This window comes from Lingula anatina, chromosome 4 (genome assembly GCF_051362555.1).
Source record: "Lingula anatina isolate TDL-2025a chromosome 4, LinAna3.0, whole genome shotgun sequence".
Taxonomy (NCBI): domain Eukaryota; kingdom Metazoa; phylum Brachiopoda; class Lingulata; order Lingulida; family Lingulidae; genus Lingula; species Lingula anatina.
This window is the reverse complement of record NC_141770.1, coordinates 5,206,024-5,494,381: the sequence shown is the minus strand read 5'-3', so window position 1 is coordinate 5,494,381 and position 288,358 is coordinate 5,206,024. Positions and strand designations below refer to the sequence as shown.

The 288,358-nt window shown below is 36.4% G+C and overlaps 10 protein-coding genes and 2 long non-coding RNA genes across 29 annotated transcripts in view; 6 read left to right on the top strand and 6 right to left on the bottom strand.

Moving 5' to 3' along the window:
* Positions 1-48,999: 48,999 nt before the first annotated feature.
* On the bottom strand, positions 49,000-55,252 carry LOC106158277 (pleckstrin homology domain-containing family A member 8). 3 transcript variants are annotated; one of them, XM_013534196.2, is made up of 7 exons: positions 54,631-55,252; positions 53,026-53,229; positions 52,468-52,553; positions 52,090-52,148; positions 51,100-51,227; positions 50,688-50,829; positions 49,000-49,569 (listed from the first exon to the last, which is right to left on the bottom strand). In XM_013534196.2, the coding sequence occupies exons 1-7, from the start codon at positions 54,777-54,779 to the stop codon at positions 49,375-49,377; spliced, it is 963 nt and encodes a 320-aa protein (XP_013389650.2). In that variant the 5' UTR covers positions 54,780-55,252; the 3' UTR covers positions 49,000-49,374. The 3 variants fall into 3 exon arrangements, with proteins under 3 accessions (XP_013389650.2, XP_013389652.2, XP_013389651.2); XM_013534198.3 differs by lacking the exon at positions 54,631-55,252 and adding an exon at positions 53,534-53,722; XM_013534197.2 differs by lacking the exon at positions 54,631-55,252 and adding an exon at positions 53,406-53,648.
* A 2,991-nt stretch (positions 55,253-58,243) lies between these two features.
* LOC106158279 (uncharacterized) lies at positions 58,244-63,567 on the bottom strand. The gene is made up of 9 exons (XM_013534202.3): positions 63,407-63,567; positions 62,226-62,352; positions 61,815-61,903; positions 61,346-61,460; positions 60,655-60,809; positions 60,229-60,327; positions 59,207-59,362; positions 58,880-59,008; positions 58,244-58,719 (listed from the first exon to the last, which is right to left on the bottom strand). The coding sequence occupies exons 1-9, from the start codon at positions 63,453-63,455 to the stop codon at positions 58,412-58,414; spliced, it is 1,227 nt and encodes a 408-aa protein (XP_013389656.1). The 5' UTR covers positions 63,456-63,567; the 3' UTR covers positions 58,244-58,411.
* Positions 63,568-65,769: 2,202 nt separating this feature from the next.
* Positions 65,770-75,791, top strand: LOC106158278 (N-acetylglucosamine transporter UNC93A). Of its 3 annotated transcripts, none has more exons than XM_013534199.2 (8): positions 65,770-66,278; positions 68,303-68,994; positions 70,035-70,204; positions 71,386-71,625; positions 72,179-72,220; positions 72,944-73,079; positions 73,867-73,998; positions 74,480-75,791. In XM_013534199.2, exons 2-8 carry the CDS (start codon positions 68,439-68,441, stop codon positions 74,734-74,736), a joined length of 1,533 nt encoding a protein of 510 aa, XP_013389653.2. In that variant the 5' UTR covers positions 65,770-66,278; positions 68,303-68,438; the 3' UTR covers positions 74,737-75,791. The 3 variants fall into 3 exon arrangements, with proteins under 3 accessions (XP_013389653.2, XP_013389654.2, XP_086868074.1); XM_013534200.2 differs by lacking the exon at positions 65,770-66,278 and adding an exon at positions 66,445-66,596; XM_087011948.1 differs by lacking the exons at positions 65,770-66,278; positions 72,179-72,220 and adding an exon at positions 66,446-66,596.
* A 5,746-nt stretch (positions 75,792-81,537) lies between these two features.
* LOC106158288 (uncharacterized) lies at positions 81,538-138,338 on the top strand. Of its 5 annotated transcripts, none has more exons than XM_087012256.1 (8): positions 81,538-81,652; positions 82,085-82,186; positions 97,606-97,785; positions 109,462-109,745; positions 112,860-112,980; positions 132,241-132,522; positions 132,721-132,858; positions 133,523-138,338. In XM_087012256.1, exons 3-8 carry the CDS (start codon positions 97,665-97,667, stop codon positions 136,270-136,272), a joined length of 3,696 nt encoding a protein of 1,231 aa, XP_086868382.1. In that variant the 5' UTR covers positions 81,538-81,652; positions 82,085-82,186; positions 97,606-97,664; the 3' UTR covers positions 136,273-138,338. The 5 variants fall into 5 exon arrangements, with proteins under 5 accessions (XP_086868382.1, XP_013389666.2, XP_086868383.1 ...); XM_013534212.2 differs by having other exon boundaries at positions 81,560-81,652; positions 97,606-97,781; XM_087012257.1 differs by lacking the exons at positions 81,538-81,652; positions 82,085-82,186; positions 97,606-97,785 and adding an exon at positions 106,230-106,247.
* LOC106158287 (uncharacterized) lies at positions 85,731-97,671 on the bottom strand. The gene is made up of 4 exons (XM_013534211.2): positions 97,598-97,671; positions 95,089-95,159; positions 94,727-94,809; positions 85,731-93,736 (listed from the first exon to the last, which is right to left on the bottom strand). Exons 2-4 carry the CDS (start codon positions 95,099-95,101, stop codon positions 89,669-89,671), a joined length of 4,164 nt encoding a protein of 1,387 aa, XP_013389665.2. The 5' UTR covers positions 95,102-95,159; positions 97,598-97,671; the 3' UTR covers positions 85,731-89,668.
* LOC106163260 (uncharacterized) lies at positions 115,415-119,258 on the top strand. The gene is made up of 2 exons (XM_087010510.1): positions 115,415-116,117; positions 118,375-119,258. Exons 1-2 carry the CDS (start codon positions 115,643-115,645, stop codon positions 119,256-119,258), a joined length of 1,359 nt encoding a protein of 452 aa, XP_086866636.1. The 5' UTR covers positions 115,415-115,642.
* A 797-nt stretch (positions 138,339-139,135) lies between the features above and the next one.
* LOC106158292 (putative aminopeptidase NPEPL1) lies at positions 139,136-154,738 on the bottom strand. 3 transcript variants are annotated; one of them, XM_087012261.1, is made up of 13 exons: positions 154,570-154,738; positions 152,627-152,784; positions 151,274-151,456; positions 149,987-150,241; positions 147,477-147,558; positions 147,116-147,258; positions 145,193-145,270; positions 144,345-144,445; positions 143,699-143,753; positions 142,646-142,727; positions 142,181-142,344; positions 141,544-141,654; positions 139,136-141,236 (listed from the first exon to the last, which is right to left on the bottom strand). In XM_087012261.1, exons 2-13 carry the CDS (start codon positions 152,774-152,776, stop codon positions 141,069-141,071), a joined length of 1,572 nt encoding a protein of 523 aa, XP_086868387.1. In that variant the 5' UTR covers positions 152,777-152,784; positions 154,570-154,738; the 3' UTR covers positions 139,136-141,068. The 3 variants fall into 3 exon arrangements, with proteins under 3 accessions (XP_086868387.1, XP_086868386.1, XP_013389670.1); XM_087012260.1 differs by having other exon boundaries at positions 154,561-154,732; XM_013534216.3 differs by having other exon boundaries at positions 154,557-154,727.
* Positions 154,739-154,839: 101 nt separating this feature from the next.
* LOC112041249 (gigaxonin) lies at positions 154,840-167,283 on the top strand. Its single transcript, XM_087012259.1, has 5 exons — positions 154,840-155,030; positions 160,375-160,677; positions 162,939-163,292; positions 163,464-163,609; positions 163,824-167,283. The coding sequence occupies exons 1-5, from the start codon at positions 154,840-154,842 to the stop codon at positions 164,645-164,647; spliced, it is 1,818 nt and encodes a 605-aa protein (XP_086868385.1). The 3' UTR covers positions 164,648-167,283.
* On the bottom strand, positions 167,269-239,779 carry LOC106158286 (uncharacterized). Of its 6 annotated transcripts, XM_087012248.1 has the most exons (27): positions 239,586-239,755; positions 235,385-235,728; positions 234,958-235,140; positions 229,341-229,492; positions 225,917-226,128; positions 224,330-224,511; positions 222,965-223,294; positions 220,730-222,724; positions 219,297-219,470; positions 214,101-214,232; positions 212,177-213,050; positions 209,631-209,827; positions 207,851-207,921; positions 205,880-205,961; positions 204,214-204,339; positions 203,679-203,831; positions 200,369-200,464; positions 178,042-178,160; positions 176,588-176,658; positions 175,968-176,082; positions 175,467-175,575; positions 175,148-175,330; positions 174,127-174,251; positions 173,556-173,730; positions 170,360-170,467; positions 169,490-169,597; positions 167,269-169,357 (listed from the first exon to the last, which is right to left on the bottom strand). In XM_087012248.1, exons 1-26 carry the CDS (start codon positions 239,593-239,595, stop codon positions 169,493-169,495), a joined length of 6,423 nt encoding a protein of 2,140 aa, XP_086868374.1. In that variant the 5' UTR covers positions 239,596-239,755; the 3' UTR covers positions 167,269-169,357; positions 169,490-169,492. The 6 variants fall into 6 exon arrangements, with proteins under 6 accessions (XP_086868374.1, XP_086868375.1, XP_086868379.1 ...); XM_087012249.1 differs by lacking the exon at positions 175,148-175,330 and having other exon boundaries at positions 239,586-239,779; XM_087012253.1 differs by lacking the exon at positions 220,730-222,724.
* Positions 176,586-180,452, top strand: LOC106158296 (uncharacterized). The gene is made up of 3 exons (XR_015334201.1): positions 176,586-176,725; positions 178,898-179,536; positions 179,741-180,452. It is a non-coding gene; the product is annotated as an uncharacterized LOC106158296 (long non-coding RNA).
* An 84-nt stretch (positions 239,780-239,863) lies between the features above and the next one.
* LOC106158289 (GPI-anchor transamidase component PIGT) lies at positions 239,864-282,295 on the top strand. Its single transcript, XM_013534214.2, has 10 exons — positions 239,864-240,077; positions 248,430-248,607; positions 251,933-252,170; positions 259,909-259,995; positions 261,117-261,204; positions 262,163-262,257; positions 264,672-264,873; positions 265,945-266,100; positions 270,163-270,415; positions 278,391-282,295. Exons 1-10 carry the CDS (start codon positions 239,894-239,896, stop codon positions 278,692-278,694), a joined length of 1,785 nt encoding a protein of 594 aa, XP_013389668.1. The 5' UTR covers positions 239,864-239,893; the 3' UTR covers positions 278,695-282,295.
* Positions 282,296-283,713: 1,418 nt separating this feature from the next.
* The window catches only part of LOC106158293 (uncharacterized), a 25,132-nt gene continuing 20,487 nt past the window's right edge, over positions 283,714-288,358 (bottom strand). For all 3 annotated transcript variants that reach the window (XR_015334198.1, XR_015334199.1, XR_015334197.1), the window contains exons 7-9: positions 288,002-288,081; positions 285,827-285,932; positions 283,714-283,943 (exon numbers count right to left, since the gene is read on the bottom strand). This is a non-coding gene — a long non-coding RNA (uncharacterized LOC106158293). The remainder of the gene's footprint in view (positions 283,944-285,826; positions 285,933-288,001; positions 288,082-288,358) is intronic.

Below are 288,358 nucleotides of genomic sequence, written 5' to 3'. Positions count from 1 at the left end.
GTACTTTCACTGAGACGGCTCCAAAGACGTCCTGTCCAGGGCACCATGCACATTTTTTATACATAAATGACGGGAATGAGAGGGATTGGGTTGCTTTGTTCGGATTTAGTGGACAGAAGATGGGCAAATTCAGTTTGATACACTGAGGTAAAGCAGATGACTACTGACTCTTTAGTGTACTAAGCGCCAATTACGATATCTTGTTTGTTAAATACTGTGCGTTCTGTTACTTTATTTGCGTAATCTCCAGCAGCTTGTGCATTCTTTCACTTGAGCAACATTTTTTTGCCCACTGGTATTAGTTTTAGGGTCTCTAGATGATGTCATCCATGAATTTTAATCAGAGTGGCCTACTGGTAAAATACATATGATATTCCAATGGTTATAGAGAGTCATTCTTGAGCTGCTGGCTGCAGATGAACCATTCTGTCACGCACACGAATAAACCTTTGAGTGACTGGTAGCTGTGCGTTGCTACCAGCAATTGTGCTAGAAATGACACGATAACTTACCCCTGTGCCAACTGAACTCAAGGACGAGTTGCTAAGAATGTTTTAAATTATAAAAGTGAATGCAAAATAATTCACCCTTACATCAAAAACATTGTAAAACAAGAATTACTACTGGAAAATATTGTATTCTAAATTTGATATATATATCTTGAAGATTTTAAGTTACAAAAGTGGCAAGGGTGCAGAATTTGGTCTTAGAGTTTGTCTAGGCATGATTGCGACGTTGTCCTCGTATTTAGTTACACTGTAATTGCGGAGACAGCAATAAACTATATAGGAGATTGCTGGGAACAAAGGATACTCGTACAACTCCTTGAAAATGGATTGGAACATGCGTGTTCTTAATCTTTGATGTCTAAGTGTTTTATTTCTAGGGGTTCTCAGAACGGAAAACTGTGCCATTAAGGATTTAATTTAGTATCATGTAATGAACTGTGACTTGAATGGGCGCATTTAAAAACATGGGAGTAGGGGAAATACTGGTATATCATTTAAAATTTAGAATTTAAATAAAACCAAGCAATGATTTATAGAGAGTTGTGTTGCTGTAAGTAATGCATTTAACATATAAGCATTGGTAGACTGTGACATGGAATGTGTCTTTGTTCAGCTTTATATGTCCATTAATCATAAGTTTTAATGTTAAAAGGTAGATCATTATTGTAAGTAAAAACGTTTCATTGTGTATTTGTGGTCCCAATTGCTGTTGATGACATTGTGGGATTAATGTGCCTCTGCTTTTTGTAATTTAACACTGCGTGCACCCCATATCTATGGATGATTTTAGTGTCAATAAGTACTGATGGAAAATCCAACATATTTCAAGGCGTTCATACCCTTCCTGGGTAAGAACGGCATCATTCTCCCTGCGTCTTACTTGGCTCAGCTGACAAGTGGCAGGAGACGCCATGGGGGAGGCTTGGAATAGAGAGAATTAAACAATGTCGGAAGTATGACGAAGAGCAAAGAAGATTGGTTGGGCACATGGCAGTGAGCCAACCTTGGCTGTCACAATATTAGAAATTGAACATTGGCATGACGTTGGGCCAAAGGCTATGGTTGAGCAAATGCCATTTGGCCAATGTTGGCTAGCTGATGTTTGGCCAACGTCTGTATGCAACTTACTGCTGAAGAGCAACCATACGTTGTGTCAACCTTGGTGCCATGCTAATGGTTGGCTTTCCAGCATTGGGCAAGTACTGATTTTACAACCAACCATGTGCTTGGCCAAAGTTGGGCTAGAATATTTTGATGCATTACTAAAATTAACCTATAAAGTATATCCTTAACAGAGGACATGAGACTTAAATATGTTGTGAAGATGTATCACTGGTAAATTCCATATGCATAAACCAGGATTAAATTGGGCGTTGGGCGCGTTTTGTACAGACTTGACATTTAATATGGAATATTTCAGTTTCGAAGGTATGCCTAGGTGAAAATGCGTTCTTTTTTCACAAACTCCGATCTCATATAAGATATGTGAATGGAGAAGTGTGTAGTCAGGTGTGTCGCTACTAATTAACTGAACACCAGGTTTGTTGCGCTGCTGCATTATGTAATATGCAGTGATTTAATTTGGTAGTGCTCCTTTGGGCAGGTCAAGGCTTGGTTTTGGCAAAGCATGGTTCTGTCAAAAAACTCTCCATATGTCGGCAACTACTGCATAGAAGAATTATAAATTTTGCATGCAAGTGGTCGGGTTTGCAGTGTGTAAAATGAGCTATGCAGTGCTTTACAAATTTGTTAATCTGTGGCAGAATGGCACGAAAAAGACAGGCATTGCCAGACAGATAATTGTGCCAAACGAAACGGTCCGCACAGTTTTATAGAGTAATGCCCAGACTGATGTACCTACACAGAGGCCACACCCTATGTATTGAAATCTTACCACCAGGGTACAGGACCCATTGTCTTTCGGGATATGCTGTTGCAACTAAACAAAAGCCACCCAGTCTGTTCAGAATGAGGGGTAAATTGCCACCAAAACGCATTTTTCAATGCCCTTAGCGAACACCAAACTGGTTTTAGCAGGTTAGAATACCAGACGACCTCCGAGGAACCCACTATAAACAGCAAAACATCGTTGTATGTTTCTCTATTGAATTGGAGACCTTGACTGTTTCTAGGCTGAACACTGAAATCTCGTGGCTTTCTTTATTGAGGTCAGATTTCACCTGTACCACTCAACAGTCAAAACAGAGTGTACAGACATCCAGAAGAGGCCAACGACGAAGCGTGTGCCGCGTCTTAAGTGACTAAGGTCATTAACAGCATCAGTATATGGAGTGGATACCACATTGGTGCCAAAACACCAATGATAGTCATCGACAAAAACCTGAACCAGATCAAATAAAGAAATAATCTGGGAACCACTTGGCTATCATTTGATAGGGGACAACTTAAGAACAATTTTATGTTGCACGGTGAGATTGCCGGTTCACACAGAGCACTTTTAATAGCAGTTTACTTACAGAACCAAGGGAATGAGCAGCTACCTTGGTCATAGAAATCGCCATATTTGAACCACATAGACAATATGTGGGTAGGCCATTTCTCTCCGAATCAATGGCCTACATGTCCTACAACAAAACTGGACCAAATTGGGCAGATTTTGACCGATGCCTGGAAAGTTATTCCAGATTGAACTTGAAAAACCTATCCCAAGGAATGCCTTGCCACTTGACAGCGCTGGTAGCAGCCGGAAGAAGTCAGGCGTAACAGCGACCGTTACTGTGACTAGACACTGACATGAGGGTCTTTTGTGGAGCGTTTAACTCTTTTACAGACAATAATTTGGAAAATATGGAGGTCCAAAATATCCCTTTTAATGGTTGTCGTATGACATAGAATAGGCAATGTGTTTTTGTTTGCTCCTCTGGCGAATTCCATTAATGAAGGGATGCCACAATGACATCAAAGAGATAATTAAAAGTTATAAAAACACGATTTTAACCCTTATTTTCATATATCAGTCTGCAAAATAGGAAAAAAACTAATGAAAAATGATTTGGAAAAAAATATTCCATAATAAATGTCAAGTCTGTACTTTCACAAAGACGGCTCCAAAGACGTCCTGTCCAGGGCACCATGCACATTTTTTATACATAAATGAATGAGAGGGATTGGGTTGCTTTGTTCGGATTAAGTGGACAGAAGATGGGCAAATTCAGTTTGATACACTGAGGTAAAGCAGATGACTACTGACTCTTTAGTGTCCTAAGCGGCAATTAAGATATCTTGTTTGTTTAATACTGTGCGTTCTGTTACTTTATTTGCGTAATCTCCAGCAGCTTGTGCATTCTTTTACTTGAGCAACATTTTTTGCCCACTGGTATTAGTTTTAGGGTCTCTAGATGATGTCATCCATGAATTTTAATCAGAGTGGCCTACTGGTAAAATACATATGATATTCCAATGGTTATAGAGAGTCATTCTTGAGCTGCTGGCTGCAGACGAACCATTCTGTCACGCACACGAATAAACCTTTGAGTGACTGGTAGCTGTGCGTTGCTACCAGCAATTGTGCTAGAAATGATACGATAACTTACCCCTGTGCCAACTGAACTCAAGGACGAGTTGCTAAGAATATTTTAAATTATAAAAGTGAATGCAAAATAATTCACCCTTACATCAAAAACATTGTAAAACAAGAATTACTACTGGAAAATATTGTATTCTAAATTTGATATATATATCTTGAAGATTTTAAGTTACAAAAGTGGCAAGGGTGCAGAATTTGGTCTTAGAGTTTGTCTAGGCATGATTGCGACGTTGTCCTCGTATTTAGTTACACTGTAATTGCGGAGACAGCAATAAACTATATAGGAGATTGCTGGGAACAAAGGATACTCGTACAACTCCTTGAAAATGGATTGGAACATGCGTGTTCTTAATCTTTGATGTCTAAGTGTTTTATTTCTAGGGGTTCTCAGAACGGAAAACTGTGCCATTAAGGATTTAATTTAGTATCATGTAATGAACTGTGACTTGAATGGGCGCATTTTAAAACATGGGAGTAGGGGAAATACTGGTATATCATTTAAAATTTAGAATTTAAATAAAACCAAGCAATGATTTATAGAGAGTTGTGTTGCTGTAAGTAATGCATTTAACATATAAGCATTGGTAGACTGTGACATGGAATGTGTCTTTGTTCAGCTTTATATGTCCATTAATCATAAGTTTTAATGTTAAAAGGTAGATCATTATTGTTAGTAAAAACGTTTCATTGTGTATTTGTGGTCCCAATTGCTGTTGATGACATTGTGGGATTAATGTGCCTCTGCTTTTTGTAATTTAACACTGCGTGCACCCCATATCTATGGATGATTTTAGTGTCAATAAGTACTGATGGAAAATCCAACATATTTCAAGGCGTTCATATCCTTCCTGGGTAAGAACGGCATCATTCTCCCTGCGTCTTACATGGCTCAGCTGACAAGTGGCAGGAGACGCCATGGGGGAGGCTTGGAATAGAGAGAATTAAACAATGTCGGAAGTATGACGAAGAGCAAAGAAGATTGGTTGGGCACATGGCAGTGAGCCAACCTTGGCTGTCACAATATTAGAAATTGAACATTGGCATGACGTTGGGCCAAAGGCTATGGTTGAGCAAATGCCATTTGGCCAATGTTGGCTAGCTGATGTTTGGCCAACGTCTGTATGCAACTTACTGCTGAAGAGCAACCATACGTTGTGTCAACCTTGGTGCCATGCTAATGGTTGGCTTTCCAGCATTGGGCAAGTACTGATTTTACAACCAACCATGTGCTTGGCCAAAGTTGGGCTAGAAAATTTTGATGCATTACTAAAATTAACCTATAAAGTATATCCTTAACAGAGGACATGAGACTTAAATATGTTGTGAAGATGTATCACTGGTAAATTCCATATGCATAAACCAGGATTAAATTGGGCGTTGGGCGCGTTTTGTACAGACTTGACATTTAATATGGAATATTTCAGTTTCGAAGGTATGCCTAGGTGAAAATGCGTTCTTTTTTCACAAACTCCGATCTCATATAAGATATGTGAATGGAGAAGTGTGTAGTCAGGTGTGTCGCTACTAATTAACTGAACACCAGGTTTGTTGCGCTGCTGCATTATGTAATATGCAGTGATTTAATTTGGTAGTGCTCCTTTGGGCAGGTCAAGGCTTGGTTTTGGCAAAGCATGGTTCTGTCAAAAAACTCTCCATATGTCGGCAACTACTGCATAGAAGAATTATAAATTTTGCATGCAAGTGGTCGGGTTTGCAGTGTGTAAAATGAGCTATGCAGTGCTTTACAAATTTGTTAATCTGTGGCAGAATGGCACGAAAAAGACAGGCATTGCCAGACAGATAATTGTGCCAAACGAAACGGTCCGCACAGTTTTATAGAGTAATGCCCAGACTGATGTACCTACACAGAGGCCACACCCTATGTATTGAAATCTTACCACCAGGGTACAGGACCCATTGTCTTTCGGGATATGCTGTTGCAACTAAACAAAAGCCACCCAGTCTGTTCAGAATGAGGGGTAAATTGCCACCAAAACGCATTTTTCAATGCCCTTAGCGAACACCAAACTGGTTTTAGCAGGTTAGAATACCAGACGACCTCCGAGGAACCCACTATAAACAGCAAAACATCGTTGTATGTTTCTCTATTGAATTGGAGACCTTGACTGTTTCTAGGCTGAACACTGAAATCTCGTGGCTTTCTTTATTGAGGTCAGATTTCACCTGTACCACTCAACAGTCAAAACAGAGTGTACAGACATCCAGAAGAGGCCAACGACGAAGCGTGTGCCGCGTCTTAAGTGACTAAGGTCATTAACAGCATCAGTATATGGAGTGGATACCACATTGGTGCCAAAACACCAATGATAGTCATCGACAAAAACCTGAACCAGATCAAATAAAGAAATAATCTGGGAACCACTTGGCTATCATTTGATAGGGGACAACTTAAGAACAATTTTATGTTGCACGGTGAGATTGCCGGTTCACACAGAGCACTTTTAATAGCAGTTTACTTACAGAACCAAGGGAATGAGCAGCTACCTTGGTCATAGAAATCGCCATATTTGAACCACATAGACAATACGTGGGTAGGCCATTTCTCTCCGAATCAATGGCCTACATGTCCTACAACAAAACTGGACCAAATTGGGCAGATTTTGACCGATGCCTGGAAAGTTATTCCAGATTGAACTTGAAAAACCTATCCCAAGGAATGCCTTGCCACTTGACAGCGCTGGTAGCAGCCGGAAGAAGTCAGGCGTAACAGCGACCGTTACTGTGACTAGACACTGACATGAGGGTCTTTTGTGGAGCGTTTAACTCTTTTACAGACAATAATTTGGAAAATATGGAGGTCCAAAATATCCCTTTTAATGGTTGTCGTATGACATAGAATAGGCAATGTGTTTTTGTTTGCTCCTCTGGCGAATTCCATTAATGAAGGGATGCCACAATGACATCAAAGAGATAATTAAAAGTTATAAAAACACGATTTTAACCCTTATTTTCATATATCAGTCTGCAAAATAGGAAAAAAACTAATGAAAAATGATTTGGAAAAAAATATTCCATAATAAATGTCAAGTCTGTACTTTCACAAAGACGGCTCCAAAGACGTCCTGTCCAGGGCACCATGCACATTTTTTATACATAAATGAATGAGAGGGATTGGGTTGCTTTGTTCGGATTAAGTGGACAGAAGATGGGCAAATTCAGTTTGATACACTGAGGTAAAGCAGATGACTACTGACTCTTTAGTGTCCTAAGCGGCAATTAAGATATCTTGTTTGTTTAATACTGTGCGTTCTGTTACTTTATTTGCGTAATCTCCAGCAGTTTGTGCATTCTTTTACTTGAGCAACATTTTTTGCCCACTGGTATTAGTTTTAGGGTCTCTAGATGATGTCATCCATGAATTTTAATCAGAGTGGCCTACTGGTAAAATACATATGATATTCCAATGGTTATAGAGAGTCATTCTTGAGCTGCTGGCTGCAGACGAACCATTCTGTCACGCACACGAATAAACCTTTGAGTGACTGGTAGCTGTGCGTTGCTACCAGCAATTGTGCTAGAAATGATACGATAACTTACCCCTGTGCCAACTGAACTCAAGGACGAGTTGCTAAGAATGTTTTAAATTATAAAAGTGAATGCAAAATAATTCACCCTTACATCAAAAACATTGTAAAACAAGAATTACTACTGGAAAATATTGTATTCTAAATTTGATATATATATCTTGAAGATTTTAAGTTACAAAAGTGGCAAGGGTGCAGAATTTGGTCTTAGAGTTTGTCTAGGCATGATTGCGACGTTGTCCTCGTATTTAGTTACACTGTAATTGCGGAGACAGCAATAAACTATATAGGAGATTGCTGGGAACAAAGGATACTCGTACAACTCCTTGAAAATGGATTGGAACATGCGTGTTCTTAATCTTTGATGTCTAAGTGTTTTATTTCTAGGGGTTCTCAGAACGGAAAACTGTGCCATTAAGGATTTAATTTAGTATCATGTAATGAACTGTGACTTGAATGGGCGCATTTAAAAACATGGGAGTAGGGGAAATACTGGTATATCATTTAAAATTTAGAATTTAAATAAAACCAAGCAATGATTTATAGAGAGTTGTGTTGCTGTAAGTAATGCATTTAACATATAAGCATTGGTAGACTGTGACATGGAATGTGTCTTTGTTCAGCTTTATATGTCCATTAATCATAAGTTTTAATGTTAAAAGGTAGATCATTATTGTTAGTAAAAACGTTTCATTGTGTATTTGTGGTCCCAATTGCTGTTGATGACATTGTGGGATTAATGTGCCTCTGCTTTTTGTAATTTAACACTGCGTGCACCCCATATCTATGGATGATTTTAGTGTCAATAAGTACTGATGGAAAATCCAACATATTTCAAGGCGTTCATATCCTTCCTGGGTAAGAACGGCATCATTCTCCCTGCGTCTTACATGGCTCAGCTGACAAGTGGCAGGAGACGCCATGGGGGATGCTTGGAATAGAAAGAATTAAACAATGTCGGAAGTATGACGAAGAGCAATGAAGATTGGTTGGGCACATGGCAGTGAGCCAACCTTGGCTGTCAAAATATTAGAAATTGAACATTGGCATGACGTTGGGCCAAAGGCTATGGTTGAGCAAATGCCATTTGGCCAATGTTGGCTAGCTGATGTTTGGCCAACGTCTGTATGCAACTTACTGCTGAAGAGCAACCATACGTTGTGTCAACCTTGGTGCCATGCTAATGGTTGGCTTTCCAACATTGGGCAAGTACTGGTTTTACAACCAACCATGTGCTTGGCCAAAGTTGGGCCAGAAAATTTTGATGCATTACTAAAATTAACCTATAAAGTATATCCTTAACAGAGGACATGAGACTTTAATATGTTGTGAAGATGTATCACTGGTAAATTCCATATGCATATACCAGGATTAAATTGGGCGTTGGGCGCGTTTTGTACAGACTTGACATTTAATATGGAATATTTCAGTTTCGAAGGTATGCCTAGGTGAAAATGCATTCTTTTTTCACAAACTCCGATCTCATATAAGATATGTGAATGGAGAAGTGTGTAGTCAGGTGTGTCGCTACCAATAAACTGAACACCAGGTTTGTTGCGCTGCTGCATTATGTAATATGCAGTGATTTAATTTGGTAGTGCTCCTTTGGGCAGGTCAAGGCTTGGTTTTGGCAAAGCATGGTTCTGTCAAAAAACTCTCCATATGTCGGCAACTACTGCATAGAAGAATTTGAAATTTTGCATGCAAGTGGTCGGGTTTGCAGTGTGTAAAATGAGCTATGCAGTGCTTTACAAATTTGTTAATCTGTGGCAGAATGGCACGAAAAAGACAGGCATTGCCAGACAGATAATTGTGCCAAACGAAACGGTCCACACAGTTTTATAGAGTAATGCCCAGACTGATGTACCTTCACAGAGGCCACACCCTATGTATTGAAATCTTACCACCAGGGTACAGGACCCACTGTCTTTCGGGATATGCTTTTGCAACTAAACAAAAACCACCCAGTCTGTTCAGAATGAAGGGTAAATTGCCACCAAAACGCATTTTTCAAGGCCCTTAGCGAACACCACACTGGTTTTAGCAGGTTAGAATACCAGACGACCTCCGAGGAACCCACTATAAACAGCAAAACATCGTTGTATGTTTCTCTATTGAATTTGAGACCTTGACTGTTTCTGGGCTTAACACTGAAATCTCGTGGCTTTCTTTATTGAGGTCAGAGTTCACCTGTACCGCTCAACAGTTAGAACAGAGTTTACAGACATCCAGAAGAGGCCAACGACGAAGCGTGTGCCGTGTCTTAAGTGACTAAGGTCATTAACAGCGTCAGTATATGGAGTGGATACCACATTGGTGCCAAAAAACCAATGGTAGTCATCGACGAAAACCTGAACCAGATCAAATAAAGAAATAATCTGGGAACCACTTGGCTATCATTTGATAGGGGACAACTTAAGAACAATTGCACGGTGAGATTGCCGGTTCACACAGAGCACTTTTAATAGCAGTTTACTTACAGAACCAAGGGAATGAGCAGCTACCTTGGTAATAAAATTCGCCATATTTGAACCACATAGACAATATGTGGGTAGGCCATTTCTCTCCGAATCAATGGCCTACATGTCCTACAACAAAACTGGACCAAATTGGGCAGATTTTGACCGATGTCTGGAAAGTTATTCCAGATTGAACTTAAAAAACCTATCCCAAGGAAAGCCTTGCCACTTGACAGCGCTGGTAGCAGCCGGAAGAAGTCAGGCGTAACAGCGACCGTTACTGTGACTAGACACTGACATGAGGGTCCTTTGTGGAGCGTTTAACTCTTTTACAGACAATAATTTGGAAAATATGGAGGTCCAAAATATCCCTTTTAATGGTTGTTGTATGACATAGAATAGGCAATGTGTTTTTGTTTGCTCCTCTGGCGAATTCCATTAATGAACTGATGCCACAATGACATCAAGGAGATAATTAAAAGTTATTAAAACACGATTTTAATCCTTATTTTCATTTATCAGTCTGCAAAATAGGAAAAAAACTAATGAAAAATGATTTGGAAAAAAATATTCCATATTAAATGTCTGTACTTTCACTGAGACGGCTCCAAAGACGTCCTGTCCAGGGCACCATGCACATTTTTTATACATAAATGACGGGAATGAGAGGGATTGGGTTGCTTTGTTCGGATTAAGTGGACAGAAGATGGGCAAATTCAGTTTGATACACCGAGGTAAAGCAGATGACTACTGACTCTTTAGTGTCCTAAGCGCCAATTAAGATATCTTGTTTGTTTAATACTGTGCGTTCTGTTACTTTATTTGCGTAATCTCCAGCAGCTTGTGCATTCTTTTACTTGAGCAACATTTTTTTGCCCACTGGTATTAGTTTTAGGGTCTCTAGATGATGTCATCCATGAATCTTAATCAGAGTGGCCTACTGGTAGAATACATATGATATTCCAATGGTTATAGAGAGTCATTCTTGAGCTGCTGGCTGTAGACGAACCATTCTGTCACGCACACGAATAAACCTTTGAGTGACTGGTAGCTGTGCGTTGCTACCAGCAATTGTGCTAGAAATGACACGATAACTTACCCCTGTGCCAACTGAACTCAAGGACGAGTTGCTAAGAATGTTTTAAATTATAAAAGTGAATGCAAAATAATTCACCCTTACATCAAAAACATTGTAAAACAAGAATTACTACTGGAAAATATTGTATTCTAAATTTGATATATATATCTTGAAGATTTTAAGTTACAAAAGTGGCAAGGGTGCAGAATTTGGTCTTAGAGTTTGTCTAGGCATGATTGCGACGTTGTCCTCGTATTTAGTTACACTGTAATTGCGGAGACAGCAATAAACTATATAGGAGATTGCTGGGAACAAAGGATACTCGTACAACTCCTTGAAAATGGATTGGAACATGCGTGTTCTTAATCTTTGATGTCTAAGTGTTTTATTTCTAGGGGTTCTCAGAACGGAAAACTGTGCCATTAAGGATTTAATTTAGTATCATGTAATGAACTGTGACTTGAATGGGCGCATTTAAAAACATGGGAGTAGGGGAAATACTGGTATATCATTTAAAATTTAGAATTTAAATAAAACCAAGCAATGACTTATAGAGAGTTGTGTTGCTGTAAGTAATGCATTTAACATATAAGCATTGGTAGACTGTGACATGGAATGTGTCTTTGTTCAGCTTTATATGTCCATTAATCATAAGTTTTAATGTTAAAAGGTAGATCATAATTGTTAGTAAAAACGTTTCATTGTGTATTTGTGGTCCCAATTGCTGTTGATGACATTGTGGGATTAATGTGCCTCTGCTTTTTGTAATTTAACACTGCGTGCACCCCATATCTATGGATGATTTTAGTGTCAATAAGTACTGATGGAAAATCCAACATATTTCAAGGCGTTCATACCCTTCCTGGGTAAGAACGGGATCATTCTCCCTGCGTCTTACTTGGCTCAGCTGACAAGTGGCAGGAGACGCCATGGGGGATGCTTGGAATAGAAAGAATTAAACAATGTCGGAAGTATGACGAAGAGCAATGAAGATTGGTTGGGCACATGGCAGTGAGCCAACCTTGGCTGTCAAAATATTAGAAATTGAACAACATGACGTTGGGCCAAAGGCTATGGTTGAGCAAATGCCATTTGGCCAATGTTGGCTAGCTGATGTTTGGCCAACGTCTGTATGCAACTTACTGCTGAAGAGCAACCATACGTTGTGTCAACCTTGGTGCCATGCTAATGGTTGGCTTTCCAACATTGGGCAAGTACTGGTTTTACAACCAACCATGTGCTTGGCCAAAGTTGGGCCAGAAAATTTTGATGCATTACTAAAATTAACCTATAAAGTATATCCTTAACAGAGGACATGAGACTTTAATATGTTGTGAAGATGTATCACTGGTAAATTCCATATGCATATACCAGGATTAAATTGGGCGTTGGGCGCGTTTTGTACAGACTTGACATTTAATATGGAATATTTCAGTTTCGAAGGTATGCCTAGGTGAAAATGCATTCTTTTTTCACAAACTCCGATCTCATATAAGATATGTGAATGGAGAAGTGTGTAGTCAGGTGTGTCGCTACCAATAAACTGAACACCAGGTTTGTTGCGCTGCTGCATTATGTAATATGCAGTGATTTAATTTGGTAGTGCTCCTTTGGGCAGGTCAAGGCTTGGTTTTGGCAAAGCATGGTTCTGTCAAAAAACTCTCCATATGTGGGCAACTACTGCATAGAAGAATTTGAAATTTTGCATGCAAGTGGTCGGGTTTGCAGTGTGTAAAATGAGCTATGCAGTGCTTTACAAATTTGTTAATCTGTGGCAGAATGGCACGAAAAAGACAGGCATTGCCAGACAGATAATTGTGCCAAACGAAACGGTCCGCACAGTTTTATAGAGTAATGCCCAGACTGATGTACCTACACAGAGGCCACACCCTATGTATTGAAATCTTACCACCATGGTACAGGACCCACTGTCTTTCGGGATATGCTTTTGCAACTAAACAAAAACCAGCCAGTCTGTTCAGAATGAGGGGTAAATTGCCACCAAAACGCATTTTTCAAGGCCCTTAGCGAACACCAAACTGGTTTTAGCAGGTTAGAATACCAGACGACCTCCGAGGAACCCACTATAAACAGCAAAACATCGTTGTATGTTTCTCTATTGAATTGGAGACCTTGACTGTTTCTGGGCTGAACAATGAAATCTCGTGGCTTTCTTTATTGAGGTCAGATTTCACCTGTACCACTCAACAGTCAAAACAGAGTTTACAGACATCCAGAAGAGGCCAACGACGAAGCGTGTGCCGCGTCTTAAGTGACTAAGGTCATTAACAGCGTCAGTATATGGAGTGGATACCACATTGGTGCCAAAACACCAATGGTAGTCATCGACGAAAACCTGAACCAGATCAAATAAAGAAATAATCTGGGAACCACTTGGCTATCATTTGATAGGGGACAACTAAAGAACAATTTTATGTTGTACGGTAAGATTGCCGGTTCACACAGAGCACTTTTAATAGCAGTTTACTTACAGAACCAAGGGAATGAGCAGCTACCTTGGTCATAAAAATCGCCATATTTGAACCACATAGACAATATGTGGGTAGGCCATTTCTCTCTGAATCAATGGACTACACGTCCTACAACAAAACTGGACCAAATTGGACAGATTTTGACCGATGCCTGGAAAGTTATTCCAGATTGAACTTGAAAAACCTATCCCAAGGAATGCCTTGCCACTTGACAGCGCTGGTAGCAGCCGGAAGAAGTCAGGCGTAACAGCGACCGTTACTGTGACTAGACACTGACATGAGGGTCCTTTGTGGAGCGTTTAACTCTTTTACAGACAATAATTTGGAAAATCTGGAGGTCCAAAATATCCCTTTTAATGGTTGTCGTATGACATAGAATAAGCAATGTGTTTTTGTTTGCTCCTCTGGCGAATTCCATTAATGAAATGATGCCACAGTGACATCAAAGAGATAATTAAAAGTTATAAAAACACGAATTTAATCCTTATTTTAATTTATCAGTCAGCTAAACAGGAAAAAAATGATGAAAAATGATTTGGAAAAAAATATTCCATATTAAATGTCAAGTGTGTACTTTCACTGAGACGGCTCCAAAGACGTCCTGTCCAGGGCACCATGCACATTTTTTATACATAAATGACGGGAATGAGAGGGATTGGGTTGCTTTGTTCGGATTTAGTGGACAGAAGATGGGCAAATTCAGTTTGATACACTGAGGTAAAGCAGATGACTACTGACTCTTTAGTGTCCTAAGCGCCAATTACGATATCTTGTTTGTTAAATACTGTGCGTTCTGTTACTTTATTTGCGTAATCTCCAGCAGCTTGTGCATTCTTTCACTTGAGCAACATTTTTTTGCCCACTGGTATTAGTTTTAGGGTTTCTAGATGATGTCATCCATGAATTTTAATCAGAGTGGCCTACTGGTAAAATACATATGATATTCCAATGGTTATAGAGAGTCATTCTTGAGCTGCTGGCTGCAGACGAACCATTCTGTCACGCACACGAATAAACCTTTTAGTGACTGGTAGCTGTGCGTTGCTACCAGCAATTGTGCTAGAAATGACACGATAACTTACCCCTGTGCCAACTGAACTCAAGGACGAGTTGCTAAGAATGTTTTAAATTATAAAAGTGAATGCAAAATAATTCACCCTTACATCAAAAACATTGTAAAACAAGAATTACTACTGGAAAATATTGTATTCTAAATTTGATATATATATCTTGAAGATTTTAAGTTACAAAAGTGGCAAGGGTGCAGAATTTGGTCTTAGAGTTTGTCTAGGCATGATTGCGACGTTGTCCTCGTATTTAGTTACACTGTAATTGCGGAGACAGCAATAAACTATATAGGAGATTGCTGGGAACAAAGGATACTCGTACAACTCCTTGAAAATGGATTGGAACATGCGTGTTCTTAATCTTTGATGTCTAAGTGTTTTATTTCTAGGGGTTCTCAGAACGGAAAACTGTGCCATTAAGGATTTAATTTAGTATCATGTAATGAACTGTGACTTGAATGGGCGCATTTAAAAACATGGGAGTAGGGGAAATACTGGTATATCATTTAAAATTTAGAATTTAAATAAAACCAAGCAATGATTTATAGAGAGTTGTGTTGCTGTAAGTAATGCATTTAACATATAAGCATTGGTAGACTGTGACATGGAATGTGTCTTTGTTCAGCTTTATATGTCCATTAATCATAAGTTTTAATGTTAAAAGGTAGATCATTATTGTTAGTAAAAACGTTTCATTGTGTATTTGTGGTCCCAATTGCTGTTGATGACATTGTGGGATTAATGTGCCTCTGCTTTTTGTAATTTAACACTGCGTGCACCCCATATCTATGGATGATTTTAGTGTCAATAAGTACTGATGGAAAATCCAACATATTTCAAGGCGTTCATATCCTTCCTGGGTAAGAACGGCATCATTCTCCCTGCGTCTTACATGGCTCAGCTGACAAGTGGCAGGAGACGCCATGGGGGATGCTTGGAATAGAAAGAATTAAACAATGTCGGAAGTATGACGAAGAGCAATGAAGATTGGTTGGGCACATGGCAGTGAGCCAACCTTGGCTGTCAAAATATTAGAAATTGAACATTGGCATGACGTTGGGCCAAAGGCTATGGTTGAGCAAATGCCATTTGGCCAATGTTGGCTAGCTGATGTTTGGCCAACGTCTGTATGCAACTTACTGCTGAAGAGCAACCATACGTTGTGTCAACCTTGGTGCCATGCTAATGGTTGGCTTTCCAACATTGGGCAAGTACTGGTTTTACAACCAACCATGTGCTTGGCCAAAGTTGGGCCAGAAAATTTTGATGCATTACTAAAATTAACCTATAAAGTATATCCTTAACAGAGGACATGAGACTTTAATATGTTGTGAAGATGTATCACTGGTAAATTCCATATGCATATACCAGGATTAAATTGGGCGTTGGGCGCGTTTTGTACAGACTTGACATTTAATATGGAATATTTCAGTTTCGAAGGTATGCCTAGGTGAAAATGCATTCTTTTTTCACAAACTCCGATCTCATATAAGATATGTGAATGGAGAAGTGTGTAGTCAGGTGTGTCGCTACCAATAAACTGAACACCAGGTTTGTTGCGCTGCTGCATTATGTAATATGCAGTGATTTAATTTGGTAGTGCTCCTTTGGGCAGGTCAAGGCTTGGTTTTGGCAAAGCATGGTTCTGTCAAAAAACTCTCCATATGTCGGCAACTACTGCATAGAAGAATTTGAAATTTTGCATGCAAGTGGTCGGGTTTGCAGTGTGTAAAATGAGCTATGCAGTGCTTTACAAATTTGTTAATCTGTGGCAGAATGGCACGAAAAAGACAGGCATTGCCAGACAGATAATTGTGCCAAACGAAACGGTCCACACAGTTTTATAGAGTAATGCCCAGACTGATGTACCTTCACAGAGGCCACACCCTATGTATTGAAATCTTACCACCAGGGTACAGGACCCACTGTCTTTCGGGATATGCTTTTGCAACTAAACAAAAACCACCCAGTCTGTTCAGAATGAAGGGTAAATTGCCACCAAAACGCATTTTTCAAGGCCCTTAGCGAACACCACACTGGTTTTAGCAGGTTAGAATACCAGACGACCTCCGAGGAACCCACTATAAACAGCAAAACATCGTTGTATGTTTCTCTATTGAATTTGAGACCTTGACTGTTTCTGGGCTTAACACTGAAATCTCGTGGCTTTCTTTATTGAGGTCAGAGTTCACCTGTACCGCTCAACAGTTAGAACAGAGTTTACAGACATCCAGAAGAGGCCAACGACGAAGCGTGTGCCGTGTCTTAAGTGACTAAGGTCATTAACAGCGTCAGTATATGGAGTGGATACCACATTGGTGCCAAAAAACCAATGGTAGTCATCGACGAAAACCTGAACCAGATCAAATAAAGAAATAATCTGGGAACCACTTGGCTATCATTTGATAGGGGACAACTTAAGAACAATTGCACGGTGAGATTGCCGGTTCACACAGAGCACTTTTAATAGCAGTTTACTTACAGAACCAAGGGAATGAGCAGCTACCTTGGTAATAAAATTCGCCATATTTGAACCACATAGACAATATGTGGGTAGGCCATTTCTCTCCGAATCAATGGCCTACATGTCCTACAACAAAACTGGACCAAATTGGGCAGATTTTGACCGATGTCTGGAAAGTTATTCCAGATTGAACTTAAAAAACCTATCCCAAGGAAAGCCTTGCCACTTGACAGCGCTGGTAGCAGCCGGAAGAAGTCAGGCGTAACAGCGACCGTTACTGTGACTAGACACTGACATGAGGGTCCTTTGTGGAGCGTTTAACTCTTTTACAGACAATAATTTGGAAAATATGGAGGTCCAAAATATCCCTTTTAATGGTTGTTGTATGACATAGAATAGGCAATGTGTTTTTGTTTGCTCCTCTGGCGAATTCCATTAATGAACTGATGCCACAATGACATCAAGGAGATAATTAAAAGTTATTAAAACACGATTTTAATCCTTATTTTCATTTATCAGTCTGCAAAATAGGAAAAAAACTAATGAAAAATGATTTGGAAAAAAATATTCCATATTAAATGTCTGTACTTTCACTGAGACGGCTCCAAAGACGTCCTGTCCAGGGCACCATGCACATTTTTTATACATAAATGACGGGAATGAGAGGGATTGGGTTGCTTTGTTCGGATTAAGTGGACAGAAGATGGGCAAATTCAGTTTGATACACCGAGGTAAAGCAGATGACTACTGACTCTTTAGTGTCCTAAGCGCCAATTAAGATATCTTGTTTGTTTAATACTGTGCGTTCTGTTACTTTATTTGCGTAATCTCCAGCAGCTTGTGCATTCTTTTACTTGAGCAACATTTTTTTGCCCACTGGTATTAGTTTTAGGGTCTCTAGATGATGTCATCCATGAATCTTAATCAGAGTGGCCTACTGGTAGAATACATATGATATTCCAATGGTTATAGAGAGTCATTCTTGAGCTGCTGGCTGTAGACGAACCATTCTGTCACGCACACGAATAAACCTTTGAGTGACTGGTAGCTGTGCGTTGCTACCAGCAATTGTGCTAGAAATGACACGATAACTTACCCCTGTGCCAACTGAACTCAAGGACGAGTTGCTAAGAATGTTTTAAATTATAAAAGTGAATGCAAAATAATTCACCCTTACATCAAAAACATTGTAAAACAAGAATTACTACTGGAAAATATTGTATTCTAAATTTGATATATATATCTTGAAGATTTTAAGTTACAAAAGTGGCAAGGGTGCAGAATTTGGTCTTAGAGTTTGTCTAGGCATGATTGCGACGTTGTCCTCGTATTTAGTTACACTGTAATTGCGGAGACAGCAATAAACTATATAGGAGATTGCTGGGAACAAAGGATACTCGTACAACTCCTTGAAAATGGATTGGAACATGCGTGTTCTTAATCTTTGATGTCTAAGTGTTTTATTTCTAGGGGTTCTCAGAACGGAAAACTGTGCCATTAAGGATTTAATTTAGTATCATGTAATGAACTGTGACTTGAATGGGCGCATTTAAAAACATGGGAGTAGGGGAAATACTGGTATATCATTTAAAATTTAGAATTTAAATAAAACCAAGCAATGACTTATAGAGAGTTGTGTTGCTGTAAGTAATGCATTTAACATATAAGCATTGGTAGACTGTGACATGGAATGTGTCTTTGTTCAGCTTTATATGTCCATTAATCATAAGTTTTAATGTTAAAAGGTAGATCATAATTGTTAGTAAAAACGTTTCATTGTGTATTTGTGGTCCCAATTGCTGTTGATGACATTGTGGGATTAATGTGCCTCTGCTTTTTGTAATTTAACACTGCGTGCACCCCATATCTATGGATGATTTTAGTGTCAATAAGTACTGATGGAAAATCCAACATATTTCAAGGCGTTCATACCCTTCCTGGGTAAGAACGGGATCATTCTCCCTGCGTCTTACTTGGCTCAGCTGACAAGTGGCAGGAGACGCCATGGGGGATGCTTGGAATAGAAAGAATTAAACAATGTCGGAAGTATGACGAAGAGCAATGAAGATTGGTTGGGCACATGGCAGTGAGCCAACCTTGGCTGTCAAAATATTAGAAATTGAACAACATGACGTTGGGCCAAAGGCTATGGTTGAGCAAATGCCATTTGGCCAATGTTGGCTAGCTGATGTTTGGCCAACGTCTGTATGCAACTTACTGCTGAAGAGCAACCATACGTTGTGTCAACCTTGGTGCCATGCTAATGGTTGGCTTTCCAACATTGGGCAAGTACTGGTTTTACAACCAACCATGTGCTTGGCCAAAGTTGGGCCAGAAAATTTTGATGCATTACTAAAATTAACCTATAAAGTATATCCTTAACAGAGGACATGAGACTTTAATATGTTGTGAAGATGTATCACTGGTAAATTCCATATGCATATACCAGGATTAAATTGGGCGTTGGGCGCGTTTTGTACAGACTTGACATTTAATATGGAATATTTCAGTTTCGAAGGTATGCCTAGGTGAAAATGCATTCTTTTTTCACAAACTCCGATCTCATATAAGATATGTGAATGGAGAAGTGTGTAGTCAGGTGTGTCGCTACCAATAAACTGAACACCAGGTTTGTTGCGCTGCTGCATTATGTAATATGCAGTGATTTAATTTGGTAGTGCTCCTTTGGGCAGGTCAAGGCTTGGTTTTGGCAAAGCATGGTTCTGTCAAAAAACTCTCCATATGTGGGCAACTACTGCATAGAAGAATTTGAAATTTTGCATGCAAGTGGTCGGGTTTGCAGTGTGTAAAATGAGCTATGCAGTGCTTTACAAATTTGTTAATCTGTGGCAGAATGGCACGAAAAAGACAGGCATTGCCAGACAGATAATTGTGCCAAACGAAACGGTCCGCACAGTTTTATAGAGTAATGCCCAGACTGATGTACCTACACAGAGGCCACACCCTATGTATTGAAATCTTACCACCATGGTACAGGACCCACTGTCTTTCGGGATATGCTTTTGCAACTAAACAAAAACCAGCCAGTCTGTTCAGAATGAGGGGTAAATTGCCACCAAAACGCATTTTTCAAGGCCCTTAGCGAACACCAAACTGGTTTTAGCAGGTTAGAATACCAGACGACCTCCGAGGAACCCACTATAAACAGCAAAACATCGTTGTATGTTTCTCTATTGAATTGGAGACCTTGACTGTTTCTGGGCTGAACAATGAAATCTCGTGGCTTTCTTTATTGAGGTCAGATTTCACCTGTACCACTCAACAGTCAAAACAGAGTTTACAGACATCCAGAAGAGGCCAACGACGAAGCGTGTGCCGCGTCTTAAGTGACTAAGGTCATTAACAGCGTCAGTATATGGAGTGGATACCACATTGGTGCCAAAACACCAATGGTAGTCATCGACGAAAACCTGAACCAGATCAAATAAAGAAATAATCTGGGAACCACTTGGCTATCATTTGATAGGGGACAACTAAAGAACAATTTTATGTTGTACGGTAAGATTGCCGGTTCACACAGAGCACTTTTAATAGCAGTTTACTTACAGAACCAAGGGAATGAGCAGCTACCTTGGTCATAAAAATCGCCATATTTGAACCACATAGACAATATGTGGGTAGGCCATTTCTCTCTGAATCAATGGACTACACGTCCTACAACAAAACTGGACCAAATTGGACAGATTTTGACCGATGCCTGGAAAGTTATTCCAGATTGAACTTGAAAAACCTATCCCAAGGAATGCCTTGCCACTTGACAGCGCTGGTAGCAGCCGGAAGAAGTCAGGCGTAACAGCGACCGTTACTGTGACTAGACACTGACATGAGGGTCCTTTGTGGAGCGTTTAACTCTTTTACAGACAATAATTTGGAAAATCTGGAGGTCCAAAATATCCCTTTTAATGGTTGTCGTATGACATAGAATAAGCAATGTGTTTTTGTTTGCTCCTCTGGCGAATTCCATTAATGAAATGATGCCACAGTGACATCAAAGAGATAATTAAAAGTTATAAAAACACGAATTTAATCCTTATTTTAATTTATCAGTCAGCTAAACAGGAAAAAAATGATGAAAAATGATTTGGAAAAAAATATTCCATATTAAATGTCAAGTGTGTACTTTCACTGAGACGGCTCCAAAGACGTCCTGTCCAGGGCACCATGCACATTTTTTATACATAAATGACGGGAATGAGAGGGATTGGGTTGCTTTGTTCGGATTTAGTGGACAGAAGATGGGCAAATTCAGTTTGATACACTGAGGTAAAGCAGATGACTACTGACTCTTTAGTGTCCTAAGCGCCAATTACGATATCTTGTTTGTTAAATACTGTGCGTTCTGTTACTTTATTTGCGTAATCTCCAGCAGCTTGTGCATTCTTTCACTTGAGCAACATTTTTTTGCCCACTGGTATTAGTTTTAGGGTTTCTAGATGATGTCATCCATGAATTTTAATCAGAGTGGCCTACTGGTAAAATACATATGATATTCCAATGGTTATAGAGAGTCATTCTTGAGCTGCTGGCTGCAGACGAACCATTCTGTCACGCACACGAATAAACCTTTTAGTGACTGGTAGCTGTGCGTTGCTACCAGCAATTGTGCTAGAAATGACACGATAACTTACCCCTGTGCCAACTGAACTCAAGGACGAGTTGCTAAGAATGTTTTAAATTATAAAAGTGAATGCAAAATAATTCACCCTTACATCAAAAACATTGTAAAACAAGAATTACTACTGGAAAATATTGTATTCTAAATTTGATATATATATCTTGAAGATTTTAAGTTACAAAAGTGGCAAGGGTGCAGAATTTGGTCTTAGAGTTTGTCTAGGCATGATTGCGACGTTGTCCTCGTATTTAGTTACACTGTAATTGCGGAGACAGCAATAAACTATATAGGAGATTGCTGGGAACAAAGGATACTCGTACAACTCCTTGAAAATGGATTGGAACATGCGTGTTCTTAATCTTTGATGTCTAAGTGTTTTATTTCTAGGGGTTCTCAGAACGGAAAACTGTGCCATTAAGGATTTAATTTAGTATCATGTAATGAACTGTGACTTGAATGGGCGCATTTAAAAACATGGGAGTAGGGGAAATACTGGTATATCATTTAAAATTTAGAATTTAAATAAAACCAAGCAATGATTTATAGAAAGTTGTGTTGCTGTAAGTAATGCATTTAACATATAAGCATTGGTAGACTGTGACATGGAATGTGTCTTTGTTCAGCTTTATATGTCCATTAATCATAAGTTTTAATGTTAAAAGGTAGGTCATTATTGTTAGTAAAAACGTTTCATTGTGTATTTGTGGTCCCAATTGCTGTTGATGACATTGTGGGATTAATGTGCCTCTGCTTTTTGTAATTTAACACTGCGTGCACCCCATATCTATGGATGATTTTAGTGTCAATAAGTACTGATGGAAAATCCAACATATTTCAAGGCGTTCATACCCTTCCTGGGTAAGAACGGCATCATTCTCCCTGCGTCTTACTTGGCTCAGCTGACAAGTGGCAGGAGACGCCATGGGAGATGCTTGGAATAGAAAGAATTAAACAATGTCGGAAGTATGACGAAGAGCAATGAAGATTGGATAGGCACATGGCAGTGAGCCAACCTTGGCTGTCAAAATATTAGAAATTGAACATTGGCATGACGTTGGGCCAAAGGCTATGGTTGAGCAAATGCCATTTGGCCAATGTTGGCTAGCTGATGTTTGGCCAACGTCTGTATGCAACTTACTGCTGAAGAGCAACCATACGTTGTGTCAACCTTGGTGCCATGCTAATGGTTGGCTTTCCATCATTGGGCAAGTACTGGTTTTACAACCAACCATGTGCTTGGCCAAAGTTGGGCCAGAAAATTTTGATGCATTACTGAAATTAACCTATAAAGTATATCCTTAACAGAGGACATGAGACTTTAATATGTTGTGAAGATGTATCACTGGTAAATTCCATATGCATATACCAGGATTAAATTGGGTTTTGGGCGCGTTTTGTACAGACTTGACATTTAATATGGAATATTTCAGTTTCGAAGGTATGCCTAGGTGAAAATGCGTTCTTTTTTCACAAACTCCGATCTCATATAAGATATGTAAATGGAGAAGTGTGTAGTCAGGTGTGTCGCTACCAATTAACTGAACACCAGGTTTGTTGCGCTGCTGCATTATGTAATATGCAGTGATTTAATTTGGTAGTGCTCCTTTGGGCAGGTCAAGGCTTGGTTTTGGCAAAGCATGGTTCTGTCAAAAAACTCTCCATATGTGGGCAACTACTGCATAGAAGAATTTGAAATTTTGCATGCAAGTGGTCGGGTTTGCAGTGTGTAAAATGAGCTATGCAGTGCTTTACAAATTTGTTAATCTGTGGCAGAATGGCACGAAAAAGACAGGCATTGCCAGACAGATAATTGTGCCAAACGAAACGGTCCGCACAGTTTTATAGAGTAATGCCCAGACTGATGTACCTACACAGAGGCCACACCCTATGTATTGAAATCTTACCACCAGGGTACAGGACCCACTGCCTTTCGGGATATGCTGTTGCAACTAAACAAAAACCACCCAGTCTGTTCAGAATGAGGGGTAAATTGCCACCAAAACGCAATTTTCAAGGCCCTTAGCGAACACCAAACTGGTTTTAGCAGGTTAGCATGCCAGACGACCTCCGAGGAACCTACTATAAACAGCAAAACATCGTTGTATGTTTCTCTATTGAATTTGAGACCTTGACTGTTTCTGGGCTGAACACTGAAATCTCGTGGCTTTCTTTATTGAGGTCAGATTTCACCTGTACCGGTCAACAGTCAAAACAGTGTTTACAGACATCCAGAAGAGGCCAACGACGAAGCGTGTGCCGCGTCCTAAGTGACTAAGGTCATTAACAGCGTCAGTATATGGAGTGGATACCACATTGGTGCCAAAACACCAATGGTAGTCATCGACGAAAACCTGAACCAGAACAAATAAAGAAATAATCTGGGAACCACTTGGCTGTCATTTGATAGGGGACAACTTAAGAACAATTTTATGTTGCACGGTGAGATTGCCGGTTCACACAGAGCACTTTTAATAGCAGTTTACTTACAGAACCAAGAGAATGAGCAGCTACATTGGTCATAAAATTCGCCATATTTGAACCACATAGACAATATGTGGGTAGGCCATTTCTCTCCGAATCAATGGCCTACATGTCCTACAACAATACTGGACCAAATTGGGCAGATTTTGACCGATGTCTGGAAAGTTATTCCAGATTGAACTTAAAAAACCTATCCCAAGGAATGCCTTGCCACTTGACAGCGCTGGTAGCAGCCGGAAGAAGTCAGGCGTAACAGCGACCGGTACTGTGACTAGACACTGACATGAGGGTCCTTTGTGGAGTGTTTAACTCTTTTACAGACAATAATTTGGAAAATATGGAGGTCCAAAATATCCCTTTTAATGGTTGTCGTATGACATAGAATAGGCAATGTGTTTTTGTTTGCTCCTCTGGCGAATTCCATTAATGAAATGATGCCACAGTGACATCAAAGAGATAATTAAAAGTTATAAAAACACGAATTTAATCCTTATTTTAATTTATCAGTCAGCTAAACAGGAAAAAAATGATGAAAAATGATTTGGAAAAAAATATTCCATATTAAATGTCAAGTGTGTACTTTCACTGAGACGGCTCCAAAGACGTCCTGTCCAGGGCACCATGCACATTTTTTATACATAAATGACGGGAATGAGAGGGATTGGGTTGCTTTGTTCGGATTTAGTGGACAGAAGATGGGCAAATTCAGTTTGATACACTGAGGTAAAGCAGATGACTACTGACTCTTTAGTGTCCTAAGCGCCAATTACGATATCTTGTTTGTTAAATACTGTGCGTTCTGTTACTTTATTTGCGTAATCTCCAGCAGCTTGTGCATTCTTTCACTTGAGCAACATTTTTTTGCCCACTGGTATTAGTTTTAGGGTTTCTAGATGATGTCATCCATGAATTTTAATCAGAGTGGCCTACTGGTAAAATACATATGATATTCCAATGGTTATAGAGAGTCATTCTTGAGCTGCTGGCTGCAGACGAACCATTCTGTCACGCACACGAATAAACCTTTTAGTGACTGGTAGCTGTGCGTTGCTACCAGCAATTGTGCTAGAAATGACACGATAACTTACCCCTGTGCCAACTGAACTCAAGGACGAGTTGCTAAGAATGTTTTAAATTATAAAAGTGAATGCAAAATAATTCACCCTTACATCAAAAACATTGTAAAACAAGAATTACTACTGGAAAATATTGTATTCTAAATTTGATATATATATCTTGAAGATTTTAAGTTACAAAAGTGGCAAGGGTGCAGAATTTGGTCTTAGAGTTTGTCTAGGCATGATTGCGACGTTGTCCTCGTATTTAGTTACACTGTAATTGCGGAGACAGCAATAAACTATATAGGAGATTGCTGGGAACAAAGGATACTCGTACAACTCCTTGAAAATGGATTGGAACATGCGTGTTCTTAATCTTTGATGTCTAAGTGTTTTATTTCTAGGGGTTCTCAGAACGGAAAACTGTGCCATTAAGGATTTAATTTAGTATCATGTAATGAACTGTGACTTGAATGGGCGCATTTAAAAACATGGGAGTAGGGGAAATACTGGTATATCATTTAAAATTTAGAATTTAAATAAAACCAAGCAATGATTTATAGAAAGTTGTGTTGCTGTAAGTAATGCATTTAACATATAAGCATTGGTAGACTGTGACATGGAATGTGTCTTTGTTCAGCTTTATATGTCCATTAATCATAAGTTTTAATGTTAAAAGGTAGGTCATTATTGTTAGTAAAAACGTTTCATTGTGTATTTGTGGTCCCAATTGCTGTTGATGACATTGTGGGATTAATGTGCCTCTGCTTTTTGTAATTTAACACTGCGTGCACCCCATATCTATGGATGATTTTAGTGTCAATAAGTACTGATGGAAAATCCAACATATTTCAAGGCGTTCATACCCTTCCTGGGTAAGAACGGCATCATTCTCCCTGCGTCTTACTTGGCTCAGCTGACAAGTGGCAGGAGACGCCATGGGAGATGCTTGGAATAGAAAGAATTAAACAATGTCGGAAGTATGACGAAGAGCAATGAAGATTGGATAGGCACATGGCAGTGAGCCAACCTTGGCTGTCAAAATATTAGAAATTGAACATTGGCATGACGTTGGGCCAAAGGCTATGGTTGAGCAAATGCCATTTGGCCAATGTTGGCTAGCTGATGTTTGGCCAACGTCTGTATGCAACTTACTGCTGAAGAGCAACCATACGTTGTGTCAACCTTGGTGCCATGCTAATGGTTGGCTTTCCATCATTGGGCAAGTACTGGTTTTACAACCAACCATGTGCTTGGCCAAAGTTGGGCCAGAAAATTTTGATGCATTACTGAAATTAACCTATAAAGTATATCCTTAACAGAGGACATGAGACTTTAATATGTTGTGAAGATGTATCACTGGTAAATTCCATATGCATATACCAGGATTAAATTGGGTTTTGGGCGCGTTTTGTACAGACTTGACATTTAATATGGAATATTTCAGTTTCGAAGGTATGCCTAGGTGAAAATGCGTTCTTTTTTCACAAACTCCGATCTCATATAAGATATGTAAATGGAGAAGTGTGTAGTCAGGTGTGTCGCTACCAATTAACTGAACACCAGGTTTGTTGCGCTGCTGCATTATGTAATATGCAGTGATTTAATTTGGTAGTGCTCCTTTGGGCAGGTCAAGGCTTGGTTTTGGCAAAGCATGGTTCTGTCAAAAAACTCTCCATATGTGGGCAACTACTGCATAGAAGAATTTGAAATTTTGCATGCAAGTGGTCGGGTTTGCAGTGTGTAAAATGAGCTATGCAGTGCTTTACAAATTTGTTAATCTGTGGCAGAATGGCACGAAAAAGACAGGCATTGCCAGACAGATAATTGTGCCAAACGAAACGGTCCGCACAGTTTTATAGAGTAATGCCCAGACTGATGTACCTACACAGAGGCCACACCCTATGTATTGAAATCTTACCACCAGGGTACAGGACCCACTGCCTTTCGGGATATGCTGTTGCAACTAAACAAAAACCACCCAGTCTGTTCAGAATGAGGGGTAAATTGCCACCAAAACGCAATTTTCAAGGCCCTTAGCGAACACCAAACTGGTTTTAGCAGGTTAGCATGCCAGACGACCTCCGAGGAACCTACTATAAACAGCAAAACATCGTTGTATGTTTCTCTATTGAATTTGAGACCTTGACTGTTTCTGGGCTGAACACTGAAATCTCGTGGCTTTCTTTATTGAGGTCAGATTTCACCTGTACCGGTCAACAGTCAAAACAGTGTTTACAGACATCCAGAAGAGGCCAACGACGAAGCGTGTGCCGCGTCCTAAGTGACTAAGGTCATTAACAGCGTCAGTATATGGAGTGGATACCACATTGGTGCCAAAACACCAATGGTAGTCATCGACGAAAACCTGAACCAGAACAAATAAAGAAATAATCTGGGAACCACTTGGCTGTCATTTGATAGGGGACAACTTAAGAACAATTTTATGTTGCACGGTGAGATTGCCGGTTCACACAGAGCACTTTTAATAGCAGTTTACTTACAGAACCAAGAGAATGAGCAGCTACCTTGGTCATAAAATTCGCCATATTTGAACCACATAGACAATATGTGGGTAGGCCATTTCTCTCCGAATCAATGGCCTACATGTCCTACAACAATACTGGACCAAATTGGGCAGATTTTGACCGATGTCTGGAAAGTTATTCCAGATTGAACTTAAAAAACCTATCCCAAGGAATGCCTTGCCACTTGACAGCGCTGGTAGCAGCCGGAAGAAGTCAGGCGTAACAGCGACCGGTACTGTGACTAGACACTGACATGAGGGTCCTTTGTGGAGTGTTTAACTCTTTTACAGACAATAATTTGGAAAATATGGAGGTCCAAAATATCCCTTTTAATGGTTGTCGTATGACATAGAATAGGCAATGTGTTTTTGTTTGCTCCTCTGGCGAATTCCATTAATGAAATGATGCCACAGTGACATCAAAGAGATAATTAAAAGTTATAAAAACACGAATTTAATCCTTATTTTAATTTATCAGTCAGCTAAACAGGAAAAAAATGATGAAAAATGATTTGGAAAAAAATATTCCATATTAAATGTCAAGTGTGTACTTTCACTGAGACGGCTCCAAAGACGTCCTGTCCAGGGCACCATGCACATTTTTTATACATAAATGACGGGAATGAGAGGGATTGGGTTGCTTTGTTCGGATTTAGTGGACAGAAGATGGGCAAATTCAGTTTGATACACTGAGGTAAAGCAGATGACTACTGACTCTTTAGTGTCCTAAGCGCCAATTACGATATCTTGTTTGTTAAATACTGTGCGTTCTGTTACTTTATTTGCGTAATCTCCAGCAGCTTGTGCATTCTTTCACTTGAGCAACATTTTTTTGCCCACTGGTATTAGTTTTAGGGTTTCTAGATGATGTCATCCATGGATTTTAATCAGAGTGGCCTACTGGTAGAATACATATGATATTCCAATGGTTATAATGAGTCATTCTTGAGCTGCTGGCTGTAGACGAACCATTCTGTCACGCACACGAATAAACCTTTGAGTGACTGGTAGCTGTGCGTTGCTACCAGCAATTGTGCTAGAAATGATACGATAACTTACCCCTGTGCCAACTGAACTCAAGGACGAGTTGCTAAGAATGTTTTAAATTATAAAAGTGAATGCAAAATAATTCACCCTTACATCAAAAACATTGTAAAACAAGAATTACTACTGGAAAATATTGTATTCTAAATTTGATATATATATCTTGAAGATTTTAAGTTACAAAAGTGGCAAGGGTGCAGAATTTGGTCTTAGAGTTTGTCTAGGCATGATTGCGACGTTGTCCTCGTATTTAGTTACACTGTAATTGCGGAGACAGCAATAAACTATATAGGAGATTGCTGGGAACAAAGGATACTCGTACAACTCCTTGAAAATGGATTGGAACATGCGTGTTCTTAATCTTTGATGTCTAAGTGTTTTATTTCTAGGGGTTCTCAGAACGGAAAACTGTGCCATTAAGGATTTAATTTAGTATCATGTAATGAACTGTGACTTGAATGGGCGCATTTAAAAACATGGGAGTAGGGGAAATACTGGTATATCATTTAAAATTTAGAATTTAAATAAAACCAAGCAATGATTTATAGAGAGTTGTGTTGCTGTAAGTAATGCATTTAACATATAAGCATTGGTAGACTGTGACATGGAATGTGTCTTTGTTCAGCTTTATATGTCCATTAATCATAAGTTTTAATGTTAAAAGGTAGATCATTATTGTTAGTAAAAACGTTTCATTGTTTATTTGTGGTCCCAATTGCTGTTGATGACATTGTGGGATTAATGTGCCTCTGCTTTTTGTAATTTAACACTGCGTGCACCCCATATCTATGGATGATTTTAGTGTCAATAAGTACTGATGGAAAATCCAACATATTTCAAGGCGTTCATACCCTTCCTGGGTAAGAACGGCATCATTCTCCCTGCGTCTTACTTGGCTCAGCTGACAAGTGGCAGGAGACGCCATGGGAGATGCTTGGAATAGAAAGAATTAAACAATGTCGGAAGTATGACGAAGAGCAATGAAGATTGGATAGGCACATGGCAGTGAGCCAACCTTGGCTGTCAAAATATTAGAAATTGAACATTGGCATGACGTTGGGCCAAAGGCTATGGTTGAGCAAATGCCATTTGGCCAATGTTGGCTAGCTGATGTTTGGCCAACGTCTGTATGCAACTTACTGCTGAAGAGCAACCATACGTTGTGTCAACCTTGGTGCCATGCTAATGGTTGGCTTTCCATCATTGGGCAAGTACTGGTTTTACAACCAACCATGTGCTTGGCCAAAGTTGGGCCAGAAAATTTTGATGCATTACTGAAATTAACCTATAAAGTATATCCTTAACAGAGGACATGAGACTTTAATATGTTGTGAAGATGTATCACTGGTAAATTCCATATGCATATACCAGGATTAAATTGGGTTTTGGGCGCGTTTTGTACAGACTTGACATTTAATATGGAATATTTCAGTTTCGAAGGTATGCCTAGGTGAAAATGCGTTCTTTTTTCACAAACTCCGATCTCATATAAGATATGTAAATGGAGAAGTGTGTAGTCAGGTGTGTCGCTACCAATTAACTGAACACCAGGTTTGTTGCGCTGCTGCATTATGTAATATGCAGTGATTTAATTTGGTAGTGCTCCTTTGGGCAGGTCAAGGCTTGGTTTTGGCAAAGCATGGTTCTGTCAAAAAACTCTCCATATGTGGGCAACTACTGCATAGAAGAATTTGAAATTTTGCATGCAAGTGGTCGGGTTTGCAGTGTGTAAAATGAGCTATGCAGTGCTTTACAAATTTGTTAATCTGTGGCAGAATGGCACGAAAAAGACAGGCATTGCCAGACAGATAATTGTGCCAAACGAAACGGTCCGCACAGTTTTATAGAGTAATGCCCAGACTGATGTACCTACACAGAGGCCACACCCTATGTATTGAAATCTTACCACCAGGGTACAGGACCCACTGCCTTTCGGGATATGCTGTTGCAACTAAACAAAAACCACCCAGTCTGTTCAGAATGAGGGGTAAATTGCCACCAAAACGCAATTTTCAAGGCCCTTAGCGAACACCAAACTGGTTTTAGCAGGTTAGCATGCCAGACGACCTCCGAGGAACCTACTATAAACAGCAAAACATCGTTGTATGTTTCTCTATTGAATTTGAGACCTTGACTGTTTCTGGGCTGAACACTGAAATCTCGTGGCTTTCTTTATTGAGGTCAGATTTCACCTGTACCGGTCAACAGTCAAAACAGTGTTTACAGACATCCAGAAGAGGCCAACGACGAAGCGTGTGCCGCGTCCTAAGTGACTAAGGTCATTAACAGCGTCAGTATATGGAGTGGATACCACATTGGTGCCAAAACACCAATGGTAGTCATCGACGAAAACCTGAACCAGAACAAATAAAGAAATAATCTGGGAACCACTTGGCTGTCATTTGATAGGGGACAACTTAAGAACAATTTTATGTTGCACGGTGAGATTGCCGGTTCACACAGAGCACTTTTAATAGCAGTTTACTTACAGAACCAAGAGAATGAGCAGCTACCTTGGTCATAAAATTCGCCATATTTGAACCACATAGACAATATGTGGGTAGGCCATTTCTCTCCGAATCAATGGCCTACATGTCCTACAACAATACTGGACCAAATTGGGCAGATTTTGACCGATGTCTGGAAAGTTATTCCAGATTGAACTTAAAAAACCTATCCCAAGGAATGCCTTGCCACTTGACAGCGCTGGTAGCAGCCGGAAGAAGTCAGGCGTAACAGCGACCGGTACTGTGACTAGACACTGACATGAGGGTCCTTTGTGGAGTGTTTAACTCTTTTACAGACAATAATTTGGAAAATATGGAGGTCCAAAATATCCCTTTTAATGGTTGTCGTATGACATAGAATAGGCAATGTGTTTTTGTTTGCTCCTCTGGCGAATTCCATTAATGAAATGATGCCACAGTGACATCAAAGAGATAATTAAAAGTTATAAAAACACGAATTTAATCCTTATTTTAATTTATCAGTCAGCTAAACAGGAAAAAAATGATGAAAAATGATTTGGAAAAAAATATTCCATATTAAATGTCAAGTGTGTACTTTCACTGAGACGGCTCCAAAGACGTCCTGTCCAGGGCACCATGCACATTTTTTATACATAAATGACGGGAATGAGAGGGATTGGGTTGCTTTGTTCGGATTTAGTGGACAGAAGATGGGCAAATTCAGTTTGATACACTGAGGTAAAGCAGATGACTACTGACTCTTTAGTGTCCTAAGCGCCAATTACGATATCTTGTTTGTTAAATACTGTGCGTTCTGTTACTTTATTTGCGTAATCTCCAGCAGCTTGTGCATTCTTTCACTTGAGCAACATTTTTTTGCCCACTGGTATTAGTTTTAGGGTTTCTAGATGATGTCATCCATGGATTTTAATCAGAGTGGCCTACTGGTAGAATACATATGATATTCCAATGGTTATAATGAGTCATTCTTGAGCTGCTGGCTGTAGACGAACCATTCTGTCACGCACACGAATAAACCTTTGAGTGACTGGTAGCTGTGCGTTGCTACCAGCAATTGTGCTAGAAATGATACGATAACTTACCCCTGTGCCAACTGAACTCAAGGACGAGTTGCTAAGAATGTTTTAAATTATAAAAGTGAATCCAAAATAATTCACCCTTACATCAAAAACATTGTAAAACAAGAATTACTACTGGAAAATATTGTATTCTAAATTTGATATATATATCTTGAAGATTTTAAGTTACAAAAGTGGCAAGGGTGCAGAATTTGGTCTTAGAGTTTGTCTAGGCATGATTGCGACGTTGTCCTCGTATTTAGTTACACTGTAATTGCGGAGACAGCAATAAACTATATAGGAGATTGCTGGGAACAAAGGATACTCGTACAACTCCTTGAAAATGGATTGGAACATGCGTGTTCTTAATCTTTGATGTCTAAGTGTTTTATTTCTAGGGGTTCTCAGAACGGAAAACTGTGCCATTAAGGATTTAATTTAGTATCATGTAATGAACTGTGACTTGAATGGGCGCATTTAAAAACATGGGAGTAGGGGAAATACTGGTATATCATTTAAAATTTAGAATTTAAATAAAACCAAGCAATGATTTATAGAGAGTTGTGTTGCTGTAAGTAATGCATTTAACATATAAGCATTGGTAGACTGTGACATGGAATGTGTCTTTGTTCAGCTTTATATGTCCATTAATCATAAGTTTTAATGTTAAAAGGTAGATCATTATTGTTAGTAAAAACGTTTCATTGTTTATTTGTGGTCCCAATTGCTGTTGATGACATTGTGGGATTAATGTGCCTCTGCTTTTTGTAATTTAACACTGCGTGCACCCCATATCTATGGATGATTTTAGTGTCAATAAGTACTGATGGAAAATCCAACATATTTCAAGGCGTTCATACCCTTCCTGGGTAAGAACGGCATCATTCTCCCTGCGTCTTACTTGGCTCAGCTGACAAGTGGCAGGAGACGCCATGGGAGATGCTTGGAATAGAAAGAATTAAACAATGTCGGAAGTATGACGAAGAGCAATGAAGATTGGATAGGCACATGGCAGTGAGCCAACCTTGGCTGTCAAAATATTAGAAATTGAACATTGGCATGACGTTGGGCCAAAGGCTATGGTTGAGCAAATGCCATTTGGCCAATGTTGGCTAGCTGATGTTTGGCCAACGTCTGTATGCAACTTACTGCTGAAGAGCAACCATACGTTGTGTCAACCTTGGTGCCATGCTAATGGTTGGCTTTCCATCATTGGGCAAGTACTGGTTTTACAACCAACCATGTGCTTGGCCAAAGTTGGGCCAGAAAATTTTGATGCATTACTGAAATTAACCTATAAAGTATATCCTTAACAGAGGACATGAGACTTTAATATGTTGTGAAGATGTATCACTGGTAAATTCCATATGCATATACCAGGATTAAATTGGGTTTTGGGCGCGTTTTGTACAGACTTGACATTTAATATGGAATATTTCAGTTTCGAAGGTATGCCTAGGTGAAAATGCGTTCTTTTTTCACAAACTCCGATCTCATATAAGATATGTAAATGGAGAAGTGTGTAGTCAGGTGTGTCGCTACCAATTAACTGAACACCAGGTTTGTTGCGCTGCTGCATTATGTAATATGCAGTGATTTAATTTGGTAGTGCTCCTTTGGGCAGGTCAAGGCTTGGTTTTGGCAAAGCATGGTTCTGTCAAAAAACTCTCCATATGTGGGCAACTACTGCATAGAAGAATTTGAAATTTTGCATGCAAGTGGTCGGGTTTGCAGTGTGTAAAATGAGCTATGCAGTGCTTTACAAATTTGTTAATCTGTGGCAGAATGGCACGAAAAAGACAGGCATTGCCAGACAGATAATTGTGCCAAACGAAACGTTCCGCACAGTTTTATAGAGTAATGCCCAGACTGATGTACCTACACAGAGGCCACACCCTATGTATTGAAATCTTACCACCAGGGTACAGGACCCACTGCCTTTCGGGATATGCTGTTGCAACTAAACAAAAACCACCCAGTCTGTTCAGAATGAGGGGTAAATTGCCACCAAAACGCAATTTTCAAGGCCCTTAGCGAACACCAAACTGGTTTTAGCAGGTTAGCATGCCAGACGACCTCCGAGGAACCTACTATAAACAGCAAAACATCGTTGTATGTTTCTCTATTGAATTTGAGACCTTGACTGTTTCTGGGCTGAACACTGAAATCTCGTGGCTTTCTTTATTGAGGTCAGATTTCACCTGTACCGGTCAACAGTCAAAACAGTGTTTACAGACATCCAGAAGAGGCCAACGACGAAGCGTGTGCCGCGTCCTAAGTGACTAAGGTCATTAACAGCGTCAGTATATGGAGTGGATACCACATTGGTGCCAAAACACCAATGGTAGTCATCGACGAAAACCTGAACCAGAACAAATAAAGAAATAATCTGGGAACCACTTGGCTGTCATTTGATAGGGGACAACTTAAGAACAATTTTATGTTGCACGGTGAGATTGCCGGTTCACACAGAGCACTTTTAATAGCAGTTTACTTACAGAACCAAGAGAATGAGCAGCTACATTGGTCATAAAATTCGCCATATTTGAACCACATAGACAATATGTGGGTAGGCCATTTCTCTCCGAATCAATGGCCTACATGTCCTACAACAATACTGGACCAAATTGGGCAGATTTTGACCGATGTCTGGAAAGTTATTCCAGATTGAACTTAAAAAACCTATCCCAAGGAATGCCTTGCCACTTGACAGCGCTGGTAGCAGCCGGAAGAAGTCAGGCGTAACAGCGACCGGTACTGTGACTAGACACTGACATGAGGGTCCTTTGTGGAGTGTTTAACTCTTTTACAGACAATAATTTGGAAAATATGGAGGTCCAAAATATCCCTTTTAATGGTTGTCGTATGACATAGAATAGGCAATGTGTTTTTGTTTGCTCCTCTGGCGAATTCCATTAATGAAATGATGCCACAGTGACATCAAAGAGATAATTAAAAGTTATAAAAACACGAATTTAATCCTTATTTTAATTTATCAGTCAGCTAAACAGGAAAAAAATGATGAAAAATGATTTGGAAAAAAATATTCCATATTAAATGTCAAGTGTGTACTTTCACTGAGACGGCTCCAAAGACGTCCTGTCCAGGGCACCATGCACATTTTTTATACATAAATGACGGGAATGAGAGGGATTGGGTTGCTTTGTTCGGATTTAGTGGACAGAAGATGGGCAAATTCAGTTTGATACACTGAGGTAAAGCAGATGACTACTGACTCTTTAGTGTCCTAAGCGCCAATTACGATATCTTGTTTGTTAAATACTGTGCGTTCTGTTACTTTATTTGCGTAATCTCCAGCAGCTTGTGCATTCTTTCACTTGAGCAACATTTTTTTGCCCACTGGTATTAGTTTTAGGGTTTCTAGATGATGTCATCCATGGATTTTAATCAGAGTGGCCTACTGGTAGAATACATATGATATTCCAATGGTTATAATGAGTCATTCTTGAGCTGCTGGCTGTAGACGAACCATTCTGTCACGCACACGAATAAACCTTTGAGTGACTGGTAGCTGTGCGTTGCTACCAGCAATTGTGCTAGAAATGATACGATAACTTACCCCTGTGCCAACTGAACTCAAGGACGAGTTGCTAAGAATGTTTTAAATTATAAAAGTGAATCCAAAATAATTCACCCTTACATCAAAAACATTGTAAAACAAGAATTACTACTGGAAAATATTGTATTCTAAATTTGATATATATATCTTGAAGATTTTAAGTTACAAAAGTGGCAAGGGTGCAGAATTTGGTCTTAGAGTTTGTCTAGGCATGATTGCGACGTTGTCCTCGTATTTAGTTACACTGTAATTGCGGAGACAGCAATAAACTATATAGGAGATTGCTGGGAACAAAGGATACTCGTACAACTCCTTGAAAATGGATTGGAACATGCGTGTTCTTAATCTTTGATGTCTAAGTGTTTTATTTCTAGGGGTTCTCAGAACGGAAAACTGTGCCATTAAGGATTTAATTTAGTATCATGTAATGAACTGTGACTTGAATGGGCGCATTTAAAAACATGGGAGTAGGGGAAATACTGGTATATCATTTAAAATTTAGAATTTAAATAAAACCAAGCAATGATTTATAGAGAGTTGTGTTGCTGTAAGTAATGCATTTAACATATAAGCATTGGTAGACTGTGACATGGAATGTGTCTTTGTTCAGCTTTATATGTCCATTAATCATAAGTTTTAATGTTAAAAGGTAGATCATTATTGTTAGTAAAAACGTTTCATTGTTTATTTGTGGTCCCAATTGCTGTTGATGACATTGTGGGATTAATGTGCCTCTGCTTTTTGTAATTTAACACTGCGTGCACCCCATATCTATGGATGATTTTAGTGTCAATAAGTACTGATGGAAAATCCAACATATTTCAAGGCGTTCATACCCTTCCTGGGTAAGAACGGCATCATTCTCCCTGCGTCTTACTTGGCTCAGCTGACAAGTGGCAGGAGACGCCATGGGAGATGCTTGGAATAGAAAGAATTAAACAATGTCGGAAGTATGACGAAGAGCAATGAAGATTGGATAGGCACATGGCAGTGAGCCAACCTTGGCTGTCAAAATATTAGAAATTGAACATTGGCATGACGTTGGGCCAAAGGCTATGGTTGAGCAAATGCCATTTGGCCAATGTTGGCTAGCTGATGTTTGGCCAACGTCTGTATGCAACTTACTGCTGAAGAGCAACCATACGTTGTGTCAACCTTGGTGCCATGCTAATGGTTGGCTTTCCATCATTGGGCAAGTACTGGTTTTACAACCAACCATGTGCTTGGCCAAAGTTGGGCCAGAAAATTTTGATGCATTACTGAAATTAACCTATAAAGTATATCCTTAACAGAGGACATGAGACTTTAATATGTTGTGAAGATGTATCACTGGTAAATTCCATATGCATATACCAGGATTAAATTGGGTTTTGGGCGCGTTTTGTACAGACTTGACATTTAATATGGAATATTTCAGTTTCGAAGGTATGCCTAGGTGAAAATGCGTTCTTTTTTCACAAACTCCGATCTCATATAAGATATGTAAATGGAGAAGTGTGTAGTCAGGTGTGTCGCTACCAATTAACTGAACACCAGGTTTGTTGCGCTGCTGCATTATGTAATATGCAGTGATTTAATTTGGTAGTGCTCCTTTGGGCAGGTCAAGGCTTGGTTTTGGCAAAGCATGGTTCTGTCAAAAAACTCTCCATATGTGGGCAACTACTGCATAGAAGAATTTGAAATTTTGCATGCAAGTGGTCGGGTTTGCAGTGTGTAAAATGAGCTATGCAGTGCTTTACAAATTTGTTAATCTGTGGCAGAATGGCACGAAAAAGACAGGCATTGCCAGACAGATAATTGTGCCAAACGAAACGGTCCGCACAGTTTTATAGAGTAATGCCCAGACTGATGTACCTACACAGAGGCCACACCCTATGTATTGAAATCTTACCACCAGGGTACAGGACCCACTGCCTTTCGGGATATGCTGTTGCAACTAAACAAAAACCACCCAGTCTGTTCAGAATGAGGGGTAAATTGCCACCAAAACGCAATTTTCAAGGCCCTTAGCGAACACCAAACTGGTTTTAGCAGGTTAGCATGCCAGACGACCTCCGAGGAACCTACTATAAACAGCAAAACATCGTTGTATGTTTCTCTATTGAATTTGAGACCTTGACTGTTTCTGGGCTGAACACTGAAATCTCGTGGCTTTCTTTATTGAGGTCAGATTTCACCTGTACCGGTCAACAGTCAAAACAGTGTTTACAGACATCCAGAAGAGGCCAACGACGAAGCGTGTGCCGTGTCCTAAGTGACTAAGGTCATTAACAGCGTCAGTATATGGAGTGGATACCACATTGGTGCCAAAACACCAATGGTAGTCATCGACGAAAACCTGAACCAGATCAAATAAAGAAATAATCTGGGAACCACTTGGCTGTCATTTGATAGGGGACAACTTAAGAACAATTTTATGTTGCACGGTGAGATTGCCGGTTCACACAGAGCACTTTTAATAGCAGTTTACTTACAGAACCAAGAGAATGAGCAGCTACCTTGGTCATAAAATTCGCCATATTTGAACCACATAGACAATATGTGGGTAGGCCATTTCTCTCCGAATCAATGGCCTACATGTCCTACAACAATACTGGACCAAATTGGGCAGATTTTGACCGATGTCTGGAAAGTTATTCCAGATTGAACTTAAAAAACCTATCCCAAGGAATGCCTTGCCACTTGACAGCGCTGGTAGCAGCCGGAAGAAGTCAGGCGTAACAGCGACCGGTACTGTGACTAGACACTGACATGAGGGTCCTTTGTGGAGCATTTAACTCTTTTACAGACAATAATTTGGAAAATATGGAGGTCCAAAATATCCCTTTTAATGGTTGTCGTATGACATAGAATAGGCAATGTGTTTTTGTTTGCTCCTCTGGCGAATTCCATTAATGAACTGATGCCACAATGACATCAAAGAGATAATTAAAAGTTATTAAAACACGATTTTAATCCTTATTTTCATTTATCAGTCTGCAAAATAGGAAAAAACTAATGAAAAATGATTTGGAAAAAAATATTCCATATTAAATGTCAAGTCTGTACTTTCACTGAGACGGCTCCAAAGACGTCCTGTCCAGGGCACCATGCACATTTTTTATACATAAATGACGGGAATGAGAGGGATTGGGTTGCTTTGTTCGGATTAAGTGGACAGAAGATGGGCAAATTCAGTTTGATACACTGAGGTAAAGCAGATGACTACTGACTCTTTAGTGTCCTTAGCGCCAATTAAGATATCTTGTTTGTTTAATACTGTGCGTTCTGTTACTTTATTTGCATAATCTCCAGCAGCTTGTGCATTCTTTTACTTGAGCAACATTTTTTTGCCCACTGGTATTAGTTTTAGGGTCTCTAGATGATGTCATCCATGGATTTTAATCAGAGTGGCCTACTGGTAGAATACATATGATATTCCAATGGTTATAATGAGTCATTCTTGAGCTGCTGGCTGTAGACGAACCATTCTGTCACGCACACGAATAAACCTTCGAGTGACTGGTAGCTGTGCGTTGCTACCAGCAATTGTGCTAGAAATGATACGATAACTTACCCCTGTGCCAACTGAACTGAAGGACGAGTTGCTAAGAATGTTTTAAATTATAAAAGTGAATGCAAAATAATTCCCCCTTACATCAAAAACATTGTAAAACAAGAATTACTACTGGAAAATATTGTATTCTAAATTTGATATATATATATCTTGAAGATTTTAAGTTACAAAAGTGGCAAGGGTGCAGAATTTGGTCTTAGAGTTTGTCTAGGCATGATTGCGACGTTGTCCTCGTATTTAGTTACACTGTAATTGCGGAGACAGCAATAAACTATATAGGAGATTGCTGGGAACAAAGGATACTCGTACAACTCCTTGAAAATGGATTGGAACATGCGTGTTCTTAATCTTTGATGTCTAAGTGTTTTATTTCTAGGGGTTCTCAGAACGGAAAACTGTGCCATTAAGGATTTAATTTAGTATCATGTAATGAACTGTGACTTGAATGGGCGCATTTAAAAACATGGGAGTAGGGGAAATACTGGTATATCATTTAAAATTTAGAATTTAAATAAAACCAAGCAATGATTTATAGAGAGTTGTGTTGCTGTAAGTAATGCATTTAACATATAAGCATTGGTAGACTGTGACATGGAATGTGTCTTTGTTCAGCTTTATATGTCCATTAATCATAAGTTTTAATGTTAAAAGGTAGATCATTATTGTTAGTAAAAACGTTTCATTGTGTATTTGTGGTCCCAATTGCTGTTGATGACATTATGGGATTAATGTGCCTCTGCTTTTTGTAATTTAACACTGCGTGCACCCCATATCTATGGATGATTTTAGTGTCAATAAGTACTGATGGAAAATCCAACTTATTTCAAGGCGTTCATACCCTTCCTGGGTAAGAATGGCATCATTCTCCCTGCGTCTTACTTGGCTCAGCTGACAAGTGGCAGGAGACGCCATGGGAGATGCTTGGAATAGAAAGAATTAAACAATGTCAGAAGTATGACGAAGAGCAATGAAGATTAGATAGGCACATGGCAGTGAGCCAACCTTGGCTGTCAAAATATTAGAAATTGAACATTGGCATGACGATGGCCCAAAGGCTATGGTTGAGCAAATGCCATTTGGCCAATGTTGGCTGGTTGGCTAGCTGATGTTTGGCCAACGTCTGTATGCAACTTACTGCTGAAGTGCAACCATACATTGTGCCAACCTTGGTGCCATGCTAATGGTTGGCTTTCCAACATTGGGCAGGTGCTGGTTTTACAACCAACCATGTGCTTGGCCAAAGTTGGGCCAGAAAATTTTGATGCATTACTAAAATTAACCTATAAAGTATATCCTTAACAGAGGACATGAGACATTAATACACGGTATGTTGTGAAGATGTATCACTGGTAAATTCCATATGCATTACCAGGATTAAATTGGGTTTTGGGTGCGTTTTGTATATAAATGTAGTAGGTAGATTATATCCATTCCAAAAACTGCAAATGGGTAAAGTTCCATTGCTAAAAAATGGGTGTCGGGGAAAAATTCCATTCCATTTCATATTTATTCTAAAACACCACTATGAATTTGTATGGATAACTTCTGTGTGTGCATTTATTTTTGCCTGTACTCAATAAATAAATTAGTAAATGAACAAATAAATATAGTCAAAAACAGACTGGATGTGGCAAATTACTTTCACGGAGACGGCTCCAAAGACCTCCTGTCCAGGGCACCATGCACATTTTTTATACATAAATGACGGGAATGAGATGGATTGGGTTGCTTTGTTCCGATTAAGTGGACAGAAGATGGGCAAATTCAGTTTGATACACTGAGGTAAAGCAGATGACTACTGACTCTTTAGTGTCCTAAGCGCCAATTAGGATGTTTGTTTGATACTGTGCGTTCTGTTACTTTATTTGTGTAATCTCCAGCAGCTTGTGCATTCTTTTACTTGAGCAACATTTTTTTTTTGCCCACTGGTATTAGTTTTAGGGTCTCTGCATGATATTATCCATGAATTTAAATCAGAGTGGATTAAATATTATATTCCAATGGTTATAAAGAGTCATTCTGTGTCACTAAGGATTTAACTTAGTGTCATGTAATGAACTGTGACTTGAATGGGTGCATTAAAAAACATTGGAGTAGGGGAAGTACTGGTATATCATTTAACATTTAGAATTTAAATAAAACCAAGCAATGATTTATAGACAGTTGTGTTGCTGTCACGCACACGAATAAACCTTTGAATGACTGGTAGCTGTGCGTTGCTACCAGCAATTGTGCTAGAAATGATACGATAACTTATCCCTGTGCCAACTGAACTCAAGGACGAGTTGCTAAGAATGTTTTAAATTATAAAAGTGAATGCAAAATAATTCACCCTTATATCAAAAACATTGTAAAACAAGAATTACTACTGGAAAATATTGTATTCTAAATTTGATATATATATATCTTGAAGATTTTAAGTTACAAAAGTGGCAAGGGTGCAGAATTTGGTCTTAGAGTTTGTCTAGGCATGATTGCGACGTTGTCCTCGTATTTAGTTACACTGTAATTGCGGAGACAGCAATAAACTATATAGGAGATTGCTGGGAACAAGGGATACTCGTACAACTCCTTGAAAATGGATTGGAACATGCGTGTTCTTAATCTTTGATGTCTAAGTGTTTTATTTCTAGGGGTTCTCAGAACGGAAAACTGTGCCATTAAGGATTTAATTTAGTATCATGTAATGAACTGTGACTTGAATGGGCTCATTTAAAAACATGGGAGTAGGGGAAATACTGGTATATCATTTAAAATTTAGAATTTAAATAAAACCAAGCAATGATTTATAGAGAGTTGTGTTGCTGTAAGTAATGCATTTAACATATAAGCATTGGTAGACTGTGACATGGAATGTGTCTTTGTTCAGCTTTATATGTCCATTAATCATAAGTTTTAATGTTAAAAGGTAGATCATTATTGTAAGTAAAAACGTTTCATTGTGTATTTGTGGTCCCAATTGCTGTTGATGACATTATGGGATTAATGTGCCTCTGCTTTTTGTAATTTAACACTGTGTGCACCCCATATTTATGGATGATTTTAGTGTCAATAAGTACTGATGGAAAATCCAACATATTTCAAGGCGTTCATACCCTTCCTGGGTAAGAACGGCATCATTCTCCCTGCGTCTTACTTGGCTCAGCTGACAAGCGGCAGGAGACGCCATGGGAGATGCTTGGAATAGAAAGAATTAAACAATGTCGGAAGTATGACGAAGAGCAATGAAGATTGGATAGGCACATGGCAGTGAGCCAACCTTGGCTGTCAAAATAGTAGAAATTGAACATTGGCATGACGTTGGGCCAAAGGCTATGGTTGAGCAAATACCATTTGGCCAATGTTGGCTGGTTGGCTAGCTGATGTTTGGCCAACGTCTGTATGCAACTTACTGCTGAAGTGCAACCATACATTGTGCCAACCTTGGTGCCATGCTAATGGTTGGCTTTCCAACATTGGGCAAGTACTGGTTTTACAACCAACCATGTGCTTGGCCAAAGTTGGGCCAGAAAATTTTGATGCATTACTAAAATTAACCTATAAAGTATATCCTTAACAGAGGACATGAGACATTAATACACGGTATGTTGTGAAGATGTATCACTGGTAAATTCCATATGCATTACCAGGATTAAAATGGGTTTTGGGCGCGTTTTGTATATAAATGTAGTAGGTAGATTATATCCATTCCAAAAACTGCAAATGGGTAAAGTTCCATTGCTAAAAAATGGGTGTCGGGGAAAAATTCCATTCCATTTCATATTTATTCTAAAACACCACTATGAATTTGTATGGATAACCTCTGTGTGTGCATTTATTTTTGCCTGTACTCAATAAATAAATTAGTAAATGAACAAATAAATATAGTCAAAAACAGACTGGATGTGGCAAATTACTTTCACGGAGACGGCTCCAAAGACCTCCTGTCCAGGGCACCATGCACATTTTTTATACATAAATGACGGGAATGAGATGGATTGGGTTGCTTTGTTCCGATTAAGTGGACAGAAGATGGGCAAATTCAGTTTGATACACTGAGGTAAAGCAGATGACTACTGACTCTTTAGTGTCCTAAGCGCCAATTAAGATGTTTGTTTGATACTGTGCGTTTTGTTACTTTATTTGTGTAATCTTCAGCAGCTTGTGCATTCTTTTACTTGAGCAACATTTTTTTTGCCCACTGGTATTAGATTTAAGGTCTCTGCATGATATCATCCATGAATTTAAATCAGAGTGGATTAAATATTATATTCCAATAGTTATAGAGAGTCATTCTTGAGCTGCTGGCTGTAGACGAACCATTCTGTCACGCACACGAATAAACCTTTGAATGACTGGTAGCTGTGCGTTGCTACCAGCAATTGTGCTAGAAATGATACGATAACTTACCCCTGTGCCAACTGAACTCAAGGACGAGTTGCTAAGAATGTTTTAAATTATTAAAGTGAATGCAAAATAATTCACCCTTATATCAAAAACATTGTAAAACAAGAATTACTACTGGAAAATATTGTATTCTAAATTTGATATATATATCTTGAAGATTTTAAGTTACAAAAGTGGCAAGGGTGCAGAATTTGGTCTTAGAGTTTGTCTAGGCATGATTGCGACGTTGTCCTCGTATTTAGTTACACTGTAATTGCGGAGACAGCAATAAACTATATAGGAGATTGCTGGGAACAAAGGATACTCGTACAACTCCTTGAAAATGGATTGGAACATGCGTGTCCTTGATGTCTAAGTGTTTTATTTCTAGGGGTTCTCAGAACGAAAAACTGTGCCATTAGGATTTAATTTATTGTTATGTAGTGAACTGTTACTTGAATGGGCACATTTTAAAACATAGGCCCGTATTCCAAGATGTTCCTTAAAATAAGGTCAACTTTTATAAAGGCTTCCTTTGATGAGGTGTTCCTTGGTAAAGGAAGGCCTGACGAAATGGTATTCTAAGACCACACTTTAGCCTCTCCTTTGATAAGGAATTACTTTGACAAAAGTCAGCCTTTAGGTTAGGGACACTGACATAAAGGAGCTCCTCATTGGTTAGAGTAGGCCTTTGTGACACCCTCCTCGTTAAAAATGCCTTAGTAATGCTGGGTCAACTGATCAACTTCAGTCATGCAACCGCGCCTATGGACATTATCACTGCATGTGGATCTTTTGATCTAAGCCAAATTTAGTGAATAAAGCAAGTATGGCAAGAAGAGAAAAGAATGGTTTGGAGGATGAGTAAACCAAAGTCGTAGACCCTTTTCTGATATCGAAAAAGCAGCTACCGATGCAACTAGTCAACAGAGAAAAGCCTATCCTCGATCAAACCCCTGTTTGTTTGTCTGTCTTTTTGTTACCTCCACCAAGGAGGTTATGTTTTCATCCCTGTTTGTGTCTGTCTTACTGTCTGTCTGTCTGCCTGTCTGTCTGATTGTTTGTTTGTTTGTTTGTTTGTCATCAACATAACTCAAAAAGTTACGGGCCGATTTTGATGAAATTTTCAGGGTAGGTCAGAAATGGGTTATATTTGAAGTGATTAGTGTTTGGTGGTGATCAAGCTCAATAATCAATCAATTATCATTAATAAAAAAACTCAAAAAATTATGGACCAATTTTTATGAAATTTACAGGGTTGGTCAGAAATGGGTTAACTTAGAAGTGGTTAGTTTTTGGTGGTGATCAAGATCAATAATCAATCAATAATCAATAATCACAAATAACTCAAAAAGTTATGCGCCGATTGTGATGAAATTTTCGGAAACTGTCACAAGTGGGCCAAGGGACAGATTATTCGTTTTTGGTGGTGATCTGGATCAGTAATCAATCAATAATCAAAAATAAAAAACTAAATCATTATGGAATGAAAATTGGGTGGAGACTTCGCTCTCGGAGTGCTTTTCTAGTTGAATTTAATGATTTTGAATTTAGGTAGGCATGTTGGCTTATGTAGTCCTCCGTGGAGCTGATTTTCACAAGAGAAATGTACACGATGGCTGCTTAAGGAAGACTAAAAGTTACTCCAGACAAACCTTACATTTTAAGGAATACTCAACCGAAAATAAAGGAAATCTTTAAGCAAAGGCAGATTCTAGAAATGACCGATTCCTTTGCTAAGGATGATTGTTAAGTGATTCCTTTCAAGTGAGATAAAGAAAGGTCTTGGAATACAAATGTTGTATAAGGTCGACTTTAAGTCTCCCTTAACGCTAAAGGGAGATTCTGGAATACGGACCATGAGGGTAAGGGAAATACCGGTATATCATTCATAATTTAGAATTTATTTTAAATCCACCAATGACATATAGAGCGTTGTATTACTGAAGGAATGCTTTAAACATAAAAGTTTTCTAAGATGGTTACATGAAATATATCTTTTTTACGCTGAATCGGAGCTCTAAACATATAAGTTAAAGGTCGTAGCTATAAAGGGAGAGGAGTTGTTCATAATAGGGGATCTCAGTTAGAAATAAAGTGTCTTTGTGCAGCTGAATCGGTACTCTAATCATGTAAGTTAAACATGTTGTATAAGGTTTTATCGTGTTTAAGTAAATTGGAGACAAAAGCAACAACCCAGATTGCAGAAAATAACCCAATGTTGGCAGGGTTGGCAATGGATTTCCAACCTTCTGCCAACGTTAGGCCAATCTTGGTATGTTGTCCTTGGCTTTTCAACTTTGGACCAATGTTGGTAAGCCTCGGTCACAACTGGCCGTAGGGGCTCTTGCGGGCTGTTTGCATCCAAATTTTGCGCAGAATCTCACGTCCCACGCAAGTCCTTCTTACGCAATTTCGAGTTCGCAGACAGCCCGTAAGCACGTACTGAGGATGTTGGACATGTCAAAAAGATTCTACGAATAATCTGCGAACAGCGAGGCCGCAAGCGTAACTTGCTCCCCTCGCACGGAGTTAGCAAGAGAGACGTGCGTTGTGCAAAACGCACGTCGCAAGCTATGAAGGAGCAAGAGCCCTTTGCGTGTTGAGTAAGGCTCACGCCCTCACAACTAACGAACAAAGTAGAGAGCACACTGGGAATGCGTCGCACGTGCGTCACCCCCACGCCTGGTGTATAAAAGGCGTGCTCACGACGCACGCTCGTGTCTTTACAATGAACGTCGACAGTGTAACGTGTACAACAATTTTCAAAAATTTTAAATTTTTGCTCAATTTAGTTTCTAATATGCCTCCAAAAGGCAAGAGAAAGAAGCTTACATAGTAAAAAAAAAAAAAAAAAAAAAAAAAAAGGGAGGAGGGAGAAGAAAGAAGAGGGGAACAGGAAGCAAAACTGACGTACGCCGTCAGGACGTCACCACAATCGTGTGAGGCAAGTGTGAAGCAAAACTAACGCAAAAGGGCACTACTTTCGTCGTGCGTTGCATTCCCTTAGTAAGTGGTGAGTGTGTGCCACGTACACAGACAGCAAGACAAACTCAAGAAATGAGTACAATTTTTGCTCCTTGCAATTAGCGTCTCTGCTTGCAAGGACATCTCATGTGGCCCTTGCGACTCGCAAGGCAGACTTTCCTCTACTTCTACGACCTCCACGCAGGGGACGATCCTGAAATTCGTGCGTCCGGTTGTGACCGAGGCTTAATATTGGTCATACAACCAACTATGCGTTGGACCAGTGTTGGGCTAATGTGACGTTTGTCAATCTGGGTTGATTGCAATCAGAAAAAATTAAATGAAATGGTGATGAATATATTCTGAAAAGAAAAATTGCAAAATTTTGCAATGAAAAATATTCTTTGTGATTAATCAGCGGATGGCAATCTTATAACATTCTCATATTCATCGTCGAAAGTAACCCAAACAATAACATGAAAGTTACATGTAGTTATTTTTTAATGTTCGTCTCTAAATGATAATAACACATGTTTTATAAATATATCACAGTCCTTTTTTGCTAAAAAATTGTACCTTAATATTTTTTCTCTTTCTGGCTCCAATGGGATCTAGGCTTTTCGAGTGTAAAGCCAAAATATATTTCCGATTTCAAATTATGTTTACGGTGGTGGACAATTTATGGGGGACAAAGATCCCCAAAAGCATATAATATTCTACTCAATTGTTTAAAGGCATATATTGATTTCTTTTAAAATAGTAAATCAGAATCGGACCCCCCCCCCCCCACACACACAGACACGCACGCGCGAGGGCGCGCGCACACACACACACACACACACTCAGAGAGAGAGAGAGAGACAGAGAGAGAGAAGAGAGGAATACAGACACTGAAAGCTGATTTTTGTTGTATTGATGAAACCTTAATGGAAGAGATATAAGAGATTATGGAATAATAAGAGATTACGGAATCTATTTGCCTGAAAAGATGTTCCTGCTTTCGATTAAATTAACGTTTTTGATTAAATCAATGTCTTTTTTATTTCACTCTCATTATTGTGTGTGTGTGTGTGTGTGTGTGTGTGTGTGTGTAGGGGGGGGGGAGATACGTTGGGAGGTAATGGTCCAGGAGATTCGGGAAGTTGAATTTCGGATGCGCTCCATTGGGTACACTGATGCCCTTAAAGTACGGCTAATACTTGTAAATGATGCCCTAAAAGGCTAATAAATTTAGTTTTTATGTTTTGAGTTAGAGAATTTTAACAGCTATGCAGGTAGAAGATATAATTTTTGGGACATTCAAAGGCGGACAGTAACTGTATCACGTGGTGAAATAAACCGAAAAAGAAAACACTTGTGTTCCTAACAAACGTTGAAAGAGTGCATATACTGACACCCAAGCTTATATGAAAGTTTGTATATAGTGACACCTAAGCCAACTGATCTCTCGGGCGAGTAGCTTAGAATGTTAACATCAAAGAGAAGGGAAAACATAAATCAAACTTAAGTGTAACTATTATTTTACCTGGAAGTATTTATATTAGTAAATTGCCAAAGTTTGTAAGAATCCATTTAGACAAGAATTTCTGTTATAACAGTACCGAAGTCCACAGTGTTCGGCCTTAGATTCTGTCTCAACATGATTGTGACGGCGTCCGTAAATTTCATCACATTGTGCTTGCGAAGACCGCGATTAATGATAGAGGGCGCTTATTTGCTTATTTTCTTTTAGTTTCTTAAGGTAACATAACAAGCAATCTTAAAATCAGAACGAAACTTTTTTATTGAATGAACTTATTTCCAGCGAATTTTATATATTACGTTTTAAATATGTGCCTTTCCTTGATAAAAATTATTCACCGAGTTAAAATACATCTTTATAGATCAAATAAAACTATGTATAGAAACACCCAAGCTTTCGGTATATGCCCGGAAACTCTGCACCACGTGCTACGAGACATAAGGGTTTATTGACTATGAAGTGATTCGAAACATAAACGAAGATTGATTTCGAAATTAGTCCGACTTTGATACAATTCAATTCATTAAGCGATCGAAAAGAGTGAACACACGTAGCTACGTTGCATTATTTATTAATGAAATTTTCAACAATATCGGGAATTTGCAATGATGTGAATTTAATGAAATACAAAATCTCTGTGGAACATATGTGGAACAGTGCAGTTCAACTGGCGGTGTGTGCCACTGAGGCGAAAATATGGTTAGTCTTCACCAACTCACAGTACTTTCAACACTGCATCGCTTTTGTGGTTTACTGTACGAGTGTTCACGGTTATTTACGTTATGTTTATAAACGGTACTCAGAAAACTACCCAGTTTAATTATCAAATAGATTCTTTCTCTCTCAGTTATTTTTCATTATCATTAGCGTAGTTGTAGTAAGTCATACGGTGTAATGCACATTGAGTATTAACATGTTTTGTATCAATCGTTAAGAATCCAGGGGGATTCCTTCCCTTTCGTAGAACCTATCGACTTCCGTGATCATGTATTTCAAATCTTGAGACGTTTCTCGGAGGTCCTTTTTGAGTTGGTTAATGAACTTGGGGTTCTCGAAGTCTACCTCACTCTCAGCAAAGGCCTTGGCAAGGGTAGAGCCGTCTGATCCCACGGCGGACAAACCAACCTGGAAGCATATTAATTGATTAATTGTAAAATCTTTATCTATATCAAAATAATTAGAGGATGAAGGTAAGGATTGAGGTGCTGCTACACAAGAAACCTATGAGCTATTTTCACTACGTTTCTACTAGTTCTCTGTGCATGCACCGTGTTCTGTTGGTACCATGCACCGTGGTATGACCAGACGGCAATATGTGATAGTGACTTTTCTCTTTCACGTTAAGAATCTCTCTCTCTCAAACTCAAACTGAAACTCACGTCTCGGTCTATTTCCACCGCCAGGCTACGTGCATATATCCCGAAAAACTTTCTCATTGCTACTACTTTATAAGTTACTTCGAATATATAAACAGTTTGAAATAACATTTTATAAACATGTTTACTATTCTCATACGGGTAGTTGTAGTGATCAACGCCTATCAACAAGCTATATAGCCTACATTAATGCTACTCGTCTGAGCTTATCAAATCTTGAAGATACCGGTTACCACTGCCAGATTGAGGTGTCACCCGGTACATGTCACATAGGACAAGAGCAAAATAAGCAGGGTTAGTGAACTTTTGTACCCTTTGAAATAAAAATACTAAGATTAAGTCCACGCTTTATACGGATATGGGGGTGGGGGGATTATTTGTATTAAAATAAAGAGAATTTTGATATTGATACCCATTATATAACTTATATAAACCATATTCAAAAATTGAATTTCATTTACTGTAGTATTAAAAAAGTTCGAAATTCGAGATAATCATAGAGGGTTACGCTGGCGGTACGCGGTGATGGGGTACTGTTGGAGCCACAATAGTTAACACATTTTATGTCTGGTGTTTCGGCACAGACAAATAATCTGAAGCTAACAGAAGTAAAACTTTAAGTATTGAAAGTATGTGTTTAGTATTGAAATCAAAATTCATGGGATGGTAATTTCCACGTAAATATTTTGTTCTCTTTTTCAGTTATTTTCCACGCGTGTAAATCCCGCCTTTAGGGTAAAGTAAACCAAATTTTCAAATATAAGTCATTTGCAGGCCACAACTAACTGGCCTCTCCTCCAATACAGCTAGGCTACCTTTATCATACTGTCATATCTATTAAATCATGTCCAAATCCCCTACACTTACTGAAAACATTCCCCGTACAACCCAGCCGTGGTACGGCTTGAGGCTGAGTTCATAGGCTTTGGTGGCTGCCTCTGATACATCTGATAGCTCTGAACTTCCCGTGGACAGCCTGTATATGAACTCCTGGATGAAGTGAACTGACCTAGAAGAAGATGTGAGATAAACACTGGGTAATTTTTATGAAATAATATTTCTGCCATGGAATCCAGATGTTACGATTATTCATTCGTCTTTAACGAAAACGTAAGCACAACTGATACACATGTATAACTGTCGCTACGCCATTTTTAAAGATGTAATGAAAATCCTCTGCGATGTAGTTTGTTACTGAATCCAATATTTTGTGATTTCTTAGACAGTATTAAGTTAATATTCAGCGTATCTTTATTATGTGGAATGATAAAGCATATACCTTTTCATCCAAAGAAGAGCCTGGGTAACCGAGTCGGGAAGCTGAGTTTCGCCAGCATTTTTTTCTTTCAAAACTAACTCTTGAAGCGTTTTGGCGGACGGATTTAGGTCGTATTGAAGACTTATTTTCTGAAAAAAGTAAATGATTGATCAAAAAAGCAGTGACATTACTATGATGGGCGTAAAGGTCAGATAACTCAAGGGGTATAGTCAAATATTTATCTCCAGTCTCAAGATTGTGATAAGGAAGCACAAAACAATAGATTAAAAACAAGGCTTTTCATTTAATCAAATATGTGATATGAGATGATAAAATGAGTGAAAGATGCCTATTGTTGCTTACTTGGAAAAATAAATTCCCGTGACTCTTGTCAAATGGAATAAAGAAATGTGTCTCATTCTGTTTTTATAAATGATTGTGTTGTCTTGGGCTCATTATACCAGGTAGCCCACACACTTATCCCTCCAACGCCAACACACTACTCATATAATGGTGCGTGTATAGGACCTACATGTACTGATTATTAGAGCTTTGATAGAATTGCATAGGATTTTGACCCACTTTCAAATTGAACCAAATGTTAAGTCAAGATGAAATGCACCTATTTCAACCTTACTTTATCAGTAAAGTACGCAAGTGTTATCTGCTAACTGTAGCTGTGTGACACACACGAGGAACACTTTGCACCCAGTGAGTGTTGGGGACCGAGAACTGATAAGCTATCCTTACAAGACAGTACGAAGTAATTCAACACAGGGAAGAAATGGCGAATGGATACTTAGTTAAACAACCATTGGTGATCATAGTCACAGTTAACACTATGTTGCAGTATCAACTGAAAAATCAAATTTAAACACAGAAAATCTGGTGTAATTTCTACCAAGTTGTGAACTACCTGCACTGTTGTTCAAAATCAGCAGGTAAAGTACTTGTCACTTGGGCTTCATTTGAACTTTGTGTATATTTCTGACATACATTATGATGACTTACTCTTATGTTTCCGTTAAGATCCATCTTCACTGGTGAAAATGCAGCAGAATTAAGTTTATCTGAATAAAATTTAACGTCATTATCAGTTTACTCGGAAATTATAAAGGTATTAATAAATTGGAAATATTTGTATATAATTGACTTTAATCAAAATCATAATCTATGCTTTTCTAAGGTTACAAGCAATCATTTTTGTATAAAAGATTTACGCTATTTCATCTTTAAAAATCGGTGCTTACAGACATGAACTGCTAATATATCATTTACAAATATACGCAACTCTCTATATCTGTAGATAAACAATATTTGTTGATATTTGCTCAATGTTCTTCTTGAATAAACAAAGACTGCATAGACTTACACTTCGTGGACACCTACCAAATATCGATACAACTTGTTTACAGGCTTGTAAGAATGGATTGACCGGGATTCCGCCACCGCTCTCCAATTTGATGTCTTTGAACCTAATATGGTAAGATGCATCATTGTCGTTAAAGACATCGGTAGTAGTAACGGCGATCACAAAAAAATATAAATAAATAAATGAATAAATAAATAAATAAAAAATAGCATGAACAATATTCCTTCAAAACCTCAAGTCATGAAAAGCGTATGTGTGTGTGTGTGTGTGTGTGTGTGTGTGTGTAACATATATGTTTATCAAAAGCAAATATATTTATCACAAGTACGTAGTTATCTTAACGTTATTCTGGTGCACTCAGGCACTCCATGGTACTTCAAATTAAATTTTGCTGTTTTTTTTCTGGATTACTCTCCATTACTCAATTAAAAAGTTTATTTCAGTACTTACAATTCTATGATGAAACAGCATTGTGTATTCAAGAAGTAAAAATTAAATACTATTTCAATGTTCTCAAATATGATAAAAATTGACTGAAACATCTCGTTTCATCTTTAAACGTCCCTTTATCGAACCTTGGCTTCATTTTAGAAAAGAAAGTTGGTATTTCAATCGAATCGCCTGCTTTTTCGTCGATTGAAAGAGTATTTCTGGTGAGCGGCTTAATCTGCTCTTGTCCGAAGCGGAACGGGTTGTGGCTGCCAGCCGGCCCTGCCTTTCTCCGCGATTCGACATCATCAAAATGACCAGGACGTTGGCCTTGGTGCCCCGCGTTAAACCTAAAGTACAATAAACCATTTATTGCTTCACATCACTATAGGTTTGATCCATAAACAGAGGGAACATTTATCATGTTCCCTTTACTTGAGCGGGATCTCTTTCTTACTATAACCCCCACATTACATTAAATAACTCTTTATAATACAACCCCGGGAGTAGGGCACAATGGACTCACATCTTCGGATAACGCGGTCTGTTCAACTGCTACGGAGATTCACAAGTTCTATGTCTTAAAGTAAGCACACGAAAAAGAATGAAACGTTGTTACTTCAACAGAATATAGTTTGCTAAACTAAAAGTTACATGGTACAATAAAGACCCCTTCTCAGCCTGAACTCAATCTCCTCTCCCCTTCTAGTCTCTCTCTTCTCTTTCAAGTCTCCTAGTCACTCCAGTCTCCTTTAAGATTTTTTAAGTTCACAGATTTTTATGCTTAACTTTATCAGTTAAATTGTCAGTCAGATAATTCATTAACTGATTGGTTAATTCAAACACAAGTCTACCCTTTTATGGTGGGCACTTCCACTAATTCCATGTAATCAAGATCTAACGGATTATTTGCTTGAAACAAAGGACATTGAAATTTGAACTGCTGGGTATGAAATATTATCTAAAGCTACTTATACATCTTACTTCTCGTGTGTGAAGTTTATCAGTCAGATAAATACTTCCACTGATTGAATTAATACCACACCAAGTATGAAACATTCGAAATATCACAATTTTTTTCAATACTGTGGTCCCTGATAATGTGACAATTACCGGATTGCAATTAGTCACCCCGACATTATTTAATAATAATAATTTTTCAATTCAATTCAGTTCATCTCTGGTACTGGTACATAGATTATCTGACCATCTGATATATGTTCTTGTACAATATAATATACAAACAACAATGCAATAGGTGTATTAGCATTCTCTAATTGGTAATTGTGTTGCCAGTTTGTGAATGAACAAACATATATCTTTATATAATGAACAGATATACTAGTTAAATTCCTAATAAAATGTTCAAGCTAAGTGGTGAGATATAACTTCTTGGTGTGATTATAAATTTACCATAAACACATGTCTTGAAGCATACAGCTACATCATATGTTACACAATATGGAGTGGTTCAAATTTTAAAGAGAGGGAAGGAGAACTACAATTACATAAAGAAATAGAAAAATAAATAACACAGTTACACAGATATAAATAGTGATTAAGTTAATTTAGCCACTGTAGGCCTATTATATTTTTAAATACACCTAAAACGGAAGTTGCTTTGTTTGTTTACAAATTTATCATTATAAACACAAGATAGAAAATACATGTGTATATTACATATGATACAAATAACTCTAAATTACTAATTTGCCGAGATACTAACACTTAATGCAAACAACAATACTTACTTGTGAGACGGTGGTAAAATCGAACCCCTTCCCTTGAGCTTCAACGTATTTTCACTGTGCGGCAACAGGGCAATAAACACCAAACAGAAAAAAGCCGTCGTCATTATTGGCACTATAGCCAACTTGGTCTTTTGGCCTAACCCTACCATGTTTGCTCCAGCTCAGAACTTAAATGTATACTGAACAAATAACGTTAACTGGCCTAGCTAAACCCTTGCTCACTTAACGAAAGACAAGTGAGCAATGCGAATACGTCCTTGCACAGGTGGTTATTGTGACGGCAGCGTCAAAGTTCAACTTGCATAGTGCCGGCAAATCCACTCTCCCACCTGCCCCGTGGTAACTCATTAACGAAACTTAGTGATTATCAAACGCGCTGGCAATTTTCCTCCAAGATTTGGAGGTCATCTAATGCAATCCAATCTCTTTAATTGAGGTGCAGGAGCCACTTTATTGTTAACAATATCTTCGAATGCCTCATCAGTGTTGTTCTCGACCCGCCCGGGTTTCAGGGACACTGCTTGTCACTGAGGCATGGGAGAGGGAATAGAACGACAGGAGTCTGAAATTTTCTTAGCGCTCTCTCTCTCTCTCATCTACAGAGTTTTGTCTCCCCCTATAATTTCAACTCGATCTCTCTTAAATACCAATCCTGCACTAATGGACTTGATTCCTTTAATCTTAATTGAGGTTCAGAATTATCAGTTCTTATGATTGAACAGAGATTAAGGATATAACCTGGTATAAAACCATTAAAAGGTTTAAGAGCATAATCTGGGTGGAAAGTCAATATCACTCTAACAACATGCCATGGTTGCAAAGGTGCTAGTTTATTTTGTCACTTCACGAATTTGCCACGCATTATTTCGTGCACCAATTTCAAATATTCCTAATTTTTTTAGATATCAACTTGTACCAGTAACTATACCAGGTCGTTATCGTGTGGTTCAAGGTTATGGCTGCTATCAGTGCCACTCACGTGCACACAGGTATAGCCGGGGCCTAGCATACTCAGTGGCCTGGGTTATCTAAAGAAGGCTGGTGTCTCGTAATGGGGTTGATGCTATGTGCACCAACATGTGCGCAGTGCTCGGAGCCAATATTCAGTGTGTTACGATACCAAACCCAGGACTTGGTTACATTTTTAAAATTTAAAAAATAAGATATTTTTCTGAAAAGTGAAGGAAAATGAAACAAGTTAGCTGGGTTTCTTGCAATTGTTAATTGATACGCATCCTGGTGGCAGTCAATTCCGTTTACATATATTGTGTTTACTTGAAATGTTTTAAACCACGGAAAAGATTTAAGTTGGTTAATATGTAGAAAGTGATCTGGGAATTATTTCGTTTCAACAGTCCAAGAAAGTCCATGGTGAAACGATTTGCTTTTAATAATTTGCAGACACTCTGTAGATAAAATCTGATGAGGATAATGATTATACGAAAGAGAAGAAAGAAAGATTAAAGACAAACAAAGAAAGAACCGCCGACCCGACACGAAACAAAAAAATTAAAAAAAAAAAAAAAGAAAAAGAAAGAAAGAAACAGGTTCAGATGATTGGGTTTCCAGACAGACTTCTTACATCTTTTACCATATCATATTAAAGGGACGGATCTAGGATTATTTAAAGGGGGGTGTCCGTTTATTTAAGGCATGGCAGGCCTCGGATACAAAGCCGACCCTGGCCCCCATTGGCGTCGGGTTCGGGGCCCGCTGAATGACCCCGAAACTTTTTTGGTGTTTTGGAGGGCAAACGTTGCCATTTGATAGAGAGCTAGCCAAAATTCTAATTTCGATAGGGGAATATAAATGTGATTATTTTTTTCAGAAACCAAATCCCCCCCCCCTCCCGACCCCCATTCGGCACTGTATGGCGTGATGCTCTACCCGGAAAGCTACTGAATCAATCAAGTTTGGTCGCTTTAAGCCTGCCCGGAACGTTCCTAGTTAGATGCTTTTATTTTCATTTTGCTTTACACTGAGATTATACTAGACTCCACCTGTGACGGTAAAGAGCACGATGAGAGCCAGAGCGGTACACACCTTGGCGGTTGAAGTTTTGAGTTGGCTTTGCCTTTTCAAATGTCGACTGTGGAGTTGCCCCGGGTACTGCATGACCATATGATCAGTCTTGATAAGCAGGGGGGTAAGAATATGAGGGGGTTATAAAAAACAAAATGTATAATTGGGTAAAGCAATAGTGTCTTTGTGACTTTCGAAAAATAAAAAATAAAAACACATCTTGATGTTTTCCCGCCGAGAAGAAAGTACTTATTTTTGATGAAAGGGCAATACTTTGTTATGTCGTGCAGACTACCGACTGCGCCGTTAATGACCCGCCCACCATTCGTAGGTACATGCATGTGTTTCTTCTTATAGTAATCAAACGCAAATTTTAGAACTAATTCCTAGCAAAAATGTTAGATTGAACATTCTAGAATTCAAACCCACGTAGAAGTGTCTAGCTGTCTCCAAGTTTCCCTGGTAGGCGTCGAGTCAAATGTACACTTTCTACCATCTCACAGAGAGGGCCAGTTTGGATGTGCATTTCAAGAGGAGAATCTTTGTGTTTTTTTCTGAAACCGAAGGGGAGTCACGTGATCCCCCTGACCCCCCTGACCCCACTTTACTATGTGAGCAAAAGTGCGTAAAAAACGGTTATTTCAACCTATATTCCCAACAGACCAGCCGAGGGAGACGCAAAAAATTTTGTTAGCCCAGCTATAGATATATAGAATTTTTTTATCCTCTACAAGATGTTGAATGGGTATTTCTCTTTTTTGTACGAAATTCATGAAAATACAAATTTTATTCAATTAACTTTGGCTTTAATGTGAAAGCAAGCCACATTTCCCAGTGGTGAACAACCATAAAGGAATTTGAATATAATCCGCCCTGGTTCTGAATACCGCCAAATATCGATTTGAATAATTTGGTAGGCCCCTTGCCTGCCTTAAATTGATACTTTATACCATAATCTGCTATATCCATGTACAGTGGTTGTCACGCTACTAGGCAGGCAATCAAACAGATAAAGGTAGGATATCCCCATAATATGTGCCATGTGATTTTCTAATTGTGCACCCTGACTTCGCCAATGATGTCATACATACATTATAATAATAGACATACAGAAGTAAATATAAAAGCAAAAATTAAGTCTAGTTTTGAATATATTTGTTCTGAATATATTGGCATTAAGAAAAAGTTAACAACCTGAGTGTTCAATATCCGGTACAAGGATGCTTTAATTATTAACTGCTCTAAAATTTTATTTCAAAACTGGATTGGTGGTTGCGAAGATTCCGTATAGTGGAAACCAACCCTGGCAAAATATTCCTTATCAACACAAGACACTTTGATTGATTTTTGTTTAAAAAAAATTGTAAAATGCATGGATGGCATTATTAATAGCAATAAATGAATTAAAATAATTTTAAAATGCTTATTTTCAAGCCGACGCTATTTTTCGCAATTTACAGGCACCGTCTTTATATAAAGATGATAACGTGTCAGCGCGCGTTTCTGTTTAAAGCGAGCTTTACTTCTACTTGTTTTGATTTACAAAACCCAACAAAAATATATCCCTTTTTATTTTTACACCAAAAAAGTGTGCATTAATTGTGTGTTTTTATTGTAATTGGGACTCTCATAAATTGAAGACAATCTTTCACAGACCATTCATAAGTTATAAGGCAAACGCTGAAAGTCCTTTAGAAGTCATATTTGGGGGTTATTGACAATTTTGTGACCCATTGCAACTGATTAAATCAACATGGTCCTAAAGGAAAAGCAAAACATCTACACCGGATCCTTTGTCCCCGGATCCATCACCGGATCCCTCAATGGGTGTAACTTCTGGTTGGGTTACTGGAGGTAGGGTAGACTTGTCGCCCTTCAAGGGGTCAACCACTGGCTTAGTTGCGGCTGCAGGGGTGGGTGTCTCCTTCACAGGCACTCCAGGGGTCGGCGTGGGCTTGTTGGTGACCGGTTCCATAGAGACGGTGGGTGGTTCTACGGCGGTGGTGGCTGATGTGGTAACTGGTGTGGTGGTGGGGGCTGGGGTGGTCGAAGGGACGAAAGGATTTTCTGTAATAAATAAAGAGACGTACATCACAGCAGCAGGTAAAACAAAATACTAAATGCATCTACAATAGATGATACAATAGATGGGTAGCTCTCCAAACGTGAGGAGGTGATCCTAGACTATTATCACTGCTTTAATACCACACACTGCCTCCATACGTACCACACAATCCACAGTAACGTTCACAGTGGCCTTTAGCCCAGTCCTTGAACGCTCCACACGATTCCTTGGCATATTTATTACACTCGGTGGTCCCATCGGTATCTTTGCATCGGGTTTTCATTAGCTCGGCTACAATTAAATGATGAAGTTTACTACAACTTGTTCAAAAGATCAAGGAATCATACATGAGTTGGTAAATCAGGATGGACAGCGAATAAAAAATTGAAAAAGAAGATAGAAAAGAAGTAAGCCCGTTGGCAAACTTGCCCTTGGTAAACACAAAGTAAATAAACATTAAAAATGAAACATGAAGTCGAAGCTACCCACCATGGCAATAACCCCACTTCTTGTCCTGGTCATACTGACTGGTAGTTGAGCACCACGGGTAGTCAGCATTGCTCAGAATACAGCTGTCCACCTGCCTGCCTTTGTAGTTGAACGGGAACACGCAGGCGTTGCCATTGGAATTACCTTCGTTTGTGGCTGAAATAAAATGTGTGGAGTTTTAGGAATTGTCGGCACTTTTGATTACTGTTGTAGTAGAGCAGCAACACTGTGGTCGTTAACTTTCCTTCCTTTGTAACTGGATATGTTTTTGTCGAGCTTTTAAACTATTGCAATCACACGTCTATTTTATTGTTTCTTTTTAATAATCCATATTGTGGTAGAAAATTATTTTAAAGAGATTCAATTGACAAGTAGAAGTTAGTATGATTGGGTATGGGAATGGTCCCTTATTTATACTGTAGTCGTATTCACAGCAGATGATCCCCGGGCTTACTGATCCGCGGACCAAACATGTCTCACTCTATTAAAAAGCAATAACGAATAATCCCTGAATGGTCTCCCCGCCTCCACGCGCGCCTTCCCTGCAGGGGCCTAGCAATTAAAACTCAAAGCCGAAATTTAATCCGTGTGGAGGCGGGGAGACCATTAAAGGATTAGGCGGTGTTGCTTTCATGTAGAGTCCGCCATATTTGATCCGCAGATCAGTAGATCCGATGATCATCTGTTCTGAATGCGACCTATTGCCACTAAAACAAATCCTGTTGGACGGTGAATGGATTGTCGTATCGTTCAATGTGCTACCTGGCTGACTCCCATAATCACATGTACATCTCCAAGGATTGACAATTGATTAACAGTCAAGACAAATGCTATAAAAGATATTGTGTGTGGGTATACACAATAATTGTATATTTTGATTCACTTTTAAAGTTTAAATTTTTGTTTCTCTACCGCCGATTTTTTAAGGTAAAAGATAACTTTCTGAAATCCTGAACCTCAGTGTACATTAAATCATAAATGCCTTCGTCTAGCATGGTGAGTGCATGTAAAACGTAACTTACCACAGAATCCACAGCTTTTGGCACAGTTTTCCCTGGCCCAGGCGGACGTACAAATCCCTTGCCCGTAGTCAGCACAGTTAAATTGAATGTCGTAGCATCCTATATAAAATACAAATAATTAGCAAAACGAGGCATGATGTGCTTATCAATTAAATGTAGTAAATAAATAAGAAAATATCCCCAAACATCATAATTTCATATTGCTCAATCAATATACAGCAACAGAACTTATATTCATGTACTTTGCAGGCTGATTCAGAATATGTAGACCCCGTGGTCCACGCACATGGACCTTGCGTTGAGGAAACACAAAATAAATGACTTTGGTCCTAGTTTATCTTGCTGGACTGTTTGTATGTCGCTTTGGCTGTCGATCGTCTAATTCATGTTGCTATAATAATTTTGTTTTGGTGCTAATTCACCTACCCATACTAGCATCATTGTTGTTGTTGTCAGTGGTCTCTTTGATCTGGCTCGGTGGGATCTTCGACAACTCATCTCCACACACCAGCTTTCTACAGCACTCACCGTCAACCTGCAGTAACTTACAGTTTGGTGGGATCAGAGTGTACTCCGTGCAACTGAAAGGATACAATACATACAAAGAATTAATTGACACACAGATTACATGTAACAGGATGGATACAGCAGTCTTTGAATTAAATATTATTGACTTCATATTCCTAAAGTTCTACGAATAAAAAGGTTATATTTTTAGTCGCACATAAGAAAATTAGCTAATCATTAATTTAGAACCAAAGATTTAAGTAACATCATCAACTTGAAAACTACAAAATAATTACTACATTTATTTATTCTCATACAAAGAACATAAAGAGTGATATGAGTTTTCAGCGTTGAATTCTGACTTATGGTGACAATCACTTAGCATCCAACCTAACGCTATTTCTACTTGACACAGTTTTCAGTTGATGGATAAGTTCAAAATGCTGTGTCAACAAAGACCAAATTGGTGCTAATTTAGGAAGCATGTTACCCTTTTTTCATTTTCAAAATGTCTTTTAAGAAACATTTTATAACTCCCGAAAAAACCAAGAAGACCAATTAACCCCGCCTGTCTAGACCCATTTGACCCTGTCCAACCATTGATACGTACGCGCTCTGGCATGATATGAGGCCACGCTTGGCGTCCGTGCATTTACACTTGTAGTTACAACCTTCGTACCACTCCTCGTCTTGGTCGTGCCATGTGCCGTTAGAACGACATTTCGCTAAATAATAGGTGGTGATAAACACTCTAAAACAGGGCATGCCTACATATGAACATGCTGTCATATCGTCACATTACATCCACTGTTTACACTAGCAATAATAACCTTGCAAAAATGCCAATAGTCAGTTGCTTTAACCTCGATTAAGCATTTTGCAGTAATATCTACAAAACTATTTTGTTTTAATTTATTTTATACCGTTTATCTTTATTTGTACATAAAGTGTACATATTACCTGAGTTTCATACTTGGTTAAAATAAAGAGGATATCTCTGTATAATTAATGAACGGTTAGTAGCAATATAGAAATTTTTAGAATTTGGAGAAAAAAATAAGCAATCCATTTATCCTGACCTTCCCAGTCGCAGGACAGTTTGGGGCAGGCCTCCCCGGAGACGTCCACTAACGAGCAGTCCTTTGGAATGTGAGTGTACTGGGGACAGCTAAATGTGAACAAGCCGTATGGTGAGTTTGGTCCGCAGTTATCATAGATATTTTAAGACATGGAAAAGTGTGTGTGTGTGTGTGTGTGTGTGTGTGTGCTAAAGGGATGCCTACCTTTAATGAACTTTTAATAAAAATACCATCAGAAAAACGTGGGGTTAATTTACTGTTTCGACAAACTTTTAACTTTACAATACCGGTTAAACGCATTTATAATATAATTATACTTCAAATGCATATTAATTCAACATTCCTGATAGTACAAATATTTACGCTGTATCTTAATTGTTGTTGGTATTGTTTCAAACATGCAGTACGTACATGCTGGTGCAGGAAGTGGCGTTATTGACTGCAGAGATACATTGACAGACGATGTCATCCGAGGGGTGCCATTCCTCGCCCTGTTTGTACTCCTCTCCGTTATGTTTGCACACTGTGAAGTCGGGGGCTGTGAAATGAAATAAGACAACATGAAAATACAATATACATTAATATCAAGACAATCGGAAGACGACGTAACTCAAAATAACTATTAAGAAAGCATTTATAATAATACATGTTCCCCTAGACAGAGGCTGGTATTTGTTTCACATTTTTCTCGTCGTCTAATCAAGAGCAGGATGAAACTCTACATTTAATACTAATTGATAAATGAATTGTTTCATGTTCATCAGGGGAATTATCTGAAACTCAAATGGACGATGCACAATAAGACGATTACACGCTTTACACCAGGTGGTTGAACAGCAGTGAGATTTCACGCAGAGAGCAGATAACACGGCATCGGGACTGCTCAGATATCAAGAACACGACTTAACGTTAAATTTTCACAGCTCTAGTAGGCCTACTATCTTTAAAGAATTGTAATATTTTTCAAATTACTAATATATCGTAAAAAAGAAAGTGAGTGTCCCTGTGAATTTTGACACAGTTTCTGTTTAGTAAAACGTTTGTGATGGAGCACTTTGCATGGTGCTACACACTACGAGTTTGGTTATTTTATGTTATTGATTCTAGTCACGAATAATAATAATAATCATAATTATTTTGCCAATTTGTCATGAAAATTAAAAAAAAACACAATTAATCCAAGTGATTCCCATATCTAATGATAATTAATCACATGAAATCATATTGAAAAAAGTATCATCAAATTATTAAGCGTTGCGTTGTATCAGTCAAAATGTCGGTGCACTTTGGAAGAAGAAATATAACAAAGCCAACGTCCCTCTCCTCATTACTCCTATCTCACTTACTATAACATAGTTTAACTCGAAGGTGAACTGTATATTTCAAAACCGAAAAGCATTAGAAAACACTAAGTGTGTTACTGGAAGAAGACTGACAAAAATAACCTAACGCTTTTGTTCTGCGAATAACCCATCAAACCATTGTCGGCAAAATATGAAAATACTCTCGCTCATCAGGAGAAATTAATTAAGAAAGGTATCCACAAAAACTGGCTTAGAAAAATTAACCAACAAAACTGAAATACAACTAACCTGCAAAAGCAGCCGAAGCACAAAATACCACAGTTAAAGCGAACAACATATTCGTCCTTGTCTTTTGAAGAGTCTTCTTACAGTGTCAGCGCGTGGATTAATATTGTCGTAATAGTCTATTGGTTATATATGTAAAGGCACGACTTTCTTGACCTCTCGTGACATTTCACTCACGCTGCAAACAAGGCATGTGGTAGTATTCCCATGTCCCTTAAATGGAATCGTTACTTATTTAAGACTGGTTGGAATAAATGAAAACCGTTTAAGCCTGAGCTAGAAAGCAGACGCTTGATATCAGTACGACTCTAATTCCTTTTAAAGGCAAAAAAAGCCTAGGTATATTAGGCAAAATAGCTGTTACCCGTTTCTTTAAAAAAATTGAAAATATGCGAAATACTTTTCATAATATCATTGACAATTTGTAGTAAAAATAAGCACTTTAGGACCCTGAAACTCCAGGACCCTTAGGGTTGCAGTGTCTCTGCTAGGATAGAAGATATTTTGGGTCCTACAGTGGAGATAAGATCTCTGTTTCAAGTTTACATTGGCGGGCATCTAATTTTTTTCTGTCGGAACACGTTAAAATAAATTTTTATCTTATCTTTACTTTGGCTGTTACCGTCTTCCGTGACTGTCTTACAAACTTCGGAGACAAAAGATGCGATGAGACTATGGTTTAGATCATACGTGTGTGTGTGTGGGGGGGGGGGGGGGGGGGGGGGGCTGTGGGGGGGGTCGGGGGGGGGCGGTGGAGGATGGATAAAAATAAGGTAAATAGTAAATAGGAAGACTGTCAGAAAATATCTACGGATCTGCCCTGGATAGGGTCCCTGAGGGTGAGCTACTCTTTACAAGTATGATAGTTTCATTGGGAACGAGCTCTGTGACTGTTGCATAATGTTACCTTCGTTGTGTAATATCAGCACCCCCATTAAGAATTCCTTCAATGCACTGAAGTACACCCATTTCAAACATTTAAAAATGGGGTAGATTTAAACTGTGGTCATATCACTTATAAAATGGGTTAGCTGGGTTAGCTTTCAACTTTCCAATATGTCTGGCGAGGGAGGTTAGTACAGCGGCACTACTGTAGCATGGGACCCAGTTCCCCTGTCCCCAAAAGACTGAGCCAAGATCATACTTTACAGGTTATTTTTTATTGAAACATTCATTTCAGATGCAATATAAATGATGTTTTTATCTATTCCCATCTCTTGTCATTAGAAAAACAAATTGCTTTAAAAGAATTATATGTAGCGAAAATACATATACAGGGGCAGATTCTATACATCTTATATTTACATTATATACATCATTACAAGTTTCAAAAACCTGAATGAAAAATTGACTTATCTATAATCTGCATTTAGTTAAAGGATACTGTGCTGAATATGTACAATTTATATGGCTACAGATTAAAAAAAAAGGAAATGAAAAAGCCTTTTATCTATATTTGCCATTTCATTGATCTGTTGCTTTAATGTCTGCCTCTGAAAGGCTTTATCCGGTGCATCTTCATCACTACCATCACTGTGCACTACATCTAGCTTCCCACATGTTTAAAATATTTAAACGTGAAATATAACCAATGATTAGCTGAACACTCTGCCACTCATCTTTGCTGAACAGTTCCTTGTTTGTTTTTTATTCATCATACTCTTCATTTTTTTACAGAGATCAGTTGGATATTCCTTCTTTTCTGTTTCAATTATGTTTTTAAATCCACTGTGAAGAAATGACTTGACTGGAGAACCTTTTGACCCTCCAATATTAGCATCAGTCCCCAACCAGCTGGAGCACTATCGGGGCCTAAAGGCCTGGTAACACATCGTGAGGATGAATTGCGGATACAAATTTTCTTGGGATTCGGGCCTTCGTTGTCATTCGCAACAGAACTGATCAAAATGTCAAATTTTCCGCAATAGTATGCTATGCTGAGAAGAACAGTATGAATTACGAATATATGAATAATGTATTGTGTATGTATCACGAACAAAAGCGCAACAGAAACGCTTAGATCCGTAATATACGCAATATATTATTTACATTCGTGAAATGCACGTGATAGGGGTGCTCTACTTATGGTTGACATACTCCATACATGCTCTCCTAGTCTGCTAGGAAGCCACAATTTACCTGTGAGTTGCGGATAAGAGCAGAAAACAACGCATGTATTGCATATGTATTGCTTATGCATTGCGTATGTTTTGCGTATATCTTCCGCAACCAAATTTTTGAGCAGCTCATAAGTCTCGGGAACGGAAAAATGTGCCTCTTTCGGATTGACTGTACACCTTTCCTAATGTCCACAACAGCTGCATGGCAGTCTCTGATCCATCAAGGCGAAGACAAAGCTGTGTGCATGTCATTGGCTGAAATAACATCATGTTTTGCATTAACATATGAAATTTACCCGGATGAAAGGCTTTACCATAGTCCTATCTAACAATGATGAAATTCACAACAAATCACATCGACCAGTGGCTAACGTTGCAGACTGTTATCGTATTTATATTTCATTTTTACCGTCGCCAAAGAGGATATGTTTTTGCTTCTGTTTGTCTACATGCTTCGAATCTAAGTCTTTGAAAGACATATTTTTGCCGTTTTTCCACCCCTGTCGATAGTTATATTATTCCTGAATGGATGGCTCCCTATGAAAAGTTCGTTCCCTATGCCACGAACTACTTCTGTCCTATACGAAGATAACTGTCTCTTCCCAAGTGCAGCATACATGTACGGAATACGGCTTCAGTGTACGGTTCAGGCCGTTCATCAGAGTCATTGAGATGACATACTTTTAATTATAGGTACATTTACAATGGGAGCCATATGTTGTGTTGCTGGACATCCAAAGAAGTAAACAACACAGGTAAAACTGTACGCAACATACAGCGTGTCTTTGCTAATTTGTGACAACCAATTGTTCAGCATTTTACTTACCTTAGCCTGATAAAAATGAGCCATTGTGTATATGTATGATTTAAAGAAGCAGTCCAAAAGATCAGAGGTTTCAAAGATAAGGCATGGCTTAACCTGCACCAAGTACTGTTAACCGGTTAGTAAAATGATCAGGTCGCATGACATGACGCAAACACACACAGCAGTGCATGTGTATCATATAGCGTACGGTGCCTTGTACGAGAGAGTCCCCCGTGATACAGGGTCTGGTTTCCAGTGATTTGTACAGGTAAGTCACATCTTAGATTTTATCCACTTACGTCACACTAGCCTTAACCTCTATGAACCGAAAGAAAGACGGACTTCATTTACACAGACCATCAGTTTTTTAACGCCGGTAGTGTTGATGTGCAAATAAAAAGACGGTTCAGATGCTATCCTGATTGATATCCTCGGTTGGCTAACGTGACGAAAACCATGAAAAGGGGGGTCAAAGCTCAGCTGCTTATAAAGCATTTTATAAAACCTTTTGGGTTGAATTCTTCAGTAGGCTATGTAAGGTGACCAGGGTTATTTCAAATTATTTCAAAGGTACATGGTGATAGAAAAACAGACCAGTAAGAAGAAAATGCTGTGTGCCGGTCAATGAACAGTAGAATACAATATACTGCGGCACTTTAGATTAAGACTGAGTTCCCATACCTAGAACGATCTTACAGGATCGATCCATCTCCAAGGGGTTTCAGCTTAAGCGGCTTCGATGTCTGGCACGCCTACTGAAGCTGCTAAACGATAATTAATTACCTCGTAGCAGCCTCAGCAGGCGTGACAGACATCTAAGCAGCTTAAGGTGATTGCAATTTAGCGAGAATCCCCTTGGAGATAGATCGATTCACAGTTAGTACAATAGGGTGTGGGAATGGTCCCTAAAAGTCAAAGCTACATATATAGATATATAGATCACCCGGCCTCATGGGCCTACAAGTCACCGAACTTTGCACACATATCAGAAACAAAACAAAACAAAACAAAAAACTAAGATTAAGGTTGAAAGTTATAACTTAAGCAAATTTATAATTTATGCTACACTAAACTCTTGAGCCCTAAATAGCACTGACTGCCTTAAACTAAAACTGCTCTTAAAATAAATTGCCATGTCTTTAGGTATATTTTCAATTAAGTCAATCAGTATTTTGGATAAATCCTCCCTGTCAACATGATTACAGTCCAAGTCTCCCATAATCTTACAGCGTATGTCCTCGTATAGGGGACATACCAAAACAAAATGAAGCTCATCCTCAACCATGTTCTTATCACACAATTTGCAAAGGCGGGGCGAAGCCTCTTCCCCCACGTAGCGGCCAGCCTCTAGTCTCAGCGGCAGTATTCCGCATCTAAATTGGCGTAGTACTGATCTTAATGCCTTACCCATAGACAACCTAACATATGACTCACAAGTGAAGCACATATGTTCTTACCTTTGACTTTTTCAGAATATTGTTTTTCCATAACACCTTTTACAATTCGATAATTTTCCCTAATGACAGCTCGAAGTCTACTGCGGACCGCATATTGAACATATCTTCTAACTGTAGCTTTTGCATGATTATTCTGAGATCGCTACACCAATTGTTTTCATTTAACATTCATCTAGGTTAGTTGCATAGTACTTAGCTACAAAATTGCATAGTACTTAGCTACAAAATTGTTTAGTAAGATGCGAATCTGTCATAGACGGTATGTGTTCTTAAGATATTTCAGGGTTTTTCTGTCACTTTGGATGCCATTCAGTCCAACAATGACTTGTGATTTGAGAGGGCAAATATAGGCAGCCCCCTTCTTAATGCTGTGTCATCTGCTCTAAAGTGGCGCAATGGGGACTGACTTACACATGGAGCCCTACTAGCGCACGGTATTCTAGACGAATGTGAAATTCTGCTGTTTTTGCAATTGCTGTATGACACATTCGTACTATACAATTTTTGGTGATTTTAGGTGACGAAAAAAGAAAGGGATGCTGGAATGAAAAACATCAAAAACGAACGGAACAGACAGCTTTCGTTGTGAGAAAAAACTTCCAGGGGATCTAATTTCCACGGGTGTTAAACTTTCCAGCAAGGCACTGCGAAGGATGAACTCTCCAGAAGCTGCGTCATCCGGAGCTAGTGATGGGTGCGACTCGTCCAGAGAAATTCTTTCGAAGGAAATTTTTGAAAACGCTGATGTCCATTCTATCGTCTTCCCCAAGAAAAAAATCATAAAGAACTTAACACTCTTGTGTGTGGCTTTTGTTTTTATGTTTGCAGCAGTCCAATCCTTGTTTGCGCTGCAGAGTAGTTTAAACAAAGATGAAGGGCTGGGAGTGTATGGTCTTGCCATTGTCTCCATTGCGGTGATAGTGTCATGCCTATTTGTTCCATCTCCCATGATATCTCTTCTTGGATGCAAATGGACGATCGTCACGGCGATGTTCTGTTATGTACTCTACATTGCAGGAAATTTCTACGCCGTTTGGGGTACAATGGTGCCGGCCTCCTTAATCATGGGGCTGGGTGCTGCACCCCTGTGGGCTGCCAAGTGTACATATTTGACAGAGTTAGCGCTCCAATATGCAAAACTGACTGGAGAAACCGCCACTGCCGTAGTGAATAGATTTTTTGGCATTTTCTTCGGATGCTTTCAAACAAGTACGTATAAATCTTGTATTAGAAATGTATCCTACAATATTCCACACACCATTTTCATTTAAGTTGTTTCTGACTTTTTTAAAACTACCTCCTTACAGAAAATGTGCAGTGCACGCATTTTGGTCAAACAAAAACTGATCACCTGAACGTCTTTATTTCTGTGTAAATTTTCTCATCACATACGTCAACTGTCATTAATATTTCTGTCCAGTGATGTTCCTGGCCAGTGGACGGAGGAAAATATTTGGAGCAGCTAAGCAGGTTATTTGTATTTCAACTTTTTGTGCAAGTGGGTTGAACTCCAAAGCCGCAATTGCGTTGAGTAGAGATAAGATTGGTATTTTGTCTTTTAACACACAGTCCACTAAAATAATAATGCACAAAGTACATGTAATTACAGCTTTTGTGGAGCCCGGTGTTACAGGCATGGAAGTCCGGACTCCCATATGATTAGTACAGGCAACGGTAAGTTGGAATATTGGGACAATGTCACCCGTACAAAGTAATGGGAAGCGGACTACGGTTCCTAGCGGACTTCCATTCCTGTTACACCGGCAAAAGTGGTGTTCAGTTCGAAACCCTCGAACCCCCCCCCCCTCACACACACACACACACACACACACACACACACGCACACACGCGCACACTACAGCCCTGGGGCATAAGTAGGCTCAGCACCTGTGGTCTATTTAATAGGCACATTTGAGACGAGAAAAGTCAAGATAGTAACGTGGACATTATTTAAATTGCACTGTGTGTAAAAGAAGTAAAATGACGTAGTTCTCTCTGCTCAACGTACATGTACTTTCGGTTTGGAAGTTCAACCCTTAGTGTTTTTCATCGAGACACTGACCGAAGGAAAAGTAAGAGACTCCTGATAGGAAAAAGGGTAACATTTCACAAATCGACCCGCTACCCCTCCTCCCCCCCCTCCCCCGCACTTCAAGGCCCTGTGTTACCTAACTTGTTTCATTGCTAATAGAAATGATCCCTAAAAGTAAACAGTATATATTGGACAATTCTCTCTCTTTCTTTTCTAGGTGTCATGTTGGGTAATTTCGCATCTTCTCTGATTTTGAGTCAAAAACCGGAGAACGAAACAGAAATTTCCAAAGAACTTCTCGACAGATGTGGCGCCTCCTATTGCACGGGAGATGAGGATTTGGGAAATGTGACACACGCAGGTCTAAAAAGGCCACCGGCAGAGACAGTAAGTAGCTTTTTAAGAAAATCCCGTCCCCAGGTACAGCAAAACATTTTGACTCTCTTTTTTTAAACATTTCAAACAAATTGCATCAACAAATTGCTGAAATGTCATGAAAATATTTTCACATGCATGTTTGCAGGCAAATCAAATTCCTTAAATGAAATGAATTTTTCTGAAATATATAATGACGGTGCCTTTAAAAACATTACATAACAGTTATATGATGTTACACAATCGTTTTACCATGGGATTTTCATTTAAACTTAGAACTTTGTAATATCTAAAAGAGTGCATCAAGCGTTATATAACTGACTTCTCGGGGAATACATGGGCTAGGTCCCCATTCATAGAAACGCGTGTTCTGGAGTATGATGTAATGGAAATAAGAGAGCTTTGGACACCTTTCACTTAGAGTCCTTCATAAAAGATTCGATGTCCTTGTCGGACTCATTTCGAACTATAGGGATTTTAGTCCCTTGGCATTGTTTTTGCGCTGTATATTTAGAAGTTGTAGCTTTAGAAGAGTGTCATGAGATTAACCAATTCATAATTATTCTACATTTTAAATGAATTAAATAGACAACAACGTTACATTTTCAATTTATTTCACTAAATTAGATTACTCGTGAAAATTTTCAGGATTGCGCCTTTTACAAAGCTCTTCCGTTTGATACTTTCTTAAACCTCTCTATCAAAATGCTTTTAAGATATTTCTGAGGCCACGCAAGTTTGAGCCAAAAGATGCATTATGGTAATGTTTTCGATGTCTTTTATCAGCGATTTAATAATTAATTTTTTTTTCAAATATGTATTAAATTATTTCTGAGGCCTCACAAGTTAAAGCTAGAAAATGTTTTGATAAGATGCTTTCGGTGACTTTTGACCATATCAAGTCTGCACAACACACACTGGCCAAAATTCACATCAGGCTAATAGAGAGCTAATCAACATCTTTAATGTGTAATTGTTGGAGATAAACGCACCTAACTTCATATTATCGGTTGGTAAAATAATGTGTCATCTTTCATTGGAGTTGACTGCCACATGCTGTTGTAACTTGTATACATGAAAGTTTTAACTCTACTCGGTTATTCTCAATCATATTTTCATCGTCCAAAAATACAATGCAATAAAAATTAAACACATTTCTCTAGTATACACGTGTTATGCTTATTTTCCTCCAGATTTACACTCTGTGCGGAATGTACGTAGCAAGTGGGGTAGTGGCGATCTTAATACTTGTGACATTTCTTGACCGACTGGCCGCACACCCAGATACACCAGGCAAGAAACGGCCTCTGATTTCAGTGCAGCTTCTCACGGCCACGTTTCAACAAACGAGGAGACGTGAGCAGCTTCTGCTCATCCCTCTCACCCTGTATAGTGGGTTGGAACAAGGATTTATAGGTGGAGATTTCACAAAAGTAAGTTTTATAAATTCACTTAGACAAAGTCAGATGTACCACGATAGTGCTACAATGAAGTACATGTATATACATGACTTCCCTGGCTAGTTTGCACCTTGCAAGAGATGAAAAAGTAAAAAGTAACGGCTGGCTGCGGTTTAATTATTCATTACGAAATCCTAAATAAATATGGTTTAATAAAGATATAATTACAGGCTCTCTAATACTACTAAACCCAAAAACAAAACTGATCACCTGAACGTCTTTATTTCTGTGTAAATTTTCTCATCACATACTGCATGTCACTGTCTGTTAAAGACTTCATATTTACCTCAGGTACAGCAACAAACAACAGTTTTCTCTCGGCTAAATGCTCACATTCACTCAAAAAAGACATGTATCTCATGTTCGATCGCGTCTTAGTGCAGGCATTTTCTATTTGTCATTGGAGTTTGGGTTTTGATTATCACCCTCTTTCCGTCAGGATCGCTAAGCCTTAACTTATTTTGGGTTAAAGGGAATTTGTTCCTAAATATGGTTAAAAGTCCATACTTCTTTTTTTTTTTTTCAGATTTTACATCGTATCAAAGAGCTGTGCCGCGAGGAAATTACAGTTACGAAAACGAAGTTATTTTTTTATTCTTCTCTCATTGTCTATAAAATACAATCATCTACAATTAAAGTCATCTTACACATTACACTTATCTCTAAAACATAAAAACAGACATCTTAAAACTGAGTAATCTTTCTGATTAAATCAATTTTTAAAACATTGCAATGTTTCTACATATTTTTGAGAACAAAGCTTTGATCCAAATTTGACGTTTTAATGTCTCCGAAGGTTAGGACAAAATAGCTGACGGCTTTTTTTATTGAAGATCTATTCTTAATTATGGCACCTGGGTGAAACACAAGTTTGCGGCATGTTGTTTTAATGACACCTCGATATAAATAGTTTAGCAGAATTCCAGCTTATTTTGTGGTTTCTGCAGATTTATAATGAAAAACTTATTGACATGTCAATCTGTGAAAGACGGTAGAATTAATTCAAGCATATTCAGAATTAACATACTACATGCGCATTCATCTGCTGTTTTATTTATGAACAAAACTTCTGAATAATTTCAGGTTTAAACGTGGTTGAAAAAACTTTAAAACTGTTCTTGAAATTGGCCCATAGATATTCAAATGGGCTTAGTCAAATTAAGTAATCTGTGATTTTACTGAAACTGTTAGAAATGAATATGGGGCATATTCTGTATGAATGCGTGTGCATGGTGAATAAGCCATGGTTTTTATGAAGCATTTTCCTTTGTTTAATGATATATCATTTCAGTCGTATGTGAGTTGCAGTGAAGGTATTTGGAATGTGGGCTACGTGATGCTTTGCAATGCTGCCGTAGATGCCGTATGTTCCTTTGGTTTTGGGAAGTTGGTGAAAGACATTGGAAGAATTCCATTTTTCGTTTTTGGTAACTAATTCTTTCTCTTGGATTAGATAAAACACGAATCTAATATTGAGAAATATGTTTGCGAATCAACGTATAATTAATGTTGACACGTGTTACACAAGAAAAGTTCAGTGGTATTATATTTCATTGTTTGGTATTTCTTATCACGTGTTTTGATAAACATTTTGTTAAAAGAGTAGTCACAACCATTCAATGACATTTCACTCTGTACTGCTTCATGCACAAGAATGTTAAAAATAAAGCAGCCTTTGGCACAAAACTTGCTTGAAAATAAAACATAACACATTGGTGTTCATGTGGGAGCATACATATCTTAATGGACAGACACCAGGCCCGTAGCCAGGGGTGGGGGGGGGGGGGTCGGGGAGGGTTCGAAAGAACCCCCCTTTTTGCCGGGAAAAGGTCCCTTCTGGGTAAAATTTAGTCTAGTTAGACAAAGGTGACATGGTAAAAGACCCCCCTTTTTGAAATCGTTGGCTACGGGCCTGGACACCGTGTCTGGACATATAGCTATCACCTGCGTGTGTTGTCTGTCGTGCATACTATATTTTCCAAATATACAAAGTAGTACATTATAAAGAACTGGTGATCATGCCGATGTTTTTATCATAAACGTTGCATTTACATTGACACAAACGTCTTTGTACGCTTCCATTGTTAGGTTGCTTCTTTATCTTTATCTTCTGCCTGCCCATGAGACAGCTTTGCTGTCTTATGAAACCAAATGTATGTTAATAGGTGCATAGGCACAGTTGCTGCATAATTACCATTACTTATTTAACTTCAGGTTCTTTCCTACATCTGTCGCTGCAAGTGGTGTTTTTAACATGGCAGCCCACCTCAGACAGCCTAGCTTTGCTGTTTGTGTTTGCAGGACTTTGGGGGATGGGAGACGCTATATGGCAAACTCAAATTAATGGTACTGATCAATGTAGCCTAAGCCACAAGCATTGACGGATCAAGAAGTTATAACTTCTTGAGTAGAGACACTACCAAATGTCTGTTTGAAAGCCATTTTTTCACTGAGAAAGAGAGAGAGTGAGTGAGGGAGGGAGGGAGAGAGAGAGAGAGATTAGGAAAGGCAAGAAAACAAGACAAAACAAAACAAAAAAGCCAAAAAAGTAAAACCTAGTTTTTCAGTAATTTACTGTCGATTCTGATATATCTGTTTTATGCAATTTTAATCGCACATATAGAAAAGGAACATACCGTTATATTCTTTTATTTTCACAGTATTAGTGTAGTTAAATTTTATGGTTAAAGACATCAGCTATGACAGTGGCAATTTAAGGTGGAGAGGACAAAGCCCAGGTCATTTTCATTCTCTAACTTCATTAATGTAAGAGTTTCAGTTATGTGCTCCCAGAAGCTTTAAAAAATAATGAAAAATATTTTTTCAGCGTTATATGGAGTAGTGTTTCACAACAACCAGGCGGCAGCGTTCTCTAACTACCGCATGTGGGAGTCAGCTGGATTCATGTTGGCCTACGTCTTCAGTTTCCAGCTCTGTGTCTATGTAAAGGTGTACATCCTTATTGGCACTTTGGCCCTGGGCATGGGGGGCTACGTCACAGTGGAGGCCTTGCAGAAGAGGCAGACGCCTGGTCGAGAACTAAATACAGAGAAGACATCAGAACTGCCGACAGTGAAGGCATAAAGTTATAATGATTATCCCGTTGTGCTTTTATGTCTGTTTCCTTTTTTCTGTTAGAAGGTTGGATGAATGGTAAAATTCTTACGTGAAATTTAGCGTATCCTACAACCACTAAGACTCGAATTTACAATACAAAGTGTACGCAACTCATTGATAACATCCAGGGACCCTCTGACCATAACGTCAAATACTGCTACATTGCAAAACATCAAGGACTGTGTAACTCAATTCAATCAAATCATCAAGATAGGTGACTTACAGCTTTCGCTCATTCTTTCAAGTGCAAGTGAAGTGCTTCTTGAGAATGCTTCTTGAGCTTCCAACGGTTACAATTACTGGCCCAGGTTAAAATCTCCGCTATTGAATCCGTGCCACATATTGTAGTCCATAAGCTTTCACCCGCTTTCTTTATTTCCCCTTGCTCGCTTCCCCTCGTTTCTCCCTCGTAAAGCCACACTTTCTAAACTTCCTTTGCCAATTGCCTTGATAACCTGTCCAAGTCCACGGAATTGCCTCTGGATGATGGTTTGGAGTAACGCACGTTTACATAGTTATAATGGTTAGGGTTAGTTTGACTTAACTGGGTCAAAATCTAGAGCGAGGCTCACCTGCACAAATGAATGGGAAGCGGACTCTGTCACGTAACACCGACTCCCCTCTCCAACTCTCACTACCTAAACAGTTGGAGATTTAGGGGGATGTCAGAGGGGTCCTGACCCCCCTTCGATTTCTGAAAAAAAGATCACACCAATGGTCCCCTCTTGAAATTAGAATTTTGACTAACTGAATCATAGCATTAAACCATACTTAAGGGCACCCCTAAAATACCAAAAATTTCGGGGGCCTTCAGCGGCCCCCGAACCCCACGCCAAGGGGAGAGAGGTGGGGGCCGGCTTTGCATCTGCGAACCCCCCTTTAAAATAATTCTGGATCCGCCCCTGGGTGTGCAAATATATATTGATAGCTTGGCATATAAGGGGTGTTTTTGTCTTGAGATAAAATGGATTGTTGGGGTAAAAGAAGCACTTGAAAACAATAATAAAGGATACCAAAATTTCTGTCTATTGTTTCTTTTTCTTGTTATTCGTTTTTGACTTGATTATTCGTTTGTGCATTTTATTGAAATATTCATGAAGCCCAGATTTTGGAAGAAGGGCAGCTGCCGCAATGAAGCCCACATAATCTTCTAGCTCATTTCATTTACCTGCACATTTACCACATCGTCTCCATAATAACAATATAAGCTCTTTCTGTAAAATAGCAAAATTTCTGTCCACAATTAACTGATTTTGCAAGAATGAAATACTGCTTCATTTATAAATTACGACACTGACTATATTTCTAAGTTTAAAGTAAAACGAGAAAAGTTGAAAAAAAGAGAGTAAACGTTTGAATTTTTTCTATAAACATCGCAAAAAATACCCCAATACCCGTCAAAAGTCGGAACTGTATAAGATTTTCACTTTTAAGATAACGATTCCCTGTTTATATTTGAATATGCGTAGGCGCTGGCGGTACACATGGTTTTAGTCCCGACCCGCATGTTCCGCCGGCTTCGCCGCCATCTCACCGTTACCGCTTCTCCTCCTAGACTACAAGGGCCTGCGTACCCATCTCTTGGATTTAGGTCACCTATAATCTCAACTCGTTCCATGTAATTTTGGGGTCTGTCGGTGCCGGGGTCTAGGTGTGGCGCTCATTGCAACGCACCCTTGTCCAAAAATGGCAAAATTAAATGCTAATTATCTACCATACGGAAAGAATTATGGGAAAAATTTCTACAGACGGCTGACAGAAAGTCATATGTGGAGATTTCATATATGCCCTTGGATTTGACCTTTGACCTTTATTTCAGGGTCAAACGGGCCAAAATTTTCAGAAAAAGGAAGTTTTTTACGAAAGAAAAATTATTTGCGCTTATGTTCAGACAGATTTGGAATTATTTGCGCTTATGTACACAGACCTAACCTATAATATTATTGGCAGGTGTTACCCTTCAGGTCATCTTTCATCTCCGTGAGTTTGGGGTCAATCGGTGCATTTTCACGGGAGTAGCGACCAAAAGCAGGGGTGGATTTAGGCCGTCTTCTGGGTCTTCTAGAAGACGGTCAGATTTTCAAGTTTACATTGTCAGCCATCTAATGTTTTCTGTCGGAAGACGGTCAAAAATGGAAGATGGATCAACGAAGATAATTTGGAAGACTGTCAGAAAATATCTCTGGATCCGCCCCTGAAAAGATACCGAAACTGAAAACTGTCTCCAATTCGGGAACCGTTAATGCTAGAGACCTATTCTTTTTTGCATTTTGTAGAGCATGTCAAGCCTAACACTGAAGGTGGTCTCCGTTTTTTTTCCGAACGGTTTACGAGTTATGCTGTATCAAAAAGTACATTGTGGTGGTGAAAGCAAAATGTGCAATACGGTAATGTGTAATAAATTTTGAACCCCTGGAAAATAAAACAGAAGACCGAGGCAGACAACTTCTGGTCAAAAATGACATTATTTCATGAAATTTGAACATCTGGAACTTCTGAGCACCTCCCATTTCAAGAATTTCAACCAAAATGACATTTTCTTTATTTCAATTAATTTTTTTGTTGGAAATTTATGGCACATAATTTAACTCCAAAATTGTAACATTTAATCCCTTATATCTCCATAGTTACTATAGAAGTTGAATAGGAAGTCATATACTGGCAATCTAATTGTGACCTTAGAATTGACCTTTGACCTACTTTTCACCATGAACTGAACTTTGCAACATTTAAGTCCCTAATCTCTCCAAAACTGGCAAAGAAATGCCCATAGTTACTATTGAAGTTGAATAGGAAGTCATATACTGGCAATCTAATTGTGACCCTGAAATTGACCTTTGACCTTATTTTCACCATGAACTGCACTTTGTAAATTTTCTGATCTTTATATCTCCAAAACTGGCAAAGATATGCACATAGTTACTGTTGAACTTGAATAGGAAGTCATATACTGGCAATCTAACTGTGACCCTGAAATTGACCTTTGACCTTATTTTCACCATGAACTGAACTTTATATCCCAAAAACCGACAGAGATACACCCATAGTTACAATTAAAGTTAAATAGGAAATCATATACTGGCAACTAACTGTGACCTTAAAATTGACGTTTGACCTACTTTTTATGATGAACTGCTTTTTGCATGTTTTCTGGCCTTTACATCTCCAAAATTGCCAAAGAAATGCCCATGGTTACTATTGAACTTGAATAGGTAGTCATATACTGTGACATTGAAATTGACCTTTGACCTACTTTTTCACCATGAACTGAGCTTTACATATTTTCTTGTCCCTCATATCTTCAAAACTAACAGAGATATGCCTAGTGTTGCCTCATGGTTTTTTTCTTTTGTCAGCATATATGCAACACTGACAACACATTTCAAGGAAAAACAATAGGTCTATTGTCTAGAGAAACACAGGAGTGATCAATGTTAGGAAAATACAGGTCATTTCGAAAATCTGCTTGCTTGTACCATTTTTAGTTATATTTTTTGCATATTTTAAGAATTTTGTCAATTACATGATATAGAGCTTCTCAAGCACAAGACTGGTGGTGGTGGTGTCCCTTTTTTGGGGGGGTTTCCATTCGAATACGCTTACTCCAGCTGGTGGTACAACATCCGGAGGCGGTATCGCCTCTCTGATCCTCTAGTTATTTTTGTGTAAAGCTCTATTTTAAAAGAACGGAAAGAAAAGTCTTCAAACTATTTTATTTGATGTAAAAGTTTCATATCGATGGCTTTATTTAAATTAACGTTTTTTTTTTTTTGGTTTTAAGTCACCAGAATGCGAGTAAAAAATGATGAACATATTAAATCTCTCAAATATCTCAAAATACAGAGAAATTGGTAATCAAAACATGTGCTCATTTATGTACCTGTTTAATGATGTTGAAATTCGTGTCTTTGCAGTATTTAAGGCGATGGAATTACAGCCTGGACCGAAGCTATGATCCAAGATTGAAGTACATGTAGCTCTTAACCAAGAAGCGAACATCCTCATGCAGTAAATAGACAACAATCTCATATTATTTTTGTATTTTATATCGCCAGCCGGTCAGTTATTCAATCTGAAGTTGCCTTCTACAGTTGCAGGGGCCCGATTGGGGGGGGGGGGTCAAGGCGGCCATGACTCCCCCCCCCCCCCCCTTCGGTTTCTGAAAATATCACATTAATATCCCCCCTCTTAAAATAAGAGTTTGATTAGCTGGTTCATAGTTCTAAACAGTACCAAATGGCATTGTTTTTCCTCCAAAACACCAATTTTTTCGTGAAGGGGCCCCGGACCTCACCCCAAGGGTGACAGCGCAGTCGGTAGCGTGCACGGCTGCTAATTAAAATCCAAAGCTATCACCTACCATGATTTCTCTGTATAAGACCACGTCATACAGTGGCGGGTTTAGGGGGGTGTCAGGGAGTCAAATTCCTTGGTATTTCATGATTAGTTTCGGATAAACTCGCGGGTTGAACTTCCAAGCCGAGTAGGTAGGTTTGTCTTCATATTATATTTCTTTTCTTTTATAAAGACGAGATCCTATTCATGCCGGTGTGGCAGGTATGGAAGTCCGGACTCCCATATGATTAGTACAGGTTAGGGTTAGTTGGAGGTACCCCTTATTGGAGTCAGTATATAGGACGAATGTCACCCTTACAAATTAAAGGGATGCGGACTACGGTTTCTAGCGGACTTCCATTCCTGTTACACGGGCAGTAGACCTATAACGTGATTCGTCTAATGATATTTCTTTACATGTGTGTGTGTGTGTGTGTGTGTGTGTGTGTGCTCGTGCTTAACGAATTTCCCAGAGGGAAACTGTCTTTTTCCCTTGTACCAAAGCTTTCTTTCACTTTTCCCGACACTCTTCACAAATCTGAAACAGTCTGGAAATTTTTAAGAGTCCTTAGCTCACACCAACGATGGTTTTATGAATTCACCCATCCATTCAAGCTCAATGCTAGCGCTGACTTCTGGATTATGTGCTATCAAATTCTGGTAAAACTGATTGTTATTGCGACATTAATTTGTGTTATTTAATTGTGAAATTGAGATTTAAAAAATTTACTTGTCCTCAGATAAGTTAAACAAGAATTGGTTTAGGTACTTATTGTTTGTTTTGAATCCTACGTTTTATCTTTCTATTCTAAAAGGCGATGGCTATTTATATATAAAATTGCACAAAAATTAAGTAGAGAATATTGCTCTAACACTAACGAGGCGACATTTTAGAGTAAAAAACGGGATATTTGCTTGAACTAACCGTATCTCTTCATGTATTTTGTGTTAAATTGTGAAACAATGAGCAAAATAGTAAAACCTCAAGCAAAAATTGAAATGTCATTAATCTGGTAACGCTGTCAAATAACTTCCTGGCCACACCTGGCAAGAAGAACTTACGCCTTTTCTACCGGTGCACAGGGTGACCAGAGAAGGTTCACTGGCTTCACCACATCTACATGTATCATATTGCTGCAGATGAGATTGTCACAATCGACAACCAAGTGTTGAAATGAATATAGCAACTGGATATCATCATATGTTGGAAGGCAAACGCGTACTTACCGAATTTGAAATGTCCCAAAGTATTATTTTGTCCAAATATCTTGCAACGCTAATTATCTAATCCATTTCTGGCAAGACATTTAAAGCTAGATTTTTTTTTGTAGAAACGATAATATATTTCAATTTTAAATTTCAATTATAATGATTTTAATTATAATTTCAATAAATAATATATGTCTAATCAAAGTTCAGGGACGAATCCAACACTGTTTCTTGATTAAGAGAAAATGCTTTTTTCTCAAGGAAAATTGAATGTGGTACGAAAATCCTGGATATCGTATCTTTAAATTAACCTCTTAAGGAATATTACAAAAGCAATTTAAATTGATTTTGCTTGTTCTTTGTATGTCTCAAAGCAGACCATACCAAGGGCAGCTTTACTGGCCTCCGTGACATGCCACTATGGCATAGCAGTATTTGTCTTCTCGCACTTGTTTCCGCAGATATTTTTCGATGTTTTTCCAGGTGTAGTAGTGAATATCCTCATGTATCCTTACGGAGATTATTGGTGTCAGACAGAGTGTTTATAGTAGGCCTACTGATTTTGTCGTGGGCGTCTTGTAGGCCCCGTACTTTATAGTTTATATATAGTAAGCATAGATTTTACCTTGCTTAATAAGAACTGTGATGTTATAAGGTTTAGTATAGGGACGCACAACCTTTAGGTATATTTTGTTTGTTTATAATTGTTTGTTTATAGGAAGCGTAATAAGAGTACGACGACAATAAAAAGTTTTTGGGCTGGAAGGAATGACTCTTCTCTTACTTTCTGCTAAATCTGATAAATGTCTTAAACGTAGAAAATGGAGACTATCAAGACACCACCGTGTTTAAATCGTCTCGTCAAAATTATATAGCTATTAACGTCAATTTTTCGTACAATCAATATAATTTTATATTGGCCAATCATCACCAAAGTCTTGCATTTGATAAATGAATAAATAAATGAATAAATAAATTAATTAATAGATAAATAAATGTATGATTAAACCCCTTTGTATTTAAATAGGCTGTAAGAAGGGATCAGTGAATACATGATGCTGCTGGCTTTAAGTGTGTTATCAGTGGGTCATCTTATCTTGAAAGTCTATCTCCCAACCACTGGCTAGATCTTATCTGGACTTCATTTCCTTTTCCTTCATCTCGTTCATCTTGTAACCTTGACCACGAGACATTCGCCCTCAGCAGTCTTGAGGCCCTCTTGTATGGGGTATTTAGTTTGAATATTTGATCGCATATTTTTCTTATCGGCTTCTATTCCAAGAGAGGATCAGATTGTATTGCAATAATACAATGTGGAGCAGGTCTTAGTTTTGTGAAGGTAGACAAGAAAATGTGTCGGGGAGGGGGGGGGGGGAGAGAGAGAGAGAGAGAGAGAGAGAGATGGGTGGGAGGGGGGGGGGAGCAGAGGGGCGGTAGAAGGTGAGCAGTGGATGAGCCAGAAGTGATGCGTGCAATCCAAATACAAAAAGAAAAAAAAAGGTCAAAGGTTTTACAGCAATAGAACATCTGTTGGAGGGATTCCATTCACTATATGTTATCTTTCCTCGCTGTTATCTCGGAGAAATCTATTTATTCTTGTCACAAATAGATCTATGTGTGCACTATGGTACTGGTACACCCGGGATATTAAGCAAGGACTGTTTTATAACATGAGCCCAAACCCGTTATCGGCTCGGTTGAGTCAGTGAATTTTTATTTGAAAATGTCACTGGTTCACGAGATTTTCTTTTTTTTCATATTTTTATCGAAGTCTGCCTCGAGACCGAGATATCCTAGGTGACTGCCAGAGTCTCTCCCCTGATTCCGAGTCACCGGCTGCTGTTATTTCCTAGGATTACTGGAATTCATATTGGTGAGTGCAGACATGGGCGCTGTGTAGACATTTATAATAATAAAGATCGTTATATGTTGGGTTGACTTTTCAATACTGTGCAAATTTTGGTTTGATGTGGAAGAAGAAGAACATCTCGTCATTCTCATAGAAGTAAAAGCACATTTTTTCTGCGTGTATTTTTTTAGGGTGCGGGATTTTTAATGTGATATGCGCCCACTATCTCTGTTCTGCAGTAAAGTAACTGCCCTGTGGTCCACTGCTAGGAAATGTCCACACTCTCGATCATATTTTTGGCAATTTACCGAACAGGGAGAGCATATAATCTTTTGATATCCTGCTTCTGCCTGTATACTGACGTTCAATGTAGATTAGAATATACATGTATCATACCAAAATGGCCATTTAAATGGGATAAGTATTAAATACCAAAAATTAAAATAAATGAAATAAAACACTGGTAATAATAATAAGTGATTCTGGTTCCCGAGATAGGAATAAAGCATGGGATAAAATAGGACAGGATAAGAAAGGAATGACTGTATACCGTGGAATGAGGATAACTGATAAGAAGACAGCAAGCCAACCACGGGATATAGACAGAGATGGAGCAATATAAGCCACCAAAACAAATTTTGATCGGTTCTTTTCTCTCGCTATTGATCTCTACTCTTAGTATTTCAAAACAAAGTAACTCAGTGGGTTTTCCAGACTTATTTTGTCACAGATGGCCTGTACAAAAGCAAATGGCATCTCTCACCATTGCTCCAATCTGCTATATTGAACTTTGAGAAACCTTTTTTTGGTAGGGGGAGAAAGATTAAATATTAAAAGTGCTAATTTTAGTAAAATGATGATTATCCATTCCAAACTTTATTTTCTTAAAAATCAGCCATTGGGCCTTTGAAACAAAAACAACAAATATTTTATCGATTTGTCGCAGACATTCTTTATGAATAAATGTACTTTTTTAATATGTTGCATGCGAGAAAGTGCCCCATAGGCGCGTGCGGAGCCTACGAGCTTTCTGTTCTCATTAGAAACAAAAGCAATCACTTTGCCGTCACTAAACAAGACCTCTGAAAACTGTAGATAAATCAATTAGCAATTCACCTACATGTCATAGATAGCAGTCCGTGTACGAATAGCTATTAACACGCGAAAAACTATGTAAAGGGCATCAATTGCCGGCTTGATACCGCGAACCCCTGGAGGGGCAGAAGATCACCAGGCGCTCGGTTATCAGACTACAGGGACACAGGGTCAAGACCTAATATGTAACTGAACAATTTGTGAAATTCCTTTCATCTGAAAAAATATTCCACATGAAGTAGCAATCTTGTTTGACAGCTATCCGGTCATCCGTTTCTGTTCTTGCTTGGGCTGCAGTCCTGGCGAAAGACTATTGAGGCTAGGAGAAAAGGGAGGGGGTGGTGCGATCCCAAACCCTTGCTGCCTCCCCACAAAATAAGGAATGATTAAAGTAATTAAAATTAAAGTTTTGATTCAGTAGGTTTAATCTAAGATGATATGAAGATTTAAAGAACTTTCATTAAATTTCAAACTGGACCCAACGTTTAAAACGGAGGTCAAAACTTTTCAGCCGCATTACAAAGCCTTCTTCATGTGTACTGAAATTATGTCGTGACAACGCCGAAACTTAGTTACCTCAGTTACGTAACTCTAAGATTAAAAAAAAATTAGTTAAGGATTTAATTATAGTTCCATTTTTTCTAAGTGACAATTTTATGCTCGGATTCTATTGACCAGTTGAAAGTTCAATGTCTCTTTATTACAATAGAATGAGTTGTAAGAAAAAAAATAAAATCTTTTTATTTAAAGAATACTTTGTCTATGTCTCTTTTAGGTTTAATTACATTAGTTTTCATGATCTCTGTAGTGTAAGATTGTTCACATCGCCGAGACCTTTCCTACGTCAAGGTGGGAATGTTTTGCTTTTGTTGGTTTGACAGCTAGCGGCCTAACTATTTGATTTTTAGAAAAGGTCTTAGTTAGAATCGACTTGATTTCGGTGGTGATCTATTTATAATTGAAAACATCGAGAATTGTGCTGTCTTGGCGGTAGTTTGCTTTCTAGTTTCACAAAGTATAATTTCTACTACATGTATATTATAGTGAGGAACTTTTGGGACTGATAGACCTACGTGTATCACCAAAGGTGTGGGCGGGCCTTTGGGAATGTTAGTGTAACTGTGGACTATCCCAGGGGTGGATGATTCCATTTTTTTACTGGAATTTTCTTTTTAAAAGACATGCATGAAGGCATGTTTCTTATTTAGTTTTTATGAAGATTATAACCAGTAGTCAAGACCATGGCAGTTATGTTGGGTGGGGTCCCTTGGGTGATTTATTTTTTTTTACATGAATTTTAATTTCTTTTCATAATTTCATTATAAATGAATCCCGCATGCAACATTAACTACCATGTATGTTTTCTATTAAGGATCAACAGTAGCACAATGTTGCTAGGAACCCTGGGGGGTACTTATCTTTTTTTACATAAATAATTATTTCAATGCTACCTCTGACTAGCCATGAGATAGCATACATACCAATCTATGATTTAAAAGCAATTCTTATATTGGAATTACTGAAAAAGTATCTTTTTATAATAATTCATGTTCAGTTTCCAGGAGAATATCATGTTGCAGCAGCAATTTGACAGGCTTGATTAATGATAAGTGTTTTCTGTAACTTGGAGCTGTGAATTGCTGATTATGATAGCCAAATTAATGACTTAAACCATTTTTTCACGGACCACTAGTAAAAATACTGGCTGCGAACATCGCATTTCTCACTGTGAACAAGCTTTCATCTGGGTCTCTCGCTGTTTTCGTACTGGTTCCACTCATAGAAGTAGAGAGAGAGGTTCCTCTCTATTGCCATCACCCTTTGCAGTCCATGTCACTCGAATGAGATATGTAGTTGATGCAGGAAGCATTTCTTTTTACAGCAATAGTTGGAAATAAATGTTGCCATTTAGCTTCGAATTCGCAGATTACTTGATGCTGCTCAAATTCAAAACTAGGTTTGTTCCTATCATTTCTTGTATTTATCAATATTTTTCCCTTAATTTGAGTCTTTTGGGCATTGTGTTATCCTTATGGTAACTCTATTTAAGCTGAAACTAGGTGTTACTTGTGAGGCCTAAAATGCAGGTGAAGTTCAAAACCAGAAAAGAGCCATTTATTCCTCACATTTTTATTTGACAATTTCTTCTGATAATTATGGTCTTGTCTATATGTAGCTTGTGTATACTGGTTCTCTTCACCATATCGACATCAATTCTTCCCCTTTACAACTTTCTATTACTAGCCATGTGTATTGGACATCATATGAAACCTTGGTCTTTTAATTTTTTACAAATACAAATATGCACACGCAAAGGCAGATTTCTTAGGCTGTTATAAAGTTCATTATCAATAATTAAATAATCAATACTGGTACCTAGTCAGTAGCCTAGGTATCCATGGAGATGGGGTCCCTTGGGTGAACTTCTAGTTTATCTCTTATTTCACTTTTCAGAAATTAACATTAGCAAGGCTGCTTTTAAAAAAGTGTTTATGTTTATTTCTCAAAAATAAGTAAACTGAAAGAGCAAATAAGTGCCTGCAAACATCCACCAAGGATAATACAGTATTTTTTTTGTTTCAAATGTCTTAGTCTACAAAAGCTAAATAACTAATGCAAAATTGCTAAATAACTGATGGGAAATTACTATTCATAAAAAAAAAAAAAACTCTCTTGGATAGCTTAAATAAATTTCTGGAATACCCCTTACCCATGGCTGTTTAAAAAACTTCATTTCTATCATGCAATTAGGCATCTTTACATTAATTTAAAGCAACAGTCCACGCTGTTGTAACAAATGGGAGGTTTATCAGTAAGGCAATTAATTAATGACCTTTGCTGGCCTGGGGCTGCCTATTTTTGACTTTTGCTGATATAGAATTCTCAAAGGTCAAAGGCGTCTTATCGAAAATGGAAATTCAGCTCTCACTTCAACACATTTGCAATCAAATGTTCATTAAGTTGATGTTGTCGTAAGGAGATCAGGTCAGAAAACAACAGAGAATACAGATGTCAGGAAAAGGCAGAAACTAGTCTGAGCCAACAGGTACCAGCATACAACACTAGGGACTTCATAAACTTAATGTTAATGAAGTATTAACAATTTGCCACCCCAAAAAATATATTTGTAAGCTAAAAGCCATTCAGTGAAATAAAAATCCAATGTAATAAAGTACCCATATACATAGCAGGCTACTGGATGCTGGCCACAGCTGACTTTAGCTGTGGACTGAAACAAGTAGAAATGTGTGCATTATACAACCTGGCAATAATTAATTTGCATGCTTTTGAATCCACAAACTTGAATCTAAAATTTTAATTAAATGATTAAAAAATTAAAAAAGATAAAATACTATTCGAAAAAAATATAATATGTACATAGTATTAATTAATTAGAACAAATATAAATATATGTAGTAATTAATGTACAAATGATCGAGGCTCGCACATATTAACCTTGGTCACATCATGGGGTATAACTCAAGTTATACTTCCATGGTCACATGCAAAAGAATCTCCATACATAATTATATATAAGCCATTTACACATTCATACTGAATAACTAATCCAGACGGAGTTACTCTAGATTCACTCCTGCTCAGTCACATATACTACCTACTGTCATAGTTCCCCAATGCATGAACTCCTCCTTTCTTTACATAGTGCAAAATGTCTCTTTACAGTTATATACTGTATACTGTAAAAGTGACCCTTCTCAAACAGGTAATTTTTATGTATGTTTATTCTTATAAAACCATCTAATTCATTCTGAATTTAAATTCTGCTGTTAATAAGTATCTTACTGAGTACAAATTCTGGACACATCTTGCCCACAAAAGTTAGAGCCAAATGCTAGTAAAATATCAGAATGCCACGTGTTCCCCATACAGGCTCTCAGAATGTCTGAGTGCATGTTAACTTCTTTACTTCACCCATCTCCCTCTGACCACAATGTATTCTTACATGGTTTGAGACATTGCTTGAATTTAAACTTGGGGAACAGCACGAAAACTGACCACAACAGTGGCAACAGTTATCACACAACATAGAAGATTTCTCAATATTTTCATACAAAAGTCCTGCAAAGGTTATGCCCTGTAGATTTCTAAGGAGGAGATTCAATAGATAGCTCACATGACTTATCACTTCTTGGCAGCACAATGCTCATCTGAACAGTGAGGTTTTTATGTGTAATGATTGACTCTAGTGTATTTAAAGCTGTACTTAGACCAACATTGTACTAAACTTTGGCTTAAAGATTAAGCAAGCTAATGCAAGTCTTAACGATGTGACCTGGTCAAGCCCTTTGCTGTAACAAGTAGTAAGTGAGCCTTGGGAAATGGAACCTCTTTTAAACACCAGTCTGTGAGTCAGATGCATGTTTCTACAGCCATACAGCAGAGAGCAGAGGCTCTCTCTAAGATTGTTCTAAAACATATTTTTACTAATTCCTATTTCAAGCATCTCAGTAAAATGTTTAGAAATAATAGAATAAATGTCTACTCATATAAACGTGTGTAAACAACTTATAATATACCTGTTAGTGAACATGATAAGTTCAGCATGATATGTCCTATAATGCCGTTTTCTTTTTTCCTTATTTTGGGGAAAATACTGACATAACAAGTAAACCTAATGTTCATATAAATAGCCTTGAGATAATATTTCAGAGCATGCAATCCTGGCACTACCATTTGTAAACAAGACCGCACATGTACAGGTATAAAGCAGGAAAAATGGTGTGCAAAAATGTTACTTTGTCAATTTAAAAACAATATTATATAACATTTAACAGCATTATCACCACCACATTTTACCTAAGTTAAAAAGCACATCCAGAGTAAGTACCTAGCATAGGGCTTTAAATCCATGAAGTCATACATGCAATAAGTTATACGATCCTGAAAGTCAGACCTACGAGGCAAAAAAGTAAAAAAAAATTGATAACTTCAAAATAATGATAATAATCCAATCAGGCTATTTTTCTAAGTAGAAGCTTTAAGTTCTGGGAAGCACGTTTGCAATTTTGAGAATAATAAGTAAGACTGCTTTTTTTATTTTGCTTTTGTTATGCAATGCTACAATTAAGGATTTCTGAGAAAGTCTGTATAAAATTAAGCGCTATGGCTAAGTATTTTTTTTGGACGTGTTATAAAATTTCATGACTACTTGTTAGCAAATGAGCGAAGTGATTTTATAACAGCTAGTAATTATCCACAAGGGACAATTAAGACTGACCAGCAGCAATATATATATAACCTGACACAAAGTTGATTTTACAAAAAATAAAACAAAGATGTGCAAAATATGTCATTTTGTCAATTCTGAATAATGAATAAAGCTTAACAGCACAGTCAACGCTGAAAATCCCAATATGTGAATAATGATGACAGTGCACAAAATAATATCAGCATAAACACCATAACTATTGTTTGTGTTTGTACTATTGTTTGGAAATACTGAAAATGCTTCTGGTACAGGGCTCAAGGTGGATGGGAGTGAAAAGTAACATACTGAAAAAGTCAAGAAAAGAAAAAAAGAATACAGCATAGCTTTAAGAAAATGGTCTTATCAAGCCAATTTCTGAACTTGACCTGTATTTTATGAATATTTATCAGCACGAGAGAATAAGAAAGTGCACGGCGACAGCGATGGCAAACACAGGTGACAGCTATATGTACATCCAAATCTGTGTCTGTACATAAAAAAATGACACAAGCAAATTTGCGAAAATATAAAAATTAGCAAGCCAACAAGCAAAACCTTCAAAATCTACAGACCAGTGGCTGCACCAGGACTGAGTAGATGAGAACCTAAATCAGTTTATAAACGTATAGTGCTAGTAGGCAGGTAACACTTTGCTTAATTCATACCCCAAACATAACTATGTAAAATCAATGAATGAACCAAAAATGGTTGCCCATAAATTCCCAAACTGTTGCCAATTGAGTTATCTGTTGTTTCTTGCAAAATATTTGTGCTGTTAAGTCAGTATCACGAAGTTAAAAAAAAAGATGCTTTGGAAAAGTCGTCATAGTTGCAATCACATGCATGAGGAGTTGATAGGCATGATGTCAGTGGATGTCCATATAGTAGCTATGACAGCAGTTTTTTGATGTACATTCTCTCCTTCCTTCTCAATATACATAAATAAACAAACAACAGTGGCTCAGAAGCTACAGTTAATCAGTTCCTACACACAAAATGTGGTATGCATTTTCAGTTCATATAATGTTAATTTTGACCCTTCTGTAAATACTAACTTACTAAATAAATAAAAGAGGGTGGAGATCAATGGTGCACAGGGCTTGCACAGCACTGTTTCCAAACCAGGTGAGAATATTTGCAGGTCTCCCTACAACAATTCATTTGTATTTCCCTGTCACCTCATGATTCTGTTCCCACCTACATCAATTGTATGTGTGTGGCACAAACCCCTGCATGGGGTAGTACATGTACCCAGGAGGGGGTGGGGGAGGTGGGTGTGGGTTCATGACATGGGTCACCTCCTGGGGGGCCTCTGTGGGTTGGTCCTGAGGCTGTGAATGGGGGGTCCCCCTGTGGTGTGCCATCAACATCTGGGTGGCCACACCTGTGTGTGGTTCGTGAGGGGTCAAAACTCTCTCCTGGGGTGTCATGACCCTTTCATGGGGTGACATGACCCTGTCATGGTGTATATGTTGTTGTGGTGGTGGTTGTTGTAGCTGTTGCGGGTGTGGGGACATGACTGACTGCTGAGGTATATGTAAATGCATATGAGTCTGAGAGGTGGGAGGGGCCTGAGGTTCCACCCTATTCATATACTGCATAGCTGTGAGCAGGTGAGCCTCTACTGGGATCTGGGTATGGTCATATCTAGGGGCAGGGTGGACCATGGGGGTGGGGAGAACAGAGGCTGTGATCTGGAGGGACGGCTGCTGCTCCTGCTGTTGTGATTGAATTTGTTGCTGGTCCTCAGGAAGTTGATTTTTCTTCCTTCTTGTCTTAGTGAGCACTCCGGCTGAATGTCGCTTCTCAATATGGGTCTGAAGGCTCTTATCACCTGCAAATCCCTTTCCACATAAACGGCATGTAACCTTCCACATAACATCTGAGCGATGCTCCCTTTCCATATGTCTGTTCAATCTCTCCTGGCGGTGAAACTTGATCTTGCATGTTGGGCACTCATGTGACGCAATCCGCTTCTTAGCCATTTTATGATCCTGTTGCATGTGATTGGCCAAATGGGCTGCGCGAATGAAGCTAGCATTACACACCTCACAGTGATGTTTTAAAACGGGCACCGTCATGTGTGTCTTTTCGTGGTACTTGAGAGCCTCCTTATGTTTGTATGCTTTGGCACAATGCTGACACACATATGGGGTCTCATTGGAGTGGTTTCTTAAATGCTCTCGCAATTTATCTCCCCTTTTGAAAGCCTTTGGGCAGCCTGGTTCAGGACATTTGAATGGCCTCTCATCACTGTGCTTGGTCCTGTAGTGTCTGTTCAAGTGTTCTCTTTTATGAAACTTGTTCCCACATTCACTGCACACAAATGTACGAGACGGATTGTGGTTGCTCTTATGTTTCCTCAGAGCAGCATGGTTGACAAAGGACACTCCACATATGTCACACAGGAAGCTACGTATCCCAGCATGCTTTAGTTCATGGTCCTTTAGCTCTGACTGTGCCTTAAACACTTTCCCACACTGAGGGCATTGATGCTCATGTGATGCTGTTGCCATGTGGACATCCAGCTGATCTTGTGATTTGAAGGCCTTATGACACAGCTTGCAACGGAAACCGTATGAAGGGTAAATATCTTTGTGAGCCACCACCTTGTGCCCTATAAGGTTATTTAAGCTCTCCACATGTTCATTACAGATACGACATATGAAAGCTTGCTGTGGATGAACCTTATGGTGATCAATAAAGTCATCAGTTTCCAAAAAAATCTGACGACAGTTTTCTTTAGCACAGCGGAATACTGCAACAAGGCTATGTACATTCTTCTTGTGTGCATTGATGGTTTCCAACTTGTGAAATACCTTGAGACATGCTGGGCACATATAGTCATACCTGGTGTCTTCAATAATATCTTCTTTTCCTTCTTCTTCTTGTTCTTCATCTTCTTCTTCATCACCACTTTGCTTTACAAATTGATCTGATGTTTTCTCTAATCCAATTTCAGATAAAGTTCTTTCACATTTGATTCCTGTGTCTGAGGAAGGGCTAGCTGGAACTGGCTGCAGAGCCTGACCTGGGTTGCATGTTCCGTGGTTCATTTCATCATTACTTTTGGATGGACTCTCTGAGAGGACAGTGCTCTTAAAATCATTAGCTGCATTGACAATAGCCACTGGTTGTACTGTTACTTGTACAGCTTGGGAGGCGGAGTTAATATGTAGTGAGACAGCAGGGTTGCCCTGCACTGCTTGCAGTGTCTGCACCTGATCTCTCTGTTGTCCTTTAGAGTTTGAGTTTTGACCCATTTCCTGCAAGATGGTCAGGACAGCTTGCTCTTGTGCCCACTGGTGTATAGCCGAGGAATCTATGGTAGAATAGTTACCATGGCTATCAACCTGCTGGACAGACACCTGTTGTGCAGAACTGACCACTGGTGTATAGTCAGGTGCAGCCACATATCCCTGTGCTGAAGCCAAAGCTGTGGTGAATGCTGGAGCTAAAGTTGTGTTGGTAGTATAGTAGACCTGGCCTGCTGTATCTTCTCCAGAGGGGGTAAGAATCTGAAGAGCCACTGGAGCTGAAGGACCAAAATCCTGGTGGTGTCTAGTGTGTAGACTGGCAGCTTCAGAAACAGGTTCTTCTGGTTGATCCTCATTGCCCACTGGTGTAGCTATGTGCATGGCAGATTCCCCCTCTGCTAACACCATGAGACCTTGCTTAGCAAGCAGTTCATTAAGCTCATCCCTTGGAATCCAGATTCTATGGCACTCTAGATGATGACGGTATGAATTATTAGTGGTAAATAACTCATGACATACAAAACATCTAAAATTTGGAAAATCTCTGTTGGATTCTTCAACTGATTTACATTTTCCTTCCAAGTCTTCATCTTTTTTTGAAATATCACTATTGGCCATGTCTTCTGTGTCAACAGTTTCCACTGTTGGCATTGTCTTATCTTTTTCATCAGTTTTCTTCATTTCCTTTTTTTCTTCAACCTGCTTATTCTCAACTGTTTCATCCTTACTGGTCTCACTGTCAGCATTCTTGACTTCAAACATATTTCTCTCTCTGATTTCTGTTGCTCCTATTGGCGTATGCAGATTGTCACGGTGTCGTATCACATGATACTTTGACTTGAGACCCTTATTACACACAGGGCAAATATCAGTTAAGTCAGCTTCTATATCAATTTTATGAACCTTAATGCAGTGGTCTAATAGTATTGATCTTTTCCAGAAGTTGTGTCCACACCAAGTGCAGGTATGTGAAAAGCCTAGAAGAGCTGGCTTCTCAGTGTGTTCCAACTTTGAGTGGCGAATCAGAAGTACTTTTCTTGGGAATGATTCATTGCAAAAGCTGCACACATAGCTAGATCGTCGTTGTATTGTTGCTGACTGCTCATTCTGTTTTCTAAGGTTTTTCTTGTTAGGTCCTCTCACTCTAGTGCATTTTTCAAATTCTATTCTTGCAATTTCAATTTCCTTTGAACTTAGGTTGCTGTGGGCTTCAACTGTGATATGCCGCCATAGGTGTGACTTGAGGCGATACCACTTACCACAGAACATACACAGACAGGGGTTGACCTCTGGGTGCTTCTCCTTCAGGTGATCACGCAATAAACGGTATTCGTTGTATGATGACGAACACACAGTACACTGGAATTCTGGCACAGTCCCAGCCGGAGTATCTTGGAGACCAGTAGTTTTCTCTGCAGTGACAGTGGTACCAGCACCACTTGGGCTGTCCCTGTCAGTTTGGTTGTTAGCATCCTTACTGCCTGGACAGGAGTGGAGGTGCTCTGTGAGGTCAGCTACATTGGGGAATACTGCCTGGCACTGTGCACAGTTGGCTGTTCCTACTCCATGGGCCCTCGCCATATGATGATCATACTCCCACTGGTACATTGCTTTGTAACCACAGGTTTCACAGACGTTCTTTATATGTTGAGGCTGTTTGACTCTATTGTCATTATTTTTGCTGTGGGTTTTCCTGGGGCGTCCTCTTTTGCGCTTCTGAGCCTTTGGTGATTTGGGAGGAGGCTCAAGGTCACCATCTTCACTTAAGTCTGTGTACTTGACTTTTCTCTTCCGGCCTCGTCTCCCTAACACAACATTATTTTCTTCATCTTTGGGTGACTCTGGTGCTTTGTTTTGCCTAGTTTTTCTTCCTTGTGACTTCACAGCAGTTGCTACCTCTTTGTGGTTAGATTCTTCTGGGAGCTCATCTCTCTTGTCTACTGCATTTTGACAATCTGAATCTTTTTGTTCTGTTAACAAGGGTTGACTGGTGGATGATAATTTCTTGCATATCTGAAAATGGATTAATCATAAAATGATAATAAAATAATTAAAATGCAAGCTAACAAATTATTGACACATATGCCCAATTTCTGATTTTTCATTCTTATGTGAGGTCATTTGTAGTGCCAAAGCTATCTATGGTAAGACCTTAATTAGTGTTAAAATTTTGGCCTAAGAATCCCAATGACTTAATACTAGGATTGCTATAGCCTTGAGAGAAAGGAAATAGAATGCAAAACCAGTGTTTTATGTTTAATGTTTTTATATTGACTCCTGCAAGTACCTTTTAATGACAATACCTAATCTACTGGTGTAACACAGCCCTGAACTGTCATTGGCAATTTATATTCAATTACATGCAGTAACATGTTAATTGTAAATATAAATTTTGATCCAATGATTTGCAGGCAATAGCTTATCAATGGAAACCATCAGAAATAGTTGTTGGCATTGTGTGATGTCATACAAGACTTAAAATGGTGTGAAAATCCGCAAAAGGGGGGTTAATTTTTCAGAAATAAGGGTGAAATTCCATGCATGGGAAATGTTGTCTTAGAAACCAAGACAAAAGAGACGTGCAAAGCATGGTGTATTTATCCTGTTGTGCAACAGGCTGTAATTCAACAGAACTTTGGGAAAGCAACAAGAAAAATATTTGTGGAAAAATTTTATCAGCATTTATTAATTGCTGCGCATGCAGTCTGTCAATACTGATTATATACTAGTTGGTGAGACTGGACTATCTCTGATGATTTCCACTTCAATACTGCTATATCAAAAATAAAATTCTAAGTGCAACAGTGTCTTATCGTCTTGTATAAACTTTTAAGCGATAATATGTGTACAAGTTTATATTCATGTTTTAAATAATTCATTTGATAACTGCAACCATATTCTATTATCAATTGAAATTACTTTTGATAATTCCAGATGGTTAAAAACATAGAATAACCTTCGATATGGCATTCTGCTGTAGAATTGGCAAAAATTATATCAAACCTTTGATTTTTTATGTTGTAAGTAATCTTCCAATTTCATGAATAACTTCCTGCATCGCCCACATTGATGGATGTCATCTTCTTCTAGAAATACAATGATAAATAGAGACAGGATTAAGTACCAAATGAAGTAATTAGTCTATACTGAAAAAAAAGTAAAAGATTCTTATATATCAAAACTGTAATAGATTCAGACATAATCACTATATATGAAAATGTTCAAACATTAAGTTATATCCTTTTACAATATAAAAAGAGGAAATTATCCACAGTGAGTCCAACAATTTTGAAATGAAAGTTATAGTAATAACTTAACACTATCTAATCATACTTCAGTGACAATCTAACATTTCCACCGTTTACCTGAAGAAGACATGATGCCTTTTGAGTGTCAGCCAGCTCTCAGCTACAGGTGGCTGTATTGACGGCAGTCTCTGTAACAAACATCAGAGTTCAAAGTCATACACTGAAAATGCCAATATGTAAAATACTAAAACTTCACACACACACACAATGTACCACTTCAAGAAAAAGAATCCAATCTGTCTGGCTTCCCAACCCGACCAATTCTCTGTATTGCCCAATATTGAAAATGAAACTGCACAATTGCAAACATCACAAAATGTAGCATACTTTTTTATAAATATTATGATTATTAAATCACACTGACTTTAAAACAGAACCTGCCATTTTAAAAACCAAAGCTACTCAGCAACTATGACATGTATGTGCACAAAAAAATGCTTTGGCATTAACAGGCCGAGCATCACCAAGACCAAGCCTTATAAATGTACAGGGGAAAACAAAAAATATGGTTTATCAGTTATAGTGTGAACAACAAATGCATCGGACAGTGACATCTATGGCAACAGAAAACTTAAAAACAAAAATACTCCTAACCAGGATTTTTCACACTTAATATACTTTTCTGTGAAAAAGTACTTTTTAAGAATCACTGGTCAAACCATAACTGCATAGTCTATGGATTCAATAGTTTATGGATAAATTATTTATTATTGAAGGTTTCCAGGGTAAGATTCCCTTCGCAAAAAAAAAAAAAAAAAAAAAAAAAAAAAAAATGGATAAGTCCTTAATCCACACTAAAGTGTTGAATTTTCAAACTCTGCAATCAGTTCGAGCACTGACTTCTGTGTTGTACCTGCAATGTTTGTCAGGTGATAAATAAGATCAAAATTTGGCAACATAAATCCATCACATTATCTGTTAAAATGATAAAAAAGTATCACTTGTCCTTAAAAATGTTCAAGAATACCTTACAGTTTGTCCATTTAAACCATTAAGTTATAAATGACTGACCCGTCATCCAGACCACCCTGTCTTCCTGTACATTATAGAGGGAAATATGGAGTTCAGGGTCTTTTATAAGAGGGGTTTTATCATCTTTAAGGTCTGAATTCGGAAAGAGTAGTCGTTTTGCAAGATACTTAGACATAAAATTATGACATTGGGTCATTTCAAAATGCTGATATTATACCTTCAAAGAAAAAATCTAGTTAAGCTGTCCTGCAAGTTTGAAAATAATAAGACATTGCTATTTATAAACATTTATTCATAAATAACTTTGTAGTGTATTTACAAGTAAAAGTTCCTGGTTAGAGCATGATGATGCTAGTGTTGATGACAGAGCTAGGCAATTTAAGTGATATAAACACCTAGTTTAAATCACAAGTAAGTGCAGTATATTGTATTGAAATGTTTTGAAACCATCACTGACAAATATAGACGAGACTCACATACATATAAGTATTTAGTATTACTTACTGTGAGACTTGCTTTTAATGGTAATAAGAATTCACTACTTATTGTTGACAGGTAAAAACTCTCACCCACTATACTTATTACACATACATAATGTTGCCAGCATTTGGCAAATGAAATGCAGGACAAAACTGGAACACTTTATAATAAAGTGCAGGGCTTGGGTGTGTATGACATTGCCACATGTTAATTATTGCATTTCTTGAAAAGCTGACTTCTTTGGAAAATATTTGGCACTTGGATTAAAAATTTTAATGCAGGACTTATTTTCTGGCATTGCCAAATTTGTAACTGTTTAATTGCATTAAAAATCTACATAAGGAAGCATCGTGCACACTTCAATTACAGGTTACGTATTTATTTTCAAACCTTAATATTCCTTCCAATAATTATATAGTAATAACTTTAACCTTTTTGATGAAAAATGCTCCCCATACCTGCAAAATAATGTTTGGATACATGCATGATCTCGTTATACTAAACTCCATTAATCTCTTTGATTTTACATCAACTAGGAAAATAACCAATTTTAAATCATGCACAGGCGGTATTCCCATGATTTGAAGCTTCTGCTTGGCTTATGTCAGATATGTGACACATTAACTACGGCTTCGACACGACAATTGTCATTATTTTCCTTCCTAAAGCCCCCCAAGAAAGCGTGCATTTGTTCCGAACGTGCAGGGGGCGGCCATGGGAATTTGATGGAGGGGCCTAACGTCAGATATAGCCGGTAAATATACAATTACTGAAGGTAACAGCAAAAATAACACACTTAAGACAATGATGTCCATGAAGAACACGCTAAACACACCACTGGACGTGGTATGATGGGTCTATTGTGGTTCATATGGTCACCCCTAAGCTGTGGCCAGGGCATCAGTTTTTCGTTTGGTCCACTGAGTTATGGGAGCGGCTGAGGGGATACGCGATCGCGTGCTAATGCTATCAAGTGGATGCATAAGGACTGCAACCAATAACTGATTTTTAGCTACAACATGTAGTCGTCGTAAATATCGTAAATACTTCATTGGAAGGGCTATGGGAGTTCTAAACTTTTGTTTAATTATCCTTGACTTTTATATTCCCTTACCTCACCAGGGCGGCCACCATATTGTGTACAGCTATTTAAAACGAGGCCAGGGTCATGGCGCAGGCATATGCGAGGTCACTGCGCAGTTTGTGTAGGTGATCGACAAGAACCGCACAGTTCAACACATGAGGGCACACGCACAGAATGTCCAGGCGGAAACAGTCAAATCCAAAGCCTTTCAAACGTGAGTATGTGCAGTACTCATTAGTGCTATTTGAATTACATGAAGAAAAGAAAAAATTAAAAAATTGTCTTTAAAGATCAATGAATGCCTTTATGCTGCTGACATTCAATTATCAGTCCAACTGATACCGTCGTCTTGTTATCTCCCCTGTCAGGGAAGATACCACGGGAAAGATCTTTGTTGGGCACCCTTTCCTGCTCACTGTGCTTGTGCCAAGGCAGTCAGTGCTCGTTGCACATTGTCAACCGCCACATTATACCCCCCCCATCCCTTTTGAAATATTAAATCACGCTCGTGTTAAGTTGTTACTGTCACTGTATGCGGAATTAATTTTAAATTAAATCGATTAGATATTCAGAGATGAAATTGCAGATTGGCATTTGATTTCATTTGATCTCACTCATATAATGATTGATTTTTTTTATCATATTGTGATTTCTATTTAAAACAAGGTCCTTGTTCCATGTAGTTTTGAACCAATGGCAATATTTTACCAAACTGGCAAAGTTTTAAGCACTCGCATGCCAGAACTGTGTATCAATTAAAGTTCATATTCTCATAGACAACATAAATTTTAGATTAAGGATAAAAATCAGTGAAGACAAGTATGAGGAAAGTATTTTCAACATTGGTTTTTCTCTCCCCTTTTTAAAAATAAAAACATTATTATAAAGAATTTTCAATGAGGGCATCTCAGCTGAAATTCCATTGACTGATAAATGATCTCCAGTCTTCATCATCAGGTTACATTCTTCTGCTTAGATTTATAAAGAAGGGATTGTATGCGGTCCAACAATCTTCTTTTGGATTCTTCCTGTTAAGAAGCGTCGTAACTCTAATCTATTGTGTGGGCCAGCTCTGAGATAAAGATCAGAGACTTGGCTGCATTGCAAGTTCTAATGAAAGGCTGACAGAAACGAAAAGATAAAATCTAAAGTATCATATGTACTTCTTATCACCTTTCCCCATCAGCACATATGGTAAAGAATAGCAGCATGGTCCAAATGAATCTACAAGCTGAAACTTTATTATTCTGGATCATTTCACAAGCTGTATCAGCAAAAAGGCTTTGGCATTTGACAGAGCTATGTGATCTGTAATTGCTTTTTTGGGCGTGTGGGTATACAAGTCTTATCTCTCAGCACCAGAAGGGCCACGTCCAAAGCCTAATGTGTGATAAAATCAGTCATACACTGCCTTCTTTATACATTTACCGATGGGAAGATTAATACCTCTCTGAAATGATAGATTATGGTTGTATTAATCCATTAGAAGGGAGATGGGTGCCTATGATATAACTGATGCTAGTTGGAGATAAGGCCTACTCCTTATCAACAGTTGCTGCCAAGAGTAATTATACCAGGCTGAACTGCAAGCTGGAGTAAAGGAGATAAGGCTTTTTGATCACAACTTCTATAAGATCAATACTTCAACATCAACTGGAAGACCCAGTGGCTGTGCCAGATACTGACAGATAGATGGGCATTTCAACCTTTTTAACTTAGACAACATTCTGTGGAGGTTCTGATAAACTATTCTGTCTGACAAACAAATGGCTTTATTATATTTTGTGAGCTATCATGCCATCACAAAGACTGTGATGAACTTTTTCAGTCACTCGCTATCTTTTCCTATAGAATGTTGCTATTGAGTAGATTGTGGAAATCTGAAAGCCACTAATGGATTTCTTTACATTCATTTTTTTCATGTCCTTTTTTGCCATGAACCTATAGGAAATGTGTTCTAAATGGATCTGGTTAATTAATGGCAATAGGAGGTATGATACCTTGACCAGCAGTCAATAACAATGAATTTTGTTGGGAAAGGTAAAATATCATAAGTCAACTAGGGTAGAAATGATAACTGATATGGTATTGCATCCAGAGGCACTCTTTTTGCTGACAGTTTATATCTCTGCATTTAATTAGTAGATTCTTTTTGTGATATTGATTTAGGTAATGTCCTTACGATATTTCTTTCTGACAGGTTTTTCTTAAATCTTTACATGCATAGTTGACACTATTGCATCCATATTAAGATTGAAAAAATGAAAAGCACCCATGTTAGTTTTGATGTATAGTGGTTTTGAATTTTGGATTCAATTACTATAGAACCCAAGGGGAAATTCAAATATCTTTTTATATTGTTTTGAATTTTCTTCACAGATGGAGTGCTTTCAAAGTGTAAGGTACTCATGCATAGTTTGTTGCTATGGTGATTAGTTTTAGCATGAAACTGATTTTTTTAATTTTGTTTTTACATTTTTGAAGTTATCACTCAAAAAGTGATGGAAACCCAAGTAATTATTGATGCTATGGCAACTTATTCTAGGATAAAACTGTTTTTTTGTTACTTATTATTTTGTAACTTTCAAGAATGATTCTTAAGATTGACATTCAGTTATAATTGGAAAACCAGGTTGATTGGATTAATTATTTTTGTTATGCAATGTTTTTTGTAAAATTGTAATTTTTATCATTCTGGCATTTTCAAAGTATGAACTTGAACTCTCATAGGACTTAAACCTTAGTTACATATTCTTAATTTCTTTGTTACCTGTTGTGCATAATTAAAAATTGGTGTTGATTTTGTTTTTACAAATTATGTACTGCATTGCATCAAAATTTACAAAATAACCTATTTCGTGCATCATTATTTTCTGCTTTTTGTCTTTACATTTGACAGCTTCACTGTCTTGTTAGATGTCCTGTTTATTTTAATAAAACAAATGTAGTGTGCACTATTATTACATACAACATGGACTTGTGTTTAAGACTGGGACAAACATTGACAAGCTTGTGTTGATGCCACCCACAACATGCTATTCTGCTGTTATCTATTGACAGCAAAAACACATTCAATTGTTGTTGGCAGAAATGTGAGAGATTTTATTTGATGGTGACTACTGCTACAAGTAGTGCAAGGCAACTCCTCTAAACTTTATTCAAATCCCCTCATAATCTCTTTTGAATCAGAATTTATTAATTTCAGTATTCTAATCATACTTGTTGATAAGTAGCAAAAAATCCACATGCTTTCTTTTAAATTAGAACTTAAAGGTTGCGATAACATTATATTTCATTTTATCGCCTTAGAATTTATGAAAAAGGCGCCAGTGAGTTTTGATAAGATGTGATAAGATCCTGCTCCTGCCAAGATGTTATTTTTTCCATGCAAGGAACATAGGTCCAGATTAAACAGATTAACTGGAGACGGAATTGGCAAGGAAATGGCAGGTCTTTACTAGCACCAAAGATGACAAGACGAGATAAATCAATGATACAATCAAGAGGAACAAGATGGAAGTTTGTCTTGTAGTGATTTTGAATTTAACTGTGATCTCTCATCAAAATTATAAGAAAACTTGCTGTACCTCTCATTATATTACATTTGCCCTGTAAAGTGTATAAATGTTATGTATGCAAGTTCCTGGTCCTGAAGTGTAAGTAGTAGAAGGCCTTGAAGGTGTATAATATATGATAGTTAGTGGTTGATCTATCCATTATCATTTGAACTCCATTATCCTGCCCCCATGTTCTCCTATGAATTCCTAATGACCCAAATAGTCAAATTAAGCAATAGAACACACAAAAAAATAAAATAAAACACTTCTTTGTTATAATTATCTTAAAAAAGAACAAAAGTAAAAAAATGTATCACTTGATTGTTGTATGACAAGTGAATTTGCACCTTTTTGACGTTTGTTGAGATTATTTGTAAAATTCAATTACAGGGGTGATGAAACAAGTGTTATCAAACTGCTGATCACCTCAAGGGAAGGAGACGGCAGATATTCAGAATTTAATTAGAGAGAAAAGACACCCTACACCCCTCTCGCAGGGGTTTTAGATGATAACCCCATGATAGCCATCAGGGTGTCTGCATTGCTTATCTGTTTCCTTGGCTTATATTTGAAGTTTTTTTCCATTAATACCTATGATAGTGGTGAAACTTAGAATACTTGTTTATATTAATAAATGTAATGATGTGCATAAATGCACTTGACTGTGTTTTGTGAAGCAAAACCATGAAAATATAGCCTGTTTTAGGGAGACATAAATGTTTTTATATATCCTCGTGTCTTTTGTAAATAGCTTTTATGAATTGTTTTGATAATTAAAATTGCAAAGTGAAATAATATTAAGGGTGTAATTAAGCAGTGTTGTTTTAACTGGAGTGTGCTATGATTTTGTTTAGTAAGTTAAAAAAAATTAGCCAGATGAGAATATTCCTAGCCAAGTGACCAGTATAACATCAGACAAATAACCCAGAATTACCTTCATGTAAAATCCACTTTCATCACAACTAAGAAAAAAGTTTTTTTTGCTCTTTTGTCATTAAAATAGTTGTTCTTCCTTTTAGTTATACTGCTTTTATCCATATATGACATATGTCTGCCTATCTGACAGCTTGACTGCCTTGTTTAATTCATCTCTGGTTTTGTAAAAAATGGAAAATACCAAAAATGCAATTTACCACTTAACCCTACACAAACAAAGAGGTGATATTAAATTCAGATTAGCTAGACTGCTAAACAAAAGATAGAATTGACAGTCTTATCTGCTGTCAATGATGGTTTGTGTGAGCTTACCATGTGTTGCCAGGGGATACATGGGAAGAATGTGGTAGAATTGAGACTAATTTTGTTCATTATTTGTCTACATAATTTGTCTACACTAGTAAATGTGGTGGGTGAAAAAACTTAATTGAATTTAAGTTTTTAAACTTGAAAATGGTTAGGTTGAAATAAGTTTTAAATTTGGAAAATGAACTATTTAATTTTTTTCTTTCTTTTGGAATTGAGGATTGAGCTGAATGTATGGACAAAATTGTGCTACTTGCTATCTTTTTGTTTTGCAGGCAGGGATAAAGCTATCATAACAAAAGAAGAAATTGTCCCAAAACACTCCTTAGAGTGACATTCTCCTTTGACATTTACTGTTGAAGTGTTCAGTTCTCATTGCCCTTAACTTGGATGACACTAAAGCCTCATCTCCCTAGACCTGAATAATAAAGACTTAAAATAATGCTTGTTTTTATTGTATGCACTTGTTGATTATTGTTATACTCTTATAAATGGAAATTTTGTAGTTGGTAATAATGGTTATGCACCATAGGTCAGGTGAAGTAACTTTTGCTTATTTATGATAAGAAATACGTAAAATGAACTTTGATAAGACACTTTAATTTGAAATTATTTTACTACTCGTGAATACACTTACTAGTACGTTTTGTAAATTTAAGTTCAGGAATGAAACGAAGCGTGTATTTAGTAAACCTGATACATCATCATGATGCTAAATTGACAGAAAACAATAACTAATTTTGCTCTTCAATTCCTACTTGACATTTTTCAAGCCAAAATTCATCCTTATCTCTCCAGACATAACTTGAGGGCCATGTGAGAGAAAGGCATTTTCTTATCGTAAATGATTTTCCAGAAAACATTTTAGCCAATTTCACCCATAGGGTTTTGGTAACCTTTTTCCATTTGAAATTTAACATGTGCTGCAAAGAAGAGATAAGGAAACCTTCTCAAGAGTCGGCAGTACAATCTTATCTGAAGTTTTCAACCTGCCCCCATCTTTGACAAGAATTGTCCAAGGGACCAACAGATGTGCTCAAACAGTTTTAGGCTTCATTTATCTTGAGTGTTTCATTTATCACAAAAGTTGTTTTCAGTGGTTTTCTCTTGATGCTTTTAAGTTCAGATTTTAATGGCTGATGGAGCAGTGGTGTATTGTTTCAGAAATCTTTTAGCTGGATACTCCCCTGTAAATGTGAGTTAGTTGAGAACTAATTGATAAATCTGGCATTTGGCAAATTTTTTTCCCAAAAGATATTGTTGCACAGAATTTAGAGTACTTAATAAAACAAGTTTGGTAGTTTTTCTAAAAATTATACTATCTCACACAAGTTTGAAGATTAAGTGACTAGAAAATTTCCATCTATAACTGTCATCAGTGTCATTGTCGCCTATGCTTCACACTTTTGATGACAACACAATATATGGAAAGCCATTTTACCTTAAGTCTTCAAACTAACAGTTGAAAATCATGATCAGGACATTATTGCAAAAGTAATGATGTTTTTGGCCTTTGTTCAGCATATATGCAATACTGATAACGCATTTCAAGGAAAACTGATGGGCCTATTGTCTTGAAATTCATAGGAGTGATCAATCTTACTGAAATACAGGTAGAGTTTGAAAATTTTTTATTTTTCTAAATTTTCAGCAAAGAAACATAGGATTAAAATACAACTTGAGTTTGAAAACCAGCCAGCAGAAACACATTTAAATTAAACAATGTTAATTATCCTCAAATTCACAGGAATAATTTATAGTGCTTTATTCCAAAAGCCAGCCTGATTGGATTGATTTTCTTAAAATTTAAGAAATCTTATGTGTACATTTCTTTCTTAACAAATTGTCATTTTCCAAGTGTGAAGCCCTTTGCCAGTTACATTCTTCTTATGTTCACAGTAACAGCATTACATATTTATAACTGGTAGTGATTATACTCTTTAAGGTATATACTGTACTGTACTGTACCGTACTATACTGTACTGTTCCTTGACGTATTAAATTGCTGGCTCATTTTAAGATGATTTAAATTGTCACTTTTGCCATTTGTATATCTGTCCGTATTACAGCTTTCCTGCATCGTGTCTCTTTCCACCTGCTTATCTTTCCTGTTTTCTTACATATCTTGCAGTCATAAACAAGTAAACTGTTGCCAGAATGATTGTATGCTGCTGACCAGGTGCCCAAATGAAGATAGTCTGCCTTCTGCATAGCCCTCTTTATTATTTTTTATTTTTATTAATTAATTTATTTATTTTGCAAGAGGTCTTTAAAAGGTGTTTGCAGGCAGTTAAAAAACAACCCAACTTACTTGATCAGTCACACACAGAAACACACACACACACACACACACACATAAAGATGGATGGGAGCGGTAGATTTATCAGTTGGTAGCATCCATGCATCTGTCTATGTGATAGCATACAATATGGTTGTGAGCTGATAAAAACGCTGATAACGTGGGCTATTGATTCCTTACTGCTATCTACCAAGGCCTGAGCACAACTAGGAGTGGAATTTTCTACACTCTGTTTGGGTGCAAAGATGGAGTAGCAGGGTGGTGGAGGTGTGTGTGTGTGTGGGGGGGGGGGGGGGGGGGGGGGGAATAGCATATTTGGATATAAGAATAAGAAACATAGGAAAAATCTTAATATCTTGTTTGGATTATAGGACATTGTACAAGCAAGCAGATTTGAAAGTCATTGTTTTATAGAGGGGTTCTCTTTAGTTCTCATTTGGCAAATTAGATGCAGCAAACTAGTAGTTATAATTTTAAACACTTTTTATGTACAGACACAGATGTGTTTGTACATATAGCCGTCACCTGTGTCTTTTGTCACTGTCGCTGTTGCTGTGCACTTTCAGTAATAATACAATAATTGGAAAACTGTTTTACCTCTCACCTTCAAACTTATGGAACTGATAAATACTCATAACTTAGAGGTTGAGTTAGAAAATCAGCATGATCTGCCATCAAAAGTTATGCTTTTTTATGCTTTTTTCAGCATATATGCAATACTGGTAATACATTTCATGGAACACTGATAGGCCTATTGTCTTGAAACTCACAGGAGTGATCACTCTTACTAAAATACTGGTCAAATTTAAAAATCAGCTTTATTAGACCATTTTTACAAAAGTTATGCTGTTGTTTCCTTTTTTTCATCACATATATATATGCAATACAGATAACACATATAAGTGGAAATCTTGTTGACCTATTGTCTTTAAACTTAAAGGAGTGATCAGTATTACTAAAATACAGGTCAAGTTGAGTTTGAAAACCAGCCTGATTGGTTTGTTTTTTTTTTGAAGTTATACAGTATTATATGAAATGTTAATTTTTCACATTTTGCCATTCTCAGAATGTGACTTTGAACTTTCATGGGCTTGAAGACCTTTGTAAGTCACATTTTCTAAATATCCATGAGAATTTTATTATATTATTTAAAATTGGTGGTGATTATGCTTTTAAGTATAATGCAATATTGTTTCAAATTTGATGAAAACTATTTGGGCATTGTCACCATATTGACCATTTAAGGAAAAACATGTCAATAATAAGTTTCAAACTTACAGAAAAGAAGCATAGGACTAAAATACAGGTTTAGTTAGAAAACCAACTAGTTTGGTTTCTTTTTCTGGAAGATTGAAAAAGTTTAAATTTGTAATGGTGCTTTTTAACATCAAAATGAGGATGCTCATTAAGGGGATATGAAGTTGATGAGGTAAGTACAACTGCCTTTTGATATTTACCGTTTTTCATTGCATGTAATTGTTATGAGCTCCGCACTGTATTCAGAAAGGTTGAGTACAGTTTATGAATACCCTTTAGTACTTCAGTCTGCTTTATTTTAGATTAATCCAGCCAGTACCATAGGGTAAGGAGAAAGCAGTGCAATAAGGCTACAGTTATATGTTACTATAGAAGAAAATTAGATAGGTTGACTACTCTTAAAATTAATTAAGTTGGCTCAGTATGAACTTAAATGTCCTCCTGGCTTTGGCATAAGTGCAGTGATTCAAATTGTACTTCTTCTTCAAGTTTACTCATCACTGGTGCTGTGGAAAATGGTGTAATTTTCAACAGTCCAACAAAGCATAATGAAATCAATTACATTATAGGTAACACCTACAGTAATTTTGCTCTTTCTTCAGCACACTCCATCCACCATTATACAAATATATTGTAAATTGTCATATTTTGCTTTGAAACTTAAAAGACTGATTGATAGGCATAATATACAGATCAGTTTCAAAAATCACCTTCATCAGTTCATTTCTGTTGAAGGTATGCTGTTTTTTTTTTTTTTTTTTTTGTATATAACCACCTTTCCTCATATTCTTAGGCATGTTAACAGTCTCATTATTGAACTAATGACATATTTAAAAGACTTCACTGCATCTTAACAATTATGTTACTTGTTTATATAAATATGACAATTCATCTGTTATTATGTATTGTGTAATAAAAATTGTCAGAAATGGAAACAAGTGCATATATCTGTACAGTTTGTCAGATTCAGTCCCCCTTATTGCAAAAAATCTATTTTGTACATCATTATTTTTTGCTTTTAGTCTGTACATCTGACAGCTTGGCTGTCTTTTTTATTACTTTACATATGCATTTAAACTCTTTATGTAGCAATTTGTTGGCTGTATACCATATGTGTTGTGCACAATGAAAAGATGGTTTGTGCTTTATTTCGAGTTGAAATGGTAATCTTGGAGATTTAAGCCATATATTGTTTTGTCAGAATATCTGTTTAGTTTTGACTTGATACTTAGGGTTTTGACATTCTGAAGTTTAAGTACAAAGGAACAATAAGTTGAAATCTAGCAAGGGTGCATCTTCCCCAGTCATATGAAATCACATGTTTCTTTTTGGCCAAGGGCCATGTAATTTAATATCATTTCATGTAGCTTAAATTTCTGAATTTCTCAGATGACTAAATTCTTTCGTCTGATACAATCAATTGACAAGTCAAGAAAGAAAATGTCTGGTGCATCTTTCTGCATCAAATTACAAATTTGTGCTTATCAGGACCGAGTCAGTAAGTCAGAATTAACCTTTTCTGTGTTGATACATTCGCTTTGCCATTCCAGTGTGGGTATGGATCAAATAAATTTGCTTTTGATGTCTGGGGCTTATGTATCTTCATTTTTCCCAACCCCTTTGTGGCTCAATAGATCTTGCATTTTTGCATGAAGAATTGAAGACTGATACTCTTGTGATCATCAGGCAGAAGTTGGCTGATAAAGCTGACAGATGTTGATGTGAGGCCTGATGGACAGGTCATAATTTACATGTTATAAGTCCAGGCAGAAGTCAATTGTAGTTGAAGTAGCTCCCCCATTCATCAAGCAGTGGAAAATTGTTTTTGTCTAAATGAGTATTTGGCTCCATAGATGACCTTCAGCGATATGTCATGAAAAATGGCAGATTTTTTTCTGAGGAGCCTTGTGGATATCTGAATTGTCTCAGTTGCATTGTTGCTGCTGTTGGCAGATTAGTTGGGAATGAAATAACTTTTGGTTGTTACACTAGCCTGCGGCGTTAAGCACTAGGCTGAGGCAATTGCTCTGGGCCCTAAAGTGACATCAGGCTAGTAAAATAGTTTAATTTTATATCATGAGAAATGGCAGATTTTTTTTCTGAGAAGCCTTGTGGATATCTGAATTGTCTCAGTTGCGTTGGTGCTGCTGTTGGCAAATAACTTGGGAATGAGATAACTTATGGTTGTTATACAGCAGCCTGCAACATTAAACACTAGGCCAAGGCAATTGCCCAGTGGGCCTTGAAATGACACCAGGCTAGTAAAAAAATTAAATTTTTATAAAGCAACAGCCTATTTAAACAATCAGCAAAATGTCAAAAATATCAGTCACCAGTCTTTTTGTCCCCCTCTTTAATTTGACTACCCAGGTTGTAGGTGTGTCTCAGCTGAAAAAAAACCCACACTGTAGCTTATACAGTCTCACTAACTAATGAATATTGATTAGGTACTATAAATAACTACCACTAAGGCTAAGATTCTCCAATCCCTTTTTTCTGATGGAATGGTCCAAGAACTTGAGTTGCCTATCTCTAACAATATTGAGGAGATATTTTTTTGAACAATGTGGCAGATTTGGAGCATTTGCTGGTAGATCCACATTTCAACTGATTCAGTGTTGTGTTGAGTTTTGGCTGTCAAAGTCCAAGACTTGCAGCCATACTAAAGAGTTGACTAGACATAAGTTTTGAAAAGGCGGATGTCTGAATTGTCTACAATCACAGATATAAGAATATTTTTTAAAAAGCTACAATGTTTGTTGTCTCTGAAGCCAGTGTAATTTATTTGTTATCTCTTCATATAGTCCAGTTAACCAATGTCTTAGGTTGGAAAAAATGTGAACAAAAGTTTCTCAAGTGAATCCATGCACTTTCAGTGTTATACAAAAGTGCTGAATATTTATAAAATACAGGTCAAGTTTGAAAGTCAGATTGGACCATTTTTCTGAAAGTTATGCTGTTTTTTTTTTCAGCATATTTTATCTGCTGTTATAAAAATAAAACCCTACATGTTGTTTTCAAACTTACAGAACTGATGAATATTCATAAATTACGAAAATTCATAAAAGTTTAAAAATCAGCTTGATGGACCATTTTTCTGAAAGTTATGCGTTTTTTTTTTTTTTGGGGGGGGGGTAAGCATATCTGATCCACAGTTTTATAAATAAAATAAAAACCATGTCATATTTTGCTTTGAAAATTACAGGACTGATACAAAGGTCTGATATATAGATCAAGTTTAAAAAATTAGCTTGATTAGTTTATTTTTGTTGAAGTTATGCTGTTTTTTGTATATAAATGGGTTTTCCTCAGATTCAATTCTTAGACATGTTAACAGTATCAGTAATTAACTTTTTATATTTGTAAAATTGTTCTTGTAATTTTAATCAATATGCCAATAAAAAATTAAATATAGTTTTTAATTACTAGTATTTTAATATAATTATATTGGGCTAGTGCTTTTTGGTTTGGGCTAGTAAATTTTTAGACCCTGCTTGCCTGACGGCATTTTTCATGTTGAATCATTATATTTAATATAGGAGAGGAAGATGAAGAAGAGGATGGAGAAAAATCATTCCCACTACAGTCAGCAGAAGCTGTAGAACCCCAAGATGAGATGCCAGAAAAAACTTTAGAAAGTATGTCAGAGAATCTGTGCATTCCTACAGACATCCTTCGCCTTGATGACTCTGCTGACAATGGAGGATCAAGGAGCATTCTTACAGCGATGGCTCTTCCAGAGGGTAGCAGTTTTGGACCTTATGAAGGCCGAGTGGTGGCAGAGGGAGAAGATATGCAAGGAGAACCTCAGAGCAAAGTACAGGTACCAACAGTAATGATTGCTTCAGAATTTTTACCTGCTTATTCCTACCTTTTCATTTAAACTGATTCATATTTGATATTCAGAGAGGACATTTCATTACTGTCTCTTATGAACCATATTTCCTTATTAGGTGCACTTTTGGAATAAAAATTTGGATATTAAAGAATTATGATAATCTTCTAGCAGTGAGGTAAGCTCATAGCATGCAAACCACCCTATAATGATTGAGCAGCAATGCTTATAATATCTAGCGGGGAAATGTCTTTTAAAACAACACATGTTCAGTTTTCCAGGAGAGAATCATCATGTAAGAGCAGCAAAACAGGCTTCATAAATGATAACTGTCATTTGTGACTTGGAGGTTGGAATTAGTGATTGTGATTGCCCAACTGTGACAGTTATCTTGGTTTTCATATGAGTTCTTTTCCTAATTCTATCACCTTTTTCTGACCACATCACCAGGGCAAGATCCTTAGTTGATGCAGGAAGCATTTATTTTTACAGCAATAGCTGGAAATGAATCTTGCCATTTTGTTTTCAAACTCATAGGTTGGTCATTGTTCTAAAATAATGCTCAAGTTCAAACTGGGTTTGTTCCCATTATTCAATTTTTCAATATTTTCCCCATAATTTGGGTCTTGTGGGCCCTGTATTAGGTAACTCTGTACTGAAATCTGATTTTCGAAGTTTGACTCTGAACTCTATGGGCTAGTCGCATTTTTTGAAAATCCATGATACTTTTTTATTATTAAAAAATTGATGGTTATTATGCTGTTAAGCATTGTGTAATATGGCATCAAAATTGAACAAAACCCTATTTTGGGCACTGCCTCCATAGTAACCTTGAAAGGAAAACCATGTCACTTACTCTTCTCACACTTACAGAAAAGAAACATAGGACTGAAATACAGCTTCAGTTGGAAAATATGTCTCATTAGTTAATTTTCTGGAAGTTATACAGTTTTTTTATGAAAAATTTTATCTTTCACATATTGGAATTTTCAATGTGGGATTTAGAGCTCCCTTGGGCATGAAGCCCAGTGGCAATCAAATTTTCTTGATGTTTTTAATAGTAGATATTTAAAAATTGGTGGTATTTATACAGTTAATCATTATGTAATGTTGCTTCAAAATTGACAAAAAACCTACTTTGTGCACTGCCACCATTAACGTTATGGAAAGAAAACTTACAATAATGTTTCTTAGGATTGACATACAGCTCATATTAGAAAACCAGCTCTGTTGGATTTTCGTTTTTATTAAATTTATGCATTTTTTTGTGAAATTTTCATTTTTCTCATTCTGGCACTTTCTAAGTGTAATCTTGAACTCTGATGGGCCTGAAGCCTTATGCTTTTACTTTCATCGGTGTTACCTGTTGTGCATAATTAAAATTTAATGTTGACTGTGCAGTTAAACATAATGTATTATTTCATCAGATGGGTAGTCTCTGATTTTGTGCATTATTGTTTTGTGCTTTTCTTAAGGTGTGACTTATGGGCCTGAAGACCTTTGAGAGTGTCAGTCTGTAAATTTCCCTTGGGTATCACTAGGCTAAGTACAGAGTTATAAAGTCATTTGCCTAATTAATCGGCCATTAAATGAGATTACATAAAGCACACTTGTTGATATTTCCCTGTAACCTCCCAAAGGTTAAGCTCTCTGCTAGATTACAGTGTCCATAATATGGAAGCAGTGATAATTATGCAGGTAAATTTCGTTTAATATTGCAAATAAGTTTTTAATATATATACATATATGAAACTCAAAGATTAAAAGTTTGAATAGCAGCTTCATTGGAATTATATTTACCTCCGCCAAGGAGGTTATGTTTTTACCCCTGTTTGTCTGTTTGTCTGTTATCAACATAACTCAAAAAGTTATGGACCGATTTCGGTGAAATTTTCAGGAACTGTCAGAAGTGGGTCAAAGGGGAGATGATTAGTTTTTGGGGGTGGTCCAGATCAGTAATCAATCAATAATAAATTATAATCAAAAATTGCTGCCGTGGCAGAGGTCTGCACTCTTGGAGTGCTTTTCTAGTTTTGTTATGTTTTCCTTTTTAATTTTTTCTCAAACACTGGCATTTGTGACTTTTCACTCCCATTCGCCTGAGGCTCTGCACATTTTCTGTATTTCCACATAAGCAGTTGTATTGGTTTTTATGTCTTTAAACATTACGTAATATTATTTTATGCATTGTCATCATTTTTCAAATTTTGGGACTTTCATCATGTGAATTTGAACACTCATGGTCCTGAAACTGTAATCTTATTGAAGGGGTGGATTGAGACCATCCTCTGGGTCTTCCGGAAGACAGTCAGGTTTTTAAGTTAATATTGACCGGTATCTATTTTTTTTCTGTTGGAAGACCATCAAAATGGAGGATGGATCGACATAGATACTTAAGAATACTGTCAGAAAATATCTCTGGATCTGCTCCTGTTATTGACCATGTTACCTGTTGTGCATGATTAAAATTCAGTGTTGACTGACAGTGCTATTATAAGCATTATTTATTATTGCATCAAAATTGACAAAATGACACTAGTGGGCTTGATTTGGTCTTAAAGTGCAATATAAGATCACAAATAGTCTTATGTGATCTTAAACCATGAATAAAACCATTTCTGCACTGATAGCAAATTAAGTTGTCTCCCCTTACACATTCTCCTATTGTGAGCAGGGATGCCCTCTTTTGTGTGGAGAGGTATCTCCCACTGTGAGGGGAGGAAACTACTTGACCACTTAAGTAGATGTTAGATCATTTGTGATCTTAAAAGCAGATTCAGTCCATTTTAAGACTACTGCTGTAATGATTAAGACCGTGTTAGATTATTTGTGATCTTAAATTGCACTTTAAGACCAAATCTAGCCCACTAGTGTGACCTATTTTGCATCTTTATTTTCTGTTTTTGTATGTACATTTGACAGCTTTGCTGCCTTGTTTACTCTTTGCAAGGAGAAATTGACTAGCTTTGATGTTTACCTTTTGGGCTTTATAATGATATTCAAACATCTGGTTTTAATGGACTTTTATAACTTTCATTATTTGTTTTCTGATTTCTTTTTAAATTCAGGAACGATATATTGATTAATATTTTTATTTTTTAGTTTTTGTCAGCGCTGGGAACTGTTGTCAAGGTGGAGTTGTTTGGAAGTGAAGGGGGCTGGTTACAGCATGTACGGTCTCCTGACACCACCGACACAGAAAACTTGGCAATAACTTACAAAGGTGAGAATTCAGTCATAATATTGAGTAACAAGTTTGACAACTTCCAATCCAAAGTTACATTACTATATTTTTGTTTTTTACTGCAAACTTGCTAAGTGACTTTGTTTGGTAGAGATCCTTTTGAAAATCAGCATGATATTGCCATGTTTTTACAAAAATTACTGTTTGCTGTTATATGCCTGTTAACATTAGCAGTGCTAAGTAGTGCATGGTAACGATATTATTCTCTGTATTAGTGTCTGTATATTTGCCAGCTTTTTTTATATCCATACAGATTGTGTCTGTACATTTAGCCAACACCTGCATCTGTCCTAGGCTACATATAGTCACTTTATCCAATACAGAATCAAAATTTTTTAACGTTGTGTTTGGGGAAGGGTGCAATATTGCATTCAGCATATATCACACATATATTCACACATATTATATCACACTTTCATTCAAATTTAACATATTTTTGTTGTCTTCATGCCTTTTCTCAAGTAAAAAAAGCAATGAATTACAGCTTTTTACACAAAACACTGTACTAAGAGTGGAAGGCCACCGTGTATGTTAAGGTTTTCTACTACTCTCCCTACCACATGTTCATTCCTGATTGACAGAGAAAATAGAACCACTGATTTCAACCAAGTTTAAAAAGACAAAAGTTTTATTAGTTACTAAAAATGTCTTCATGCATTTTGCCCTTATATATCTTGCAGTGCTGTGACTTATTAATTTTATCAAAAGATAAACTTATTTTGCTTCAGGGTACTGGGAGTAACCATTTCTAGTTACCTGACTTCTTGAAAAATTTGTTTCTGATGAACAATGTGTATTCTTCCTGAACAAGGCCATTTTAGCTTTATAATTTAGTTGTTATATTTGTTGTCTAGAAGTTAGTGTTGGTTTGGTGTATGTCTCACTCTCTTGTGAAATTTTTGTTGTAAGCTTGCTCATGGCTTAATCATTAAATATTGCATTTTATTAGAACTTAATGCTTTCTTTTCTCTCACTTTGGCCTTTATTCTTTGTTATAGACTGTAGACTGAGCTACATTTGTTTGGTACTAGTGTTCATTTATTGATGTGATATCTTGGATGTCTAGTTATCTACAGATGTTCGATGTGTCTGTACATGACCTAGTGCGTCTGTATATGTCTACATCAAGTGTGTCCTTATATGTCCACAGACCTAGTGTGTCTGTATATGTCCACAATACCTAGTGTGTCTGTATATGTCCACATTACCTACTGTGTCTGTATATGTCCACATTACCTACTGTGTCTGTATATGTCCACATTACCTAGTGTGTCTGTACATGTCCACATCGCCTAGTGTGTCTGTATATGTCCACATTACCTAGTGTGTCTGTACATGTCCACATTACCTAGTGTGTCTGTATATGTCCACATTACCTAGTGTGTCTGTATATGTGCACATAACCTACTGTGTCTGTATATGTCCACATTACCTAGTGTGTCTGTATATGACCACATAACCTAGTGTGTCTGTATATGTCCACATCGCCTAGTGTGTCTGTATATGTCCACATTACCTAGTGTGTCTGTATATGTCCACAATACCTAGACTCCATTCACATGAAAAATCTATTTTCTAAAAATCTATTTTCTATTCGTGGTATCTTGTGATCACTCCGAGCGCAGCTGAGAATTAATTACAGCTTTGGAAGTAACCGGCTCATGCTGCCAGTAATTACGCCACGGGGTATTCAGTGCACAGAACGTGATCACAAGATACCGCGAATAGAAAATAGATTTTTAGAAAATAGACTTGTCATGTGAACGGAGCTCTAGTGTGTCTGTATATGTTCACATTACCTATTGTGTTTGTTGCTGCTGCCATAGTCATCTGACACAATTCTTAACTCCACTGCCAAATTTTATATTTTACTTTTAATTCACTGGTATGTGAAGTTTCATTTGGTAAAATCGCAGACTTAGTTTGAAAACCATTTTTATGGAAGTTACTTTTGCCCTGTAAGTACCAAAACATTTTATTTACTTAAAGTTATTAGGAAGCTACATTGATAAAAAGATGGGTTGAGTGCAAATAAAGGCATGGTGAACATTTTACGGCTATTTGTAATCTTATCCATCTAATCCAAAATGTTTTTTTCATAATGTTAAATTTGTACCAGGATGATGTTTGATTTTATTAAGGGTTACTTGAACTTTCTTTTTCCAATTTGGTGACTGACTTGAATATTTGTGTCACTTACAAGCAATATGCATTCCTTCTCACCAGGCCAGTTTTCGATGATTAATTTAGTTAGTAATAAGTGTTATGTCATAAAATGAAGGACGATGTTTTTTTCACATTCAATTTCTGTTGTTAGTTTGCACAAAGTTTACTTATGTAGGATAATACCAGTGTTATATAAACTGTGAGCTAGCACATAGTTTACTTATGTAGGATAATGGCAGTGTTATGTACCCTTTCCCTTTGGGAATGGTATTTAAAACCACCACTAGAGGGACGCCTAGGCTGCGGGCTCGGGATTGGTCAGCCAGCTCACGTGGCGCATTCAAAATAATTGGCAGTTAGAGCCTGGCAGCCGTTAAAGCTGGACAGCGTGTAAGGGCGCTCGAGCCCATTTTGCTTCAATTAAAAGCGGCTTAAGCATAAGCGTAGAAGATTTTTTGTTCTTTTCTCCCTGACAATGGCTGAAGAATTCCAGTCTTGGGTGGAGGCTAACGAGCTCTCGGAAGACACGGTAGAAATCTTAAAGGATGCAGGATTCTTCTCACTCAGGAGTTGCAAGAAACTCACAGAGCCACTCATTCAAAGACATTTCAGTAAATCTCTACCGCTGGCTCAGATCCTCCTTCTCCAAGATGCGGTGCTTACCCTACAACAAAAACATAGTGCTCAGCCACAGAACAACCAGAGTCCAGCTACGTCTAACAGTGTGTCTGCTGCAACCTCTACTCCCGAAACTGGAGACAAGAAAACCCAAGACGAGGCCCCAGCCATCTTGCCAGGGACATCCGGGACCCCTAATATGGCGGCCCCCAGCGCGCAAACTGAAACAGGAAACACCGGGGACCTCGATTACACCAGGTTATGCCAACTACTAGACATTGGGAACGGGAATGGGAATCAACCAAACAGAGTTCATCAGAGAGAGCACGACGGTAAGGGGATTTTTGATCCTTTTTCAACTCCTGATAGACAAAGAAAACTTAACAAGCATCGCGACATACGTAGCTATGTAATGTTTGCAGACAAATTTGAAGCGAAAAGTGACACACCAGTCCGTATTGGCGATTTACAACTTTCCCTCTCCGACAGAAAACTTCCCCTGGAGCGCATTTCCCCACTGCAATACACAGAAGCGTCGATGAAAATATTAAGGGAAATGGTGGCCGACGACGGCGCGGACATTCAAACAGTCATGGACTACACCAGCTACGTGACAAAGGTGGCATGCATGGGTCAATCTTTTAATTGGCAATCAGTCTTACGCTTCGACGCAGAGTATAGGAAATCTCAGAGCGAGATGGGATTTCCATGGGGAACCGACAGCCCCTTTCTCATGCAGGTGTTGTTAAAACCGAATTCAACCCAACCAACAACCAGAGGGAAACAAACAAAATTGGACACAGCGACGGGTCGACCCATTTGTATGAAATTTAACGGTCGCCAGGGCTGCTCTTTCCCGAACTGCCGTTATGCTCACGCGTGTGTAGCCTGTTCCAGTACTACTCATGGGGAATACACGCACAAGCAGCAAGGGACCAGTCCCACAGCAAGAAATCCTTCGCATTGACAAACGCACGCCGCAAAAGAATCTCCGCTGCACAAAAACATTGAAAAATGGGAAAAGGAACTACAAGGAGATACAGACTATGATTTTATAATTAATGGTATTCGGGAGGGCTTCCGAATAGTCGACGATTTAGATCTGGATCGCATCACGAGAACTGAAGTAGAAAACAGTAGATCCGCCACTTGCGAAGCTTTCAAGCATAAAGTTGAGACTCAAATAAAAACAGAAATAGAGGAGGGTCACTATATTGAACCAGAACTCCAGCCTACGATAATTAGTGCAATTTCCGCAGTGCCAAAACCTGACGGCGGCATCCGTCTTATTCATGATTACAGCAGACCTGAAGGGGCAGCAGTAAACGATTACGCAACAAAACAAACATTTCGATACGAGACTATACGGTCGGCACTGGATAAGATTAAACCAGGATATTTTCTCAGCAAAGTTGACCTCCACTCAGCATATAGAACTGTCGCGTTACACCCTTCCCAGTTAACCCTTACTGGGCTTAAATGGAACTTTGCTGGTTCAACTGAGCCAAGGACTTTAGTGGACACGAGACTCCCATTCGGGGCCCGCAAAAGCCCCGAAATTTTTCACCGGTTAACACAAGCGGTAAAGCGGATGATGGAGAAACGAGGCTTCCACGTCGTAGTTTATTTAGATGACTTTTTGGTTATAGGAGAGACATTTGAACGATGCAAGCAGGCTTATAGCACATTAATCAATCTTTTAAGACTCCTGGGTTTTGGCATCAACTGGAAAAAAGTCTGTGACCCAACGACTCGCCTAACGTTTCTAGGCATCGTCATAGATACTGTTGAAGGCGTACTCTCTTTAGAGGAACAAAAAGTTCGCGACTTACTCCGCTTGATCCAAACATTTCAAAGCCGCGTGCGCGCCAGCAGACGTCAGCTTGAATCCCTGGCCGGGAAGTTAGTCTGGGCATCGAACGTCATCCCATGGGGTAGAACACACGTGCGAAATATATTTAACTCCATAGCTTCACTGAAAAGAGCCAGTCATAAGTGCAAGCTAAACCCATTACGTAAAGACCTCCTTTGGTGGAGCAAGTGGCTCATCACGGGAAACAATACAAAACTCATATGGGACGCGCGACCGATTCAACAGGTGTATACCGACTCCAGCATCACAGCAGGTGGAGCGTTCTACTGCGGAGATTGGTTTTACACTAACTGGATACAGGACGCTCCTCACCAGTTAGGGGGTGAACACATTAATGTCAAGGAATTAGCATCCATCGTCCTGGCTGCGTACAGGTGGTCCCCGCTGTGGAAGGCACAACGCGTCATTGTTTACACTGATAGTGAAGTGGCAATGAACATTTTAAACAAAGGGGCTTCGCCAAACACCGCCTGCAACAACCTTCTTAAGGAATTATCTCTCCTAGCGCTGAAATATGACTTTTCAATTTATGCGATCCATATCGCCGGGGAAGAAAATAAAATGGCCGATTCCGTGTCACGAATGCATGAGCCAGAACATTGCTCTCTTTTCCTCGAATTAGTCCATCACTGGTATTTAAGCTTACACAGACAGCCGCCAGTGTATTTTCTGCAAGACCATATGACTAATTCCTCTTTTTCTTTTCTTTATCCCAGGCTCCGATAGACTGAGACAACAACTAGATAATGAAGTGAACTTCTGGAGAGCTCAACTTTTCTCGCCCTCTACTAAATCAACTTATAGATCACATCTAAGAGCTTATATCAAGTTCTGTGAGGAAATTAACTGTAAACCGATTCCTATATCCCCCACCAACATCTGCAGATACGCCGCTTACCGGGCACGATCGTGCGCTTTCTCATCTCTTCGGCAGTACCTAAATATCGTCCGGATCATCCACACGGATTTCGGACTTCCTAACCCTCTGTGTTCGTGGGAGCTGAAGACGACTCTAGGTGGTATAAAGAGACACAAAGGAGATCCGGGCTCTCAGAAAGCACCCATCCTACCACCACAGCTTTTAAACCTACGATCATTCCTCAACCTGAACGATTTAGAACAAGCACAGACGTGGGCAGCTTGTCTGATCGCTTTCTTTGGAATGCTCAGAGTTAGCAATATTACGGCCCGGTCTCAGACAGATAGCGGCCTATCTATATGTCGCCGCGACTTGACATTTACAATTTTGCACCCTAAGAGTAACCAAATCGAAAAACAATCAGTACGGCCAGAGAACCCATATCGTTACACTCCCCTTTCGTCACGGCAGCCCTTTATGCCCCACAACAGCGCTGACAAATTTTCTGAAGATGTCCATGGACGTCCCGGAATCTGCGCCGCTCCTTGCCACTTCTTACAACGGAGAGACCACTCTCCTCACATCGGCAGGCTTTCGTCAAAAACTTGCACGGTCACTTCGAGGGATCGGACTTTCCACCGCGACGTACAATACTCACAGTCTCCGCAGGGGAGGAGCTACGTGGCTTCTTTCTATCGGTACTCCTTTAGCGATGGTGAAGGCCATGGGAGACTGGTCTAGTGACGCGGTATTCCAATACATCAAACCCTCGGCGGATATGAAATACGATGTAATGGTGGGAGCGCTGAAGAAAGTTTGAACTTATAGTTAAATTATGAAAAACTTAAAGTAGTGGACTGGAAATTAACAACTTGTGACTGCCCCCAAAGACGAGGTCCACTGTTATATGTCTAGATGGCAGTTTTTAAGTGCAATTACGTCTATTTTCATTTTCACTCACCTACTCATACTCTGGGTTGGGAATTTTGAACAGCTGCAATTAGTAATATTGCTACCTGTATCTAAGGGTTGCAACTCATTAACATACGGGTTGATGTACTGTGTTGAAGTAGTTAACGTTTACTGTAGTTATGTAATTTTATGTAAACTTTTATGTAGTTTAATAAACTTTTAAGCCCGATAGTGGTTCTGGTTTTAAGTACCCTTTCCCTTTGGGAATGGTATTTAAAACCACCACTAGAGGGACGCCTAGGCTGCGGGCTCGGGATTGGTCAGCCAGCTCACGTGGCGCATTCAAAATAATTGGCAGTTAGAGCCTGGCAGCCGTTAAAGCTGGACAGCGTGTAAGGGCGCTCGAGCCCATTTTGCTTCAATTAAAAGCGGCTTAAGCATAAGCGTAGAAGATTTTCCCACCCTCCCGTCCCTCATATGGGCGGAAGGCGCATCTTACATTTGCATTGTACACATTTTGCGTACATGATCTTCATTTAATTTTTAAACATTTGCGCTTAGTAAATGGGAATTTTGAACAGCTGCAATTAGTAATATTGCTACCTGTATCTAAGGGTTGCAACTCATTAACATACGGGTTGATGTACTGTGTTGAAGTAGTTAACGTTTACTGTAGTTATGTAATTTTATGTAAACTTTTATGTAGTTTAATAAACTTTTAAGCCCGATAGTGGTTCTGGTTTTAAATGAACTGTTAAGGTCAGTGGATAAGGTTAACTTAAAGATGCATTTGAAGTCAACCTCTACAGCCTATCTTGCACTGTGCCACCATGCAGGCATATCTTAAACTAGTTTCACACTTGTATAAAATCTGTGTAAAAAAATTAACAAAATATAATCATTTTTTTATCTGTAATTGATCAGTAATTCCTTTTGGGGGCATTAATGATAGCTTTAACCTGTTTTTTCATGATGAATTCCTTTAAGTCAAATTTATGAATACCACTAATGTGAATGCTTCTTTAGAGAGGGATAAGCTGGGACTACATAACTTGGAACACAAATATTTCATAAAAAATGTTTTGGTTTTACTCAACTGGAGATAGGGTTGACCCAGAAACTGAACTGAACAACTTTGGAGGACAGGGAGTAGAGAAATGTATAATAAATGCACATAGAATAGTTTTGTTGCCCATCACGGTTTTGCCATAAGCTTTATTTTACCTCTATTTTACATTTGTTTTATTACAGAAAAGTACCAGAAGAATATAATTCACATTCATCAGTAGTTCTAGTTTGTCCATGTCCTGGTCTCATCTGATACAATCCAGGCTGAACTGATGCCAGCAGCCTGAAGATTGATAAAGCTTCTATTGAATTCCACATGTATGAATTGTTCATAATTCACATTTTGGGCCTCATGTCTTGTTATTTTCTATTGATATATTTATATACAGATTATGAAGATGAAGGACATTTGGTTGATAAGTGTGTTGAGAACAGGATGCTAACATGAGAGAGATTTGGTCAATTAGTTGAATGTGAAAAAACAAGAGCAGTTTCTGATTTCAACTGCTACAATGCTTTTTTGCTTATGTGTATGTATAATAGTGTTTAGTTTTTTCTTCGTTTTATTTAGTAATTAGAATTGCAACTAATAATGAAATAATTAAGAACAAAAAAAAAAAAAAAAAAAAAAAAAAAACCCAAGAATAACAATCTTTTATTAGTAATAGTCATAGATGGCCTGCTAGAATTATCAGAGAAATAAAGTTTTGAGGCAAATGTTTAATTTGAAAGTATATCATAATTGATGTAATTATGGTTGTTATCTTCTCATATGATAGGTAGGGTTTGATGGGGGAATTTCCTTAATATAGGAAAAATTGTTGATAACTTTTTTTAGGTCAAATGTACTCAGAATATTGATATTGTGTTTAAAGAAATCTTACATATTATCTCATACTTTTCAAGCTTATGTGGAAAAAAAGCTCCATTCTAGCATATATTTTATATCTAAAAAGGTCATCATGAAAGAATGACTAGGGATATATATATATATAAAGTTGCTCCTGATCTATTTGTTGTGATATGCAATTAAATTTAAGTTGACATTTTCCCAGGTAGTGGTAAGGAATTGAGTAGGGAGTAGACTCAAACCATAGAGATTATACTACTGCAAAATATGTTATATGTGAGGGTGCATTTTATAATTTACTGCATAGGGTTATATCAATAGCGTCAACAGGATTTCCTTAGTCTTCAACTTTTATTGCCAGGATTACAGTTTGGCTTTGCCTGTTCATAGATAACAGTGTTATACTGGTTAATGCTAAAACAACAGATAATACCGTTCCTTATCAGCAAAAGCCAGGCAAAAAAAAGTGGAAATGCTTTGTCTGACTAATTAAAGTATGGGTGACATTAAGATCAGTGACATTTCCTGAACTTTTGTCAGGGTTTTATTTCCTGGGCGGCATTTGCCAAAACATAAGATAATCTTTGAGATATCTTATCGGCAGCAAGGCTTTATTGCAGGGACAGTCACTTTGAGGGCAGTTGAGTGGGTTTGATGGTGGGGCAGGGAACTGGGATGGCCTTGGATAAAAGTTTATATATGCTTTGTATACGCTATTTAATCCTTTTTTTTCCATAAAGACATCATTGTCTCATTTTTGCTGCAGATTATACCAGTCAGGCAAAAGAAAAAATAACAACAATTGATTTTAGTGCAAGAGATTTTCTTTGTACTAATGAAGGCATAAGGATTAAAATATAGACATGGAATCCTCAATCCTCCTTTCATATTTTGGTTACTATATTAAATTCATTTAGATTTTTTTCTCTAATTAAGATATACTGTTAGTCTCCAACTTGTATTTAACCATTTGTTGTCAGTGTGAGCTACTTCTGACATGACTTCATTTGTAATGTAACATTGTACTTGTTATGTACAGACACAGCATGTCTGTACATATAGCCATCATCTGCGTCATTGCTGTCATCTTCGCCCTGCACTTTCACTGATAACACAATGAGTGGAAAACCATTTTACCTCTTTTCTTTAAACTTGCAGAACTGATAAATATTCAGAAAATGTGGGTTGAGTTCGAAACTCGGCTTGATCAAACCATTTATCTGAAAGCTATGCTCCTTTATTGTTCTTTTCACATTTCTGACAAAACTGACAGCCATGTTGTCTTGATCCTTTTCAGTGTTACAGGAGTGATCAATATCACTAGAATACTGGTCAAATTTGAAAATTCAGCTTAATTGAACCGCTGTTTTATAATTTTTGTCAGCAATGTTTTGAAAATGCTAAATATCTCCCAAACCAAGGGAATTATGGGAAAAGCTAGTATAAAGTTTGACTCTAAAGCCATATGTGAAGGTTTTAATTGACCTTAGACCTATATTTCAAGGTCAAATGGGCCAAAATATTGTCAAAATTTTAATTTTCTTTGGAAATTAGTTGTTTGTGCCAATTTGCTTTGATATTATAGTGAGAAGTTACTCTTGGGGTCTTCCAGCAGAGATATGCCCATAGTTACAATTGAACTTGGATAGGAAGTCTAATATTGACAATCTTAATGTGAATTGCATTTGACCTTTGACCTATTTTCCAACATGAAATGCACTTTGCAAATTTCCGGCCCATATATCTCCCAAAATGGCAGAGATACACCCATATTTACTATTGTACTTGGATAGCAATTCATGCATTGACAATCTTAATATGATTTAATTTGAATTTGAACTTTGACCTACTTTTCACCATGAACTGAACTTGGCAAATTTTCTGACCCTTTAATCGCCAAAACTACCTACATTTAGCATTGAACTTGAGTATTAAATAATAAATTGGGCATCTTAATATGACCTCGCATTTGGCATTTGACTTACACCCCATTCTCATAGATTAGATCGACCTACATTGGATCGACCTAACTCCCTGGGGGTTCACGCTAAATAGCTGTCAGCCGGGCGGACACGAAAGTTAATTACCCCTTATAGCTTGTAGTAGGCGGGGACGGACACTTAAGGCGGATTATCTGACAGTAATCTAGTGAGACTCCCCGCGGTGATAGATCGATCTAAAAGTTGTGAGAACAGAACCTTAAAGGTACATACGAACCGAGTATTGGTGGAGTGTGGATTCCGAGTAACACATGTAAACCACTTCTACTAGATTCTTATATGACTCAAATAAATTCGACATGCCAAGGGATAAACTGAATAGATCACTCGATCAGCCATAAAAGACCTTTAGACTGCTCCTTTCTTTAAATTTATGGTTGTAAATTTAACCTACTTCCGTGACCTACTTTCCTGCCCCATTGACATACAGCTTAGAATGCCAGCAGAAAAATCTGTTCAAACATCATTTTCGGGTAAAATTAAACAATGCCTTTTGGTAATTCTCTTAGTTATACTATTTGAAACTATATGCTGGCATTTGGTTGGTTTTTGTGACAAAAAATTGACTTTGTATGCATCTTTAATTTTCAACATTAATTGCCCTTTGCATATTTACTGGCCCATATTTCTCTACAACTAAAGAAGATACTTCCATAGCTCCCATTTAATCTTGTTAAAATTTGGTGTTGATTTCTGTGTTAAGCATCATATGAAATTACATCAAATTGACAAAATAACCTATTCAGTGTATCATTATTTGCTTTTTGGTCCTTACATTTTACAACTTTGCTGTTTGTTTTATTTTGTATAGAAACGTTACCCTTTTGTCTCAATGCAATTAAATTATATTATGGGGAAAGAGCATATAGGCAATTTCATGTTTTGTCAGGCTGCTATGATACACTCAACCAAATGAATGACAGATTGGTGAAAGATGATATGAATTTTAATTTTCAGGCTATCATAATTAACTCAGTTGTATGAATGCTATGTTGATGAAAGGTGATGTCTTATTATTGTTTTAAAATGGGATGATGAAGAAGTCAGGAGATGTGTTTATTCTGATTTGATTAGAAGTGGAACTACTTTAGAGACAGCTTGTACACTCATAATTAGGGAGCAACAGACTTCACTTTATTTGATAAAGTCTGCATAGATATTGTACCTTATGATATAAATCTTCCAATTTTTGATGAACCCAAAAGCAATCAGTTGTAGGTAAAAATGCTGCAACTCTAATAGTAATTTGATCACACTGCATATTACACCCTTCCTTATGCCAGCATCAAACGTGTCAAGTAAAGTCTTAAAAACAGCTCATTTTGAACATGATACTGAAAGAAGACAAGTCTTAGAAGAAATCCTTAAATACTTAGTAACTTGCCAAAAAAATTCTTATAGATAGATAATAGATGCAGAATGAACTGATTTGATTTTTTAGTCCAACAACGGGTTGTGCTGTCCCTGAGAGGGGGGGGGGAACTGATTCTTAATTCTTACACCCCATTCTCATAGATTAGATCGACCTACATTGGATCGACCTAACTCCCTGGGAGTTCACGCTAAATAGCTGTCAGCCGGGCGGACACGAAAGTTAATTACCCCTTAAAGCTTGTAGTAGGCGGGGACGGACACTTAAGGGGGATTATCTGACAGTAATCTAGTGAGACTCCCCGCGGTGATAGATCGATCTAAAAGTTGTGAGAACAGAGCCTTAAAAAATTAAATGGTAATTTCTGCTATCTTTTATACCATTAGGGTGAAGGATTTTTGGTACTGATAGAATTATAATCAGACTAGTGCATGGGCACCTTGGGGGCTGTCCCTTAGGGAGGCAGTGGGAGTTGATTTTTCTAGATTTTTTTCATAATGCTAACTGCTAAATTCTAGATTAGAGAGTGAATGAAGTTGAAACTTTGGATATTTCCAGACCTACTATAAAGGGTGTGCATGGGCAGAGTGGGATTTAGTTTGCCAAGGGGTTGTGCTGTCCCTGGGGGTGGATGATTCTGAATACTTTATTATTTCATTATTTGGTTTTCATTTAATTTCTATGGTTATTGTGGAATAAAAAAATGAGAAGCACAAAACTTGCTGCTAAATTTAAATCCAAGTTGTCACATATTCCTGAAAAAACAGAGTGCATTGCAGCAGTGTGTGTTAAACATCAGTTATGTGAGGCAACTAAGATGTTGAATTAAGTGTGCTATAATTTGCAAGTCCTTGCCCTGTGAGCAATTACTTTTTGCTGTTTATTATTTGTGTGCATAACTGAGGTGTTATGTGTAATTTGTCTAAGATAGCTTCTTCCTCTTTGTTAAATTTGAGTAGTAATTTTATGAAGGGTACTGGATTTTTCACATGTAACATTTCAAATTAGAATCGTGGATGAAATAAACTTTTAATCTAATCTTTATCTTGAATATATCAAGTATACATATCTGATTCTAATCGATGTCTGATGCTGAAAATTGCTTTTGAATTAAAGTTACAGATGTATAGTTTTGTGTGTGCAACATATAGAAGATGAGAAAGATAGCTGTGGACCATTGAATGCATTTATACTTTATTCTTGCATGCAGTGTATGAAAATGAAATTGAACTTTCCTTGTGATGGAGAAACTTTTCATTTATTAGTAGATAGCTAATTGACATGACTTATCACCCTGATCCCTATCTCTGCAAAGCCAGACATAATTAGTCTGATACTGTGGAGGGAGCAATAATTCTGATGCAATATTTTGATGTCATTCCATTTAAGTAGTAAATTTTCAACTTTTTATATTGTGTCCCAGTGCTAATCCATAAAATGCAATAAATAAAATTGTACTTAGATTGAGAAAAGGCCAGAGGGTGACAGTGTTAGGCTACTTCTCATAGTGGCCAGGCAGAAGGAATGAAATGTGGCATCATGATTACTGTAAGAAGCCTGCAGTGCCTCAATGTACATATAATATTATGTCAGTGGTAAAAATGATGTCAGTCCAGATAGGTGAAAATTTACTTATTTGAAATTGACATTGAAATTTTGGAATCATGGTGATTATTTGGACTTGAACTATAAAAGCTTTTAATCTTTTTGTTCTGTTGGAATGTAGAGGAATAAAGATTTAAAGAGATATTGCAGGTGAGAGTCCCTTGTAGGATTTATATAGGATTAAGATATCCAGCCAAAGGTAAGGTCTACAGCAGAAGTGCTTAATGCATGTGTTGATGGTCCACAACTGTTATAGGTGTGTATACATAGTAGAGGAGAAGATCAGTGCCTCACTGCACCCCAGTGTGTGTGTGTGTGTGTGTGTGTGTGTGTACATATGTATGTGTGTGCATGCGTGTGTGCACATATGTGTGCTAAGAACATTTCATTTTGTCCAGATTATTATGGAGTCGGAGTGAATGTCAGAAAATAAGGATCATAAATTGGTTAGATGTAGCAAAATATCATTTACCCCAGAAAATTAGTTAAGTGTGAGGTTTTTGCAGAGATTCCTTCACAGCCTGTATGTCTATAAGCTAGAAAATGGATGATCCATAGGAATATCCTTGAGAGTACAAATTGACTGTCATTTTATTCCAAGATAATGATGAAATTTAGATACATTTTTTTTAATGCACAGCACATCTGTTGTCAACAAAGAAAATTGATAATACAAACAAATTAAAACATGAAATAGATAACACAAGATAATTGAGATTATTGCTATCTTTATGACTTATTAACAAATCTCCATATCTCAAACTATTATCAGATTCTGATCATGGTATATTAATGTATCTAAAGTTTGCCTGTTTGAGTATAAAGGAATAAGCATCATGCATTTATTTGGTCCTTATTTCCAAGATTTCCTAATAGATACTCCAGTGATACAGATGAGAAGAAAGATGTCTCCCTTCTGATGATGACAGAGCTGAAGCCCTGGTGTTGTTGATAACACTTGGCTTGGTGAACTTCACAATACCACTGTCATGATATCCAACAGAGTTTAAAGAAGATACACCTAATAACAGTAATGCATCACAAATGAATGTTGAATGATCTTTATATATATATATATATATATATATATATATATATATATATATATATATATATATATATATATATATATATATATATATATTTTGTTGTTGCAATGTTTGCTTTTTGATAAAGTTGATTTTGATAATACTAAATTATGGGAAAGGTACATGTATCTGCAATTGATTATGTAGAGAGCTAGAAGGATACTTGTGAGGAAATTTATTGAAATGGAAAGAAGAAGATATATGATGTATAGCATGCATATAGTTGGAATTTATGTTAGTCTCTTTTAGGAGTATTTCCACTCATTATCTTAAGACTTGCCAAACTAAGATACGGACTCTCTGTGGCATTTATGTGGGACAAGATTAGAGTGAGTTTATTGCTGTGTATTCATCAAGACTTGAAGTAGCTCCACTGATAAAGCAGCCTTATCGTAGAAGCGCTGTCAGGTTACTAAGTTTCTGACGTTGAGAAGTTGCGATAGGAGTAGTGTTATCTTGATGGATGCGTGCATGCCTGCACCAGTATTCTTAAGATAGAAATCCACTTCAACTTTTATCTTATCTCAGAGTCCAACTACAGCTATTTATCTTCAATCTTCATAACAGCTTATCGTGGATGATTATGCAAATGTACGTCTTATGGAACAGGCGTTCCCTATGATCTTTCCAGATATGGCTTCTTGTTATCTGTGTTAATACTTCATTTGCTGCCTGGAAGATAGCTAAGCCAGCAGTGACTCACAAAAGTTGCAGTGTGTTGCTTGTTTATTAGACAACCAGATTTTTGACGTTTCTCTGATACTCAACAAACTGAGGGAGATATCCCCCCTCTGTTGCTTGCGTGCCTTCCTGCTGATTGCCAATAGGAGCCAACTTCAAGTCATTTCTCCCATTGGAATCTTTCAACTTCGTACATGCTGCCTTATCTCTGGGCAACAGATGTGGCGGTAATAATTGAAAAAGTTCTACATGGCTGATTAACCACTGAGTGATAAGCTCAAACATGAGAAGTAACTAGGATATCAAGAAATTTGGGACCAATGATCATGTGTTGTAGAACTGGAGGGTGGTGATAGATAACAGATTCAGAGAGCAGATGTGAATCAGTGATTCTGTGGTATACTTGTAAACTGACAAAGCCTTATGTGCATGTATATGTACTCAGAGGCTGAAGGAGTGCCAATGACAGTTCCTGTTTCCTTTTTGGTGAAGAAACATTCTAGTGCATGAATGAACTGATGCTTTTTTTCTGTCAGTGTTAAAAGATCTTAGTCCACTGAAGAAGAGGAACAAGGGAGACATTACAATAGCCAGAAATTTACCAGGTGGGAAAAATATGGTGTGAATGTTTGTAATCGTTTAAGATTGTTAGGGTCATTAGAAGGGTTTCACAACAAAAGGTGAGGCAAACATAAAATTTAAAAAAAAGGTAAGGTTCATCAGTGACATTTGTTTTTCATGATCACAGTGAGGTGTAATCCAAGACTGAATGAAACACGGTGTCACATCCATCAGTGTTAGGTAATGTTGCCAACGGGTCAGAACAAAGTAACATGTCTTATCAACTGGAACAGGTCTGACATGTATGTTTTATATTGCCATTTGCCTCAAACATTTTAAGTTTTGAGGAACTAAACCAGTTATTGAATTCTGAAGAAAGAGCATTATAATTATGCTGCCATATGTCTGTGTAGGTCTCTGTCTGAGGGGAGAGAGGGGGGGGGGGAGAGTCTGAGGGGAGAGGGGGAGGGAGAGTCTGAGGGGAGAGAGGGGGGGAGAGTCTGAGGGGAGAGGGGGGAGAGTCTGAGGGGAGAGAGGGGGGGAGAGTCTGGGGGGAGAGTCTGAGGGGAGAGAGGGGGGAGAGTCTGAGGGGAGAGTGGGAGGGAGAGTCTGAGGGGAGAGGGGGGGAGAGTCTGAGGGGAGAGAGGGGGGGGGAGAGTCTGAGGGGGGGAGAGTCTGAGGGGAGAGAGGGGGGGGAGAGTCTGAGGGGAGAGGGGGAGGGAGAGTCTGAGGGGAGAGGGGGGAGAGTCTGAGGGGAGAGGGGGGGGAGAGTCTGAGGGGAGAGGGGGGAGAGTCTGAGGAGAGAGAGAGAGAGGGAGGGAGGGAGTCTAAGGAGAGAGAAAGAGAGAGAGAAGGTCTTGGGGGAGAGAGAGAGAGAGAGAGAGAGAGAGAGATCTGAAAGAGAGAGAGAGAGGGAGTTGCTTTGTAAAAGTCTAGGACAGCACACATAAGATGATATTAGTATTCCTAGGTAGATTTTAATTTTTATATTAGTACAACATGTCAGAAACTGCTCATGATTTTGTAATCACAAAACATGACAATAGACCCTGGGCTTTAGGTGAAATAAGTGCCTTGTTAAGAAATCCACTTAACATAGTTCAGCAATACTGGTATGTTTATATATATGTGAGAATGTAAAGGGGTATAGTAAGAACTATGTAAATTTTAAGCATGAAAGATTACTAGTATGAAAAACTTTTAATCTAAGTTCAGGATAGGGCATTTGTCATCAGTGACATATGTCAATATGCCCCAAAGGTTAGGCTTTAGACATAATCAATTTCTTTCATTCCTGGAAATTCTGCTAGAGAGAGAAAAGATAATTTGTCTTAGTTGCACAAATATTGACAGGCTGATATCAGATAGAATAGGATGGCCATTTTTGATCAGCACCTAATTACCGGACCACTCCATTTTTTATGGCTGTCTTGCTAGAAATTGTGTACTTTATAATTGGGGAGAGGCTAGATTTCAATTTTTTGCTAAAACAATCTTGCTGCAAAGTTTATTGATTCTTTCAGTTGCTGAAGTAATGGTATCATATGTGTTGCTTTTGTGGAAAGCATACTAGTAGGAATGTGTTAGATGAGACAGACTGAAAAGTGAATTATTATTATTTTTCATTTGAGTTCTGTGTTGAGTTATTCTTCTGTTTTGATACAGATACCTTCTGTTAATGAGATTTATCTTCAGTACAAGAATTTATGTATATGGCATTTGGCGCTATTATGGCTTAATTTCAAGTATTCTGATTAGGAGAAAAACTATTCTACTCATTTGCTGGTTGAAAATCCTTCAGCAGAAGTCTGTGAATTTTGATACGCAAAATTGTAATCACATTGAGAGATAATTGAACTAAAAACAAATTATTCAGGATTTGAAATAAACCACCTGATGCTATAATAAGTATTAGAGACGGAGATCAATAGGGCTGGGAGGCCAGCACTGCACTCCTTTGATAAAAATATTGGATAATGACATATTCGCCTGGTGCTATCTGTTGCACGTCAGAGATGCATGAAACTTAATTCTGTCTTGATTGTGTTAGAAGCTGTGGCAGACAGCCGCCTATACAGATAACTTTCAATCTATCACCCTTTCCAATACACATTAATATTATTGCTGTGATAGGCCCTTGTGTGGCAGCCCAGGGTACACAATTTACAGAGAACTGGAAAATATGATAAATCCAAGCAGGAAATAGATAGATGCTGTAATTAGAGACATGGTTGAAATAAAGATAGGGATGCAGACATCCAGTTATATGCATGTTTTATGTAGTAAATATCATCCTGCAGCCTGTCACTGAAGTGGGAAGATGACATATATCAGGCCTTGGATAAAAAGGTAACTGGAATTAATAAGAAATTGAAAAGAAAAAAAATTTTAATGAAAATTCATCTGACAGTGTGTAGTCGTCTTTGCTTATGTGCTCAGTTTCAGAGTGACATCCAGTTGTGATCAAAAACTTTGTTAGGTACAGCTCAATGAACTGTAGAAATTGAACACTTAAAGTGTATAACAAGGAAAAAAATGTTTTATGCTAGATTTGTATATAATATTTACTAAATAGTAGAGAAATAGGTTCTTTTATGTGTTTAGAGATAAATGTGTTTGTCTATCTAGATACAGTGTATCTATATATCTATAATATATTTTTGCACTCAGAAAATTGTTGCCATATATTATGAGTTAAATCTAGACCAAAATGATGCAGGTCAAGTAAATTGGTCTTTAAGGGTGATTTTTTCCGGATTTGTTCTCTATTCTTTAAATTAAGTGTTTGTTTGTTTGTGATTTTGCTGTAACTGATCATTAATGCTTCACATATTTTTACCGCATTTAAATATAAGTTTTAAAAAATGCCTGAATTTCAATACTAACTTCCTGTGACACATTACTAGTATGTTGAACCTAGGCACATTGCACGGTTACATGCCTATACGTCCCCGCACTGATACTCCCCCGCACCGGTACATCCCCACACCAATACTTCCCCGCACCGATACTCCCCCACATCATTGCTTCCCTTCATCGCTACTGAGGGGGAGTATCGGTGTGGGAAGTATCGGAGCGGGGATCTATCGGTGTGGGGTCGTATCGATGCGCATAATACAAAAATTTACTAAGGGGGATTATTGGTGCAGGGACGTATGGATGCAGGGGAGTATCAGTGCGGGGGAGTATCAACATGACCCCCATTGCACATGAACACAGCAAAATAAAGTGCACAACCTACAAAGCAGAAATACAGTGTCATGCAATACATTACTACATGTGTAACATTGATTTTTCAAATGTTATGTAACACAATACCATACAACATTATTAACCACAACAAATCTACAAACTGATATAAATACAAATACATAGCCTTCACCCTTGGTATTTTGACATAAGACAAAACTTTTTGAACTGATTTTTAAGCAGTTAAAGCAGATGTCCGTGACACATCCTTTTTGTATTATGTATTGTTTTGCCTGGAGGTACTGGTCTGTACATTTGACAAGTTTAGCTCAATAGATTAACAGATTTATTTCAGTTCTAAATTAACTAGTAATTGTTACATAACTTTAATTTTCAGGTGGCCAGATATGGTGTGAACTTACCAAACCAGTTGAAGAGAATGAAACATTGATTGGAATATTTCAACCATCTTCTCCATTGTCAGAAGCAGGGGAAGAAGAAGAAGAAGAAGAACTTAGTTCTTTGCAAAAAAATAAAACACTGACGCCTGGTGGAATGTCAGAGGTTGATGAAAGTTCAAATATGTCTACCATAACAGTAAATAGGGAGCTGTCTAGTCCAGACAAAGTGATAAAAGTAAAAATGTCTCCAAAAGCAGCTGCAGGAAAAAATGCTCATCGTAAGTTCTTTCTACTGTGTGTAACAATAGTAAACAAAATAATAAGACATTGATCAGAATATAAACAGGCATAAAATAGTTGCTCTGTAAGTACTTAATTTGCAGCTAAATATTATTTTATGCAAGTATTTTCTTTTCAAAGCACCTATTTCACCCACTTTTTGTACCCTGAGTTACAATGAATGTTGTTTATTTCAGCCTTGATATACGGGTGTGCATTTTGTGGTGTGAGGTTTAGCAGTCCTAGTACACTGGAGGCCCACCAAACCTTCTACTGTACCAAAGTAGCCAGAATACCACTAGCACCTGCTAGGTCACCACAGCAACACACAGAAGGTAGGGAGGAGTTGAATGTAGACTACCTTTGCCCCATAGTAAAGCACAGGAATCAAATGTTTGTCACGATGTGTGGAATGAGCACTTTAGAAAATAAACAAAGAGGTGAAAAGGACAAGGCCTGTTGGTGTTTGCCATCTAGTTTTTTTGATTTAATTTGCTCCCTGGTGTCTGTAAAAAAGTATATTGGAAATGTTTTGCTAAATGTTGTATTAAAAGTATAAATCCGTTGGACATTGTAAAAATGACATTTATATTAACTATATTGTAAGGGGATTCTCTTTGAACAACTCAATTGCTGTAAACAAATTAACTTTCATTTTTCTTTGGCTATATTTTTGTGCACTTAACACAGTGTCAAATGCACCATGGTTTTTAAGACTGGAATTGCAGAGCTTAATTCAGATAGTTTTTAGTAATAGTTGGAATTGGTATAAAAATCATGCTTTGCTGGATATAAACAACAGCTAGCTAAAACCCTGTAGATAGAATATTTAAAAAAGGCTGATTTTATTCTTATTTCAGGTCTGTCAAGTTTATTGGTGGTAAATTATTTGAGAAAAATAAATCAGAACAATTCACTAAAGGGCATGTTTTACTGTTGGCAGGTTTTTAAAGTGTATTTTTCTAACTTACTCTAAGTGTTAATTATTTATTCTTCCAGATGTGTCAACACTGCCAAATAATCCAAACAAGAGAATGGCAACCTCTCAAGATCTCCTTGAACCCAGTACAAAAATTATCAAGAGAGAAGTTTCATCACCTCTTATGTCAGCACCAACAACACCCACACCCCCTATGATTATTATACCCAGCCAGCCACCCATCAGCAATTTATCACCAAGGTTGTCCAGTCGTGGCAGTTCAGGGTCAAGGTCACCAGCATCAAGGTCGCCCAGTGCAAAGATGTATGAGTGTGGGAAATGCACCTTTAAGGCAGACACTGAGAGTGCAATACAACGCCATATGGTGTTACACGGGTCGCCAGCGCAAGATGGCAGCACCAGTGGTAGCAGTGACAGTGATGGTAAAGCATCCCCAAAAGATAACAGTTTTTGCAAAGAGTGCAATATCCAGTTCACATCGTATGATACATTCCAAGCACACAAGATGTATTACTGTGGTTTAAGACGCATGAAACAAGGAAGTCAGCCATCTCCCACTGGTGCTTCACCTGCACCCCCGACATTAGATATATCCAATCTAATACCAGGTCACCCTCTTCTGTCACCTGGGACAACCATCACCATAGCAACACCCACATCAACTGGAATGTCTCCTCACACAGTGGTGCTTACAGCACCATTGGTGCCTGGGTCTGGTGCTACAGTCATTATGCAGCCTGTGTTTGTACCCAGCTTGCCTGCCATGCAGAACACTGTCCAAGCTCACCAGAATCAGGTGGCTCTCAAGAAAGCTGAAGATGGGTCGGGGGATGAACAGCCATTAGATTTGAGCATAAAAAAAGCAGGTGAAAGCCCTGGTGCTGTGGAAAATGTTGATGTCCTCAATTTGAGCAGGCAATCTAGCAGCAGAAATTTATCAGGTTTATCTACAGCTGATGACCAGCCACAAGATTTGAGCCTTAAAAAATCTTCAGAGTCTTTAAGTGAGGGAAACAAACAGCATACTTCACTGGCAACAACAAGTGGGCATCCTGGATCACCCACAGGAATCCCCTCACCCATACAGCTTAAGGCAGGCATGTGCAAATGTGTGGACTGTAACATCGTTTTTTATAAATTTGAGAATTATGTTGCCCATAAGCAATTTTATTGTTCAGAACGCCATGCCAGAGTGCCCATAGGCCAAATCGTAATGCCAGCTATCCCTGCAAAATCACCAAATAAAAAAAGGATCATCCAGCCAAGTTCAGCATCTAAATCTGAAGACCAGGAAGGTGGCAAAAGTGTTCAGTCAGTTCAGTCCATCAGAAATCACACTTCACCCAGAACCTCAGCAAGACTGTTACAATATCTGTGTGAGCCCTGCAAGATCAGGTTCAGCAGCATGGATACGCTGGATGCACATAAGCAGTTCTACTGCCCATACCGTGAGACTCAGGTCAACCAGGAAGCAACCACCCCAGACCCAGAAGAGCAAACCAGTCCAAAGAGTGCACAAAGTGAGACCAATGATAACCCAGTATTCTGTCGAATCTGTGGCAAGGTTTTTGCTTCAAAGCGTCAGCTTACTGTGCATGCCTGTTTATCTGATCCCTCAACACTTGTAATCCTTCAGTGTCCGTATTGTGATTACATTGGACCTTCTGACAATCGTTTGATTGAACACATGAAAGCACATGAACCGTCAAAAGTATTTAAGTGCACACTGTGTGGTTATCGTGGCAATACTGTGCGAGGCATGCGTATGCATGGGAGAATGCATATTGAAAATGGTGAAGAGTTTACAGATGAAAATATGGCTGAATTTGAAGAACCACCCCAAATTCCAAAGCAACTCCATCATGCCGCACAGGGTCCAATTCATAGAGCTGATATTTCAGAAGAAGAACTCTTACGATTGAAAAATGAGCCATATAAAAGGAGAAAGTCCAGGAAGGCCTATGAGAAGGTTGATGACATTGTTGCACAGCAGAATGTTTTCCCACAGCCAATGAGGAAGCAACCTCCACATGAGTGTGGAATATGTGGGGAAGTTTTTCCTGATACCAGCAAACTTCGCCAACACGTTAGGAGTCATGAAGTTTCAACATACACTTGCAAATCATGTGATTTCAAGACTAATGCCAAGTGTGACCTTGTGCACCATGTCAAAATCACACATGAAGGTCAAAAAGATGAGAATTCTTTTGAAAATGGCCAATTGAATGACAAAGGTAATCATGATGCTGAGCAGTTAGTTATAAAGATAGAACCAGAATTGAGTGGCTGTCTGACTGACTCTCAAGATGGTAGTAGTCTACACAATGGCATGAACATGGGTGAAGATTTACAAAGTCAGGAGAGAGCGCCAACCATGGAAGAAGATGAAGTAGCAGAATCTTCAGGTTCTCCAACTGAAAATAACCATGATTCACTCAGTATTGCCAAAGATTCAGCTGAAAATATAAAAATGGAGACATTAGATGAGGAAGGAGACAATGCTGAAACGTTTGAAAGTAAAAATGTTTCAAACAGTTCTTCCATTTTTAAAGGTAATAATACTGAGATTTTGGAGAAGGAGAAAGGAAAAAAGGATTCTCTACTTTGTCAACTAAATGATACAAATCAAAACCACAAATCCACAGAGGCTTTGATGGACTTGGTAGCATTGAAGAATGATAAAAATAGTCCAAAGTATTGCAAGCAGTGTGACATTACCTTTTTGTATTTAGCCACATTTATTGCTCACAAGAAGTATTACTGTAAGGCCTTGCAGCAGCAACAGAATGGAGAAATTACAAGAGTCTGAAAGCTACTGAACCTGAACATGTCTCAGGCCATGTATTCACATATTTTTGTTTGTATTAATGTTTAAACAGATATTTGTTATGTTGCTTTTAATGTTGAAAACTGGGTACCAAATCTTATTTTTTAACTTTTGCTTAATCATGCATAAGAGCCATAACATCAAAATGTTAATGTCGATGATGTCTGGACACAGACAGTTTAAGTTAATAATGACCTGAAGGTAACAGCTTGGTATAAGACCTTTCTAGTTTTTTATATACAGACACTACTGTATGTGTCTGTTTATATGCTTATCAATGTCTGTCCAAGTCATTTTTGTTGCTATCGCCATCCAACTGCTGAATCATATTTTTGTTTCAAATGACACACTGACTGCCTTTGTTTGTTGAAAAGACTGGACTCTTTTGAATATCAGCAATTTTTTTTTGGCATGTGTTATAGTGACATTTGCCCCTTAAGTGCCATATTTTTGTTTTACTTCAAATGAGCTTTTGTGGAAAGGCAGGTTCCTTCGAAAATCAGCATGGCCAGGTTATTTTTACATGTATTATTAATAACATTACAGTTGTAATGAAATTTTATCTCCCAATTTTTGTAAACTGGTGATGTTTCATACAGCTGCCCATTGCTCTTTTAACCCAATATACTGGGCTAGGTGAGGGGTTGTGATGTGTTAAAAGCTGTATTTTGTTTAGGTAAAAGGAAGCATTATGTGGTTTCTTTGAGTATTTGTCTCTCTAAACAGCAATGTGCATTCCTTCTTTAAAGGCACTTTAGCTGAATATTTGTCTGAAAGTTGGGGTTGGTTCTCTCTTATATATACTGTGAAATTTCTGTTATTAGTTAACTCATGGCTTACTTATATATGGTATTGCAAGTGTTCTATGAACTGAAGTGTCCAGGTGAAGATATGCGGACCATGTGTTCCATACAGCTGTGTGTATTATTGTGTACTGATGGTTGGTCAGCAAACCCGTAGAGATTGCAGATAGTGAATTGCATTGCCTTTACCTTTATTAGGACAGACCATCCCTGTTGTTACATTTAAAATATGTTAAAATATTTGAGAATTTAATTGAACTCTTTCACCATTCATCTTATCAGGACATAGCCAATTATTTGAATTTCTTTCTTTTATGTCTGTATATATGCCATCTTCGATGTCTAATTTCTTCACATGACATGTAAATAATTAATTGTAAGTTTTACCTCTTTAAATAAATTCTAGCTTCTCAAGTATTTTTAAAAATAAGGTGTGAACTCATGATTAACCAAATTATTTTTCAATAACTGACAAAGAATTGTCTGTTCAATAGCTGGATGTTTAAGGTACTGATAATGTTTTTTTATGAAAAACAATTCTTAATATTTGCCGGCATGCATTTATTTTGTCTGTGCCAAATTACTGCTCTGTTTATACCAATATGTTAAAGTCAAAGATGAAGTTTTTTTTTTTACAATTTTGTTGCAGTAACAAGTATTCTTGTTGGACTTGTGTAAGTATTTTCATCTTACTGAAAATGGATCACTCTTTAATTTTCTTCATTAGGTCTTTTGTATTGTTTGTAAAACTTGAACGTCCATTCTCAAAGAAAAGAAAAACAGTTATAGAGAGTGAACTGTGCTGTTCGTAACTAAAAGATTAATGACTTGAATTGCATCAAAACAAGTGATTGACTGGAAGTTCACATTTTAACCACTTCAGCCAGACAGTTACAAACTAGATTTGTAAAACCACTGCCTATTTTAATGTGAGTGAATTATATATCAGTGTTTTTGCCACTCTTTTTGCCAATAAGTCCATTTACATTTGTTAGAAAGATGTTTTTATTCTGGGGTACTGAAGATAATTTATGGTTGTTTTTCATAAAACTTTCAGACAAGAGGAATGTATCTGTACTTCACATAATTTGATGATGTGTGTTTGCTGGGCTTGTACAGTTTTTCCATTGACTATCAAGTTTTACTAGATTCTTCTCCTATGTGAAGAAAATATGCAGATACTAAACTCGATGTGCCATTTAAATGTATGATTGGATTGATGTTTATTAAAATTTTATCTATTGACTTTTTTAAGTCGTTTGTCGTATAAAGATGTATAGATAACCTGCTGCAGAGGATCACTGTTGTCATTTTCAAGCTAGCCAATTGTAGAACTTCTCACCAACAGACACTGTGTGGACATTTAAGACATCTCCTGCATAGCCTATTGCTGTGGCAGGTACGCATGGAGGACGAACACTTTCCCCCCCGAGTTCAGCTGCTATCTGATTGTTTTCTACATTTATTTCTCTGGCTGAGAAACCCAGAGCACTTATTCAAAGAACACTGCCGAGGGGTATATATTTATAGCACAGAAAGTTGGCAGAAAATATCTGTTTAAATATCATTTTTGGGAAATATGAATTGATACCCTTTATTATTTCTCTAAATTATACTCTTTTTAAATTATATGATGGCATTTGGTGGAGTTTTGAAGCAAAAAAACTAATTTCAAATGCATCTTTAAATCGGCCTTGGCAACAGTGAAATGTAATCTGACCTAGATGGATTTAAAATCTCCCTGGACTTCAATCTTACCTTGGACATCTATTTGCCAGCTTTATTGTTTAGTTCTGTAAACTGTCTGTACATACATATGTCATCTTCGCTGTCCGATTTAAAATATGAATTATAGTAGACGGTTTGGCAGAGACGTAATGCAGGTCAACATCTGCCTTAGCTGGTATCACACTTTGCGGCATTTTGCATGAAAAAGGATATTGTTGTCCCTGCAATCGCCAGATTCTGTCAAAAACTTCTTGGTGCAGTTGACCTATTAAAAGAATTTTTTTTTGCAAAAGATTCAATTCAATGGTCATAAATAGTTAAAATTCTCTTTTATTGTAATTTTATTATAATTGGTCAAAGAAAGAAGTAATAAATAAAATGATTAAAATAACTGTTAACTAATAATACAACTATCTGGTCCTGATTCTACTAGTAGCTCTCCACAGGATATTGTAGTGTGAATATTTCTAGAGACCAACAAGTTCATGTACTTGTTACATATGCTCTTCTTAAAACATGACAAAATAAGTATTTGAAATTACAGAAACATTTTGAACTAGAGGATCTCAGGGACGAAACTACCACCAGGGAGACGAACCTTAGGCAAGTTAAATGGTAGTTATGGGTGTATCTGTTTTAGTTGTGGAGATGTAAAGTCTGGTAAATATTCGATGTGCACTTCATGTTGAAAAGTAGTAAATAACATTGCCTTAAATAGCGTACAAATCTTAAATCACATTGAATACATGTACCAAGGTCAATATGACCAAATGCACTGTTCAATAAGTATAGATCTATTTCCTTATATAATGCAGAAAAATCATTGTCATGCTTTTAAATAATGCTGTCAGATTAAAAATATACTGGGGTGAATTTGGTAATTTGAACTTCTTGACACTCGTGGTGAATTTTGTTTTCCATTTCAAACAGATCTCTCTCACCTGAACTGCTATCAACAACTACAATATTCATGTGTCTATATGACAGTCTTGGTGAAGGCATCAATGCAGTAAAAGTTAACAGTTAAGTCATTTTCTTAACCCTCTGTGTTTTGCATATATACTCTTCAATTGTGGTATATGCAATAACTTCCACACCAAGGCCCTGAAAAACCAGGATGAACTAACATTGGTCAATTTTAACCTGAGAAGACTGTTGTCCAACTGCAGCCTGCTTACAACATGGTCTCTGCAACAACAAAAGTGTTTTCTGGCTTGCCTCCTAAATGCCAGCCATTCAGACCATCATCAGGGAGCAGACTACTTCAGTTGTTTGTGTACTTATACCGAGATCAGCAGAAATCTTCAGCTCAAGTTTTAAAAAGAAACATTAACAGGGCTAACTCAGTTTGATTTACTGTAACAGCTGAGAACCAGCCAAAGCTATGATGAATCTGCAAATATTGTTCACAATTTCAAAATTCATTCACTGCAAGCACATCTAGACAAAATGTAACAATGCAGTAACCATTTCACCATAAAATCATTATAGCTGCAGTTCTGTTGAAAACACTATCAGTTGTTAGGTACAGAAGAGCTGGTATTACAGTCCCTTCTAACCATCCTATGGTCTGTAAAATTTTCAAGTAATACAAAAAGCAAATTCAATAAGTAAATTGCTTGAAAACATTTGGAGAATGAATATGGCAGTAAAGTTGTAACCTATATACCAGAGCTTGTTTTAAAGATAAGAAAAGAGTACACATCAAATATCTTTTTTATTTTATAGATTGATAGCACAGTTAATGTGCCCATCTTTTCAATGGGGGAAATTGTGAACTTTACAGATACTGTATTTTTTTTAGACATAAATTCTTAAAATAAGAATATTCCTACCAAGTGGTAGCAACCAAACTGAAAAGCAGTTCCATTTTCTACAGTAACTGCACCACAATTATTTATCTGAAAGATCAAAAAAATTTTCCCAATGAAAAGATCTGGGTCATTACTGTTGAACCAAATCACTCCTGAAATGCTATTAATCTGGTTTAGATAAGTTTCTGTTTATAACATCACCTATCTATTAATCTAATGAATGACTATTTACTTTTGTTTGTCATTCCACTACTTTTAACCTATATATACAAATACATTCAATCTCAACTAGTTATAATAGACACACTGGCATTTTGGAAAGTTAGAGATGGAGGATGACATAACATGCTGTGACCAGGAAAACCTGATAATAATCATGTCAAGTAGGACAGTAATATAAAATTTCCTATAAACGTGTTCTGTTGCTCTTGTATCAAATGTCAGCATTGAGTTTAATCCTTTTACTAGCACTCTCATTCTGCTGGTGGTTGACATCACACATTCCTATAGATGGTGACAGTACCTGTAACATGGGGGTGCTGGACATCTGACCAAACAGCACCAGTAACAGCGCCACTCCGTACCCTGTGGCACGCTCACCCTGGAATGTCACATAGACAACAACACTTGCAACTTTGTCCAACTTCAAACATTCTAATTTTTTTCATTATAAATGTTATTTATTAAGATAAATTTCTTTTTACATTCTATGTCTATATTTTTGAATGACTGGAGCATTAAATTTATAAAAAGCATGAAGCGTCTGACCTGGATCAACACAGGTCTTTGCTTTCTTCTTTGAGAGAATAAACAACAGATCTGAATTTGAGGTCACATGAAATACAACATTATTTAAGGGATTGCTGTAAAGTGTTCAGTTAAGTTCAAATGCACAACCTGATACTTACCACATGCACAGGGAAGGCCATATCAACATGCACCCACACACCCGGGTAGTCAAACCCAATGTGAGAGCCAATAAAGAGACCAGCACAAGACACCTGCGCATTACTGCGGTCCTGCAGGAGAACAAAATGATTTATGCAGAGTTACAAAGGATGTTACATGTAAAATAAATGTGCTCAACAATGTCTGCCAGAGTCTAATATGGTAAAGTCAACCTTTGTGTGCATTCCCAAACTTGAGCATCATGCACCAGATTTGTGATGACCAGACACATAGTCTCTCTTCATTAAAATGCATTCAAAATACACAAGTTGATTTCCTGGCTTTATATGGGTATTATACTAATCAAGAGCACAACTTTAGACCAAACAACCAAATAAAGCTGCCAAATACACTTCTAACAAGAGGTGTTAAAAGTGTAACAGGGCATGTAGAATCTATTCACTGGCTTTGAAATGCACAGAATCTTGCTAGATGATACAGTAAAAACAACAAAAAATTACAGTGGCATGATATCAACATTTGTTGTAAATGTATGGGCATAGAAAAAATCATTTTAGTAAATTGTTCAGTTTGATGGCATCATTTGTATTGTTTGACTCAGTGCCATACTGAAGTAAACTGCCATAGAGAACTTACAGCCACTGAATTCTTCATGTCAGCCAGAGCACTGGCAAACTCACTGAAGTGCAGCTCAGGGCAGTAAGGCATTGGGTGGAGCAGGTCCCCTGAGCTCTGGCCAGCCTGCACACACATCACCTCCCAGTCTGCACGGTTTGTTATAAATGCTCCATGATACCGACCTAAACAGCAAAATGCAAAGACATCAACATCAATGAAATTGCCATAAGTATTCAACAGCAGCAACCAAAAGGAGAGATTTCAACAGTTTATATAGGCTTTAGTGTGGTCCAAGGAAGCACAAGTCAACAGATGGATGATAAAGCAATTTTCAACCTAACAATTAATGTTCTAGTTTTCATTTTTGTTTGCATTTTTATGTGCCATGTTGTAGTGAATACTTTTATTTCTTCGATGACATTCAAAAAGTGACCTTTTCTTCTTTATGCAATATGATGTATTTTGCACAGACTGCTCTCTTACCTGTTGCTATGCCTTGTGCACCAGTAAGTGTGGCCATGTCCAGAATGATATCAGCTTTTAGATCTTTCTTGGCATACATCACCTATAATAGAAATACACAAGAACAGACCTTAAAGACTGGGCCATTAAAAGGGGATTTTGTTTTTGTATTTTTGCTGTTCCTACTGGAAACCATTATTTCAACTATAAACATTTCCAATTATAAATCATGAATACCTGATGTTTCCATTTCAGAAACACATGAAACCCTATGTTTATCATCTTATGATCACATGACATTCTTAGTTTTAAATTTCAGGTATGCCTTTCTGCAGCTTGGAGAGTTGTATTGTAAAGCACCCTTGGAAGACTTTTCTTATACTCAACTATAACAAGGCCATAAAAATCAAGTGGGCTTCCTTCCAGCTCAACTATGAACATTCTCCATTTGGAATTATGAAATACATTCAAGGCAGCTGTGCATTCATGCAAGAACCGAGAACTAAGGCGTCAGAATCTCCTCTGAGCGCAGCCAAGAATTGATTACAGCTTTGGAAACGACTCCCTCGCGCTGATAGTCAATTACGTCGCAGGGTATTCAGGGCACAGACTGACATCACTAGATACCACCAATGGATATTTAGATTTTTCGAATTTAGGTTTTTCATGTGAACGGAGCCTAAAGGGATCAATTAGAGATAAAGCAGAGGCCAGCCAATGGACCTGGAGATGCCATTGTGGGAATTGTACTATTGAATGGTTGCAAAATGACACCACCAGAAAAGAGCATTTTTAAATTTCTTAAAAGTTGCAACTTACGCCATAGTAAAAAGATTTTATCTGTTAATAAAATTATAATAAACATGAGACCCTTAAAATTAAGAATGACAAATAAAATGAATATGCGTTGAATAACTCCTGTCCACTAGTTCATAACTGGTTAAATAATAATAATAATAATAATAATAGGATCAGAGTTGCACTCACCACCATAATGAAGTGTGGAGTTGAACTCTGTGAGTGTAAGTTACAGGGGTTTTAGATTACAGGTCTTTGCGTTTTTTTCCAACTTACCCCATCCCCCAATACCAGCCTCCCCTCAGCATCTGTGTTGTTGATTTCTACTGTTCTGAAAATATGGTATTAAACACATAAGCTCGACTAATGAGGTAGCAAAATATCAAGTTAAAGTAACTGATGAATATGAAAGAAATAAATGCCCATAATGACAGTCAACAATGCTGTTTAAATGGAAAATGTATTTCTAAACAGTGGATACATTAAAACCAAAGTGATTTGGATAAGAGGCACTTCTGTAAAATTTAACCAATACCTTCCTGGATACTTACCTATAATATGAAATAGCAGTTTACATTATCAGTAAATATACTAGAAGGTAATGATTACGCCCTATGTTTACATTGTTATAACTTTTAAAAGAATTAGTTCTTTAACCTGTTTTAATTTATATAGTGGAAACTTGTCTTCGTTTTAGTATTTAGCAATGTTCTTTGCTCTTATCTTTATCATTTAGTAATTCACTTAGTAATTTTATCTGAATGTCCCTTATGTCTATGTATCCATCCAACATCTTTTTGAATTGGCAGATTTATTATCATCATCATCATCATTAATAATAATAATAATAATAATAATAATAATAATAATAATAATAATAATAATAATAATAATAATACTAACATCAGGCTGAAGTCCTTACCTTCCTGAGTACATGGTTATAATATCATCTGGCCTGAGAGCGTCTGGTCCTACAGCATTCTCTGCCAGACAGAACACAGCATGCAGATTGTCAGTAAACCCCTGGAACAAACAACATTGTCAGTAAACCCCTGGAACAGATAACACTATTGCAACCTCCATGATGTTTGCAACACTCTGTTCACAATTATCAAATAATTTTACTGATGTAACAAGTGCATGTACAATAGCAGCTGTAGAGGAGTCACGTTATAGATGGTTTTTCAATGAAGCTGTTCCTGATATGAAACATGCATGACTAAGAAGCTTGCGATATTTGTTTGTCCATAGACAGAGAGGTGTCCAGGTATACACCAAGATTTTTTGCATGAGAAGTATTGACCACACTTTTGCCAATCTTGATACTGAGGGTTTCTGCAATGGATTTGTTATGACGCTGTTTGATGACCAAGAATTTTGTCTTGCTGTCATTTATCATAAGTTTGTTCTTTGCCATCCAAGCCCTGAGATCGGAAATACAGCTTTTCATTTACATTAAAGAAATTTCAGCATTCTTGATGTAACTGGGAGTATACAGCTGAGTATCGTCAGCATAAGAGTGAAAGTCAATTCAGTGGAAGTGTGTGGTTTTACAAGGGGTAATGTGTAGATACAAAACTAGAAAGAACCCAGTACACTTCCCTGGGGGACACCATGGACTAACTCCGACAGACTAGATGAGCTTTCCTCAAATGACATCAACTGTGTTCTGCCATTGAGACAGGAGAGAAGAAGTTCAAGGGCTTCACCTTTGATCCCATTGATTAATAGAATCAAGCAAATATACTGATTGTAATTCCACTTCTTTACCTGTTTTACAGCAGCATAAAAAGCCCCAAGTATTGCAGCAGCACCACCGCAGTCTCTCTTCATACCACACATGTTCACCTAAGAACAACACATTTTTACATGAGACATACCTATTTTACAAAATTGAAAAATGCATGTGGTGAAAGACTGACCAGAAAAAAAAATCAATTTCAGAGAGTTATACATTTGAAAAAGTTTTATTTTTTCTTTGCAGATATGTTGCATGGATTACAAAATGAATAACAAGAGTCTGAATATCCTGTAAATACTCAATCTGTGCACCTGCAATCAGTCACCCACAGATAAAGTGTCATGATCCACAATTTACAAACGCTATTGATAGAGCATGTAGTCTAAAATTTACATTTATAAAAAGCCACACATACACAAATGACACATGAACCTTGTACAGAGTGCAGACTTTACGAAAGGCGTCGGACTGTCGGACATGCCTGGCAAATTTCGTCTCGGTCCGATAAAAAATCCTGTATCGTCGGACCGTATGTTCGGCGAGTTTTCAAACCGACTGGGAATGTGTAAATATAAGGAATACGTTGTTGTTTCTTTTCTGGACAATATATTTTACTACATTCGAAAAGAGAGACGGAGTGAAATCTCGGGGAGTTCCCAGCTAATTATACATAATTTATTAACCTCAGTTTCACTCACAAATACTATTTTGTGACTGGCTGAAGTTGGGGGATTCCTGGATGATGTAATGTACAGTCTCGTTTTCGCTTCGTAATACCCCTACACGACAAAATGGCCGCAACACATGTGCTCGTGCTATTTGCGTTTTTACAGACTTGATCCTCTGTTTCTTCATTATCAGTCGTACACAGTACTCATGGATTAGCCTTTTGTTTAGAAAATGATGTTGTTGAACTTTAAACACTTCGTTGCTGCAAAGCGTGGCAAAAATGAAAACGAAGTGAGGAAGAGAAACGGAACTTCGGAAGTTTACTAAAATTGGAAAGAAGGTAGGCCCTGGCGGACTTGTGATCTGTAGGTGAGGAAAATAGTGTGTGCCGAGTGTCAGGAGTACTAAAGTTATCATTTTGATCAATAGCAACATAAATGTCACAGATTTATTACGGGTTCTTAAATTATGGAACATATGTTCGTATTTGCATGTACCGTTCACCACGAGTTGGAGAAAGTGCACATGAACTTGATGAAAGCTCACAGTTTGAGTTTCTTTTTATAAAAAAGAAATAAAATGAAGAAGGAACTTAGACTCGGGCTGGACAGTCCCTGTCAAAGCTTCAATTGGATGAAAGAGACTGCCTTATTGTGCTGTTTCAATATGCATATGTTATTGCCAAAAACAAGGTGTGAAATTAACAATAACAGACGTTTTTATGGACATACATTTGATATTACTAGCTACACATTTTTCATACTTGTGTTGTTTTTAGTCCTTGTGTCATTCCACAGCGTCTTTTTCATTAAATAAAAAACAACTTGTTATGCAAGTAATTTTTTGTCTATTTTTTTTTTTTGTTTTTCTTTCTTATTTTACAAATAAATATATATCAAAAAATTAATATTTGAATTAATGTCAGTGATTTAAAACGTTAGAAAATACACATGAAAACATCAATAATGGTTCATATTTCTATTATTTTACTTCCGTCTGACAGATTTTGTTTCGGTCTGACAGAATTTTCAAGCTTGTCAGACCGAATGTCTGACAGGTTTTTTGGCCTTTCGTAAAGTCTGAGAGTGACACTTAAGGATGTAGCACCTTGTTAGTTTAGTGAGAAGAAATGTAGAAACATTGGCCAAGTACAATTTTTGAGTGTGTGCATGGCTAGTGCTTAACACAGACATCTTGTGAGAAGAGGTAATGATTGAAAATTAATCTTAGACTACTTATCTATGTTGGCAGAGAAGAAACAGGAAGGGGGAATTAGTACTTACCTTTCCTTTAATACAGAGTCCTCCAGTATCATAGACTATCCCCTTACCAACCCAGGCTATAGACTTGGTGGCCCCAGGGGGTGTGTGGCTAAGAACAGCCAGAACAGGGGGATGACTAGCTGCTTTTCCTACATTATAAATACCTGGAAAAGAATAGAAAAATGAAATTATACTGTACAGACAGGTATGTCCACGAAGTTTGGTACAGAACTTTGGGCATCTGTATTTACAGAACGATGGCATGTATTTGCAGATGCAGTATCATACAGCCTTTTTACTATGTATATGTGTGTATATATTTGATCTGTATATTTGGTTACTGAATACTCAAAAGGATATGCCAGGCAGTTCCCAACAGTACCTCCAAATCCTTGGGTCTGCAAGTCCTCACCCTCTATTACAGTGGGGATAATCTTAAGCTTGGAACCAACTCTGTTGATTTCCTGTAAAACAACATAGCAATCCTAATTATCAAGATGGATGAAAGCTATAAAAACCTATAATCCAGAAAATGTAGCTGGGGGCCAGGGGTCAACCCAAATTAAAATGAACAAGGCAGCAAACTGTCAAATGTACAGAAAAAAACAGAAAATAAGAACACAGAAAATGGGTCATTTGGTCAATTTTGATGCAATAATAAATAATGCTTATAATAGCACTGTCAATCAACACTGAATTTTAATCATGCACAACAGGTAACATGGTCAATAACAGGAGCAGATCCAGAGATATTTTCTGACAGTATTGCAAATTATCTTTGTTGATCCATCCTCCATTTTTGATGGTCTTCCAAAAGAAAAGAATAGATACCTGTCAATATAAACTTTAAAATCTGACAGTCATCTGGAAGACCCAGAAGACGACCTCAATCTGCCCCTGCAATAAAATTACAGTTTCAGGACCATGAGAGTTCAAATTCATATAATGCAAATCCCAATATTTGAATAAAGATGACAGTGCATAAAATAATATTACATTATATAACATAATGCTTAACAGCATAATGACCATCAATTTTTAATAATAAAATAAATGTATCATGGATATTCAGAAAATGTGACTAGCAACGGTATTCAAGCCAATGGAAGTTCAAAGACTAAGTCACACCTTAAAAATGTCCATATGTGAAAATTTTAATTCTAACAAAAAACTGTATAATTTCCAAGGAAGTTAACTGATGTAACAGGTTTTCCAACTGAAGATATGTTTTAGTCCTATGTAAGTTTGATAAGAGTAAGTGACTTGGTTTTCCTTTAATGGTCACTATGGAGGCATTGTCTAAAATGGGGTTGCCTTCAATTTTGATGCAATATTACATAATGCTCAACAGCATAATGACCATCAATTTTTAATAATAAAATAAAAGTATCATGGATATTCAGAAAATGTGACATGGAAAGGTATTCAAGGCCATGGAAATTCAGAGTCACCTTCAAAATGCCAAAATGTAAACAAGAGATAACTGTACTGAAATGATTTTCTTTCCACTTTCAACACTTTTTTTTCATATAACAAAAAGATCAATTTACTGTCATTTTTAAATAATGATCAACTAAGAAAATTGTTGACATAGGAAAAAAAAATCAATAGAACAATTTTAAATGTCCAATTTGCTCCATTCTGAGATTCTGAACATGGTGAATGATTGTATCTGACAAACTGTAAAGATACGAGTTTATTTCCAATTTTGACACTTTATTACACAATACACAATAACAGGTTTACCATCATTTTTATATAATCAACTAACAATATTGTTAAGATGCAGAAAATGTCAAAAGAACACCATATTTAATTATTTCACAAATGAGATTGTTGACATGCCTAAGAATTAAATCTGAGGAAAAAAACACTTATATACAAAAAAAAAAGGCATAACTTCACCAAAACTGAACTGATCGAACTTATTTTCGAACTTAATCTGTATTTCAGTAAGACAGATCACCCCAGTGAATTTCAAGACAACTGGCCAATTGATTTTCCTTTAAATGTGTTATCGGTATTGCATATATGCTGAAAAAAATGAAAAAACAGCATAACTTCCATAAAATTGATCCGATCACACTGATTTTCGAACTTCCCTGCATATTATAAATATTCATCAGTTCTGTAAGTTTCAAGCCAAAAGGTAAAACAGTTTTTCACTTATCGTGTTATTGGTGTTGCACATATGCTGAAAAAAGTGAAAAAACATCATAACTTTCATAAAAATGGCCGATCATGCTGATTTTTGAGCTTGACCTGCATATTATGAATATTCATCAGTTCTGTAAGTTTCAAGCCAAAAGGTAAAAAGGATTTTCACTTATTGTGTTATCGGTGAAAGTGCACGACGACGGCGACGACAAACGCAGGTGACGGCTATATGTACAGACACAGATGTGTCTGTAAATCTGGAAGTATGGCATAAACCGGAATGCTTTCGCCCATGTATCAATAGGGTATGCCATCTATCTAATAAGATTTTCTAAGAATAAATTAGAGTCTTCACAGTCAATAAGATTTTCTAAGAATAAATTAGAGTCTTCATAGTCAATAAGATTTTCTAAGAATAGATTAGAGTCTTCACAGTCAATCACATCATTTAAAACTATGTCTACAAATGTTAACAACTGTCCCCTACAATTCACTCCAAAGTTTTTAACAGTTCTGAAAAATGAGTATGTACAAGTATCTGAGAGTGAGATAATGCTTCTGAATCAGTGAGTCACTAAATTTAATGAAATTTGTTGAAATGAAATATTGGCAAAAAAGTGTTAGTAAGTGTTTGAAATACGTAAAAAATTAACTGAGTAGATCTACACACACTAGCAAAAAGTCTACAAGGTGCAACTTAAAACAAAACATCAGATAAAACATTTCCCAACTTACTGTTAAGAAAGCCGTTGTGTTCATTTCAGCACAGGGCATATCCACTACTTTGGCAGCAAGCCTCACCCCATAGGCTGCATTGGTCAAACATTCCAGTTCACTGTCACAAAGGGGCTGGTCACTCCCTTGACCAACCAGGATAAATTCCACAGTGACCACACGTTTGGTGCCTGTTCCAGATTTTTGAAGGTAGAGGGGGAATGCACGGGCAATGGCACAGCCGGATGCAAAAACATCGCTGTGTTCACAAACAATCTGTAAAGATCAGATGTGGTCTTATTTTTTTTACTCACCTAGTACAACACAGGGTACAGATACACCACTCCAAGTAGCCAATTTTGATTTGACAAGTTCTTTGACAAAAGTACTTTCTCTTACCATTTATTAAGGCCTACTTCTCTATTCTTAAAGAACCTTGGCACATTAAAAAATTTCCCACAAGCAGTTTTTTTTTATTCTGTAAATCTTATCTTGTCTAAAACCTTAAAAATGATAAAATCCCCTATCTAAAAGGTTATGTGAACTGTACCCAATGTCATTACTTCCTTTTTAGCCTGTTAAAAGGTCCAAGCCCTGACATCTTGCAACTTTATGCAAAAATTAAAATTGTCTATCCTTCCATGGCACAGAAATACCAACAGTATAATGGTTGATAAAAAACACTTATATACAAACACAACATAACTTCAACAAAAATAAATCGGTCAAGCTAATTTTTAAATTCAGTATGTATATAAGGCTTACGAATTGGACCTGCAAGTTTCAAAGCAAAATATGCATCTTATTTGTATAATGGTGGATAAAGTGCATGACAAGGCTGGGGTAGCGCTAGCAATTTTTTTCCCTTAGCCAAATCACCACTTTTTTTGTCAATTTGTTATCCAAATGGTTATAATTTGACTAAAACAAGCCAAATCAAGCCATTTTTCTTTAGCCAATTTAAGTCAGTTTTAGCATTTGGCTAAATTGGCGAGTGTTAGCGCTACCCCAGCAAGGGCAACAACAACAGACACAGGTACTGGCTCATGTTCAGACACATCTATCTGTACATAAAAATTACTTCTGCAATGTCTTCAAAGGCAATCAATAGGAAAACTCAAAAAAATAATTGAATATTTATAAATATAAGTAAAAGATATACTGAGAAAGATAGGACATCAGAAACAACATTAGAAAACAAATTGGTTAAGTGGAATTGGTAAAATTTTGCCATTGGCACAACATAGAAAGAGGATAAAGAAAGTCTGAGATGAGGGATGTCTGCATGAAAACAGAAAAGAATCTAACCACAAAGTACTCATCCCCTCCACTGGTACATCCTTTGACAATCTTGGTCAGTGAGTGTGCCCGTGATGGGCTGTTGTGGCGGCTGCAGTTGGTGGGTAGTGCTGCCAGTGTGGCACTGGATAGCCACAGGGCGCAGGAGTCGGTGGGGGAGGGGTGCAGGCTGTTCAGAGCTGCATTGTAGGTCTGAAAGATAAAAAGATCAGTTATTATCACTTGACTTATTGTACTACTATAAGACCAAGGAAACTTTACAAGTATTTACCTATTTTTGTTATGACTTACGTACAAGATTCGATGCAGAGCATGTTTCCGTGTGACTTGTGGTTCATGAAGTTAGGTCACAGTATATAATGTATGTGACTTTTACCATTAAAACAGGTCCAGATGTACATTTACATGTACGTTTAGTGTTACTTAGATGGAAAGCTCATTTCAGTGTTAATCCCTTTAACCCCCAAAGTCAAATCATTTGTCCCTTGGCCCATTTGTGACCTTTCCTGAAAATTTCATCAAATCTGTCCATAATTTTTTTGCAAAATGTTGCAAACAGACAAACAAACAAAGTAACAGGACTGTAAACATAACCCCATTGACAGAGGTAATAATACAATGAAGCTTCTATTCAAACCTGACCTGTATTTTAGTGCCATAAATCACTCTTGTAAGTCTGAAGATAAAAAGTCTTATGTCCATTGAAGCTATTCTTTTAAAGATGCATACAAAGTCGATTTTTTGCCACAGAAACCAACCAAATGTCAGCATATAGTTTCAAGTAGTATAACTAAGAGAATTACCAAAAGGCATTGTTTAATTTGACCCCAAAATGATGTTTGAACAGATTTTTCTGCTAGCATTCTATGCTGTATGTCAATGGGGCAGAAAAGTAGGTCACGAAAGTAGGTTAAATTTCCGACCAAAAATTTAAAGAAAGGAGCAGCCTAAAGCACTTTTATGGCTGATAGAGTGATCTATTCAGTTTATCCCTAGGCATGTCAAATTTATTTGAGTCGTATAAGAAACTAGTAGAAGTGGTTAACATGTGTTATTGGGAATCCACGCTCCACCGATGCTCGGTTAGTATGTACCTTTAACAATGCAATTTGTTTTTATGTAATTTTCACATGCAGTGATGCTCAGAGTAAATGAAATGGATGACTCCATCTGTGCAACTGATGATGCACGTCTGTTGTAAACATTAATTTCATCCTATTCCCTACCACTTCTTTTAACAGAAGAAAGTGCAATATCTTAGTTATAGTTTACTACTTGGTTGAGACAATCACCATATTGTCACAATACATAGTCACAGAGTAAAAGTTTTGTTCTATGTAATAACAGGTTCTTACAGCTTACCTCTCTATCGACTCTCGGCTCCAATTTGCATTTGATAGTGTCATACTTGACCTGTACCAGGTTGGTCAGCTGACCAATGATGACCACTGGATAATGCTGGGGGTCAGACGGGGTCAGATCAGCAGAGAACTTCACAGTCGCCATGGCCATCAAAGAAACTAAAATTAGAATGGAAATATAGAAGTGTTATTAAACATCTTGAATAATTTGTCATTCATGACTTAATTGTCATCTGGGAAAGCCAATGATGTAGGTCTAAACAATGATTAGTGAGTTTTTGGGACAATATTTTATTTGGCAGGGACAATAACACATAGGAGAGCTTAAATGAACACTGCAAAGCATCAGTTTGAGTTTTATTGAGCTAAAAACATCTAGAGCATAATCTGTACATTGTTTCATGTAACAATTCTCCCAATATATGATTCTACGACCCAAAAGTTTTTTTCTGTAAAATTCTAGAGCAAATCAGTTAGACTGAGGGATTTTCATTGCACTTCATTATAATGAGAGAAGAAAGGCCAATCTTTGGTTCTGCTCATCTAGGTTGCAGTGAATACCTGTGCTATATGACACTGTGCTATGCTATGCTGTGCTATGCTGTGCTATGCTGTGCTATGCTATGCTATGCTAGGTTTTTAGTACTGAAGTTTAGGGGGTATGATATGCTATGCTATGCTATGCTGTGCTATGATATGTGACAGTGTCGAGGAAGTGTCAAATTCGAGCAACTGTCACCATTTTACAGCTTTTGACAACAATTTCTGACTCTCGATTTGAAAGTGGATACCATTTGGTGGGAGACATTTGTTGATAACAACAGTGTGGCTAAGTGAATGCATGTACTGGCGGTAAGACTAAACTGACACGTTGTTGTTTGACTCTCTGACAAACTACTTAAGACTTCGAAACAGTGTTCAATAGAAATATCCAATATGGCAGCATCCTAAAGAGCTGAAATGAAACATGGTGGCTGTACTTACACAAATGCACATATTTTTATCACTAAATCTGAAATTTGATATGTTATTCATATGGCAAATCTATATTTTCCATCAAATTAAATAAGATGCCCTGTTTTTCAAAAAAAAAAAAAAAAAAAGAAAAAAAATTATTCATTCAATTTCATCTGGTGAAAGTATATTTTTCAATAAAGGACTGATCTTTCTTTTAGGGGCTGGGATGCCTTGATGACTTGAAGCATTAATAATTCAGATGTTTTTCTGTAAAAGTTTGACATCTTGTGCATAAATCTAACTTTATATACACTTACAGAAAACATGTGTTTTGTATATCAATAAATGTGGAAAAGAGAATTTATGACAGCATTCAAATTACTTTATGTAATTTGCACTAGCTGTTGTCTGTTGGTGCTATATATAGATAGATTGAAAATCTTCTCTCCCACTTCTGCCACCTACTTCACATGATCATTAATTTACTTGGAAAAATCCTAGAATCAAAATTTGAAATTGTGTACTTATGGCTAGCTCCATTACTTATTGTGTGACAAATTTTAAGTTCCTATATGGCATTATTTAGGAGGTGAAAATCAAGTGGGATTAAACTTTTGACTAATTTTTATAAATTAAGTTGCGTTAAAAAAAATTAGACTTGTTGTAAACAAGGTAGATAAAAAATAACTGTTTATTCACACTTAAATATGAAGCTATCTGTGTGTAAAATTTCCAGTCTCTAGTTAATTTAGAAAAAATCATGTGTGGACCCTACTGGGTAGCTACTATTTAATTATGTTGTTTGGTGGGCCCTAGATTTTAGCGCATGCAAGTGGAGCATTGGATACAAGCTGACTCCCAACAGAATCTTAATAACACAAATTGTGGCTGGAAAGACATCATGTTGGGTCATATGATAATCGGTTTTAGTAGTCTGTCCACCAACTACCACATTCACCAACAGAGTGACTCACTTACGACACCAACTTTCTGTTCTTCTGCTCTTCTCGTTCGACGTCTCGTTCTTTCTCGTTTATCACCTTATTTCATGAGCACAATTCCATACATTTGTCATTTTCTGTATTTCTTAAGTAGCTTCTGTTTCTTGAAAAGGCTAGTTGAGCACTGGTCATTTAAGTTTACAACAGAAAACTCCTTTTTGCAACACAATGCATTATGTAATTTGTTCCAGGTGAAGTCGTACAACACGCATGCTCAGTTGAGGCTGTTGTGAAGCGGGTGCCCGGTCAGATAATCATGGCTCGAAGAGAAGGAGGCGTGGATGAAAAAAGCCTTAAAAATTCTCATCCTCTCCACGCTTCGAATTTGTTGAAAGCGCTCAATGATGGCCGATGGAATCCACATCTGTGCGATGGGACAGTTGTCATAAAAGGCAGGAAAATAGCAGTGCAGAAAAACGTTTTGGCTGCAGCCAGTCCGTACTTCAGGTGAGCTGAGGTCACCATGACCAGATGAAAATTTCATTTAATCAGCTGATGTCACTCTTAGGGAGCGACACGTATCTTATCTGCTTATAATAAGTCTTGGCTAAGAAAATACTGATTCATACTGCAACTGATCGTGATCATTGTTTGGACGGCTGTCTTGGACACCAGTGTCCCGAAGTAAAGTTCATGACGGAGCATTTACATCTCATTTAAATATATATAGATTTAGAGTACAGGGGCCTTTAATAACCCGTGTATGAATAGTACCATGTAAAAATGTTTGAGTTTCTTACTTACATGTAGCATAGATTATCATCGTGTTTTAAGAGTTCATTTAAGGGATATTGGGCATATAATTTATGCAGAGAAGTATAATTTTGTTGTTTTGTTATTGTGGAACACGATAAAAGGCAAACTGCTGAGGGTTAGATTTTTATCACACACCTGATAACCTCACACACACACACACACACACACACACACACACACACACGTGTGTGTGTGTGTTTGTGTGTGTGTGCGTGTGTGTGTGTGTGTGTGAGGATATCAGGTTTTCATACAAATGGAGGAACAATTTGGCCTTATGGCCAAGAAATATTCCTAAAGGGACTGGAGGTGGTAGAAAATATTTTCAGTTTTATGGTACTCTTAGCACTGGCCAATAGATGTGTCTCAATGCTCATTTGGCATTATCAGAGTTGTGAAATGTTTGAAGTCATCTTTAACATATCACTTCTAAAGGCAGCTTTTATAGGCATCTTTTCTCATCATCTCGTCATTTCCATCACACACTCTTTCAATATTACCCAAAATGTTTGTGGAGATAGGGATGAACGTATAGACAAATTATCGAATACAGTGCTGCACACAACTTTGGGGGTTAAAAACTTTTCCATTTTGGCAGGAAAAGTGCCAGAAAACAGATTTTTCTAGGGTAAACAACAGATTTCCCATATTTACCAAAGTTACTCATTCAAAGTTAGTCATTGTAGTTTTTTAAAGTATGTTCTCTAAAGAGATTTGGTGATAAAGATGGAATTTATTTTATTTTTATGTGTTGTTTACAATGCTTTTTTTTATTGTGGAAACTTGAACCTCATATGAAGTTTTCTCATCCCTTTAATGACATTAGTTTTGACCAACAGACTATCAAAAATCATAATGATAAATATTAAATGTGGACTAGTAACCATTGCAGCAATCTCTGTTCTTTTTTGTATCTAATACTATAAAAGCATAGACAAAGTGATAAATTTTATTTTATTTCTGCATGATCAGTGAAGCTTGTAAACTAATAATTCAGGTCAGTCTTAAAGGGATGACAACCTTTCGTATGAAGTCCATATTTCACAATAAAACAATGTAAACAACTCATAGAAATATTATAAACTCCACTTTACCAACAAAACAGGGGTTTTTGCAATTGTTCTGGAATCTGTGCTTGCCATATCAGACCACATGGACCTTCATAGCTGGCTATACCTCCTCTTAAGAGATTACAAAACAGCCAAACCTTTTAGGGAAAAAAACAGGGACTATTTTTGAATGTTGGAACAGGTTCATTAACCATTGGTTAATATTGAAAAATTGTCATAGAAATGTAATAAACTCCATTTTACCACCACAGTCTGTGCTTGCCATCAAACCACATGGAACTTCATAGATGACTATACCTTTGTTATAAAATAAGAGATTTTTACAAAGAAAAAAAAGTTTTAGAAAAATACCAATGGACAAACTCTGAATATAGGAAAAATGGAATGGATTCATTAACCATAGGTAATTAGAAGTATGGGAAAATCAGTCTGCCCCAGGATTTTTTTTTTTTTTTGTTAACAAACAGTCGTTACATGTTTATCTTTTAGAAAAATAAGATTTGGCATTAAAGTCCAGTTCAGAACACCTGTAAAAGAAGCTGTAGTAGACAATATATGCAACTGATTTTCTGAAGCAGAAGCAATACCTTGATGTAGTATAATTATAAATTGTTTGTCCTGGCACTCTATCATGCAAACAATGCAGATACATCGATGAAGCAGTTTGAAAAGCAAAATCATTAAAGCACATCAAGAAGAACTGGCATTACTCTATTTTATCAAATTACTCAGTCGATCAGAGGCAGGGACTTGTATAATTTAATGTCATAAGGTTTTTATCTTCAGATAATTTCCTGTGACCTGGAATCACTTTTGCTGTGGAAGTCATCCCAGGCCATGGTTCTAGACCAGCTTCTGTAAAACACAGAATATTGGCACTGTCAGTATCTTTAGATCTTAATAAAGGGAACCGGAGAAGATCAGCATTGGTCAGAATTGTGCCAGAAGTGACGTGCAGTGGTGTTAGAAACGAAGCTGAGTGGTCATTTTAACATAGAGGTGAACGGCAGTGAAGACGGGTTGTCGGAGGAAAAAGAAGTTTTCTAAACAACATGGTAAGATAACTCTCTTTTTTTTCGCATTTTGGGCAGAGAAATCTTGTAGAAATAATAAATGCATGATATGAAAACGTGACACGGAACTTGAAGGTGCAAAATCGTGCTTAATTTGCGGTCAACTTGTTTAGAAATAAATGCTGCGTCGACCGCCAGCGCGACAAAAAGCGTAAAGGGGAAATAATTCCCGGGAGGTTATAAATCGTTGTCATGTGGAAATTTGACATTAATATAATCCGATATGTCCATATCTAAGTATTTTTGGGTGTTTTATGGTATGGGCTGCAATTACAACGATGTTTTAGAGGTCTTGAAGGACCTTGTGAAAACCAGGAAGTAGTTCGTAACTAACAAGTGGAATGTACCGGTCTCCGACTGCTGTGCACAGCTGTATCTTTTTTTCAATATATTGACGAATTTTTAGATCTTTATATGTCCATCTGGCATGAAATTCCACACACATGACCACACTGATATACCTTTTACACTGGTATATCAGTGACAAGGCGCTAATCAGTGACAAATGCCAAGACAAAGGTGACATTCTGACAGCCTCTTATCTGAGTTAAAAATCACAGACAAAAGAGACTGGCAATCAATTTCCTCAGGCTGGCAATCATTAGCCTATAGAAATTGGTCATGTTACATGTTATCTACCTGTGAGAATCGTTTTACCAACTGAGTATTGCATAATTATGTCAATTATTAGTACTTTGAGCTAGTCTTAATTACCTGTCAGCTCACCTGAATTCTCTTTTTGTCTTTTTGGGAAGATCTTGTCAGTGAAATGTTTTATTTGTCCTGTGACAAAAATTCGTCAATATATTAAAAAAAAGATACAGCTGTACACAGCAGTCGGAGATCGGTACATTTCACTTGTTAGTTACGAACTACTTCCTTGTTTTCACAAGGTCCTTCAAGACCTCTAAAACTTCGTTCTAATTGCAGCTCATACACCCCAAAAATACTTAGATATGGACATATCGGATTATATTAATGCCAAATTTCCACATGGCAACGACTTACAGCCTCCCGGGAATTATTTTCCATTTACACTCTTTGTCGCAATGGCGGTCGATGCAGCATTCATTTTAAAACAAGTTGACCGCCAATTAAGCACGATTTTGCACCTTCAGGTTCCGTGTCACGTTTTCATATCATGCATTTATTATTTCTACAAGTTTTCTCTGCCCAAAATGCGTAAAGAAAAAGTGTTATCTTACCATGTTGTTTAGAAAACTTCTTTTTCCTCCGGCAACCCGTCTTCACTGCCGTTCACCTCTATGTTAAAATGACCACTCAGCTTCGTTTCTAACACCACTGCACGTCACTTCCGGCACAATTGTGACCAATGCTGATCTTCTCCGGTTCCCTTTATTGACTTCTTATTCACAACATTCCCTCCTGGGATATGTCTACTGCTGAAAAGTGTTACATAATCACGTAGACATCAGAGTTCAGTTTCCTTGTTTGGCAAGCACAGATCTTGTAGAACCAGGCTTCACTGAGGTCAGCCTCAGTCAGTCAGTCCCCAGGTTGAAGGGGAAGACAATTTCTTTCCGTGAGCTCAGTTGAACTGTGTCATTGCATCTTTAATAAATTACCCTGAAATAACATTGAGGGAGGTGGAAAGGTATTTGTTTTTGATCAGTAGGGGGAATTAAAAGTGATAAAAAAGACAAGCACAGTCTCGATCAAAGTGAATAGTTTACAGTAGTTAAACAAGGGCAGCTGAATTCTCAGAGTGCTTCATTATCTTATTTCATTCTCAGGGGGAGGCTGAAATGATGCCACTATCTCATCCTCAGGGCACCTGATCTCTATCGAACCTTTTGACATAAAACATAGATTGATTGGACATATGGAAAGAGTTTGATGATGAAATCCTAGATTGACAAATGGAAGATTTATGGATTTTCCCCAGTACTATTTCTGTGATAAATGAAGGTAGTGATGTCCCATGATGTCCATATGGACATAGCACTACAAATAATCTAGGCTTAACGTGTATTTTTTTATGTATTAGGCAATTAACTGATAGATGATTTTATGAAAATTTTAATTTTACATTTAATAAAGTGCAGGGGTGCACACAAATTTTATGTGTATGTTAAACATATTACGCAATTTATCAATACATTATTATAATTTTACATTAAAAATAAAGCGTATTTTTCCTCAAAGTCTTTGCGCTCTTTGTATGTGTGATTTGAAATACAGGCCTACCCAACTACCAGATCGCATTACACAGTATCATACCCTGAACAAATTTTGAGTGGTGATACAATGCTTTTCAACCCCGCTGAGAATCGTCACTATCATATCACGTACTAGGCAAGAGTGGTGTCGCGTCTGATACTGTGTAATACGATCTGACACACACCTTGAAAACGGGTAGTGTGGTCTCATCTACCGGTGAATTCAGGATCATTCGGTGCCGAGTCTGGTAGTTGGGTAGGCCTGAAATAGCAAACCTTCATCATAGGGAACCTTCAGCATAGTGAACCCTTGGCATACATATATAGCAGACTTCGTCATAGTCTTGCTTGTCTGTATGTGTAGTAAACTCAAGTTGTAAAGGAAAGAGAAGAAATCTCCATTACTGAGAAATAGTGATTAGGAATCTTGTAAAAGATCCCAATTTGTATCATATTTCCTAAGAAATTGCACTCCCACTTTCTCTTGATATCCTGGGTCTGCCATTGCAGGGTTTAGTGGATAATAAATGTGTTTTTTTATGATATTGCAAACTACCTGGCAATCTGAAAATATTTATCTTTCAATCATTTCATTGAGGACAGTTTTCCTGTTATGAAATTAAATACTTAATACATTATTAGCCAGTTTTAATAAATACAAGTTGAGCTCAGATCCTACTGCTAACCCAGAATACTTGTGTGTGTTCTCTCCTAGGGCTGTCTACAGCTACCAGCAGTTGGGGACAGCAGTGGACATCAATGAAATGGATCCAGAAATATTTGAACAGATACTGGACTACATCTACACCTCTGTCATCATGATGGATGAAGAGAACATCCAGGATATCTTACAGGCAGCAGATATTTTGCTGATGGCTGACCTGAAGGATTTGTGCTGTGACTACTTGGAACAGTGTATCTCTGTCCAGAATGTTCTGGGGGTTCAGGAGTTTGCAGAGAGGTTCTCCTGTCCCAGGGTTTACCATGCAGCCACTTTGTTCCTGGATGAACATTTCAGGTAAGGTATGGTGACATTGTCAACCAATTGATTTAATTCCCTCAAGCTCATCATCAGCATCTTATTGTATCTTATCACCACCAGTTTTTAATTTACTCCAAGAAAGGTTTAGTCCTTGTAACCATTTGTATGTTTGTTATTGCAAAATCCCTTGGGGGGATATAAAAGTGTGTTGGTTGGTTGGTTTGTTTGCTTGTTTTGTATGTTTATGTACTCTTTCTGGCGCAGAACACAGAAATCATAGTTCCAATTTTTTGTGAATCATTGTACGGGGTGCCTGCACCTGACGAACAAATTTTGGTGATATTGATTAATTAATTTTAAATTAGTTAATTGAATAATCAATTATGTATAGATTTTGATGAAATTCACTGGATAGGTCACAAATGAGCTAAGAAAGAAGTGATTAGGTTTTGGCGATATTCCATTAATTTATAGTTAAATGTTTAGGATATCTCAGTCCTCACAAATGGCCAATTTCATGCAATTTTCAGGATAGGTCAGAAATGAACAAAGGAAGAAATTGTTTGATTTTTTTTTTTTTTTTTTTTGGTGATGATTTTTTCCTTTTTTAAAATTTTTTTATTGTTGTACTGATACCCCGATACGACCACCAATTCCGTTCATGATCCATTAATTAATTGATGAATAATTAATTTTGCAGAATGGCAATATAATGGTAATATCTATATTACCATTATATTGCCAATCTGCAAAATTGCCATTCTGCAATAGAATGGTAATATCTATATTTTTCATTGATATGGCTTGAAATTTTCACTGTTACAATTAGTTGTAATACCACTACTGTATTTCTCAATTTTGCCTAATTTTTCTTTTTCTAAATTATTACCTTTGACGTAAATTTTCATGGAGTCCCATTGGTATTCACTGAAGACATAATGCAAAAAAATTTAGAAGGAATAATGGTTTTTCAATTAAAAAATCAATCTAACAAAAAAAAAAAAAAAAAAAAAATAATAATAATAATACAAATATCATTTTTGGTGCAAAGTTTCATCCAAATTTCTGTCATGAAAGTCATCTTCACTTTTTAAAAACAGTTACCGGTAGCATTGAATGAAGAGTATTGAATTTCAGGCTGTCTGCTATGACTGCCCTGCATTAAATTGTCAAATTTTGAGATGATTGGTTAAAAATAATTGAAAATAGAACTATTTAAAATTTACTCAGTTTACAGGGAGGCCTTTTGGGTATTCTGACCAGGAAAGGGCAAAGGAAAAAATTAAATAAAGTACAAATACTTTATGTAATGGTACTCAGATGTTGCTGTAATTATATCATTATTATTATTTATGCTAACCTTAAAATCTTTATCACAAAAGTTGCCGAATGCAAAATCAAAAGGTTATAAATAAACAAGAACACAACATACATGTTGGATCTGATTTATAATGTTGTACAGCATTGGTTATACACTACAATATACAAAACATGACAAACTATTTCACAGCATTAAATTAAGCATATCATTTAATAAGTTTTGCTATAGATTATTGATAGGAAGAACTAACAAAATATTTATTGGCTATCACTCAGTGAGTTAATTTATATGAGGAACTGTAACAGTTGCTTGGGCTAGATACTATGAAAGCGAAGAAGATAACACATAAATGATAGGATGACCAAGTTTGCAAATGGTAAATGTTTTTTTTATTGACATATTGTTCTTAGAATAAGCAAAAGCAACACAAAACATCCACAGTTGTTTTTTTTTTTTAAATCAATTTCATACAATTTATGTTATGTTTCCACCACTCCATGGAATACCATAATCACGTCAAAAAGTTTCCTTCCACTCCTTCGACTTTACCTTGATTGGGGAAACAGGCTGCCCCAAATTATCACCTGTAATTTCCTACAAAATTTCATGGAGTCCAAGCTATAATTTTACAAAGAAATTCATAAGCCCTTCAGCCATCTTAATCAACTCACAGTTCATTATATTTAGTCCAAAGGACTGGTGTACTAACAACCACTAACTTGCAGATTACGGCTATTATTCATTCTTGCAAAGGGCAAAAATTATCAATATCATTTTATAATCACAAAAACAATATATCTGTATAGTATTTGTGGTGCTTTTACTGTTCTAATTATAAGAAATTATGATTTAAAAAGTATATTATTTATAAAAAACATTTTCCATCATTGAAAAGATCAATTAGCTACTGACAGTCCCACAAAGGAGTTGCTCATAAAGTAATTAATTGAACTTCAAAATTTTATCCTTATTTTAGTCAAATAATCGATGGTGAAGAGTTTCTCCAACTGTCTGCAGAGAAAACTATGAAATTGCTGCAACGAGATTCCATCAATTCAGTCAATGAAGAGACCATATTTGACTGCATCATTAGATGGTGTGGCCAAGAAAGTGAACGTCTGTCAAACTTGAAAATCCTCCTGTCATCTTGTTTGAGGATAGGGGCCCTGCCTGATGCCTATTTCCAGGACCATGTGCTGGGGAACAGGCTGGTGAAGGAGGCCCAGCTGGAGATGTTCCTACAGAGAAGCAGGGAGGAGCGACCAGAGTGGATGAGGAGAGGATACTCTGAGGTCTTAGTTGCTGTTGGTGGGGAGGGGCCTGTTGAAGGGTATGTAACATGGAGCTCAGGAAAATAAACATTTGGATCAGTAAATTGTATTTTTAAGGGGCATGTTTAGGAGGTTATTTTTAGTTTGTACAGACACATAATACAGGACAGAGATAGAAAAATAGGAAATTATTTCAAAATTTCTAAAGTTTCATGTGACTTAAATTGTAGGAATGATCCCGTGGTGGAAGTGAAGGCTACAGTGACTTGTGTAGTACCACCAAACAGCTCTCAGACCCAGACAGGACACAGGGTCAGTTGGATACCTCTGAAGCCACTCCTGGCACCCAGGGCTGGCCATAGTGTGGTCAGCGCAGGTAAGGATGGGCCAGATAATTATTTTCTGCACTTTTTATTGTTCCCTTTATTTCACTCATAACATATATCTGTTTGCCTTTCTGGTGATAAGTAGTTGTTTATTATAAGTTCTAAGCAAGTTATCTGGGGTTAAGCAAACAGGTGTTAATTAAAGTAAATACTTACTGTTGCAAACACAAAGTCTGACTGTTGATCAACAAGTTCGTTTTCCAGGTGGCTACATTTATGCCATAGGGGGGCGAGATGCCAGTGGCCATATTGTAAACACCGGTGAACGTTATTGTCCACACAACAACCAGTGGACAAGTATAGCCCCCATGTCTCATGCCAGAGTGGGCTTTGGCCTGACTGCCATTGATGATCATATTTATGCTTTAGGAGGCAGCAATGATATGTCAGATCCACTGACCAGTGTGGAAGAGTATAACATATACACAAATAAATGGAGAACAGTGTCTGGTATGAACCTTAAACGAGCATGGTCAGCTTTTGCTGTGCTAGATAAAAAAATTTACGTCCTAGGAGGGGGGATTATGGGTAAACTTTACGAAGCTGTAGAATGTTATGATCCCAAATGTGAAACTTGGTACTCAGTACCTCCCATGAAAGAGCGACGTTTTGATGCTCGAGCTGTAGGACACAAGGGCAGTGTATATGTATTTGGAGGCTTACGTCGACTTGCATGCCCAGGTGCATCACACAATGGAGCAGCCATGAGATTTTGTGACACAGAAGTATTTCCCAGGGAACTGCAGAACTGGACCGTGATGCCCTCTGCCAGATCAGGAATGTGCACCATGTCTGAGGTTTCACATGTAGATGGTGCTGTTTCTTTTCAAGATGAGATCTTGGTGTGTGGTGAATTGGATGTTGGTGGGGTTTATCACTTTGCTCGAGCTTATGACCATAGGACAGATAGCTGGAGAGGTGTGATTCTGAATCATCCACCCGGTCAAAGAGGAATGCAACTAACTAGTGTCAAAATTCCCAATGCTTTTTTACACAATTTAATGTGGAGCCAAGAAACTGCAAACTGAGTAGGAAATGTAATTGCTTCTTTACGCTGAAAATGATATTTTAAATGTTTATTAGCAATTTTTCAAAAATATATACTAGTGTATAAAGGAAGAACTCCTTCCATTGGTCATTAGAGATTAAGAATCTTTGAGCCATTTGCCAGCAAGGAATATACATTAATGCAGGTAATTAGTGAATATGAAATTGGGCGGGTTGCCAGACTGCATTGACATGCTTCAGCAAGCAGTTAGTGAAGAAGAAATTATTTGGTTTGTTACAAGGGAAAATCACTTAGCTTGTACAAGGATAAATTTTGAATTGAAGTCCATAAGGTAATTTGAAAGATTATTTATGTTAGTTACCAGCAACAAAGTTGGCTTGTCAAACAAGAAATATTTAACAGTGCCCAATGCCATGAATTTCAATTTAGATATTTAATGGTTTTCTATCTGTGTTTGATATTGCCCCAAAGTCATATTTTTTTGATGTCTACATATCCTGCATATCTGTCTTTCTCAGTTCTGACCCTAAAAAAATTAAAACCCCTAAAATAAAAGTACCTGATATCAGTATTTTTCTTTTGAAGCTTGTAGCAATTTGTTGAGCAATGTTTTGCAATATGGAGAATTTTTTAAAGAAAAATTCTATTTATCAGTAATCTCAGCTAGGATACCTTAAAATTATTTATATCAAAATGAAAATAGCTTTACTAGGATAATCTCAAAATGTTTTTCATTAATATTTTAATCTGTTACTGATAGTTAAAGATAAAGTAAGAGAAAGAGCAAATGCCCTGTAACATATTATCAGTACCATTTTCTTACATAACAAATAAAGTCAACATGCCAAAAAACCAAAAGTTATCACTCAGGCAGCTAAAAAGCTTTAAAATGGCACCTTCTAATATGATCTATCAGCTGCTTTTTTCTTTCAGTCTGTAATACACAGAAACCAGAAAAAATTGTTCGGTTGTCATTTTAAAGATAGGTAATGAAACTTTCATTTTTCAGCTCTACTATTTGAAAATCTATGGTGCTATTGTTCAGGGTTATCAGCAATAACTTGACATATGTACTTGGTTAATATGCAGCTTTAATCTTGACTCCTAAAGATTGGAATATGTTTTAGAGAACATTCACAACCAGTTGATCTACAGACTAAACAGCCTGTGGAACAAATAGGGCGCACACTAGAAAGCAAGCTGCGTAATCTCACAACAAGTATGTAATGGCTTCTCAGCCCCCCACGGGCACCATTTCAGCGGGGGCAGAGCAATTAAATCTTGACACATGCTTTCAAGTGGGTCGAGCTAGGGGCATTCAATAGCTTTTATGCAGTAGTAAATATTCTCATTCTAACATTTAAACCATATTTTTAAAAAGTAAAAAAAGCTGTACACTGCACCGTTTTATCCATTTCAATTACATGATAACTTGCAATGATTTCATCATGTAAACATTTATTTTTCTCCCTTAAACTCTCAATGTGCAGTGTTGTGTCTCTTATTTATTTATTTATTTTTTAAATTGGCTATAGCCATTTTAAGGTCAGGGTAGTTTGAGAAACAATCTCCTGAAAACAACCTTACCTGACATAATTACAAATTGCCAAGCTTGTTTTATTATTGGTGCATTAACAATTTTTAATGCTGATAGTACATAGTTTGCTCATAAAAAAATGAGGATTTGCTCTTTTAAGTTCCTCCGAGCATTTATTGTAGTATTTACCCAATTCTACTTTGTCTTATTTACAACAGATAACTTCTGAGGAGAATGTCCCGTTTGTTTATGACGTAGAATAGTATGTATACTGCAATGTGCTGAACTGAAACATAGACCTGTTAAATATCAGGAATTCCATCTTTACCATATATTGGTGTCTCAGCAAAATAATATTAGCAGTACAGATAAATAAATGTTTCTATCTGTTGTTCAAAAAAAGAGATGTGATAAAGCAGTGAAGTGGATAGCAATCACTCAGCACAGAGCAGAGATGCAGTATCCAGTCACGTTGAACATATGACACTATGGTATTGTTTATACATGCAAATGTGTATACTGGTAATATATAGAAAACTTTATCATAATTTGTATGTATTTGAATTTCACCATTCAAGTTGCAATACCGTAGTTTTTTCTACTACATGGTCTGTGTCCCAAGGTTCTCTGAGTTTTACAATTTAAAAAAAAATCCTAAGACTCTTGTGACTTAAGTTGAGCTTAAGTTATATTTTAACAAAAGGTTACTATAGATTTAAGGAAAGTAATAAGACCATTTTCACTTATTGAAGGGCATGTATCTAGCTCTTGCCAAAGACGGCCCCAGTGGCTGGGTTGCACTTAGTTGAATAAAATGTAACGGTAGCAAGTGGCTGGGGGGGGGAGGTTGACATAGTAACGAAAAATGCTGACATAACACAAAGGAAACTTGAAAGATAATATTTTTGGTTGCAGAAGGGCATCTAGCTAGTTCTTGCCAAGGCTGGGCCACATTGGTTGGAATACAGTGTAACAGTTGAGGATTTTTGACGTTTAGTGAAAATAGTTCAACAGTGTGAGTTGCTTTACATTTTTGTAGTTTTATTTCATGTTAAAAATACGTGTCTGTTGTGACTGTATTGTGAAAGAAAATATACTGTATAAACAACTTAACTGCACATTTTATTCAGCTATGTCACTACATTTTATCCACACAACTAATTTGACAGTGCTGCAGTAAGATATATTCTGCATCTAAAAGATTTCAATCAACATAAGTAAACATAAAGTTGTCCTGTAGTTGATTTAAGTAGAATGTTGAACATATTCTATAAACTGAATACAATTGCTGCAAACTGTTGGGTGTTAATGATACACTGCAAAAAAGGAACTGAAAAGAATGACAATATTACAACAATGAAGTCTAAAGAAAAAATAATACAGATAAATGTCTTTATTGACAACCTGCTGCAACCTCAAAACAGATGAAAATAGCCATTGATTTCACTGTATTAAAGTTTTCTGGCTGGCAATTGCGAAATTTTCTCACTTGCCAAACTTATTTTCTCCGCAACAAATTTAATAGACTGATGTTGTATTTTCTCCACAATAAATTTAATAGACTGAAGCTGTAGCAAGTCCTGTGAATCATTCCTGTAATTCTGGAACACTTTTTTTCCTTTTTTATAGTGTACATGAATAAAAATTCCAGGAAAGTGCTGACAGATGCAGTGATAGTTGTATTTCCAGACACACTGTGCCTGTCCAAAAAGAACTTAAAAACAAATGGGACTCAGAGAAATTTTACCAAAACAATTGAACTATGGTATTTTTTAAAATGAAATCAAAACCTAAAAAAACATGGAAAAGGAAATACCACCTAAACTAATTTTCTTTCAGTTTTAAAGTCTGTTAAAACAAAAATTTATTTAACATGGTGCTTCAGTGTAAAAATGGCACAGAAAACAAAACTATTGATATACGTATGTATTATAGCAAGTCCTTCGCTATAACATTTCAAAAATATTTTTCAAACTGAAATTTAACAAATCCTGCTCATGAAAACCTACAATTTCCTATCAATTAACTTTACTGCAGCTGACCTCATGTTAATTATTATCAAAGCAAGGTATACCCAATGAAACAATTACCTAAACATAAAACAGCATAGTTCATAGGAAAAGACGATTTAATATAAGTCTTTTACACTTCTCTTTAGAAAATATAAGTTTAGTTATTTTAATAAAAGAAAAGAAAACTGATTCCACAAAAAATTATCTTGTCAAACTCCAAAGTACCTGAATATCTTGGGCATTTTCGTTTTGGTTTCCATTATTTCAAACATCCAGTTTGACTACATCCCCGTCATTCCATGTCTATGCTTACTACAGGGGTAGCTGGTAATGTACTGTATTCTTCAAAGGCAAATACCTTGATGTTCAAGAGTATCATTCTGCTGTTTTATGGATCCCAACTGAAGATGCATGTAACAATTCAGTTCTTGAAATGAACAGCCAACTAGCTAAGTACTAAACTAAACAGTGGGCAGGAACTCGCTGGGCATGCACATTAGATAATAAAAATATTTAACCTAAAACTTCAAAATTGAGCAGAACAAGAGCAGGGTTCTATTTGCTTGACAAAACATGTTTCACATAAATAACCATCAGAGTTAATTTAAAAAAAAAAAACAAACAAACTGACAAAATTATCAGAAAATGCATGCAACAACTAACCCACCAAATTATGTTTTCAGGTATTCATATTAACTATGGCAATATAAACTAATCTACTTATAGGGAAATTGTGGCAGTTTGGTACAGTGGTTAGGCTTCAATCTTGCATAGGACATAAGCCTGGTGGAAGGGATGCCATTCTGAACCCAGCATCCTCCACTCACACCAGTTCTCAAACATGACACAGGTTGATGACACATGAAAAATTCCTGTTCAGTCTCGTCATCCATACTCCACAATTGGCACTTCCATGACCAAGACCTCCACAATGGTGATATACAATGCACCAGTATTACATCTTATTTGCAGAGCTGTACTTGTGTAGAAGATGCCTTGTTGAAAACAAAATCAAGAGACTATTTCCATAAACTACTAAGAATATATGTATGTCTGAAAGCTTATTAACTGTTCCTGTTATGTTTCTTATATTTTTTTAAAGTTCTTGTCCATCATTGTTCCAAAATTACATATGGTGTGTTCACTGTATGTTGTAAGAATCTTTCACTATATGCATAACCTATCAGCAAAATTACATATGGTGTGTTCACTGTATGTTGTAAGAATCTTTCACTATATGCATAACCTATCAGCAAAATTACATATGGTGTGTTCACTGTATGTTGTAAGAATCTTTCACTATATGCATAACCTATCAGCAAACTTTAACTTTTGCTTGGCGTTTCCTGGATGATGTCGAGGTATTACTGAGTGCTTCTATGCGATCCCTGGTGTTGTCTATTACACTTTGGAGTTCCTTCTGAAAAACAAAATATTTCTTTGCTACAAAAAGGAATAACAATCATATAACTAAAATCTACTTGTTCTCCAAGAGTCACATTGAAAAAAGCCTAACAAACTGTGGAGCTGTATAAGGAATTATACTTCAAAACAGCCAGTTGTAGATCAGACTTTCATGCATGGAACTGGCCTTCCAACTCTGATGAATTTAACCTAGATTCCACAGATTGTTCAGTTTTTCTCAAGAAAACATTGAAAGTGAATGTCTGAGTAAATAACTGTATTGCCAATGTGAGAAACAACAGCAGGCTCTAACAAGGGGTTTGAGCACCTTCCATGAAGACTTTGGAAGCCTTCATCTTCAAAATTTTCAATGAGGAAGTATGACTTAAGCTTATTTCATTGTCTTGCATTATGCCAACCTGTCTTAATATTTTGCCTTTTTTATAACCAGGGAAGGTAAACTATGTCTCCTTGGTTTTTGACCAAATCTCAAGGTTTTCTTTTTAATCTGAAGATTTCTCAACCTGTTGAAAGGCCTGGTGTAAACATGATTTATTCCAATGCATGATATAAATAATGTTGGGCTTATGTACTGTACCATTTATTATAAAACTGTTCTAACATTTACATTTCAATGCTTTAAATAATTTACAAGTAATTCCCTTTCATACTGTCTTGATAGCATGTAAAACTAAGCCTGTTAAATAACCATGAGCCCAACCAATTTTAAACATATACGATTCAAAACATTTTGAACAATTAAGGCATGCATACTCACTTCTGTGCATCTGAACATGACTTTACATGCCTTGAGATTCTTTTTCTTCTGTACATGTGGTAATGCATGCTTCAAACAGTACACAGCATCCTCGCTCTCATTCACCACCTGAGGAAGAAGGCAAACAGGTGGAAATAGTACATGAATGAGCAGCACAAACAAATGGCAACAAAGATATTAAAGATTCACATTCTGCCCTGTCTGATATGATAATCTTTGTAGCTTAATGGAACTACATTATTTTTTTAAAGTTTACTGAAGTAAATCATATTTAAAATTTGTATATTCTGCCTGCATACAGTACATGCAACTTGGGTACATTTACTGAAAACCATGGAAAACACTGTTCATTACACTTACTGGGATTTAATTTTTGGAACTAGACATTAAAGATGGCACATATACAGTCATTAAACAAAGAAATTCCAAGAAACAGTCTATGGATTCATTGACATCTATAAACAATGTACCTATGGTGATAAAGTTTAAAATTTTTCTGTCAACTACAAGTGTCTGTTTATATTCTGGTTACCAGTGCATATACACATTATTTTCATCTAACACATTTGTTAACACCACACCTACTGGGTAGTAAAGCTAAAACTGTATTTCACATGGTTAAAGTTAAAATTATATCTTTTTTTTGTTTGTTTTGGGTATCCTTTTTCCAATTTTGAAACTTTTATGAATATTTATATTTCTAATTAGTAAAGGGCATCCCTATGTCTTACCACTATGTTTTCAGCTTTAGTCATTTGATTTGTTATATCTAAAAGGAGAGAAAATCGCCATTTTGACTTCATACAATTCCTGGATGCACTGCTGTGTGACGTAGACTAGTTGCAATACGGGCCAACAATTATGCCATCCTGTCAAGCCCACCATTCAATATTCATAGCAGGCACACTTTGTTAGTTACCCTTTAAGTATTTTATTTATGTGTGTTATTTATCATCTTATTGGCCTATCCCACCTCAAAAAATTGTCAATTTACATTTTTGTAAGCTTTGACATTGATGAATAGTAGTAGCTTGCTTGACTAAGATTAGACCTAAAAAGTACCATGACAGAGGAAAAATTGTGGAAAGGGAAGTTCAGCTTGTATGTTATTAGTTTGCATTTCACTAATGATATTAAGTGATTCCTTTATGTTCTGAAGCATTTGGAAAGTAAGAGATACTACAGATACTGATAGTTATAGGCAGAGCAATATATATATAATATTATATACACTGTAAACCACAATTTGTTTGAATTGTTGTTGTGTCCAAAACTGACACCTAAACCCAAGCCCATCCACAATGTCTAATCAAAAGCAATCGCTGAGGAACAGCAGAGATTGTCCTGGTAGATAAAATGGTTCTAGAAAGTGTCATAAACAACACAGTTTTCACACCTGAATGATGACTGAAGCAGACCTCATTATAAATTGTTTTCTGTTGGTAAGCTACGTAGTTCTTCAATTTTCTTTTCCTTTTCTCTTATTGTCATTTTGTCCCATTCCTTTATTTATCAGGCACATGATATTTCATTCTACACTGCCTTATACCCAAGTTGACACCCAAGTCCAAGCACATCTACTAATTCTAATTACAAACAATTATAAATTATTATTCATTGTGAAGGCATAGTTTGCACACCTGAAGAAGCACCCCATTTAATGACTGCAAATTGTTCTCTTGTTAGGGATTGTACAGGTAGGTAGATAAAACTGTATTCACCTGCACCCTGCTCTTTATATGTGGTATTGACTTTTAACTTTCAAAAGAAATAAGATATTTTTAAAAAGTTTTTACCATGTGTCAGTTTTAATTCTAGTTTTTAATTTTATCTTTTATTTTAATACATTATCTTATTAATCATTTTATTTTTAGATCTTAAACTTCAGGATTTTATTGTTATTATTATTTCTTTTTCACTTTTAAGAGCTCTGTCGGTATTCAAATTTCTGATATATATATATAGTGTGTGTGTGTGTGTGTGTGTAAGTCGATTAAATATTATTATTATACTATTATCATTATTATTCAATTATTATTATTAATATTATTAAATGTGTTGCTGGAAAAAGTGCCAGAAATGATGTTGCTTTCACACCTGAAAGAGGATTCACCTTGACTTCTGATTAATTTAGTTAAAACTTTTAATTGTTTTTCTTTTAGACGTGTACAGAGATACCAAACACACAATATTAAACACTCTTATCTTGATGCAGATTTCCATTATGAAGTATTATTGACAATTCTGCTTATCACAAAACATGCTGTTCTTTGGACTTTTTCTTCTGACTTTCAATTTGAGAGACGTTGACTAGCTGCTTTATTTCCCTACCTTCAGTACAAGAGACTTCACAGCAGAGTCGAGTACTGCTAGTGATGAGATTTCGTCACAGAGAACTGTATTGTGAAATATTTCAATCCACCAAGGGCCAGTCTCCATGGGTCACTCATGACCTTCTTTAAAATGCATTTATCTTGTTGTTGAAACTTTAAGAGTTTTTATAACAAAGGATTGACTTAATTTAAGTATAAACTATGTATTATATGGGCATAAGTCTGTTTGAAAAATTTTTGCTCTTTAGCATACATGTATACATGTTCAATTTCTCTTGTAAGCTTGCTCTTGGCTTACTCATATAGCATATCTAATGCCAGTGCTATATGCGTATTGATGGTTGGTTAAAAACAAAGGCAAAAAATTGTGAGTTTCAAAAACATTTACTTCTTTAAGACGGGCCATACCTGAGGTTGATGTGAAAATCACAGACTTTTTAAAGAATTCTGAAGAAAAACTTTTGCCACCTGTTATGTTTAGTTGTCAATGAAAAAAAAATTCCTTCATCTTTCCTGTAAATGTGCCATTTTTGGTGTCTTGTATATTATTAATATTAATATTTTTTTGGCGTTTTGCTTTTGTCACAGAATGCCCAACCTTCAGTCTTTACTATACTCCAAGGTCTAATTATCAACACTGGGCAAGAACCTCATTGCTATAAACTACACATTTCTCATCTATTTACTCTCCAATTAGACATCTAGTTTGTATTTTGCTGCTAAATTTTGTCATCAAATAAAATGCTTCAATCAGCTTGAGGGGTTGGGAAAGTAAGATAATTTCAATAAAATGTTATTGGAAATTTATTTCTATGTGTGAAACAAGACTGATCCACATGGGTGGGCTTGTAATATTTACTTACCATAGAAAAATAGCAAATTTTCTTGCATATTTCACATACATTGTCCTCTTCCTCCAAGGTCTCAAAGGACTTCTTCCTCTTACCCCCAGGGAATGGGTCATCAGGAAGCTCCATTTTCTCCCAGCTGTGGAGACCAGCCTCCAGTAGCTGCTGGCGCGCAGAATTTTCCTCCTCTCTAAACAGACAACATGTTTAGACATGATACAAACACACAACAAAGTCTTTCATGCTGATCATTTGATAGTAGTGTATAAAAGGCTATGTACAAGATTCCTTCAAATGTTCCAATTTTACATGTACTTCTTCAAATAAACAACTTGTTTCATGCTGATTATATGATACGAAATATTGTTAATTAGAAGCTGTGTAACCTAATTTCTTTTCAAAAATAATCCTAAAAATCCTCAATGTTTCTTCTTCAGTACACAACTTAGAAATCATGTACAGTATGTATCTTGTTTAATACAGGAAAAAATCACAGCAATATTGAAGTTCAGCCAGCATGTACATGATGATATGATTGTTATTAATTTTTTTGTAAACCTTGTTTCTATCCTAGCAGTGCACTTACATCACAGCGGTCAGTTCTGGCAGTACCAGTTTCAAGGTGTCCACAGGTGTCCTGTCATCTCTAACAAGACTGCAGAACAACTGCTCCACAGGGAATAACTGAGACTCACTGCTCTCTGACAGCAACTGTAACATCACATCAAAACAACCTTGATTATTACAGTGACACTCAGTTTATTGATAAACATTCTTATTATCTGTGAAACTCCTGTTGTCACAAAGTACTAACAGTGCATTTAACTTGATGAAAACATTTAAAATGACGACTCATCAAACAAAGACCCTAGTTTGATATGTGAAACACTAACATGCCAATCCCCTTGTTAAGATACAATTTCACCATATAAAATTTTACATGTAATTAGGGCCAGGAGTAACCTAACGGGTTGACCCTTAGAAAATTGAAACATCCCACTGATTCCCACTAAGTAAAATTTGACACTGCTGTCAATCTCTCTTGAAGTGCAGATCTGAGACATTACGTTATGACAGTGAAAGCCAGTGCAAATATCAGAAACTTGGTAAACATTGTAAAATCAAAATCAATATCTGTCATACTGTAAGGAAGTCTTTAACAAATTTCAAAATACTGTTGTCTAAGTATTAGACTTTTCAACAGTTGAGCTGACTATTAGTTAAAGTCAGTATAATCTTAGGAATTGGCTGTTCTTTATTAAAAAAAAATTGTTCAACTATATTCAGCCACGGGAAACTGCACTACGACATTCTCCAATCATCGTTCAGGCTTGAAAGCCACTTTGTTAACAGCACACGTATCAATGCATCAGAAAAAATGCTTTATTCTAAACCTGGACACCCTCTAACCAGAGAGTAATTAGCAATTGCAAAATGTGTAGATTTTGTATGTGTGTAAACAACAACTTGGGGAAAATGGTTAGTGATTAGCTGGACATAGGTCATGCACTTCAGAAAGGGTCTCATGACAACAACAATTTAGGTAACAACAGCTATATATGTATTTTTTTATTTATTATATATTTGCTGGTGAGCCACATACTTACACCATCAGCTTTTCTCCCCAGTGGAATCCAGCTAGATGGAGCAAAGTGGACAGACTCTAAGACATTGTACCCACAGCTCAAGGTGGCAGTAAATGATTCTGGGAAGACTGCTATAAATTGCCCTGCACTCTGCACAGTCCTGTTCACAGAAACACCTTCCATAAGCAGTAATCTTGGAGAAATCTGGAAAACCACAATGATGATGGTAAGCTGAAGGTCAAACCAGATGGTTTCAGGGTGTGCTAGGTAAGACTTGGAGGCACAACCATTGTGGATCTTGTGTACATGATATTGCTATCAGAACAGCAGACACACTCACCATTACTGTATCTTCAGGTAACCAGACAGGCTGATCAGTCACAAGACTGGGGACTAGTTTCTTCATTGCAGTTTGAAACTTCTGTGTTTCACTTCCAGGAATACAATACCTAAATTTAAAATTTAGTTATACTTAAATCAGGACCTATATTAGTTGATTGATCTTATAACCAGTGCATCAATATCAATAAATCTGCTTTATTATATTATTATTATTATTATTATATGCTTTAATTATTACATTATAATATATTATTCTGCTTGATATGAGCACTATATGGTTGTTGCACAGTTTGTCATATGATGTAAATACTGATCTTATGAAATCATCCCCTTCTGTATGATATACTGGTACTAGTTACATCATAATACACGTCAAACCAATGTATAGATGCTGGGTTGGAAAGCAACATTCTGAGGATTCCCTGTATTTTCATAGCTTAAACACACCATTGGCTTAATTGATAGTGTCCTGCTAACTGGTACATGACCTCATACCTACCAAATGACATCAGCACCTGTGTGATTGTACACAATATATGGCAGCAAGTGGGGGTCCCGGGACCAGCAGGAGGTAGAGAACAGCATGCCTATGTGGAGAGTAGGGGTGGTGACACCTACAAGACCAAATGTTTTACATATTCCCTTTATATCAGTTCTACAGGAACTGCTTCACATAAACTGAGAGGAATCTAGCATAAAGAGAACAAGACATGTCCCCATATAAACTAGAGTGCCACAATGGAAATAAGCGGACCACAATGGAAATACTAGTATTTATCATGCTTTATATACATATTTTATGTTATTTAAATTTTAATATTGAATAAATCACATCATATCATACTCCAACACCCCCCACCCCCACCCCCCAACAAACACAGAATCCTTCTAAAATTGCACTACTTTCAGGGATAAGAAAAAGAGGTGACTTCTTTTAGGAGAAAATAATGGACTAAGTTCAATTTTCAAAAAACCAAACAAGACTGCCATACAATAAACAGCTGACACAGATTATACCAAAGTTAATGATTGCATTCTCAAGTATTTTACTAGCTTAATGCAGTCAATACTCATGTAGTAGTATTTTGAATCATCATCAATAATATCATGAATACTCACTTTCTATAGTCCCCAAGACTTTCAGCAAATTATTCGCATTTTCAGGTACATTATTGAAGTTCCAACCATGTCTGCAAATACACAGGAAAAAAAATGATGCAATGACCTGTAAAATATTGGCAGTGTATGGTGAAAAAGGTGAATGTAACACCCTCTTTAGCAAATCTTTAGCTGCATACAGGTGTAACAAGTCATGTAATCTTAATAACTATAACTAAGTATACTATTTATTTAAAGGGATAACAACTGTTCGTAATATATCCATATTTCACTATAAATACATTGCAAACAACTCACCAAAAAGGCAGTTAACGCATGTATTCTAGAGTTTGTGCTTGCCATCACATCATGTGACCTCCATAGATGACTACACTTTGTAATAATCTCTTAAGAGAATATTACAAAAAAAACAAACTTTTTAGAAAAAAAAAAAACAAAAAAACAAACAAACAAAAAAAAAAAAATGGGGACTAACTTTGAATGTGGGAATGGATTCGTTAATCATTGGGAAGTATGGAAAATTGTCTTTTGCCCCAGGAAAATTCATTTTTTGGCCAAAATGAACAGTTGTTATCCCTATAAGGTAATGAAACCAAGCATTTGAAAATCCCCCACAGTTGTATTTATATCTTGCAAAGATTCTTATATTTCCCAATTAAGACCTTAAGATGATAAATCAATTAAATAAAAGCTGGGTACCTAGTGTCATTATCCTCTTTTCAGCCATCTTGGCAGCTTGCAATGTATGTATTATACATGGTGCAGGGCCACAGTACATTTCACTGTGCCATTCACTTGTGAGGCCATGAAAGAATGCTTTGTCATTCTAAATAACTTGCCAATTATTAAATTAAAAATGGAATAAAGCATCCAAGTCCAAATTCAGGGAATGGTCAAGCAATGATTTTTGTGTACGAAAAAATTTTCTTTTACCCCACAAAAATTCATGTTGGTTGGTGAATAATATGAAGAGCACCTTAAGCGCAGTCATAACCTCAGAGAAATGATCTAAACATATGAGAATATCAGTGTTATTGTGCACCATGAGAAAACATAAGAAAAAAGATATGATTCCTTTTGGAGAAAATAAAAACAATCTGTTCTGATCATGTCACACAATCTTGTTTTACCTCCACAGATGACTCAAACTGCACACAAAGGAATTTGTGTTGTTATTTTTTGTACCTGCAAGACATCAGATCATCTTTCCCTATTTTAAATAGGTGTTTACCACCAGTTTTGACTAACTGCATTTATATTGTTACAAGCACATTGTAACATATCAATTAAATCCCCATATTCTGGCAAATTCCACACTGAAATATAAACAGACCATTCTACAGTTTCTGGTAATACTCATGTTGTCATATACTAAAACAGTTTCTTAGAGAGAACTTCTGATTTCAATTTCCCATTTTATAAGGAAAAGTAATGTCAAAAATAGAGTAAATTACCTATAATATTGATTTTCCCTTTTGTTTGGGAATCCACTGCCCCAGTGCTGTGTCCCTACATGACCAGCGTGGACAGCAACATGAACTTGGCGCTCGGTCACTATCTTCCAGTATTCGTGCTAAAAAGACATTTAAAAAGTCCTGAATGCACGTCAATTCTAAATGAAAGAAAAGTACCTGAAATTAACTCAAACTGAACACTACACAGAGGAGATTGGCACAGGGGTAATGGCAGAACTGGTTTGGTTCTAAACAATTGACTCAAAAGCTGGCAAATATAGGGAGAAACTTAAACAGAGAAAGATCATTCTCACTGCTAAATTTTAACAAAATTTCCCAGTAACCTACAGCAAAAGATTGTGATACAATTTCAACATGTCCACATAACAACCCTTTACCCAGTTCTTCTTGTGATGCCATTTGTGGCATTTTCATAATAACTGTCAATATCATTCACAGTGTAAACTACTATAGAAATGTAAGCATGATTATCCTGTGTATCTCTTCAGTAATTGTACCTTAAGTATTTAGGTGAATTTTTTCATTAAACTATTTACATAGTACATTTTCATAAAAAGTGATTTTAGTGTGATGTATGAATAACCATGAGGGGCATAGGCCGGAGATTTTGAAGGCCAGGTCAAGAAGACATTGATAAAGTGCCAAAGGATTTGGGTACTTATAGATTGGCTTGAAGGTATGGAAAAAATCAAGGCATAGATATACATTTGAAGAAGGCAAGAGAGGCTTCCTTGCAGTACCCATGTTATGATACTATAGAAAAATCATTCAGCTTATGCCATTTTCACTTGTGATGACTTTCGCTTTTTATAAGAATTATCCATTTTCATTTCAGTATCAGCCGACGTGTCAATCCCCAGAAATCCAACATTTGGTCCCTGACACCATCAACCCGGAGCCTAGCTGGTCCCTGACACCATCAACCCAGAGCCTAGCTGGTCCTTGACACTGACAGACTTGATGACTTGAAGTGTGGAATAGTATATGAAATCGGGTGTGTGAGCTGTAACAGAGTCTATGTTGGAGAGACAAGAAGAAAACTAGAAACAAGGCTAGAGGAACACAAGAAAGATGTAAAGGAAAATGTAAGTGAGGGAGTCAACACCAGATCCAATCGCTCTATGTCGACAGGAGTGTTACACAAATCCACCATCACAGATCATATGTCAGATAACAACCATGTGCCAAAATGGGACAATGTAAAAGTGCTAACCAGTGAAAATTATTACAGTTAACGCAAAGTTTTAGAATCCATCTGGATAAGAAGAAAGAAACACACCATGAACAGAGATGAAGGAGCACACAAGCTGTCCCATGTATGATGACATTCTCAAACCCACCCTGGGGGGACGGGGGACGAGAGGGACTAACAAGTCATTATCAAGACTGAGATAATTACCTGTCCACCTTCACCTGAACAGGTAATTCAATTGTGACCAAGTCTGTCAGAGAGAACAGACGAAACAGTCAACAGGTAAATCAAAATTTCTGGATCTATCATAAATGAAAACTTTCTGACTTCATATTGTACTCAATAATTTTAGAAATAGTACAAGGGAAAATCTACACACAAAAATAACAGTACTTTGCATTGTATTATCACCAACGAGGGGACTTGCCCTCAAAAAAGGTTACAAATGAAAAAAAAAGGGAATGTCATGGTTAATTTTTTCTTCAGAGCATTCATCAAGATCAGCGGAATCAGCCAAAATAAGTCCTAATCAGTACATGCAAAGCAGCTGCGAAGTGGTTCTACAGCGTCTACACGCTATTGATGAATTACTCAGCTCTTCATGCTACAACTGCTGTTTATAAGCTGGGATGAGATGGATGTGTTGTGGTCTGACTTATCAAGATACAACTGGGCGTTTCAGTGATTTATAAGTGTCTTTGATTGTTGTATAACAATGGTCTTATATGGCATCTTTCCTGGCATGATCTATGTGAGTGTCCAGTATTAGAGTTAATATTTTTGTCTTTGAATAACACAACTGGATGAATCATGATTTAAATTCTGACATGCAGAGTTTTCAGTTTTGGCTAATGGCTGTATCTCCTGTACCTTGACCCTTAACTCTCGAAGATGAAAGGAGAACCCAAATGCAGCTCCTCACTATAATATGAAAGCATTGTAGGTCTGTGTAGTTTCTGAAAAATGACACAAATAAATATTTTCTCACAGAAAATGTTTTTTTTTTTACAAAATATTGGCCCATTTGGCCTTGAAATAAAGGTCAAATCCAGGGTCATATTTGAAATTTGACTTCTATAGTAACTTTTCATAAGTAACATAATCCGTTTGGTCTGAGAGATATTTAGCATTAAAATTTCACAAATTTTGACAAGGGTGCATTGTGCATTGATGAAATAAATGACATCTTTTGAGATAATGAGGAATCTGTTCTGAACCATACTTCAGAGAGAGAGAGAGAGAGAGATGGGGGAATGGTCATAATAAAATTGCCACCCTTTTATACAAAGATGTTTTTACCTAAAAGTACACAAACCACAGAGGCTTTTGATCTAACTCACCTAAAGATTAGAAATACTTCTTGATTATTTTATAACAGATTAGTGTCATGAATTAATGTCAGCAAATGTAATAGTAATTTATCAGCTCCTGATGAACCTCACTGTCTGTCAACCATCTTGACATAATTTTGAAATGCTTACAACCTGGAAGCTGGTTCTAGAAAGTACATCAGAATTTGAAAAAGGTTATTTTATGTCTCCAAATTGTTCCAGAGTTATGGATAGTGTGAAGAGAGGAGGACCACAGAAGGCCTGTAACCAGGAATTTTTCTTTCACCACGAAACTTTTGTGTACAGAGATCAAATTTTTTACCCAGATTGATGCTTTTCCTAGCAAAAAAGCAGTTTGTTCGAACCCTGGCCTGCACAGCTTAGGTAGTAAGAAAAATACTGTTAGCCCCAACAAAATTTTCATGGGAAAATGTTATGCTGGGCACCTAAAATGCAAATCAATGAACATGTTGTGAAGAATTCTTTGCTTCCCTGCATGTGAATTGCCAGTTAAAACGTTTTCCAAGAAATAAATTACTTTTCAGTTGTATCTTGTTGTATTTGGTCAAATTGCATATACTTCAAGCGTAATTTTTTCAGTCTTGTTATATCTTCTCCAATCTCCTTTTGTGAGTATGTAGGAGAATAGCATAGCAACAATATAAATGCTCAAGATTAGGAAATTAACTATTACCACCATTCTTAGAACATTCATGTGTTTCATAGCCAAGTACAGCTCATCAGAAATATTCATTTTTCATGCACTAGCTCTGTTCTGACCAACTGCAACTAGAACATCCTATAGTGGCTTTTGTTGACTGGGCATAAATAAAACAAAATTATACTGAAGGAGTAAAATGCAAGTTGAGATCAGTGTTAATATATATGAATGCACTTGTCAAATGACAAAATAATTAGATAAATAAGTTTATTGCGTCCCTCCTTCTATGTACAGTTACTACAGGTAGTTCTTCAGCTGTTTTGGATCGGATGCTTATAAAGACAAGTAAAAAACCTAAAATTCTGACACAATGACATAATTAACAATTAAAAAATTCTTTTTCTTCCCCTTTTTTTTCTTACATTCTCAATAAAGAGTGTTTAAAATTCCCTACATTTTCTGCTTCTCTAGCTGTTTTGGATTGGACACTTATTGAATCATGAATTGAATCATTTTAGTGAATGTCTATATTACATGATGCATACTTTAATTATACATTTTCTTTCTACTCTTTTACTTCTATGGAATGGACACTCTTTTTTGGGTTTTATGTACGCCTTTACAACAATTTTTGTTTGTTCAGGTTCTATACAAAGGGTATCCAAATTTGTGCATTTTTAATAGACAACTGTTATATTTTTTGTAATGAAATTTGCCCGTGACATGTTAACCTTTACACATGAGACTACTTTTTCATTTGCTTAGAATTCCATTCTTTAATCTATCAAATGACACCAAAGAGTCAAAATACATCATTTTATCATTATTTCTTATCAATTCCTGAGTGTTTAGTTATCTACCGGCAATATCAATCACTGCACCAGACATTCTGATTCTATTTTAAAACTCAAGAAAAAAATTCTGCCAACAATTTCTTAGAAATACGCATCCATCAATCATAAAATCATTACAATAGCCAGAGATACATTTATATATTTAAAAATCAGAGACATAAAAAAGCTTCCAAGTCAATGATTTAAATATTAAGACAAATTGCCATTTCTGACATGACTTGTACTTCCCGTCCCTGACATGATCAAATACAAAGCATGGGTTCTCGACCAGTACTAAAATAAGCTGTGAACATGTGTCAGTGTTTTTTTGCAAGTCCAGTTACATTTACATTTTTAGGCCAAAGGAACAGCACTCAATCTGATAATATTGTGCCTTACATTCTCTTTGTTTGTCAACAAGAAAAAGACTCCCACCAAATGCTGCAATGAAATCATTTTTTTCAGAATGAAGGATGGTGTTCTTTTCTGTACAAAATGAAAAGTATTACATATATTAGGAATAAAAAAAAGTAGATCAAGGGTTATTAAAATTTAAAGCTTGAAATGTCCATGCAATCAGTTTTTAGCAGGATAACATCAGCAGAGATCCAATAGCTGAAATGGCCTTGCTTAGAGAAAATTATCTTGAACTCTACAAATGCATCATGCTTTTTTCTTCAAATAAAGTCTGTCCATTATCTGATATAACTGTCAGATAACATTCCTTTACAGAAACAGAAAAAATGAACTAAATTGATTAAGGCAAGTATCAGATATCAAATACAATGCATTCAGACAATAAAGAGAAGAAAATGTGCCTTTTTTCTAATCAAAACCTAATAAATTAAAAAAAAAACATAACACTAAGTACAGTTTGGTAGTTATGGTGGTAACAAATATGTTTAATGGCAAAGCAATGTTTATGACATGGACCGACAGGTTTTCAGAATGTGTGTGTGTGTGTGTGTGTGTGTGAGAGAGAGAGAGAGAGAGAGAGAGACAGAGAGACAGAGAGTGCATGTACGTAGTTAACAAGCAGTAGTATCTGGTTTTACTTGGTGAAAGTTGAATTTTACTAGCTAGTATGCAAAACCTGCATTGATCTTCCTGCACGTCAATATTGGTCAGCAAAATTGAAAATTGAAGGAGCACAAAGAAATCAATACACAAAATATGGGATAAATGCAGCTTTTTATGGTAAATAAAAAGTGCCTTCACTTTTTTCTCACATTACATGTTTGGCAGCATAAAAGGGAACCTAAAGGATAAGGCTAAGAATATAACAGGTGGTACTAATTATATAAAAAAAGGCAGCATAGCTGTATAAAGCTGTTATAGACCACTAAAGAGCAGTAAAGTATATATACCTTGAAATATAGCTTGAGGTGCAGAATAATACACAAAATCCAAGGTTTCTGTTTATTTAGGCAATTTATTATTTAGTTTCTTATTATTGGCATATACAATGCTAATCAAAATACATGACATTGTACAGCTGGCAATGTGTCCATTTTACCTGTGAAGTGCCTGGAAGCATATAATTACAAATTGGGTGTGGAAGCAATCTGTTTGGGGGATAACTCTGTAACTGCTAGAGACAAAATTATCAAAATTGGTGTAGTTATTGACAAAAGTAAGGAGAACAATTAAGTGCAACAGATTCTTGATAAGTTCTTTTTAACCTGTGTCAGGCAGTCTTGTTTAAAATGGTCCATTGAAAATTGGTGTAATTTAATTTTATTTGTAATAAAATCTATGGTATCGGATCTTTTCAATGGGCAAAATGATTCATAATTTTGGAATCATGAAGATTATATTGCTATATAATATTTGAACTGCTTTTACTGTGTAGAATAGAACTATACAATGTCCTGCTTTAAAATATTGTTGCTACCACTACTGGACCATAAAAATGTTCTAATTTTGCACAAAAAAATATGCACAAACAACATGACCACTTCAGATGTGTTTAAAAGCTGCATGATATGTGAGGCACTTTTTCCGCCCATTTCACAGTTGTATGTGTATGATATGAATTTTTGAATACAATTGCAACTGTGAACGTCTAAATTGGTGCTATCATACATATATATTATAATCTTGATTTTTGTGTCACATTGCATAACTCTACTAATATGACACATTTTACTGTTTACCAATTCCTTGTCATGCAGACTTGAAACAAGACCAATTGCTGACTCAAAACTCTAGTGAGATTTATTGAGGCAGTTTTCATGCTTCTGTCTTTCTGTTCTTCACTAAATCTGCTCTCAACTAATACAAGTTATCAGTTAAAAGTTCTTGGCAGAGGTCAAAAAATCAACTTGGGCAGAATCTATTTATATGTGTTATGTGATCTGTTGCAGTGTGGTTGACTGAGGAGAGATCTGATTTGCCCTTGTATTGCTTTGCATTGTCATTCTCTTCATTTCATTTTATTTGTCCAAGCAACAATATAACAATTAAAGAAAATCCAGGGAATATGTAATGAATTCTAACAATGCTTAAAAAGATTAACATAATTAGCAATTTCAAATAATCTTCAAAATTTCCACAACCATTAAAAAACCTCTACTTGGTGACAATAATTATAGTTATTCAGTATCCCGATAAAATAGATATTTCATCTATTGTGTCAAAAAGAGGTTTAATGTTCTAAGAAACCTGCACTCATGTGTTTGTACAATGCTAGCATTCATCAAATCACAATGAAGCAGAGGCGTGTGCAGTATATAAAGGCAGTTGGAGAGGCAGTAGGAGTAGCACAAGCATCAAGTAAATTGCATGCATGCCCAGCAGCTGATGCTGACTGCATAAAAACCACAGACTGCATTGGATCAAGTACGTAGTTCTCCTCATTCATTCACAAGATGAAACTCTCTTGGATTACAGACAGCTACAGATAATTGATTCTTTTGATGGCTCGTAGAAAAATTTCCATCAAACTAAGTATTAGGAATCAAAAAAAGGAAGCTGCAGTAAATGGAGCAATCTAAAAAGATGATCTGTTCCTTGATATTAAAAACCTCGCAACTTACTATGCCTTAAATGGAATATAAAATCAAAGGAAACAGGATCGCTCATAATACTTCAGAGGGATTAATTACTGAATTATCTCCATTATCAGACCAGCTTGCCAATCGACAGAAAAAGTAAAAAAAAAAGTTATCATACATGAAGCACTTTATCAGTTAACTACAGAGACAATTGTGTATTAAGTGGTCCTCTGCTGGGCCAGCTAAGACTGCCCGGAAACCACAGGTAAGTTGTCCATATGTAACAGCTACAGACTCTGTGTAATTTTTGAGCATATAAAATTCAGAAAAGCCACAATTAAAATGGGTGGAAAGTCATATGCTGTGAAGCAATTTTATGTTTCAAAATATTATTTGAATTACATTATAAAAAAATGGGAACTACTACTGCACATGGGGTTATGAATATACAGTTTGGTAAAAAAAAAGTTCTGTAACTGCATTAAATCCAAAGAAACAAGATATTTAATGACTAGCATTTATAATCCACTGGTTACTTATATTAATTCACTGGCTACATATAATGGTTACCTGGAGGTGTGTGATTGTGTGGGTGTGGCAATGGGTAAACTTGTGTACACATAATGCCCACGGATATTGGAAACATATGCAATCTAAATTTTTTAACCAAGAAATTGTGGCACTGTACAGAAGCAGGTGGCACACATATAGAGGGCACATAAGATTACTTTAAAGGCATTAAAATTAGGGGAACAGTTCAAAAAGAGGCCCAAAAATAGGAAATTAGAAACTGGAGCAATCTTACAACAAAATCACTCTGGATTTGGTTACTTTAAAACTAAGGTTTGTCTCATATTGTATGTAATGTTACATGACAATCTAGAGATACTGTATGATCACTGTTGGAGTGTAAAAAAACTGATATTCAGATTCAAATGAAATACTTTTAAAGCTGTTGCATATTTAAAAAATATTATAGGGCCAACATTTTGATATTTAGTTCAGATAATGCTGTTAATAGCTACAGAGACAACTATTTGTGCACATTTGGACTTAAAATAAAACATTATAAGTTAATGTCATGTGTTACATCTCTTTTAAAAATGAAAAAAATACTCTGGAATTCCAATCAGTGTAATTAGAACTGAGGCTGTATAATCAACAATCTTTGCATTTTAGAATCTGTGTCTTAAGATATGCTTTTAAGAAGAACTTTTGCTTTGATTCTTTTTTTTTTTTCAGCCAGATTACAGCATATGCATATACATTCAAATACTGGGGAGACTCATTGGTTCTTGAAGGAAGTGATAAAACAGCCTTGAAAGGTGATGTATTGTATATTCTAGTAACCCATGCTATTGCTGGAACTGTGTTGACGATCCTGTGGGAAAACTAGCAGTGTTTACTGTAAACAAGGGGAACAAAATGTTCAAAATCAAGGACAACTCTCAATATTCACTGTAAACAGATAACATTTTGGAAAGTGCAACAATCTTGAAATCAGGGAAAAAAGTCTCCAAATTAGCATATCATAAAATTAAGACGGCAGCCATCACCCTAAAAGTGAAAAAAAAAAAAAAGCAAAGTTGGGGACACAATGGTGGATAAGACATCTCCCTTCCAAGTTGCCATGACTGAACATCACCATGGTAATGTCACAACTAGAGTTACAGATGACTTGTATACAGTGGGTGGTCAAATTTTGAGCAACACAACTGAGCTCCCCACTGAGGGCTGGTTTACACAGTGCTGGCTCTCACTGGGCGACTGCTGGTGTAATCTCATGTATGGACTGACAGTATTTGGCGGGATAGGAAACGTGTTCACTGTTGTCGTCATCTTATGGAACAAAGTTTTGAGGAGAAAATCAACATTTATTTTTCTTATGTTCATGGCATTTGCTGATCAGGGAATTTTGATCAACCAATCGCTGGCATGTGTGGCAAACAAACATGGTTTCTTTCTTAATTGCAGTTTTGAAATCTTCTTGTTATGGTTTAATGACCTACTCTCCTACCTGTGCATTATATTTGTGGTGGCTATTGCAGTGGAACGTTTCATTTTGATCTTTTACCCACTGAAAGGGATGATTTTCTGTAAACGAAAAATGGCATACAGGGCAAGTTTCATATGCGTTTTGCTTCTAGCTGGCTGGACAAGCATTCGTATCCCACAAATAGAAGAATGCAAGCTGCTGTCCCCAGAAGAGATGAAAGTAATAAGTGGTATAATTTTCTATGTTTTTGCAATCACCAGCAACTTAATGTCTCTGGGTGTCTTAATCATCAGTGCATTGATAGTACACAAACTAAGAAACCAGCGCAATATTCAAGAAAACCTGGGAGCCTCATCAACAATGGACACAGCCAGAACAAATGGATTGTTCATAGCAACATCTTTAGCCTTTGTCTTCTTGGCATGGCCGCTGTACTTTTGTGACATGATTCTGGCATATTACTTCATAAAGAAACAAGATGCCCCCCATCTTTGGCCAATAAGAGAGATATTTTATTGCATAAGCAAATTAAACAACTGTATTAACTTTTACTTATATGCTATATCTGGAAAAATCTTCAGATCTGCACTACGGAAACTTTTTAATTGTTTCTTCAAACAAAATCATAATAATTCAAAGTCTGTTGTTTCATACCATCACCATCCTCCTCTAATATTTGCCAGAAGTTCATATTCAAAAACAATGTGCTCAGGAGACAATGGATGTGAGGATTAACCAGGCTACACATAATAAACGAATATGAAATACCTACTGAACCTGGCAGCATGCTATCTTAAATAAACTTACTGATATTATCTTGGATGTCTTGTTTTTGGCAAAACATCATAAGTTTCAATTTGTTGTTTTGAGAACAAAAGTCTGTAGATAATTCAAAGCAGATGTATATGATATATGGATATCAATACATGGGCACTATGAGTTATGTTGATGATACTTATATAAGTGATTTTATCATTGATAAGGATTTTGAATCCATATCATATTCTAATAAAGCATAGTTTGGACTGAGAATAAAACCGCATTAGTAATTCCATCAACATTGTCAGTAGAAAATTGACATGGCAGTAAGTGTTTACGTCAATAGTTTTAATATGGTCTCTTTAAAGGCAGTAGATAATAAGGTACTGTCGGTTAGCCAGACATGATGTTCACTGAAATAGCATCTTTACTTCCTGAGCACTTCATTAATGTTATTTAACACATTGGGGTTGGAACTGAATTGGTAATTTGAACCATGTAATTATCTTATAAATACTGTAACAAGTCTGTAACTGTTTAAAATAATTGTAGAATATTTCTTAAATAATTAAGCTAAAACTAATGAGTTATGTAACAAAAATGTATGTTACAATAAAAAATACTTCACTGTAAAGTCATTGTTTAGATCTACATCACCAACTTGCCTCCTGACATGGAGATCTGAATAACAAAGTAATAGCAGGGGCAAAGTAGTCTCTTACAAAATTATTGTATCAGCCTCTATCGGATTTGAGATAATCAGGTGGAACATGTTCCTCACCAACTCCCTTCATATTTGTCAGTGAGGACAATTTCCTACTAAGTGCTGAGTATGGTGTATCCCTGTCCATATAATGCAATGTATTTATAATTGGAAAGATTTGGTCTAGCATGGACTTAGACTTATTCCAGATGTCCAGGTATGTGATTACAACCAAATTTAGAATTATCCTCCTTTGCTGTTAAGCCACCCTTGAAGGGGTTGGTTGGGGCAGGATAGTTACATAAGTGTAGACAGCTTGATCCTGCCAGATCCTAGAGGGTCCTCTTCTTCAATTTTCTATACTTAATATCAGAGAGAATAGCCAAAACCCTTTTTTGCTGGATCAGTTTTCTTTTTTGCAAGGTCAATAAAGTCCTATATAAAATAACATTTCTATTTAAGCTGGAAGATAAGTATCCATGGTTTAAAGTGTTTGTATTTAAAGGTACCTAGTGCAAAATTTTTCAGTGAAAAACTTAAATTTAAGAATTTTACCTAGAATAACAGATTAACCAACATTTGATCCTCTAGTCCTGAAACTCATCATAAAAATCTGAGAAAATTAAAATGTCCCTCAAACACACGTTTTTTTTCACTATGACTTACTAAATGTGTGTAATTTAAAGCTGAGTCAAGATTTGACAGATGTTGGTTAGGATGTGATAAATAACTTACTGACATTCATCAGCTTAAAAATTATCCTAAAGAACTGATAAAGGTTTTCTCTTCAGACAATCAACAAGAGATGATTCATGCACTTTTAAGTTAAAAACATAGGTTGAAAGTCTTTATCTCTTTGAATGAAAAGTTAAACTGTGATTTCATGGGAAACTTTACTGCACAGTACCATGCATAGAATGCAGTGAGCCAGGCTAGGTCTGTGTTGATACATAGCCAGACTAGTGCTGTCTTCACACTGGGATGTTTCGCCAGACAAGGGTTATATTCACACTGGGAAATTTATCCAGACTTGTGCTGAGTTCACATTGGGATATTTGAACTGAGTTACTTACACAGTCAAATAATGATATAAATCCTAGTGGAATCTTATTGGAAGCTAGGCAGAAGCACAAACAACAGAACTAGAGGAAGAATATGAATATTTAATGAAGACATCATGAACTGATGATTGCAATTAGTCTGTCACTGTCCACATTAACTGAGTTGAAACTGAGATCTAAAAAAAAAAAAGAATTCCAGTTTGAGGCTAAATGGTCTCTCCCACCACCCCACCCCCAGGGCTACTGATATATATTAATATGACGCAGATCCACACCGCCAAAGCCTATATATAACTAGAGTGGAAGTAACCCATAATATCACTTAGGTTCCAGGACAAAAAGATGGATTACTTGAAGTTCGGAATGATCAGAATGATGAAAACAGACCTCCAGTAAAAGAAACATTAGCTGCAACATTAAAGTCCCATTATACACTGATATGACTTCAGTACTGCATGCATCCAGTTTAATTACCAGGCTAAAACACTGACAAATGCATATAGCTGCTTAAGGCCTCTTTACACTGGACGGTGTCTTTTCTGCATCCCTTCTTAAATAAAAAAATGCAGTCAGGATGCTCATTGGTCACCAAAGCAATTAAATTGTGTCTCAGTGTAAATGCTTCTGTGTCTCTTATGCTTCTTTTGAACAACCAAATCTAGATTTTACTTCTAAAACCTCGGGTGTCCTGTGTGTCCACTGAGGATCCTCCCTGCTTTCCCTGTGCAACCGATGGTGTCCACTGCGATGTTTGAGTGACCACTGATCCTCCTCTTGCATTCTCTGTACCTTCATCAGTGATCAGTGACGACCACTCCATGGTCTTTCTGCCTTCTGCAAGATCAGTGCTGTTTGGGCTTCCTTTGATATATTCTGACTCTTTTATATTTTATATCAGTTCTAACTCTGTTACGTACCCAATTAAGAACAACGCCAGGAAAGAAAACAAATAATAAGGAATAAACTTCTTTTTCAAACTACAGTGATGCATGGTCTGCATGGACTGATAATAACCCTGATGAACATTGTTGTCCTTATAAGAAGGATGGTCAGGCACTGAAGATGAAAAGGCTGACTGGCACAACAAGGAATGTTTGAATCCATTTTCAAAAGAGAAATTCTACAAAAACTGTGACAAGAACTGCATCTTGAAAAAAAAAAAAGCAAAATATTTGTTCTACAATTACCTCCAAAAATTGATCGATTCAAGAATTTTAGAAAAACTACCAATCGGAGGCTGGCATGAGACTACTAGTAGCTATATTAAAACTTTGCAGCGACCATGTTGTCCTTGGCGATGCTTGGACATTCTGTGTGCGATCTTAGCGGTTATTGTGCATTCTTTGAGCATCCAACTGCAACCTTGTCAGTTTCATGGTTGCACAAAGGATGCAGAAATGACCAGCTTAAAGGGGGTTTTACACTAGTTATCAGCCATCTAGTTGAAGGCAATGTATTGTGCTTTATTCCACCTGGAACAAGCATTGACACTGTGGTACAAAGATCATCACAATATTGAACTCTCACATGGTATTCTCATGGTCATTGGTGTCTCTCCTTTACTTTATTGCATGGTTATGTGAATCAGTTGTGCCCAACAGAAGTACAGTAAATTAAGTATTTAATGGGTTCATGGATACACTTTAAAAAAACCAACATTATGTAGTCTAATTATTAATTAAAGTGAATGTGAAGTGCAGAGTAGTATGATCTTAATCTATAAAAAGTTTGACCACCATCATGTCTTGTTTATCTTGCTGTATATAAAAAAAGGATAACTCTCTAACATATGCTTGTAAAGAAAGGCAACACTCCAGCATATAGCCATAAAGAAAGGTAACAATCAGAACAAATAGTATGCATCTGGAGTAGGCTTCCCAACTTATGTTCTTCTGTCTGTTGTGACTCCAGGAAGCTGTTATTCACCCCACCTTATAAGTTTTATGATACTGCAAATATGATTTATGCTTGATGCAATGGTGCAACTATATCTGCCCCTGCTTCAGCACAGACAAGCTGAATTATTTCTCTGGTTAACAACAATTAGCATTCTTACTCCCAAGGGTATGATTCATCACTGGCTCATAACTAAAATTTCATTAAGAAACAAAACATTTCCAGCCCAGTTTAAGAAAGATAGTGTTTAACAATTATAGAGAACGTAAAACTTATCAAAAAGGATATTAAGATTTGTAAGATAAATTGAACCTTTAATGAGGCAAATAAACAGCAGAAGAATGACAGATTGTTGTTTACTATAGATATTTCTGGTGTCTGAAATAGTTTATTCAAAGCATTTATCATCATAAAATATGCAATTTATTTACCAAAAAAATTTAATATCCATTTTGTCCATTTGTCCCTTTGAAAAACATCAAGTCATTTCAGTACTTTCGCAGAATACTGATGTAATTTGTCCCAGAGGAAATGCATATATCTTTTTAAAGTGATTATTAAAATACTAGTATAACACGGGAATTGCTACTATACACATAAGGCCTCTCATAATCCTTCCGTCTTAGTTTGAATTAAATCAGATTGTGACAGTGATCTTCACAAAAATATGACCAATTACAAGGCCATGAGTAAAGCAGATTAGAAAGTATCCAGGGATTAGGTAAGGCTGCATGTTTGTGTGAACAGCAAATAAAATTATCAAAAAGAACAACAGGTTCATGTCCTAAAAAAGTCTTACTCCACAGTGTCAATCTTCTCATAAAAAATGCAATAAATTTAAATGATTACCTATAATTAACACTACACACATAAATGAATCACCGAAAGTAATATAAAAGCATAACTTGACTGGTCAATTTAATAAAACATAAAAAATATGTCTGCTAAACATGATGTATCTCTTCTAGTTTAAGAGATACAAGGGATAAAAATTTGCAATGTGCATTCTATTGTGAAAAATAAGTCAAAGGCCAACTAAAAGGTCTGCTGTGTCTCCAAGAAGCACCTATTGTATTTTCAAAATGGTTTTAATTTTCTCACTGCAATGTTTTTCATTAAAATTTCTGTCAGTCTGTTGTCCATATATTGTTTAGAGAGGCTATGAAGTAATGTCTCAAGCTTTTGTAATTTCTGTAACAATGATTTTAAATTAGTAGGCCCACCAAAACCAATTTTCACAGACAAATTGATTCATCCACAATTATCTAATGAAACAAAATTCTCAAAGAAATTCAATTAATTGGCTTTAATGCTGGTGGAGGAATAACATCAAAATCTTGTATCCTTAAAGTTCATAATTGAAACTTTTAAAAACAACTGCTAATATGCCCTTTAAAAATGCAGTTATCATTTTTTCTGAAAGAAAGTATCAGTAAAATCTTCATTAATAATCAAAACCTAAAAATACTCGTCTTTTTTAAAAGTTTATTTAAGTAATATTTTCTTTTCAATTTTAAGGTCATCAGACCAAAAAACACAAAATGTCCAATTACAATAAATGTTTATTTTTCTACAATAAATCATTTTTTATACAAAATGAAAATGGACGTAAAGATATAATAAAACTCAACTATAAACCCGCATTTTTTATTTCTATCTATAAGGCAAGCTGTCAAGTTTTACGAAACACTTGTATGGACCAGAGTCAGAGTGATTGCAAATTTTTCTCAAATGAAGCTTGTAACCAACAATAACAGTCATATGCACATAATAACAAGGCAGCAAAGCTGTCAAATTTACAGACAAAAAGCAGAAAATAACAATGCACAAAATAGGCTACTGTCAATTCTGATGCAAAAGTACATTATGCTTAACTGCAAATTCAACATCAAATTTTAATTATGCTCAACAGGTAACACAGATATAAGTAAAATGTGTAACAAGCATAAGGCTTCAGGCCCATGGGAGTTCAAGTTCACTCTTTGAAAATGCCAGAATGAGAAAAATGAAAATTTCACACAAAATTGCATAAATTCAATAATAAATGATAACCCAATTGAGCTGGCTTTCTAATTTGAACTGCATGCCAATCCTAAAAATCATACTTGTAAGTTAAAAATAATAATAAGTAACACAGTTTTCTTTTCATAATGTTTGTAGTTGCAGCGCAAAAAGATTTTTGTCAATTTTGATGTAACATTACATAATAAATTACAGAATAATTATCACCAATTTTTGATAATTGACTATAAATAGCATGGACATGTAGAAAATTTGATTACCATTCGGCTTCATGTCCATGGGAGCTCCGAGTCCCACAATGAACATGCCAATACGATAATAATGAATATTTCACTAAAATGTATAACTTCCAGAAAAAGAAGCCAATTATACTGCTTTTCCAACTCAGGCTGCATTTTAGTCCTGTGTTTCTTTTTTGAAAGTTTGACAATCATAAGTAACACTGTTTTCCCATAATGGTCATCATGGCAGCAACACCCAAAATTGTGTTTTCTTCTATTTTGATGCAACATTACAAAATATTTAACAGCATAATGACCATCAATTTTTAACAATAAAATATTAGTATCATGGACATTCAGAAAATGTGACTAGCAAAGGTCTTCAGGCCCATGGAACTTCGAAGTCACACCTTGAAAATGCCAATACGTGAAAAATTAAATTTTCACAAAAAAACTGTTTAACTGCCAGAAAAAATTATCAAACAGACTGCATTGCCTACTGAAGCTGTATTTTAGTCCCATGTTTCTTTCCTGTAAGTTTGAGAACAGTAAGTGACATGATTTTCCTTAAATGGTCATCATGGGAGTAGTGCCCAAAATAGGGGTTTCTTCAAATTTTAATGCAATATTACATAATGTTTAATGTAATGTTATGCTGATGTTCGAACTCAACCTGCGTTTTAGTAAGATTGACCACTCCTGTGAGTTTAATGACAATTGGCCAATCTGTTTTTCTTATATTGTGTTTACAGTGTTGCATATATGCTGAAAAGTGAAAAAACAGCATAACTACTAAAATAATGGCCGATCATGCTGATTTTCGAATTTGACCTGCGTTTTAGTAAGATTGATTACTCCTGTGAGTTTCATGACAACAGGCCTATCGGTTTTCCTTGAAATGTGTTAACAGTGTTGCATAAATGCTGAAAAGAGAAAAACAGCATAACTTCTAAAATAATGGCCCGATCATGCTGATTTTCGACCTTCACCTGCGTTTTAGTAAGATTGATTACTCCTGTGAGGTTCATGACAACAGGCCTATCAGTTTTCCTTGAAATGTGTTTACAGTGTTGCATATATGGTGAAAAGTGAAAAAAACAGCATAACTTCTTAAATAATGGCCTGATAATGCTGATTTTCGAACTTGACCTGTGTTTTATGAATATTCATCAGCTCTGTTAATATAAAGCCAAAAAGTAAAACTGTCTTCTACTTATCGTGTTTACGCTGAAAGTGCACGGCGCCGGCAACGACACTGGTGACGATGGCTACAACGGCGATGACAGACGTAGGTGATGGCAATATGTACAGACACATCTGTGTCTGTACATAAAAACATTGACTCTAAAACAAAGTTTTGGCTGTCAAGGCACACTGAGATTTTTATGGAATACACCATAAAAGAATTAGTAATTTTTTTTAACACTAGCTAAGACAAGCATCTTAACCTTGATATATCAAGTTTATACAAAAAGGCACACCATTTTTTTGAAAATGCATATTTCAATCTTTAGAATATAAAAGTTTTTGTTTGACTTCATAAACAGCATTGGCAAGTAAACTAGATAGAGGCTGCAGTCATGATCATTATTATAATAATTATTTCTTTTGTTGGGTAGACAAGATTGTGAAGCAAATTTCCTTGCATGGCAATTTTTGATGCATTTGTCTCCCATTTCCTGTCTGACTACAATATAGAGGGTAATCAAATTTCCACACAAAGTAATATAAATATTACCCAGTTTCAATTTACATACTATGTCCTAGGAAAATTATGAATGTAGAGTTGTCTGAACAAAGGAGACAGCAGCAATACCATTTATAAAGAACTGGTATGACCCCAGAGAAGGCCAAACCTATGTCCTCCAACTCTAACCATAAAGCCATCTGGTCACCTCTGCACACAAGGTGCCAAAGCATTTCTCATCAATTCAGCTACTCTGTAGAATGGTGTGAGATATAGTGATTGTTTTCTGACATAATTAAGTAAGACATTATCATGAAAATTTGCATGGTAGACAACTAGGGTGTGAGCTACAATCCAGTGCCACTGATTTCTTTTACATTGTTTTTTAATTATTATTATTATTATTACATAGGAATGTGCCCCTAATCATGATGTCCCATTAAATGAATGCACTACATTGCTGCAGTTGATATTAGAAGGAAGTCTCTAAAGAAAATTTCCTGGCACTGACTTGTAAGTGGTATTTATTGTTGTGATTAAATAGCCTTTCAAATAGTTTTGATTGCTGTTCAGGTGACAGCAACATCTCATAACATGACAATCTTTATTTCTGCATTACCTAAATGGATGAGGGAGAAATTCTAAAATACCCAACAGACTTTTACTTTCCTTGATGTGGACATATAGATCCAAAATCGTCTTCCTTTTTGACTCATTCAATCTTAAGCAAATCTGTCTTAAATTTTTCTTCATATAATGACCAATTTTCATTAATATTTCTAAATGTTCATATGTAGAGAGTGTAAATACCATGTAATGTATATAAATTAATAGTACCAGTATCTTACACAACACAAATAAAATCTAACTGAAATAAATCTCTCCAGCATCAGAAAAAAAGCTTTAAAACTGCACCTCCTTCAAATTTCTGGTCATAAATTTGACCTATTTTCCTTCCTGTCCATAATAAAGCACAGAAAGTAAGAAATGTGCAAATATCACTTTTCCATGAATTTATGTAATTATAAGGGACCATTGTGGTAGGTCTTTATATTAAGTTATACTATTTGAAACACAAGAGTGGCATTTGTTAGGGTTTAGTGGCAATAGTTGTATGTAACTACTTGCCATATGCATCTTTAAAAAAATTTGCTTCCTTCGAATACTACATACACAGAGACAAATGCAGTGTATAAATCAACCTAAATAGCAATAAATAGGCTTAGCACAATTCAACAATTCATACATATTTACATATCTACATAACATAGCCTTAACTGTTTTTATTTTCATTATCAAAGCAAAATAAAAATAATAAACATGTACCTATGTCAAATATTTTGCAGCTTTTTAAAGAAATCACTGCTAGATTCATAAAATCAATGTGCATTTTTTCTTGCTCTGCTGTGAGAAGAGTGTACAATTTGTCCTGCCCAGATTACATGCAGGCAATTTCCTATAAAATAAAAATAAGCCACAGAATCTCATTTATCATGAAGCAAACATCCCTTGGTGACATTAACAACATTCTAACTGGTCTAACAGCATCCCATGCTTCCTTGGCAATTATTTCCTGACAGAATTATTGCTTTTTTACTCTTGAGATTCAATTTTTCTACATAATTATTCTATGCACTTTAGAAGATAGTTACAATATGGGGTTCTAGAGTAATTACTTGAATACTAACCAATTCATATCCTTCAACCACTTGAAATTACCCATTTGCAGAAAAAGCCTCTAACCATAAAACATTAAGGGACAAACTGGTGCAAATTGATTGGACCTACATGATTTTACAACAAAATTACAATATCCAAATGCAACACCAAAACAGGAAATATCTGTCGTTTTACTTGTAACTAAATAAGAATAATCAAGCAAACATTACATGAAGTATTTGCTAATTTCCAACAACCCACTCACTTCAATATGTCATATATTCCAGATTTAATTTAGTAGAGCTCCTTTGCTGCACAAATTATCAAACCATCTTACATGGCAGACAGAGGTACAAAATTTGGTGCAAGGCTGCCATGGGGCATAAAAATTCATTATAGTACAAGAGCCCTTTGTAAAAACTTTGCAAAAACTTAAATTTGCTATCTATCAAAAGTATAACCCCACAAAATGCAAAAAAGCTGTCAAATGGACAAATCTATTTGCACATCCACAGTATCCCAACAATGAGTTATCATCTCTGAAAGTCTGTCAAAATATTCCTATGTGGTGGATTACAGTGGGGGTGCTTTCATGTGGGCTGGGCTTGTCTTATTATAATAAACAATTTTGTTTCCAAGCACTGCTGTGTATTTTAAACTTTTTAATTCTTAGCTGAAAATGACACTCAAATGGCACCATGTTGATATTTTGATGCCCATGTCCCAAAGTTGTTACCCAGTATCATGGATGTGCAGATATAAATGGCATATGACAAAACTTATAGATATAATAACATAATAGATAAGTAATATTTTTTTACTCAGCTTTTTTTGTAAATTTGTAGTAATACTTTTAGCATGACATTGTTAAATATAAGTGTGTGTGTGTGTGTGTGTGTGTGTGTGTGTGTGTGTGTGTGTGTGAGAGAGAGAGAGAGAGGGAGAGAGTGTCAGTATAAACTGTTTTTGGATAAATGTATTCTTGTCTTCTCTTATGATAGCCATGCAACAATGTATTATCTGTAAGCTTCTGTAGTATTGTATTTTGTATGCTGCATAACAAATAAATAAAAACAATAAACATCCCAGTGGTTCTATCTGCATATGGATGACCACTTTAACATGCTTCAAATCCATTCTGGGCACCAGAATTATGTGAGAAAAGAAGTCACCACACCAGTCTGCAGATCTGCCATGGTCAGAGTAAGGTCCATTACCAAGGAATTTCATTATCATTTTTAGTATGAAATGGAAGACAATTACAATATTTCCATCATTAAGAAGGAAACATAAGAAGCAAGTCATGGCTACCTGTCTATGCAGATGAATTACACAAAAGGAATAGATGAATAGTGTCAACTTTTACAGCTTCACAATAAAGGCTCAACAAATCAAATTGGGATCATGTTTAGGATTGGATTTATTAGGAACTGTGTTTCATAATATCAGAGTATGAGAACAAGCTCATTAAATGAGTCTGCTCCCTGTTTGTCTAATCATTTCACAGGATTAAGGGTTTTTTCTTGTGGACCTGCCAGCTTACTATTCTGAAGTTCCACTAATTTACTTTGTTGACACAGGCTTATGCACAAGTGTGGACATGTTCATATACATGCAGTGTGTGTCAACAAAGAGCAGGAAGAAACTGTTTTAAGACCATAACCTCAGATTCAGAGGCAATGAGGACTCTATATTTTCAGATTGCACACAAGCCCCTTGTCATATCTGCCTTTCAGGAAAATTTCAGAAAATAAAAATCCAATCAAGCTCTATGTCAATCCTAAGAATTATTCTTGTAACTTACAAAATACTAGATAACAGTTTTTTTTCATAGCGTTTGTGGTGGCAGTGCTGAAAATAGTGCTTTTTGTGAATTTTAATGCAATATTACATAATGATTTAAAGCATGGCTTACACCAATTTTATGTAACTACTATATGTAACAAGGGCAATCAGAAAATGTAAGTACTATATGGCTTCATGCCCATGGGAGTTCAAAGTCCCTATGCTTAAAATCACAAAATGTCAAAAATGAAAATTTCGCAAATAACTGCATAACTTCCCGAAAAAGATTGGAATCTGGCTGGTTTTCCAACTTAATCTGTGTTTTAGTCCTATAAATCTTTTCCGATTTATAAATATTCATCAGTTCTGTAAGTTCTGCAAGAAAACAGGTCAAATGGTTTATTGTTTCATCACTGGAAATGCACAACAATGACAGCGACGACAGCAAGTGCAGGTGATGGCTATTTGTGTAGTCATGATGTGTCTGTACACAAAAACTGAGATCAAGAACATAATAAAGGAACCAACGCAAATGTATAGCTTTGCAATTAAGAATGGATTAATGACAGGATGTTAAATAGAATGTAAAGAGAGACAGAGAGAGACAGAGAGAGAGAGAGAGAGAGGGTGGGGTGCTAATCACAGGGGTGACTTATATTATTAGGATGGACTGATGACAAAATTACAAAACACTTGAACCAATGAAATGAAAAATGTGGCAAAACAATATCTGAAGAATTATTCTGCTTTATAACATATCTCCTAAAATATGTGTAATTTTCTTGACAACTATGTCAATTTCTCAAATGTGCAATACACATGCATGTTGTTCATTTTGACCATAAAATAAAATTTACAAGTTGTCTAACAGATATCCACATTTTCTCACAATTACTGCACATCCCTCAATACTAAGTCTGAGCTGTTTTTAATTCTAAATTTGTCTTCAGTGCCAATATAATCTGCTAAAAGTCACACAGTTTACCCCTTATCTGATTTTGTTTTTGCTCCATCAAGTTGAATGTTTTGGTTTATTTCAATGACATCTATTTCTAGATAAAACAATAAAATGAAACTATAAGTAAGAATATACTTTACGTCAGTTTTCATATACAATGAGGAAACTGAGCAGACCACAGACAAAATTTTCACTTAAGTAAAAAGATTTAAATGGCATCTATAGAGGAAATTTTATCAATCAAAAGTAATTGACCAATAACTTTTCAGTGAAAAATGAATAGCTGTTCCAAACTAGTTTGTAACAATTCACAAACAGATGGAGATTTTGTGTAAGCTCTTTTTAAATCATTGTATCAGTTGAACTAAGACACAAACACTCTGATTTGACAGCAAAGAATATCAATGTATTTTGCAGGGCACTGATTTCTCTGAAGTTAAAGCCTATTTTGCATTGAAAGGATTAATTTAGATGATATTTTCTGGGTTTTGCAGAGTTTCTGAGAAAAGATATATTTCATCCAGGTTTAGTAAAAACAGCCCCTACCTCTACTTGCTCTGGGGATGGCTCTTCCTTAGTAAACCACATCAGCTTAGTATTTCTTGCAACTCGATAAAAGTTCCCAAGGGAGGTGGACTTTCCCTGAAAGAAAATCATACTCAGTATTATAAAAGTAAACTTTTTCATCAGAATCCAGAAATAAACAATCATACAAAATAAAACAAAAACAAGATCCTTACACTCACATTCATTAATGAAACTCTTACTTAATAAATTCAATGATAAATTTCCATCAATTATTTATTTTAAAATATTTTTACTTTCTTCTCTAAGTTCCAGGATACTTTTAAACATTTTCTTAAATAAACAAATAATTAAATGCAAAGATAACTGGAAAATATACTGCCTCTAAATTAAGAACTATTATTCTTTAAACACAGTCATACCTTGGATACTGACTACTCTTCAAAAATTAATGGTCAAGATTTTCAAGTATGGTTATTAAACCTTTAATGCATCTTATCTATTCTCAATGCACCAAATGTCATTCAAATTCATTCACTTTTATTAATTGTCTTTTAAGATAATTTTTATTTAATATTTTATTGGATAATAACTGGCATCATTACAAAAGGCTACAGATCCATTCTCAAATAATAGTTGTTTGTGCATTTGAAGTCTATTGCACTCTAATTCTATCACTGCAGTGTTTGGAACATTTGATTCTTGTAACAGTGGATTAATCTACCAAGAGACAGGTAGGCAACAAGGAAATAAGCATCAACTCTCTCCTGATATTATGTGTCTGTATAATTGATAGTCTCCCTATCAACTGTTAAGCATTTTGCTGCTTATCTTAAAACAAATTACTTTAAACATGCTCTAAATAACACGTCTAAAACAGGTTACTTGCCTTATACATGGTTTCTTTATCATGATTTCTGTCTATTAATAGCACACACTAGCTTATCAGCTTCATAAAATAACATTAATTGTTAATAGGTCACAGTATCTTGTTTTTTGTGCATAATTTGTATCATTAGTTTTATTACACCTTAGTTGCTGCTCTTCATGACTGCCCTTCAAAGTGCCTCCAGACAGTAATCAGCAGCCCAGCAAGGCATTAGTTACTGATGTGACAGGTCCACTGTGCTCTTCTCTTGGGTGCCAGTAGATTATGCCATTAGACCATACCATGATTGGTGGGCCTCCTGTCTTCACTATTAAGTGACAACACAGGCTAAATAAGATGAACTAGGAACTAAAATATTAGCCACTACTGACTTTATTACATCCTACAAAGATCAGTGCAATGCTACAACCTATGAAATCAATCAAAAGAAAAAGCCACACATCCAAAGTGTTGCACTTTTTCATTTAGAAATTAAATTATACCTTGACCTTCAGGATTCTCAGTGATCTTCTGTTTACAGTAAGTCTTTTTGCTGTAGTCTCTCGTGTTATGGATCATATCCTTTGGGAACTATCTTATACTTAATTCAAAGCTTGGGGAATAAAGTCACAGCTCATATTCACCTTTAGTACCATTGGTAATAAGAGCAGCATGACTGAGAAATTAGCTCAAACTAATTAAATCTATTTTGCTTTCATTTTCTCTCTCAGGCTCTTTTCAGGTCCAGCTTTTCTTCAAAATAAAAGTCCCTGATGGATAATAATATTCATTCTTGTAACCATAAGTTGAATTGTACATACACTTTGAGAAGGTGATAAAAGCATCTACAATACATTATGACACTGACCACTAACAGGCCTCATAAACGGATTTGGCATTTCCTCGCACGAGCCTCAGATTTCCAAGCGTAAATGCCAATATTAACTAGCCCCACCTCAGATTAACAAGCATAACATTAAGTTAACGAGCACTAACTTAGCATTTCCAAGCACTAGCCATTGATCCGCTTATCTACCCATTTGTTATGTTCTGTATGAGCCGAAGGTTGTCAAGAACGCATCGCTGCTGTATTAATATGCGGTATGGATAGTGGAATATACTAATGCAGTAGTTTTGTTTGTTTTGAGAATTTTCATATGCTGTGCTCGTCACAAAAACACTCTGCTTCTATGATCTTACCACACTGCTCACACAGTCCATGCTTAGAATGATCACGACAATTCTCTTCAAAATTTGTTAGTAATGATCTAGCCACTTTATTTGGTTGTGGCGTGAACGTTAAAAATGCTTTCTCTTTCATTATTACTCGTTTGTGACCAGAAATCTCTGAAAGTTCCACCGTTATGTCTCTTGTATCTTCCGCCATCTTGAAAATAGTCCTGAGTTGATAAAAATAACCCGTATGTAAGCAGCCGGGGGCCCCGATGGAAGCTGGACATATTGATAGTGCTTGGAAATGCTAAGTTTGTGCTTGGTAACTTTACGTTGTGCTTGTTAATCTGAGGTGGGGCTCGTTAATATTGGCATTTGCACTAGGGAATCTGAGGCTCGTGCTCGGAAACGGCAATTATCATTTATGAGACCTGACTAAAAATGAAATAAGAATTCAATGATTAAAATGTACAATCAATCAATTTCCTTAACCAATGCAAGTAAATTTATACATTTAAATATTTATGGGTCCATGGGACAAAAGTCTTTGCCCACAGCAGTTCCAAGTTATGGAGTATGAAAATTTTGAGTGTCTTAGGGTGTGTGAATGCTCTTTCACTTTTGACAATAACTGGTTCAGTTTATGTCGTTCCATACATATACTTTCAAATATTTCATGACATCTAAAATTGACATCAGTGATAATGCCTGCGTTGTCATTTTTAAGGCATCAAGAGATTTCTGGATATAGTATCTTGATATAGTATCTTGGAAAACCTTTTCTGAACGGCTTCAATTTTAGATTTTTGGTTTGGAACTTGGTCAGTCCAGGATGCCCCACTTGCATAGCATATTATAAGGTAGGTCTTAATAAAGACATATATTTTCAGTTACTCATGAGTCGAGGAATGCATTCTCTTTTTAAATTCTGAAAAAATATAGTCTCTGGCTAGTTTTTGTGTAAATGATTTACATGGGTTTCCTAAATCTAATCCTGGCTTAAATTAAGGCCCAGGATTATAGCAGAATTCACTTTGTCTTTGTTTTTTTTTCCATCAATCGTTATTAGTTGGGAGTTTATGACTAGGTTTTGAGAAATCAAACCTAATTGACTTTGTTTTTTTGGAATACATGGACTGTTGTGTTCTTGTGACCATAGGAAGATTTCTGTTACTGCAGTTTGTAATTGGTCTGGAGAGCAATTACTGTAAAAAATATGATAAGAGCAATGCCATCAACATATTTAGAGGTATCAGAGTCACCAGTAAAATATTTCAATTAACAATTCACCTTTAAAACACAGTCATCTTCTACTCTTTTCTTTTTCTGTCTCATCATGGACACTTGTTGGTCAAGCTTCTCTTTTTCCTCAGTAGTCAAAGTGTCATAAGGTACGAGGTACTTACAATAAGCATCATATAGTCTTGACATACGGTCCAAGGCCTAGAACAAACAAAACGTCAGTAAGACAAGACCTGATCGTATCATGATAACAGAAATAATTATAAAGTATTACAGTTCAAAGTTTATTTTGTCTAAGGTATATTATCCTGCAAAGTTTATTAATAATTTAAAATTTAATTCAATAATTTTTTAACATAGATATCAAAAATAACTTGATGAATATTTAAGTAGATTGACGCAAAATTTGTCAGATTTTTTTGTCATCACACTTATATTTCTGCAATAGGTAATTGATGTTAGTTATTCAATCTTCTATCTACATAAGGATGATACTAAAAGAATGAACATAAAAAAAGCTTAAAAAACATACTAGTCACCACACAAATATTTCAGTGTTCAAAATATTGATGCAGGTTCATACCATACGTGGAATGTTGAGAGCATCACAGACTTTGGGCAGTATATTCTTGGCCAGGACTGTCTGCATGCCTCCAAAGCTCTGTATGGCCTGTTGCAGGCGGGACAAGTCCAGCTCTATTCCACCAACCTGTTAAGCAGAATAGTCATTATCAATTTATGAAAAGATAAGTCACAGATTCGTGGCAGCTGCTTGTCAAAATTCCTCTACCAGAAAGTGTTTGTGAATCATTCTAGAGTATGTACAAATTTTTCAGTATAAAATCCAAAGATGACATTATGCACAGCCCAAGATTAGTCTAACAAAAGCTTTACATTGTGAATATACCATGACATTACTGTTATTTGAAATTATTAATAACTAATAATAATTAATCTTGTGCAGTTGTGTGACTCATTAAACATTTTTTGAACAAGTAAGTACACCGAGATTTCATTATAGAAAATTTACTGATGAAAGTTCAGACTACATAATGCGAAGAGCTCTTTTTTGGATGTTAGGGGAGCATATAATACACTGATTGCAACTGGCAAATATAATTGTTGTGAGGTATTTTTCACACTAAACAAATCTACATTGCTTTATGTGACTAGGAAAAGAACATTTGGGATGGTAAATCAGCAAAAATTTAAGTCATGTGTACGTTATCCCTTGTTTAACTTTACGACGGAGGTGTTCATTGCCACTGTTTTGGAATTTTATGCCATGCATGTTGCATTTTGAATGATAAGAATATTACGTGAAGAGTAAAAATGTGAATTTTCTGAAGTCTTTTAGCTAGAAATGTATGTCAGAGGAATTTTTTGTTGGTTTTGAGGATTATTATCAGTTCTTATAATAGGCCAAGGGTGACTGACTTGAAAACTATGCTTAAAGTCATAATAACTCTTCGTTTTGGCCAAAAATTGGATTTTCCTGGAGTAAACGGCAATTTTCCCATACTCACCAATGGTCAGCGACCCCATTCCTGCATTCAAAGTTAATCCAGGGTTTTTTTCCCAAAAGTACGGTTTTTTGTTAAAATCTCTTAAGTGATTTTAACTGACGGAGCCCTATCTAAACATAGCATATCGAGCGGGGTTTTCTGATGACCTACTTAAAACCGCGGGAAAAGCAGACAATAACAACACTTTATTGCAATAAAATAAGATTCATACGATATAATCGTCTTAATTGCTCATATTCACAACGTGTGCAGTTCTGGGCTTTTCGTTATCCGACACACTGTACAAAAACTCGCAACTTACGTCTGAGGATTGTGTCATGCGCCTGTGTTATTTTGGTCTCGACTGCACGCGAGAATCCGCGTGATGTGCCAAAATCCTTGGCAACGAATGCCTTGATGACCGGGAAAAAAGGCACCGAAAGCCCTATTGACAAGCACAGTTTTTAGTTTTACTAAAATAACAGCCGTTTTAGTGGTGAAATGCAATATAATATATTTCCATGTGTTGTTTAGAATGTATTTCTTGCGGAATTTTGAATCTCAAAGGAAGAGTTATTATTGCTTTAATCATTGATAGCAATCTGCAATGTCATACCTGCCCATTGGTTTCATAATATTATATATAAAATTTAATTATACACACTTTTCTATTTTTCACTCATTCATTTATTTATTGTGGGCAGGAGAGGGAGCAGAAAAAGAAAGATAAGGATCATTACATACGTTTGGTGGATGCTCCATCCCTCCACCCTGAGCCTCTAGCTGTCTTTTTATACACTCCACATGCTGGACATTAGGACCCCACCTGTAATAGAAAAGTAGAATTACAACATATGACTGGACTATAAGACAGGCTATTTTTGTTTACCATCTTCATCATATCTTCTAAAGCACTCTTTTATATTTTCAATTGATTATTTATCTTGCTAGGATTAATGGCCGATTTATCATTTTTTGGGGGTAAAAATTTCATTTTCTACTCCCACAGGTCTAGTGCCCTGTGCAAGATACAGTTTCTAAAAGTTCACATTAGCAATGTCACATAATTATGAGATGGCAACATGCAGGTAACAGTTGTGTAATATTGCATCATAATTGACAAAAACCCTACAATGTGCACTGTCAATGTTAATGCAATATATTGTATTAGTTTGTCACTCTGGTCAGATTGGATCTTAGCTACCAGTCTGAAGTGTTTTCCCCCAACATCAAATTGATAACATTGTCAATAGTCCCGAAATAAATTTTAGCTCGAGTCTTATCTTCCTATCATATTTGTGTTTTTTTTACCTTAAATTCTCTTCCTACAGTGACTTAATATTATTAAAGCAAGAGGTTCTCAGAACATTGTCTTTGTCATGATATTAATTAGTTTGTACCCTGATGTCATAGGTAGGCCTACTAGTTTGATGCTATGAAAAATTTATGTCAACTTGGTGTTAAATCAACTAAAAACTGTTCAAATTAGGGAAATAAAAAGCATGAAACATTGCACATTGTTACAACTTCAGTATTAAGATAAGAACATATCAGGTTGTTTACATTCATTAAATGCAAATGACAACTATTCACAAAAACACAAAGAACCTTTTTGTGAATTTCTTTCACACTGTTGATTGATGAACCAACTTTGTTTGAAAATTATGTCTGAAATATTTCCACCTTCAAGCATGTTACATGCTTCCATATAATGTACCCTGTATTTCTACTAGTATTCCTTACTACTGTATTTCTACTAGTATTCCCTACTACTGTATTTCTACTAGTATTCTCTATTACTGTATTTCTACTAGTATTCTCTACTACTGTATTTCTACTAGTATTCTCTAATTAAAATACCAAAAGAGGCCTATCCTTATTTAACCATGCAGTTGGAAAATCCACTTCTAGCTTGCTCACAACTCGAGTCCCAATTACTTCAAGCTATCCCACCATTCCTAGCACAAACTGCTCATTAATGAACAACTTCGGTAATTGAAATAGGGCACAATACAAGTGTCAGGTATGTTTCAATTCCACAGATATTGGTTTAATTGTTATTCACATTAACAAAAGCCATTAGTGTCAATATAAGTTTTTTTATCAGTTTATTTTTCATTTGTTTTTCTACTAGTTGTAGTGAACCCATAATACATGTACTCAACTTATTCACTCAATTTAGGAAAGCTTAAATAATTAAGCTAGGGTTTGAATTAGGACATAACATTTTAAACATATATATTACCTAAACAAATGGATCAAGCCCCCAGACATAGAATGACCAGTCAGTTTTATTCATGATCCACTAATTTTTCCACAATCTGTGAAGTATTTGCATATGTAAATGTTGTGAAGTCTCCGCAATTTTGTAACTCTTTCCCTGACTGTCGCCTGTCAGCCCCTTTTGTTTACTCAATAATTAACCTTTGTCATATGATATAATATTTGACAATGCATATAAAATATACAGGTTAATTAATTTAAGTAAGATTGCAACTTACCTTTACTAAGAGATACAACGCCTTGTGTTCTACATTAAGTCTGTGTTATAAAATATTGAAATGGTATGATCTTTAAGTTGGACCCAAGCAGTACACACAACTCCAGTAATAGCTTGTGATAGCTACAGACAGCGTCGTGAATTAAGGGAAAATGCATGCCCAGTCAAATGTTATGAACAACTGGAGTATTTCACATACATAGTTAATAACTTACCGCTTATACATTTTGTGCACATGTTGGATTTGGTACACAAATCTCATATCATCCCGTACTTTACACTCAGGCTGAAATAAAATGGAAAACAATTTTTTGGTACGTACTTCCATATGTACATTTTTGTTATTACGCTGTTACTGTAAAACCTTGCAGTCTTAAAAGGAACAGAGAATCAGACTTTTCAAGAAGTTATTATGTGTAAAGCACTTTCCTTGGGCAAAAATTGTGTTCAGCCTGTTGAAATGTAGCGTAGAAGACCATTCCCACAGATATTTAGATCGATCTATCCTCCTGGGGAGTCTCACCAGATTGCTGTCAGCCTGACCGGCTTTAATGTCTGTCTCGCCTACTAAAAGCTGTAAGGGTGTAATTAACTTTTGTGCGTGCTCGGCTCTCGGAAGGTGACAGCAATTTAACGTGAACCCCCAGGGAGTTAGGTCGATCCAGAATTTCTAGAACAACATCACTGCCTGATGTCAAAACTCCTACAAGCTGTACATACAGCTTTCTATGTCACGTTTGGCAGTAATCAAGAGGTCATTTTTAACATCCGTTAAAAAATATAAAAAGTTTGTGGCATATATTTTGTTGATGATGATATGAGATGATATGTAAAGCCAAAAGTCACTCAATTTTTTTATAAAGCCTTGGTCACAACCGGCCATGCGGGCTTTTATGGCCTGTTTGCGTCCAAATTTTGCACAAAATCTCACGTGCAACGCAAGTCTCTCTTGCGAAATTTGGAGTTCGCAGACAGCCCGTATACATGTACGGAGGATGTTGGACATGTCCAAAAGATTCTACGAATAATCTGCAAACAGCGAGGCCACAAGAGAACCTTGCTTCACTCACAAGGAGTTCGCAAGTGAGACATGCATGGTCCAAGACGCAAGTCTCAAGCAATGAAGGAGCAAGTGCCTTTTGCATGTTGAGTACGGCGCACGCCCTCACAATTAACGATCAAAGTCGAAAGCACCGCGGAAGTGCGCCGCAGGTGCATCACCCCTATGCCAGGAGAATATATACTCACGATGCACGGTCGTGTCTCGAAAATTAACGAAGATCATGCAACCTGTCCAACAATTTTCAAAAATTTCGAATTTTGCTTAATTCAGCTTCTAATATGCCTCCAAAAGACAAGAAAAAAAAAACTCAGAGAGCAGGAAAGAAGGGAGAAAGAAGAAGAAAGAAGGGGAGAACAGTAGGCAAAACTGACGTGCACAGTTAGTACTTCATCACAAGTGTGTGAGGCAAGTGTGAAGCAAAATGGAACTACTTTGGCCGTGCGTTGCTTTCTCTTCAATAGTGGTGCATGCGTGCCACGTATGCAGGTAGCAAGACAAATTCAAGAAATGAGTACAATTTCCACGGCCCCTGCACCTTGCAGTTAGCGTTCCTGCTTAAAAGGATATCTCATTTGGCCCTTGCAACTTGCAAGGCAGACTTTCATCTACCTCTACGACCTCCACGGCTTCTACTGCACGCAAAATTCGCAGGGGACGTATGATCCAAAAATCCGTGCGTCCGGTTGTAACCGTGGCTTAACTTAAACTTTTAGTTGTAGTCTTTGTAATATATTCTTCCTTCTAGTACCTGTGCAATGCCAATGCCCACTAGAGTCAAATAAGCACTGAATAAGCTACGATACAAGGAAATTATCCTTTTTTCAGAATTCTTTGCATTAGGTGTTTTTTGCAAAGTGACACTCACTTTTTTAAGAAAATGCATTCATATACAATTACATCAGTGGAAAAAGAAAATGATTTGGTTATATTACCTTCCAGACCTCTTGAGGTGGTATTATTTTGCACATCCCCTGTTGTTCAGCATTTGGCTTGATGGCTTCAATGAAATCTATGGGGTCTACAAATTCATTCGCAGCAGGGCTGTACATGGGAGCTTCAGATAACTGTACTGCCTCTTCATTTCCTTTGACAGTTTCTTTCATCCTTTCCGATGTTGGGGAACTTTTAGCTACAAAAACAACATTACACTTCTTAATGTGGATCAAGGAGAAAAAAGTTAAATCTATCCATGAAATAAATATGCATGGGTGCACAAACACAGTCACCTACTGTGCAAGACATAAAATCTTTACATAATTAAGTAACAATCAGTTCCTTATTATAAAATATGGTCAAGGTTCCTGTAAGGTAAGAGACAAATATAAATTTTTCTCAGAACCCAAAATTTCATCCGATTTTTGAAAGCAACCTACTTCTTTGCCAAACAAAGCCACTCAGTAAATTTAAAGTAAAACAAAAATATGATTTGGAAGTTATGGGGCGAACGTCACCAAAATTATGCAAAAAAAAAAAAAAAATAAAATAAATAAAATAAAATAAAAATAAATTAATAAATAAATAAATAATAATAATAATAATAATAATAATAATAATAATAATAATAATAATAAAGAATGTAAATCTAAATGTATCATGCTGGTTTTCAAAAGCAACCTGCTTTTTTACCATACAAAGCAACTCAGTAAATTTAAAGTAAAACAAAAATACAATTTGGCTTCTTTGGGGCAAACGTCATGTGTTGGACAGCAACAGCAATGACACGGCCAGACAGATCAATCAGAATATATACTGAAACGAGTTTAATATTTATGTAAAAAAAAACTTCAATATGCAAAAATAAAGTGGCTAGTATTTATGTTTAAAAATAAACCCACTTCAATTTCAAAAATAAAGCAACAGATCTAGGTCACATGACATGGTACTGTGATGCAATATGTGATGACCGATATAGAGCATCAGCTGAATGTGATACTGAATTTTAGGACAGGTGTGCTAAACAAAGTAGGGACATTTAAGACACTGCCATAGTAATGCCTCAGTGTGTTGCCACTGGGTGCATAAACTTAGCAGCCAACGAACTGGTAATCCATCGACATATAAATTACTTATCCAGTGGACCAAGGCTCAAGAAAAAAATTGACAGTAAAAAATAAACTAATCAAGCTTATTTTTGATATTGATCTATATATTAGACCTTTGACTTAGTCCTGCAAGTTTCAAAGCAAAATATGACATGGCTTTCATTAAAATTTGTAAAACAGTGGACAAAATATGCTAAAAAAAACAAAAACTTGTAATTTTTGGAAATCAGGTTGATTTTCAAACTTGACCAGTATTTTATGAATATTCATCAGTTCTGTTAGCCTGATTACAAAAGGTAAAATTGTATTCATTTAATTTGTATAATAATGAATGTGCATGGCGAGGGTGATGACAACAATGACTGACACAGACGACAGCTATATGTACTGACACATCTGTGTTTGTACACGAAAATAAACAGGAATGGTCATATAAAGCCCAAAATGCAAAAGAATCAATTATGAAGCTGTAATGAACAATAAGAAAAATTGTATAATAAAATACATTTACAAATTTGAAATTTGTAAACCCACCCACAAATGTTTTTGACCAATGAAGTTTTATGGCAGATCAACAATTTCCCATAAAGTGAATGATAAGGAAACAACAAAGAATCATTTAAGAACTGCAAGAAAGGAATGAGAATTACCTACATACTGAACAAATTTCTGATTGGGATTTCAAAGTGTCAGTGAAAGTGGGACATTTAGATAATATACCACAAATTATCTCACTATATCATCTATTTTGAGTTATTTCTTTCCTTTTCTTACTCATGTATTAAAATAGCATACACTAAAGGACTTTGCCATCAACATATCATTTTTTATGATGCCACTTTATCAGTAGGAGTGCCTGGAAAACTTTTCTGGTTTAACTCAATACTCCTAATTTGGTTTAGATAGCAATCAGTAGAAAGGATAACTCCGTAACCATAGACAAAATAGCCAAAATAGGTGTAGTTTTTGGCAATAAAATATAAATACAGTACCAAAGATAATTGATAACATTTTTAAACCCCATGTCAGGCTGTCTTGGTAACAAAGGTCCATTGAAAATTGGTGTTACACTACTTAAAATTAAAAGTGATAAAATCTGTAAATAATTATTAAAAAAAAAATTAGTTGCACTGTCCTTTACTGCTCATGCACAGCCCCTATTTGTAGTTAGAATTTTTCTGATATAAGACCATGTATTAGAGAACACCAGAAAACTAAAAATAGCACTTTCGACCCAAATATAATGATATGACAATCAGCTCAATGCCTATACTTTTTTTGGTGACAGATGGAGTCCATAAGGATTATATGATATTAGGGCCAGTTTTAAGTAAAGTTTTTCAGGCTGATTTTTGCCAACAGTATGCGTAAACTTAAAGACTACTTGTTTTTCAGATTCTAGTACATTTCCCTAGTCTCTTGACTGCCTTTCTTACCAGTGGGTCGACCCCTTTTATTTGAGACTGGCATCTTAATAAGATTGTTCTTAGCTCTTGATGACATGGTGCTGGTCACTCTCCTCGCTCTCTCTCCTGGATGGCACCTTTTCTTTTCACAAGATTCCTCAGTCACAGCTCCAGATGACTGTGACCTCAACTTGCTTCCCTGCAGTATATCAGTGTTCTTTTTACTCAGTTTTGCTGGTAGAGTGCCAGAGATGTGCTGTTCAACACCAATGCTATCCTTATGCTCAGAGCCTTCAAATTTTCTTTTTCCTAAACTGACTTTAGAAGATCTGGAACTGTTTGAGCAATGACTACTGAGACACTGCTTGGAAGGAATTTTTGGCATTATTGTCTTAAATGTTATTTCTATTTCATCTGAGTGGGGCACAGAAGAGGCCCTCCCTCGCCTGGTAAGCATGCCCTTATCAGTTGTGGAATGCATTTCATCATCTGTTTCTTTCTTCAATTTTTCTTGTTTAATAGGCATGTTTGTTGTAACCTCAGTTTTAATCTTTCTTTTTGGGTGGTCTTTTGTGGTTCCTTTGGATTTTGCCCCATCTTTTATGGGTTTAGCTCTACTCTTGCCTTGTGTGAGTGGTTTTTCATGGCTAACAAGAGTTTTGGTTTTCTTTCGAGATGGTTCCTCCAATGGAAGCATTTTCATGGGCTTTGAATCATCAGTGTTTAGTTTCTTTTTTACTACTTTTTGCTTTGCAGACTTCTTTTTCTCATTTGTGTCTACACTGTCCTTATTTTTCTTCATTTTCTGAGACTCTCCCCTTTCCTCTCCTTCATCTGTTTTCTTACTTTTCTTAGCTTTGATTTTTTCTGAAATAGCCTCCTTGGTTTTCTTTAGTTTTTGTACCTAGAGAAAAATATATAGTCCATTATAAAATATGAAGTATCAAGTGGGCAGAGCCAAGGCCATGGTTTATGACAGTATGCATGCCTGGGCCTATACACTCTGTTGGCAGTTTAACCCAATATTTTTGAACTTATTCACAAAAATGTTAGTGATTAAAGTTGCAACCGCAACTGCAGTCTGGTGGACTACCATAAATCTAGTTACCATGTTTCAGGTGATTACCTAATAAATCTGTTTTCTTAGTTATTTCAGATTATAAGTTTGATTCATTATAAATGTAATTTGGGTTTGTAATAAATCAAAGCAGCCTTAACTGGTCAAATATCAATCAACTTGTATATTGCATTTGTCATTTTTATACTCAAGTTGTTAATTGATTCTGATACTACACTAGATGGAATGGATATAATTACAGTTTGACACTGTAATTGGGGCAAGCGCCACTAAGTACATGCAAAAAATCCCATAACTTCTGCATATTAACATCGAAATGCCAATATTTGTGTGGATCCTGCTTTTTTACCAAAGCCAATCAGTAATTTTTTAAAAACTTTGCTTAAGAGTAAGATTGGGTTCCCTTACCTAGATCCATCTAACAGTATCAATGTATCTCCGATGGGTTTCTCGTTTAATTGCTTTCAGCTTAAGTGGCCAAGATGTCTGGCACGCCTACTTAAGTTGCTTAACAATGATTAATTACCCCTTAGCAGCTTCAGTAGGCGTGACAGCCATCTAAGCCGCTTAAGTTGATTGCAATTCAGCAAAAATCGGCCGGAGATAGATTGATCCACAGTTAGCACGAAAGGGTATGGAAATGGTCCCTAAAATATGTGTAGAACATCTACCACAATAATAAGGATAGACACAGTGATCTGAATGTATATATACACAAGAAGTGTCTGCATATAATTAAACTTTATCTCTATCTGACTTCCCAACCTTGCAGCACATCACAAACCAAGTTAACAAGACCATCTGTAGGACCATCATATTTTCCAAAATATTCACTGTTACTTTCATCCCTCTCTCTATCTGTAATACACCCCTCACCTTATGGTAAGTTTTAAATGGAGACTTGTGGTGATGTGAATAGGCCACCTTGCCTGACCTCAGTCTGGTCACAGTCACCTGCAGTTTCTTCAGCTTTACAGCAGATTCACTCCTTGTCATCACCTTCTTGGACTGAAAGGATACAGAAAAAGGACTTTAAAACAATGGGGCATATAGAACATTTTACCATGCCAATTCAATGCAACACAGTTAATGGTTCTATGCAGATGAAAAAAGTTTGAAACAATGTTCATGATTTGTGAAAATGGTTGTTACTGTACCAAGGCATGGTACTGGCTCTACTGTGCAGTCACCGTTACCACTTTTCCTCCTAGACTTCAAAGACCTGTGTTCCCATCTCTTGGAATGAGGTCACATATAATCTCAACTTCAACTCCTTATAATTTTTTCTACGTTGTTGCATTGGCCTAGGTGTGATGTTTGTCACAATGCAACCTTGTCAAAATTTTTTAAAATCTACATACTATGAATTAGTTCTGCAAATTTTAAAGCAAAATATGGGACAGTGGATAAAATGTTGAAAAAAAAAAAAAAAAACAGCATAACTTTTGGACAAATGATCAGATCACGCTGATTTTCGAACAAGACCTGTATTTCTGTAAGATTGATCACACCTGTGAGTTTGAAGACAATAGGCCTGTAGGTTTTCTTTGATATGTGTTATCAGTATATCATATGTGCTGTCAATAGTGAAACAAGGCAGCAAAGCTGTCAAATGTACAGACAAAAAGCAGGAAATAACAAAATAGGCTACTGTCAATTCTGATGCAAAAGTACATTATGTTAAACTGCAAATTCAACATCAAATTTTAATTATGCTCAACAGGTAATACCAATGTAAGTAAAATGTGAAACAAGCATAAAGCTTCAGGCCCATGGGAGTTCAAGTTCACACTTTGAAAATGTAAAACTTCCAGAAAAAGAAGTCAATTAGACTGCTTTTCCAACTCAGGCTGCATTTCAGTCCTGTATTTCTTTTTTGAAAGTTCGGCAATCATAAGTAACATGGTTTTCCCATAATGGTCATCATGGCAGCAGCACCCAAAATTGTGTTTTCTTCTATTCTGATGCAATATTACATAATGGTTAACAGCATAATGACAATCAATTTTTAATAACAAAATATATGTATCATGGATTTTCAGAAAATGTGACTAGCCTGGGTCTTCAAGCCTGTGGAACTTCAAAGTCACACCTTGAAAATGCCAATATGTGAAAAATTAAATTTTCACAAAAAAAAACTGTTTATCTGGCAGATTGCATTGCCTACTGAAGCTGTATTTTAGTCCCATGTTTCTTTCCTGTAAGTTTGAAAACAGTAAGTGACATGGTTTTTCTTAAAAGGTAATCATGGGAGCAGTGCCCAAAATAGTTTTTTTTCAAATTTTGATGCAATGTTACATAATGTTTAACAGCATAATGACCATCAATTTTTAATAATAAAATATTAGTATCATGGATATTCAGAAAATGTGACTAGCAAAGGTCTTCAGGCCCATGGAACTTCAAAGTCACAACTTGAAAATGCCAAAATGTAAACAAGACAGCACTGTTCTGAAATGTTTTTTCCCCATTTTTAACAATTTTTAACATAAAACAAAATTATCAGTTTACTGCCATTTTTACATGATCAACTAAGAAAATTGATGAGATGAGAAAAGTATCAACAGAGCAGTGTTAAATGTCCAATTTCTTCCATTCTGAGATTCTGAACATAGTGAATGATTGAATCTGACAAATTGCAATGATATGAGTTTATTTCCATTTTTGAAACTTTATTACACAATACACGATAACATGTTTACCATCATTTTTACAAAATCAACTAACAATGTTGTAAAGATGCAGGAAATGTCAAACAAACACTTTCACGTATCTTATTAGTTTAATAATGAGACTGTTAACATGCCTAAAAATTGAATCTGAGGAAATGTGAAAAAACAGCATACCTTCTAAAATAATGGCCCAATTATGCTGATTTTTGAACTCCACCTGCGTTTTAGCAAGATTGACCACTCCTGTGAGTTTAATGACAATTGGCCAATCTGTTTTTCTTATATTGTGTTTACAGTGTTGCATATATGCTGAAAAGTGAAAAAAAAGCATAACTACTAAAATAGTGGCCCAATCATGCCCATTTTCGAACTTGATCTGTGTTTTAGTAAGATCGATTACTCCTGTGAGTTTCATGACAACAGGCCTATCGGTTTTCCTTGAAATGTGTTTACAGTGTTGCATATATGCTGAAAAGTGAAAAAACAGCATAAATTCTACAATAATGGCCCGTTCATACTGATTTTCGAACTTGACCTGCGTTTTATGAATATTCGTCAGCTCTGTAAATATAAAGCCAAAAAGTAAAACTGTCTTCCACTTATGGTGTTAACGCTGAAAGTGCACGGCGACGGCGACATGATTTACGAACTCAACCTGCATTTTAGTAAAATTGACCACTCCTGTGACTTTCATGACAATTGGCCCATCTGTTTTTCTTATATTGTGTTTACAGTGTTGCATATATGCTGAAAAGTGTAAAAAACAGCATAACTAGTAAAATGGTGACCCGATCATGCCGATTTTCGAACTTGACCTGCGTTTTAGTAAGATTGATAACTCCTGTGAGTTTCATGAAAACAGGTCTATCGGTTTTCCTTGAAATGTGTTAACAGTGTTGCATATATGCTGAAAAGTGAAAAAACAGCATAACTACTAAAATAGTGGCCCGATCATGCCGATTTTCGAACTTGATCTGCGTTTTAGTAAGACTGATTACTCCTGTGAGTTTCATGACAACAGGCCTATCGGTTTTCCTTGAAATGTGTTAACGTGTTGCATATATGCTAAAAAGTGAAAAAACAGCATAAATTCTACAATAATGGCCCGATCATGCTGATTTTCAAACTTGACCTGCGTTTTATGAATATTAGTCAGCTCTGTAAATATAAAGCCAAAAAGTAAAACTGTCTTCCACTTATGGTGTTAACGCTGAAAGTGCACGGCGACGGCGACATGATCGGCGACGGCGACGGCGACGACAGACGCAGGTGATGGCAATATGTACAGACACATCTGTGTCTGTACATAAAAACAGCATAAATTCCCTAAAAGTGACCCGATCATGCTGATTTTCGAACTTGACCTGCGTATTATGAATATTCATCAGTTCTGCAAGTTTCAAGTCAAAAGGTAAAATGGTTTTCCACTTATCGTGTTATCGGTAAAAGTGCACGGCAACGGCGACGACGGCGACGACAGACGCAGATGATGGCTATATGTACAGACACATCTGTGTCTGTACATAAAAAGCAGGAAATAACTATGCACAAAATAGGCTAATGTCAATTCTGATGCAAAAGTACATTATGTTAAACTGCAAATTTAACATCAAATTTTAATTATGCTCAACAGGTAATACCAATGTAAGTAAAATGTGTAACAAGCATAAGGCTTCAGGCCCATGGGAGTTCAAGTTCACACTTTGAACATGTATAACTTCCAGAAAAAGAAGCCAATTAGACTGCTTTTCCAACTCAGGCTGCATGCCGGTTTCGAACTTGACTTGCGTTTTAGTAAGATCAATTACTCCTGTGAGTTTCATGACAACAAGCCTATCGGTTTTTCTTGAAATGTGTTTACAGTGTTGCATATATGCTGAAAAGTGAAAAAAAAAGCATAACTTCTACAATAAAGGCCCGATCATGCTGATTTTTGAACTTGACCTGTGTTTTATGAATATTCATCAGCTCTGTAAATATAAAGCCCAAAAGTAAAACTGCCTTCCACTTATCGTGCTTACAATGAAAGTGCACGGCGACGGCGATGACGGCGACGACAGACACAGGTGATGTCAATATGTACAGACACATCTATATATATTTACTGTACTGTTTAAGAACAGTAATTGACATGGTTTTTCTTAAATGGTCATCATGGGAACAGTGCCCAAAATAGGTTTTTTTCAAATTTTGATGCAATATTACATAATGTTTAACAGCATAATGACCATCAATTTTTAATAATAAAATATTAGTATCATGGATGTTCAGAAAATGTGACTAGCAAAGGTCTTCAGGCCCATGGAACTTCAAAGTCACAACTTGAAAATGCCAAAATGTAAACAAGACAGCACTGTTCTGAAATGTTTTTTTTTCCATTTTTAACAATTTTTAACATAAAACAAAATTAACAGTTTACTGCCATTTTTATATGATCAACTAAGAAAATTGATGAGATGGGAAAATTATCAACAGAGCAGTGTTAAATGTCCAATTTCTTCCATTCTGAGATTCTGAACATAGTGAATGATTGAATCTGACAAACTGCAATGATATGAGTTTTTTTTTATTTTTGAAACTTTATTACACAATACATGATAACAAGTTTACCATCTTTTTTACAAAATCAACTTACAATGTTGTAAAGATGCAGGAAATGTCAAACAAACACTTTTATGTATCTTATTAGTTTAATAATGAGACTGTTAACATGCCTAAGAATTGAATCTGAGGAAATGTGAAAAATATGCTGAAAAGTGAAAAAACAGCATAACTTCTACAATAATGGCCCGATCATACTGATTTTCGAACTTGACCTGCGTTTTATGAATATTCATCAGCTCTGTAAATATAAAGCCAAAAAGTAAAACTGCCCTCCACTTATCGTGTTTACAAGGAAAGTGCACGGCGCCGGCATCGGCATCGGCATCGGCATTGGCATCGCCATCGCCATCGCCATCGGCGACGACAGACGCAGGTGATGGCAATATGTACAGACACATCTGTGTCTGTACATAAAAACAGCAAAACTTTTGAAAAAGTGGCCGGATCATGCAGATTTTTAAACTTGACCTGTACTCAGTATTTTAAAGATATTCATCAATGCCTTAAGTTTAAAGACAAAAGGTAAAATGATTTTCTGCTTAACACTGAAAATGCACAGCAACAGCAGTGGCGATGGCGACGACAGATGCATGTGACTGTAATATGTACAGACACATCTGTATCTGTACATAAAAAAAAATGTTTTCAAAGATTTCAATATAACATGATTTAAAAAAATTCATCTTGATTTTGCAAGGTTTCCATTCCTTGAAAAGACCCCATAAAACATAAAATAAGTAAAAATATCATTGATCAGAAGAACATCCTTTATATTATAGGAGGCATGCAGCAGTACCTCGTATTTCTTTAGTGGTTCAATAGGCAACAGTGGAGGAGGCACCCTGGACTTGGTCGGGGTTGGTCTCATGGCAATGGGTTTCACTGGAGAAAGATTGGGAGGGGGTGAAGAGGCCCTTGGGAATCTGTCACTGTGCTTGGAAAATGGTCTTCTTGGTGGAGTGTCACGAGGCTGATAATGTAAAAATAATACAGATTGAAACAACTGTTACAGTAGACTGATATCAGATATGTAATAACTTGGAAGTTGCTGAATTTATTTTAATAATATTAAAACAAAAAAAAATATCTGCAACAAGATGATATAATAGAAAGGATTTTCAAGAAAAGTAGCTTCCTTTCACAAGTCTAAATAAATCAAAGCACATTTATTACAGAAAAAATGTAGATTCATGGATTATTGATGATAGTGGTGTTAAAATGAAACATGAAGTTCATTTGATTAAAAAATTTGAAACATAACAAACAATAATATATGACTTATTCCACATCAGACTTAACAACAGTATCACTTAAATGCATAGTATGTTTCAAATTATTAATTCTTGTTAATTTTTGCCTTTTAATTATAAAATGGAAATAAAAGCAAATGTGAATCTGTTGAAATAGCAATAAAAAGTAAAAACAGAAATACCAGAAGCATGCAAGGGAAATTACAGAGGATTAGCATGCTATTAATCATGTAAAATATGTTAATTGGCATGCTATTAATATTTATCTATGGATCATAAATTATTAGACCTGCTATCAGAATCCAACAAGCTCTCAATAATAATGAACTACTGAAACAATATTTTGGACTGTAAATCATAACAGCACCTCTGCTTGCTGTTATAATACATTACCCATAGTTTATACCCAATTAAATTATCAAGTCTTTACTTCAACTGGAGCTACAGCCTCATTCTCCCTGAACTGGAGCTATAGTCTCACTTTTCTGTTAAAGAGGCATTTTGCCCAAGAACAGTGAAGTGTTTAAAGAACAATCAATTCTGAACCTTGTATAACAATAACAATAATTATCAAGCAAATAATTGTAAGCAGGCACATTATATCCAATGGTTTTGTTTGAATTTTAGTCTGGTTCTAAAAGTCTCCTTCCTTATTAAAGACACATGTTCCTGCAGCTTTTTCAGCAACCACCTCAAACTAAAAAACAGTAATATTGAACAGTATATCTTACACTGTATTCATTATTTGAGGGAACCAAAAGTAAACCTAAACATGGTATTGCACAAATGCAGGGATACGATTAAGGTCTTAGAATGGATTCTAGATATAAGTCAGTTTTAAAAAAGATTTAACTTGATTTTAGTGAAAACCAGACTAAAACCCATATGAAACTGAATGAGGTAATTAACATTATATAAAAATATAACTCAAGTCAAATAACAAACAAGGCAATGGTCTTATGGAAAACTACATAACTACCTTCACATTGTTTACTGCACAGTGCCTAAAGAAACCTGGTGAACAAAGCACAGGGGGTTGTGGGTACAAGTTTGCGGTGGGGCCATAGCAAGCTGACATGGTTTCATTTATCTGGTCCTTTACACTTGGGCGTTCAGCAGAAGAGCAAGCCAAAGGTACACTTGTAGGCAAATGGAATCTGTGTAGGTTGGCAGGGAGGGGACCACCTCTTTGTTCCTTTTCACTATCCATGGTATCTGTGGTATGGACACTATGTTCTTGGTATTCCCTAAGATCTTTAGAAGGTGAGCAGCTTCCCACTAAGCTAGAACAGTCTGTGCAGTTACAAACTCCATTCTTCTCACCATGTGCATGCATACCCACCGCTGCAAGATCTTTCACGCCAGGTACTTTCTCTAGATGTGAGCTTAAACCATCCTCCAGGGTCAAATCAGACATCAACTCTAACAAACTACTTAATGTATGAATATCAAGGGAGAATGGGTCTTCTAAAACAGATATGTTTGGGAAATTACCATCTGCTGAGTTTTCTTCTCCATTCTGTTTTTCTACTGTGGACAATAAACATAATTCGGGGCATTTTTCAAACACAGGAAAAGGTATGCCATCATCACCAGCAGTATCATTTCTAATTTGGTTGTCTTCATCAAACTGGTTAGATATGGAATATGACACTTTGGTATCAGAAGCTATTAACTGAGGGGATGGCAACAGAGTAGCGTTAAGCTGATCATTTGAATTTGACTGACCACATGATGACAAACAAACACAATCATCACTATTAACATAATCAGGTTCTCTTCCCTCTACAGTGCCAATGGTCTCCAGACAGTTATCTAAATTTTCACAGCTATCCTTTTCAGGATAAACAGTAACAATACTTGGCCTAAAAGCAACATGTGCAGCCACAGGGGTGGAATCAGCAATGATAAGTGGATTGCAAGCTAGTGGAGTCTCTCTGTGACAGGCTGCATGGATGCCAGTGCATACCTGGATACAGCAGCTTTCACTCAACTGTGGTGACCCTTGTCCTATGATCTGGAACTCCCCATCACATTCTCTAGCAGACAACAAAGGACTCCTGTCCCTTTCATTGTTGTCATCCACAAGGCTTGTAGTTGGTACAAAATTTATTCTGACATTTTTGATAAAATCTGTTTTCTGAGACCCTGGTATCACATTCATCCCCAACTTGTCTTGGGCAGAAGATGACAAAGATTGACAGTATCTTGAAAGATCTGTGTTGCCTGAACTTTTTATCATAACAGTTTCAGCTATAGCATATCCTTCACAACATGTTGCAATACTGTTTGTGGGTATAAGATCTTGCGCATTTTGTATGTCCTTCCTTTTCACAATATTCCAAGCACAGGGCACTTTGTTATCTTCCAAAGCTTCCTCAACACAAGAGGAGAGATTGTGCTGGGAATGTGAGGTTTCCACCTGTGTGCAAGGAACATTGATGTTCTGACCAATTACAGATGGGCTGACAAGCTCTTTTGTTGCAGAAGATTCTGGATTGAAAAATTTAGAAACTGACTTTGCATTGAACAGAAGTTCTCCATTTGTGTCACAAACAGCAAGATCTGTGCCAGTCTGACCCTTGGCAATGGCTGTTATCCCAGGTAGTCCAGACATTTCTGCAATGGAGATGGGTACCCCACCATCTACATGACACCTACTATCCAGATCACTGGGTAGAACACTTTCACTGTCACCTGCATTCTCCTCTGGGGTTTTTTCTTGCACATCATTCATTCCTTGGATAACTGGCTGTTCATCACATAAAGTAGAGTAACCCATGTGCCTACTCGGTGCTAAAGAGGCATTAGTGTCTATGCCACATGAAACAGGTGGTTTCCTCTGCAAATCTGTTAGCACAGAGACATTTTCTTTTACACTGTCTGATCTACAACTACTCTCTTGCATGTCCTGAAAATCCTCTCTTCTACTAGTAAGTCTTTTTCTTCCCTTGGTAAATTTTAAACATGGTTCCTGAAAAAATATGCAGCATTAACGCTTGCATTCCCAAATACCTATAAAACTGAACAGTTTAGACTGTAGGTCAAGATTAGGGTCAAGGTCACAGAGGGATCAAGGCTCCTGTCAAAGGCTAGCATTCCGAGGCAAACAACTACATGCAAAATGAAAGATAATATATCAACCAAGCTTTTGCAGGTGGTAACAGAATAGGTGTACAGAGTAAGGAAAGAAAGAACAAAGTTACTTGCTCACACTGTCAAGCATGCCAGATGATGACACTTGCAGTGTAGGACATATACATTCAACCAGTGTCTCTGCCATAGTAATTGGCACAAAGTGATCGCCCTTGAGTTGATCACATAATGCAGCAGAAGAAATGGCTGTGGAAACTGATGTCACAGAAGGTACAGTGTCTGAGAGGGAAGTTACTGTGGGTGGCTGACAGGTATCAGACCTGCTGCTGGCTATAGTTTCTATAGTAGAGCTTGGTTTAGTTTTACTTTGGGAAGCAGTTTTACTTTCAGTACCAGTGGCAACACAACTATTAATACTACTAGCTGCAGTGGCTGTAGTGTTAGTACCCTGTAAAGAGGAACATATCAAGATTATATTACAAAGACTACAGAAGAAGTAATTTCTCATAAAATTCAAACATAACTGATTACATGCAGTTCAATAGATAATGTAAGAAAAGAATAAGTGATGTATCAAAAATCTATGAGCTATTACCAATAAGAAGCACTACAGCAATTGTTCTCCACAGAAAAATACCATTGGTACATGATCAAAGACTGGTATTTGGCAAGATAACTTCTTGTTGCTTTTTCTCAACACAATTACCATACAGCCCTAGTCAACATTGTCCTTGGTAAATGCTCAGACACCAGTCACCATTTTCACCAGCCAATGCTTAGACTACAGTCAACATTCTCCCTAGTCACTGCTCAGACACCAGTCAACATTCTCCCTAGTCACTGCTCAGACACCAGTCAACATTCTCCCTAGTCACTGCTCAGACACCAGTCAACATTCTCCCTAGTCACTGCTCAGACACCAGTCAACATTCTGCCTAGTCACTGCTCAGACACCAGTCAACATTCTCCCTAGTCACTGCTCAAACACCAGTCAACATTCTCCCTATAGTCACTGCGCATGCTCAGACACGACTCAACATTCTCACTAGTCAGTGCTCAGACTCGGGAGGGTTTCCTTTTTTTAATTTCCCATCTCAGCTTTAAGCAGAAGCACAAAGCAGAGCCTGTTATTCCATCACTTGAGTCTAATTCAAATAAATTGCAACATAGGGTATTTGAAGTCTCCAAGGGTGTAGCCCTAATTGGCAACTCCTGCCTCTCCATAAAATGTAAATTTTTAGTTGGTGGTTTTTATTGTGCATCTTTGTTGCAGGGGCATAATTTTATAGGTCAAACATTTCAAACATTTTATTTAATGCATGACTGCAAGTACAAACTGCCATCCATTTATATATATATATATATATATATATATATATATATATATATATATATATATATATAAAGCATAGTTCTTGCACCCTGGCAAGTCAAACATCTATGCAATCAGCAGTCTGACAGTGAAGACCACTGCTGGACTCACCAGTGGAGATACATCCAGGTCAAAACTATCTCTACTGTTGCCATCCTCATACTTCACAGGGGTGGTGTTCCCTCTGCCACCATTACGGGAGAGCTTCACCATGTTTGCTGGGCGAGTAACCTTTTCAGTCATGACAGGTGGGTAGTTAAAGAAGTTGAGTTTCTTTGGAAGAGCTGGGGTACCTGAAAGTAGTGGTGCTCATTGAAAGTACATGTCTCTGAAGAAGATTTGAGGTACTTAGGAACACTTGCATCATTTCTATAAGCATCCAGTTTTTTGCAAATAAATTAATAAAATGATAAATAATAACATTATTTTGATTATAGCTGAACTACACGGGTTTCAGTCGAAAGTCAGTCAGTTCAGTTGAAAATAATAAATCCAAATCACGCTGCTTTCCCAACTACAGTTGTATTTTATTCCTCCAGTAAAATAAAATTGGCATTTATGGATGATAAAAGACTGTCGGAGAGTAACACAAGCATAACAGTAACAGAATTGTCATCAGAATATATATACATACAGTACCTGTATATAGAAAGATGAAACTAAATAAAAAATTGCTCCAATAAGTCACCAGCAAATTAAATGTGAATCTTGATGCAACTGTCTCAAATAATGACCTGATGAAAGATGCATGTGTACATGAAAACAATATTTAAAAAAAAAAAACATTTTTTTTCACTTCTCAGGTTACAGAATGTGTAAAGCCTATAAATAAATGGTTGACAAAGATAAAATGTAAAGGGTATCAGGACAATTTCCCCCCCAAACAATCCTCTCCAAGGAATATACATTTCTATACAAATCTAAGTAAAGAATATAAAGTTGAAATCTTTTCATCCATTTTATGAATATTTTTTAATGTGATGATGCAACTCAGGGATAGAGAATATTAACGTTATTAAACAAATTATTTTATCCCAGTTCCATTTTCACGGAGTAAAGGTACAGAAAATTTTAGAAATAGATGTACAGAAATTTTTAATTAAAATCTGGTCAAAGTATATCTCCAGGTAAAGGTGGGGTAATCAGATGATCTCACTCATCCATGTAACCCTTTGATGTATAAACTGATACTTTTAATTACTTCATCACTCCCTCCTGATCAAGTTGCCGGTCTTGAATCAAGGTGCATCTCTAGCGAGAGGTGGGGTAAACAGACTTCCTCACTTACCCAGGAATCCCTTTGATTATTTTTTAATTGCTCAACCACTTCCCACCCACCCACCACACTACAAATCATCATAAAATATCTTAACCTGTTCATCTGTTTACCCTTCCTTCACCTGCAGGATAGATGGTTTTACTTTCGTTCTACATATTTAATAAAACTTTCTGTACCTGTACTCAATGAAAAGGGAATTTGTTATACAGTAATTTGTTTAATGATGGAGTTGCATTGTCACATTAAAAATATTAATAAAATGGATGAAAAGTTTTGAACTTTACACTCTTTACTTTATATTTGTATATAAATATATATATATATATATATATCTTCTTTGGGTGGGGGGGGATTGCCCGGGGAGGGGGGGATTGCCCTAGAATTCAGGTGAAGAAATTGGTTTATTTGGAATAACCCACCTCGTAAACATAAAAATGTGAGAAAATCTTCTGTTTTAGCTCTCTTGGTTGCTACTAAGTGTCTCTTCTTGCCTGAGCTTGCTGGTGATGCAGAAGCCTGTATCTTTACTGGGGTCATGTTCACACTGGGAGATGGACTGCTGGGAGCAGAGCAGACACCCTGGCCCTGGGCAAACTTTCTCTGAGCACGAACTTTGACTGATGGACTATCACTAAAAATGACAAAAAAATGTACCATATATCAAATTTAATCAAATGGGAATATATTTCATCTTATACTTTCAAACAAGAGTAAAAAACAAGTCCTTAAAATCTTTGTTATCAAAATAATTAATCTTCCTACATTTTATACCTTTTACCAAATGTTTTCTCATGTTTTTACTGAATTATTCAATTTGACAATAATACTGACATGGGAATAAATAGCAATAAACCGATAATAGTCAGCTCAGCTATAAACCCAATATTTCACAATGAAATAAAAAAAAAGCAAGGCAGCAAAGCTGTCAAATGTACAGACAAAAAGGAAAAAAAAACGAGGCAGCAAAGCTGTCAAATGTACAGACAAAAAACAGGAAATAACTATGCACAAAATAGGCTACTGTCAATTCTGATGCAAAATTACATTATGTTAAACTGCAAATTCAACATCAAATTTTAATTATGCTAAACAGGTAATACCAATGTAAGTAAAATGTGTAACAAGCATAAGGCTTCAGGCCCATGGGAATTCAAGTTCAAACTTTGAAAATGTATTCCTTCTAGAAAAAGAAGCCAATTAGACTGCTTTTCCACTGCTGCTGGACTGCTGTATTTAAGTCCTGTATTTCTTTTTTGAAAGTTTGGCAATCATAAGTATAATGGTTTTCCCATAATGGTCATCATGGCAGCAGCACCCAAAATTGTGTTTTCTCCAATTCTGATGCAATATAACATAATTGTAAACAGCATAATGACTGTCAATTTTTAATAATAAAATATACGTATCATGGATTTTCAGAAAATATGACTACCATGGGTCTTCAGGCCCATGGAACTTCAAAGTCACAACTTGAAAATGCCAAAATATAAACAAGACAGCACTGTTCTGAAATTTTTTTTTTCCATTTTTAACAAATTTTAACATAAAACAAAATTAACAGTTTACTGACATTTTTATATGATCAACTAATAAAAATGATGAGATGGGAAAAATATCAAAAGAGCAGTGTTAATTGTCCAATTTCTTCCATTCTGAGATTCTGAACATAGTGAATGATTGAATCTGACAAACTGCAATGATATGAGTTTATTTCCATTTTTGAAACTTAATTACACAATACACGATAACAAGTTTACCACCATTTTTACAAAATCAACTAACAATGTTGTAAATGTGCAGGAAATGCCAAACAAACACTTTTACGTATCTTATTAATTAAATAATGAAACTGTTAACATGCCTAAGAATTGAATCTGAGGAAATGTGAAAAAACAGCATAACTTCTAAAATAATGGCCCAATTATGCTGATTTTTGAACTCCACCTGCGTTTTAGCAAGATTGACCACTCCTGTGAGTTTAATGACAATTGGCCAATCTGTTTTTCTTATATTGTGTTTACAGTGTTGCATATATGCTGAAAAGTGAAAAAAAAGCATAACTACTAAAATAGTGGCCCAATCATGCCCATTTTCGAACTTGATCTGTGTTTTAGTAAGATCGATTACTCCTGTGAGTTTCATGACAACAGGCCTATCGGTTTTCCTTGAAATGTGTTTACAGTGTTGCATATATGCTGAAAAGTGAAAAAACAGCATAAATTCTACAATAATGGCCCGTTCATACTGATTTTCGAACTTGACCTGCGTTTTATGAATATTCGTCAGCTCTGTAAATATAAAGCCAAAAAGTAAAACTGCCTTGCACTTATCGTGTTTACAAGGAAAGTGCACGGCGCGGGCGACGACGGCGACGACAGACGCAGGTGATGGCAATATGTACAGACACATCTGTGTCTGTACATAAAAAGGGAGCCACAAAATAGGTTATACTGTCAACTCTAAAGCAATATTAAGGTTTTTTTTTTAAACAACATTTTCTCCACCAAATTTTATCTATGCACCAAACATGGAAATCGTAAAAATGTATAAAATATTGGGCTTCAGGGCCACAGAAGTTCACAGCCACACCTCTTAAATGCAAATATGTGACAAATGAGCATTTCACAAAAAAACTACATAACTTCAAGAAAAGGGATTGAAGCAGTTTGGAAGGTCTTGTGGCAATGTTCGCAATTAAAGCAGGCTACTTTCCTAAATGAAGCTATATTTTAATCCAAATAATTATTCTTGAAAGCTTGAGGATAGTCAGTGACACCTTTCAAAGATCAGATACAATATTATGTAATGCTAAACAGCATAATGACTACCAATTTTTAATGATAAAATATTAGTATCATGAATATTAAGAAAATGTGACTAGCAAAGGTCTTCAGGCCCATGGAACTTCAAAGTCACACCTTGAAAATGCCAAAATGTAAACAAGACAGCACTGTTCTGAAATGTTTTTTTTTCCATTTTTAACAAATTTTAACATAAAACAAAATTAACAGTTAACTGACATTTTTATATGATCAACTAATAAAATTGATGAGATGGGAAAAATATCAATACAACAGTGTTAAATTCCAATTTTCTCCATTCTGAGATTCTGAACATAGTGAATGATTGAATTTGACAAACTGCAATGATATGAGTTTATTTCCTTTTTTGAAACTTTATTACACAATACACGATAACAAGTTAACCATCATTTTTACATAATCAACTAAAAATGTTGTAAAGATACAGGAAATGTCAAACAAACACTTTTACGTATCTTATTAGTTCAATAATGAGACTGTTAACATGCCTAAGAATTGAATCTGAGGACATGAGAAAAAACAGCATGACTTCTAAAATAATGGCCCGATTATGCTGATGTATGAACTCAACCTGCGTTTTAGTAAAATTAACCACTCCTGTGAGTTTAATGACAATTGGCGTATCTGTTTTTCTTATATTGTGTTTACAGTGTTGCATATATGCTGAAAAGTGAAAAAACAGCATAACTACTAAAATAATGGCCCGATCATGCTGATTTTCGAATTTGACCTGCGTTTTAGTAAGATTGATTACTCCTGGCTTATCGGTTTTCCTTGAAATGTGTTAACAGTGTTGCATATATGCTGAAAAGTGAAAAAACAGCAGACGCAGGTGATGGCAATATGTACAGACACATCTGTGTCTGTACATCAAAAAAATGCTAGATTCATTTAATACTTTGTCTGTCCTCTCTACCAATATTATTTCAAACAATTTGTAACCACTGATTTAATATGCCATATCACACAGTATGTCACAATTTTTTGCCACACCAAACACACTTTGCACCCCATGTTTCACCTAACATAATCTGTAGTCATGGCTGCCTTAGATATGCCTTTGCTTCCTTTGTTATGTGAGAGTGTCTTGTGCTGGGGCGTCTTCATTCCCCAGGAAACAGGACTGTCAACCTTCTGGGTAAGCGATTCAACCTCTTTGGACTCTTTGGATACCTAAATTATAGCAAGTTGTTTATTTTTTACTTTATATATATGGCAAATTAAACAACGCCCATATTAAAGAGATTGTCTATGACAATTTGACGATAAAGAGATTATGCAAAATACAGTAAGATTTTTCAAGTGCCACAGCCTATGTGAAATCAATACCTCTACATTATTACATGCTGACTAGGCTCACAGCAAGTCGTCCATTAATATATCAATTACAATAAACTATTCGCTTCAAAAAAAGCCTACTGAAGATGTTTGGGGGTGATTAACTATCACTGACCAGCTTCAGTTGGTATGCCATATATCTAAGCTGCTTAAGCTGAAAGCAATTTAGCGAGGAACCCCATGGAGATGGGTCGATCCTGCTAGATCGATCTCGGTACGGGAATGGGGTCTTAAGTATATAAGTAATTACCAGTATTAATAAAATGACAATTTGGTTCCACCAACTTCACTTTGATGCTGTTGATGTTTCATATGTAGTACATGAGTTTTTTTTTTCTGGTAACTAAGTACAATATTAAAATGATTTAAGATCTTTAATGAGCAACACTTTTATTAGCTATAGGCTTATAAAAGTCATTACAAGGAGTTGGAACTTGCAATGGAAGTGAGAGGCCTGACTGAAGAATTTATGAAGCATATGTCATGTATTATTAGATTATTAGTATTTGCTGAGTATCGAGTATAAATTATTGTGTTCCACTTGCTAAACACATGATAGTTCATTGCCTTTATTGCTGTGGACTGCTGGAAAAAATGACAAGAATATACAATATCAGTTGCTAAGCAGCAAAAAGTTAAAGAGGAAGAGAATGAGGAAATGGTACCTTAGGTTTTGACACTAAATGAAGAAAGCCAAGCAGTGGCTCATGATTAAAGAATAGCGAGTTCTTAGACAAAGATTTTGATTCCAGTCTGCAACTTCAGCCACTGGTTTGTATCAGCAGATTTGAGGAAAGTGGTGGTCTTTATATATGGTCAGTAAGCTGTAAAGATTATGGCAAAGACTGTGATTCAGAGATCAACATGTGTAAAATTAGCCATGCAAGCATTGCTCTTGGAGACTTCATCTGTGCATGTTGAGTGTTCTGAACTGCATTAATCTAAAGTGCCAAAAACTTAAAGCAATAATAACTCTTCCTTTGAGATTCAAAATTCCGCATGAAATACATTGTAAACAACGCATGGAAATATATTCTATTGTATTTTACCACTAAAACGGCCGTTATTGTAGTAAAACTAAAATCTGTGCTTGTCAATGGGGCTTTCGGTGCCTTTCTTCCCAGTCATCAAAGCATTCGTTGCTAATGACGTAATGGTGTCACGCGGATTCTCGCGTTCATTCGAGACCAATATAACATGGTGCCAAACCCATTAATGCGGACGCAGACGTAAGTTGCGAGTTTTTGTACAGTGCGTCGGATAACGAAAAAGCCCAGAATGGCACACATTGTGGATATAAATGCATTTTTAACAAAAAGACGAATATATCTCATGAATCTTATATAGTGTTGTTGTTGTCTGCTTTTCCCGCGGTTTTAAGTAGGTCACCAGTGACTTTGCAATGTCAGAGAGAGCTCTGTCAGTTAAAATCTCTTAAGAGATTTTAACAAAAAACCGTACGTTTAGGAAAAAAACCCTGGATTAACTTTGAATGCAGGAATGGGGTCGTTGACCATTGGTAAGTACGGGAAAATTGCCGTTTTTTCCAGGAAAATTCAATTTTTGGCCAAAACGAAGAGTTATTATGACTTTAAGTTCCATTAATTATTAAAAAAGAGGATCAGAGAGGTGATATTCCCTCCTGGTATTGTACCACCAGCAAGAGTAAGTGCATTCAAGTTGAGGTAAGGCATGGAAGTATGTGTGTTACTTGTGGAGAAGTAGGGTTGGGTATATGTGGCAAGAGTATTTTATGGGGAGAAGTAGGATAAAAGTCTAAATGAAGTGCAGATGAAGATGTTCAACATATGATTGTTCAATATATGACTGTTTACAGTGGACCTTTTTTTGATTCAAGAGTTTTCAAGTTTCAGCATCTAATGGCTGCTTCTAATGCACAAATTGACCCAAACTCACAAAAGTAACAGGAGACCCTTAGTGTAACACCTCACACTTATATGAAAGCTTTGGTCTGTGTAGTTTCTGAAAATTGGCACAAACAAATTTTTTTTGCTGCAAATTATTATTTTTTTCACAAAATTTTGGCCCATTTGACCTTGAAATAAAGGTCAAAGTTCAAATCCAAGGGCATATTGGAAATCTGCATGTATGACTTTCTGGAATACTTCTATAGTAGTACTTCAATAATTCCTTCAGTTTGAGAGGTTTAGCATTTAACAATTTTGACAAGGATACATTGCAACAAGTGTCACGCCTAAGGAAATGCACTGACAGAGACCAAAATCTAGGGGGATCAACTTGAATTTATATGTGACCTTATTCCAAGAGACAGAAACAGGTCCTTCTGGTCTAGGAGGAGAAGCAGTAAGGGTGAATTGTATGCACTCACACCCTGCAGAGCTGTTCCAGATGGGGCAGGGGTAGAACCATGAGTATACCATCAGTGCTCGCTTCCAGAAGGGAAAGCAATCAGACTGATTTTCCAACTCAAGCCCATTTCAGTCCTATGAATCTTTTCAGTAAGTTTGAGAATTATAAGTAACATGGTTTTCCTTTAATGGTCACTATGGCGGCAGAGTCCAAAATAGAGTTTTCTTCAATTCTGATGCATTATTACATACTGATTAACAGTAAATACGACTAGCAAAGGTCTTCCAAGCCCATGGAGGTTCAAAGTCACAACTTGAAAATGCCAACATGTGAAAAATTACATTAAAAAAAAAATGTATAATGAAAAAAAAAATTTTATAAAAAATTATATTGCTTTCAGAAAAATTAACTAATCAGACCATTTTTCCAAATAAAGCTGTATTTTAGTCCTTTGTTTCTTTCCTATAAATTTGAGAAGAGTAAGTGACATGCGTTTCCTTTAATGGTCACTATGGCGGCAGTGCCCAAAATAGGGTTTTCTTCAATTTTCTTTTAAATTTTTGATGCAATTTTACATAATGCTAATCAGCATAGTCACCACCAATCTTTAATGATGCACTGCAGGTAACATGGATTTATAGTAATGTAACTAGCAGAGGTCTTCAGGCCCATGGAACTTCAAACTCACATCTTGAAAATGCCAATGTTATCAAGAGATTACTGAAATGAATTCATTTCCAATTTCAACACTTTTTTTTACATAAAACAAAATAATCAGTTTACTATCATTCATGTATAATCAACAAAAAAAAAAAAAAATGTTTAGATGGGAAAAATATCAATATCAATTTTAAATGTCCAATTTGCTCCATTCTGAGACCCTGAACACAGTCAATGATTGAAGATGACAAACTGCAATGATATGAGTTAATTTCCTTTTTGACACATACATAGGTTTACAATACACGATAACAGGTTTACTATCATTTTTATATAATCAACTAACAATAATGTTAAAAAGAACACTTTTACAGATCTAATTAGTTCAATAATGAAACTGTTAACATGGCTAACAACTGAAAGTGGGGAAAACCACTTAACTTCATCAAAACTGAACCCATCAAGCTTATTTTCAAACTAGATCTGTACATTAGGTCTATAAATCAGTTGTTCAAGTACTGAAGCAAAATTCAACATGGTTTTTATGTTACCTTTATATTGGTAGATAAAATATGCTGAAAAAAGAGGAAAAACTTTTGTAAAAATGGTCTGATCAAGCTGATTTTTGGACTCTGCTTGTATTTTAGTAAGACTGATCACTCCTGTGAGTTTCAAGACAATAGGCCTATTGGTTTTCCTCGAATGTATTATAAGAATTGCATACATGCTGAAAAAATAGCATAACTTTTGAAAAAATTGGCCAGATCATGCCGATTTTCAAACTTGACCTGTATTACATGAATATTCACGCATCTGTGTCTGTACATGAAAAGTGCTATGAGGAGCTCACCTTAAGAGCTCTTGTGAAAAAAGAGGGTACAAAAGCTGGAGTGAAACAGCATGGCCTGGCATAACATCAACCCTTGCTAGTTATCATAGAAGCACTTTGAATGCGTACCATTCTTTCAAATAAGTTTGACTTAGGGCCATTCCCAGACTCTATTATATAAACTATGGATCAATCTATCTCAGTGGGTATTCTCACTAAATTGCAATCAACCTAAGTGGCTTAGATGTCTGTCCTCCTACTGAAGCTGCTAGGAGGTAATTAATTATCATTTAGCAACTTCAGTAGGTGTGCCAGACATCTAAGATGCTTAAGCTGAAAGCAATTTAGCGAGAAACCCCTCTGAGATGGATTGATCCTGTTAGATCGATGTAAGTATGGGAAGTCAGTCTTACAGAATGTGGGGGATACTTGATATCAGTCCACAGAAAGAAACTTGTCATAACAGTCATACTGTGAGTAAAATTGTATTGACTTACAGCAGTGTATGTCAGCATGTGCAAGACACACAGATAAATGAAATTGGCTATTTTATGTTGTATTCAGTTCTGGTTAAAAGTAGGATGATGCTAATTTGGGAGCAAAGAGCAGCTGATGAACCAAACATTGCAGCAGCTTCAGATTCCCGCAAGAAAACGCTGTAGATACTCCAGCGCAGTAGACAACTGCAATCATACTGTAAACTGCAGTAGACTACTGCAATCATACTGCAAACATGCTTCAAATCTGCTTCGATTTGGGAGCTAATTAGCATATTTGAAACATGCTTCTATTATGCTGCTAATCTACTCATTAATGCTCCTCTCTGTGCAAACACTAGTGGGCTGGATTTGGTCTTAAAGTGCAATTTAAGATCACAAATGATCTAACACGGTCTTAATTATTAAAGCAGTAGTCTTAAAATGGACCGCATCTGCTTTTAAGATCAAAAATGATCTAGCATCTACTTAGGAGGTCAACCAGTTTCCTCCCCTCACAATGTGGGATGCCTCTTCTCACAATAGAGGACACCTCTGCTCACAATAGGAGAACGTGTAAGGGGAGACAACTTAATTGGCTGTCAGTGCAGAAATGGTCTTACTCATGGTTTAAGATCAGATAAGACTACTTGTGATCTTAAATTGCACTTTAAGATCAAATCAAGCCCAATAGTGAAACCTATGTACTTTTTGGAGTAGAATTGCAGTAGGCTATGCTGCATTTCTACTGCAAATATGCTCCACACCACTACTGCGTTAATGCTTTTTTGCTACTTCGATACTACTGCATTTTCGTGCGGGTTGCCATGTGACATTAGTAAAGATATCCAGTTTTACTTATAACCTTGAGACACTTTTGTTGTTTCCTTGTCCATTTGATAAATAAACATTTGTGTTGGAAAATGTTCAATAAAGCCGTTGCTCTGACAAATGGTTACTTTTATTAATCACAAAATTTGGAACATTAAACATTGCTTGCATACCTGTCTAGAGGGCTTGCTTTTGTGGATGCTACTACTTCCACTGCTTGAAGGTTTAATCAAGGATTGCTTTAGCTCCAATTCCACCTGTTCTTCTAACTCTTGCCTTTTGCTCTCACGTAATGATGCTAACAAAGCTTTCTTCAGATCTGTTTCTTCCCTCCATGAAAGCCCTGCACTCTCATCCTGTAGAGAAAAGAATCAAATAAAATTGTACCATGCTGCATTATTGTTCAATTTTCATTTTTTCAGGCAAACAACAGACTAAATATTAATCAAAACTACAGATCATATTTATTCATTTTCATGCCAAAGACCTTTAGTCTGAGTACTCACAATTAGCCTCTGCAAATGTCAAACTGGTTAAATCCCTCACTAATTTTCAGAAATCTGAGAAAATTTATGAATATCACATTGAAAAAAAGCCTACCAAATTTTTGGGTATTATTGTTCTTTTTGGCCTTTCTGCCAACAGAGGGACAGCAGGGATGCATGGGTCTCTCTTGACATTCTTCTTAACTGGAGGCATGCTTTCACCGGAATCGGACTTTGATGATAACTGCAAAGAAGCACCTCCTGTGAAAGAGGGTTGTTTCCGTCTTAATTTTGTATCAGTTCTGACAGGACTTGAACAGCTGGGTTTGGTTTTCAAAGGTCTTATTGGCGATGACTTCCTGACAGCATAGGTCATGCCATGACTACTGTGTCTACGCCCCTTTACTTCAGTTTCCACTACTTTCTGTTTAACATAGGATAGGAATTCTACCTGGAAATCTGAGTGGAAAAATAAGAATGAAATATTTATCTATATTTGGGCATCGATTATTTATATATGAATTAGACACCCCTGTCAGATCTTACATTACTTCACCAACACCTATTTTTTTCGAATTTTTCACCCACCCCTTCTAATCAATCAAAAAATACATAAATGAACCAGATAATCAATACTGCCTCCTGGGATGTAGCACCAGCTAAGAAAAGTGACAACAACACAAGTAAAATAACTAACAAGGAAGCAAAGCTGTCAAATGTACAGACAAAAAGAAGAAAATTATGATGCACAAAATAGGCTATTGTCATTTTTGATGCAATAATACATTACAGCAAAATCAACAACAAATTTTAATTATTTACAACAGGTAAAATGGATGTATGTAAAATGTACTTGATCTGTATATATTAGTTCTGTGAATCAGTCTTGCAAGTTTTAAAGCATGCCGAAAAGTCTGACACATTGAGGTGGTCAGCATGTTTTACACATTAGCGCTCCCATTCTGACTAAAATTACTAATGTGTACTATTTATGTTCCATCAAAATCAACTAAAAAAATTGTATATGTTGATAATAAACTCAAGAAAAAAAGTTGACAGCAAATGAAATAACCTTTTAGTTTCATATTTTCAAAGTTTTTTGTGGAAATGAGTCTTAAATATCTAGGGAAAATGGTGACATAAAAAGACCAGCAAAAGTTTCATAGGACCAGTCAATTTTTTGTCCAGCTTGTCGTAAGGACCAGTAAAGACCCCAAACTTTTACCATGTCTGCTTGTAAGAATCAAACTGTTTTCCTGGTTCTGTAACGACAACTCTAGGAATTCATACGTAGCTATAATAGGTTTGAAATGGGTGATCATACATTGACTATTCAAATTTTCTTACTTGGAAATTTCTGGATAATTTGATGTGTAATCTACTACTATCAAGTAAACTGTACCTATAAAACAAAATACATCAGCCCCTACTTTTGTCCAAGGTCCTACTGAAACTTTGTGATCAGTGAGAACTTCTGACAAATACTAATGTAGAGTACTAACAGTGTCAGTAATATCAGGAGATATGTTTGGCAAAATTATAATACTGTTGCTCTAGCTTGGCATTTCTTAATATAGTACCCAAATGACTTTCATGTACGTATTCTAGGAGACCATTCCCAGACCCTATTGTACTAACTTTGGACTAAACTATCTCCAAGGGGATTCTCACTTAATTGCAATCAACTTAAGCGGCTTAGATGTCTGCCATGCCTACTGAAGCTGATAGAGGGGTTAATAAAGCAGCTTCAGTAAGCATCCCAGACATAAAAGCCACTTAAGCTGAAACCAATTTAGCGAGAAACCCTGTGCAGATGAACCGATCCTATTAGATCAATCTAGGGATAGGAACCCAGTCTATGTAACATATCTTTTCTCATTGAATTGGGTATGTCAACACTATCAATCGCTGGTAAAAATGAAAATATGACATCAAAAACTTACTAGTAGACGAGTCCTAGCCATTGTGAATTGCTTTCATCACTAAATCCAGAGTGCCATCCAATTCAGTTTCCAAATACATGGACATCCTGTACACCACCTTACTTTCTCGCTATGGTTTTTGGCCAGTCATTAATTGTGTAAATTTTAGTAATAATACCCAATGAAAATAATACAACTAGAAACTTTCAAATATAAAGAAAAACTTGCATTATTTCAATGTATAAGGCATCTAAAATGAAGTTAATAACAGCTAGACATACTCAACCTTCTTGGGTGTTGTACCAAATATACTCATTGGTATTCACTTTAGAAAAATCAGGGCATAATTAAGTAAGCTCAGCACCAGGACCATATTTTATCAGCCCATTTGGGATGAGGAAAGCTTTATAAAATCGTATGAGATATTATTTTTTGTTCAATTCTGGTCTTTACATATGAAAAAAAAGTATCAGGACCCACATCCTAACTCAATTTCTTCTTGGGTTCATGAACTCAACATACTTTTTGTATGGGAGTTCAACCCTCTTGCTTTAGGATAAGCAAGAACGTCAATTCGTTTTTAACTGATATTATTTCACTGCTTCATAATTAGGGGATAAGCAGATGAATCTGACCTTTTGTTCAAGAAGCTGTCAATAGCAGTGTCAATTGCTGTCAGTGGCAGGTGAGTTACTCCAGGAAGTGAGATGTATGAAAAAGATTTGAGAGCTCCTAACACACTAGCTGACCATCATGGACAGTTTGTGCACTTTGAGAACATATCTTTCATGCATTAACACTAATAGTAAATTAGAAAATTAAAATAGTTCTAAGTCTTCCTGTATATTTCAGAAAGTTATTCTAGGGGTTTCATTCATAAGGTCTGAATATAAGAAAGTAACTTTGCACCAGGTATAGAGAATATCCCCCCCCCCCCCCCACCCCCAATCACCAAGAGTTCCTGAATCACGTTTCACGCAGAATATTGGACTCAAATAACACATCACGCTCAAAAAATAAGGCCAATTCTTACAGTCGGTTACCGGATTACTGAACCCAGAACGAGGCTCTCATTTTGGACTAGGGTAAAACATTGGCTTGCGCCCATAACTCTCAATGTTAAATTGGTGAACTTTGATCGTTCATATCAAGCAGACCAGAGGACAATTACTAGTGACAACCAGTTGGTTATATTCACTAGGGTTTTTAGCGTCAGTCAATGGGCCTCAGGAGGATTTTCTAGAGCTAATGGTGATTTTATCAGCGATAATACCAACACTCCTCCATGGCCAACGGGCTGCAATTTCAGTTTACACCAGATGCATGTTGTAATAGGTATATTTTATCGTTTGTATCAAGTATATCTGTGAACAAATACGCGTGACTGCAGCAACATGGGTATTAAAAATTACTAGAAAAATTTGTTCATATTCTCAAAATGGCAACATGCCTCATGTACTTTCAGTAATAAAATCAGACTAGTAAATTGTCATTAGAGCTTTCTTTCAGCTCCCCTTTTCAAAGACAAATACAATGACCACACCTGTGAAGATCATATCTGTTTTAGTTCTATTTGCTACAATGACACCAACTGATAAGATCACTTTCTTCCAATTAAACCATCTCAAAGGGCTCTATGATTGTTTGAGGATCCAGGTAAGTTCTGTTCAATCGCTGTCAGTAGACAGATTCATCCGATAACAAAGCCATTGGAACTTCTTACCTGAAAAACAATCAGAACTGTAACTGCAGCTCATATAATTACAGTGTAAGAGAGGTGCATTTCAATCGCTGATAAAATCGGCATCAATGCTAGAAAAGGTCCTTTATGGCCATTTCCTGACACTAAATACCTATGTTGATATAATTAAACAGTTGTCAAGTTTAATTATCTACCGGTGTGAGAGATACAGACGATCAAAGTTGATCATTTTAACATGGGGAGTAATGGAGCTTACAGATTGTTTTACCCTAGTCCGGGCGTGGCGGCCATTTTGTGACGTCATGCCGACTGTAAGAATCACGCTGAACGCAAAAGGTATTCCCTACCCTCTTGCACAATATATAACATATGCACATGTACATGTAAAAAACGCCATTTTCATGCATTCTGAAATGATAATCCATTAAACCACATTTTGGGGGTGGGGGATCGTGGATAAATCTTCCCAACTTGTAGGCTCCTGTTTATTATTACAGTTGTGAGTTCAGTTGATGAGGATCGGAACATGCACAATCATAAAAGTAACATCACCAGTTTGTCCCCAAGGCACAAAGAAGATACCTGAGAATGGGTCAGCTTGGAGTAAATAATTCGATATGTAAATTTTAAAAAAATCAATTTCGAATCAGGGTATTTCCACTTAACCATTTTAAGCACCATTTACCACTTACCTCTATTCATCTGAATATTTCATTTCTCCACGTAGAACAATAAGAACCCTTTTTATCGCAGCTTTAACTGAGATGTGCACCTGTTGTGCTACAAGTTCATTCATGTGTAAAAATCTTACGGAGATACTTTGAAAGTGGTATTTGATTGGATAAAACAACTGAGTCTTGAAAAATCTCTTTCTCGAAGGCGGTTTTACATAATTTTTTTTCACTGATCCAAAGGCTTATTTTATAAACCATTCACAAGAATTGATTCATAAACTTATCCACTGTCAGCGGGAATAAAGTAACTTAATCTTTGCACAAACATGGCGGCGCCCATGATTATGAGGCTTTTTTTCGCCGGCTCTTTTTTAAGCTTAATATCTGGAGTTCATGTTGCCGATGTTTTTAACGAGGAGCTCCTTATTAAACCCTTAGACTCAGGTCATGTATACGCCCATTTTCAATTCACAACAAAGTGGGACATAGATATTCAGACACAGCAAAATTGTAAGTGTATTTTTGCTTTGTTTTTGTTGCTTGAGGTCATTATATAATATTTGGACCCCATTCCCATATATAGGTCGATCTGACAGGATCGCTCCATCTCTGAAGGGTTTCTTGTTAAATTGCTTTCATCTTAAGCGGCTCTGATGTCTGGCACGCCTACTGAAGCTGTCAGGGGAAAATTTACTATCATAATTAGCAGCTTCAGTTCAGCTTCCCAACCCACCATAATTAAATGATAGAAAAAGAAAATAACAACCAAAAATAACAAAATTATACTCAAATTCTATTTAATTACTTATGTATTTTTTATTTTATTAAATCAAATAACATCAGTCTACAAATAATTTCAAATTTGTATTATATTAGCGCAAGGTAGGCAATTCAAGTTCTCTTACCCTAAACACGTTGTTATCTTCACGCGTTTGAAAAAACTTTTTTTTTGCTCTGCTCAGAAAAAGATTTTTAGAGAACGTAATAAACATGCTTTGAGTCAGAGAGCTCAGACAGTTAGCTTGCATCAGTTCGTTTCTGCTTTGATTTTGTTTACTCATCACTTGATGCTGATTCTGAGACGTTCTCAGTCCCTTCTACGGGACGTTCTTAATTTTCAAATCTGCTCCATGAACCACTTGCACGCTTTCTCCCGGAAGTATCGACTGCGCATAATCCCAAGACGTACTTTGTCAAACTCCGTCACGCAAACGAAGCAATCGGCAATCCTTGGCTGATTCCGCAAGCTCCATACTAACAATTAATAATATAATATAATATAATATATATATATATATATATATATATATATATATATATATATATATATATTATTGTCAAGTGCGGAGACATCCGAGTAGTTCCGAGTGCAAACGAAGGGGCTTTCAAAATCGACAGTGAGACTGAATACGTCACTACAGATTTCCTCAACATCAACCAATCATAATTATTACTTATGAAAGTAAAAACGAGGTTAGCAGTTAGGGGAATTCCCAGAACTTCCCCCTAAATATTGGCATGTCAATCAGACTTTTATTGAGTCTAAATTTTGCCGATACACTTAATATAGAAAGTTGACATAAATATACTCGCCAAAATGGCGACTTGCATCATAAATTTCACACGCCAGATTTAATTTTTACTTGCATTTGGCGTGCTGGTGAGTGCGTGTGTCAAACGCTGATATTGTTATTTTAATATCTGACCTGTAATAAAAAGTTACTAGAAAACTAAAAATGTATGGCCATGCAATATTTGGTAATACATGTACTTATGCTGACATTCATTATGTAGGACTTGAGTTTCTGTGTATATGTGAAAGGAAATGCTATCCAACAGGAACATATGTAGCTGGGAATCTATGGTAATGTGCCAAACAGTTCGACCAGTGCAATCAATCCAACCAAAAAATTATTATCTAAAATTTTTTTTCTGGGCTCCAACATTTAGATGAAATGTCAAAAATGCCAAAATTTTGCCATAATTTCCAATGATTAAGTCATCCATTCCTACATTCAAAGTTTTTTTTTTTTTTTTTTTTTTTTTTTTATTGACACAATACTTCACAAATACAGCATATATGTAGTACAAAAAAGAAAACTACAGTCACTCCCACTCTCACACTTAAGAGAAAATATACTATGTTATATTAATTAAATTTTTTATGGTACGTTAAACATTCAGGTTGATAAGGAATTGATAACATTTGAAGTGTACCAGAGTGACTTATCTATTTTTATCACAATTTTTTAATTTTTATTTAAATAAAGGCTCCTGCACACACTCACACATACCCAACCTCACACACACTAGCACGCACACCCTATTTATATACAAACAAATATATACAGATTTATATACATGTATAATTAGAAGTAAACTAATAAGTAATAAAAAGTAAAAAAGACAAACTGAAACAATAACTATATGTTTTGATTTGCTATACTCATTAAAGTAGATTTAAGTTCCGGTTTAAGTAGCAATCTAGAATTTAATTTTGTACTTTTGAAAATAAAAAATTTAGAATGAAGAATTACAAGGTTTTTAACTTTATCGCTACTTCCAAAAATGAGATCAGATGGCAGTATTTTGAAGACATTTCCTGTAATTTGACTTAACCATAGTTCAACCTCTGTCCAGAAAAGCTTCACTAATTCACAGTCCATAAATAGATGCTTTATCGTTTCAGCCTGTTTGTTGCACAAACTACAAAGAGGATTCTCGATCATATGGTATTTAAACAGCAACTCTTTGGTACCCAAAATTCTGTGGATTATTCTGAAATTAAACCATTTCAATCTTATTTCTTTAACTTTAACCAGGGCATTGGTATACGTTAGTTGCCAGTCTATTTTGATACCTAACTCTTGTTCCCATTTTTCTTCACATTTTGGTCTCTGACCGAGACTTTTTATGCAAATGTCATATATGCTTCTACATCCTTTTTTATCGTTACATAATGTTTTAACTGGGTTAGAGATCTGCGGTAATGGCAACATAACGTTAGCATTCAGAAATCTAAGCACAGGGTAGGCACCAAAGGTTGCTTGCCTTAATCCATAATACAGAGTAAAAGGAATCTGAATTTCAAACTCTTCTACAAAATAGTCAAATGATAGGAATTTCCCTTCGCTGTTAAATAAATCTTGGATAATATGGAAACCTTTGTCATACAAATTCTTATAAAAAATTCTTCTGCCATCTGATAATACAGCAGGATTATACCAGATTGGAGTTCTGAGAATGACATCGAGACTATTACTTGCCATTTTTTCTGAATATTCTGAAAAGTATATTAAGATTTCTCTCCAAAAAGAATTGCGAATTTTAGATATTTCCTTTGCATAAGTTGGTCCAAACTGAGTCAATCTCTGAACATCCGATCCAGTGGCTTCAGCAAAAAGTTTATTTGTTATTTTATCAGAGGTTATTAATCTGCGAATCCAGGAAATTTTTAGCGCCCTCACAAAGGATTCTAAATGTATCATACGGCAACCTCCCTGTTTATAGTCCTGAATAAGTGTTTTACGGGCAACTTTTTCTGTTTTACCGTGCCAAATAAATTTGAATAGCATATTTTGTAAATTTTGCAGCCACTCTTTGGTAGGGCTCGGAAGAGAGAGCAGTAGGTGTGTTATTTTTGAAATAATTAAAGACTTCACTACAGTAATCTTACCTAAAGTAGTAATATTTCTTTTTCCCCACCGATACATTTCTAATTCTATTTGCTGAAGCTTGCTGGTATAATTCAACTCATTCATTTGTTCTAAATCAGCTGTGAAAACTATACCTAATATATTAAAAGGGTTGTTAGTCCATTTAAGATTGTTATCTTTACAGATAATTTCTCTACTGTTGGCCTTTGAACCAATCCATATGGCTTTAGTCTTACTAATATTGGGCTTAAGCCCCGAGTACTTGGAAAACTGAAACAGTAAGTCGAGTGCACTCTTTAAACTTTTCTCTGAGCCATCTAAAAAAAGCACTGTGTCATCTGCGTACTGAGATAATTTTACTTCCACCCTCCCCAAGTTTATTCCTGTTATGTTATTGTTTTGTCTTATAAGAATAGCTAGGATCTCAACACATAAATTAAAAATGTAGGGTGATACAGGGTCTCCCTGTCTGCAGCCTCTGCCAATTTTAAAGAAATTAGAGAAAATACCATTTTGTATTACACATAATTCAGGATCATTATATAGAACATTTATCCATTTTTTAAAGTCATCACCAAAATTAAAAAACGAGAGAGTTTTTTTCATAAAATCCCAAGATATGCTATCAAATGCTTTAAGGAAATCTACTGAGAGTATCATTCCTGGGATTTTTTTATCTTTTGTAATTTGCAAAACATCATAAACAATTCTAGTATTCTCACCAATGAACCGTCCTTTCAAAAATCCCGTTTGATTTTCATGTATAAGCAAATGTAAAACTTTTTTTAATCTATTTGAAATACAAGCAGAGAGGATTTTGTATGAGATGTTTAAGAGAGATATCGGCCTCCAATTTTCTAAAAATTCCCGTGGTTTATCCCCTTTGGGTAAAATTGAAATAACCCCTTGTTTCTGGGTAATGGACAAGTGACCTTTAGCAAACCCCTTATTATATGATCTCACAAGAAACGTTCCTATATCATTCCAGAAAAATTTAAAAAATTCGACAGAAAAACCGTCGGGGCCAGGTGATTTGTTGTTCTTCATACTTTTTAAGGCTATTAGAGCTTCCTGATAAGTAATTGTTCCCTCTAATTGCCTAGCCGTATTGTCATCTAATATGTTTATTTTATCTTTATCGATTATATTATTCCAATCAAAAATTTCAGAGTAGTTATCTTGTTTCGAGTAAAGATGGTTATAGAAATCTCTTATTTCTTTCAAAATTTCTGCTTGATCGGTAATAATACGGCCTGTCTCCCTTATAATTTTCTTTACAGTTTTATTTACAAAATTTCTTTTTTCCAGGGATAAAAAATATTTAGTTGGTTTTTCCCCTTCCTCTGACCATTTTACTTTGGTTCTTATATAGACCCCTCTAATATGTTCATGTCTCATTTCTTCTTCCTCTAGTTTCAGAGTCTGGAGCTGGTTTTCTAAATTCGATGTGGGGTTATCTGTATACATGGAATATAATTTCTTAATTTTTTCAGCCAGGGTCTTCATTCTTATATTTTTCTCCTTTTTCTTTGCTGAACTATAGGCAATGGTATAGCCTCTAACCTGTAATAATATCTGTTCAAAAAATGCTTGCTCATCCACAAGAAAGTCCAGATCATTGTCACTAATTTTACATAACTCTGCTTTGTTATATGGACTGGCACAATATTGATATTTTAGATCCTCAATTATTTTCTTTACTCCTCTTATATACTCAAAATCTTTTAGAAGGCTGTTATTCATTTTCCAGAAACCTTTCCCTTTTTTCTGCTCAGAGAGAGTAAGTTTCAGGTGTATCATTGCGTGGTCTGTTCGGTATCCATAAGTTATCTCAGTTTGATCAACAAGATTCATGAGTTCGTTAGAAATAAGGAAAAAGTCAAGCCTAGCTCTTTTTACAGGGTTATTAGAGGACCAAGTGAATTGTTTCCTCTGTTCATGTTGAGCTCTCCATGGGTCTATCAAATTGAATTTAGTTTTCAGCCGTAAGAGAGCATCTCTTGCTTGGGGATTATTAACACGTCTGTAATTATAATAATCTAAATCACTATCTTGAACTAGGTTAAAGTCCCCCATCATTATCACAAAGTGACCCTCAAAATCTTCTATGATATTTCCGAGGTGAACAAAAAATTCCGGGTCATCTTTGTTTGGTCCATATAAATTAATAAGTAAAACAGAGTAATTATTTTCAACTTCAATTTCGATAATCAAATAATTTCCATCTTTTCCGAACAACGTTCTCATTATTTTAAATTCAAAGTTATTGTTGAAAAGGATTGCCGTACCTCTTGAATTTGATTTGCCAGGGCTCAGAAGGGTTTTATATCCCCACAAGGAATGTACTTTTGATTTGTCCCTCTCTGTAAAGTGGGTATCTTGGATACAATATATTGAGTATTTCTGTTGTTTCAAATAGTTCAGGACGTCTCTTCTCTTTTGAGTACCTCCAAGACCCCTACAATTCAAACTAACGATATGCAAACTCATAGATTAAATAACATTTTTGTGAATTATAATACTTTCAAGTAATCCAGTACGCAGATGACATCCATAGATTGTGTATATCTATGGAATATATGGCTCGTTATATCGGTGTAAAATATTTTGTAGAGTAAGCAAGTCCACATCACAGTTATACATGCAGATATCATGATAATATATTCATTCATATCTGGTGTAGTGCTCCAATTATGCATCACTTCACACACATACAACCCCATACATACATTAACCCACATGTCATTTGACCCTAAACATTGCTTGATCAGGATGCTCTCACCTATGAGGTTTGCATACATCACACATTCATACACATGACACACACTCACATAGACAAAAATTTTGTTCGTAAAACAAAAAACAAAGTAAGATAACATAAATACAATCATCCCACACATTTCGAGTATCAGTACTTGCAGCATGTTCTGAAAATTGAGGTACCTAATGATCCCACAGAATATCAAATTGTAACATTGATAATATTTTGCATAATGTTAAGGATGAGCACCAATTCAAAAAATATTTTTACAACATTAATATTTGAATGTTAGGGATCAGCACTCACCTTATCTTTATTGGTCTATGTAAAGGATATTCTGTACATACCAGTGAAAGCATTATGTGGGTTATTCTCCTTCCCAAAAACAAGGTTTATTGGAAGATAAGAAGAACCTTATGATTATTTCTCTATTAATCGTAAAGCATGAGAAGTAGTAACAATTGGGATCTACATGTGTACCTAGAAAATATGGAAGAAGAAAGTTTATAAACATAAAGTGATAAAGATAACCAAGCAATTACATTGCATTATATCTAGGCACTCTAGGCTTTACATGTTAGAAAACAAAACATTAGTCATTTTTTCTCCTAATTGGACCTTTTCTTTTGTTTCAGTTTCTCCTCCAAATTATCGCATATGTCTACCTTTATTCTGTTTCCATTTTTTAACTGGCAGTATACATTGCAGTTAAAGAACCATGCACTTTCAACGTGCTCATGTTGTTTTAGTTTGTTCAAGAGAGTTAAGTTTTTTAATGTTATGTCATCATACAGACGTGCACCAGATTTCAGTTCTCTCTTTTTCCGCATGATTGTTCTCTTGATATCTGTGTTTCTAAGTTTTATGATCACTGGTCTTGGGGATCCTTGTCTACCGGGTATGCGATGTATTGCCTGGATATCAGTAGGCTCAATATTCAGTTTGGCTTCTTTTTGCAGCATATCAATGAAGATTTCTCTCAGGTTTTCCTCCTTTTTTTCTATTATGTTCAAGGCCCTTATATTAGTTTTCCTTGAGTACTGTTCATTATGATTGCAAGAGCGCATGGTTTCTTTACTGTAGTAATCATTTTGTTTTAGCAGTTCATTCATTTTTTTCATTTCTTGGTCTTTCTTTCTCATGACTTCTTTCAACTGCTCATTTTCCATCTGAAGACTATCCACCTGATCTTGCAGTTTTGCAGCACGGGTCTCAGATTCCATTTTTAGACAGTCGAATTTCTGCATAAATTTTGCATCCATTTCTGATACCATGTTATTAAGAAGTCTTTCAACCACCCTTGTTACTGTAATTTCCAAATCCTCTTTTCTAATAGTTTCTTTAATCTCATTTTTTATTTCAGACAGCTCATGCATGAGCATTTGTAGTTCTTCTGCACTGGAGTTTGCCACCTCCGAATGAGGTCTTTTAGGTGCTGAAGTTATTGTTTGTGTTTTGCTCTTTGTATTGTTGCTTGTGAGAAACCTGGACATGGTCCTGTCATCAGCCTTGGTAGGTTTCTGGGCCATGATAGCTTTATAATCAGTAGGAGCTAGTGAGATGTCACAATAGTGCACAGTGTATAGAAAGGCCCATTACCTATATGACTGTTACAGCTTCAGGGGGCCAATTATGTCTTTGACAATGACTATTGCTGAGTAGCACTCTTTTATATAGCTACACTAGAGAACTGCTCAACCACCTATTTTCATGCATATACTTGCGTAAGTCCAAGCCTCCAGATTTAAAGTTCTTAGAAAATGTCACTTGCCTTTCATGATCTATACCAGTGATGCCTACCACTACTTTCCAGAAACATTCATGAACATGTCTGCAAGACCTTAAATCTCAGGCATCTACATTTCTCACAATATTAGACACCAATGTGAGAGACTCTTTTCTTTTGCATGTCAGGTGTTACCTCGACCTTGACCTCTACATTCAAAGTTAGTCAATTGTTTGTTTTTTAAAGTATTTTTTTGTAATTAACTCTCAATAGACCATTAAAAAAACACTTGAAAAAACAATTGACTACCCTTTTTAACTCTTTAATGATCTCTTAACAGATGATTACTGAGGGTTAGCCATCTATTAAGGTCCACACCATCCGATAGCAAGCACAGGTTTTAGAATAATTGTGATAACTCTCATTTTGGTGGTAAAATGGATTTTATTATACTTTTATGTATTATATTTATTTGTGGATTTTTGAATCTCATATGAAGAATTGTTATGATCCCTTCAGATTTTGATGAGTGGCTTTGTTTAGTAAAATGGCATGGTTCCTTTCCAAAGTCAGTACAATTGGATTATGTTTATAGTTTTTTAATGTTAAATATTGTTGCAGCGTTTTTGCTGTATGGTATCTTTATACTTGACAGCTATGCTGTCTAGATATTTCATTCTGATAACTGAAGCAAAACATACATTTGTTCTGTATTTCAGTTACACACTATGGTCTCTTTCCCAAGTCATTAGGAGAGGTTCTGGCCAAGTATTCTGTGCATGAGTTACACCTTAGTCTTACCCAGGGGCTTTGGAGGCATAGAATATGGGGTTATCCAGTTGTCAGTGCTCCCCCTGGGGCTGAGCTTTGGGCTTGGTTTAAGAGGGACACTACCAAGTAAGTTGCCTTCAAGTTGGTTTCTGTTTTTTAAATAGTTGGACTATGTTCTTTTATTGGACGAAACTTTAAAAAATTGTGGTTTACAGGAGTTGATTTTGACAAATATGGAAAAATGAAATTGCTCAAAAGAGCATGGACTTGTAAAATATATTATGCAATAATACAACCATGAAATAAGAAAACTGAAAAAAAGTGTGTGTGTGTGTGTGTGTATTCCTTTTTTTTTTTTTTTTTTGGGGGGGGGGGTCCAAGAGGACTTGGATGGAGAAACTATCTTGGACTGGGTTCCCATGCCTAGATTGATCCAACAGAAATGGTCTAACTCCATGGGGATTCACACTAAACTGCCAACAACTTAAGTGGCTTAAATGACTATTACTCCTACCGAATTAGCAAGGGGGTAATTAACTTTCTTGTACGCTCGACCTCCGGAAGTTAATTACCCCATTCCATCCTTATTAGGCATGACAGACACTGAAGCTGTTTAAGTTGATGACAATTTAGTGAGAAACCCCTTGGAGATAGATTGATCCAAAGTTAGTAGGATAGTCTCTGGGAATGTTGAGAAAACTGTTGAGAAAATAAAGCTCCATAAAACAACTGTTTTTAAGTTCCATAATTTATTTAAATAAATTCTCATCATCCATCTCACAATACGGCTACTGAGCCTCGCAGTTTACTATGAATAAAATACTATGGCTTAGACCCGGTGATATTTCAGGAATAAACTTACTGGATCTCTACAAAGCTGACTAAGACAATCATCTTGGGGTCTTTGATGGCACAACCTTTTTTCTGCAGTTGGCACAGGCCTGTAGTTTGCAATGATGCACCAGTCTGGTGCAACTAACAGCTGTTTGAGAGACAGGAAATAGTTACAGGAAGTAGGCCCAGGGATATTTTTTCTTAAAATTTTCTCCATTGACCATTACCAAAGATGGGTTTCTGTTGTCCACTTTGACATTTATGTAAATAAGGACATCCTTTTCAACTTTGTCACACTTGTTCTGTAATGAATGGCAAAAATAACATTTGGTCTACAGAACTTCACCATAGAATAAAGTTAGCAAAAATGTTCATTAGCTTGGTAGTTGGATAAACATGATAATTCTCAGACACAAGCCTAAAATTTTCCGTACCGTTAGCTTACGGCCAACCTGGTCGAAGGCCTTCATCAGACTGACGTGAGTAGTTGTTCACACTCACTGACCGCTAGGTGGTATAGCGGCCAGGACCCTCTTATAAATGTCAGGTAGATCAACCCCCCCTTTGCATTTCAGATATAAGAGAGGTTTAGCAAATGACAAACAACGAAGATGAAGGACGAACATGTGCACTATGTCATCACTTTACGCTTATCATAACCTCATTTTTCGTAATTCGTCCTTCCATTGTACGAAGATTTTATGAATTCCTCATCAAAAAAAGGAAATACGAATTGAGTGTGTTCACACGTTACAAACTGAGCATTTTTCACCCTGCTCTATTGTTTTCGTATTTGTTGTTCCGCATTTGTGAAATGGCCGCTATGACTTATGACACACAAACCTAGTTTTTGTACCTCATCTTTGTTATTCGTTGTTTGCTGAACCTCTTTATTACTTAAGATGTCATTGATATTTTTTTATTTCCTGTTTGGAAATAGCAAAGCCACAACAGCCTATTTACTTATAATGATAAATTTGAAGTGACCTTAATTATTTTTAAAAGAGAAGAAAAGAAACAATCTAACAAACAATCTAACAAACACTGTTATGAACCATTAAAAAAACTTAAATTTATTAGACCTATGAATGCTTCACCCTCAATTTACCTGCTTGGTCCCACTTGAGTGCTGCTACTAGTACTCCTGCCATTACTATTCCAGTCTTTGTACTATCGGTCTATAAAATAAAATTGAAAATATGCATCACCTCTCGGTTAAATGTTCAGTTGAATGTTCCACGTATAATCAATAGGAAGATAATTAAGGAGTTTAGGCCTGAATATATTTTCAAGTGTGAAGAATCTTCAAGGAATCAATTGATACAATGGAGTTCCTTTCCACGAACTTGTTTTGCAAAGAAAGACCCGACCAAAACAAGCGATATATGCATTTTCAAAAGGTTACTGTGGTCCAAAATATGCATTAACGCTAAATATGTACCCCCCCAAAAAAAGAAAAAAAAACACGATGAAAGGATGAAGGACACTTTCTTCTCTGACAAACTTGCCTTCCATTCTCACTCTCATCTCTTATGTTCTGGCTAAACTCTGTCATGATTGGTTGTGAGCGTTGGAAAATCCAGGTTGTGACCTTGAACTGGAAGAATTTCTGGCTGTGCATCGAAATCAAGATGAATAGTTTTAGTTTCCTAATTTTTTATTCTAGTGGTGTACTGATGTGTATATTCAACTTTTCATTCAGGTTGTTTTATAATTTATTTCTACATTTACTTTTTTGACCCAAACTGATGAAGATAATCATCAACAATGTCCTAAAACACAAATCTGATGATAGTTTTACTTGAAACCTACTCCTATACATAAATCTAACCCACTGAGACGCACTTTAATGGTTTCTGCTGCTTAGTAATTGGGCATTGAAACACTTATTTCAGCATAAATATGAAAGCAACTATGTTTTGACACCTGTCTGTAAACATTCAGTCATTGTCTTAAATTACATATAGATATATGGATTTCTAAATATATGGGACATCCCTATACTCTAAGGGTCTGCTTTTCCAAGGGTCCACAATTAGGAAGGCTAAAGGAGCCTTGATCAGAAATCAATCACTGTTACAAGAGTAGAGTATTCTGAAGGGTAAAGGGTCTGCTTTTCTGCATACACTATTTTGAGGGTCTGCTATTCAGCAAAAGTTAATTGATGTAATAGCTGCCCTTAAATGAATTGTATTAGTTGTGTTATCTGGGCATTGACCTCATTGTCAGAGAATTGGAAGCACATTAAACTATTTATGCTCTCACATTTCTGTTTTATGTGTATGGATTTTATGTGCCATTACCTTGCTTTCATATTTATTGGAAGTATAATGTACGCTGATCCCTTTGTCAGAATCTGCTTTTTTAAAATATTATTTAAAGACGTTTAAAAGACATTTATTTTGTTTGTAAATATACATAATTTTATAAATATAGATCGATGTCGTATTGTAACATATCCTTTGCTAGTTTCTGAGCAACTTGTGCACTAGTATACAGTTTATATAGTAGTACTAGTAATTACAGTATAATTATGTTTTTTTCAGACCCTCCCCTCTCAGAGTGCACAATATATGTGTTGTATGATTGACATTCTCTGTTCATCTATTCATTTCAGTATAGACAAAAAATGGTCAGATCTGGTCAATGCTCTCTCTGGCCTGTTTTGTGCCTCTTTAAACTTCATGGACAAGACAGCCACAGTCAGTCCTAAGTTGTCCTTCCGGCCACTTGGGGCCGCTGACCAATGGATAGCCACCAACTCTACTTATCTGAGGTACGCTGCGATGCCCGGGGAGATGGTCTGCACAGAGAACCTGACACCATGGAAGAAATTGCTGCCTTGTGATACCAAAGTATGGCCCTTTGTTTAAGGGATATGTATGCTTTTTATTATGATTCACTTGTTTTCTGTTTTATTATTGTTATAATAATAAGAATATTTTGAAATGAAACATAGCTTTGCCCCTGGTCCCATGTAGACTAAGAGTGCATTCCCATAGATTTAGATCGATCCATCTAGATCGACCTAACTCCCTGGGGGTTCACACTAAATTTGTGTCAGCCGAGCGCGCACGGTAGTTAATTACCCCCTTACAGCTTTTAGTAGGCAGGACAGACATTTAAGTCGACTAAACTGACAGTAATCTAGTGAGACTCCCCACAGGGATAGATCGATCTAAAATCTGTGGGAATGGGGTCTAATTGTGCTGTTTTAGAAAAGTGCACATGGAGACGGAGAGAGCTGTCAAGGGTTACATGCAGTAACTTGGTAGTAAAGGGTAGAATTCATTTTTGCATCAATATTGAAACAAAAGATCATGATCTCCCAGTTGGTCTTATATAAGATCTCCCTCAGTGCAGCCCGATGCTAACTCTTGGCAACTGGTGTCCCTGGGAATTGGGAACTTGGTAGTCCCAATTTTTTTTTTGACAAATATGCATGTTTATCACAATGTTTGACAAAAGATACAGATTTTCAGGCACTTGCCCAATCAGGCATAAAGGTGCAATATTATTAAAATTTAGTCAAGAATATTACATGTTACTAAACCTTATAAGAATGTTATTAATATTAAAGTTTATTTCTTTATTTTTTATGTTATTACCAATTAAATTTCTTTTGGGGATTTTGTTTTTTAAATTTATTTTATATATCCCCTTTTTTTAAATTTAGATTTGCCATTTTATATACCAATTCCTTCCTTACAGTAGTAGCAGGTGCTGGTTTGTAAAAGCACTGCAAATTTATTTAATTCCTGCACCTATATATATTTTGAAATATAAATAATATTATTGGTGCTAGAGTCATTAAATAAATTTAAGGCTATATATTTGGAAAAAAAATTATCTAGATCTATTAATCCCAAAAGTTTCCAAGTTCCTACCTTGAATGGTCTATGAGGAGATAACATAATGAGATTTGATTTGAAGGGCTTCGGCCAGTGTCAGACCCTGCCTCAGTGGGTTTCAAAAGTATTAAATGATCTATATCCTTTGTTAGGAGAATAGGAACTGTACGTTACATATGGTCATGTTATTGATTGTTAAATATATTTTGGGGAGGGACACTGCATAAGTACCTAACTGTATTTTTGATTAACTTTTCAATTTACTGAGTGACTTCTTAAGCCCTTTTCATCTTCTGTGGAAATAAGAAGTGCGCACGAAGGGCACCGCCCGCCGCAGGGGTCTCTGTAGTCCTCTGCTGTGAACAGCAAGGGAATGTGAAGGTGACATACCTGGTGCTTGTGTGAAAAAGCTGTCTGAAGTGTGCACAGCACCAGAACTAAAAAGCTGTCTGAAGTGTGCACAGCACCAGAACTAAAAAGCTGTCTGAAGTGTGCACAGCACCAGAACTAAAAAGCTGTCTGAAGTGTGCACAGCACCAGAACTAAAAAGCTGTCTGAAGTGTGCACAGCACCAGAACTAAAAAGCTGTCTGAAGTGTGCACAGCACCAGAACTAAAAAACTGTCTGAAGTGTGCACAGCACCAGAACTAAAAAGGTGGCTGAACCACAGAAAGAGGAAAGAAGAAGAGTTATTTGGATGATGAATCCAGCAAATAAATGTGTTATTTCTCAGTGTTAATATGGTGTGCTGTACAACTTTGTGCATGGCCACCACAAATGTTTTGTAAAGAAAATTTTGTTTATTTTGTAACTTAAAAGAAAGATTCTTAGGATTGAAATGCAGCTCAAATTGGAAAACCATCTTCATAATTTTTTTCTTGAATTTATGCAAGTTTTTATGAAATTTTCATTTTCTCATTCTGGCATTTTCAAAGTGTAAACTTGAACAGTCTTGGTCATGAATCCTTATGCTAGTTACCCACTTTACTTTCCTCCATTTTACCTGGTGTGCATAATTAAAATTTGTTGTTGACTTTTCAGTTTAAAAACATAATGTATTATTGCATCGGAATTGACAGTAGCATAGTAGTCCAGCAGTTATAGACTGGACTAAGCCTGTGCCTCCCCTAATCACAGTTCATTGTCACTGTAGATTTCCTTATATAGATGGATTCCATGATTCTGTGTTTAAGATTGTCATTTTTACTGCACAAGATTTTAGTCAAGTCTATAAAATCATTTTGACCACACTCTACCTAGTGGTCAAACAATAGCACTGAGGAAGACTGCAGCAAAGAGCAGTTGAAAATTTCTGCACATACAGGTATTTTAACATCTTTTACCTCGTTTTCTTTTGGATGGAAAAAAAGAATCTCATATGACTACATTATACATAACACATCCAGATGAACTTATATTCTATTTATTTTGTGCATCGTTATTTTGTGCTTTTTGTCTGTACATCTGACAGCTGTGCTGCCTCATTTTATTTTACCAATAATGTATGTATGCATATTTATTAGTACCACCAGCTTGAGCACTGAGGGTGCTCATGGTTCTACAGTTCCTCAGGGTGTGAGCAGATACAATTCACCCTAACTTTTGTGCATCATTATTTTCTGCTTTTTGTCTGTGCATTTGACAGCTATGCTGCCTTCTTATATAGTCCTAATTACCAGAAATTGGAAGACAGTGTCAACTATTACCTAAAACTTGCAGTATTGACTCATATGATGTAGTTACAGTCCAACTTAAAAAAGAAAACATTGTGTGAAATTTTGTTTTATTCAAAATGGCATTTTTCCTAAACTTTTCATGTCATTGATCCTTTGACATATGTATGTCTGTTCATTTGGAAGCTTTGATTTTCCTGTTTGGTAATTTACTGGAGAAGATAAAAGAACAGCTTATCAATTATTCTCCAGCAGCATTGATTTTATGCAGATTATAATTTCCTTACATTCACAGCATAATTGTTAATATTTCACCATGCTTTCTGATATTTTACAGTGCTGTGAACTGGTTTTGGTATATACATATTACAGCTTTGCCGCCTTGTTTAAAAAATTTAAACTAGAAAAGACCTCCACCAAGGCAGCGATTTTTTATTATTATCGATTATTGATTGATTATTGATCCGGATCACCACCAAAAACTAATCATCTCTTCCTTGGCCCACTTCTGACAGTTCCTGAAAATTTCATCAAAATCGGTCCATAACTTTTTGAGTTATGTTGATGACAGACAGACAAACAAACAAACAAACAGACAAATTGGGGTGAAAACATACATGTAACCTCCTTGGTGGAGGTAATGATGTTTGCATCAATATAACAATGCTATACACACACATAAAATAATCCATTTTGAATTATTTTTGTGAAGTCATTATTTTGGATTTGACAAAAAAATTTCTCATTTGGCTAAGATAATTTTATATGGATAAAAGAATTGAAATTTGACTAAAACAAAATAATAATAATAGTAATAAAAAGAAAAAGATTATACCCCCCCCCCAACCATACTTGGTACAAATTAACATTGCCATATTAAATTGACAAAACTGAAGATTCTGTCCATATCATTTGTCAAAATATGATGATATATTATACATGTGGTTGTTCAGTTCACAAATATAATCTCCAGACTTGTTAATTAATCTTAATGAAGTCGCTTGCTAGTGCACTTGACTTGTTTTATGGCCTAACATGTTATTATATAACGCTAGTGGAGGTGTGCAATTTGAGTAATTAAAATTAGTATGCACCGCCAAAGAGTGTGGCATTGAATCCACCATAGATAATGCATTTGTATATAAGACCTTCAGAAGAAATATCTGGGGGTTGAGATTGAGAGAGATTTGGAGAGGGACTGTTAGAGAGCTAGGAAGATGGACGTGAGCCATGGGAGATGGTTCAATAGTTGAAAACTTCATGTTGATCATGTAGCTAGCAGCCCGGGAGCCACCGGCTCATATGACGGTTATTTTGGAGAATATTAGATTTGGCCTCGTTTTCAAAACTTGAAGCGGCGGCCTTAGCCAATTTGGCGGGAGGAGCAGGCATAGAGACAGGTAAGATGAACAAACGTTTATACGCTGATATGTTGATAATTTTACTAATGCACTTGACAGAACGATAAAGTTTATTCTCAAGCTATATTTTATATACCATAGTAGTGTTTAAGTATTGGTTTCACTGAATCTTCTATCAAGTTACTGACGTGTTCCAAAGTGGCGGCACACAGAACCCAAATGTAAACACGTTCTTTTGAATTGTGCCAAATGCAGATAACAATGATTTTTCTTTATCTGTTCAGTTTTTTTAATAGTTTGACATTTGTTTTTGAACAGGTAAAAAATTTAGGTAGGAACCTAACCTGTAACTTATCGATTTTCTACATTTCCGACAGGTAGTATATTTTGCAATGTTCTGAGTAACTACATGGGCAGTCTTGTGTTACATCTTGAATGAATGTCGATGTTTAATATTGAATTTTTGCAATTTTTTTTGTGTTTTGAAGTTAACTATATTAAATACTTCATGAAATGACAGTGTGTGTTGTTGGGGCGATCACAGTAGAGTGAATATAGAGGCAGTCTTGCCTCATGTCTTGTATGAATGTCACAATAAAATATTGAGAATTTGCCTTCTTATGCTTTTTTTTTGTGTTTTGATGTTTATTAATAGAAATGGCTCGCAAAATGACATGTAGTAGGCCTATACTTGATTCTGTATAGATAGATATATTATGAGAGGGGGATAGGTCACTTTTGAGGATATGAAAGCCATTTTTTTAGATATTCTGCATATTCCTTTTCATGCTATTTCTTTGCATTTTGATTTAAGTAAGATGAAAAAAAAGTAATATTTTGAAATTTCCATGAAAAAGGAGTGAAACTTGTATAAACTGATAAAAATATTTATCAGTTATTTATTATTATCATGTACAAGAATGCCCAAAAAATAATAGGTTTAATATTTTATCTACCTTTTTATACTTTCAGTGACCTAAAGTGTTGACATTTCAAAGGCTTGTGTTATAACAATTAGGATGTCAGTGTTACACAGCTGAGTATACATGTATACATTGCCAAGTAGTGAGTAGCTTTTCATATCAATTTGTTGGTATATATCACTTGGACATATTTTTTATTTTAATCATAAATTGAATAATATATCATGCCCAAGAGAAAGCTTAGCTAGGACATTTACCCATGTGTTTTCCTTGTGGTCCCTGTCCAAGGTGTGGGAAAGTCGATTTATAGTTGTTGGATGTTGATGTCAGTGAAAAGCAGTGTTATCTGCCCTGCATGTGTGTGCATGGTATGAGTGTGGGGCCACACATGCTTGTAAATTATAGTTGTGAAAGATACAAAATTGAAAACCAACCACAAGCATCTTTTTAAAAATATGAATAACACATTTTGACTTTTAACATGTTTGCCCCTTTGGCAGGGTACTAATGTACGATATCAATATGGGGGAAAACTTGTTAGTCAAAATAAGTTTTATTACATTTGTTACCACCATTTGTTGACCATTTGCAATACATACGTGCATACTGTGCATCATAAAATGCCAAGTGCTATAACATTGTGTATATGTTTTCAAATTGTGATAGCCATCATAGGCAAATTTTTGTTAGAAGGAACAGTTTATTTTTGTTTAAAATCTCCCACACACACAAACACATGCGTTATAAGTATGTGAGGGAAAAATGTTTCATGAAAAAAAGAACATTATATTAACAATATTCCTCCTTTGTTTTAATTTATAAATAATGTGTACCAGTACAATAATTAGTGTATTATAGTTGTGAACACTGTAGTTTGTAGACTTCAGAGCTTCATTTAAATGGGAATTTAATTGATTTAAAGATTCGCATGTTTGCCACTGCTCAGCTCTTGATGATGAGGTCATTGATCAATATTGATACACTTTTAGAGTACTATTTTAGATAATTCGATTGATACCAGCTTCCCTATTATCAAGATTGTGGTTTATTATTTATACTGATTTTAGTGTGTGTTGTTGTTGTTGTTGTTGTGTGTGTGTGTAAAGATATATGCAGTTAGAAAAGTGTTTTTGAATGTTACTTTTTAAATCTTTTTAATGTTTTAATCTAATATTTTTCTAGGCTTGAAGAACATGAAAGGGACAAGGATTAATCATTTTGCCATTCCTTGGCAATTATGACAGAAGCTCAAGCAGCTATCATGAAGCCATAAATAAAGTTATTTAATCCTTTTAAAACTGAAAACATTCTTTTAAAACTTGGTTACAGTTCTTTCTAATGAATAAAATACATTAACAGATTCATGTAACATCATTAAATGTGAAAGTTTTTAAATGAAGTTTGGCTGTGAAATCACCACTATGACACTTACAAAAATAAATTCAAATAAAAATATAGACTGGTACAGGACTAACTGGTATCAGTGATATAAATTTCTGATCCCAGGTAAATTAATAAAATTATATTAATTGTTTATATTGATCCTGATTTTAAAAGGAGTAGTGTGTCCTGTGGCTATACAGGTAACTGTATGTTATGATCAAGAAGTGTAAAATAATTGCCATATCAATGTGTTGCTAAAGTAAAAATAATTTTTGCCACAAATATACATGTATATTTGCATCAGCTTTAATCCCTGTTTGCTTTCACAATATTGATATTTTTGTTGATGATATTGTTTTAAATGTTATATAGTGGTTCATATGTAACAAACAAAAAGCAAATTAGATTGATAAAAAAGTCTTGTTTGTTTTGTTTTTATTATTATTTCAATAAAAAAGAAACTGGCAGCGGGTGGCCTCGTGTAATAGATAAATGTTTATTTACAAAAAAAATATGAAATGTTTGTGTTTTCATTTCCTCCATTCTTCCTTTACCCATGTAAAGTCTACTGAAAATTTTATATGGATTTTAGACTATAAATAAATAAATATTGTTCTTATTATTATTATAAAAAGTTATGCAGTGTAAAAGAAGCCAATTGGACTGTTTTTCTAAGCTTCTCTTCTCTATATAGACAATATTGTGCGGGTGGGGAATTCAAAACAAGGTTAGATTACAACAACAATGTACTAAGTCAAAACGAGGCTGGCTTACGGTTGTTGCAAGTACGATTTTTTTTACATACACGGGTGTGAATCAATTTGTGCCATTCCTGGATAACGGTAAAGTTCCTTACATGCTGAATAAATTTGCCACAATTAACTGATAATTTGAAGTTGGAACCTGTTCTCTAAAAATGCAAGCATTAGAGGTAAAGTTGAACTCCCGTTACAGCTTTGGTAAAACTTCGATTTCAAATTCACTTTTGAACACAAAATAGGGTTTAGATCAACTCGAGGAACATCTCACATCATTTGAAATTTATTTCTAAAGATGACAGTATACATAACAAAACTCTCATACCCTTAGTAGTCAAGATATTCTACCGTTTCTGACACCCTATAAATCTAAAAAAAATGCACGCAATTCAAATTCTAGAACTTCCGGTTTGGTTAAAAGCCACCTAGCGGCAGACCGGTGGCTCCCGGGCTGTAGAGAGCGTCATCAAATAAACTGATTAAACTGGTCATTATGTGTCCTTGGGTTTTCTTTGAGCGGCTGTATGTAAAGCTGACATGAACCATGGAATTGCGGATTGCGTTTTGCGCGTTATAAAAAGTTATCATTACATTACTATAAAAAGTTTTCATTACTTAGTGTGCATTATTTTCTTTTTTACTAGGCTGGCCTCTCTACATTCTTCAAGTCTGGAAAGCTGTATGACACATCCTATCATTCACTGGGAGTTTATTACAAATCTGTATGTACAGTAAGTAGCTGGTTCTTCTGTGTTCTTTAATGCTTTTTCAAAAGTTAGGATGCTGTTAGGGGTTTATTATCATCCTGATACCAAAAAATGAGTTTTTTCCTGCATCTAATTATTCAGTAATGTATTTATACTCGCCCTTCAAGAAATCGACACCTTTAAGAAATCGACGAAAACCAGAAGTACCTTTTTTATGTTTTTCCTGTCATGCACAACGTAACCACTGTGTTGTCAAGTTAAATAAAGCGTCTGGTACCTAGCACCAAATGAGGCATTCGAATGATTGTTTATGATGTGATCAGCACACTTTGTTTACACTGACAATTCAAGATCAGAAATAAACGATTTTAAGCAGTTTAGATTTTGACAATTGAATTTTTTATTATCTGCATGGTTATTTTCTCAACATCTGCATAAGCTACAAAATATTTCTCATCAGAAAACACCTAGCAGCTTCCTTAATACATTGATGCCATGACGACTTCCAGTTTTTGTTGAGATCTTGAAGGCATTAGCATTAAGGTTTGCTGCACATTTCTATTTCAAAACTTGAATAGGAAGTCATATAGTGGCAAATTTGATTTTACCTTTTACTTATCCCCATGATTCAGTTACAAATTGTAGTTTTCAACAAAAAAATGAGAACTATTGTTTACTGCATTTTGTAGAGGTTGTCAAGCACAACCCTGGAGGTGGTGTCCTTTTTTTTTTTCCATACAAATGAGCTTACTCTGGCTGGTGGTACAATACCCAGGGGTGGTATTGCCTCTCTGATCCTCTAGTTGAATAATTAGATGCAGGGAAAACCTCATTTTTGGTATCTGGATGATAATAAAGGGTTGTAATATCCTTAAAATCATAACTTCATAAAAATAACTCATTCTTCTTGATTGCATTTATTGATTATTGAGTAATTTTACTAAAATTATTTACACGGAGGTGTTTAGAAATTTTACAGTAATTTGTAGATGACATACTGTTAAGAATGCTATTTGATGTGGAAAGCCATCCTAACTTGTCACAAAAAGTTAAGTAAAAATTTCAAGAGCTCCCCCTTTCCCCCAATCAACTCACAAGAATCCTTTTAGTGCCCTTTGATGTATTTTGTTTTCAATGTGTTTTAGGATGCAGAGTGTGATACCACAGGGGTAGAGCTGGTCCAGAGTTTAGCTGTTGTCTATGAACCACCAGTACGACAGGGTGGCAAGCAAGGTACTGGGTCTACTCCTGAGCATTTTTAAAAAAGCAGAAATATATTCATTGCCAATTTTGCAGCTTCAGTTTTTTATAAGAGTTGAATTTTTTATTGACTTTTGGAGATTCCAACTCACTGATTGATATAATAATGATATTAAGGAGTTATTGTACTCTTTGCAATATATAAAACATATATTGAATGCACATATAATATTAAGATATAGTATTGATATGAAATTTGATTCAACCTTGAAAATAAATATTAAAGATATAGTTTAAATAAAGTATACTGCCCATCATATTTTAAAAAGATAACAGTTATGAATAGACATATAAGTGCAATGTGTATCAGTTTGGTATGAGAAGTGTTTCTATATCCTTTGGTCCAACATTTTACTAAAACAAAACTGTAATGATTTTTCTATGATGACACAGGCCTCTGGTAAAAATTTAATCTATGGGTATGTAATTCAATTTCATTAAACATTTTTATTTGAATAACTTAGTAATATAACTCCTTTCTATTTTGAGGTGAGATAGCATAAATATTGGCATTTTTAAGATGTGACTTTGACTATCCATGGCCTTGAAGACTTTTGCTAGTCACATTTTCTAGATATTTATGTATCAGCATTGCATAATCTAAAATTGATGGTTATTATAAGCTGTTAAGCATTATGTGGCATTGCATCAAAATTGACCAAAATATTTTGTTTTCTGCCACTACAAATGCTCTAAAAGGAAAGCTGTGTTACTTATTATTTTGTAACTTACAAGATGATTGACATACAGCTCAAATTTGCAAACCAGCTAGATTGGATATTTTCCTTTCTAGCTGTCTGTACATTTGACAGCTTTGCTGCCTTGTTAAAAATTGTCATAATTATGAGAGAAAAAAATCACATGCAATATCTCATCAAAATGGTAAATAAGCTGCTTTGGTTGTGGCTCTCATTTCATTTTTCCTTTCCAGACTGGTCATTCAAGTCGCTGTTTGGTCGTTTCTTAACTAATTCCTGTCCTGTTGCAGAAGCAAGCCACATTTTAGTGGATATAACTGGCAATAAGGTAACCTGTTCATTTAATTTCATGTTATTTTCATTTAATCATTAAGACTATAAAGTGGGACCCATGTCTCAAAACATTGGTAAAAATTTTCTGACTGACCTAACAACTTCTGACTTAACTGACTTGATTCTTCTGACTGACTTAATGACCTCAAAATCTATACTGACAGTCAATGAAAACTCATCATTTATTTATCAAATAATATTCTAAGTTCCTTTGGCACATTAAGAAAATAACCATTTTCGTGTGAAATATGACCCATTATTCAGTCACACAAGGTGAAATAAAGGTCAGAAAAGATCATTAAAATGCAATGTCACGTGATCAGATCTCTTTGGTTCCGCCCATCCTCCAGCATCCCCAGGGCCCGCAGTCACTCTTTCAGTGTCAGATGTGACATTACTGAGCTTTTTTGTCATGTGTCATACTGGATTTGGTGACTACCCTAAATAGGCTTAATTAATCACCATATATTGAACCTGATTAATTCACACCAATCACGAGACAGGAAAAACACATGATTTTGTAACAGCTGATCACAAAATCACTGAAGCGGAAATTTTAAACATCCGAGTGGTCAGCCCACTATCTTATGACCAAACAACTGCATTTGTACTCATTTATATGGTTGGAATTGATTCCCGGTAAAAAAAAAATACTAGCAAGTTTTTTTTATGCATTTTCATTGACTGTCAGTATATTTGTTTGTTTTTTGGTATGTTTCTAACAGACAAACAGAACCAAAAACAATCTCCTTGGCAGAGGTAATGACATCTGCAAAAAAGTTTGAGCTATAGGTATTGGACATAACTTCTTCCCTAGAACAGCATTTCCTATACAAGATATCCACTTCAATTCTGTGACTACTGGTGGTCTGCAGATGTCCTATCAAGGATTTTCCTGCCAAATGGAATTTATCTTGAAAGAAAAAAAGGAGTATTTTCAGCTACCCATGAATTGTTGCTTGACCTGCCCCTGCACTCAGATACTTTACTGCTGAGATGCTTTACTTTTACTGCTCCAGTGTTCCAGAGTATTAAAATGTCAACCAAACTTCAAAGGCTGCATTCAGAACAATGGACTAAGTAGTCCGTGGGTCAAATATGCCATCTAATCCACTGCTAGACACCGAACAGATTCCCCATGGGGAAGTATTCAAGTGTGTCGGCCATATTTGGCGTCCCACCAAAAAGCTTACCATCTTATCCCTTTATAGACCCCTATCGGGATTATGCAACAAGCAATCAAGTGGGTCAGATGTTTTTTTGTCCTCAGATAACTTCAACAAGAATTGGTTTTAGAAATCTTACACTTTATCACTTTTATATATTATTGTACAACCAGCACAGACACTATTCATTAATAGGAAGTCAAATTTAGAAATCATATGTGCCACTAGATTTGACCTTTGCCCTACACTTCAAGGTGAAACAGGCAGATATTTTGTAAACATCTGAATTTTTTGTGTAAAATTATTTGTACGTATTTTCAGATACTGCATAGACCTTAACTTTTATATTATGTTGAGAAGTTACACTTGGGTTTGGAGTCAGTTGGTGCATTTGGAGAAGCATTCATTAGATTATGAAACTGCAAACTCTTTGTAATTTTTGAACTGTAAAAAGTAAAGACCTGCATTTTGAAAATCTTGTCAAGTGTAACAATTTTTATAGACAGACACTCACACTGTAAGTGTCTATATATATTCTGATCAATCCATCGGTCTGTGTCGTCGCTGTAGATGTTGCTGTCAGACACAACTGCCAAACTGTATTTATAACTCCTCCATCTCAGTGCACCACAAACTTCCATAATCCCATTCACAACAAGAAAGAAGGGAACAAAGAATATTGGTTGTTCGATTAATGGTATTATGCACGCTAATAGAATGAATCAAGTGCATAATGGGGTTAGGTAGTGACGCTCCCTTGATATAAATAGCAATATGAATTTCATTTGAGATTACCCCTCTATGGGAGAATTGAGCATGTGTGAAATGCGCATGTGCATAAATAAGCTCTGGAGATTGTTGACGCCATAAAATGTCGTTTGACTACACCAAACTTCTCTTTTTGTTTTACTTTAAATTTACTGAGTGACTTTGTTTGGTAAAGAGGCAGGTTTCTTTAAAGAATCAGCATGATCAGTTCTTTCTGTTTTATTTATTTATTTGCACAATTTTGGTGACAATTCTGTCGTAAAATGCACTTTTAAAAATACTAGACTTTACATTTCTTAACCTAGAAGAAATTTGCCCATGATATTCATTGAACTGGAATATACTACCACTGGTGGCATAAAAAACCTGGAGGCAGTATCTTCTCTGATCCCCTAGTTTCAAGTGAGGTCACTAAGCCTCCTTGCACATGTGAAGTAATGAATAGATTTTGGTAATCATGTTGAAATTGTTCCAGACTCTCGCTTACCACTTTCATCTCAGTCCTCCACCTGACAGGGTGGAGACTGCCACCAGAGGTGGAGACAAAAGAAAATTCGCCATTTATGATGCCAAGAAAAGACCTCCCAGTGGACTAAATCTGGCAGCAAAGTACAACAGGAATGTTATATACAAACAACCACAACCACCGCAACTTCATGCTCACAGATTTATTACAGGTTTGTAGTTGTCACTTTCTGTAGTCATGCTCAGCAGTGGATTACTGTATAAATGTTATATTAAGCATACGCCAGGAAGGTGTAAATGACATGTTTAAGGCCCCATTCACATAAAGACACCATCAGACTACACGGATCGACTTAACTCTGTGATGGTTAACCCTATGGGAGTACAGCATACATGTATACTGAGAGCATGAGAGTATGGGGGATTCCCCATTCTTGCACCCCCACCTAAATATTCCCAGTTCCCTCATATCATAGTTGTATTATAATAAAACAACAAATAGATAGCTAGATACACAGATAAATAGATAATTTATTGTAAACAAAATGCACCATGGAAGGCATGCTATTTTTTCAACTGTTGTCCTTATGTTGTTAAAAAAAAAAAAATATATATATATATATATATATATATATATATATATATATATATATATATATATATATTTTTTTTATTGCTTTTTCCAGTATATGAATGTAATTAATTAATGTTAGTTATAGCTGGTACACTTCTTCCAAATCCATAAATACATTTTAGAAACTAGAAAAAAGGATTGTGTGTACTGGATCGCAGTTCTCACGTTATGGTAATGCCTTGACCCTTTCAGTGGGGAAAAAAATTGTGAATTTTACAGATAATGTATTTTTTCATAATTTCTTTAAATTAGAGCATTAGAGTTGTTGCAACAAAATTTCAAAGCAGACTATCTTATAGTTCTATTTTGTGCATTAAAAGCACTCCAAATGCTATAAAAATATAATTTTTGTGATTTTAAAACGTTGTATCTGAAATTTTGATAATTTTTGCTCATTGAAAAGATTGAGGCATTACTGTAAATAGCAGCATTGAATTTACAAAAGTATCTAGGACTCTTTATTATGTCTTGCAGCAAGAATGCTTCCTTGTTGTATTATAGTTTGCAAGTCCTTGGTCTGTTAAGCAATTTTAAAATAGCTTGGTTAATCCAAAAGACTCAGTTTATGAACTAGAAACATTTACAGCATTTTTGTATGTGTTGGAATGTGTCAGATGTAATATTAATTTATTTTTGTATAACACTCCAGGTTTTGGCCAAGAAAATGGTGGCATTGTAACTATGTTGTTCAACACTGACCCTAAGGAGAATCTCACTGTCATCTACATGGAGATGGTCCCATGGTTCATTAAAATGTATTTCCACACACTCAAAGTGGAGATAGATGGAATGCAGGAAAACCCATGTGAGTTAAATGATGTGGTAACTAAAATAGAATTATCCTTTTCTTAGAGACTAAATAACATGTTATATCTGACAATTCTTGTGGCATCAGGCAATATCTTAACACCTGTTCCCATAAAGTCAGTTTAAAAAACTCCAAGATACTGGCAAAAGACAAACCATAGAAGCATGTGCACTTGAATTTAAGGAAATCCAACATTGATTATACATTGATTTATACCTCAGATAACTGACACATTGATCTTAAAATTCGACAGATTAAAGTCAATTTTGTTTAAGGTAACTGATTTGCATCATGTTTTCTTAGATCATTGCTTGTTAAACCATGAGCAGATGTCACACCACCATCCTCATAAACAATGCTCAAATATATGGTACTCCCACTATAGTACAATGCTTCATTCATACCATCTGAGCATACTTTTAGACAATTTACTGTCCATCAAATTGATTACTTGCTGGCACAAGTTTACATGTTCCATCCCCCCTTTACTTCTGTCTTTGACAATGAGAAGCTTGAAAATACAGACACTGTAAGTGCCTATATATATTCTGATAATTCTGTCTGTCCATGTTGTCAACATTGTTGTCGCTGTCCGACGCATGACATTCATCCCAAGCCATATTTTCGTTTTACTTTAAATATGCTGAGTTGCTTTGTTTCGTAAAGAAGCAGGTTGCTTTCGAAAATCGGCATGATTCATTCATATTTATGGTAATTATTATTATTATTATTATTATTATTTATTTATTTATTTATTTATTTATTTATTTATTTATTTTTTGCACAATTTTGGTGATGCTTGCCCCATAACTTCCAAATCATATTTTTGTTTTACTTTAAATTTACTGACTGGCATTGTTTGGCAAAGAAGCAGGTTGCTTTCAAAAATCAGCATGATAGTTTACATTTAGGTAATTATTCTGTTTTTTTTTCTTTTTGCACTATTTTGGTGAAGTTCACCCCATAACAGCCAAACCGTATTTTTGTTTTAAATTAAATTTACTAAGTGGCTTTGTTTGGTAAAGCAGCATGTTGCTTTCGAAAATCTGTATGAATGGTTTACATTTCCAGTATTTATTGCTTTTTTTTAATTAATTAATTTATTTTTATTTTTTTTTTGCATAATTTTGGTGACGTTGGCCCCACACTATGTAGCTTTGTTTGGCAAAGAAGCAGGTTGCTTTCAAAAAACAGCATGATCAGTTTACATGTACAGTAATTATTTTTAAATTATTTTTTATCTATTTTTTTTTCACACAATTTTGGTGATGATTGACCCATAACTGCCAAACCGTCTTTTTGCTTTACTTTAAATTTACTGAGTCACTTTGTTCGGTAGAAAGGCATGATGGGTGAAGTCGTAATTGCAATTTTGAGGTAAAAACTGAAAGTGTCTCATACACTTGTTATCTCACCTCCAAGTTGAAAGGTGTTAAATTGACAATTTAAAGGGATAATAACTCTTCGTATGAGATCTATATTTCACAATAAAAACATTGTGAACAACTCAAAGAAATGTAATATATTCTGTTTTACCACAAAAAACGACAGTTAAAGCTATTATTCTGATATCTGAGCTTGTCTTTAGACCATGTGACCTCCATCTGTTATGATCTCTTAAGAGATGATATAAAAAAAAAAAACTTTTTAGAAAAGAAAAACCAGGGACTAACTTTGAATGTAAAAATGGATTCATTAAATGAAGAGTTATTATCCCTTTAACCTTTGAGTTGCTTGTGGTTAAACATTGCAATGAGAAGTAAAAATGCTTATATTTTATATTTTCATTTTTTTTATTGATGCATTATTGAATAATTAGATGCAGGAAAAAAATTATTTTCTGTATCTAGAAGATAGTAATTAAGGGTTACAATATGCTACAGAAATTATTACGGAAGTACATGTATAGCTATCTTTGAAATTTCATGTCTGGTCTGATGGCAAGCGCAGATTTCAGAATAATTCCAATATCCAATAGAGTTTATTATATTTCTTTGAGTTGTTTACAATGTTTTATTGTTTAATATGAATCTCATACGAACAGTTGTTATCCCTCTTGTCTTGGACATAATTACGAAAGGACATGAAACACGGCTTCTTCCTTTGAAGCTATGTGCATTCGGGTAAACATTCGCCCATTGTCTCAGATAAGCTGTTTTGATAGCTCCATGGGAGCCTGAACAGCTTATTATCAAGGTAGCATGTTCTGTGCCTCAGTGATTTTCTTTTGTTGATAACATGGATAACATAATTTCTCACGGTCCCTCGTGGTTGCTATGATAAAGCATTGCCGCCATCTTGCAGTTGCGCGCACATAAGCTTGCGTCAACACGTGGAAATTTGTTTCGAGTTTTCAGTATCTTTTTCTTGTAACCTCATTAAAACAGGTTCTGGCATTTGTCTATACTTGTTATCATTTCAAAGATTGTATTGATCTATGTTGAGCTGATGTATAAGTGGTTTTAAAGCAATATATCGGCCGATTCATGTGTGGTGCCATTTTCCAACGACAGCTGATATTGAGGGTAATGAAATTATCAATTAACATCCCCAAATTCAAGCAGACAATAGCCGGTAAAATGAACATATATATACAGTATATATACAGTTCACTGTAGTGTTGATGTCAACTTTGATAAAAAGGTTATTAAAAGCACTCCGGGCACTTTTTTGTTTGTCACAAATCCATGTGTTTTGCCATATTGCAATGAGAACCGATATTGAGGGTAAAACAATATTAACGAGCAACCCCAAATTCAAGAAGACGTTAGCCGGTAAAATGAACATATATATATACAGTTCACAAAAGTGTGGATGTCAACTATGATAAAGGGACATTAAAAGGCATTACGGGTGCGTTTTTGTGTGTCACAAATGCATGTGTGGTGCCATATTGCAACGAGAGCCTGTATTGAGAGTAGAAAATATTAATTATCATCCTAAAAATCACGCATATTTTAGCAAATCGCACTAATTTAAGCAAAGTATACAGCAGTGTTTATGTCATCTTTATTTAAAAGGTGAATAAAAAATACCGGTCTAAAAGAAATGTCAGCAACCTAAGAAATCGGAGAGAAACTGCATCATTTTAATTCAAGACACGATTGAAGGTTTCATTATTCCCGCATTGCAGGCTCATTTCTCACACAGAGAGAAAAATTCGACACTAGAAATATTTTCCTATTGGATCTTAGCTAAAAACAAGTACGCTGCACTACAATTATACAATTTTGAATGCTCATTTTATGGCAACAAACAAGATTGCCTTTACCACATACCACGTTTTGAATTTCTCCATGAACAAACATATCAAATTCTCACATAGCTTCCAAATTGATAGAACAAATTGTACTTATAATTAATCTCTATAAGTTGATTGTCTCATCCACCGGAAGGATTGCCTCACGTTATCGCGAACTACCTGCCCAATTGTCACAAAAAGTCATCGACAACTGCGATATGCTCGCTACCTGTACGGGAGGTCCGAACGCACATGGTTTCATGAAGAGCTCGCACTAAGCCGATTATCCTTTGATCTTGCTCCTCGTTTCACGTCCTTTCGTTATTATGTCCAAGCTTTGATATATGTATAAGTAAGCAGGTTTGTGTGAACCAAGGCTTCTACTATAAAGCCTGTGATAGATAGCTTTTGACTGAGATGAAAGTTTACTAGGCCTGTTTATTAAGTATTCCCATATGCAAGGCATCAAGACTTTTCACTGTTGATGCAAATGTGGCATTGGTTGTTTAGCCAGAGCAGTGAATGGTGCAAAAAATTCTTCAGATTTCTGTATAGGTCAGGTAGATGAGAAGGGGAAGATGAAATGAGGGAAAGATGAGAAGTGCAAGATAAGAGAATATTCAATCAGAAAGGTTCCTTGAGAATTAAATGAGAATAGAGAGGTTTCAGTTACTCTAATGGTGCTTGTCACATGCAAGATTAATATTGCCAGCTATTTGTCATTATAATTTCAAAAATTTGTCTCAACTGAAAGAGTTTAAAGTTGAAGTTGTTGATGTACAAAGTCATTGTAGATTTCTATCATTGTCATGTTTTAGTGCATATCCATTATGTCCAAGCCAAGGACCGACAGCAACCATGTCTAATGGAAGTTATTCTAAAGCTTCCTGCTAACACCACCACTAAGGTCAGCATAGACTTTGACAGGACATTTCTAAAGTGGACAGAGTACCCACCTGATGCTAACCATGGCTTTTATGTGACCTCTGCAGTGGTCAGTACTGTCCTAAGCCATGCTGGTCAGTACACTGCCCTCCCACAGCACAGTGATAAGCTGATATCACTCCTCAGGTACGTCAATCTTCACACCTGGGGCCTGTTTCACGAAGCAGTCATCAGTTAGTATAAATAACGACAGAACTATCTCGCTAACGAGAATACTTCTCAAGAAAGTGCCATAAATGTCCTAACTCTCTAACATTTTAACCGCACATGAACCGCACACGAATGTCTGCTGTGATGTCGTCGTAAAGGATCTCCACTACCTCTCCACTGTTTGTCTTATCACTGACAGATGAAACCTATTATAATTTTCATCATTGTTCATTTATTCTCAGACTGATGGATTCTAATGGATTTTGCCTCTGATGAAAACATCATATACTCCGTTGCCCTCTGGCGGCACGGATGGCAAGAGAGGCAGCCGCCATATCATATTGCATACAAACAACAGAAAACGTTAACTAAGCAACCTTTCTCTTTCATTCTTTACGCATAATTATGATGAAACTCTAGAGTTTGCGAGTTGCCTGACCAGTTGATAAATATCCATGGTAACAATGCACAATAACGAACGAGATAACTAGAGATAGCTTCGTGAAATGGCACTTATAACTAGCAAGATTCTAGCAACCGATCACTAACTAAAGACAGCTTCGTGAAACCGGCCCCAGGCTACTTACATATTTGTTAAGTTTTTTTTTTTTTTTTTTTTGAGACATGACATAATTTGCCTGAGAAATGAAGTATACGAGTATAATATAAAAGAAGTTTTCAAGTTTTCTTTTACAGTAATTACTGATCTTTTCAATGGACAAAATAAATCAATATGTATAATTTTAATATCATAAAAATTATATTTCATGTGCGGAATGTGCATCAATAAGCTCTGGAGATTGTTGTCGCCATAAAATGTCATTTTACTACCCCAAACTTCTCTTTGTGGTGCTTTTACCGTATAGGATAGAACAATAGAGTTGCCTACTTTTTAATTTTGTTTCTATCACTCAGTAAGAATCTTCTATTCTTAGACTGCATTCCCACGGATATTTAGATCGATCTATCCCTCTGGGGAGTCTCACTATATTGCTGTCAACTTCGCTGGTGTAAATATCTGTCACGCCTAGTAAAGCTGTTAGGGGGTAATTATCTTTACCCTAGCTGATTCGGTAGGCATGACAGACATTTAAGCCTCTTGAGCTGACAGCAATTTAGCGTGAACCCCCAGGGAGTTAGGTCGATCCAGATGGATCGATCTAAATCTATGGCAATGCAGTCTTAGGCTTCGTTCACAGTCTTAGGCTTCGTTCACACTTCGTTTGCTTATAGTAACTGGCTCGTGCTGCCAGTAATTACGCCGCGGGATATTCAGGGCACAGACCGTGATCATAAGATAGCGCGAATAGAAAATAGAATTTAGAAAATAGACATTGCATGTGAATGAAGCCTTAGAAATTATGACAAAAAAAGTACAGTAACTGTAAAGTTCACAGTTTTCTTCCTTTGAAAAGATTGAGTAATTACAGTATCCAGTCTTTTATTAAGGGGTTGGCTTCATTAAAAAAGCCTACATTTGACAAAAAGGCCTTTTTCCAGTTTCCTTTATGTGGAATGCTCATCTTAGTACAATGAAATAAACTATTTATAGCACAAACTCCTTTTTTGTTGCTATTCAAGTGGTGAAGAGTTAATCATCACTTTTTCTGCTTTGTAAATTAGTGTGAGATTATAATCAGTTTTCTGCTTAACACTGTAAACAAGTAACATGTTATCATTAAATTTGGTAAATAGGGGTTGAATTACAATCTGGTGCCATTATTATGTGATAAGTATTTGTTTAGAAGCAAAAATGTTCCATTGAAAAAGGCATTATTGTACCACCAGCGTCTCGTCCACCGTATCCGTATCATATGCTGGCTCCACCACCATGTCACCGTTACCACTTCTCCTCCTAGACTACAAGAGCCTGGGTATCTATCTGTTGGATTTAGGTCACATATAATTTCAACTCGTTCCAAGTGAATTTAGGGCTTTGTTGGTGTACAGGTCTAGGTGTGGCACTTGTGGCAATGTACCCTTGTCCAAGATTTGCAAAATTAAAGGCTAAAAATCTCCCATATTGAGGGAATTATGGGAAAAATTTCTATAGATGGATGACCGAAAGTCACATGTGGAGATTTCAAATATGCCTTTGGATTTGACCTTTGACCTTTAATTCAAGGCCAAACACATGTGATTCACTGGCCCCAGATTTGTTTTCAGTGGCCCTGAGCATTAATGTCGAGCCCTGCTTTACAAATTTGGATTTGACCTTTTATTTTTCCCCATGAATTTGTTATAAATTGTAATTTTCAACTGCATTTTGTAGAGCTTGTCAAGCACAGCATTGTAGGTGGTTTTTTATGTACAGAGACAGATGTGTCTGTACAAATAGATGTTACCTGCATCTGTCATCGCTGTAGTTGCAATTGTAGTTGTAATTGTAAGTCCTAGAGACATCTTGTGTTTTTGCATTTGATAGAGCATGTCAAGCCAACACTGGTGTACATTTTTTTTTGTTTTTCATAGAGTTATAAAAATTTCGAACATCTGGAAAAGATAACATAAGGCACAGCGAGACAGATATCTTCTGGTCAAAAATGACATTATTTCCTAAAATTGGAACATCTGGAATTCCTAAGCATCTCCCATTTCATAAATTTTAACCAAAATGACCTTTTCTTTATTTCAATTAATTTCTTCTGTACGAAATTTATAGCACATTACTGTAACTCCAAAATTGCCACATTTTAGTTCCTTATATCTCCCAAACTGCTCTTAGTAACTATTGAAGTTAAATAGGAAGTCATATACTGGCAATTTAACTGTGACCTTCAAATTGACCTTTGACCTACTTTTCTTTAGTAAGATTTCTGTCCCTTATATCTCCAAAACTGGCAGAGATACGGCCAAAGTTAATATTGAACTTGAATGGGAAGTCTTATACTGCCAATCTAACTATTACCTTGAAATTGAACTTTGGCCTACTTTTCACAGTGAACTGATCTTTGCAAATTTTCTGTCCCTTATATCTCTAAAATTGGCACAGATATGCCCATTGATACTACTGAACTTGAATAGGAACTCATATATTGACAGTCTTCCTGTGACCTTGAATTTGACCTCCTTCATGCCATAAACTGCACTTCACAAACTTGGATTTTACCTTTTACTTTTCCCAATGATTTTGTTATAAATTGTAGTTTTCAGAAGAAAAAAAAAAAAAAAAAGAGAACTCTTTAACTGCTTTTTGTAAAGCTTGTCAAGTACAACACTGGAGGCGGTGTCCCTTTTTTTTCCCGCAGATGTGCTTGCCCCAGCTGGTGGTACAATACTTGGAGGCGGTATCGCCTCTATTATCCTCTAGCTGAACTAATTGTACCACCAGCATTGGCGCTGGCGGTACGCATGGTTTTAGTCCCGTCCTGTCCGTTCCGCCGGCTCCGCCGCCATGTTACCGTTACTGCTTCTCCTCCTAGACGGTAAGGGCCTCCATACCCATCTCTTGGATTTAGGTCACCTATAATCTCAACTCGTTCCATATAAAATTTGGGCTTTGTCGGTATTGGGGTCAGGTGTGGCACTCATTGCAATGCACCCTTGTCCAAAAATGGCAAAATTAAATGCTAATTATCTACCCTACAGAAGGAATCATGGGAAAAATTTCTACAGACGGGTTTCCAAAAGTCGTATGTGTAGATTTCAAATATGCCCTTGGATTTGACCTTTGACCTTTATTTCAAGGTCAAACGGGCCAAAATATTCAAAAAAACAATTTTTTTTATGAAAAAAAAATTGCGCTGTTATTCAGACACCACACAGACTTAACCAATAATATTATTGGAAAGTGTTACCCTTTGGGTCATCTTTCATCTCCGTGAATTTGGGGTCAATCGGTGCATTTTCACAGGAGTAGCGGCCATAAGATACCGAAACTGAAAATTGTCTCTAATTCGGGAACCGTTAATCCTAGAGACCCATTCTTTTTTGCATTTTGTAGAGCATGTAAAGCCCAACACTAGAAGTGGTGTCCGTTTTTTTGTATTCTATATGGTTTACAAGTTACGCTGTATCAAAAAGTACATATTGGTGGTGAAAGCAAAATGTGCAGTACGGTAATGGATAATAAATTTTGAACCCCGGAAAAATAAAACATAAGGCTTGGCGAGGCAGACAACTTGTGGTCAAAAATGACATTATTTCATCAAATTTAAACATCTGGAACTTCAGAGCACCTCCCATTTCAAGAATTTTGACCAAAATGACCTTTTCTTTATTTTAATTAATTTTTTCTGTACAAAATTTATGGCACATTAATGTAACTCCAAAATTATAACATTTAGTCCCTTATATCTCCGAAACTGGCAGAGATAGGTCCATAGTTACTATTAAAGTTGAATAGGAAGTCATATACTGGCAATCTAAATGTGACCTTGAAATTGACCTTTGACCTTCTTTACACCATAAACTGAACTTTGCAACTTTTTAATGCTTTTATTTTCAAAATTGGCAGAGATACGCCCATAGTTACTATTGAATTTGAATAAAAAGTCATTAGAGGCAATTTACTGTGACCTTAAAATTGACCTTTGACCTACTTTTAACCATGAACTGAACTTTGCAAATTTTGGTTCCCTTTTATCTCCAAAACTGGCAGAGATAGGTCCATGGTTACTATTGAACTTGAATAGGAAGTCATATACTGGCAATCTAAATGTGACCTTGAAATTGACCTTTGGCCTTCTTTACACCATAAACTGAACTTTGCAACTTTTTAATGCTTTTATTTTCAAAACTGGCAGAGATACGCCCATAGTTACTATTGAATTTGAATAGAAAGTCATACGAGGTAATTTACTATGACCTTAAAATTGACCTTTGACCTACTTTTAACCATGAACTCAACTTGGCAAATTTTGTTCCCTTTTATCTCCAATACTAGCAGAGATAGGTCCATAGTTACTATTGAACTTGAATAGGAAGTCATATACTGGCAATCTAAATGTGACCTTGAAATTGACCTTTGACCTACTTTTCATCATGAATTGAACTTTGCAAATTTTGGTGCCCTTTTATCTCCAAAACTGGCAGAGATAGGTCCATAGTTGCTATTGAACTTGAATAGGAAGTCATATACTGGAAATTTACTGTGACCTTGAAATTGATCTTTGACCTACCTTACTATGAACTGAACTTTGATTGTACCATTTTTAGTTATATATATTTTTTGCATATTTTGAGAATTCTTGTTGATTGCATTTTTTACAGCTTGTCAAGCACAAGACTGGTTTTGGTGTCCCTTTTTTGTGTGTGTGGGGGTCTATACGATTGCGTTTACTCCAGCTCGTAATACAATATTCGGAGGCGGTATCGCCTCTCTGATCCTCTAGTTTTGATATGTAGAAGTGTTCTTTTGATATTTTCTGCTTCTAAGCAATATTGTTAGGTGATTATGTAAAATTGATGGTAAACCTGTAATCTTATATTGTGTAATCAAGTGTCAAAAATGGAAATAAACTCATATCATTGCAGTTCTTCAGAATCAAGCTTTCAGTATGTTTAGAATCTCAGAATGGATTAAATTGGACATTTAAAATTGTTCTATTGATATTTTTCCCATCTCAGCAATTTTCTTAGTTGAGCATATAAAAATGACAGTAAATTGATTATTTTGTTTTATGTAAACAAGTGTTGAAAATGGAAAGAATTTCATTTTAGCACAGTTATCTCTGGTGTACATATTGGCATTTTCAAGGTGTGACTTAGAAATTTCATTGACTTAGAGACCTTTGCTAGTCACATTTTCTAAATATCCATGTTACCTGCAGTGCATTAATAATGATTGTGTGACTATGCTATTCAGCATTATGTAATAATGCATCAAAATTGAAGAAAACCCTATTTTGGACACTGCCACCAAAGTGACCATTAAAGGAAAACCATGTCAGTAACTCTTCTCAAACTTACAGGAAAGAAACATAGGACTTAAGTGCAGCTTAAGGTGGTAAACAAGTCTGATTGGTTGATTTTTCAGGAAGTTGCACATTTTTGTGAAAATTTGATTTTTCACAAATTGGCATTTTCAAGGTGTGACTTTGACCCTCCATGGGCTTGAAGACCTTTGCTAGTCACATTTTCTGAATATCCATGATACTTTTATTTTATTATTAAAAATTGATGGTCATTATGCTGTTAAGCATTATGTAATATTGCATAAAAGTGGAAGAAAACCCCATTTGGACACTGCTGCCAGGATGACCATTAAGGGTAAACCATGTTGCTTATGATTCTTTGGCCCGTATTCCAGAATCTCCCTTTAGCTTTAAGGGAGACTTAAAGTTGACCTTATACGAAATTTGTATTCCAAGACCTTTCTTTATCTCACTTGAAAGGAATCACTTAACAATCATCCTTAGCAAAGGAATCGGTCATTTCTAGAATCTGCCTTTGCTTAAAAATTTCTTTTATTTTCAGCTGAGGAGTCCTTAAAATGTAAGGTTGGTCTGGAGTAACTTTTAGTCTTCCTTAAGCAGCCATCGCTGTTAGCTCCATTTGCTGGTATGCAATAGATAAGTCTGTCTTTGAAAATACTGTCCCTGTTCCCATGTTGGCAAACATGTCTTCAATTTCTGGTAATGGGTATGTTTTCTCTATCAATACTTGATTTACAGACACTTTGAAATCCCCACATATTCTAATTGCTCCATTTTTATTGGGTACCCAAACAATGGGTGAGGCCCACTCACTCTGCTCTACTTTTCGTATCACTCCCTGGGCTTCCAATCTATCTATCTCTTCTTCCACTTGTCTGAGTGCATAGTGTACTCAGGGGCGGATTTAGGCCATCTTCTGGGTCTTCCGGAAGACAGTCAGATTTTTTAGTTTACATTGACGGGTATCTAATATTTTCTGTCGGAAGACGGTCAAATATTGAGGACGAATTAACAAAGATCATTTGGAAGACTGTCAGAAAATATCTCTGGATCTGCCCCTGGTACTGGCCTTGCTTTACAAAATATAGAGTTAGCCCCTTTTGCAATTTAATGTCAGCTTTGAATGGTGCCTTATCCTCGAACTCAATGGGGTTATCCATATCATGTTAATACAGCTAGGTTAGAAGTTTGAATAGCAGCTTAATTGGAATATTTTTTGTTATGTTTTCTATTTCTTTTTTTTTTTTTTTTTTTTGATTTTTCAAACATTATCAAGATGCGACTTTTAACTCCCATCCATCTGAAGCTCTACATTTTCTGTATTTCCACATAAGCAATAGTATTGGTGTTTCTGTCTTAAAACATCATGTAATATTATTTTATGCAATGTCATCATTTTCCACGTATTGGGATTTTCATTATGTGAATTTGAACTCTCATGGTCCTGAAACCGTAATCTTATTGACCATGTTACCTGTTGTACATGACTAAATTTAGTGTTGATTGACTGTGCTGTTATAAGCATTATTTATTATATATTATCAAAATTGACAAAATTACCGGTTTTCTGCATCTTTATTTTCTGCCTTTGGTCTGTACATTTGACAGCTTTGCTGCCTTGTTTTGTTGTCCTTAGAAGTATGCTGACTTCAGCTGGTGGTACAAACCCGAAGTCAGTATTGCCTCTCTGATCCCCTAGTTTTTACATCTTTTCTGATCAAATCAGAAGCCTTTCAAGAACTTACCCTGGCACTGGGTTGGAATTCTTGTGATTAAATTGGCATCAAAGCAGTGCAGATGATTGTTCAGGTGAAAGACATCTTTTTAAGTGATAGTACAGTTTTAACCCCCAAAATGATGCTGTCATGCCATCTGCTCAAATTGGCAAGTTTGCTGATATGTTTTTGTTTTTTTTTTATTTTTTTTCTCTCTTATAATGATAATTTTAATTTATTACAGCTACAGCAGATAGTAAGGTAAAATTCATAATGTACCAAATCCCATTAAATTTACTCTGAGAAGGTTGGATTGTAATATAATACATATTTAATTGATTATGATTTATACTTTTTCAGCTTGAATGATGACATTTCATCAGAGTTTTTATTACGGATTCACACAGAGACTTTATTAGTTTCCCTGCCAACACCCGACTTCAGCATGCCATACAATGTGATCTGCTTGGCATGTACTGTTGTGGCCATAGGTTTTGGTTCAGTGCATAATTTAACTACGCGTCAGTTTATAGAGGTGGATCCAACCAAGAACAAGGGGTTTCTGTCAAATATTAAGGACAAGCTCAAGAGGAAAAAGAAAGAAACAGATGCCAAAGTACACAAAGAAGAAAAATCAGACAGCATAGAAGAGAAAAAGAGCTGATGGGATAATTTTTATTTTAATGGTTGCTAAAAATGGTAATGGTACCAGGTAGAAGCAGCAAAATTGTACAACATTGTAAGGGATAAAAGAATATGAAGCATCTATGATTTTTCAAGCTAAAACTTTGGACAAAATCATAAGCCTGAAGACTGTAACAGTATGTAAGATTGTATTTATCAGTTCCTAGACACTGGTGGACTTTTGGTGATCGTGATAACTGTTGTTGGTCTTTTTCTCTTCCACCTTGGTTTTAGGAGGCAATAACAAATGTGGGGGTGTTTTAACATTGTCTTAAATGTTTTTTTAATAGTGGCAAAAAGTAATTTTTTTGGATAATAATTTTTCATCCCCCCCCCCCTCTGACATATGATGAAAATAAATATTGTTTGGGAAACAGGTAGTTAAAAACACCTGCCTTACATGTGTTTATGTGTTTCAGCATATAATATCATAAGTAGCAAGTAATGCTGGGAAGTTTGTCACATTTGTTTACATTTTGGAGTTCACAGTGTAAACAGAACACTAAGTATGAACAAAGTATGGTAAAAACTGAAATAAAAAGAAATATAAAGAAATACAGTCTCTTACAAAGTAAAACAGAACAAATATGACAAGAATAATAAATTAATTATATAAATGGGAAAGTGTTGTGCTGCATGTACTGCTAGATTTGACTAAATATAATGAAAATATGTTCTTAAAATGTTAAAATTCACAAAAATACATACACAGAAATGTGGCACTTCCTACTTGTACTGGCCCACAGACTTTGCCATCAGCAAAATCAACTTGGCAATTTTGTTAGTTGATGATATAAAAATGATAATTGGTAATTTTGTATTGTGCAGAGCATCAAGTTCCTAATTTTTTCTTACTTTTTAGAGAAAATTCCTATTTTAAATACCAAAAATATTGACTAACTGAGCTTGGACCCTACATACCTTTTTGAAGTACAATGAAGGAAGGTGCAAAGGTTACTCAAAATTCTGTGGACTTAGATGTTTAGATGCCAGTTTGCAACATGTATGGAACACACTGGAGTTTGTTAACTTAACAGCAGACTTAGATCTACTACACATCATATTCTTGATCTATGGGTTGCCATATGAAAGTTCATTATAATTGTGTTATCCTGCTTGTCCATGCGTCCGTGTCTCAGTGCATTAATAATTTCTGCTATCTTCTCCAATACCATTAGAGTTAGAAAGTTGAAACTTTGGAGAATGATAGACCTATCATCAGGGATGTGTGTGGGGACTTCAGCGTTAATTGTAGTGCAACAGGAGGTTGGTCTTTACTGGGGGTGGTTGATTCTTCATTCTTCTGACATTGTAAAAACTAAAATACCCCCCCCCCCCCAAACCATTTGAAATTGGAAGTTGAAACTATTGAGATTTATGGACCTATCATCATGGGCACTTCAGAATTTCAGTGTGCCTGGGGGCTGGGTTGTTCATGGGGTATGGTCAATACTTAAATGGATAATAACTCTTCATATGAGATCTATATATTTCACAATAAAAACATTGTAAACAACTCATAGAAATATAATTATTTATATTCTGTTTTACCACAAAAACAACAGTTATAGCTATTATTCTGATATCTGAGCTTGTCATCGCACCACGTGACCTCCATAGATGGCTATACTCTGTAATAATCTCTTAAGAAATTATAACAAACTTTTTAGAAAAAAAAAAACAGCAACTAGCTTTGAATGTTGAAATGAATTCATTAACCACTGGTAAGTATGGGAAAATTGTTGTTTACTCCAGGAAAATTCATTTTTTGGCCAAAACGAGCAGTTATTATCCCTTTAATTCTTTTCACATATTAATTTCTCCTTACACCTTTCAGACCATTAGAGCAAGGAAGTTCAAATTCTGGGCATTGAAGGGCCTATGATCTGCAGGATATGCATGGACAAAGTCCAACTGGAAGTTGGGCTGAAAGTTGGACTTTTGAAATTGTTCTGTTGATATTTATCCTATCTCAACAGTTTTCCTTGTTGATCATATAAAAATGACAGTAAAATGATTATTTTATGTAAAAAGTGTTGAAAGTGGAAAGAAACTGTATTTCAGTACAGTTATCTCTTGTTTACATTTTGGTATTTTCAAAGTGTGACTTGAAGATCCATGGGCCAGAAGACCTTTACTAATCACATTTTCTAAATATCCATGTTACCTGCAGTGCATGATTAAAGTTCTGGGATGATTATGCTGTTAAATATTATGCGATATTGCATCAAAATTAAAGAAAACTCTATCTTAGACATTATTAGCATTTTCATTTGTGACTTTGAACCTCCATGGGCTTGAAGCCTTGCTAAACACATTTTCTAAATATCCATGATACTGATATTTTATTATTGAAGATTGATGGTAGTTATGCTGTTACATGTAAGCATTATGTACATGTAATGTTGCATCAAAATTGAAGAAATGGGTTATTTTGGACACTTGTCATGATGACAATGAAGATTCATTGCTTATGATTCTCAAACTTACAGAAAGTAACATAGGACTAAAATACAGTCTGAGCTGGTAAAGCAGTCTAATTGGCTTCTTTTCTGGAAGTTGTGCATTTTTGTGAAATTTTCATTTTTTCACATATTGACATTTTCAATATAGGACTTCAAAATCCCATGGGCATAAAGCCCAATGGTAATCAAATTTTTTAAGTGTCCATGTTATTTATAGTAGATTATTAAAAATTGGTGGTAATTATACTGTTAATCATTATGTAATATTCCATCAGAATTGATCTTGTGCACTGCTACCTGTAGATATAAACAATGGATTTCCATGCGAAGCTTGCAGATTTTATAGAGGATTCCCATGCATTGTTTCAGTAAAAAAATATGTCGTAGGTTTTTTAAATCGATGTTAATATTGATAGAAGGGTTAGAGAAGTTGGATAAATGCGTGTATTTATATATAGTCTTACGTGATCTTAAAACATGAGTAAGACCATTTCTAGTCTGACAGCCAATTAAGTCGTCTCCCCTTACACATTCTCCTATTGTGAGCAGAGGTGTCCTCTATTGTGAGGGGAGGAAACTGCTTGGCCACTTAAGTCAATGTTAGATCATTTTTGACCTTAAAAGCAGCTTCAGTCCATTTTAAGACTACTGCTGTAATGATTAAGATTGTGTAAGATCACTTGTGAACTTAAATTGCACTTTAAGACCAAATCTAGCCCACTAGTGTATGTAATGATCGTGCAGTTACTTGTGCTCTGTATTGTTAGACTGGATGCAGTTAAATTCTCAGGTGTGTTAAAGTGCGTTTAGTAACTCAAAAATATTAGTTGACTTCATATTTCATATTGGTAAATATATAACACAAATCCATGTGTAGAGTTTTACAAACTATATATCTTAAAGACTTATTAGCTGCTTATGTAGCTGCACGGTGCTCAAGAAATTATTTGAAAAATATGTAAGTTCTTGCACAACATTGTAGAATTATAAAGGTTTTTATATTCAAGTATATCTTTAATTGCTGAGGTTTAATTTAAAAGAAGTCTGTTTATTGTAATTAATCGCACCATTGTACAGTAACACCAGCACATTTAAAGAAATTTCAGCCCACACTCAGCAAGGCCTTTATTATTATTTTTTTTAACATTAAGACCTAAAACTTGCTAGGTTACTACCTCACAATAAGTTACTGTGTCAAACACCCCCTCTTCCATTAAAAAACATGTTTTTGTGCCCTTCAGCAAATAATAACATTTAAATAATGGTAATAATAAATCCATATGTATACAATATATACAAATACAATACATTTTTTCCAAATTCATTATTTTACCTGCAAAAATATAACTTTCTGTGTTACTTATGAATATTATTTAAATTAAATGAGATTGCATACAACACATGTGTTGAGATTTCCCTGTAAGCTCCCATTGGTGAAGTTCTCTGCCAGATACAGTTTGTAAATGTCTTTAAACATTGTGTAGTATTATTTTATGCAATGTCATCATTTTTCACATATAGGGATTTTCATTATGTGAATTTGAACTCTCACAGTCCTGAAACTGTAATCTTATTGACCATGTTACCAGTTCATAATTAAATTTTAGTGTTGATTGAGTGTGCTGTTATAAGCATTATTTATTATTGCATCAATATTTAAAAAAATCACCTATTTTCAGCATCTTTATTTTCTGCTTGTCTGTACATTTGACAGCTTTGCTGCCTTTGTTGTGATTTCCATACAAATGTGTTATTCCAGCTGCTGGTACTGTACCCGGAGGTAGTATGGCCTCTCTGATCCTCTAGTTGTTATTTACTGTTTTACTGCCAATTCCTTCCTAGAGCTATGTAAAGATTTGCTTTAGGAGCCAGTGAAAAGTGTGCTGTCAGGACTGATTTAAGCAGCATTTTTCAAGACATGAAAGGGCATGTAGAGCCAACAGTGCACCCACTGTGCAGCAGTTCTTCAATAAAGAGTTGTGCTTTCAGGTAACAAAGGGTGTTGGCTCCCAGTCTAAGTGTGGCAATTGTCATGGCAGGAGATCTAACCACCTTCTTATCTTGGACAACACACCATTGCCCAAGAAAAGAGTTTGATGGTACTTGGATAAAGAAAACAATTTCAATTTTGCTTATTGGTGTTCTTATTAGTGTAGCTTTTTTTATACATTTGTGTTGTTCATTCTTGTTTTTATTGCACACAACTGGCATATTTAGCACTTTGACAGTATGGCATTTATTTAAAATAATGAAAGTTCTAAGTTGAGATCCCCTAGTTAAGAAACATTTTTTCGCTTTTCCTTTCTATGTGCAGACAGATGTTTCTGTACATATAGCTGTCACCAGTGTCTGTCGTCGGTGCCACCGTCATCTTCGTCGAAAAACCATTTTACCTTTTGGCTTAAAACTTACAGAACTGATGAATATTCATAATACACAAGTCAAATTAAAAAAACAGCATGATTGGGCCATTTTTATGGAAGTTATACTGTTTTTTCACCTTTTTCAGCATATATGCAACACCAATAACATGATAAGTGGAAAACCATTTTACTTTTTGGCTTGAAACTTACAGAAGTGATGAATATTCATAATATGCAGGTCAAGTTCTAAATAAGCATGATTGGGCCATTTTTATGGAAATGACACAAAGCAGAGCACGCATCCTGTACATCATCTACACCTAGCGGTGCCATGCTGGAAACAGCAAAGGACTACAATGACCCCTCTGGCACGCGGGTCCTGTCACATGCACTTCTAATTTCTGCAAAAGATGAAAAAGGTCTACTGAAAACACATAATAAATCATCAATAAGAAATATATATGTAGACATATACAGTAGTTACAACACAGACATAACACAATGATCAAAATACATTATTATATTATAAAAAGGCTTAAATGTCTGTCACGCCTACCGAATCAGCTAGGGTAAAGATAATTATCCCCTAACAGCTTTACTAGGCGTGACAGACATTTGAGACGGTTAAGTTGATCGCAATTTAGTGAGACTCTCCAGGAAGATAGATCGATCCAAAAGTTTGTGAGAGAGCTCATACAAAGTGATCAGAATACATACAGACACATTCCAATGTCACAACAGACAATGCACAGGCATCAGAATGAATATATGAAATTTGGTCTATATCAAAAAATGTGCTATGCAAACCCTCATCCTCCCCAACAACCAACAGTTCACATTTTAATGTTAAAACCCTTGTCACCTTGAAAATATATGTAAAACTGATTTGGATCTAAGTGACCCATTTACAAATAATAATTTCTTAGTTACAGCATATAGTGGCGATGGTCACACTGCGATTAAAGACAATCACCAGTAAGGCAATATCGTTGATGCACTGACCTGTGCTGAGGCTGCGAGGTTGAGATCATTTCAGCTGTCCTCAGTCAGGAAATATACCTTCATCTATACTGAAAACGGATAATACATCACCAATAAAAATATTTATAGACATGATACAGTAATTACAACACAGAAATAACAGTGATCAAGTAATATTGTTATATTATAATAAACACATACAGCAACAATTAAGACATAGACAGTGATCAGAATACGTACAGACACATTCAATGTCACAACAGACAATGCACAGGCATCAGGCATTATTATATTATTATATTATATTATGGAATTTCGTGTGTGTGTGTGTGTGTGTGTGTGTGTGTGTGTGTGTGTGTGTGTATATATATATATATACACACACACACGAAATTCCAAGTATACATTCTGGTGCCTGTGCATTGTCTGTTGTGACATTGAATGTGACTGTATGTATTCTGATCACTGTCTGTCCCTGTATGTGTTTATTATAATATAATAATATAACCTGATCACTGTTATTTCTATGTTGTAACTACTGTATATGTCTACATATATTTTTTATTGATGATGTATTATATTTTCAGTAGAGGTGAAGGTGTATTTCCTGGATTATCGTCACATATCATCATATATATATATATATACACACAATTAAAATTAATTAATAAATAAATAAACAAAAGACATGCAAAAACCATTTTCAAATAAACCTCCTGACGATCGGGCATACCTTCTGGGTATGCCCGTGAAACTCGGAGTCGGGGTTTTTGCATGTCTTTTGTTTATTTATTTATTTATTTATTTTAATTGTGTACAAATGCTCCGTACTGTTGAGCACTCTGTTCCACATTCACGCTTGTTATATATATATATCAAAATTTTTGCTAAGCGAACACTCTCCCCCAACTCCGAACAGTTCTCATTAACCTTTGTGTCACCTTGAACATATCTAAAACTGATTTAGATCTAAGTAACCCATTTACAAATATTAATTTCTCAGTTACAACATATAATGGTGGTTACAATGGGATGACCAAGAATCACCAATGTAGCAATTAAGGCCTCGTTCACATGAAAAATCTATTTTCTAAAAATCTATTTTCTATTCGCCTTATCTTGTGATCACTGTCTGTGCCCTGAATACCCCGCGGTGTAATTACTGGCAGCGCGAGCCAGTTACTTCCAAAGCTGTAATTAATTCTCGGTTGCACTCTGAGTGATCACAAGATACCGCGAATAGAAAATAGATTTTTAGAAAATAGATTTTTCATGTGAACGGAGTCTAAGTTGTTGCACTGACCTTTTTTTGCTGATGCTGTAATGTTGTAGAACTAGTTGGTGAACAGATGAATTCAGCTGTCTTTAGTGTGATGATAATGCAAAAAACACGCCTTCGATCATCACTACTGAAAACATGAAATCATCAATAAAAAATATATACAATATTGGTAAAGGTTGTCCCACCCCCATTTCCATGTACTTTTATTTACAAATGATCACCTCACAGCTGTAAATTGTTAGAAATAGTGCGTTTTATTACAGATACCGTGTCTAACATGATTAATGGTTAAAAAAATACAAAATAGTGGTGAAAATATACATATTTTATACCATTTAGTAAAATTTATAAGAGGTACCCCCTCAAATCCACTGTTTCACTGTTACTTCTACAGATGTAAAGAAATGTCTATTTAATTGAAAAGACGCCATCAAATGTCACCAAATTTCGTTAAAGGTCATGTGCCTAACAGAGTGTGCATCTACCGCGTACTGCAATTATCTCCTGTAGACCGCGCGACGAGCCTTCAACACGGGTAACAATTCTGTTATGTGGGATATTGTCCCATTCTTCTTAAACAAGTTGGGGGAGTTGATCCACGTTTTTATGGGGTTGGTTCTCCTTTGCATTGCACACTCCAATTCATGTCACAGTTGATTAGTAAGTTTAATATCAGGGCTCAATGATGGTGGTTCCATCCTAAGAGCATTGTGTTTCTTAAAAAAAAACTTGCCAGGCGAAAGGTGTGAGCAAGTGTGACGCCATGATGAAACCTGGAGTTAACCCCAAAGACAGTTCTTGAAGATGGAATGAGATATCAGCTGAGAATTATGCTACGTTCAGTGATTCCACAGGCTTCTGAACCTGGCCATCCATCACTGGAAGGAAGTTGGTTTTGATGCAGAATCAAATTATTACTTGTATCCCATTGATGGTCAAATGAGGGTCCATAAACATGTTAAAAAATGCTTCTTGAAAGGGTGTGTGTAGGATAATATCTCCTGAGGTGTTAGATCAGTCCGCATTTGGAGAACATTCCAAGCCCATGGTATTAGTACATTGTTCCTTTCGGAATAAAACGTAACAGGGGCATTTTAATGTAACATTCTCAACAGAAATCTCACTCCATTTGCAAGAGGTGACTTCAGGGATGCTACTGGCTTCATTGTGACAACGCACTTCCTCACAGCTCTCGTCTGGCAAGCGATTTGTTGCAGAAACACAGGGCTCTGAGGATGGGACAACCGTCTTTGAGCCCTGATATTAATCCTACTGAGCACCAGTGGCATTATTTGTAATGTGTATTGCAGAGGAGAACCAATTCCCAAATAATCTTGACCAATTCCGCCACGTTCTTTAGGATGAATGGGACAATATCCCACATAACAGAATTGTTACCCGTGTTGAAGGCTTGTCGCGCCATCTACCGGAGATAATTGCAGTACGCGGTACATGCACACGCTGTTAGGCACGTGATCTTTAACGAGCACACCCTAATGCTAATTGTGTGTGAATTTGGTGACATTTGATGGCGTCTTTTCAATTTTATAGACATTTCTTTACATCTGTAGAAGTCACAGTGAAACAGTGGATTTGAGGGGGTACCTCTCTTAAATTTTACTAAATGGTATAAAATGTGTATATTTTCACCACTATTTTGTATTTTTTAAACTATTAATCATGTTAGACACAGTATCTGTAATAAAAATCACTATTTCTAACAATTTACAGCTGTGAGGTGATCATTTGTAAATAAAATTACATGGAAATAGGGGTGGGACAACATTTTTGACCAATGCTGTCTGTAGACACATACAGAAGTGACAACACAGAAATAACACAGTGATCAAAATATATTATTGTATTATAATTAACATATACAGTGACAATAAAGACATAGACAGTGATCAGAATACATACAGACACATTCAATGTCACAACAGACAATGCACAGGCATCATATTGTATACATGGAATTTTGTCTATATCAAAAATTTTCCTCAGCGAATCCCCCCCCCCCCCAACTCCGAATAGTTCATAGTAACCCTCATCACCTTGAAAATATTTAAAACTGATTTAGATCTAAGTGACCCATTTACAAATGATAATTTTTCAGTTACAACATATAGTGGCGATGGTCACACTGCGATTAAAGACAATCACCATGCAGTATGGCAATATTGTGGTTGCACTGACCTGTGCTGAGGCTGCGGGGTTGAGATCAATTTAGCTGTCCTAAGTGTGATGATAATCCAGGAAATACACCTTCATTTCTACTGAAAACAGATAATACATAATCAATAAAAAAATATATGTAGACATATACAGTAACAGGGATCTCCCTAGGTTGAAGGTCAAGTGTGCCATTTGGGCACACTCAAGATTGAAAAGTGTGCCATTTTGCGAAACATTGTGCCCAGTCATTCAATGCATGCTTGGGCCACAAGTTCATTTATAATGTCACAAATAGTCAGTATAATTTAATTGTAACCATTATTTATTGCATTTATAATTTATATTATAATTACTATTAAAGATAATTCATTTTTTTAG

Bases quoted from the DNA above. Each gene is read 5' to 3' on its own strand.
- LOC106158289 (XM_013534214.2), top strand. From the start codon at position 239,894: ATGGCGGCGCCCATGATTATGAGGCTTTTTTTCGCCGGCTCTTTTTTA. The intron at 248,608-251,932 runs GTAAGTTGCCTT...TATTCATTTCAG, and splicing joins TTTAAGAGGGACACTACCAA to TATAGACAAAAAATGGTCAG. The intron at 270,416-278,390 runs GTACGTCAATCT...ATACTTTTTCAG, and splicing joins AAGCTGATATCACTCCTCAG to CTTGAATGATGACATTTCAT.
- LOC106158278 (XM_013534199.2), top strand. From the start codon at position 68,439: ATGAACTCTCCAGAAGCTGCGTCATCCGGAGCTAGTGATGGGTGCGAC. The intron at 71,626-72,178 runs GTAAGTTTTATA...TTTTTTTTTCAG, and splicing joins TAGGTGGAGATTTCACAAAA to ATTTTACATCGTATCAAAGA. The intron at 72,221-72,943 runs GTTACGAAAACG...ATATCATTTCAG, and splicing joins TGTGCCGCGAGGAAATTACA to TCGTATGTGAGTTGCAGTGA.
- LOC106158286 (XM_087012248.1), bottom strand. The intron at 229,493-234,957 runs GTATGCAAGCAA...GCTATAATTTAG, and splicing joins AAAGCAAGCCCTCTAGACAG to GTATCCAAAGAGTCCAAAGA. The intron at 223,295-224,329 runs GTGAGTCCAGCA...TCCTCTTTACAG, and splicing joins ACCTGGATGTATCTCCACTG to GGTACTAACACTACAGCCAC.
- LOC106163260 (XM_087010510.1), top strand. From the start codon at position 115,643: ATGGCTGAAGAATTCCAGTCTTGGGTGGAGGCTAACGAGCTCTCGGAA. The intron at 116,118-118,374 runs GTAAGGGGATTT...TCTTTATCCCAG, and splicing joins TCATCAGAGAGAGCACGACG to GCTCCGATAGACTGAGACAA.
- LOC106158287 (XM_013534211.2), bottom strand. The intron at 93,737-94,726 runs GTTTGATATAAT...ATCCATTTTCAG, and splicing joins TACAACATAAAAAATCAAAG to ATATGCAAGAAATTATCATC.
- LOC106158292 (XM_087012261.1), bottom strand. From the start codon at position 152,776: ATGGCCATGGCGACTGTGAAGTTCTCTGCTGATCTGACCCCGTCTGAC. The intron at 151,457-152,626 runs GTAAGCTGTAAG...TTTATCTTTCAG, and splicing joins AGCCGAGAGTCGATAGAGAG to ACCTACAATGCAGCTCTGAA. The intron at 141,237-141,543 runs GTAAGTATCAGG...GTGACATTCCAG, and splicing joins TGGCCTTCCCTGTGCATGTG to GGTGAGCGTGCCACAGGGTA.
- LOC106158279 (XM_013534202.3), bottom strand. From the start codon at position 63,455: ATGTTGTTCGCTTTAACTGTGGTATTTTGTGCTTCGGCTGCTTTTGCA. The intron at 61,461-61,814 runs GTCAGGATAAAT...CCTATTATTTAG, and splicing joins ACTGTCCTGCGACTGGGAAG to CGAAATGTCGTTCTAACGGC. The intron at 60,328-60,654 runs GTAGGTGAATTA...TATTTTATATAG, and splicing joins CAACAATGATGCTAGTATGG to GATGCTACGACATTCAATTT.
- LOC112041249 (XM_087012259.1), top strand. From the start codon at position 154,840: ATGGCTCGAAGAGAAGGAGGCGTGGATGAAAAAAGCCTTAAAAATTCT. The intron at 160,678-162,938 runs GTAAGGTATGGT...TCCTTATTTTAG, and splicing joins TTCCTGGATGAACATTTCAG to TCAAATAATCGATGGTGAAG. The intron at 163,293-163,463 runs GTATGTAACATG...CTTAAATTGTAG, and splicing joins GGGGAGGGGCCTGTTGAAGG to GAATGATCCCGTGGTGGAAG.
- LOC106158277 (XM_013534196.2), bottom strand. From the start codon at position 54,779: ATGGTAGGGTTAGGCCAAAAGACCAAGTTGGCTATAGTGCCAATAATG. The intron at 53,230-54,630 runs GTAAGTATTGTT...ATTGTACTTTAG, and splicing joins ATTTTACCACCGTCTCACAA to GTTTAACGCGGGGCACCAAG. The intron at 50,830-51,099 runs GTATATGCTTTA...ATCTTCTTCTAG, and splicing joins GCTCTTCTTTGGATGAAAAG to GTCAGTTCACTTCATCCAGG.
- LOC106158288 (XM_087012255.1), top strand. From the start codon at position 106,356: ATGTCCTCCTGGCTTTGGCATAAGTGCAGTGATTCAAATTGTACTTCT. The intron at 106,492-109,461 runs GTAACACCTACA...TATTTAATATAG, and splicing joins TGAAATCAATTACATTATAG to GAGAGGAAGATGAAGAAGAG. The intron at 109,746-112,859 runs GTACCAACAGTA...TTTATTTTTTAG, and splicing joins AACCTCAGAGCAAAGTACAG to TTTTTGTCAGCGCTGGGAAC.